General features: G+C 42.7%; 1 protein-coding gene and 1 long non-coding RNA gene across 6 annotated transcripts; both read right to left on the bottom strand.

Annotated features, from left to right (window-relative positions):
* Window positions 1–56,534: 56,534 nt before the first annotated feature.
* ARID5B (AT-rich interaction domain 5B) lies at window positions 56,535–225,080 on the bottom strand. 5 transcript variants are annotated; one of them, XM_006129784.3, is made up of 10 exons: window positions 224,958–225,080; window positions 224,352–224,606; window positions 204,772–204,997; window positions 152,444–152,674; window positions 109,201–109,313; window positions 100,056–100,260; window positions 97,682–97,734; window positions 86,447–86,544; window positions 66,740–66,938; window positions 56,535–62,449 (listed from the first exon to the last, which is right to left on the bottom strand). In XM_006129784.3, the coding sequence occupies exons 1-10, from the start codon at window positions 224,976–224,978 to the stop codon at window positions 60,284–60,286; spliced, it is 3,567 nt and encodes a 1,188-aa protein (XP_006129846.2). In that variant the 5' UTR covers window positions 224,979–225,080; the 3' UTR covers window positions 56,535–60,283. The 5 variants fall into 5 exon arrangements, with proteins under 5 accessions (XP_006129846.2, XP_075790997.1, XP_075790998.1 ...); XM_075934882.1 differs by lacking the exon at window positions 224,958–225,080 and having other exon boundaries at window positions 224,324–224,356; XM_075934883.1 differs by lacking the exons at window positions 224,352–224,606; window positions 224,958–225,080 and adding an exon at window positions 173,941–173,962 and having other exon boundaries at window positions 204,772–204,896.
* Window positions 225,081–235,053: 9,973 nt separating this feature from the next.
* Window positions 235,054–268,444, bottom strand: LOC142830387 (uncharacterized). Its single transcript, XR_012905584.1, has 3 exons — window positions 266,554–268,444; window positions 237,575–237,722; window positions 235,054–235,262 (listed from the first exon to the last, which is right to left on the bottom strand). It is a non-coding gene; the product is annotated as an uncharacterized LOC142830387 (long non-coding RNA).
* Window positions 268,445–275,890: the final 7,446 nt, after the last annotated feature.

Genomic DNA, 275,890 nt, shown 5'->3' with positions numbered 1-275,890 from the left:
TTGAACTGCATATTTAGACTGTCTCTGCTATGAGTGCTACAGTGGCACAGCTACAGCAGCATAGTGTAGACACTTCCTACATCAATGGAAGGGATTTTTTCCATCTTTGTAGGTAATCTATCTTTCCCAGAGGCAGCACCCTAGGTTGACTGAAGAATTCTAGCCATGTCTACACTGGGGTAAGGGGAAAAGGGTAGGTCAATCTAATGATACTGAACAGGACTTGAGATTTTCATAGCCCTGAGTGACATAACTACGCCTTAAACATTAGTTTGTCCCAATCTAAAGAACCTGATCCAGTTTTATGACATTTAAAAATTGTGTGTTTGAGACCCTGAAAAAACAGATGCTGGAAAGTAGTCTATATGAGCCCTATACACTGTGAACTATAATTCAGATGTCAGTGATGGCACAACATTTCATTTTGTAGAAATGTAGTAAAAGTGTTCCTTTACTGTGATGCTTGAACATTTGACTATGTGAAGATTAATATTGTAGTAATCTCTTGTACTGTACAGAATGTCTTGTTTTATTTGGGATTTTTTGTATAAGGAACTAATTTTTGCAATTGTCTGTTAGGGCATGTCTACACTACCAAGTTTTTTCGCCAAAAACTGCCTTTTGGTAACAAAACAGTGAGAGTATTCACTTAGCGATGTGACTTTTGATGGGAAAAATGCCCAGTTTCAGCCACCAAAAGCTTCCATCCTTATGAGAGACTTTTTTTTTCTTTCCCCCTTCCTTTATTTTAGATAGAGAGCCAGTGTAGACACTGCTGTTTGTTTTGTCAAGAGACCTGGCTTCCGCCATTATCCCATAATGCCTGTCCTGCTGGCTTTGATTTGTTTTTGATATGCACCCTGGAGGCATGCACCCCTCGCCTTTCAAAGTTTGGGGAGCTATCTGACAGCTTAGTGTGCTGCTCTGTTTGGGGAACAAACAAAAAGAAAATAGGTAGACTGCTCTTGTTCTTCCCTGCACTAGGAACACAATGGCAGGCAGGCTGCTACTGCAGGGGAAGAGGAAGAGACTGCCATGCTGCTTTGACATTTCTCAGCATGGAGAATGCAGAACTACACATGATGCCACTCCCAGCAGCTGAGGAAGTTGTGGAAGAACTCAGAGGGAATCACAATATGTGCAGGGTTCAGCTCTGCCTCTCCACGGCACTGCACTGTGGAATACATACCCACGGTTCATTGCTCACACTGTCGATGATGGTGTCCCCAACATGGACATGATCCCAATTGTTTCCTCTGTCGAAAGAACTCTCTGGTGATTTTTGTTTTGACATCACCAAAAAGTTGTCAAAACAAAAATCACCAGAGAGTTCTTTCGACAGAGGAAACAATTGGGATCATGTCCATGTTGGGGACACCATCATCGACAGTGTGAGCAATGAACCGTGGGTATGTATTCCACAGTGCAGTGCCGTGGAGAGGCAGAGCTGAACCCTGCACATATTGGGATTCCCTCTGACCAAACTTGGTAGTGTAGACTTAGACTTAGAGGTTGTATTAATAACTTTACATTTTTATTTCTATTGTATTTTAATATCATCTATACTAATTGTTCTAATACCGAATAGGTATATTATTTTGATTGAACAAATTTGGAATTACTGTGTTAGTATTCAGTTGGTTTATAATTTAATGTAAACTGCCTTAATAGCAAAAAGTCTCAGAGGGGTAGCCATGTTAGTCTATAACTTTACAAACAATGAATAGTCTTGGGGCACCTTAGAGACTAACAAAAATATATATTGTATCATGAGCTTGCATAGACAGAATCCATTCCTTCAAGTGTTCTGTCCATGAAAGCTCATGATACTATATTTGCTAGTTTCCAAAGGGCTACTCATTTTTCATAGAAAAAGACAGATTTGAAAATTAATGTATTGCAGAATGTTAGAGAAGGATCTTAATTGTTTGCTGCTAAAATGTGGATTGATTGCAACTAGAACTGTATGGCCCAAATAAAAACACTTCTGCAATAAAAGGATTCTGTATACTAATTTTCTTTATATAGTTTTGGGATTATAAAAGATGTGACTCATAGAGTCTTTAAAATCAAAGAACTGATGTTTAACCTAGGGATGTAAGTGAGTCGTCAACTAGTCGATTAACCGATAAGCCTAGGCTTATCAATTAATCTAGTCGACTACTTACTTTCCCCCTGCCTCCTGCTGAAGAACAGCTAGCAGAGGGTACCAATTAACCACTATGTGTCTAACATTAAAGTACATTTTAAAAGAGTAAAAGATTGAAAATTTAAAATAAAGGTATGCTGGATTGGAGATATTCCCAGAAGTAAGGCCCTACTTGCAATATTGAGGATTCTGCATTATTCGGCTTCCACCACAATGTTGACAGTGGGAGCCCAGCGATGCATGGAGATAATGTGGGGCAAAGAGCAGGAGCCCTAGCTGTCAGCCCTGGGCCCCTACTCTTACCCCCAGGAGGCTGACAGCAGGGGCTGCTGTTCTAATTTAGGTATGTAGGAGAGTAGTCAAGTTGACTACTCACATTCCTACTCTGCTTGCTGCCTCTGCATCAGAGGCAGCAGGTAGGATGAGAAGCAGGAGCATATCTACTTACCATCAACTTCCCTTATAGCCTCTACCTCTTAGGAAGCGCCTCAGAAGGACATAGAGGATGACCCAGTTCAGCACTCTGAGTCACCCGAATACAACTCTTCATCCTCCCCTGCCAAATCTGTCATGTCACCTCTGCCAATTCCAAGAATTTTTTAAACAAGTATCTCTTAGCTCTGGAGAAGGTACAGGAGAACCAGCACAACCACCTCAAGATCTTCTTGGATCTTGGTGCTCTATGCATGACAGTGGCCTCTGCAATAGTCATGCATAGAGCACCATGGCTCACCTCATCAGCTATATTAAAAGAGAGAAACTGAAAGTGGAGGACTTGTCCTTTACTCTTCTCCTCCAAGACAGAGCAACTAGGATCAGACTCCACCCCAATCATCTAGCAGCAAACTCCAATTTTGAAAGTTTGGCTTGGGGCCTCAGTTACTACTCCTTATCAGCATGCATTTTCCCATCTGGCCATCAACTCAAATGCTTCCTCTAACTGTGGCACAACCCCCCTTCAGACCAGCTGCCGGGCAGGGGGCAGCTGGAGGTCAGGACTGGCCCACAGAGCCCCAACCCCCACCTGATAAGTGTGCAGATCCAGATCCTTGTCTCCCGGCAGGAGCCACTCTCCAGGGAGCATGACGCTGCTCCCCGAGAGGAGCCACCTCCGGAACAGCGGAAGGGCAACCTGCTCCGTATGTTTTTTACCATTCCCTCTCACCGACAAGGTCCTACTCCAAACATGTCAGGACAGAGGATTGATAATCCTTGTAGCTCCGGCATGGCCCTAGCAGCACTGGTTCGCCACATTACTAGATCTATTGGCGGACATACTGCTACTTCTGTTCTTGATTCCATATCTACCTCTTAGGACCACAGTCGTATCCAGCACCCCAACTTGGAGTCTCTTCATCTCACAGCGTGGATGACCATGTCTAAATCAGTTGGAGCTAGCATGTTCAAGGACAATCAGAAAATCCTCTGAGGTAGCAGAAAGCCCTCCACTTAAGTTACGTATCTCACCAAGTGGAAGGGACTTTCAGCCTGGTCTCTTCCAAGAGTTACCCAGCTGATGGAAGCCTGAGTTCCAGTTCTTCTGAACTATCATTTTCATCTAAACAGGGATCAGCAGTAGCTTCAGTGAGGGTGACTTAGGGCTGTCCCATCCTAGAATGGGACCCGCGGGAATATCTGGGGATCCTGACACAGGGTAGCAGCAGGGATCACCTCCCTGCCTCAGATAGAGCTGGAGCTACCTGGCAGCCTGCTTCACTTTGCCCCACTGCCTCTCCCACCCTGCTGTGCTCCCCTTCACCACAGTAGCAGGAGGCAGAGCACCATGACCGTTGCAGTGTTGGGGAGGGGGAGGGAAGCCTGCTGCCCCCTGGTAATACCCTGGCTCATGTTGCTTGGGGGAGAAGCAGGGGCCATGGTGGAAGTTGCACTGGATCCCATGCCTGGGGCACTAGGGCGGCGAAGGTTGCCCCAGGCCTCTCACCCCTTAGGGATGGGCCTTGATGGCTATCCCAGCCTTTCACCCAGGTTTGGCAACCTACTCTTGTTTGCTGATCCAAGTGGTAAGCTGTTTCCTGAAAGGCCTGAACAGACTTTACTCCCAGGTAAGGCAGATGATTCCCTAATGGGACCTCCACCTCGTGCTGTCTAAATTAATGGGCTTGGAGGGGTAGCCATGTTATCCTGTAACTTTAAAAACAAGTAGTCCTGTGGTACCTTAGAGACTAACAAAAATATAAATAATATGAGCTTGCATGGACAAAACCCATTTCCTCGGATGAGCTTGATATGACCGTCACTTATTTGTATCGTGGTGTCCAGGAAATGGACCTCCCGTGTAGATTGGTCCATGCTGAGGTGAATGGTGGGGTGGAAGCTGTTGAAATCATGGTGAAATTTTTCCAGAGTCTCCTTCCCATGGGTCCAGATGATGAAGATGTCATCGATATAGCGTAGGTAGAGAAGCCATCATGGATGTAGAAGCTCTCTACACAAACATCCCACATGCAGATGGAGTACAAGCTGTCAGGAACAGTATTCCTGATGATGCCACAGCACAACTGGTGGCTGAACTCTGTGAATTTATCCTCACACACAACTATTTCAGATTTGGTGACAACATAAACCTCCAGACCAGTGGCACTGCTAGGGGCACCCGCATGGCCCCACAATACGCCAACATTTTTATGGCTGACCTGGAACAACGCTTCCTCAGCTCTCGTCCACTTACACCCCTTCTCTACCTACGCTATATCGATGACATCTTCATCATCTGGACCCATGGGAAGGAGACTCTGGAAGAATTTCACCATGATTTCAACAGCTTCCACCCCACCATCCACCTCAGCATGGACCAATCTACACAGGGGGGGTCCATTTCCTGGACACCACGATATAAATAAGTGACGGTCATATCAATACCACCCTATACCGAAAACCTACTGACCGCTATACTTACCTGCATGCCTCCAGTTTCATCCCGGACACACCACACGATCCATTGTTTACAGCCAAGCACTGAGGTACAACTGCATATGCTCCAACCCCTCAGACAGAGACCTACACCTACAAGATCTTCAACAAGCATTCTGTAAACTGCGATACCCACACGAGGAAGTGAGGAGACAGATCGACAGAGCCAGACGTGTACCCAGAAGCCTCCTGCTACGGGACAAGCCCAAGAAAGAAACCAACAGAACACCACTGGCCATCACCTACAGTCCCCAGCTAAAACCTCTCCAATGCATCATTAGTGATCTACAACCCATCCTGGACAATGATCCCTCGCTTTCACAGGCCTTGGGAGGTAGGCCGGTCCTTGCCCACAGACAACCCGCCAACCTGAAGCATATTCTCACCAGCAACTACACACCGTACCATAATAACTCGAACTCAGGAACCAATCCTTGCAACAAACCTCGGTGCCAACTCTGCCCACATATCTACACCAGCAACACCATCACCGGACCTAACCACATCAACCATACTGTCACTGGTACATTCTCCTGCACATCCACCAACATAATATATGCCATCATGTGCCAACAATGCCCCACTGCTATATACATCGGCCAAACTGGACAGTCCCTACGTAAAAGAATCAATGGACACAAATCTGATATTAGGAATGGCAACATACAAAAACCTGTGGGGGAACACTTCAATCTTCCTGGACACACAATTGCAGATCTAAAAGTAGCCATCCTGCAGCAAAAAAACTTCAGGACCAGACTTCAAAGAGAAACTGCTGAGCTACAGTTCATCTTTAAGTTTGACACAATCAACTCTGGATTAAACAAAGACCGTGAATGGCTTGCTAACTACAAAAGCAGCTTCTGCTCTCTTGGAATTCACACCTCCAGATCAGCTGCTAGAAGTGGGCCTCATCCTCCCTGATTGGATCCACCTTGTCATCTCCAGCCTGATTCTGGCCTGCATATTTATACCTGCCTCTGGAAATTTCCACTACATGCATCTGACGAAGTGGATCTTTGCCCACGAAAGCTTATGCTCCTACACTTCAGTTAGTCTATAAGGTGCCACAGGACTCCTCGTCGCTTTTGCAGATTCAGACTAACACGGCTACCCCTCTGAAGCTAAGAAACAGCATTCCTATAGCAGTGAAGGCTATTTAGTCCTTTCAATTCACTTAGCTGCAAACATGCCTGGTTAGTGAAAGAGGAACTTTCCTTGAGGTTAGTACACCTTTACGGCTCTAAGCAAATATGGGTATAATTTCTGTTAGGACTGATTGCTGTCCTATTTATTGGGGGCAAAAGCTAGGTCTACACAACAAAGAAAAGTTGGAAAATTTTGGAAAAACCTTCTCTTTCAAGCCATCCCTTCTTCCATGTGAAAAGAGGTTGACAGGGATGGTGAAAGAATGCATCTGCTTTTCCAAAAAAAATTTCTGAAAAGTTGACATGTTCCTTGGACACGGCATAGCTTTTGCGGGATACTGCCTAAACATAGCTAAAGATTTTCCAGATCTCTCAGAAGCTATGTATGTTTGCATCTTAGCTGGGTTCCCACTCTTTGCTCAAAGTCCTATTCTTCAACTTTAGAAAAGATAGAAAGTGGCTTGAAATAGAGTTATTTCAAGTCTTCCCACCTACTAAAATGGAGTCTAGCAGAGAGGGCTACAATATAATAAAAGAACAGTGACACCAGCTACATTAATCTTTTCACATGACCTGTACACAATGTACTTGATGATTTTATCAATATCTGCCTACTTTAGTCTACCACCTTACAGCTAATTGGGCAATTTTTTCATCTTCCTATAACCAGATGAGAGATGCTGTCACTCTGCTTTTGGTGCTTAGGTTTTGGAAGACCTTAAGTTTGTTAGCAGTTCTCAATAATCATAATCTGGACTACTTTTACTGCAGAGATTTCTTGGGCTACTTCTCCTCTCAGTTGTAATTCCATGGAGCATCTTCCTTCCTACTCACCATCACATAACATCCCTGTGGCAACTAAACTTGTTACCATGGAAAAAGTAGTGCGAATATATGTACAGCATTTTTAGTTGTCTTTCATTAAAGCAATTTAGCACCTGAAAGCAAGGAGCTAATACCCTGTGACTAGCTAACTCTCTGAACCACCAGAAACCTGTTGTTATGGAACATTAGTATGGCCTTCATTATGCTGATAGAGAAGCAGTACCTGAGGTAATGGCTAACCCACTATCCATTGAGACAAGGGAGGAGTGTGCGTATATTCTAAATCCTTTCCTAATCTAGTTCATTATAGCAGATTGATCAAAGTACTCATCTGTCCAGTATTTTCACACCTCTTTATTCCTATTCTAATTAACCCTTATGCCATAGACTAGATTTGAAAAGTTGTTAAGACCTATTTGTTTTGGGTGTGCAGAACTGCCATTAACTGGTACACAGGTAAATTTTGCTGCCAGCAAGAACTTATATGTTAATCCTGTACTCAAAACCTACCTTATGGGAATTTGAGAACTTACTCCTTGTTGTCAGGGTCCAGTACACAGATACGTGTCATGCTAGAGGGCTAATGAATAATAATGGTATGGACTGTCAAAACAGCCTCATTGTCCCCCTTTTTAAAAAAGGTCTAATTTTGCTCTCACAATTAATTGTGGGAACAAGTGATACTGCAGACTTCTAGCAATTTGATTTCTAAGGACTGGCAGTTGCATGTACTATTAACTGGGTGCAAAATTATGTCTTTTGAAGTATAAACCACATTTAAAGATCAGGGTACAGCTAACTCCTATTGCTCGGGTCTGCTCGAATTGGGAGTGATTACACAGTAATCCCTATCTGAATTCTTATTTTCAGCTGGCGTATCCAAAATGTATTCTATTTTCAAACTGAGGTTTTCTAAATAGGTCAATACCTATTTAAAAGATGCATCCATTTGTGAAAATTTTTGTTGTAGCTTGTTCCTCTTACGAAGGTACAAAGCTAGATTTAGATCGCACTTTAAGTTTCTTTAGGACAAAAGGTTATGTCGCCATTCACCCACCACTGAAATGTACTATTCTGTGGGAGAAACATCACACCTAATGTAGGACACCAGACTGCTCCAGAAATTCTGAACAAAATGTTTAAATATCATCATCCACTTAAAAGGCACAGTCACACAAATAGAAATGTGACAGAAATAAAATGACCCATGCAAAATACCCATGAAAAATGACCATCTCTTTGGCTTTTTGTAGTCATGTAGAATAGGGCATGTAATATGTCATAGTGTTAAGTTCATCAAGACAGTGGCTTCTGGCACCATGCTTGGCTATTGGGTCAATATTGAACCATCAAACTTGCAACTACATTTTTCTTGTGTGGTTCTGATCCACACAGTAGCCTAAGCAGGTGCTGCTTATCTTGCGATAAGAGTTGAGATGATAGCACAGTCTCATGTTTCAAGCATGAGCCAAAATGCATGCTCATTCTTCTAGAGCTGGCCTGGAGTGGAGAAAATGTGGGACTTTGACTGGTCTTCCAATGGAACCTTTTTACGGTATGGTTCTAATTTAGTTTGACTTTTTGACCAGCAGATGATTTAAATAAATGATGGGGTTAATTCATTAATCACGTTCCTGTCCAGATCATGAGATGTACCACCTGCTGGTGATGCAGATAATCTGTCTTGAGGTTTATACTGCACAAACAAGTATAGTGCCTACATTACAGTGCCTGCATTCTGCTGTAGCTCCTTTCAACAGAGGATCTTAAAAGCACCTTCTTAGCACTCTTATGAGTTAGTTGTACAGATGGAAAGACTAAGCTACAAAGGTTCTACAGATGCAACTTTTTTATTTCATTCCATTGCTTTGCAGCATTTTAATAGGTGTATGCCACTGCCTTTGTGGTTATAATAGCTTTTGTCCTCACAGCATTGGAATAGTCCTATAAAACTGTGGGGCTTTTTTGTTTTAATAAATTAAAACTTCAAAAAAACTTTGCACACATCTGACAACTCACTGTTCCAGTCAGTTGTACTCACCAATTACACTGCTCTATAGCCAAAATGCTTCTGAAATAAATGTAGTCAAACTTTACTAATTCTGGGACACTGAGAACGAAAATGATGCTTAAAATTGTTGATTGGCTCTAGTTTTCAAGATATGCTATTGGGTCAGTATATACGACCCTTGACTTGCGAATGGTGGAGGATAAGTGAGTTATAAAGGGAAGGGATCTCAATTTAAACCAAAAATGACTAAAATACATCTTTGACTGGATCTATGAATACATCTATGACTGGGTTTGGACAGTACTTGCTTTTTAGGCAAAACAATGAATGATGAAATCTGAAGCTAGTATTGCATCATACATTATATGAATTGCATTATATTATTCCTAGAAGTCATAGATGGTGCAATCATAATGAAGCTTACATCACTCTGCTGAACAAATTGCCCTATTTCAGCTCTAAAAATCATACAGTGTCATGCTCTCTTATTTGTCCGTGTTTGATTTTGCAAAGGGACACATTTCTGTTTAGCCAAAGTGAGCAGAGATGCCTCGTACTTGTGTGAACAGTGCAGATAACTTCTGCTATGTTTATGGTGAAGTGACTTTTGCATCACAAAAGCACAGTATAACCACTATGGTTAAGAAAGCCTATCACCTTTATTTTGGCTGCAAAATTGGAGATCAGGACAAGAGGTGGGCCCCACACATATGCTGCAACACTTGTGCAACAAATTTTCACCACTGGTTGAACAGGAAAAGGAAATCTATGCCTTTTGCAGTGCCAATGATTTGGAGAGAGCCAACAGATCATACCAGCAATTGTTACTTCTGCATGGTGCCTCCAGTTGGGAAAGGTGTGTCAAAGAAGAAAAAGTGGACTGTGCATTATCCAAACATTCCATCAGCTATATGCCCAGTACCCCACGGAGAAGGACTGCCGGTTCCTGATGCACCAGAATCATTCTCACTTGAGTCAGACGAGGAAGAGAAAGAGGATGAAACTTCTGGTCCTGAACCATCAATGTCACAGGACCCCAATTTTCTCCCATCCTCCTCCTCTGAACCACACCTCATAACACAAGGTGAACTGAATGACCTTGTCAGGGATTTGGAACTACCCCAGAGTAAGGCAGAGCTGTTGGGCTCCAGACTACAGCAGTGGAATCTCCTGGCAGGTGATGTTAGGGTTTCCATGTTCCGTGACCATCAAAAGGATCTTGTCCCATTCTTCTTCATGGAAGGTGATCTTGTAGCCTGCAATAACATCGATGGTGTGATGGCAGCCCTCAACATCGTTCACGATCCAGATGAGTGGAGACTGTTCCTTGATTCATCGAAGACGAGTCTTAAAGCTGTTTTGCTGCATAATGGCAATGTTTTGCCATCAATTCCAGTTGGTCATGCAGTCCATATGAAGGAAACCTATGACAACATGAAACAACTTTTGAGGTGCATAAACTATGACCAACATCAGTGGCAGCTCTGTGGTGATTTGAAGGTTGTTACTCTCTTGCTTGGTCTGCAGACTGGATACACAAAGCACAGCTGTTTTCTCTGCGAATGGGATAGTCGTGCAAGAGATTCCCACTTCATCAAGATAGATTGGCCACTCTGACAGTCATTGGAGCTTGGGAGGAAAAGTGTTCAGCATCCACCACTTGTTGAATCAAGGAAGATTTTGTTACCACCCTTCCACATCAAGCTGGGTCTGATGAAGAACTGTGTCAAGGCCATGGACAAAACACAAGCAGCTTTCAAGTACCTCCGTGGAAAATTACCAAGGTTAAGTGAAGCTAAGATAAAGGAAGGTGTCTTTGTTGGTCCTCAGATTCGTGAACTTCTTCAAGATGATGTATTTGACCATGTACTGCATGGCAAGGAAAAGACAGCATGGAAAGCCTTCCAGTTAGTGGCAATAAATTTTCTCAGAAACAACAAGGCAGACAACTACAGGTTGTTGGTGGAAAACCTCCTCAAGGCATACAAAAGCTTTGGTTGCAACATGTCACTAAAGATACATTTTTTGCACTCTCATCTAGATTTTTTTTCCACCGAACTGTGGAGCAGTGAGCGATGAGCACGGTGAGTGATTTCACCAGGACATTGCAACAATGGAGAAACGCTATCGGGGCAAATGGAGCCCATCATTGCTTGCAGACTATTGCTGGACAGTGACATGAGATGCTCCATTTAATGAATACAAGAGACAAGCCAAGAAGCACCGAGTAGACACTGAATAGGACTAAACTATGTACATAATAGTTTTTTGCCTTTTGTTTCGTAATAAATTTTATTTATATAACCCTTTTGCTGATTTTTAAAGTGTTACATAAACAGGACAGGTGAAATATTATCATGTAAAGCAACCATAAACACATGAAAAGACCTAGGTTTACAATTTATGATTAAAACTCTATCTACACAATATACATAGACGTAAAATGTAAAAACTTAAATATCTTGGAAACAGTAGCCAATCAGTTGTTTTAATTGTCATATTTGAATTCAGGACATCAAAATACATAATAAATAGCACATTTTATCTCTGAAGCAGACAACTTCTAAAAAATTGTAGACCAGTGTTATTGATACTCATTTTATGCCTTTTGGAACAAGCTGTCTTATAGAGCTGGATTCTCCTTTGGCATTTTCATTCATACATTTTGTTAAGCCATTTATTTCATCAAGAATTTCTTAACTGAAATCTTCAAGGCAGTTAATTCAATTTTCCATGATTGCAGCAGTTGACTAATTGAAATATCAACTTAGAATGTCAGAGTTTTTTACAATATTTTTCCATGCAAGAGATGTAAAATAGTAGCTCTACTTAATACACAAGTTGTCAAGTGTGATTAGTTAATGGACCTATACTTTTGTAACAATATTAAGGTAAGGCATTGGTAAATACTAAGTAATATTTAAATTAAATCCATAGGGAAGGGAGGAATTGAAATGTCACTTTAAAAATTCCCATAGCAAGAGAGATCTCACTATGGATGCTGAACTAAACTATTTACAATGCACACGATTAACTGTAGATCACGAATTAAAAGAAAACATGATTAGTAATCATGCTTTTAAAATTAAAGATGCATTGATTATTAATATAGTACACTTAGATCCATCTAGGGATCAGGTTAACACATGGTTCCTTAAGCTTATGTAGGGCTTCCCATGTAAACTGATATTTAGTGGTAAAACCCTGTCAAAATTAAGGTCAAGATTTACTGGCAAGTATTAAGCTCCAAAAGCCTGAAATATTATCTCCATATTTCTACCAACAGCTTTGTAATTCTCTGTTTCATTCTTAGTTTCATATTAAGAAACAGGAGACAGACAGACAGAAATACGGCTCTTGAGTTAAATACTTATTTTCCAAAAGCCTAATTTTTTTAGGCAATAAATAGTGAAAAGGTCCATATGTAATTTGTGTGAATGCTTATTGTAGTTCAAAGAGTTAACTAATTTGTTTCTTTCATCAAATAATAAACATATCTTCCTCTTAGTACACCCAGTCCTTGGGATTTCTGAAAAGCCTCAAGCAATCCTGCAGTGGCATCTGCTGAAACTTAAAATCCCTGCAGAGAGAGATCTTTTAAGATGTTGCAGGGAAACTTACATCAGAATGTATCATTTCTGGCAAAGAATAATTTCTTAAACTCCACACTTTTTAGCAGGAAGTTTAATGTTTCATTTGGGAATTATGGGGGGGTTGTGGGAGGAGGGAACCTTTAAGAAGGCTTATTGTCTGCCACACAGGCATAAAGAATTACCATGCCTTAAACACATTTTTGTTTATGTAAATCCATCACATTAATTTACTTTGTGGCATCTGGAAGTATTCTGAACTGATTCATTTGTTTTTCTGCATAGCCTTATTCAGTTAGCATGAGGCTCTAAAATAAGATTAGATTAAATTTAACAGGAAACAGGACCTAAATTTTTAAAGCTATTTAGGCGTTGTCCTGCTGAGTGAGGCCTAGCTGAGGTACATGCTTGTCTTTTTCAGAAGTGACATAGACACTTAAATCATCCTTGAAAATAAACCTTAGGCTTTGCAACACTAAGCAGAGCAACACCCCTACATATCTGAAAAATATCAGCTCATTTTATTATGGTAACTGGCATTGTGGAACACCTTAAACACATAAAGCACAGAGAGGTTCAACAGCTAGCCAGTCACTTTTTGTAGAGTCAAATCTTGCAGACTTTAGGTTTTATAAGTATCTTTGAAGATCATCTCCCCAATACTCTAAAGAAGAATTTTCTTCACTTTCCCTAGGGTGCATGCAATTGGATGCCTTAGAGCATGACCGAATTTGTGAGCAAGCTCTGCCTTAATCAGTAAGTGCTACTTAGGGAAACAATATTTGAACATCCCAGGGGAGCTTTGCTACACCCATGGCTTGGGGACAAGCAGGCATGGGAAGGTGCAGACACGGGTGAGAGGGTGGGGTACAGGGCATCTCAGCTTCCGTGTCTCACAGATGCAAGGTCCAGCACTGGCAGCATCCAGCAAAGAGAGAACTTCTATCTCTGCCCGCTGGAGGAGGCATGCTGGGGGAGGTGTATGTGAGTGGCAGATGCCGCTTGCCAGACACGGTGCTTGTGGGGTCTCCTCCTCTTCCTTCCCCTGGCAAATTCCCATGCAGGGGATCGGTCTCCTCCGCATCGCTGTGCTTGACCAGGAGTGGATGCTGCCTGATTGCAGGTATGAGCCTGTGCCATCTGCAGCACTTCTGTGTGGTTCCATGAATCCAGCCTCCTTAGTGGCGGCTTGTTGTGGGAAGATGTCCCACCACAGAGGCTGGAGTAAGGCAGGTCTCTCCAGGAACCTTGTGAGAAGGTATGAGGGGTTCCTATGTGATAGCATCATGGACTGATGCTCCATGTGCATCCACCTGCACAGACTATTGTGTGACCCCCAGGCAGAGTAGGCCAAGTGGGGAGCATGCAGCCCCTCGGAGCCCACCACCTCCCCATGCGTGTAGATAGGAAAAGTTATGGAACTCACCTGAAGTGCCTTCCTCGGGTTTGTCCGAGGGCTAGGAGACAGCCTGGGAGGGTGGGGGGACAGGCTCCAGGGTGAGGAGCAGTTCCTGGCTTGCAGGCATGATCACCTGGCTGGCCTGCTCCTCCTCCTACTCATCCTCCACAACCCTGCCCTTGTGGAGGCTGACACTGGTCATTTCCTGATTGGATTCGATGATGATGGGGGGGAGATGACTGGCATCCCTCGCAGGATGGCATTGATCTGGGTGTGGTGCCACCCCAGAGCATCCACTCTATTCCCTGGCCTTATTGTAGGCCTGCTGGAGCTCTTTGATTTGCATCCGGACCTAGTCAAAGGTCTGGGTGTGTCCCTTCTTGGCCAGGCTGGTGGCCACCCAGCTGTAATCATCGATGTTTCTCTTCCTGGTCCAAGATCTTCTTGCCCCAGGCCTCGATGAAGCCCAGGATCTCCACACCAGTCCAGGGCAGTGGTTTCCTGCACTGCTGGCCAATGGCAGCAGAGGGTGCTGCAAGAGTACTGGCAGCCATGGGGGGCTCAGAAGGAGCGCTGGGGTCTGGGCATGGCTCCTGTGCTGCTATGGTATGGCACAGGGCTGCCAAAGGTCTACACATGCCACAAGCCCTTCTCCTGCAGCCTGCTGCTTTAAGCTCCACAGGAGAAGGAGAACAGTGGAGCTGGCAGGGTGGCCAGAGTATCCACAAGTGCAGCTGTGAGATGGGGCTCAGGAGGCCAGTTATTTCAAATTAGCAGCACCAGAGCATCTACCCTCACGCTATTTTGAAATAGGAATTTTGAGGAAAGCAGGAGTGCAGATTTCAAAATAACAGGCTGGGTTGTGTGGACACTCCATGTGTTAGTTTGAAATAAGGGGAATTAGTCCAAAACCAGGGATTAGTGGCCCATCCTTTGATCAATGAAGTGGACAAGACTGGTCTTTTTGTCAGCCAGGTGTGGAAAGGGCAGTGATAGTGGTGGCAGTTTTAGACTAACTTTGCAGATCAGATCTGATCTGATTTTGTCCCCAAGTTAATGAATTTGGCTGATCTCAGTGTGTTTACTAAAGGAAAAAAATCTCTCAATTTATGACTGGTAAACATTATTTTGGGATAGCACTTGACTAAATCGCTATATCGGACTCTGGAGAAACTTAATGCTTTCTGCCCATTGCTAACATTGTTCACTTCTTGCTTTCAGAAAAAGTAAATGGAGGCAAATTGGCCAGCTTTCACTAATTCCTTCCTTCATACTTATTATTCAGCTGAGAGCATATTTTTGTACTTACTAAGGGTTTATAATGGAAAAGCAGACCAAGCATTAGACTCAACAGTGCCTGCACTTTCAGTTTGGCTATAGTGAGATGCTTTCTTGAAAGAATTAAAATACAAAGTGTTTTAGAAAACACTTCATGAAGTATTTTTCTAAAAGCTTTTTGTTTGTACAAGGAAGGCGGGTGCACACAGTGCCATCTTGTGGCCAAATGGTTCTGTGTTTCAGCTGCTCAGAAAGGGACTGAAACCTTTCCAGGCTGTTCCCATGGAAGTGCAGCATGTACACTATAACGCTGCACAACGCGAGTGTGAGCCAAATGAGATGGGAAATGATTGTGTCTTGTGCTGGTATTTGACGTGCTGTGTACATGATCACAAATGCCATGTTAATCGTTAGGCAAAAATTAGACAGACCTAGAACCTTTTATCAAAGGCTTCCCCATCACCAAGCTTCAACTTTGCCTGTTTGGATCTGTATGCCCCAGGCACTAATCCAAGGATACTCAACTTTGGAAGCCCTGGGGGCCATAATGATACTCACAGCACATGCAGAGGGCTGCAACTTAAATGCAAATATTTATGCAAATATATGCAAACAGCTTCTTTCACACTGACGGGCATGAATACAAAGATTAAGGCAAAACTACACAACACATCAGTTCTGCTGATATTAATAAAATGCAATATTTACCCCTAAATAACAGCACTTGATAAGCAATGACAGTCCAGGGATTTAATTCTAATATGCATATCATCAGAAGATCATTATATTGACTTACTGGTGTGGAGCATGTTCTCAGTGGAGTCCATGTTCAAAGGATCTTACCCGCAGGCCACATGCTGAGCCCCGTGTAAACCCAAACTGCATCACGGGCCACAAATAAACATGGGCTGCGTGTTGAGTAGCCCTGCACTAACCTGCCCAGCTATTGCCTTTGAAAGCCCAAAACTAGAATGTGTTCTTGCCCCCACTCAAAAAATCAAAAGCCCTGCCATTTCTGTAGCTTTGTTCTTCAGATTAATTTCTCAGCGTTTAAAATGATATGAATTTAGAGCTCGTTAAGGGGAAAAGGACAAATGCAAACAATCTCATGTATCAGTTTTGTAATGTCTAATATTGAGGTACCTTAAACTAGCTTGATAATCAGAAAATGCTCAATACTCGCCCTTGGGGAAAAAAACCCAGAGCCTTTTCAACTATCTGAGACTGTGCTCCCCAAAACAGAAGCACCCACAATCCTTAGCCACTTTCGAAAATGTAGGTCTCTGACCTAAAATGAGACTTCAAATGGCCTACGAAGATCAACTAGAGCAAAATCCCTAGATCCAGTTCAGGTCTGGTTACCAATTTAATCCTAACAGTGATCTCTGTAGTGCTCTAAACAAAAATCCTGCATCCAGCTGTCTGGATTTTGGAGAAGTTGAGATGCACATCTGAAACTTTTGGCCATGTTCATTTTCCGGTGCAGATGAATGGAATTGTGCATGTGTACCATCAGTTGGGCTGAGACACATGGTCATAACTCTTCACTTGAAATTTTGGGATGTTAGTATGCCTTTAAAAGAACAATTGCTGAAAAAAATGTTTTACATTGGAGAACAACCAGATGTCTGGCAAGTCATATAAATATTTAAGAAAGGTTAGAAAACACACTGCTGTGTTTCTACTTCCATCTCTTGTGGCTAAACACTTAAGTACAGATGAACATGCACTAATGACATCTCAGTCTGTGAAAAGTAACACTGCTGTGGAACAGATGCTTATAGAAACAAATAACAAAAAACAAATCCCCAAAACAAAATACAGTTTTATATTTGAAATTGCTGGAAGCTTTTAATCTGCATTTCAAACCACAATACACTTCGCTTCCGAAGAAATCTGTGCTGCATAATTTTAAAAATGATTTGTCTTTCACAATCAGAACCTCTGTGCAGGGTAATGACATTGGGTTCACGTGGACTTTGCTGAGAGAGGAGCAGATGCTTCTTACATGCTACAGTGCAACTTTTAAAATGTTGTTTTCTACATGTGTATGTTAAGTCATACAGAGCAATAGCATGAGAGTCATTGATTGACAACTGCCAGTCAAAGTTGTGGGCCCCCAGTCTTCAGCTTTCAGCTCCAACAGCTCTTTTGGGATTCCTTTCCCCTATTCCATCCCATGTGCAGACGGCTGTGTGCTAACTCTTCTTTAAACTGCTCACAGCTATGGGTGAACAGCACTGCCTTATGGCAGGTCCTTTCCAACGCCTGTCAAAAGCAGTGAAGAAACTCTAACTGTTTTCAGTGGTCTCCAGATCATATTCTTTCACCTCCCTGGCTGTTGTGGGGGATGAAACCTAAGCAGGAGATAGTAGGGTGAAGCCAGAGAAGGATTCATGGCTGATTTGCCAAAGTTTTTCCAATGCATTTCCCTCCATTTATCTGAGGGAGGCAGTAGGGATGGGCATAGAGCTTGACCTCTTGCTGGGCAGCAGCAGAACTAGAATATGGGGCATCTATAGTTCTCACTGTTTTAAGGAACTAATACAACTTACATTCCACCATATTGTATAGTATTACTCTCACTTCCTTGCTTGTAATGCGTGCCTAAACATGGAAACATGCAGCATTTAGAGATATCAACGTTTGCTAGTCGGTAATGATTTTTTTTATTAGAAATTAAAATTTTGTCTAGGCTGCTTTTCCTTGAATACTGTGGCTGTCTAGAAAATAAGTAAGATTATGACATGAACAGGAAAATAAAATTTGAGCAATTGACAAGGGAAACAAAATTTATGCAGGATGCCTGCCACTCTTCTTTTGATTTGGTTTATCTCAGAGGTGGGCAAAAGGGCTGCTGCAGGCTGGATCTGGCCCACCAATCAGGGACTGGGGGCAAGGGAAGCATGCAAAGTCTCCTCCCACCCTGCCCCTATCCTACAAGGGGTCTAGGAATGTAAAATCCCAGTTAACCAGTTAAATGTTATGGTTAACTGTTTAATCAAACATTTCTGAAGTAGCCCCCAGTCAAAAATTATTGCCTTCCCCAGTTTATCTGTTAAACGCCTAACAAACTATTGAGAGAAATTTTTCTAGTGACAGATTCAACTCACCACCCTTTTACCTGAGGACTGACAAATTCCACTCTTCTTTTCTGGTTTTCTAAGGAGTTCTGGAGCACAAGCAGAGAAGACAAGACTTGATACTTGCAATTAAAGTAAAAATCAAGCAGTGTCTCCCACTGTTCTCCAGATATTATAAAATAGGATGGGGGAGGAGAGAAGGGATGAAAAGAAGAGGTTTAACTTCTTTCAGGTTCTCTCTATACATCACAAGGAATGAAAAATGGCATACAGAATGTTTCCCGTTTTGCAGGTAATCTTTAAAAAATGTTAATAGCTGTTGCTATCTATGTATCTGAACTCTCATACTGTAGCTCTACCATTTGGTGTCCATCAGGCTTCTTTAATGTATAATTTTGGTACAACATTCAAAATTACAACTAGAAAAATTTGTATGCTAGTTTAACTACTTTTTATGGAAAGTATTACTTTCATCTTACTTTAAAGTCTTGGAGCCTGGGGAAGAATGTTATGGACCACAGAATCTTGCAGGGTAGTTAATTTCTGTCTGAGATGGTTTTTCTGCTATTTTAAAAAGTGCCATCAAAAGCATTACTCTTTCCTTTGGTTAGCTTCCAGCTGAATATTATGTGATTGAAACACATTCTTGTGCTTTCACTAATTCAACCAAAATAGTAAACATTGGAACTAGAAGTTCAACTAACTCTACAATACATGTAAATGAGGTCCCTGAATAACCCTGTCTCCTCATGCATTAAGCTAGTATCACGATTGCAGTGACTGATTCAGTAAATTAGCGTAAGGAAAGTTTGATCTATATTTAAACAAAGCATTGGGCTGACTAGACATTCTTGTAGCACGGCGCAGCTCAAAGTGGGGTAAAAGAAATGCCGACAGCTCTCATGAATACGTCCTATCACGTTAACCAGCTTTGGCAAGCTTGTTGATACAGCTACCTATATTCCATTTCTTATCTCCTAATGCTTTTCCTTTGCTTGCTAGTTTCACTGGTCTTCATCCTCCCTTTGTCACCTCCCATTCGTAATTTTCCCCTCTCCCTCGGTGGCCTAGAAAAGCCTGACCTCTCCTAAGGCACTTAGCCAGTCATTTACCTCCTTCATGGTCCTTGTGAAAATCCTATGCATTTGGCCTAATTTTCACCTCTCAGCTCCATCGCAGCGGTCCCATTACTAATCCAGTGGCTGACCAAAATCAAGGAAACATCCAGAGCGTCAATGAAAATCTTGGCAGTTTCCCTCTCATGGGGCTATTTTTGGTAAGAGGGTGCTTTAGGGGCTACAAATTGTTTCCTGGGTCAAATATGGACATTCAGACAGTCCATGCCCCTTTGCTGCCACCTGGTGGCCTTTCAAATGCTCAGCTACAGAGGCTCATGCGCATGTGGACCAAATTAGGGATGTAATTGGTTGAATGGTGTCTGGCTGGGCTGGAGCAGGCCCCGCCCATGGTGCAGTGGGCCCAACCCGGTGAGAGCAGCCCCCTGCCCACAGAACAGTGCAGTGTGCCCAGCTTGAGAAGCCCCCACACACAAGCTGCCCCCTGCCCTGGGGATCCTGATTAAACAGTTAACCGTCATATTTAACTGGTTAACTGGGATTTTACATCCCTAGACCAAATCCTTCTCTGCTGGCCAGCTGAAGCCACACAGCATATGCTCCCTTGGCACCAGAGCCCTTTGGGCAGGGCACAGTGGGGCGTCCCTTGACTCTGATATGTCTCCATTTAGGCTGGGAGAAAGACAGTGGACATCTTACTGTCTAAGATAAACCCAGAAGGCAGCTGCTGTCGGCAGGGGTATGTCTACACTGCAGAGTTTTTTTGGAAAAATGGCTGTTTTTCTGAAAAAATTTCACTTACATCTACAGTGCAATCATGTTCTTTTTTAAAAAAAAATCGAAAGAACAGAGGGGTTTTCCCGATAGTGGTAAACCTCTTTCTAGGAGTTCGAAGTGCTCTTTCGAAAAAGGGCGTGTGGACGGGATAGAGAGAGGGTTTTTTTTTCCTAAAGAAGAGGCCTCCAGGAAATAACACAGGTGCTCCAATGGCCACTCCATCCAAAGTAATCACAACTCTGTAGTTCCTGTCTCCTGGCCCCTCTTAAAGCTGCAGGCACCCTGGACAAGCCATGTGCTGCTCCAGGGCCAGCTACCTGACACCCTGACCATGCAGCTCTTCCTGACATTGGCCTGCTGACTCACAAGCCCCAGGCCCCCCCAAACCCCCTTGACCCTCACAGGGAGCATGACAAGGGCTCCCAGGACACAACGAGGGATAGCAAGCAGCAGGTACCCTCATGGGAGCAGAGATCCTGTCCCTCCTCAAGGGGGGAGGAGAAGACTCTACAGGATCTCCACTCCAAATGCCACAATGCAGACATTTATGGCCGGATGGCTGAGGCCCTGGCAGAGCCGGGATACCTACCCTGGATCTTAGAACAGGTCTGGAGAAAGGTGAAGGAGCTCTGCCAGGGCTACGCGAGGGCGAGAGAGTGCAGCTCATGCTCTGGGGCAGGACCTACTGCCCCTACTTTAACGAGCGGCACCTAATCCTGGGAGGAGGGAAGCTGGGCTGGAGATACCTGTCATCTCCTTGCCAGACGTCACAGAGGAGAAGGAGGAGACAGACAACACCGCCACAACTGTAACACTGTCCCTGGAGCCAGTTCTCATGAGCTTGGACATGTCGCAGGCATCGTCTGATGCTGGGGAGGGATCTTCAGGTGAGCACTCACACACAGGGTAGGGGAGGTGGGCACAGAGGGGCTGGGGTACGAGCGTCACTTGCTCTGCTCGGGCTGGACATCGTGCTGCAGGCTATGCATGTGGAACCACGTGCAGCATTATTGTGTGCCATGCGGACTCAGCAGGTAGCCCCTGAGCACACCCAGGATCCTGCTCCCAGGCTCAGGGGAGGCTACCCACATGCCCTCCTGCCACCTGCCATAGCTGGAAGCAGCTAGCCACAAGTGCCGCACACAGCGCAAGGGCATGCCTGCATGTGCAAGGCACCACCCTCTCTAGCAGACAGGGCTGTGAGGCACAGGTGTGTGTGCAGGCCCCAGGGAGGTCCAGGATGCTCCAGGCCCTTTTCCCACCCATGGGACCCCATTATGGCTGGACACCTCCCTTGACTCCTTGTCCATAGGGGGTGAGGTGGGCAGCACAGTCCCCTTGGCACCTCAGGGCCCCTGTGAGGCAGAGACAGCTGTGCAGGCCACACATGGCCTTACTCCCAGGACATCCCTCGAGGACTGTTGGGTCGCAGCTCACAGAGGAGAGCATGGCCTCAGGGATGGTGTCTGCAGGGATGACTGACAGCCTCTCCCTCTTTTTATTGTCCACAATCAGACCAGCCGAGATTGAGAGGTGAGCCATGCCAATCGTGCCAGCCACCCATCCTCAGGGCACCCAAAAGCACTCCATACTCCAAGAGGAGCTGATGAGGCAGCATGTGGGTGTCCTGTGTGACATGCAGCGGACCGTGGCACAGAAGGTCCAGGAGAACACAGACTGGTGGACCCGCATGTGGGACCAGCTCATGCAGCGGCGTGATAGCATGTGTGACATCATGTGGGAAATGATGGCACAACCGGCTGCTGTCATGGCTCCTGCCACCACCCTCCTGTCCTCCCTGCTATGTCCTTTCCCCCTCCCCCTGTCCCCTAAGCAATGTCCATGACTTCTCTCCAAGCGATGCCCAGGCCCCCTCCCCTTGCCCTCGCTGCCATCCCTGACCCCACTCCAGCCCTGTGGTATCAGGACCCATCCAGCCCCAAGTATGACGAGGTGCCCACACCTGAGGTGGCACATCCAGCCACCTGCCATGCCACTCCCATCCCTGAGCCCCCCTCCAGGTTATAAGTCCTCCTCCCCAGATTATTTTAATGAAAGATAAATACAAAGTTTGCTCAGTAAAAATCCAAACAAGTGTCTATATTCAGAGTTCAGGGGAAGGGGAAGGGAGGGGTTGTGGTGGGAAAAGGGTATAGAAACAAGCCAGAGACTCCTAGGGGGGAGGCCCTAGGGCAGCAAAACCTGCGACGATTGGGTCCAGGTCTCCCAGGTGGATAACCCTGCGCAGCAGGATAGAGTTGATGGCCCTCACCACCTGCAGAAGGAGACAAACACACAAAACAGAGAATGAGTGGAAGTGCCTGAGCCTTTGGGAGGTGCCCACCACCTTCCCCTAGCCTCCCCCCACTCAAATACCCCATGAGTCACCCTCTATGAGGTGCCACCCCCCAGCAGCAGGGCTGTGTGAGGGCGGGATGGCACATCCTTCCAGAGACGGGGCTTCCACCCACCCCCAGGCCTTCCCGCCCCCCCCAATCCTCCCTTTCCCGAGGGTCTCCCTTTTCCAGAACTCCTCCCCCCACCCCCATGGCAGGGAATGCAGCCTGAGAGTTCCTTACCTCCTTGAGGAGGACCCTGACAGTGGACTTCCCCACACCAAACTGGTTGCCCGCCGACCGATAACTGTCTGGGGTGGTGAGCTTCTAGATGGCAATTGTGACCCGCTTCTCCAGGGGTTTGGCAGGTCGCAGGTGGGTGTCATGTCTCCAGAGGGCAAGGGCGAGCCAGGCACAGAGCTCCAAAAAGGAGGCCTTTCGCATGTGGAAGTTTTGAAGCCACTGCTGGTCATCCCACCTCTCCATCACCAGCCAGTCCCACCAATTGGAACTGGTGTCCAGCCTCCAGAAATGCCTCTCTACAGTGTGGTGTGTTTGCAGAGGTCTTGCTCCTGCACACAGGGAGAGGGTCTCAAGAATGAGCTCGGAATTGAGATCGTGCAGGGCCAGGAAGGCAGCCTTCACAAAGTGCTGCAGAAACTGCAGCATGGCTGTGTGGGGCTATTCCATGCCCGGGGCAGTTCCGGCTCCATGGCACAAAGAGAAAAGCTGTGACATCCAAAAAAGTTGAACCACCAAAGCAAGCACTGTAAGAGCTTTGCTGTCCCTCGGAGACACGCAGTAGAAGCAGAGAAACGGCTGTCCAGGAGGGTCTCTTTAAGCGTGTGTCTCTGCTAGGCTCCTGCACCAGCACTCAGAAGCAACTGGTGACCTAAAGCCCTGACTGAACTGGTTCCAGGTGGCCTTTTATGTGAGAGAGCATCCAATAAGTCTGGTCGCTCTCTTTTGAAAAAGTGCGTCACTTTTTTGATGCTCTTTGGCAGTGTAGACACTCTCTTTTGCAACAAGTTTTTTTGGAAGATCTCTTCCGGAAATGTGTCTTCTGAAAGAAGCCTGCATTCTAGATATAACCTAGGATGCCTCCGCAGGGGTATACAGGTTCAGCCAGTACCTTTTCTCCCCTCCCTCTGGAGTTACTGTTGCTGCCACCACCAATGTCCCCTTGGCCTCTCAGCTCTCTCCCGCGGCTGCCCCATGAAGTGATGACCATGGACAATTTTGGCAAGACCCAGTTCAGAGTTGGTGTAGGGAAGAATTATTGGAAAGCTCTTTGTGAAAGAGAGAGTGCATGCATGTATAACCACACCGAGCAGATTTGAACCTGGGACCACTGGAGCTTATTTTGTCACCTCATTAGTTTCCCCCTACCCCTGGTTACACACATTTCCCTTATTATCTGTATCAATTCCATTATGAGTTCTTTAGGGATAGGGATCTTACTATTGCATGTATGACAGCAACGGAGCATGGTTCATGCTAGGTGAGTGCTCATAAATGCCTCTTAATGCCTTGAAAAGCACCACTTGGTTTCCTTGCTAGAAGAGGAATCTTTATACTGTCACTGTGATAATCAACCTTATTGCATTAAGTTCAATCAGGACACAAAGATGCCTGACCGATTCCCCTGGTGACAGAGGCAACATAGCTAGCATGAGGCTTATGCATCACTTAAGCTTATTTGGGCCACAAACAGTGCATAGACCTTGTGCTGGTACCTGACACTGGGGTGAACTTCACCTTCAAGTTGTTTCTGCTCTGAAAGTCATCCTGTTATCATTCTCAGGGAAATAGCTGTGTTAGTCTGTAACTAAAAACACTTCAAAAACAACAATGGTCCTGTAATACCTTCGTGTATGTCTACACTACAGCGCTAATTCGAACTAACTTAGTTAATTCGAACTAAGCTAATTCGAACTAGCACAGCTAGACTTAAAAACTAGTTCGAATTAGCGTTTTGCTAATTTGAACTAGTGCGTCCACACTGATTGGACGCAAGGGCGCATTTAAGGGCGGCTGAAACCAGTTCTGGCAGGGCATCAGGTCAGTAGTTGCTTTGTGTGGCTGCTGTCTGAGGCTATCTGAGGCTCGTGCTTAAAGGGACCCCCCTGGACAGCTGGTTCTCAGCTTTTCCGCTTGCTTGCCAACCTCGCCGAGGGACAGCAAAGCGTTGGTCTCTGCGCCCGTCTGTGTCGGTGCTTCCCTTCAGGGACGTTGCCGCAGGTGGCAACATGGAGCCAGAGCTCCCCCTACACTTTCTGGTGAAATTTCTGGACTTGCTGCTGCAAGCCTGCCAGCTATGGGTGGAGACTGCCGTGCACCACCTGGTGCACGTCAGCTCCCTGCCTCTCTGCCTGGCCACCCTGGGGCCCATGGTGCATATGCGGCGGCGCCCGGGCGCAGGCGTGCCCCGCCGCATCTGGCATCTGGACACCAGCAGCGACTGGTGGGACCGCATCGTCCTGGAGAGCTGGGGAGACCAACAGTGGACCCAGAACTTCAGGATGAGGAGGGACACCTTCCTGGAGCTCTGCGAGTGGCTCGCCCCTGCTCTGCGCAGAAGGGACACTCGCATGAGACCCGCCATCCCCCTCCAGAAGCGTGTGGCCATCGCCCTCTGGAAGCTCTCCACGCCAGACAGCTACCGATCCGTCGGGAACCAGTTCAGCGTTGGGAGATCCACCGTCGGAGCAGTGCTCATGCAGGTACGGCACTCATCGGCCACTGGACCGGGGGCGACGGGGGGCTGCAAAGAGGGGATGGGCCGCCCCAGGGAAAACGGGTGTTGGGGAGGAAGGAGGCAAAAGTGCCCCGCACCGGAGGGGCCGGTCTCTCCCGGCCGTACTACATGCCACCCGGGGGGGGGGTTGCTTCCGGGAGTGGGGCGCAGGGCACTGCCAGGGCACGAACACTCCCAGACACCCGGGCACCCCACTGATTTGCGCTTTGCTGTGTCTCTCCGCAGGTGGTCAAGGCCATCAACCGGGTGCTGCTCCGCAGGGTGGTCCGCCTCGCCGACCCGGACACCGTCATCCGGGGGTTTGGCGCCCTCAGCTTCCCCAACTGCGGGGGGGCCATCGACGGGACGCACATCCCCATCCATGCCCCAGAACACCAGGCCTCCCAGTATGTGAACCGCAAGGGGTACTTCTCCGTGATCCTGCAGACCACCGGGGACAGTTCACGGACATTAATGTGGGCTGGTCCGGCAAGGCACACGACGCACGGGTGTACCGGAACTCCTCCGTGTGCCAGCGGCTGCAGGCCAGGACCTTCTTCCCCAACCGCCACGTCAGGGTCGGGGACGTGGACATGCCCGTCTGCCTGGTGGGGGATGCGGCCTACCCCCTACAGCCCTGGCTCATGAAGCCCTACACGGGGTACCTCAACCCCTCCCGCCAGGCCTTCAATGCGAGGCTGACCAGGGCCCACATCGTGATAGAGGGGGCCTTCAGGTGACTGAAAGCCCGATTTCGATGCCTCCTCACCCGCCTCGACCTCGCCGAGCACAACAGCCCTCCCGTGGTGGCAGCATGTTCTGTGCTACACAATTTGTGTGAGCGAAAGGGGGAGGCTTTCCTGCCAGCCTGGATGGCTGAGGCTGATCGCATGGCTGGCCACTATGCTCAGCCCCGCACCGCCACCGTCCGGGAAGCCCAGTGGGGGGCCGTCCGGATCGGGGAAGCCCTGCGGGAGAGCTTCCAGGTGGAGGAGGAGGACTGAACTCTACCTGCATGCCCCACTGGGGCCTTCTTCACCCTTCCCCCCTTTCCCTTTCTCCTCCTTAACCCCCCCTCCTAAGTAATGTAAAATAAAGACATCTGTTTTGGCAAACAAAATCTCTTTTTATTTTACATAACTGGGGTGGGGGGAGGGAGGAGGGATGCTGGGAGAGGGGAGGGGAGGGGGAAACCTGGAAGGGGGGAGCTGGAAGGGGGGGAGGGAGGAAGGGAAGGGAAAGCTCAGGGTTGGGGGTCGGGCTGGCTCTCCCGTCTCACAGCACTGCGGGTGCGGGGGACTCGGGGGGGAATGACTGTGGAGGGTGGGGCAGGAGGAACGGGGGGGCAGAGGAAGTGGGAGGGGAGCAGGGGGAGCAGGGGCAGCAGCGGTGGGAGGAGGAGCGAGAGCTAGGGCAGCTGCAGGAGCTGGAGCAGGAGGAGGCAGGAACCTGTCCACCAGGGTCTGGAGGTGGCCTCTGGGGGCACGGCTCTGCTCCTCCAGCACCTCCAAACTCCGCTGGCGCAGCCGAAGGTCCTCCCAGACCCAGTGCTCCTGATTGCGGAGCAGCCGCTCCAGGAACCAGAAGTGCCACCGCTGGTAGTCCTCCTGGTTCCTGGCATGCCTGCTGACCCGGGCGCGGGTGGCTGTTGCAGGCAGGGTGGTGCGCCCTGCACTCGCAGGTGCTGCGGCTGTGGTGAAACAAGAGCAGCGGTCAATTCTCCCTGGGCCCAGGTGTGTGAAACCCAGCCCCCCTCTGCAAGGCCAGTGCCCCTGCATGATACCCAGCTGCTGCTCCATGGTGGGCAAGGCCCAGGCGCACGGTCCCTGGGCTCCCTCTCGCCCCAGCCCCCCGTACACATAAGGGGAGCACGATGGTACTCACATGTGGACGCCTCCCCGGCCTCGGATGACACAGGCGAGCAGCTCTGTGGGGTGCCTCAGGAGTCCCGGGTCCTGGGCAGGCTGCCAGCAGGCTCCTGGCTCTCAGCGTCCTCTGGCTCCTCCTCCTCCGTGTCCGGGAGTGGTCCCTCTGCCCCGGGGTCAATCACCACCCGGGGGACATGGATGGCATGAGCCCCAAGTATGCGGTCCAGAGCCTGAAAGTGGGGGCAAGCCTCCGGGTCACCCCCTGTCTGGCAGGCCCTGGAGTAGGACTGCCGCAGGTCCTTAATTTTGCACCGGACCTGCTCCCGGCTGCGCTGGTGGCCTCTGGCGGGCAGGCTGGCTGGCAGCCATGCGGCTGTAGACTGCCCCGTTCCTGTGACTAGTGCAGAGATCGTGGACATTGGAGGCTTCCCCCCAAACCTGGATGAGGGCCATGATCTCTGCACTTGACCAAGCAGGCGCCCGCCTCTTACGTCCCTGGGCAGGCTCCTGGGAGCCGCCAGGCTGGTCCTGGGGAGCAATGGAGGGCTGGGTGGCATCGGGTGGCTGGCTCATTTTGTGGCAGGTGCAGGGTCTGCTGGCTGGGTGCTGGCAGACTTGCATCTGGCACAAACTGTGTAGCCAGCCCGTGGCACTTTAAGGGCTCTGGGGCCGGGAGGGGGACAGTAGAGTTTGCCTGGTGTTGGCCAGAGTGGCCACCAGGGCAAGCTGGGAAGGGCTAGCCTCCCACTAATTTGAATTAAGTGGCTACACAGCCCTTAATTCGAACTAGTTAATTCGAACTAGGCGTTAGTCCTCGTAAAATGAGGTTTACCTAGTTTGAATTAAGCACTCCGCTAGTTCGAATTAAGTTCGAACTAGTGGAGCGCTAGTGTAGCACCTATGAAAGTTAATTCGAACTAATGTCTGTTAGTTCGAATTACAGGCAGTCCCCGGGTTACGTACAAGATAGGGACTGTAGGTTTGTTCTTAAGTTGAATCTGTATGTAAGTCGGAACTGGCGTCCAGATTCAGCCGCTGCTGAAACTGATCAGTTTCAACAGCGGCTGAATCTGGACACCAGTTCTGACTTACATACAAATTCAACTTAAGAACCCCAAGCGTCCCCAAGTCAGCTGCTGCTGAAACTGATCAGCAGCTGATTCCAGGAAGCCCGGGGCAGAGCAACTCTGCCTCGGGCTTCCTGTAGTCAGCCGCTGGTCAGTTTCAGCAGTGGCTGACTTGGGGACGCCTGGGGCAGAGCAGCTGGGGTGCTGCTGGGTTGGTCCAGTAGCGCGGCCGCTCCTCGGTGCTACTGGACCAACCCAGCAGCACCCCAGCTGCTCTGCCCCAGGCGTCCTGATTCAGCTGCCGCTGAAACTGATCAGCAGCGGCTGAATCAGGACTCCTGGGGCAGAGCAGCTGGGGTGCTGCCGGGTTGGTCCAGTAGCGCCAAGGAACGGTGCTGCGGGACCAACCGGCAGCACCCCACCTGCTCTACCACAGGCCCCGGGCTTTGCTCCACGTCTCCCTGGTCTGCTGGGGGGGGGCACTAGCTGCATCCCCCCCCAGCAGACCAGGGAGACGCGGAGCAAAGCGGCGGAGGACCCAGGCCGGACTGCGGCACTTCCAGATCAGCCAGCAGACCAGGGAGCCAGCAGACCAGGGAGATGGGGAGCAGCTTTTCTCGCCCCGGAGGAGGCGGGCGGCGGGACCAGGCGTCCCACCGCTCCAGTCCTCCAGGGCGAGAAAATTCCTGTTTGTAACTGCGGATCCGACATAAGTCGGATCCACGTAACTCAGGGACTGCCTGTAACTTTGTAGTGTAGACATACCCTTAGAGAGTAACCAAAATTATCCATATAATTTTTTGGTTAGTCTGGGAGGGGGTGTCTACACAGCACCCTAAACTCGACATAAGATATGCAATTTGTGCTAAGTAAATTGCGTCTTATTTCAATTGAATTTTGAAATAGGCTATTTTGAAATTTGGTGTGTCTACAGAGCACCAAATTTTGAAATAACGTGCTATCCCTTAACTCTTGTGGAACAAGGGTTACTGTGATTCTGAAATAGCACACCCATTATTTCAAAAAATATTTCAAAATAACGGGTGGCTCACAAAGATGTGGGGTAACTATTCTGGGATACTTTCTGGCTGTGTCTACACTGGGCCACTTATTCCGGAAAATCAGCTGATTTTCCGGAATAAGCTGCGAGCTGTCTACACTGGCGCTTGAATTTCCGGAAAAGCAACGATGCTCTACTGTACAAAATCAGCCGCTATTCCGGAAAAACTATTCTGCTCCCGCTCTGGCATAAGTCCTTATTCCAGAACACTGTTCCGGAAAAGGGCCAGTGTAGACAGCCCAGTAGTCTTTTCCGGAAAAAAACCCCGATTGCGAAAATGACGCTCGGGGCTCTTTTCCGGAAAAGCACGTCTACATTGGCCGCAGATGCTTTTCTGGAAAAAGGGCTTTTCCAGAAAAGCAGCATGCCAATGTAGACGCTCCTTTTCCGGAAATACTTATAACGAAAACTTTTCTGTTTTAAGCATTTCCGGAAATTCATGCCAGTGTAGACACAGCCTCGGTGTCCCAAAATAGCTATGCAGTGTAGATGTACCCTAAGGTGCTACAGGACCATTGTTTTTAAAATATTTTTATCATGGTACCATTTATTTTAAATGATTAGGGTAGAAAAATATTTTCCTCCATTCAGGAAAAGGAAGCAGTATGCAGAAATTCTGTATACTGTGCTGATCGTGGGGGATAAAGATGAAAAAATTAAGGTAAACCTGTTTTACCTTAAGGGGGGGAAAGGATGAGTGAGATAGATATTATTGCTAGGAATAATGCCTTTATGACAGGCACATCTGACAATGATGTTTGTGTATGATGCTCCCAAACAAAAAGAGACTGCAGAGAGATGCTGTTAGTTTTACACAAAACCAAGAAAAAGAAGAGAGAACAGATAAATCGGAGCTGAGGTAACTTTGGAGACCTCAAAGATTTCCAATTAGAGACAGGACAATTTATGGGACACATAGTTACAGGAGAGATTGTTAAGAGAAACAGATGTAGCATGAGAAATGCTTCTAAATAGAAAGGGCAGCTGAACCATCATGGGAAAGATTCAAAACAATGACGCTCAGTGGAGAAAAAAGGAATTGTGTATTATTTTTAAAAAAACAACAACATATGCACTTCATTTCACCTGTGCAATTATCCTGTCTGCCTGCCTCAAATAAATCAAAGGGAGGTCTGAGAGAAGGGAAGAAACCGAAAATGAAATTGGCAAGGATAAAGTGTAGTCCAGAGTGGTCCTTGAGGAAACAGTGGGGAAGCTATTGATTAGGGAATAACTCCTGCCTGGCGTAGTATAGCAGGTTTCATTTCTCCTGTCCCCGAGGTCCAGGTGAAAGAGATACTAAACCTAAAGCAATGCTGGCCTAGAGAATAAGCAGAGTGGTGGTTGAGTGAGCTGCTGGGGTTACCCAGGGAGTGTAAATGAGCACGGACAGGGCTGCAAAGAGACCAAGAGTCTGCTGCAGCAAAGCAGGTTCTTCAAGAGGTGTCCCGGTGGGTTCTCCACTATAGGCGTTGGTGCGCTCCTGCGCCATTGATCCGAGGCTTTTAGAGCAGTGTCTTCATGGGCCGCACAAGCACAGTGCCTGGGTCGTGGGCCTCGTGCCTTGACATAGCATGTGTGCGGCCCCCCTCCTCAGTTCCTTCTCTACAGTCCCCAGCCTGAGACCAAGCTCCGCAGTGTTCCTCAGATAGAAAACTTATTCTTCATTGCCTACCTTGGTTAGAGAAGTAGTTACTTCTTCGTTAGGTAAGATTCCATTTTTCTCCCAGTTCTCTTCAAAAACAATTTTTTCCTCATTTGTTTTTCCTCATAGAGACTGTCTGGTTCATCAGGATTTAAATGCTGCATGGCCTGTAAGCAGGGCTGGATTACCCAATAGGCAGACTAAGCATGTACTTAGGGCACGAGCAAAGCAAGGGCACCAAAAAAAATTTTTTTGGGGGGGATAAAATTTGATATTTGATATTTCAAAAAAAGCATCAAAGTCGTCATCATGGGAAAAATCGGAACTCCACAGAACGCTCTTTTTCTCATCTGAAAAGAATAAAAAACCCTCAGAGAACAGTAATGTCAGGACAGACTTGATTCACTTTTCCTATAGTGTATGGAAGCAGACATGCCTCGTTGAGTCAGCTTCGATGAATTTATCCAGACTTTTGCAATCAGAAAATCTAGAAAGAAGCTATTTTAATTTCAGCATACATGTAAATTTTGTGTCATTTCGAAAAATAAAATTTTATTTTACAGTATAGTATTGTTTTTATTTTGAATTACATATGGGGGGGCACCATCATCTTTTCAGTGTTTAGGGCCTCTAAAGGTCTTAATCCTGTAAGGATGCTACTCTTGTCTCAGAAGGGCATTCCCAATGTGCTCACTGCTTGGGTGAAGCCCATGTTCCTCAAAAATGCGTCCATTGGAGCAAGTTGAAGGCTAAGGCGTAAAAAGACAGAGACCTAAGACTTAAACTCATCCTTAAGGAAAAGTTCATTTGCCCTGCCTCAGACCCAGGCCTTGAATAGCCCAATCCCCCCTTTCTTCACAGTCTTTAATCCACAAGAAGACTTCAAAAAAGTGTGCATCTCCTTCACCTCCTAGGGCTCACCTGAGAGTTATGCGCTGTCTGACTCCTCCGGTGCCAACTGTGTTAACTGCACCACACGTTGTCACCTGCGATGTTCCAGGGATTCCTGGCACTTCTCGCACCTCAGAAACTACCTGTGTGCCCTGCTCTGGTGCCAAGGCAATGGGCTTGAAGTTGCCTTCCTCTCTCACACTGGAACCACCCAACACCGACAGTGCCGCCAAGCTGCACTGCTGCCATCCTTGGCACTTGCACCATCACTGCACCTCTGAATGACACCACCTGCATGTTGATGGGCCTGACATCTTCATTGGAACTGGTCAAGATCTTCACTCTGTGTCAATTCTGCAGAGCACAGCACCACCCGTGCTGGCACTGCAATTTGCATATTACAGTGATCTCCTTGTATGGCCAACACTCAATTCACCATGCCTCAATACAGGTGGTGCACTGGCATTGCGCCATGGCCCCTCATCAATCCCCTTTCCCAGTGAGTATGAGGAAGACATCGAGGCAGTTTTTTCAGCTCATCATTTCCCTCCTTTTTGTCCACTATCTTCTTCAGCACTATCTCTCTGTGGTATGGGCCTCTATAGATGGGGGCTGCCTATGTCTTACCCGTGGTAGTACTGGAGCCCATGGATACCTCATTACAGACGGATGTCTGCTAAGCACCATCATTCTGTGACTCGCAGCAAATCTCCTCCTTCATCCCATCACCTGTCAACCGCAGAGGGACAGGAAGAACCGATTCCACCACCAATACAGCCGTCGACCCCTGACACCTCGCCAGATAACACCAATTCATCCTTCCCACCAGACAAAGCCAGTGAGTTTTACGTCCCCTACTGCAGTGGCTGATTTTGCCCATTTATAGGACCTCTTCAAGAGGGTAGTTGCAGAGCTCAATGTCACTCTTCAGGAAGTTACAGAAAAGTAGCATGAGCTGACTGATATTCTGCAGTCTCATCTTCATCTAAGATGCCTATTAGCCCTACCTGAATGGACCCTGTCAAAGCCATCTGGCAAATCCCAGCCACTACAACTCCCACCTGCAAAAGAGCAGACAGGAAATATTATGTTCATCCTAAATGTTCAGATTTTGTCTTCACACACCCAGCTCCGAACTCCCTGGTTCTCAAAGCCACTCACTGAGAGAACAAACAGCATTTCCGTCTTCCCCCTTCTGATTGAGATAGCAAAAGGCAGAATATTTTTGACAGTAAAATATATGCTTCACCCCCTCTAGAATTTAGAGTAGCCAATTACACGGCCTTCCTCAGCAAATACGACTACAAGAACTATTCTGAATTTAATGATTTTATTAATGATATTTCTGAGGCAACGAGGCAACAATTCATAGCGGGGCTAGCAGAGCCTTACCCCATCGCCCGCACCTCTATTTAGGCCATACTCAGTGCTGCAAACACGGGCTGCTAGGTCTGCTACTACATCTTTAGTCATGTGTTGAGCCTCCTGGTTTAACTTCTTTCCCACAGGAGAGAAATCTATATTGGAGGACCTGTGGTTTGATGGAGAGAAACTCTTTGGGGCTAAAACAAATGCAGTCCTCCATACCATGAAGCACTCCAGAACTACTTTCTGTTCTCTGAGCATCTATTCACCAGCACCTAGGCAATGACAAAATAGGTGTCAGCCATAACCAACACCACATTACTCTGCAGTCTTAGAGACCTTACGACCAGCAGCAACCTCAGCATAATAGACCCAGGTCTCAGAGCTGCCATCACATGACGTTCACCATACCTCATCTCCCTCAATCCAATAAGAAGATTTGACAGATTAGCTGAGGATTTGGAAAACTTCTCACCCCCTCCAGCTCCAACAACATCTTCAAAAATATCTGATAACTGTGTCCTACCTTTTTCCAACAATTAGCATGCCGTCTCTTTAGATCGATGGGTTCTGTGAACTATCAGATTAGGCTGCACCATCCCCATTATATCAATATTCCCTACTCAACCTCTCATGTCGGCCCTCTTCAGGGACCACTCTCACAAACATCTACTTCTTCAGGAGGTGCAAGATCTCTTCCAACTGGGAGTTATAGAACCTTACGGGCCCAATACATGGGTAAGGGATTCCGTTCCCAATCTTTTTTCCCAGAAAAGAAAATTGGAGGCTGGCACCCAATTCTTGATATAAGAGTTCTTAACAGATGTGTAAAAAACCAGAGATTTAAAATGGTTACCCTTTCCACCATTTTTCCAGCGCTGGAGCAGGGAGACTGGTTTTCATCCTGTGACCTTCAAGATGAATGTTTTCACATCACTCTACATCCAGCTCATAAATGTTTTCTCCAGTTTATGCAAGGTCACAATCAAAACCTATTTTTTTTTCAGGAGTACAGGATCTTTCGAAAAAGGTGGGTTTTTTTAAAGAACCGGGTCTAAACTGCGGTTTCACTTTTGAAATACCCTTTTTCAAAACAGCGACTGAACGCTGCATTTGCACTTTCAATCTGCCTAATTTACATCCCTCTTTCAAAAGTGGGATGTAGTCTAGACATAGCCTGGGGGTGTGGGTTACCAGGCTCCCAGAGGAAAAAATGGCTTATGGGTACCAAATCCTACTGGGTCTGCCAGGTTAACCTCTTGATTTTGGGCTGACTTTGTGGCTGGACAAAGTCTGCATTAGATTTGCACAAATCCATTGAATTAGGGGCTTGATCTTCATCCTGTATAGATCAGCCTAACCCATTGATCTGCAGTGCTACTATGCCAGTGTACACTGACCAAAGATCTGACAACATGGAATACTTATTTTCCATTTGCCCGAGTGAAAGGAAAATATCTGCAGCCACCCATCACAAGCTCCAAAAAAAATCAGCCACATCTCCCTATGGGGCAGGCAGGTCAAAATCAGCTGCACTGCTGAAGCCCAGTATCCTGTCCTCCCACAGTGGCCCATGCCAGATCCCCAGGGGGAGTGAACAGAACAGGGAATCCTCATGTGATCCCTCCCCTGTCATCCACTTCCAGCCCCTCACAAACAGAGGCTATGGCCATGAGAGGCAGTGGTGGCCCGTCAATGCAGGCAAACGAGGCAGTCGCCTAGGGCACCAAGATAAATGGCCGTTGAGGGCTTTGGAGGCGGGGGCGCCGATTGCCCATTTCAGCTAGGGCGCCAGTTGCCAGCAGCTCGTCTAGGGCTGCTCCTGATGAGAGTTATGGGGCTGTAGGGGCTGGACATGAAGGAGATGGGGCTCACTCCCAGGCACCACTCCCCACTGCTCATATTTATTCTGGCCAATGGGAGCAATGGCCGCCACATGAGCCAGCCAAGGCGAAGGGAAGAGGCAGGACACAGAGCTGCTTCCTTCCCCAGCAAGCTACTTGCCACAGTGGGAAGCTGGTGCTGGCACTGAAACCTCACCAGGGGAGCGGGGGGGGGGGGGGGGGGGGGAGGGAGTGCCAGCACATGGTCCCTTGCAAGCCCCAAGTCCTCAGTCCACCTGCAAAATGGTTGCACACCGGTAGTGGTCCATAGAACACACTTTGAGAACCACTGCCCTAGTCTGAAGGCAGGGGGGTCTCAGCACATTTTCCCACTTCACAGGTCCTCCTGCCACTCCCGGGGATTTTAACCATCACCAAACTTAGGAGCCCACAGTGCCACCAGGGATGGTGCAGCGGGGCTGGAGTGGCTTCTGGCTGCTAGCTCTGTGACACTGCCAGCACGTCCCTGTGGCCCAGGGGAGGCGTGTGGGGCCATCATGTCCATAGGAGGCTTCGGTGCAGCTGCCCCAAGCCCTGTGCATTGGGGGCCCCTACAGTGGCTGCCTCAACAGTTCTATTAACAGGGGGGTCCCCCATACTCAGGTTAGCCTGCAGGGGCTGGGCCCCATGCACTCACCGCAGCAGTGGGAGCCATGGGGAAGCGGGCTACAGATCACTCTGCTTCACTCCACTGCCGGTTCCCAAGTGAGCCCTGGCAGCGTCTGGGGCACTGTGCTTTCCATTGCTGCAGTGAAGCGGAGCAACTGGGCTGACCTGGGAAATATTGGCGGAGCAGAATCTGCTGCTTTGCTCTGCTTCCCTGCAACTCCCACATTTGCAGTGAGTGTGGAGGGGCCCAACTCTTATTCCCACCCTTCACAAGGGCCCCCTGAGGGTTCCCCCAAGGCTGTGGTGGTTCCCCCCAAGACTGTGGTGGTTCCTTCCAAGGCTGCAGTCCTCAGGGGAAGGGGCTTGAGGAAAGGGCTGTGAAGGAGGGGAGAGAGGCAGAGCAGAGATGGAAATTGACAAGACAGAGGTGGAGCAGGGTGGACAGGTACAGACATCCCTCCCCAGAGTGGCAAGGACTCATGTGCCAGTTTCTGTGTATGGACTACATTGTGGAACTGCTCAGGCTGCAGATGGCCCACAGGCTGTGAGTTTGAGACCCCTTGTGCAGCCAGCTCTATTGATCTCAATGAGGCTGTGCTAGTTTATACCAGCTGAGAATCTGGACTGTGGTGTTTGTAGAATTTTTGTTAAATGTGCCAAGCAAGCAAAGTATTGATGCTGATGATACCTGTCCCTGGGAACACTGAACTGAGGCCTTCAATTAATTTCTCTTCGGCTAGCAGATGCTAAAGCCTTACAGCCACCACTGACCGGGGTCAAATTAGTCTTGTGACCTACTGCAGCTAGTTCCATGCATGTCAGTTTCATGAAGCCAATGGGCCACAAGGCCCCAGAGACTGTCTATGTAGTTGTCAGCATAGGGTTCTACCCCTTATGCCACCTGTTCCCTTGCTGTCCTCCCACGCTGGCATCTTTAGTGACATGCTCTACAAAGAGATTAAGGAACATGGGGCTGACTAGCCTCAAAAAACAGCCCATGTCCGTAAATGTGGCCATCTGGAGGCAGCTTGCCCCAGTGTGCATGGTCCATAGAGGGCTTTAGCATGAGAAATCTGGCACCTTGCATGAAGTTCAACTGAAGAAGCAATGGGGAAAGAGCAGCCTGGTAAAAACGCATGTGGGTTTGTGTGAGTCTTGGGCTATGTCTAGACTGCAAGCCTCTTTCGAAAGAGCCTCTTTCAAAAGAGAGCGTCTAGACTGCACGTTGAACTTTCGAAAAAGCGGCTTGCTTTTTCGAAAGAAAGCATCCAGTGAGTCTGGATGCTCTCTTTTGAAGAAGCCCTATTTACATTGAAGAACGCCTTCTTTCGAAAGAGGAACTTTCGAAAGAAGGCATTCTTCCTCGTGAAATGAGGTTTACCGCCATCGAAAGAAAAGCCGCGTTCTTTCGATTTAATTTCGAAAGAACGTGGCTTGAGTCTGGACGCAGGGGAAGTTTTTTCGGAAAAAGGCTACTTTTCCCGAAAAAACCCCTGAGTCTGGACACAGCCTTGGTGTTCTGAGGAGCATTAAAACTCCCTTATAGAGAGAACATTGCAACACAAGTGACTCACATGCATCATCTGACAGCGTGATCACACCATCAGTGTTCTACTGAGCCTGCACCGTCACCAATAGAACTGACACCAGCCAGTGGAAGGGACTTTGGTTTTCTATGTAATGACATGGCCTCAGTCACGTGGACAGGATGGGTCTTGTGTTTTGTTCCTATTAGACCAGAATACTGACTACACGTTTTAAAAGAAGTCACTGGCCTGGTTGGGCCAGCCCTAGGCTAGCATAAGTCAAGCACTTGATTTTCTGCCTCTTGTTTTGTGATCAATAATTGTGTAAATCCAAGCAGGAGATGGCTCTTTTGGTGCTGTTTGTTCCTTGCCAACTTGGCATGGAGGGAAGGAGTGTATTGAAACCCTTGCTTTTTGCTTACAAAGTTAAGTGTTTTAATCACAAGCAAAAAACTGCCTGCTCTAGTCTGAGCTGTATGTGTGCTAGTGCTTGCCAGCTCTAATTAGAAACAAGCGGCTTTATTTCTCACTGTACAGCTCTGTGGACATTTGAAAAAGTAGCAGTTTTTTTAGCAAGACAAATCAGCCCCCCGAACTGTGTAGTGCCCCTCACTCCATATGGTACCAGGTGCCAGGCTGCTGTTTTTATGGTTTTGCAGAGACACTAGTGCTGAGCTGTTGCCAATGCAAGATGAGTAGCAGGACTCCTGCTCACACCACTGGTGTAGGATCAGCCTTCCGAGCAGTACTAGTTCTGCTATTGAAGTTGCAAGTTACCAATTCATTCTAGTGTTTATTTTCTGTCTCTCTGACTAGCGAGAGTGGGGGGCAAAAACTGTTCTCCGCACTGCATGTCAGAGACCACTGCTGGTGGAAGAATGTTGCTCCAGCGCTGAGACAGGAGGTGGAGGAAATATCCATGTTCAGATGTCAGAGGCTGTATAGTGCACAGAGGGGATGATGAACCAAGGAGGAGGAACATACTGGGCTCTCCCCTATGTGCAGGGAGCAGCAGCAGGGGCTAGAAGTTGGTGGGTTTATGAGAGTGGCCAAGAGTCTCCGTGCCCAGAAGGAATGTCTTTTATAGTTAAGTATCACAAGGGCACCTTGAGGCCTCAGTCAGGCCAGGTTCCCATTGTGGTAGGTGCTATATAGATATATAGCAAGTGGAAGTCCCTGCCCTGGAGTGTTTAAAACTGGTGAGACACACTGGTTGACCAGATGGGAAGGAGTGGGATGTGATGGGGGTTACCACAAGGTAACTAAACTGCAGTTCTTAGCCAGTGGAGCATTGAATGGCAGACAAAGACTTTTTCCCACACAGTGCAGCTGCTGCAACCATTAAGAGCCTCCCTCTGTTTATTAACACTCTAGGAACGTTACACTTAGTTGAAATTCATTTTGTGGGGGAGTTCTAATTAGCTGCCAAGTTGTTTTGTTGCCCTTTCATGAACTAACCATAACTAAGTTGATTAGTTTTCTTGCCCTAGTGTGGAATAATCACAGAGGAGAAAGGAAGAGTAACTTTGTAAATGGTTTCCTACAAAGTACTGGGTACAGAAAGCAGAGCAGAAGGCTGGATCAGGCACAAGGCTGGGACTTAAAAGTCTAGGTTCAACTCTCCACTGAGTTCCAAGTTACTTGCACCCAGGCTTTTAAAGTTATGTGGGCCCCTGCAAATCTGGGTGTTAGCTCCCTGAATACCTTTTGATGTTCTTACTCCTTGTGCCTTGGCTCTCCATCCCCCAAATGGGAATAATGGTACTTCTCTACCTTACAAGGCTCTTGGGAGAATGAACACAGGAGTGGCTTATGCTGTGGTACGAGTCAGTAGCCAGAAAGTCCATAAAGAGACAAGGCAGGAAAATGAGGAAGCTGACTGCACTGGGAGGGAGGAAGTTGGTGGGAGGCTTGCAGAGAAATGGGATACAGGGGGTGCCATTTAAGATTTGAGGTGGGGAACCTGTACACAGTGCAATATGGGGGGACAGAGTGAAGGTGGGGGGGCAGACTGAGGACAGTGGCATCAATAATGTTATTGAGCATGTTCAATACAAGCCAAGCTATGGGAGGAGAGACAGATCCTGTCCACCCTCTCCCCCGCACAAATCACCTCTTTCCAGGGGCTAGTAAGGCTCTTGAAAACTAGATTTATGGCAGATAATGTAGCAATTACCTGACAGGAACACTCTTTCCAATTTTTATATAAAAAGAAAATTGAATAAACATTAGACCCTCTCAGCTCTAATACTAACATATTCTAATGCTGTGGGGCAAGTCGCTGAAGGCTTATGGGGGAGGCTTAAAATTGTAATCTCTTTTCTTACTGTTACTGTCTCTGTGGGGAGAAAGATTGTCAGGACTCCTGGCTTTTGTCTCAGCTCTGGGGCGGGGGCGGGGGGGTATAACGGGTTACAGAACGGGGCAGATACATCTGGGTTCTGTGTAAGAACATCAGAACAGCCACACTGGGTCAGACCTAGGTCCAATTAGCCCAGTATCCTGTCTTCCGATGCTAGCTGGCTCTTTCCACCATCCCCTGGCAGAGTTCCACAGGCTGGCCATCTTATGTTATGTTAGTGAAGGAGTAAATAATGTTTCCTTATTCAATTTTTCCACACCATTCATGATTTTCTGGACCTCGAACATATCCTCCACCCTTGAGTGATTTCTTTTCCAAACTGAAAAGTCCCAGGTTTCTTAATCTCTCCTAATATGGAAGCTGTTCCTTACCCCTAATCATTTCTTTTGCCCTTTTCTGTACCTTTTCCAAATCCAATACATCTTTTTTTCGATGAGGCGAGCACATCTGCGTGCAGTATTCAAGATGTGTGCATACCATGATTTTAAATAGAGGCAATATGATATTTTCTGTCCTGGGAGGGAACTGGGGTCTAGAGGGTTATAGCAAGGGCTAATGATTCCCAATATTCTGTTAGCTTTTTAGACTGCCACTGCACACTGAGCAGATGTTTACAGAGAACTAGCCACAATGATTCCAAGATCTCTTTCTTGAGTGGTAACAGCTAATTTAGATGCCATCATTTTGTATGCACAGTTGAGATTATATTTTTCCATGTGCATTATTTTGCATTTATCAACATTGAATTCCATCTGCCCTTGTGTTGCCCATTCAACCAAATTGTGAGATTTGGAACTCTTTGCAGTCAGCTTTGGACTTAACTATTTTGAGTAATAGTGTATCGTCTGCAAATGTTGCCACCTAGCTGTTTACCTCTGGGAGATAACTTATGAATAAATTGCACAGTACTGGTCTTACTACAGACCCCGGAGTATGCCGCTATTTATTCCTACCTGTTTTTTCCTATCTATTAAATGGAGTGCCTAGCAATGTCTGCATGATCATCTAAAGATTCTTCAATTACTTGAATCACACGAGTCACCCCTGCCTTGCTCAGTTTATTAACAAACTCCCCACACTAAAGGCAAAGCTGGGAGCAGCACAAGCTCTGTGGCAGTTAAGAACTACATCTTGGGGCTAGGATGTATATTTTAAGCACATCTCAAGTATGAAAGTCACATGTTCAAACTTCAGAAGGCTCTACAGCCCCTTTGTCCTCCCTCAAAGGCAGTCCTGAAGAGAACATGCTAGTGGTAGAGAAAGATGGAAGGAGACACAAAGGAACTTTCTATCAATAAACTAGAGAAAAACAACCTAGTTGGGGCTACTATAAAGTGGGTGCATAACTGGCTGGATAACCATTCTCAGAGGGCAGTTATTAATGGTTCACAATCAATCTGGAAGGGCATGACAAGTGGGGTTGTTCAGGGATCTATTTTGGGACCGGTTCTGTTCAATACCTTCCTCAACAATTTAGATGATGGCATAAAGGGTACACTAATAAAGTTTGCAGATGATACCAAGCTGGAAGGAGCTGCAAGTGCTTTGGAGGACAGGGTCATAATTCAAAGTGTTCTGGACAAACTGGAGAAATGGTCTGAGGTAAACAGGATGAAGTTCAATAAGGACAAATGCAAAGTGCTCCACTTAAAAAGGAACAATCAGTCTCACACATACAGAATAGGAAGCGACTGTCTAGGAAGGAACAGGGCCCTTCCAGTTCTAATATTCTATGATTCCATGAACTCAGAGGGAAAAGACTCTGGGTACGTCTACACTAGCCCCCTAGATCGATCTAGGGAGGCTAATGAGGGCGACCACAATTGCAAATCAAGCCCAGGATTTAAATATCCTGCACTTGATTTGCATGTTCCCGGCCAGTCACCATTTTAGAAATTGACTAGCCCGAAGTAACTGCCCTCGTCTACATGCGACAGTGAAACGGAATTCCGATTTAAAGCCCTAACTCGAATTAGCTGGTATTCCTCCGGCAATGAGGTTTACCAGCTAATTCGAATTAGGGGCTTTAAATCAGAATCCCATTTCACTGCCGCATGTAGACATAGGCTGTTACTTTGGGCTAGTCAATTTCTAAAATGGTGACCGGCCGGGAACATGCAAATCAAGTGCGGGATATTTAAATCCTGGGCTTGATTTGCAATTGTGGTCTCCCTCATTAGCCTCCCTAGATCGATCTAGGGGACTAGTGTAGACGTACCCTCTGTTATCTGCAGAAAGGGAGTGAAGATCATAGCATCATAGGGTTGGAGGAGACCTCCTGCTAAAAGCAGGACCAATTCAACTAATGTAGGACCAATCCCAACAAAGACATAAAAAGAAACAGTTAAGAAGAGCGTTGATTAAGTAGGTGGCAATCCCTATGCCTAATACGAGTCCTGTGAAGGGTTAATGTAACTTTGTGGCTTCCTTTCTTGGTGATGTGCTCCAAACAGGTCTTCTTTCTTTGTATCAGAGTCTGAATTACACAATTGACGTGCATTCTTAGCCAAAAGAAATGTTTAAGTTGAATGGCTGCTTTGATGCAGCTTACTTTCTTTACACAGCCAAGAAGGTTTTTTTAATTTTTAAATAGTTTTAGGGCCAGATCCTCAGATGCCTTAAAGGTGATACCACTCTGCTGCAACTAGGATGGCTTTCATTTATTTTAATTCTCCTTTTTTCATATTCATTTAGAAAAATGAAAACAAGATTTCACTTCCTTCCACCTTTGGCCTCTTCTCCCAGCTGCAAACCTTAATTACCCCCCTTCTTGTGTTATTTATGGAGCTCAACTCATCATCACTTTGTTTAATTTACATTCTTACTGATGCACTAGTGACATTAGTGGCCACGCTTCTCCGGGAAGAGGTTTGTTAATCGCTCTTTGTTACTGCTGTGGCAGCAGACCACTAAACACTGGGGGCCCTAAATAAATAGGTGGCATTGTTTGCTTTTTCATCTCATGTATGAGGGCATAGAGTAATAAAAAATATTTAGAATACCCAACCTAACTATTTTAAGACGGAATAAATTTGGCACTTAAATTACTGAACATCATCCCTTTTATTGAGTTGATTCCAGACATCAGATTTCACTGTATAAATCTCAGGACAAAAGGCATTTGATGGGTGGGATTAGTTTCAGGAACTCCAATCACCACTGCCAAGTGACTTAGTTTAGTCACAAACCCCTCTCGGCCTTCTGTGGCATTTGAGGAATTTCAAAGAAAAGTGGGAACAATTTCCAGACATTCTTCCAGGGGCGGATGCTTCCTCCGTCAGAAGACTGGTGACAACAGAGAAATGAATATTAGCTCAGAAGGCCCTGAGCTCTTATCCTGAGTCTGCCACTGACTTGCTAGGTGACTGTGTGTGAGCCTGTTTGCCTCAGTTTCCTTATCTGTAACAAAAGATAGCGATCATCCTCTAATTTGTGAGCAGTAATAAGGCCCTATATAAATTCCAACATAAAATTCCATTAATTTTGCAGGGTCATACAGGTGATCTGAGAGGATATTACTTTAAGAACATTAGTTTTAAGTAACCCTTAAAAAGGGAGACTAAAAGGTGCACTGCTCGAAGAAGGGGAAGCCGCACAGAGCACCTAGCACCTTCCCTTTGTACACAGAGTGCCATCGTTTTTTTTCACATAGCAACGTCTCTGAGGTCATGTGCACTTTTTGAGGGCACTCAGCTAGCTGGCTGGCACATGCAGTCAGCTGCCAGGAGCTGAGAGCTGGCCGCACCTTGCAGGATGGGAACGAGAGAGGAATGATTGCCTCGAGTGTGCTAATTGTCTAATCAAGGATGGGTGAAATTCTTGTGTGCATGGCCATAAAGGGAGCTGGAAAGCAGCCCAGCCATTGTGTGACTAAGAAGAAGGTGTTCTAGTTTTGCAGTTATTGATAAAATGAAACTCTTATGGCTGGGTATCAAAGGTTATATTTTTCTTATTAAGGAGGTTTGGTGGCTGCCTTAGTTACTGTTTTTAGCACTAGCATTGGTCATATTTGTTATATCATCACCAATCTTCTATTTTTCACTCATCAATTTCAAAGCCTACAAAGGAGATTAGATATTATCACCATTCCACAGATGGGGAAATAGAAGCACAGAGGCAAGGTGACTTGGTCAAAGTCACACAGCAATGTCAGTAGCAGAGACACGTCTCTTGACTCCCACTCTCATGCCCAATGTGAAGTCTTCAAGCAGAACTTCATGGGCTTCCTGAGGACAAGCCTGAAGCCTTCACCTCACCAGAAGCTTGTGGGGGTGAAGATTTACATAGTTATAGAAGAAGTCCTGATACAATCCTACTGAGCAACAGTGTTCCCTGTAAGCTGAGTGTTTGGGTGGCCACCTAGGAGAGGTTCAGGTGCTGCCCACCTGATTGGCAGAGCACCCACCACTGACCACAGCCAGCAGCATATGTTTCTGTTGGTGGTGCATATTTGCACATGCCTTGGTGCACATAACAAAATTTATTCTGCACATGGATGGGAAAACTTAGTGGGAACACTGCTGAGCAGCAGCCGCTGAGAGACCTTCCTCTCATTGCCCTGCACTAGGGGAGCATCGCTAATGTGCACCTCTGAAGACTCTTTGAGGGGATCTGTCTGCACATGGTAAGGGAAGATGTGTCTGTCCACTGAGGAATCTCATGAGGCTGGTCAGGGGCATCCCTCCCATAGACCTCTATGCCTGTGAGCCCATAGGAGATTGGGCACTAGGTGGAAAAACATCTCCGCTGGGTGTTGCTGTAGCCAAGAGCCAGAAGGGAGCCTGCAGCATGAGCTAGTTGGATGAGCTGGTGGGGAGCTTGCTATTGCTGAGATGTCACATGGTGGAAGGTCTAGCTCTTCCCTGGCTTCTGCAGCTAGCAAACAGCCCAGGGTTTGCAACAGTGGGACTCTCCTCTGCTAATCTCTGGGAGGTGCATCAGGCAGGGATGGCAGGCAGAGGACGTCAGTCTTGGCAATAGCTAGGCACTTCAGCTCTGCTAAATAAAATGTTTTGAGAGCGAATTGGAAAATCCACTTCCTGCTTCTGAGACTCTCATTTAGTTTAGTTTAACAATGTTGCAAGCTTATTTGGACAGAGACCATCTTTTTGTGTTTGTACAGCACCTAGCACAATAGGCTGGCTCCTGAGTGCAGTCTGGGGCAGTCCTTGTCTTTTTAAATGAGCATTAAAAGAATTTACTGCAGGGAGGAGTGTTCACGAATACATTTCCAATCAACTCCTGAGATGGCTTTTCCAGGATGTCTATTAAAATATCATCAGCCAAAGCAATTACTGTTCTTTTGCATGCAAAAAAGAAGGGTCAAATTATTCAGCCAAAAAAAAAAAAAAATTCCAAGGGACAGTAGTTAAAATACCAATGAGCTCCCCATACAGGGGGGTTTCTACTATATTTCTAAGACTTATTCCTCAGGTAAAACACTAGATGGAGTATGTAACATTTTAAATTTTAGAAACACTTCAATTAATGCAGGAAAATGAGAGCTAGGAGAAAACAAGCACTAGGCGATGCATATCAAAGGTAGGTATGAAAGCATAGGCCTAATTTTCACTGGCATTCATTTTGAGGGGGAAATCCTGCAGCCAGCTCTAAGTTGTGTGAGAGGGTATCTACAGCCCAGTTACAGAAGGGGAGCAAAGCTGCCCTGTAGCATATTTTAGTTACAGACCCAAGAATATATTAAAATATAGTAGAGAGAATTTATTCTCGTCTATCAGGTAGCTTCCTCCTTATTTTAAAAATGTGGTGCCTAAGGAGTTCTTTAGAACAGAGGAACAATACCCAACGTACACATAGGCTGCATCTAGACAGAGGCTTCTTTTGGAAGGAGCTTTTCTGGATGAGATCTTCTTGAAAAACTTTTTTTGAAAGAGACCATTCACACAGCAAAATCACATTGAAAAAGCGATCTGCTTTTTCAAAAGAGTGTCTACGTTGATTCAACACTATCTCGCATTTAAGTTGTGATTACTATGGATGGAGTGGCTGCTAGGGCACCTGTGCGTTTTCCTGAAGGCCTCTTCTTCTGAAAAAAAAAAAAAAAAAACCCTCTTCCCCATCCACACACACCTTTTTCTGAAAGAGCTGTTTCAAAAAAAGGCTTCTTCCTCTTAGAAAGAGTTTACCACTGTCAGAAAACCCCCTGCATTCTTTTGACTTTCTGTCAAAAGAACACAATTTCAGTGTGGACGTGAGTATATTTTTTCTGGAAAAACTCTGCAGTGTAAACCTACCCATAGTGACATTAACTAGCTCATAATACAAATGCTGTTAGCATGTCATCCCTCCCCCAATATCCCAGTCTTTGATACGTCTGATCGCATTTCCAAAAAAGCTGTCTAAGAACTCTCCCCCCACACCGAAAAGATTCTCAGCCTCTCTCCTCTAAGCAGAGTTAAAAGAGGAGTATGGAAAAGGCCTTCAGCTAGGGCTGGCCTGGAATTTATGCAGTAGGGCAGTGTTTCCCAATTTCGTTTGGCTCCGGAACCCTTTTAAACACGGAAGAATTTTGAGGAACCCCTACAACCGGAGGAAAAGTTAGTAGTCATTATGAAAAGGATAGAGAATAAGACAGAGAATATTTTAATGCCTTTATGTACGTCCATCGTATGCCCACATCTTACATGTTTCATGCAAATGTGGCTACTTCATCTCAGAAAGGATATCTTGGCATTGGAAAAAGTTCAGAAAAGGGTAACAAAAATGATTAGAAGGTATGGAATAGCTGCAATTTCAGGAGAGATTAATAAGACAGGGACTTTTTAGCTTGGAAAAGAGACGACTAAAGAGAGATATGATAGAGATCTATAAAATCATGACTAGTATGGAAAAAGTGAATAAACAAGTTATTTACTTCTTCCCATAACACAAGAACTAGGGGGTTACCAAATTAAATTAATAGGTAGGAGATTTAAAACAAAGTGAAGGAAGTACTTCCTCATACAACGCACAGTCAACCTGTGGAAATCCTTGCCAGAGAATGTGAAGTCCAAGACTATAACAAGATTTCTAAAAGAGCTAGATACATACATTCATGGAGGATAGGTCCGTCAATGGCTATTAGTCAGGACATGCTGTTTGTCAGATTCTTGGTATGGGTAATTGGGATGGATCACCTGTTCTATTCTCTCTCTCTGGAGTACCTGGCATTGGCCACTGTCAAAAGACAGGCTACTGAGCAAGATATATCTTTGGTCTGACCCAGTGTGGCTGTTTTCATATTCTTATGCTCTTACCACTCCTGCATAAGGCTTTTTTTACGTCAAAAACTGTTGCACCACATTGCACTTTGTATTTTTACAACCCTAAATTAAGCTATGGCTTTATGCAACCAAAATTTGGATATGTAAATAAAACTAAGTGAAATGGCAGCAGGCATAATATGAGTATATGTAACTGCAATGCAGAAGACCAGAATGTCTGTATACATTTTTGTGCAGTATTTTCTCAAGAAAGTTATATATGTCATGACTCATATGTCAGTTTTCAATATAATATAAACAGGGAGCTTGAGGCTCTTCACACTCTAAGAAACACTGGGAATTGGTGCTGGGTTTCTGAAAGCGTCTATAGGGGCAACAAAGATGGCATGTGATAAAATGACTGGGTATAGCATGCTCTTACCAATAATATTCTCAAATGTTTTTGGATATTATTGCAGTGTTCATAGGCATTAACTACCAGACACTGTGGCTGTGTCTAAACTACATGGCTCCATCAATGGAGCCATGTACATGAGGGTTATAGGCAAAGGGAAATGAAGCGGTGATTTAAATAATCGCGGCTTCATTTAAATTTACATGGCTGCCGCGCTGAGCTGACAAACAGCTGATCAGCTGTTTGTCCACTCAGTGTGCTAGTCTGGACGCTCCCGCGCCGACCTGAAAGCCCTTTATCAACCTCCCCGTTATGCCTCGTAGGATGAGGTTTACTGGGGAGGTTGATAATGGGCTTTCATGTTAGCAGGGGAGCATCCAGAATAGCGTGCTGAGCCGACAAACAGTCAGCTGTTTGTTGACTCAGTGCGGCAGCCATGTAAATTTAAATGAAGCTCATTTCCCTTTGCCAAACAAAGAAATCTACATGGCTCCGTCAATGGAGCCATGTAGTTTAGACGTACCCTGTGTTACAAATGAAGACCTAAGAGCTCTCTGAGGGTATGTCTACACTACAAAGTTAATTCAAACTAACGGACGTTAGTTCGAATTAACCTTGATAGGCGCTACACAAGCACTCCACTAGTTCGAACTTAATTCGAACTAGCGGAGCGCTTAGCTTGAACTAGGTAAACCTCATTCCACAAGGACTAAGCCTAGTTCGAACTTACTAATTCGAATTAAAGGGTGTGTAGCCCCTTAATTCGAACTAGTGGGAGGCTAGCCCTCCCCAGCTTTCCCTGGTGGCCACTCTGGCCAACACCAGGGAAACTCTATTGCCCCCCTCCCAGCCCCGGAGCCCTTAAAGGGGCACGGGCTGGCTACGATGCCCGTGCCAGGTGCAAGCCTGCCAGCACCCAGCCAGCAGACCCTGCACCTGGCACGGATCGAGCCAGCCACCTGATGCCCCCCATCCCTCCGCCTCTTCCCGGGACCAGGCTGGTGACTCCCGGGAGCTTGCCCGGGACCGCAAGAGGTGGGCACCCACCTGGTCTAGTGCGGACATCGTGGACCTCGTCCCGACCTCCACACTAGGCACAGGAAAGTGGCCGTCTAAAGCAGAAGAGCTGCCAGCCTGGCCACCCAGGAGCAGGTGTGCATGAAAATCAAGGTGGTCCACTGAGACCCCCGACCCTGAGCCCTGAGCTGACAATGGCCATACTGGGTCAGACCAAAGGTCCATCTAGCCCAGTAGCCTGTCTGCCGACAGCGGCCAACACTAAGGACCCTGGAGGGGATGGACCGAAGACAGTGACCAAGCCATTTGTCTCGTGCCATCCCTCTCCGGCCTTCCACAAACTTTGGGCAGGGACACCACTCCTACTCCCTGGCTAATAGCACTCCATGGACCCAACCTCCAGCACTTTATCTCACTTCTCTTTAAACTCTGTTCTAGTTGTAGCCTTCACAGCCTCCTGCAGCAAGGAGTTCCACAGGTGGACTCTTTGCTTTGTGAGGAAGAACTTTCTGTTACTAGTTTGAAGCCTGCTACCCATTCCTTTCCTTTGGTGTCCTCTAGTCCTTCTATTATGGGAACTAATGAAGAACATTTCTTTATGCACCCTCTCCACCCCACTCATGCTTTTATAGATCTCTATCATATCCCCCCTCCATCTCCTCTTTTCTAAGCTGAAAAGTCCTAGTCTGTTTAGCCACTCTTCATATGGGACTTGTTCCAAACCCCTCATCATTGTAGTTGCCCTCCCCTCTCCCACCCTCTCTCTTCCCCTCTCCCACCTCCTTTTCCCAGTCTCCCCCAGTTTTGTTCAATAAAGAGAGATTCTATTTTTGAACACAATTGTCCTTTATTTTGTACATCAGGAAGGGGGGCTAGGGAAGGGTAAGTGGAAGGAGGTAAGGGAGGAATGGGGTATGAGCCCCCGATGGGGAGGACTGGGCTGGCTCTGCAGGCTTCTGGGGGTGGAATCTCTCCTGCAGCCCCCCAATTGCCCCCTCTCCCCAGATGGCAGCCTGCTGCAAATGCAGCCAGTCTGATGGCCGAGTGCTGTGATGTGCCCAGTGTGAGTACTCTGGGCAATCCAAGCCAGGACTGCTTTGCATGCGGGGCACCCCTGAGAATTGTCTGTCGGGGTGGGGAGTCGGGTCCCTTTAAGCACAGTCCTCGGCTAGCCTGAGACAGCAGCTCCACGCTCTAAGTCCTCATCTGATGCCCTGCCGGCACTGCTTCCGGCCATCCTTAACCCCGGTTCAGGGTCCACTCTGTGTGGATATGCTAGTTCGAATTAGCAAAACGCTAATTCGAACTAGTTTTTTAGTCTGAATGCATTAGTTCGAATTAGCGCTGTAGTGTAGACATACCCCCAGTGACTCTTAGTGGTTTTTTGTGTCCCTCTGCAGCTGGTCAAAGCCATCAACAGAGTTCTGCTCTGCAGAGTCATCTTCCTCACCGATGTGGATGTGATGATCGAGGGGTATGGTGCCCTGGGCTTCCCCAACTGTGGGGGAGGGGGCAATCGACGGGACGCACATCCCCATCCATGCCCCAGACCACCAACCCTCCCTCTACATCAATCAGAAGGGATATTTCTTGGTCATTCTGCAAGGCTGTGTCTGACCACTGGGGCCAGTTCATGGACATTAATGTGGGCTGGTCTGGCAAATCACATGACGCGCGGGTTTACCGCAACTCCTCTGTGTGCCAAAGGCTGCATGCCAGTACTTTCTTCCCCGCCTGCCACATCAGGGCTGGGGACGTGGACATGCCTGTGTGCCTGGTGGGGGATGCGGCCTATCCCCTACAATCCTGGCTGATGAAACCCTACACAGGACACCTCAAACCCTTCCGACAGGCCTTTAATGTCAATCTTGGCAGGGCCTGCATCGTGGTATAGGGGACTTTCGGACAGTTGAAGGCCCATTTTAGATGCCTCCTCACCCGCCTGGACCTATCCTAGGAGAATATTCCGCATGTGGTGGCAGCGTGTTGTATGCTGCATAATTTGTGCAAAAGGAAGGAGGAGGCTTTCCTGACAGTCTGGATGGCAAAGGCCGACCACTTGACTGGACTCTACATGCAGCCCCACATGGCTGCCAGGCAGGAGGCCCATCGGGGGTCTGTTCATATCTGGGAGGCCCTGTGGGAGAGCTTCCAGACGGAGGAGGAGTGAAGTCTCCCTGGCATGCCCCACTGGGGCTTTGTGCCTTATTCCACCCTCACGTCCTTCCACTTTCCCCTCTGTAACCTCCCTTCCTGATGTCAAATAAAAACACATGTGTTGGCAAAAACAAACTCTCTGTATTGACCATAACTGGGATGAAGGAGGAATGAGGATGGGCGAGAGGAGGGGGAAACCTGGGAGGAGGGAGCTGGAAGGGGGAGGCAAGCAGAGGAAGGGGGAGGAGAAACTCAGGGTTGCGGGTCTTGCCAGCCCACCTCCCTCCCAGCACTGCAGGTGTGGGGGCCTCAGCATCCCGGGGGGGGGGGGGAGCAGGTATGGAGGGAGTGGAAGATGGGGAGGGGGAGGAAGAAGTGGGAGGGGGAGTAGGAGTGAGAGGAGGAGTGATAGCTGGGACGGCTGCAGGGGCTGGTGCGGCAGCAGGCAGCAATCTCTGCACCAGGTCTGCAGGTGGTCATAGATGACGCAGCCCTTGTCAAGCAGCTCCCACAAGCTCTCCCGCCGCAGCTGCAGGTCTTCATGCACCCAGTGCTCCTGGCTGCAGACCTGCCTTAGCAGTAACCCCAGGTGCTGCTGCTAGTATCCTTCCGGGTGCGCCTGCTGGCCTGGGTGTGGAAGGATGTCCTGGGCGGGGTGGTGCACCCTGCACTCGCAGCTGGTGCGGATAGGGAGAAACACGAGAAGTTGTCAGTTATCTCTGGGGACACAGTAGGTGAAACCCAGCCCCCCTCTGCAAGGCGAGGACGGCAGTCTCCGCACCATCATGTCCTGCTATCCCCAGGAGTGTGAGCTGGCCCGGGACTGTACCCCTGCCCCTGTGCTGTATATAGTGTTGGTGGGGGTGGGGGGCAGGGGAGATGTGCCCTGCCTCTGCGTAGAGGGGGGCTTGTGCAGGGAGGGCATTGTGCAGTGGCCCTACTGGGGTCAGGAGCATGTTATGTGCTTTCATACATACACGTGTGTGGGTAACGGGCCAGGGCCCCTATGTGGCAGCCAGCCAGGGCCACATGCCCCAGCTGGCACGGCACATGCACAGGTTGCTGCGTGATCCATGCTCAGCAAGGCCCACACGCACGGTCCCTGTGGTCCCTCTCCCCACCCTCCCTCCCGCCCCACATGAAGGGACAGTGATGGCACTCACATGTCGAGGACTCCCCAGCTTCGGAAGACAGTGGTGACATGGCTGCTGTGATGGCTCAGGGCGCTTGGGTGAGTGCCACTGTCCCTCCAGGGTCCTGCAACTGCTGGCCATTGTCCTCGTCCTCCTCCTCCTTCTCTGTGCCCTGGTCAAGGCCCTTTACCCCAGGGTGAATGACCACCTAGGGGGCACGGACCAACTGGCCCCCCAGGATGCGGTCCAGGTCCTCACAGTATGCACAATAGTGTGCTGTTTCCCCAGAGCTGAAGCTGCAGGTGGGTGCTGCTGCTAGCCAGACTCGCTGCTTGCCAGTTGCCTTCCCACCAGTGGGGTTGAGGGCTGTGAGGTGCAGTGATCAATGATGGGTGTAGGGGTGCAAGGTTGACAGCAGGGCACAGATGCAGCCTGCCTGGCTGGCCCTTCCCCTGCTGTGTGTTGGCTCTCAGCTGGCAGAACCCTGACCCCATCCCAGTGGTTGCATTGTCCCCAGGGCACCGGACCCTTCCTGCTGAGCCACCTCTCTGGCTGGGTTCACTGAAGCCCCAGCAGTCAGGTTCCCTGGGCATCGGTGCCCAATGCATCCTTAGGGCTTAACCCCTTCCTATCCATACTGGAGACAACTGATGTATGTGGCTAGCAGCAGCCTGGAGGTGTCAACTGCCTTTCATCATGGTTTGGGCAGGTAAGAACAAGGTGCTTCCATCCATGGAAGATGGGGGAAAGCGACGAGACGAGCATTGCAAGCATGCAGGCCAGAGCACCTCTTCCCCCCTCCTCCCTGTATGACTGTGTGACTGGAAGTCACTCCCAAGCCCTCTCCCCTGCACAGTGTCAACATTCTGGTGTTAATCCCATCAGGAGTCTGGTAGACATGTGACAGCCATACCCAGCCATGCTCAGACAGTCACCTCCCTGCCCCGTGTGAGAGAGGCGTAGAAGAGTGTGTGTATCTCACTTCTTACCATACTGAGGGGGAAACTAGGAGAGAGGGTTGTGTCACCCCCCCCCCCCCCCCCACGCCTTGTGACACCTACAAATCTTAACAATGAGCAGGTAAATCCATACCATTTTGCATCAAATATTTCTTTTTAATGAGGGCTTAGTCAACTTGATGTTAATTTGAACGCATGTACTGCATAGTTCTGCTTACTGAAGAACTCACTTGAAAGTGAGTAATTTTACCAGGTGTCCCATATTCAGCATAGGGAAATATGGTCACCACAGTTATTAGTGTCAGAAGATTGAGGAGTCTTAACATAAATAGAGAAGAGGAAAAACAAAAAGGAGAAAGCCAGAACCCATACTTGCTCTTGAGAAGTTCCCTGTTAGCTGCACTTAGGATATGTGCAGGAATCTTGACTAGGTGCTCAGTCAATGTTTTCCTAATCATCTGCTAACCCTGGCATTACAAAAATCCAGACCAATATTAAGCACAGCCTACAAAAAGAGCTGGCCTAAAAGAAAGCATTAGCACACCCTAATAATCTTTTGACTGTCAATGTTTAGATTCACAAAGCATTACTCATTAGTTATAGCTGGGGAAACTGAAACAGAGTGGGGGAAGGGACAAGTTGGTGATAATGCCTCAAATCAGTGGCAGAGTCCAGCTTCATGCTGAGATTGTCTGCTTCCCAGGCTGCTCAAATGACTAGATGCTCCAAAATAGAAATGTTTTCCCAACATTTATAAAGCAAATATTTTGTTTTTCAAACTAAACAACAGCATTTACTTTGTGAGCCCTATGTAAGCACATGCATTGGATGCACACAAGCCTGTGCCAGTTTTCTTGAAGCCCCTGCATGGGTGCTCTGCTTGCAGTTAGCGTGGTTTAGTAACGTTCAGATAAAAACCTGTTCCTCAAATTACTTAAACTGGCTGCACACCATTTTGCATGAGGTGCAATATCACCTTCTGTAATACAGAGATACTAGCTGCTTGTTTCTGGACCAGAGGCACCCTGTGCCATCTGAGGGTACGTCTACGCTGCACAGCTATTTTGGGGTACCTGAGGTATCCTGAAGTAGCTATCTCATGTCAACACAAACTGTCCATTATTTCAAAATATTTTTCAAAATAACAGTCATGCTATTTCACCATCCCGGTAAATCTCCCCTCAACAAGGATTAAGGGATGACTCGAAATAGCACATTATTTTGAAATTTGGCAGTGTGTAAATGCACCAAATTTCAAAATGAGCTATTTTGAAGTAGATTCAAAATAAGATATGCAATTTGTGTAGCGCAAATTGCATATCTTAGTTTGACACCATAAATCTAGACTGCATAGATTACTGATTTAAAAAAAATGGTTCTAGTAGTGTCAGCTCTACAGTGACAACACAGTTCAAACTGCAGTCTCATGCTCCACCTCTGGCCATGCCATACTGTCCTACACAGGTGTCTGGCTAGTTGTGACAACTTACTTGCAGATAGTGCCCTAGTAGTTTTTCATGGCCTAGCTATATGCAATGCGTGACAAAGGGTACCACTGGGCCAGATGGGCTACCTCTGTGATAGCATGACAAACATGTTCTGTGTGGTACCAGCACTGCACAGAGATGGGTCCCTAGATGTTGGGGGGGGGGGGGGCGAAACACCTCATTAGGTGCACCTGCCTGGTTATATGTCACTGACAAAAAGGGGTTAAAAAAAAGGTCCTGCAACACATTGGCCAACCTGGTAGCACTATAACAATGACCCGGCAGCTTTTCCAACCTTCCGCCTACCCCCACCTTGGAACTACCCAATTGTTTCACAGCCAAGGCTTTCGCAGCAGCACGGCTCGGCCTGACAGTGACACAACCCTGGGGGAGGCACTCAGAGCTAGAGGCCAAGTTGGGCTCATGCGGGGGCTGAATGGTCTTAGGCTGGAGCTGGTCAGGGGGGCACAATGGGCCTGTGTAAGACTCCCTCCCTGCAGCTCCCTCATGGGGAGGGAGGATGTCCCATGCCTTGCTGCACCCATTTGCCCTCCCCCGACTGCTCCTCCATGACCCACAGTTTGCGGGCCCACAACATTGCCACATACGTACCATTTTCAAATTTGATGTGCACCTGGTCAAATTAGTCCCCTGCTCACATTCCATGCTTTCGCCCTACGAGAGACGGATGGACATCCAGCTAAGCCATACCTGGGAAGCCTGCACTGTCTTCCCCGTTTGGGGCCAATCACCTTTCAATGGGGGCCTAAAGACATTAATGAGACTTGCCTGCCTAATTCGCTTAGGTGGCTTTGAAAAATACCAGGCATTATGCCTAGTGTGCCTCAGTTTCTCCAGCTACACGGCAAAGCCTTGATGCCTTTGTCAGTGTTCCTTAGTATTTGAAGCAGCATTTTGTGGTGTAGAAGACACAAGGCCTCGTTAGAAGAGTTCTAAGCAGCAGGGGAAGGAATGGAATGACTTAAATTTGCAGGCTTTAAATTTGTACAGCTACTGTGGTTCCTCTGTGCTGCCTTTGGGCCACTGCAGCTGTGTGAGCATGGTGCCTGTTGCCCTGGCCTCAGCTGGCTTCCTCTATGCTGGCCTATTCCGAACAGGCATGAGGGGCCCTCCACCATGTGTGGGAAGCCTCCTGAGGGGCTTATGGTATGTGGCAAGCTTTGAAAAAGGTGTAGCACCGCAGTCCAGCTCACCCCTTACGTAAAACACTATTGCTGCCTGTATGCAACATGTCTCGGCAGCGGTGTGAGTTGGTAACTCGCACCATGAACTGATCCCATGAGCCAAACTCTCTCTCAGTATCTATCAGCATGGTGCTGTTGGATTCAGTGCACCTCTACTGAGTTACACCCACTGATCAGCTGGGCCCTGTTCTTCTAGAATTTTCTTTTATTTCCCTAATTCTTTTGGTTATGTCCCCTTAACCGCAAGGTATGTCTGGCAGCCTCATCTGGTTCTGCTCTCAATCAGTATTTGTTCTGTTGCCCTGATGATTGATGAGATACCGTTCCCTCACTCGCTGTGCTGCACACTGCACTGTTTCCTTTGGATGCGAGCTTATTTTGTTCAGACTGTCAATACTTTTAGTACGTTGCAATTTGTGGCTTGACGATGCCAAGCGAATGCAAAGCATCATTATCATTGCCAATGGCTTTACCCACTCATATTGTAGGATACAGCAGATGAGAGGGAAGCCCTAGCATCAGCTCTTGGAAATTGTGATGAGATGCTGGAAATTTATGGATATGGAGGAGAGTTCAGTATATTCTATGCATACGTTGAAATGTATCCTAGTTCTGAGGGCCCATGGAATCACTTAAGCCATTCACTGGGACGATACACCAGCCCGAAATATTGTGGTGAATTTGCCTTTAATGCTGAGGAGGCCTCATATGTGGCTGTAATATAAATAAATGCTTAAAAGGTACAGCGGTAAATGATGTTCTCCATCTCCTGCTAGAAAGACTGGGACAGTGTAACAGTGGACCGGCATATTTTATTGAAAGGCAGTTTTCTTAAAGGGCTACTGTGATTTCTGGAACCAGCTGGGAATATATTTAATGCAAATTTTAGTTAGAGGTTGTTTACTGTCATCAACTTAATTGCCAGCTAACATCTGAATCCATAATCTTTATTGTTGGTTGAGCCAGAAAGAACAGAAATTGATTTTCAGATCCCATCCTGAATCTGCAGTGCTAGCAGTTAGACAAACCCCATTGTGAAATGCAAATGGAATACGTGTATTATGGAAGTCACTGACTGAGCCTGAATGTTATCCAGTCAAGAGCTATTTTACAGTCAGTCTTCTGACCAGAGCCACACTCTAATGAGAGAATTGCAGAGACAGAGGAACACTGAAGATGCCTATCGCTTCCTCATTTAGTACACTGTAAACTTCCATTTCTTTAATCATTTGCGGGAGGGGATATTTCTGGAGAAGCCAATATAAAAGGGTTGAAAGGTTGGCTTGGATAATATGTAATCCCTTGTGATAAGAGCTGTTTACAAAATTATTAATCAACCATAGAAGAGGACAGATAGTAGCATTTTTTATTAAATAATTACAGTGGATCAAAAAGTACAAAATATCTTTTGCCTCCTATGCGATTGGGAAACTATTGGCACATAATACAGTATCAAAAGCATTAATAAGTACAATTTGGAAAACATACAAAAATTGAGTGTTTATAGTTGGCTCAGCTTTATTTCTGGTAGTGTTTAAACTAATACAAAGGTTACTCAATAACCTTTTAAGTGGAATACTATATAATATTACTGGGCCATTTTGCTATATACAGATAATCACCTTACAGCGCATATAGGCTACATAACTTGAATCACAAAAAGTATACAATATATACAACAAATGAAAGTTTAAAAAGTATAAACAGCTAGTAGATTATGCTGCCATTATTAGAACAGATTTAAAACTGGGGGGAGGAGAACAAATGAAATATCAAACACATTTACATCAAACACCTAGTAAGTGCTCATAATATTTCTTATGTTGCTGGCCTCACGTGAGTGAGGTAATTCCCATTTTGCATTAAAATCATGACAATTGTAAAAGTAGACCAGCTGTGACCTGATTGACCACCGCCACAAAAAAAAGTGACTATGTGGAACAATGAATTAAAAAAATTAACCTTTCTCTTTGAAAAAAAAACCTACACAAAATGTGTTACTGACCTTATAGAAACTTCCATTAGACACATAAGTGTAGAAGGGTACACTATTTAAGGAATCACGCGCCAATTCAAACAAGTTGTAAAGTAAATATGCCCTAATATAAATGGGAACTGATCTTATCCAGTGACAAAATAAATAAGACAGATCTACTGCAAAATGCAATCATTACAAATTGATCCTTCTTAGAAATACATTTTGTTGCAAAAGTCAGGTTCTGTTTTCAATTTCTGTTTCCTAAAGTCAAACTCAGTCTGTACTTTGAAGTTACACCAATATTGTTTTGGTTGGGCTTTTATATTTAATTGAATCTCACAACCTTCAGAATCTCTGATAAATCTTGAACATGATGCATTTGAATTGCAACATTTCTTGGAACTGATTCTTCGTAAATATATTTATGACTCTATTGCCAATTAGATTCCACAGTTTCCTTTACAACCCTCCCAATAACAATGGTTTGATTGCACAAAGAAAGGCTTGTGCAATTTCATTCAATAATAAGTCCCCTTGAACTCAAACAAATGCAAACAAAGCCCCATTTAAGACATTTTAAAAAAGTAATTCTCAGTCAATGGAGAATTCAATGGTCTTTCTGAAAGATTTCCCAGATTTCTGGTAAGAGTTTTTAAACAACTAATGTGCTTCTTCTGTTGGGGGGTTATGCTACCATCTCTTTTTATTTGTCCTAATGTTTTCCCCAGTATATTATGAGCTTCCTCAGACAGAAACAGTGAGTCGCCTCATGGAATAAATGAAGGAAAAATGCCCCTCCCCCCCTCTGTGTTAACATTGTTTTTAAATGCTGTGATCAAGTTCCAAGATGATGTCATCAAAAGTGAAATAAGAGACTTGTAGTAAAGAAATGCATGAATACAGATCATCATAAACACTATAAATGTTCAGTTTTCTGATTAAATGGCAGGCACATGCATATTTGTGTTTGCTGTATGTTTATACATTCCCCCCCCCCCAACCCCATATTCTTACATGATTTAGGTCTCATGCAACTTCACTAGAGATGCCATCGATGCTATGGTCTGTGACCAAATAAGCATATGATTTTGTTTTCTGTACAATATGTGGAATAGCAGATAAACTTCATTGGCACATTTATGTTCTAGATTCTGCTGGTCTTGCTGATCAATTAAATCTTGTTTTACCACAGAAATATAAAGTATTTAACTGAAGAAAGAGGATCTTTAACGCTAGAGGACTACGTAATTCTGGTTTCCAGGACATTAAATTTGTTAAATTTGTTCCATTATATGTTGCATTTGGCATCATATCCTGGGAAGTTCTAATAAGATGCATGGTGTACAAGGTGTTTCCATTTTTAACAGTTTTGATAACTCTGTATATGAATAATAACTGAGACGGTATAAATCATAACCAATTTTCACATTGTCAAATACTTCCAAGTTCAACTTCTCTGATCTCAGTTTCTATATTTAGCTGCAGGGCGGTGATGGCTCTCAGCTGACCACATTCGTATGACCGTTTTTCATTATTATAAACTCAAAACTTCACTCATGGGCTTTTGCTCCCAGTGACTGGGCTGCATTATTCAGCATACATGCAGAGGACTATCACAAAAGGTGCTTAGGCCTTATGTCTCATGTAAGCCCAGTAGGATAGATTTCTACCTATACTAATCAACACAGCCCCTTTGACTTCGGTGGGACTCTGTGAATTTAAGCCAGTTGAGAAGGTAGCTCTCTCAATGGGGTTTACCTGATGCATAGTCTGTGCACTGAGTTTCACTTGATGTTAACTAGTCAGAAGGTGCTAGGTAACTGAGCATCACTCCTAAGCCACTATTCAGACGACTGAACCTCGGGCCACTAGTTAGTGGCAATCTTCTTTGTGGGAGGAGGCACCTCTTTCCACCCCCAACCCCTCCGCAGATCATCCCTGTTTGGAGGCACAGGCCTATTCAAACCTTTTGATTAAAAATAAAGGTTGGCTCCTGTTCTAATTTTTGACATTCTTGACATATTCTTACAACCCACAAATCTGTCTTCTGCACTCCAATGTTATTCAGCAGTTTGTTGCCAGTGAGGTTTTGTTTTTTATTTCTCTGGTATGCGGGAGGGTTTCACAGCCTAGGTAAGGTAAGTACAATTGTTAACACATTCACAGACCAAAAGCTTCCGTGGCCAGGAAAGCAGTGTATGAGCCTTTGCGACAACACCAGTAGGAGCGGCAGGTGCTCAGCACCTCTCAGGAATAGCTCATCAATAAAAAGGTTGTATGCATCAATTGCACTGTTGTATAATCTACAGTATGTTTATAGCCTGAACCAGTTGCTTCAGTTTGTAAACAATAATATTACCACCAAAAAAAAGTTGTTCAAAAGTATTAGCACTGGAAAAATTACAGACACACACACATAAAAAAAAAATAGGAGAGCCACAGCCTTTAAAATAAGTTGCAGATAAAATGATACCGTTTAATTTAAAAAAATAAAGAGCACAGGTTATACTGAACCAATGAAACTATATAAATTATGTTATCAAATGTGACACTGATAGTTTTCAAAGCAGATATGTACAGTCAAATTAAACAGTGTTTACCTTTTTGTTCTAATAGTGTTAAAATGAAAAATCTATTGCAGTTTTACTATACATTGCATTGATTGAATCTTTGAAAGTCAGGAAATGTTCCTCCCAAAAAGCACAATTGCCTCCTTCTTTTTTTTCCAGATTTGTCTGGAGTCCTTGACTCAGTTAAATAATCTAAGGGCCTTGATCCTACATTCCCTGAAAACAAATGCAAGTTTTGCCACTGGCTTCAAAGAGATTAAGCTCTGTCCCTAAACTTCCATTGGCTTGCGCTGACCTTTGCTTTCAACGTATGTAAGATCTATCAAAAAAGTAATGTGCAGAATGAAATGATTTGGAGAGCAGGTGTGTGAGCTGGAATTACAAACTAGAAAATAGTCTTGTCTCAATCAGATTTGAAGCATTCAGCTACATGGGATGAGACTACTTACTGGTTAACAAAAAAATATTGATTTCTAATTTTGCAAGACATTATCACAGGGAAAGGAATGTAGCATTATTTTCTCAGATACTTTTTAAAAAGGGTTTACAGTTTTGTGCTAGGATGTACAGAGGACAGCTGGGAAGGAGGAAAGGCAGCTTGAGGATTAATAGCAGCTAAAGGATAAATGCTGTTGTGCAAAAGGTCACCATATGAACTTCCTACAGGTGTTGCTGCAGCTAAGTGTCTATAGAGCTGCTGAGAATTTGCAGGGGAGGTAAGAAATTGTCTTTGCACCATGAAGGAATGAAGAGCCAAAGGCTGCATTAGTGGAGAGAGCACAGTCTGATTTTTCAAGTACTGCAAAGGATGAGAGTATCCAGCTGGGATGCGATTGTTCAACCCTGCACACAGTGTTCCTGGGTACAGGCCTGTGAAAATAGGAGTCGAGAGAGGAAATTTATGGTTTTCCAACATGTTGCCAGAATGCAGACCATGAACTGATTTGCTGCCTTCACCCTCTCGATCGGGAACCTTTTCCTTCGCAGGTACCTCCTTTGGTAAGTGCAGAGGAGAGACAGCTCGGATCTTTTTTTCAGAAATGACTTTGTCCAAATCCTCTAGGTTCCGTTTCAAAGGCCGAGCTGCCCCAATGTTTTGGGGGCTGCTTTTGCGGCTTATAATTGGATGGACCATTCCTTCCATCTTTCTTAAATTCTCAAGTCTCTGAGTCGGTTGTTTTCCGGCCCTGTGAAGGGATTCACCATGTTTTTTAGGTGCTGACATGGTCATCGGAGAAACACGGCAAGCTTTAGGATTACAGTCTAGGCTCACCCCCTGGCCGCCTGATGCTTGGAACTGAGAAATACTTTTGCTTTCCTGCGGCAACATTGATGAATGTGGGAGACTGGTCCCTGCAATCTTTGCAGTCTGTTTGTGTACACTCTTCGGAAGACTCAGATCCGTTGGCTGATCATCTGAAGAGGCTTCCACTGCAGCCTTTTTTTCTTGCTGATGCAAAGATGGATGATAATTTAGATTAAGTTTTTCCTGGTGTTTGTGTTGAGTAAAAGTAGAAATGTTTTCTGAATCTCTGAACATGTCTCGAGGGAGGTACTTTGACGTCTGCTCATTATGAAGGTGGTGTTCGGTGTGCCGATAAAGGCTGTGCAGATGAGGAGATGAGTAAAAGTCTGCCAAGAAACTGGGCACACGGGAGTGTTGCAATGCCCTTTTCTCATTCATTTTATCTTTGCAGTCCTGAATATCTGGCTTTAGTACATAAGATTCAGCAAGCGAGTTGAGGTGATGTTTTGAAAAATCACAACGATGGGCATCTGGCTTACTTAACGTGTCAGGCTTAAGGGCTTCATTAATAGATTTCCTTTCCTCTGACTTCTTGGTTTTAAAACTCTGCACATGTTGTATTACAGAAGGTCTATTAACTGCCACTGAATCAGAACTGGGGACACTGTGAGTCTGTGATGTGCCTGCAGACAGTTCATCTCTGCTGTTTAATTTCTTTTTGCTAATCAGAGGTGGAGGTGACCCATAAGGGTAACTACAAGACAGGGATGCCCCACTGACCTGCGACAGAAGTTTTTTCTTGGCCAGTGGTGACATGATGCCTGGATTACCCTTTGAATAGATTAAGGGTGTGTAACTAAAACTAGGGTCATCGTTAATGGAACCTGGCAGCTCCTTTTCTTTGAACATGTCAAAATTCGGTACCACCAGAACTTTGGGCGTTTGCTTTAGTGCATTGTGTATGTCTTCATTTCCTAGCTGATCCACTTTTACTGTGCAGTTTGCAATATAATCGGCCATCTCTGGCAATTTATCCTCTTCCATATCCTTGTGACTTGGGAACGGTACAGGGATAGCAGAAAAACCATGAAAAGGCAGTTCTTGAGCTTCACTTTCTAAACAGTCTGTAAAATGGCATCCTCTTTGTTCTTGCTTTGTGTCAGCGAGGACCTCTGTTGGGGTGTGCAAGGGTTTGTTGGTGGCTGGTTCCATCATAGTGTCCTCTTCAGGAGGCCCTGAAGCATCTGAAAGAGGGACTGAGTGCTTAACTTCCTGCTGGAGCTTTTCACTGGTTGAGCTGCTTTCCATCAAGCCTGTCTTCTTCAGAGCTATTGGCTCTGTTGCCTCTGGTAGTGGAGGAGGCTGGGCCCCTTCGATAGGCTTTTTCATCTCTTCTGTTGCAGGATGCTCAGATAAACTTTTCTGATCCGAAGAGTCTTGATCCTTCTCTTGTTCCGATGAAACCTAAAAAATGTTTCAATAGAGAGTAATAAGAATGCAGTGTGTTGACAGATTGCTTATACAAGCAAATACAGTACACAGAAACTTATTTTGGAAACATTCTTGTCAATCATCTTGCTGAAGTCTGACATTTTTAATACCTCATATCAGATTTTAAACAAAGTAATCTAATTCCCACAAATACTGAAAATGTAGTCATGTCAACATTAATGACATAATAAGACCTATTCAAATAGCAAAGGCTTGTAACCAGACTATAAATAATTGGATCATCTTGACCAGACAGTTTAATGCTAAGGTGGACAACTTTCTATTTTCATAAATATTTAATTGCACTTTTCACACCATCATTGAGAAGAACATAAAAAATCCTCAGTAGTCCAGTCCCACCTATAACAAATATAGACCAGCCCCTGTAGGCTTTTCTTGTCATGTCTATACTGTAATTACAATCCCTTCAGTTTGGCTATCTTGACCTTCATTGATTGCAAACCAGATAAGTTGCATTTGGGTCTACTTTAAATTATTAAAAATTCCATCAATGGAATATTACAAATCAATGCTTTAGACTGAAAAATTACTGATATCGCCTAATGGGGGAATGCTTTTTTATTAATGGATTAAAATGAAGTTGTCAACATTCAGTGAGTATGTGCATGCTATTACAAATATAGCTTTTATAAGTTATAGTCAATGAGGCTGCGGCTCTTTATGCTTCTCCATTAATAAAGCTTGTGTGCACAATTCACACTATTCATTCCATTATGTAGACGAATGAACTGTGACCCTGGAGGTCATTATATGTTCCATCTGTGATACAGCTGACTGACAACCCTTTTCAAAATTGCTGTCATTCTTCTCTGACATGTCTTGGTAGAAGAGAGTTAGAAAATAGCAGCATTGTGGGAGCCTTTTATTATTATTTTTTCTTTCTTTTTTTAGTTGTAAAGATAAGAGACATCAAAAAAGTTATCCAAAGGCTGCATTATGGACTATCAAGTCAGGGTGGGATATAAAAGTAAGTAATGAATCACAACCATCTTAAAGATTTATTTTCTTCACAGCTGCTTTTAAATATTCCTCTGTTGGGTTTTCCTATTAGTTACAGTGTCTGTTAGTCATCACAAGTACTATTTAAAAAAAACCTAATAGCTGCCTTTTTCAGTTCAAATACTATCATTAGTCCTTCATAAAGTACTATCACTGGTCTCCTGAGATTATACAATTACAGGAAAATACCAGACAGATGAGCAAAGCCAGGGGGAAAGGCAAATCAAATTTAATAACTGTACATTCTGCTCTTTGTTTTTGTTAAGCAACAGTTTGAATGAAGTTTTAGCTGTTTTAAAGACACGCACAGTGTAGGGCTAATGACAATTTTTTTCTTCTTTTTAGTTACATTGGGCAATGCCACTGTGACTCCAATCAAATAAAGAATTAGTACAAAATTGAGTAATCAACTCCACACTCCAGTATCCCAGTAACAGCTCAGTGTAAATCATGTGATTTACATGTAAATCATGTGATTTACCCAGGTGAGTGGTGACTATGAGCTAGGAAGGACTGTACTCTGACACCTAGTTATTACTTGTAGAACGAATCCTGGCACAGGAAAAGAGACTGAGAGATTAATTCACTTCCCTTTCATGGACAGTTAGCTTGTTTGGTTTTGAGGGTTCCTAATTGATGTTCCTGGGGACTTAGAGAGAGATAGTGATGCACATCCCCACCCTAGTCCTTGCCCAGTCCTTTCACTCCAGCCTGGACTCTAGTCCCACTGCACCCAAAGGTAGCTCATTGGGAGCTGAATGTGCAGCAGAGATCCTCTTTCTCAGGGACAATGCAGGGGTGTGATCTGGGAGCCCATAGCATGGAGCCCTCACTAGATGCAAAGAACAGAGGAGCTCAGCAGCTATGGGTATTTCTAGGATAGAAAGGCCCCCAACTTCGGTGACCACATTGTACCTGTTCAGCTGACACTGCCCCAACCCCAGAGGTCCATTATGTCACTAACGCAGAAGGCTATGAATGGCAGCTGGTCCCTAGGTAACGCTTTCAAGGGAGGCAGAATTGCCCCTGCATCACTTGTGGATGAATGGTTTATTGACAATTAGGGAAACTGAGTGGGCTGTACGTGCTTGTAGTTCCAGCTCTGACTAGAGCTTCTTTAGGGGAAATCAGTTCCTTGAGCTAGGGCCATCCACACCCATCCACAGAACAGGTGCATTTCCCTTCCACGCCAGTTGTGAACTACGCTCAGCTCCTGAGCTAACTTGGCCCAGTAGCATAGTCATTTCCCACATCTCCCTGAGGCTGACATTCCCCTTATGGCTTCACAAACAGGGACAGGATTTGGCCCTTAAAATACAAATATCCAAGTTACAATCAGACAGAAGAGAATAATTTTGATATGGGACATAACATTTTGCAGTCGGAAACCACGATAATTGTGCGTTACAGTGTCTATGCTGTATTGCTGACACATTTCCAATAAGCTCTGATAGGAACTCTTCCTGATATTTGCAAACAAAAATAACTGCACTTTAGCCAGCAGGAAGTTTGAGATACAAAACAACAAAAGCAAGGAAATTCAAAGTTAAGACTGACAGTCCATCCCTGGCTCGTTATGTTGTGCTTAGCTGTTGCAGTACATATGGTATGTGACATAATTCACTGATCTGAGACCATGGCAATAAATAACCAGGCACAAAGGGATGACTGAGGAATGGAATGCTAGCCTTAACTTTGAATTTCCTTGCTTTTGGCCTTTTGTGTCGTAACCTTGCAGTTACTAAACAGGTTTTTATGTGCCCTTTCCTTTATATATGTGTAATTAGTAGCGGCAATTTTTCCAATGTTTCTTGCTTTCATACTGAAATTAAAGGAAAAGTCTTTCTCTGTGAAGTGTCAACTTTAAAAGCTCTGTTGATCAAGTCAGTATAAAACATATATTCTGAGTCAGGCAGACTCTTATGGAGCCATTGTAAACCTGACTTTTGTGAGCGCGGGCGGTGCTTGGCATGATTATAAAAATTCACTCTACTTGAAACTTAATAGACAAGGTCAAAACCATGCACATATTTAGCTGTTTTGCTATTTTTAAGACATAGAAAGAAGGACTTTTCAGAGTCATGTCAAACTAGATTTTCAGACTGGTCTAAATCCAGTACATCTGTACATGCCAGACAGCAATGGCATCAAAGGCACTGCTGAGCTTAGTTGGCTACATAATGCATGTCTTAAAAATTCTTTAAATACTTATTTTCAGGAAGGCTTGTAATGGCTCCAATGTAGCTATTCTGATTTCCTAATAAAGGAAGACACAGCATATTTTCTATGCAATAGACAACAACAGTTTGATTGGCATAGGGTGTACAAGATTGGAAGTACGAGAGGGAGTAGGATTTTCAAAAGTGCCTATTATAATGGTAACAGCACAACTGTAACAACCAGTGGGACTTATGCTCCTCTGTCACTTACATATATTCAAAAATCCCATCCAGCATGTGCAATCCTGAAAACTCTTCCATGCGTGTCTTAAAAGAGATAAAAGTGTGTTCTACTGACTCCTTGGGGCTGGCCTGTCACAAGCTTTGGACCTGTGAGCTACTCCATGAGGGCTGAACTCTGGGTCTGCATAGAGCCCACTTAAGTGAATGGGGCTCAGCACAGGTCCACTTGAGACAGACTGCAAAACTCCCATTGAGTTCATTGGGAAAACCATCAAAAGTAAGGAGTACGGGGCTGTGATACTCAAATGTTAGATTGCAACCCCAAGGGGCTATTTAGTCTGGTTAATAATGCAGGAAAAATGAGTTTGTGATGGAAAAGTGAATACATCCCTAAGTGTAGAAGTGCTATTACAGGGATTACCATTAAAAAGTCTGCATTTTCCAACAGTTACCACAATGTTATCAGAGGTATTTCAGTTTCCCCAGCCTATATTTAGAGTAGGAAATCACTGTGGAAACTGCGTGGTTTCCTGTTGGCCAGTGTTGACCATTTTAACGGTGACCACTGTATAATACAATGAGCAGAGACTTTATTTCCTACATCAATTTTGATATTTTGCCATCATTTCTATGGAACATGGAACTTGCTGGTTGCTGTTTATAGCCCAGCACAGTCACAACATTTAAAATGCCATCACAATTGGGTTTTGGCTACTGAGCAAAGGATGGCCAGCTAATTTTGGAATTCTCAAGTTTAAATGATTGATTTTATAATTGAGTTTTATTATATTAAAGCAGTACATTGTTAATTGAAAGGTTAAAAAGCAGGAAATTAACTAACCTCAGATGCATTTGGGGGTTTCTGTGCATTATCTTTTTCTTTCTTGCTCTTTTGGTTTTCATTTTTGATGCGTTTTGTTCCAGACACTTTTGTTTTAGGTTCGCTCTCCTGGGAGCTGTTATCCTGTTTTCGAGGTTTCACTGGAGGCAATGGCTTATCTTCCTCTCCTTTAATAAATCTTTCATATGGCAGGATTAATCTAAAGGATTAAGGAACAAATAATTGATCAGATTTTTCAGTTCTAGCAAAGAAAAACACGTAACAGCTCCAAGCAGTTTGTTTAATAAACCAATTTTTTCTAAAGCATAAAAATAATTCTGTAACTTTGCCCTTGATATTTGATCCTAGGTATGACAAAGCTGTGTATCTGGCAAGACTCTCTGCTGGTGCCAATAGTGTCATTCTACTGATGCCCATAGAGCATCTTGATTAGGGAGCTGAGGATCTTTCCCACAGTGGTTTCAACTGATTGAAAAGTTAACCATATCTTTTTTTGGCTGTCTACTCCTAAGCCTGTAGAATGAATGCCAGGAAAATGGTACAAAGCTAAAACAACCTAATTGCACACCTATGTAATTCCAGCATGGTGGTGAACATGAAATCTGTATAATTGTGTGTAGACGGGAAACTTGGTAGAGTGCAGAGGAGACATTGTTTCTCCCAACCTCCAATGGTGGGTGCAGAACAATTTGACTAGCACAGAGCTGCCTTTTCTGGCAGAGTCATGAAGTGAAAGCTATGTTGGTCCCTTTTCTAAAAGATGTTTCTTTGCTCTTCTGCCGAAGGGCCAGAGGGGTAGGGATTGCTTCTAGGGGCATAGCGGCAAAGGAAGTGTGACAAAGAAAATCATAAGGGTTTAAAAACTAATTGCAGAATTTTCTTCAACCAAGTGTGTGAAATCACTTTCTAAAAAAGAAAAACCTCAAACAGTTTGAGTTTTAATCTATCTGTTTTCTCTTTGCAATATAGCTCTTGATCTAAATGGAAAAATAACTGATGTAATTAAAAAGGATGGATTGCATTACAATCTTAGTTTCAACTTCAGTGATTAAAGTTTTTATAATGCATTTGGTATGATTAATGACTCACTGTGGGATTAATACAAGACTCAGACTTTAAAAATATGAACTTTAATACAGCAAACATAATTTGTTTAAAAAAAAGACAAGTTGACTCAATGAAGAAAATGTACTTTGCTTATAAACAATATAAATCTGTGCAAATGCTGGGAATCCTTGATTATCTTTAATCTAAGACTCCAAGGCAGAAAATTCTTTGGTTTAGATATATGGTTGTTATCCTACAATCAGTTTCTAAACATGCAATTTTGATTTAAATACTTAGATGCTGAAACATAGTTTGGGCTTAAGAGAGCAGAAATTAGATTGTTTGTAATCTTAATGTTTCACATTTTAATAAAATACAACATAATTTATGTTAAAATATAAACCTAATTTATGCCATATTAGAAACAAAATTTAGTAACTGAGCATGCTCTGACATGGTATGTGCAAAGAGGCGTGAATAATATTTTCTAGCCCTGAATTTGGCAGTGCTCCAGTAATGAAGCTAAGCAGAGCCCACAGGGAATATTCATCTTCAGATCCCATTACAAACTGAGTTTAAACATGTTACAGCTGCTAAAACTAGAAACTGCTCCCTCTATGCAGCCTTAGCAAAATAATATATAGTTGCCAAATACCTGCTTCCCACTGTAATATTACAGTTAATATTTATATAATAAAAAGCATAACTAAGCAGAATAAGAAAAAAACACTCTTGTTCATACTTGAGGCTGGTAAATTTCATTTGTAAAGCACAAATATTCATGAAACACTTAATATCTCCCTCTGCTGCATGCAGTATTTGGGACTTACGAGAGAGACACGTTTTGGTTTCATACTGGGCAATATTTATATCTTGCTGCCATGTGTTAAATATTTAAAGTCACTTTTAATAAAAACACATTTTATTGCTATAATTGTTCGCACTGTGATAGGATTGTTTGACTTTTGTTTTGTTTCCATGGGAACATGTCGTCCATTTGCAATCTACATATGCCATCAGTAAATGTTTCAATAGCTTCTCATATCTCTAAATGAGATGAAGATGATATTGTACCACTAGTGGGCCTTTTAATAAAAAAATACTGTGTGATTAACATTCTGGTTAAGGCAGAAATTGTAACAAGGCTGGGCCTGACACAATTAATCACCATTAGCATTCTTTCCGTGGTTCCTTTTAGGGCACTTTCTGACAAAGGCTCCTCCTCTTTGTTGCCATATAGAGCACCAGGACTCATTAGGTTTGGTGCTAATTAGGAACCACAGCTTAAATTTCCTTTTCTGATCTTAAGAGTTCATGTGGGAGTACACCATTTTTACTTCAGTTCTTTTCATGGAGAGTTCAGCAGTTGGCACTAGGACAGCAGGAAAAAATACACTTCACATAGCCGGTCAAAGGCCTAGAGCCAGCAGCAGGAAATCTGGAATTAAATGTTTCTCATATCGGGAAAGAGGCATGACTAAGGTAAAACTGAATCAAAACACAAGGATGGCTTGTTCCGGAGAGGTCCCCCCCATCCCCTTTTTTTAAAAAAAAAAATAAGGCCCAATGTGCTACAGCACAAAGATAATTTTTAAGTGCACAGATACACACACATATACAAAGCAAAAAGGAAGCATACATGAATATGCGCTTTGAGGCTCTAGGGAAGGCTAACACCATGAACAATTGCTGCTTCATATAGACATTTCCGTTTGTTACAATTTGCACTGAATGTTTTTTCAGTTATCCTGTCATGGTACAACACGATTACCCACAGGATATGATCTTATCATTTGATTATTAGAAGTTTTTATAGTACAAGAGTAATAAAGCTAATACAGCTTTCAGAACATTTAAACATCCAGCTAATATACCATTAAAACACACTGTACTTATCCAATTTAAGGTCAACATTGCTCAACACAGGAAAAATGTGGTTCTCTATTATACAAATAGTTTAGCAGAATTCAACATGCCAGAAACTAGCGCAGGATTTTTGTCAAATATTTGCAGCACAGCTAAGATGTAATCAGTCTTTAAGCATGTAAAGGTAAAGGCATTTTAAAAACATGGCTACCTAGAATGCATTTAACTGAAAACAACAGTTAAATTTTCAGTTGCTTTGAACTGTAGCTGTGTTTCAATATGGCAGGGCTAGAGGAAAGTACCAATGTATTCAGAAGAAAAATTAAAAGAATATTTTATAGTCTAAAGAATATTTACTCCTAAAGTCTGCAAGCAGTCCAAATAAAAGGACCTTTATTGTGATCAAGATTCCAATATTAAGATTAATAAAATGTATTATTTATAAGGCAATTAACATAAATAGAATATGTAAGCAGTAGTGTATTAAAAAAAATCTTTCCAAAGGCAGCAGATTTTTAGCAGCATGAGATTTTTTTTTCCCTTGGAATAATACAAGAATAACATTTTCCAGCCAAGAGCAGAAACAGTAGGGGAGTCTTTGCTATCACAGAGCTTCTTATTAAATTCAGTCACTGTGAAAACCAAGACTTTTTTTAAAAATAAAGACAACTTAAAATCAATGCAAGTTAGATTAACAAATCAGTGCTCTGCTAATCCTGATTTATTACAATCAGAAATATTAAGTTTAATCACGTATAAACTGCTAGTCTAAAAATATTCTGCTTTACTGAGTCTTGAATTAAATAATGGTGCAGAGTGTACCAAGTTTTTAGATCTGCATCATCTGATATTATGAAAAATTCAATGTACTGCTCTGCAGCAGATGTCAGAGGTCAGCAAATCTATTACAGTAATGTAAGTAATCTGGCTTTCTGCCAGCCTTAAAAAAAAAGAAAAGAAAAGAAACACAGAGGCAGATAATTTTATATTTATAAATTCCAAAATCCTCCAGGGACTGCATCTTTTTCTCAACAAAAAGCAGAATTCACATCAGAGAAATGTAATTCACAGTATAACAAATACGTCTTCATCACTGGCGTTTCATAAAAAGAAAGAGAAACCCCCCTCTTTTTTTTTTTATAAATCAACATTTTTCTAGCTATAGGGAAAAAAACAATGCAAAATTTAATCTGAACCAGTAACCACTAATGTTTCATAAAACTGATTAATGGACACACAGAATGAATGACAATTTTAGCTAGTGCTCTGCTTTGTAGGAGATGAGAGTGTGGATATTTATAGGAATAGTAACAATCTCGCTATGTATTTTAGAGTTTTGTGCATCTGTTTGTGAGTCTGTTTGTTCAAGAACTCCTCCTAAATGGTAAGAGTTAGTACCACCAAATTTGGTGTGCAGCTTCCTCTTATTCTAACCTAAAGCAAGATCAGAGTTTGGTTGTGCTGGGAAAATGGGATGTGCCCGGAATTAGATTGTTTTCCATCACCTGGTAAGGGAGGAGGCAGAGAGGAAGGATGCAATCCTCACAGTCACCACAGGAGGCAGCGAGTACAGGGGTCAGCTGTACTGCAGAATCACCACTGGAGGCAGCTGCACCACCAGCGGAGTGGACCGCTGAGGATTGGGCTTGCAATCTTGCCTCCCACTGGCCTAGGAAAGTAGCCTCCCTACCTCAAATCCCTCCGTCCAGGCTCTCAGACCCAGCCCTGGCCTCACCAGTGCAGTCTCTCCTGGGACCATCTCTGGGTCCAGGCAGCACAACCCTCCCCCCTCATGCAGGATCCACTGGCACCCATCACCGACACCTGCACTGCTGGGCTGCCCGCCATGGCTGTGGTAGGCCAGCCTGTGTTGCCCCCCCACTTCACTCCCCCCAGCCAGCTGAGGGAATGCTGGCGGGAGAGGCCTGCATTCCTCACCTTCTCCTCCACCTCCCGGGCTAGGCCTGTGCAGTGTCAGCAGTGAAGGCCTGAGTGCCCCCTTCCCCCACCTTCTTCCCATCTCCTGGGCCAAGACTGGACAGAGCTGGCAGGGAGGGTATGCATGGCCCCAAGTCCCAGTCCCAGTCCCAGGCCAACCCCCCACAATCTCAACTTCCACCTCAACCCCAAGTCCCTGTGTGACAACCCTCCCCCCCCCACCAGCCAGGGAGGGCTGTGTGGCCCTAACACCCAGTCCTGAACCAGCCACCCCTTACTCCAAAGCCCAGACTGGTCCCCCCAAATCCCAGGCTTCCCCCTCAAGGCTCCGGGCAATCCCCCCAAGACTCTGGGATGGAATCTCTCCAAAGCATAGGGCCAGGCATCCTCCCACACCAACCCCAAACCTTCCTGAGGGAGACCTGTGCAGCCTCTTGGGCCTGAGGAATACTGGAGGGAGAAGCTTGTGATATCCCCCCGAAACCCAGGCCCCTGGCTTGCCTCCTCAACCCCAACCCCTCCCTCTGGTATCCCCAAAAAGAGCTTCAGTCTAGACATTGCAGTAGGGAATAAAGAAACTCAAACTGACAGAAGCTGGGAAGAAATGTGCATTTCCATCATTGTCCACAATGGGGTTTTTTGAGCCTTACTCTGATGTACCTGATCCTAGCCACATCTAGGCTACATCTACAATGCAGAGGAAGATTGAAGCTGCTGCTGTCATTCTTCCAAGGTTCAAATTAGTGGTCTAGTTAAGAGTGAGGTGGCACTCCAGTCAATGCCAGTAACCCTGCTTCCATGAGGAGTAAGGGAAGTCGAAGGGAGAGTGTTCTTTCTTTGACTTCCTATAGTATGGACAGTGCCAAAGGCCAAGTGAAGCTACTGTGACTTCAGCTATGCAATTAACATAGCTGAAGTTGTGTAGCTTAATTCGACTTTGTCCTTTAGTGTTGTCCTACACAAATTGCATAGCTTATTTTAAGTGTATTTTGAAATAACTCACTATTCTGAAATTCCCCTTAACCGTCAAGGAACAAGGTTTACCGGGATGTCAGAAAAAGCCACCCATTACAGGCAGTTACGTACAAGATAGGGACTGTAGGTTTGTTCTTAAGTTGAATTTGTATGTAAGTCAGAACTGGCTTCCAGATTCAGCCGCTGCTGAAACTGACCAGCGGCTGACTACAGGAAGCCCGAGGCAGAGTTGCTCTACCCTGGGCTGCCTGGAATCAGCCGCTGATCAGTTTCAACAGCAGCTGAATCTGGACGCCTAGGACAGAGCAGCTGGGGTGCTGCCGGGTAGGTCCCCGCAGAGGCGGCACTGCGGGGACCAACCGGGCAGCACCCCAGCTGCTCTGCTCCAGGTGTCCCCAAGTCAGCCGCTGCTGAAACTGATCAGCGGATGATTCTAGGAAGCCCGGGGCATAGCAACTCTGCCTTGGGCTTCTTGTAGTCAGCTGCTGATCAGTTTAAGCAGCGGCTGACTTGGGGATGCCTGGGAAGAGCAGCTGGGGTGCTGCCCGGTTGGTCCAGTAGCGCCGAGGAGCGGCGCTGTAGGACCAACCCAGCAGCCCCAGCTGCGCCCCCCAGCAGACCAGGGAAACCCGGACGGCGGGACCGCGGAGATGCACCGCGGTTCCGCCCACATCCTCCCCAACTTTGCTCCGTGTCTCCCTGGTGTGCTGGGGGGTCTCCAGGAAGCCACGGAGCAAAGCCACGGAGGGGCTCGGGCAGCGGGGCAGCCCAGGCGTGCCTGGGCTATCCCGCTGCCGGCTTCCCCCGAGGCTTTGCAAAGCCTCGGGGGAAGCCGGCAGCGGGACAGCCCAGGCGCACCTGTACTGCCCCGCTGCCCCAGCCCCTCTGCGGCTTTGCTCCGCGTCTTCCTGGTCTGCAGACCAGGGAGACGCGGAGCAGCTTTTCTCGCCCCGGAGTACACGGGTGGCGGGACCGCGAGGTCCCGCAGTCCGTGTCCTCCGGGGCGAGAAAAGCCCCGTTCGTAACTGCGGATCCGACATAAGTCAGATCCGCGTAAGTCGGGGACTGCCTGTATTTCAAAATCTATTTTGAAATAATGGGCTGCTTCAATAGACGTGGAATAGCTATTTTGGGATATTTCCAGTATCCCACAATAACTCCACAGTGTAGACGTACCCTCAGAGACCAGATAAACTGGACCACCTGTCCGATTTAGTATAGCAGATGCTATGTTCTTAAAATAACAGCCCCATCACATGAACAATAGCACCTGAACAGCCCCCCCAATACCTTTGTGGCAAGAACATGAGATTGAAGGTAGAATAAAAATGGGATGAGTGAGTCTTGCCCATTTATGGTTCTCTCAAATAAATTCAGTCCATTTCAGCTATGGTGATAGGCAGGGCTCGTAGAACTGCGGCGAGCCCCACTCGCCAGCCGCGCTGTCCAGCGATCTGCGCATGCGCAGATCATTCTGTGCATGTGCAGATCGCCCGAACTCGGCTCTTCTGGGCTGCAATCTACTCGCCATGGGCAAGTAGATTGCATTATTTGTCGAGCCCTGGTGATGGGCACAATAGACATGGCAAAATTCATCTCACAGCCTCTGAAACACTTGGTTTTGTTCCCTTTCCAGTTCATGGCAAACTTTCCATTTATCTGTAGGGGGAGCAGGAATGAACCACTGTGAACTCAGTGGGCTTTGTTTCTTGGATTTTTAATACACTGCTGTTGAAATAAAAACCCAGGATTTCTCAAAGCCACATGGTCTAATATTAGAAGTGGCTCTGTCGCTAAAGGCAGGAGAACATGTCACCGCTTTAGCTAGAAGCTTTGCCATGGGATAGACTTCTCAGCTATTTGAATGGTAGGAAAATTGGGCCAAGACTACAGCTCCTACTGACCAAGGCTATGATACAGAAGTGGTGACAGAGAAACTCAAACCAAGAGTTCTGAACCCTGCTTCCAAAAGAGGAAAAGGAAGTGTGCTGGGGGCACCATCAATGTATTCCCAAGGGCTGATTTCATCTGTACTGTGCAGATGTTCCTAAAGCAAGCATTGTACTCTTTTGTGGAGAATACAATAGCAACTGGGTCATTTGCATTTGTCTGAAGTAGGAAGTAGGCATGTATTTTATCAGTACATACAAAATTCAGCTCAATTTTGTTCCTAGAGAACTTTCTTTTTTTACAGAAATGGATCTTTCATCTTTTCCTCAACAACGTGCCTTACTGCTTACTGGGGGTGCTGCTGCATACTGAGAGCTCGCACACCACCCACAGGTAGGATCTTCCTGTGTGTAAGGCAGTTCAACTATACTTTGCTTGAAATAAACTGGAAATTAGGGATATTACAAACACAGCTGTTGATATAGCTGAGCAGTCTGAGAATGGAGATTTGGTGGGACAACTCACATGACTGGAGCACTGTCATGGAAGGGTATAAACTGTTCAGGAAGGACCGGCGGGGGAAAAAGGTGGCGGAGTTGCAACGTATGTAAGAAAGCAGTATGATTGCTCAAAGTGCCAGTATAAATTGGGAGAAAAGTCTGTTGAGAGTCTTTGGGTTAAGCCTAGAGGTGGGAGCAATAGAGGTGATGTGGTGAGGTTCCTTCACCAGCGAGGTGTTAGAGGCATGCACAGAATACAAGTACTGTCCCCTCACTCCGTGATAGTTTGGGAACAGAATGAAAAGCAAGCCGCGTCCCGGAGCAGCTGCCCATCCCCTCCCCTGCATCCTCCCAAAACTCCACCCTTGCTTTGACTCCCTCGGGGAACTGATGGGCAGGATTCCCTGGGATGTTAACATGAAGGGGAAAGGAGTCCAAGAGAGCTGGCAGTATTTTAAAGAAGCCTTATTGAAGGCATAGGAACAAACCATCCTGATGCACAGTAAGAAAAGCAAATACAGTAGGCAACCAGATTGGAAATCCCTGGCGAGCTTAAACACAAAAAGGAAGCTTACAAGAAGTGGAAACATTGACAGGTGACTTAGTTGGGGCTGGTCCTGCTTTGGGCAGGGGGCTGGACTCAATGACCTCCTGAGGTCTCTTCCAACCCTATGATTCTATGATTCTATGAAAGCTTAGGAGTTCTCCGCTCTATAAGTCAATAGGGAAAAATAAAGGATCAAATCCTCTTCCCAGTGACCAGACCAACTAGATGAGCTGAATGCAGGGGATGGGTACTGGGCCAGAGGTACAGTGGGGAGGGGCTCCTGCAGGCCAGTCCTGAGAAGCTTCAGTAACAGCAGAAACAGCAACAACAGTAGTAGAAGTACCGTGGTCTCTAACCCATCAATCGCGATCGACTGGTCGATTGGGAAGCCCTGACCAATCGATTGTGAGGCGTTCGGGACCCCCCCATTTCCTTTCACCCCGAAGAAGCCGCACTACCTACCTCCAGCAACGAGGGAGGTAGTGCCGGCTTCCTGAGGGGTGGATGGAAGTCCAGCAGCTATGTGCCACTTCCGGGGTTTGAGGAAGTGCACAGGCTGCTCCCCCTCCCCTAAACAACCAGCGCCATACCACAAAGCACGTCTGTGGCACGCCGGGGACTCTCTGCGTGGGGGGAGGTAGAAGTCCCCAGAGGAGGCGCACGCTGGGGCTTCCCTTCTCCGCGCGGGTGGGGGGAGAGGGTTAGAAATCCCACGAAGAGGCGTGTGCCTGGGCTTCCCTTCTCTATGAGGGGAGGGGGGAGGAATCCCCAGAGGAGGTGCATGCTGGGGCTTCCCTCCTCCACGTGGGCGGGGGGTTAGAAGTCCTGAGAAGAGGCACATGACCTGACTTCCCTCCTCGGGGGGGAGGAGTCCCCGGAGGTGGCGCGTGCTGGGGACTCCCTGTCCCTTGCAGCAGAACCCATTGGCACTTTGCCCCAAAACCCCACTGGCACCCTGTCTCCTGCAGCAGAACCCACTGGCACCCTGTCCCCACTGGCACCCTGTCCCCTAACCGTTGTCCCTACTGGCATCCCGTCCCCTGCTGCAGAACCCTAACTCCTGCCCCCTGCCACAGAACCCACTGGCACCCTGTCCCTTGCCCCCCACTGGCACCCTGTCCCCTGCCCCAGCACCCACTAGCACCCTTCCCCAGTACCATGTCCTCTGCTCCCATCACCACAGTTGGGGCCACATTAGTGAGGTTGGGGAGGCATTGGAGGAGTTATTTTTTTGCATCTCACTTGTGTGGCCCTAACTGACTTTTCTGTGGGTCAGTGACCCCTGACTCAAAACAGGTTCCCCGCTCTTCTCATAAATAAAGACAATGCTGAAACTTTTTGTGTTTGACACAATATTTTATTTAAAAATGAAGTCTGGCCAACAAACCCCCAATTGGGGCTAAATCCCCATCTGGCCACAGCATTATAACATTATAACACCCTCCCCAGTCCCTAGATCTGAGCTTATCATACACTGGAACCCCCTGTCCTGAGCCTCTCACATCCCCAAACTCCTGCAGCCCCACATCCTCAGTCTTCTGCCACAACACTCCTGCACCATCCACACACCTGCAAACCTGCACTATTCACACAAAAGCACTTTTTGCGGAAAAGCGTCCGTGCCAATCTAGACGCGCTTTTCCGCAAAAAAGCCCCGATCGCCATTTTCATGATCGGGGCTTTTTTGCGGAAAACAAATCTCAGCTGTCTACACTGGCCCTTTTGTACAAAAGCTTTGTGCAAAAGGGACTTTTGCCTGAACGGGAGCAGAATAGTATTTCCACAAGAAGCACTGATTTCTTACAGTAGGAAGTCAGTGCTTTTGCGGAAAGTCAAACGGCCAGTGTAGACAGCTGGCAAGTATTTCCGGAAAAGCGGCTGATTTTCCGGAAAAACTGGCCAGTCTAGACACAGCCAGAGTGTGTAAGGGCTGGGGATAGCAAGTGATGGAGAGGAGGAGAACAGAGGGTGGGGCTTCAGGGAGGGGGTGGGGTTTTGGGGGAAGAATGGGACAGTAGATCTTGGCTTGTTCTGACATTTAAAAAGTGATCTTGGATGTAAAAAGGTTGGAGACCACTGTAGTAGTATATCCACATGGCTGCTCTCCCCCCAACCCTTCTCAGAGCACAGCTTTGCAGCGTTCAACCTTTTCCCCGGATATCCTCAGTCCCCAGCAAAATCTAGTGAAAAAAAGGGGTAGCGCCCAGAGAGTGCTGTTTTTGTATAGAGATTGTAGGTGGCCCTAATCCTTACCTGGGATGTGCAAGGGATTGGGAGAACAGCTCCTTGGGACCCTCCCTCTCCATGCAAGAGACAAAGACAATCTGTCCTTAAACACTGTAAGAGAATGTCCTTCTATTGAAATACCCTTACATGTAAACTATTCCTGTTGACTGCAGTGCTGGCCAGTAAACCTCTAAAACTGCAAAACAAGTCTTGAGTAAGTTCTGCAAAAACACTGTGTTCTGAAATGGCAGTTAAGAATCTGTTTTCATGGTAAACAATTAAATTCTGTCATCTGATACTTTATTTTTTTTTAAATTTTGTGAGGGGGGGCTCCAGGCTTTCTGAATTTTCAATAGTTCCTTTGTTAAAGCATCTGTTACTCCCATAATTGAAAAGATGTTTGTTCAGTGGCATGCTTGAGAGTACAGTTATTTAATCTTAATGATAAAGCCCCGAGGCCAGAAAATCATAAGTAGAAACCTCTTTTTATTTAACTTAAAAAAGGGCTAAGATACCTAATCTATCCTCAAATTTATATTCATGCTTGATGGAAAACTATTAATACAATTCACAACTTGCAAAGTTTTCTTAGAGGCTATGAATAGTTAGGGGTAAAAAGGATGAGAAAAGCAAAATAAAACAACAAAACTAGTATGACAAAGAAAAACTGCTGTTTGGCAAGTTTTTTGGGTCAAACAAAGAACTGGCTGTAGTTTACAGAATGACATAACACTTAATTAATTTTTGCCTGAGGATGTTTTCACATTCAGTGTAAACTAAAACCTTCTATTAATTACAACTTGTATTAAAGACAACCATAAGCATTTTTATATAGATGTTATAATAGGCTCCTATTTTCTATCTATCTGAGAGACTGCCTGCTATTTCTTATAGAACACTGTTGAAATGCCCACGGTTTACAAAGTTATCAAACATTTTACAAAAACCAAACAGTATTTGTGTGGAATGTTAGACTCTCTTGCATATTGAATTACTTTACAATATCCTTAGGGTAGAAAGTCTTTATAGTTGTTAAAGAAAAGCCTTTTAAGGGCCTTATTTTGACCTGGCTTATATTTCAATAGCACAGTGATGAGGGTTTCTTATTTTTATTTTACATAACAACTTAAGAGCTGCCATACTTGCTTAGGACCCTGTCTCTGGCAGTGGACCATAGTCTCTTTGACTGCTGCTCTGTATTCAGTGGGAGTTTTTGGAGAACCATCCATGGTGACTCCAAGAGCTCATTCTCAGGTGGTAATAGCTAATTTAGAACCCACCATTGTATATATGGGGTGGAGTGAGGGGAAGGGGTAGAGGTAGGAAAGAGCAGTGCATATGGAAAAATCAACAGAATGGGGCTCTCCTGCCTAGCTATTGCAAAGTTCTGTGGTCACCTAGATATGTTTTATGTTCTGAAGATACTCAGCTATTATAATGCCAAGTGCAGTTTAAAAAACCCGAAACAGCTAAACTAAGAGACTTTTCTTAAAGTATGGGACACATCTTTCCTTGTAGGTCAAGGAGAACTACCCAAAGGGGTACAAACAGACCTCTCAGTTGTTCCCCAGGGTTTCAGCTTTCATTTCTTAAAAACACTGACAATCACTGTTACGGATGTGCAGAAAACTTTCCAAATGAAAAGTGGGGTAGTTGGTATCCAAGTTTGCAGAAGGCAGAAACAATGACTCTGGGGCGTTAATTGCCCCATTTGTTTCAATGGGTGCTAATCCACATGCCAATGAAATACTGTCAGTGTCCACAGTTAACTATTTCACTGCTTATCAAAGCCTGTGAGACAGAAGTTTCTTATTAGAAATATTAGCAGTGGCAGCAGATCCCAAGTTGAATGTGTGCACTCTCTGTGTAGATTCTGCTATGGAGGAAACAAAGATAGGTGGATAAGGGCTGGCAGTCAGAACAAAGCCCTTAAATTATATTGCTCCTATTTTACTTTTTTATTACCTTTTGTTTTGAGCTTTTAAATATATCACAGAGCGCTTTCCTTGTAACTCATATGAAAAATCCCTAATGCCAGGGCATGAGCATTGTAGAAGCAGGGCTTCTTGTTTACCTTGGGCAATTGAAGCTATCAGCCATGTACCTTGTGTGAAAGCAAAAGAAACCCCAAACCCTATGTGTGAAAACCACACCTGCATCATTACTAATGTCCCAGAGTACACTATGAAGAATATTGCTTTGCAGAAAAGTAGCCATTTCTGAATTGTTTGCTTATGCCCATAATAAAAGATATAGTTCTTGACAGTGAGAAGTTCTGTAGGCCAGGGAGGACAGGCTCAGTTTGAAGCAGATAATGTTAATAACACACTCATACTGAGCTTCTTTCTGTCATCACCGAAGGTAACTGCATTAAAGTAATGACCAAAATAACAACTCATAAGCTTTGTACAGTTTGAGTGATCTACATAGGAAGAGCCCCACAATGGGAAAACATTAATACTTTTTATATTGGTAATCATCTGTAACATGAGCAATTAAGAACAGTACTAATGGACTATGGCCAAGAGCCTGGTACTAATATTAAAAACTGACAGAGATGAATAGGTTTGGAAGCAAAACTAGGCTGACAAAGGCATTTTTTATGAAGTGCTTGGGCCTATTTGATTTAAACCAATCAGAGGCAGGTTCAGACCAGTCAGGCCTACAGCAACAATAATGCATTCATTGGCATTATATGATTCCTGCAAGGCTTTAAATAAAAACATCCATTGAGTCTATCCAGCAACCTGCACTTTCATTATGACACTCATTAATAAACCAAAAGTAGTCTAACTAATACACAAATAACACGTACTGAAACATTGGCAACCAGGTCTTGTTTTAAAATGAAAACATTTACTGGAAACATGAAGCATATTACATGAAAAATGAATCACTTGATAGTGCACACTAAATCTTTTTTTCTGTTCTAGAAAAACAAAGCAGACAGACTCAGTGTTAAAAGCAAGTGATCTTAGTCACAGAGCAATGCTGAGGTAACAAAATTAGGGAATCGTTCATTCCAAGTTGTCGACTACAACCACTTTCAAGGTTCTGTGAGCTTGCATCCCTGCATCCTACTCCAGACAAAATTCTGCAGCAGTGACCCTTCACAACACTGACTTTAGAGGAGGTGATATTGTCCGGGATGCCAATGGGTTGCAAGTGATGTCTTGGCCCTCTGCCTACGTACTATGAGTCTTTAGCACCTACTGAAAGACAATCAGACCTACTGATCTCCATGCCAGTGATCAGAAGATTCAGCTCATTTCCCTGGAACCAGTTCAGAACTTTGTGAAACTCCATCCAACAGGAGGGAAGGCTTGCACAGAGCGCATGACAGCAGGCCTCTGGCCAGGTTATTAAGACTTATATTAGCTCTGTTCTAGTGAGTGGGCAGAAAATAGCAGTGTAATGTTGCGACTCAGGTGGCAGCTTGGCAGGCCCGGCCAAAGAATCTGTGGGGCCCAAGTTGGTGAACTGTGGTTGGTTGCGCTTCATGGCTGGGTGGCTCTCAGCTAGGGCAGCAAGTGAACAGCTGGGTGGGCAGGCACCAGGAAAAGCGGGGCCCTGAAGGTGCGGGGCCCAAGGCAACTGACATGTTCTCCTTGCCCTAAGGCCGGGCCTGAAGCTTGGGCTAATCCACATTGCTATATTTAATGCAGAGCTGGTGCAATCTGTCCCACCCTATGCTGGCAGACATGTGTCCAGTGCAGTGCAGGCATGTCCCTCTTCAGCATCAAAGTAAGGTAATACTAAACCAATGGGCGGCAAATACTATTTCACTCCACAGCTTACTAATCCAGTTGCTCAAACATTATTCAAATCAAGCATTTTCCATATCTTAAAGCCAGTGTGTAACACTACTACTAACTTCTTCCTCATCTGCAGAAAAACTAGTGAAGACAACATGACTGCCAGTGATTTCCAGTTTTAAAAGGAGAACGTCAAGGCTAACCAACCAACAGTCGCATCAGAGATGTGAGGGAATCATGTGTTCTGTCTCTAGTAAACAGGGAAAGGGCAGTAGACTTCAGAGAGGAGAAGTAAATTGTAAACCAGTTCATTTTTCAGGTGAACGCCTCCCACAGCCAGAATTGCGGGGTCATTCAGTGCCTACATCCATGCTTAACTCAATTTCCAGTTATCTTTGCAGCATACCTTTAATTTAAAAAGTGTACATGTGTCCTGAATCAGAAATTCGGATCTATTTTTGTAGTGCAGCACCAGTAGTTTTAGATTAAATGTCATCAGAGCACTTTGGCTATAAATGAGCAGTACATTTTCAGCTGCTGTAGTTAGAATTACCAACTGAAACAAACTAAGGCAACTTTGTCTTTTTCAAGATTAATACACTTTTTCTTATGGTGGAAAAAGTAGCTAATACTCTAAATACAGAGATTAGCCCAGGGTTTTTCTTTTTTGGATCAAGATCTGGTAAGGGATAGAATTTGAGTTTTAGGGTTGAGGCTAAATGAAGGTTAGGATTCAGACATAATGGTGCCAAATCTGACAAGATTTCAACAAGTGTCATCAAAAGATGGCATGCACATAAGGTAGGAAACAGATCTCTTTTGGTTTCAAGTCTAACCCAGAACCCCAACTATAAGAAAGAATTTAAGCTTGAGCATTCAAATACAAATCCATGTGAAATACGAAGGAGTTTAGACTTAAGATTCCTTATAAGGCCCATCCCAAAGATAAACAAAAAAGCCCTTTTTCTGCTAATAATAGCTTATTGAGAAGTCTGTAGGGAAATAGTTGTGCTTTGGTAGCCTACTAAATGCTCGTAAATCTAAGGAGTGTCAAGAATCTGGTTCACTTTGCTATTAGATCGCTGGCTTGGCAGCCAGCACACAAGGACGGATTCAGACCGGCACACTTTGCAGCATATCCTCATTGAAGTACTTAAGATATCACATGAAAAACATCTCTAGTTATCACAAATATATGGTTTTATATGTAAAATAATAAACTAATAACATGAAAGGAGAATGAAAGAAAGGGGTGTTCATGGCCCTATGTATGTGTCTGGCTCATTCATCTCTCCATGACTACAATGGACTCTGCTTAGCAAAGTCTCCGTTTGCTGCTTTTATGATTTCATACTAAAGCCCAGTATCTCTTCTGGGCACAGCCCAACTGAAATGAAATGTTTAAATCTCATGCACTTCTTGAGATTCCCTGTCAAATAAGCAATACACAACAAAAAACATCTGGTGAGGGGAGTCCCATCATGCTCATTTTGAACAGTTCAGCTGGCCCAGCCAGGACAGACAGACAAGGAGCCCAAGTGCAGTGATGGAGAGGCAGAGCCTAATGACAGTTCTGAAAAGCACATAATCTGATCCGTCATACAAAACATTTGTATATTCCCCTTTCATGTAAGTGGTCAATTATTTTACACCTACAACCCTGGAGTAAACTCTTCTCTTGCTGCATACAGATTTACTCATGTGACTTCTTGGGCACTCAGATGAGGTTATACAGGCAGTCCCCAGGTTACGTACAAGATAGGGACTGTAGGTTTGTTCTTAAGTTGAATCCGTATGTAAGTCGGAACTGGCGTCCAGATTCAGCCGCTGCTGAAACTGATCAGTTTCAACAGCGGCTGAATCTGGACGCCAGTTCTGACTTACATACAGATTCAACTTAAGAACCCCAGGCATCCCCAAGTCAGCTGCTGCTGAAACTGATCAGCGGCTGATTCCAGGAAGCCCGGGGCAGGAGCTTCCTGTAGTCAGCCACTGGTCAGTTTCAGCAGCGGCTGACTTAGGACGCCTGGAGCAGAGCAGCTGGGGTGCTGCTGGGTTGGTCCAGTAGCGCCGCCGCTCTTCGGCGCTACTGGACCAACCCAGCAGCACCCCAGCTGCTCTGCCCCAGGTGTCCTGATTCAGCCGCTGCTGAAACTGATCAGCAGCGGCTGAATCAGGACTCCTGGGGCAGAGCAGCTGGGGTGCTGCCGGGTTGGTCCAGTAGCCAAGGAGCAGTGCTGCAGGACCAACTGGCAGCGCCCCACCTGCTCTACCACAGGCCCGGGGCTTTGCTCCACATCTCCCTGGTCTGGGGACATTCCCCAGCAGACCAGAGGCACCAGGAGCAAAACGGCAGCGGGGGCGGAGTCCCGCGCCTCTGAGGCTTTGCTCTGGCAAAGCCTCAGAGGCGCAGGACCCCTCCACCTCCCGGCTTTGCTCCAGGTGTCCCTGGTCTGCTGGAGATGGTCCCCAGCAGACCAGAGGCACCGGGAGCAAAGCGGCAGCGGCGGCAGGGTGCCGCGCCTCTGAGACTTTGCTCTGGCAAAGCCTCAGAGGCGCGGGACTCCGCCACTGCTGCCGCTTTGCTCCCGATGCCTCTGGTCTGCTGGGGACCGTCTCCAGCAGACCAGGGACACCAGGAGCAAAGCCGCAGCGGCGGCGGAGTCCTGTGCCTCTGATGCTTTGCCAGAGCAAAGCCTCAGAGGCGCGGGACCCCTCCGCCTCCCCGGCTTTGCTCCAGGTGTCCCTGGTCTGCTGGAGACGGTCCCCAGCAGACCAGGGGCACCTGGAGCAGCTTTTCTCGCCCCAGAGGTCGAGGTGGCGGGACCGCTGCGCTCTGGGCGGTCCCGCTGCCTGCGAGCTCCGGGGCGAGAAAGCCCTGTTCGTAAGTGCGGATCCGACATAAGTTGGATCCGCGTAACTCGGGGACTGCCTGTACTGTTAAGTCCAGAGCAGACTGTGAAGAGCTTCAAAAGGATCTCACAAAACTAGGTGACGGGGTAACAAAATGGCAGATGAATTTTAATGCTAAAAAATGCAAAGTAATGCACATTGGAAAACATAATCCCCTGATGGGACTAAATTAGCTGTTACCACTGAAGAGCGAGATCTTGGAGTGACTCTCTGAAAACATCCACTCAATGTACAGGGGCAGTCAAAAAAGCAAACAGGATGTTAGGAATCATTAAGAAAAGTGATAGCAAATAAGACAGAGAATATCTTATTGCCTCGATAAAAATCCATGATACGCCCACATCTTGAAGATTGCATACAGATGTGGTTACTTTATCTCAAAAAAGATATCTTAGCACTGGAAAAAGTTCAGAAAAGGGCAACCAAAATGATTAAGGGTATGGAATGGCTGCCATATGAGGAGACATTTTAAAGACTGGGACTTTTCAGCTTGGAAAAGAGATGACTGGGGAGGGGGAGGATAAAATCATGACTGGTGTGGAGAAAATAAATAAGGACAAGTTTTTAACTTTTTCCCATAACACAGGAACTAAGGGTCACCAAATGAAATTAACAGGTAGTAAATTTAAAACAAATCAAAAGAAGTACTTCTTCACACAATAGTCAACCTAAGGAACTTCTTGTCAGAAGATGTTGTGAAGACCAGGAATTTAACAGGGTTCAAAAAAGAACTAGATAAATTTATGGAGGATAGCTTCATAAATGGCTACGAGCCAGTACAGGCAGGAATGGTGTCCCTAACCTCTATTTGTCAGAAGTAGGGAATAGGAGACAGAGGGTGGATCACGCAATGATTAGCTGTTCTGTTCTCTCCTTCTGGGGCACCTGGCATTGACCACTGTTGAAAAACCAGGATAGTGGGCTATATGGACCTTTGTTTTGATCCAGTATGGCCTTTTTTATGTTCTCATGTATACTGCAAAGTGCGTCAATTTGAATTTTCCCATGCACCCCCAAGCTCATTGCCTTGATAGCCAAGCAAAACATTTTACCATGTTTATCCTGCCTGTTTGGGTTGGACTACAGAAAGTTTCTAACTTTTATGATAACTTCTTCATAATGGACCAAAGGATCTTATTCTGGGGAACTGATATTGGAATCTAAAATTAGCAGTTCCCACCATCAGTTATTGTATTGTGTCCAGCTATATGTCCAATATCTAGTGCTCAGAGGAAGGTGCAGAACTCAAGCTGCTTGTAGCTTAACTATACAACACTTTTAATGGGCTAAAACAAATGGTTTCCTCCTGACCTCTGCAGGCAGCCACTTCATAATCTGGAACATGAAGTCAGTTTTCCCATATTTGAACTTGAACACACACACACACACCTATATAAAAATAATGCCTTTCAAAAAATTCCAGCTACAGTATTTTAATTTATGTGTGTTGTCTTCCTAAGCACTGTAAATTATTATCTACATTGGAAGAATAAAAAAATCAGCAATTCTAACCAGCAACACTTGCAGTACAGAAAAAAAGTGTTGGCAGCAGCTTCTATGCAGGGAAGACAGAAAAAAGTACCATGGAATAGAAACGCAATGCTTTGTATGACCTGCAATATTAACTGCATCCAACAATGCAAGCCACCCCTTTATTTTGGTCATGACAACTTGCCTGAATTTTGTTCCTGAAATGTTTTGAATACAAATAGTAGACTCAATTAGTTGTCATTTATTATTTTCTCTTTAATGTTTTGTTTAATTTTGCAGCTTCTCTATTAGAAATGCTATGGTAAACTGTGAGTATGAAGCAAAAAGCAATCAGATACGTTTTTTGTTTGTTTTGCCACTGGAGACACACACAGTGGTTTAAATTACTGTGGATTATAAAACTGCATTGTTGGAGGAATATTTACCATGCCTGTAAGAGAGCACATACTCTCTCTCTCATTCTCTCTCTCTTTCTCTAATTCTTTACAAAATGCTTTGAAGACTCTCCAAATTAGTTTTTTTTCTTTATTAAACAAGCATTTCATATTTGTTATCTTACCTTTCATAATGTCTGCGAGTACATGTAGCAGCACTTGTGCTTCCAGGGTTACCACCTAATTCATCATAAATATGTTTCCATTGTCGACGGGCTGTTATCTGTAAAAATGGCAATGGAAAATTTAATCTTGCATCTTTACAGATTCCACAGCATTTGAGTTCACAGCAACAAATGCATGTGTGGTACTTTCAGAATGGCATGCACTGCAAATCTCCAAAAGCCCTCACAGAATCCATACTGTTCTTATGCATTTTTGGTAAGATTACATTATGTTAATGTTTTCTTTTTTCTAAAATGGGAGTTTTACCACTAGTTCATTGTCAAGTCATCATCAATTCAGTCTCACAATAAAGAATCTCAATCAATAGAGAGTCATTACCATCAGAAGTTATGCAGACAAATCCCATGGTGCATTATGAAAATGAACCTAGAACTAACCACAAATAATGATTACGTAGTTATTTTAACTGAATGAGAGAAAATAAATCTGTTGCAAAATCGAAATCCACCACAGACTCTCTAAATCCACAAAAGCATAGGCTGTAACTCTATACATTACAAGCTGTTTATTTTTATCCATTTATGTCAGTAAAATATATAGATCAAATGGTAATGAAATCTTAACTTACTCCAATATTAATATTTGAGCTATGTATTTTATTGGACTAAGTCAATGAAAATAAACATCTTGTAACATATTGAGTTGCATTCCATGGTTTTGTTTTTTATACAAAAATTAGGATTCTGCAGAATAACAGATGGAAGACCTGGCAAAAGAATTGTTTCTGAATACCATTTCATTATTTTATACATTCTGCTATATTTAAAGCAGGAAGAAAAACAGGAATAGGACAAATGTAATAGATCGGTCTCTTCTGTATGCAGCTCATAAAAAGGGCCAGTGGGAAATTGTGGGGGAAAGATTGTGGGGGAATTTTGTCATTTGCTTTGGAATGCTGTAGAGCTTAATATATTCAGACCTAGAGGCTTCTTCAAAGTTACCCACAGAGCTGTCAGTAGAGTTCACTTATGAGCTAAAGGCAGCAATCATAGGAAAACAAATATCATAACTTGCAATCTGGGGCCTATAATTTTAATCTAAAGAAGAAGAGATTAGTATGATAGTTAAATATAACAGGCTAAATGGCACCTTCTTCTGCTTTGCATCAAAGGAAAAACCTTTCTTTGCAGAAAATATGGTCTGGGGAAAAAAAGCTAGCCAGAGACATGTTACTTCGTTATATTCTAATTTCTGTGAAGATTTCTGATGTTTATAATTTGTTTAGTTCTCATTAGAAATATTCACCACCTACTTCTAGCTGCAGGTAAAATTAAAATGCAACAGTACTTTATTCATCAGTAGGTGGAGCTTGTCACAGAAATGTCTCTGAAAATATTTAATGTCTATTTTGGGGAAATTCAATATTTAGCTGCAATCTTCATCCAACCTTTTTGCTTTACATAAGGGAATGATAGCATTCACTCATTTCCTTGCTTTCTTACTTAACCCACACAGAGGGGGAAATAAGACATGATATACTACAAGTATCATACAAATTTTGGAGACATGGTGTTTTAAATAGGAATCATACACTCAACTGAAGTCATAGTTTGGTTGTAAGTATATTTCGTTCAGATTCTTACATCATCTCATCACTGTCATGGCTATATATCATACTGTCCATCACCGCTATGGGATTAAACTAACAGCTCAAAAAAGATGAAGTCATGAGTTAACCGCATAGTGAGGTGAGCATGTGAGAATTAGTGGATTCTCCTTCCACCATCAACTGCTTCCACCATCAACTTCCTCCTACTCCAGGTGAAGTCAAAAGGAGTTTTGCCATTGGCTTCCGTACTAGCAGGATCTGATCTGATGGGACAAATACAGATCCAGCTCGGATACATTTGTTGTGCACCACTTAAGCAGTACTGAACAACCTTAAATCCAGAAAGCTGGTAGCTCTGGATTCTCCTGTTATCACGGAATCTCTGGATAGTGTCGCTGGCCCTTTTCTAGTTCCCTTCTCATAGAGGTATTCTGTGGGGGTGTTGGAGGGTTCTGATCCCTGGGTGCTGCAGTGGCACTATGGGGGTTGTTGCAGGGGGCTGTAAATTAGAGCAGCCATAGGTCTCCATCAGTCACAGGGATTAGTGGAACGTATAAAACTACCATTGACCCCCATCTTATGTCTTGAGCCAAGCGCAGCTGGGCTGGATCAAAGGATTGGAGGGTGCGGGGGAAATGCTTGCTTAGTTCAGAATATTTACACAGTTTCTGAATTAAAGCAGAAGATAAGAGACAGCAACAAAAAGATGGCACGTTCATTTTCAAAAGTGCCTAAGTGACTTAGGAGCCCAAGTTCCATTTCAAAGGTGATTTGGGCACTTGGGAGCACAAGTCACATTGGAAGGCAACGGTAATTAGGTTCCTAAATAATTTTGTTACCTTGAAAATCTAATCCTAAAATTGAAATGTCACAATTCTTTGAATTAGTACAATAGGCTTCAAATATTTCTGTCTCTTCTATACTAACAACAAGATCATTATTTACATAATATGGTCACTAAATTATTTATTTCTGCTACAAAAATTCAGGCCATTGTAAGGGCCAGAATGCCACTGAAATCAACGGGGTTGTGTCTGTTAAATCTGACATAATGTAGTGAGTACAGTATGAAGCTGAGTTCCCCTTGTTCTTGAAAGTTTTTTTTTCCAAAAGGCCCCAAAATGTCATTATAATCTTCTTAACCAACCTGAACAAAGTACTGCATTATGAAAACTTTACAAAGAGCAGCTACAACTATTGTCCTTAAAGGTATGATCATTCAAATTTAACATTAGTGTTTACCAGGTCAACATCAAAGCTTCCTTCTCCTTAAATTGAAGTCATTCGCATCTGCCTTTAGTGATGGGCATCCTAGTAAGGATGCATCTGACTAAGTGGGTCTTTGCACACAAAAGCTTATGCTCCAATAAATCTGTTAGTCTATGAGGTGCCACAGGATGTCTTGTTGTTTATGCAGATTCAGATTAACACGGCTACCTCTCTGATACCGATTCTAGAAAAGTGCTCTTTGGTAATGGTTTTCCACTGTCATTATCCTGAGACAGTATATACTGTAAAATGATTAGTCAGGCTAGGTCAATTCAAATAGCATCCTGACTTGGAAAAATTTTAACATATTCTTGAGAAAGGGCATGTCTATATTTGGGCATTAGTTACATAAGAACGGCATACTGGGTCAGACCAAAGGTCCATCCAGCCCAGTAGCCTGTCTGCTTACAGTGGACAATGCCAGGTGCCCCAGAGGGAATGAACCGAACAGGTAATGATCAAGCGATCTCTTTCCTGCCATCCATCTCCACCCTCTGACAAACAGAGGCTAGGGACACCATTCCTTACCCATCCTGGCTAATAGCCATTAATGGACTTAACGTCCATGAACTTATCTAGTTCTCTTTTAAACCCTGTTATGGTCCTAGCCTCTTCTGGCAAGGAGTTCCACAGGTTGACTGTGTGCTGTGTGAAGAAGAACTTCCTTTTATTTGTTTTATACCTGCTGCCCACTAATTTCATTTGGTGGCCCCTAGTTCTTATATTATGGGAACAAGTAAATAATGTTTCCTTATTCACTTTCTCCACACCACTCATGATTTTATAGATCTCTATGTTAAAGCACACTACACCCATGTGGATGCTTTCATTCTGAAGGGAGGAGACTTCAGTTTTTGAAGGGGCTTAGCAAAATCTCACTAAGGCTCCTGGATGAGAGAGTCCACATGGGGTTTTGATGGGTTTTAACTCATGCATTAAAGTCACACCTTTTGTTAATCTGGTATAACTTGTCTGTGTGCCATTGCACAGACCTGCTCTCACACTGAATGCTTCAAAGGCTGAGACTACCCTCCTGAATGAAATTTCTTGTTTGTCCTTTGTGTGCTTCTCTCAGTACTCTTGACAAACTTTGCTCCTGAGGCCTGAATGCTTGGAATCCCAAATCCCCACTCTACATTTCAAGGAAGATGGATCAGATTTATCACCCCCACCTTTACCTTCAGTGGCTTTTCTCACCAGTGTGGGATTTAATTACAAAGTGCCTTCCTGGTTTTCAAAACTCTCCATACATTTGCTCCATTCCATTATTCCAAGCTCATTTACAACAACATGGCTTGATTCACATGTACCATCTCCTACAGAGCCCCCTCCCCCATCCACGTGTAAACACATAGCTGCTGAAAATGGCAGTGGATGTACACTTACCAACCCACCCACATTTTAGCATCCCTAATTTATGGCTGGTGTATACGCATGTTTGGGGTGGAAGGGAACAATGGCACCACCATGCGACAGTTATAGAAATAAGAAGAAGACGATCACAATATATTCAAATGTCAACACAGATTTGTGGTGAACAGAATAGGATAATTAATTATGCACATTGGATTTTATCCAGAATACCAGTGATTGATGTCTTCGGACCATGGGGAAAATTTTCAGAGGTTCCTAGGTTACTTAGGCTTTAGGTGCCTAAATCCCATCTGTACGCTAGTACCTCCAGTACCACAGTATCTCCTTTAAATAGGCTGCAGTGCTGCTCTAATGCTGACTCAGAGGGAAAGGTGTCATTTCCTGAGTCACCAAAAATAGCTCTTTCAATGCTTCAATTTCCCTGGAAGTCTCTCCTCTAAGGACTGCTCTAGCCTGACTCTGATTAGTTTAGGAAGAGCAACAAGATCATAGTCCAAGGTAGTATAGCTGCAACAACATTTAATTTACTAGAAACTGGATCATTTTACCTTTCTGTTGGGGGGCTCTGAGGCTTTAACTCATTCATGTTTGTAAAGAGTTTTAAGGTCCTCAGGTACGAAGCCACACTATGCAAAGTACTTTAGTATTGTTACTATGAAGAGGTTGATTTCAGCAGCTTACCTAAATGTTTGCTTGAAGGAAAGTGGGTTTCAAAGAGGTGGTGCCATTTTGAGAGGAACTTGTCAAGCCTTTGGTTTTTATTTAGCCTGCACTGTGAGCTAGTGAGAGTTCTATGCTGCTGGTTATGTGACTATGATGTTACCAAAATGTTCTGACCTTTCACTACAAATAAGAAACTGAGAATCTTTAGCAGAAACACTCATGCAAACAACATACTGGGACTGATAATGAGTAGATATTAGCAAAATGCCTAGTGGGATACTGGCTTTACAGCAGTGTAAGTGACATCAGAATCAGGCTCAATGGGCTTACACTGGTGTTAGTAAATGGGAGAACCATACCACAACAGTTAACTCTTGCCTTTATATACCATTATACCATATCTGTTTGCTTTTCCAATACATGTGTGTACCCATTTTTAAGACTCTTTAAAAGAGTTTGCATGTGTGTGGGATAGGCAGGGGAGAATGGGGAATACAAAATCTGCCAGCTTTAATTACTCCACCAAATGTGAGAATGTAAACTTTACATCTATTCCAATTAAAAAGTATCTGAACATCCTATTCAACAATAGCCAAGCAACTGGGTATTGTAAATGCAAATGGGTAATTTTAACCTCATCTATATTTGTAAAATGCATGCTATCTTAAACTGTGCCCATTTTCTGTATATAAGAATATCTCTATTTGTACGTGCTCTTTTCTTTCTGACAAGAATATTCCTACTGCAAGGCAAAAGGCTGTTTTCAGCAGGAATGGAGCTAGCTTGTATTGCTCATAAACAGAAAAGTGAAAAAAAAAAGTCACTGACAGCACAGAAAGCCATGGAGATTAATTCTTCCATCCAGTCTCTATGCTCATGCACTTGGTAGGGTCCATTTGGCCTGATAAGTATTGAGCGCTCAGCTCCCATTGACCACAGTGAAGGGGGCACATGATCCAAATAGTACTGAGCACACATTTCTCCCTATGCCCTGGTCTACACTAGAACCGCATTCCAAAATACCCCACCTCCTTCAAGTTCGAATTTATAATGTTAATTATGGAATAGTAATTTTTAAATAATGGAGTGGATACTCCAGTGCCACTAATTTAATAGAATCATAGAACCATAGAGCTGGAAAATACCTTAGAAGGTCATCAAGTCCAGCCCCCTGCTCTAGGCAGGACCAATCCCAACTAAATAAATCCAGCCAGGGCTTTGTCAAGCCAAGACTTAAACACCTCTAAGGATGGAGACTCCACTACCTCCTTAGGTAACCCATTTCAGTGCTTCACCACTCTCCTAGTGAAATAGTTTTTCCTAATATCTAACCTGGACCTCTCCATTGCTTGAGACCATTGCTCCTTGTTCTTCCATCTGTCACTACTGAGAACAGCCTTTCTCCATCCTCTTTGGAACTTCCCTTCAGGAAGTTGAAGGCTGCTATCAAATCCCCTCTCACTCTTCGCTTCTGCAGACTAAACAGACCCAACTCCCTCAGCCTATCCTCATAGGTCATATGCTCCAGCCCCTTAATCATTTTGGTCGCGCTCCGCTGGACCCCTCTCCAATGCATCCACATCCGTTTTGTAGTGGGGGGTCCAGAACTGGACACAATACTCCAAATGTGGCCTCACTAGAGCCAAATAAAGGGGAATAATGACATCTCTGGATCTGCTGGCAATGCTCCTCTTAATGCAACCTAATATGCCATTAGCCTTCTTGGCTACAAGGGCACACTGTTGACTCATATCCACCTTCTCATCCACTGTAACCGCCAGATCCTTTTCTGCAGAACTGCTACTTAACCAGTTGGTCCCCAGCCTGTAACAATGCTTGGGATTCTTCCGTCCCAAGTGCAGGACTCTGTACTTGTCCTTGTTGAACCTCATCAAATTTCTTGTGGCCCAATCCTCCAATTTGTCTAAGTCACTCTGGACCTTATCTCTGCCCTCAAGCGTATCTACCTCTTCCCCCAGCTTAGTGTCATCGCAAACTTGCTGAGGGTGCTACCCATCCCCTCATCCAGGTTATTAATAAAGATATTGAACAAAACCGGTTCTAGAACCGAACCTTGGGGCACTCCGCTAGAAACTGACCACCATCCTGACATCGAGCTGTTGATCACTACCCGCTGGGCACGGCCTTCTAGCCAGCTTTCTATTCATCTTACTGTCCATTTATCCAATCCACATTCCCTTAACGTGCTGGCAAGAATATTGTGGGAGACTGTATCAAAAGCCTTGCTAAAGTCAAGGTATATCACATCCACTGACTTTCTCATGTCCACAGAGCCAGGTACCTCATCATAGAAGCTAATCAGGTTGGTCAGGTATGACTTGCCCTTTGTGGATCCATGCTGACTATTCCTAATCACTTTCCTCTCTTTCAAGTGCCTCAAAATAAATTCCTTAAGGATCCCTTCCATGATTTTTCCAGGAACCGAGGTAAGACTGTCTGGCCTATAATTCCCTGGATAGTCCTTCTTCCCAATTTGAACTTACTGACCTCTGGGAGGCCTCCTGCAGCTGTCCAGAATGCTTCCTGGGACTCTTAAGTCTGACATTAATGGAGCCTACCTCGGACTAATTTCAAGGCTTCTCTGTAGTGAGGACACACAAGTTTGAATTTGTTAAATCAGGAGTTCTTATGTTGAATTTAGTAATTTTGAAATCATTTCCCAGTGTAGACCTGGCCTATGTGTGGGATTGTATCAAAACTGGAAGTGTGAATGGCCAGCCTAAAATAACCTCACTATCTCAAACCCACACCAGAAGTCTGGGAACATTTAAAGAAGACAAACAAAAATAAGTAAGTTCAAGTGGGGGTAGATTTCATTTAGACCTATTTATGCTCTTGAAGGACAGATACTGCCACTCTTAAAATAGAATAGATCTCTGCCATGCAGTTAGAACTATCAGTGCCCCTGGAGTTTATTTGCATACTAGTCTATTCTGAGTGCATATTGATGGCAGAATCTAGTCCTTAATAACCTATCACTAATTCTGGAAGAAATATTGTCATCCATCCCATTTTAGGTCCCTGGGGCTTTTTGCCCTTTTTTTTTTGGTCTCTCATCAATACACACAACAGCACAGTTGATTACAAGTCTGCTACATTCCAGGGTGATGCATGGTGTGTGAATTGGTCAGGAAAGGTGTGTAGGTGGGTGAAAGGGACACAACACTGCAACAATCTACACTCAGGGTTCTGAGCAGAGGACGAGGGTGTGGAGAGAGAAGAGGTGTGGTAGGAAATGCAGCTAACAGGAATGTTTAAGATAAAGCAGCGCTCCCCACTCCATACTCAGTTTAATTTATATCCAAACCATAGAAAAGTATCACTCTCACTGATCTGAAAAAGCGTTGGATTAAGCCCACTGGATTAAGATAAATCAAATTGCCAAATATCAAACTGGTGGAAAAATGATGTTCATTTTGTACATCTAGTTGCTAATGATCCTACTTTTGTGTTTACACCTTGGTTTTGACCAGCACACACTACCATTTAATTTACAGGTGAATAATCCCAATAAACCTACTCTTCTGGATGATGAGGAATCCCGCCCCCTTCCCGCCCATTTATTTGAAGACCTTTTTTAATGAAAAAGGAAAAGAAGTCTGAGAGTAGAATGTGCTGCTGCTAATTTACACTAAACGGTGATATACCTCCTCTTTCCCCTCAGACCCTCATTCCCCTTGACATTACAAACCATAATCCCACTGTTTTATCTGTCACCCAAGTTTACACTCTTGGGTTATGGCTCTATTGCCACTCTCTTGTGGAAAAACTAATGCAAATGAAGCTAAGTGCAGAATATCGCTGTGCTTCATTTGCATAATTAAAGAGGCTCTGTTTTTGCACAAGAGGCTTTTGCGCAAAAAGGAGTTGTCTACACGGCTCCTTTTTGCACAAAACCACGCTCTTGCACAAGAGCCTTTCTTCCTCATTTTTTTCAGGAAGAACGGTGCTTGCACAAGAGAGGTTTTTTGCACAAAAACGGAGTTTCATTAATTATGTGAATGAAGCACGGCAATATTCCACATTTAGCTTCATTTGCATTTATTTTTCTGCAAGAAGGGGCAGTGTAGACATAGCGTTGGTGTCCTAGTCAACTTCTTCCTTTCTCTACACACATTCAGAATTTCCACAAATTTGGACAGTCCACTTTCTTTAATATTCCTAAATTAATTCTTTCCTTTCTTATTCTAGTGCTAAAACCCAGGTTTAAGTCTGATATATCCACTGCAAGCTCCTCCACACTGACCTTCCCTGCTTCCATCCTCATTCTCTGCAAGTATATTCAAACCGGTTGCTTTGAAAATTATCTGCCTCCCTGAGCATTCTGAACATGTCACTCTCATATTCTTCATTGCTTTCTCTTATTCATTGTCTTGTCTGGATCAGGTTCAAGTTTTCAATGTGCTTACTTTCAGCACATTTTACAACTTGGTGCATGTATCCAAAGCTCGTAATTACTGTAGATGTAATATCTATGGAAGCTTTTGCGCATATATCTACTATATTTTGAAAGAGTCTTTCTGTCTGTCTGTTTAAGAATTCCTCCTAAACAGTAAGAGCTAGGACCACCAAATGTGGTACAAAGCTTCCTCTTATCATAACCTAAAGCAGGGTCAGGGTTTGGTTATGCCAGGAAAATGGGATGTGCCTGGAATGGGATTGCTTCTCATAACACCATACAGAAAAGAGACAGAATCACCAGGCAGGTGAAAGCGGCTAGTTGGGGGTGCCCCACCATCAACAACTGCTCCATCCCCAAGCCTCGCACCCTCTCCTCACACATTTTTAGGGAGGGCAGAAAAGGCTAAAGCTCCCCCTCCCCCAACAAAAGGCTGTTCCCCTTCATCAAGGAGCAAGGGGAAAGTACACAGTTTGTTTCATTCCTCACTCTGCCTGGGAGAGCAGAGAGCAGACAACCCTGGATCTGCCCCAGCAGGGGGACATGCTGTGCCCACTATGCCCTCCCCCAGCAGTGACCACTGGAGCTACAGCGGCTATGGAGAGGCGCTTCTCACCTGGCCTCAAGCTGTTGCAGTGAGAGGGGGCTGGGGTAGTCCTCTGATCCCGGGGCAGCCTGCATATGGGCCCCCCCCCATTCCCAGCCCAGCCCCGAGAAATGATTTAAATGAAGAAAAACAAAAATTACTTGAGTTAAGGACCTTAGTAACACCATATAAATCTCCCAGTATGTGTACATACATACACAGCCTCGCACATACACACATGAGAACATGTAGATTAACAAAAGGCAGCTAAATCATAAAAGCCAAATCAAACATCTTTATTGTGAATGCTAAATACTCAGTTTCACAAAATTTACACTAACCTCAGTATAGTCATGATATTAATTAATAGAACAATATGTTTATTGCATGGAAAAAATGGGTGGTTATTAGATTTTGGCTCAAATTAGTCTGAGTTTCTAGATTTTGTGTTTCTTGTCATTTCTTGACAGTATAGATACAGCCCAGATTACTTTGTAAACAAAGAAAAAATAATTTCCCCCATCCAACTGAAGCAGGAACTGCACAACTTAATCAGATCATTGTGTGCAAAGAAAATATTTCCAATGACGACATCTTCCTATGTCAATTGGCTTTTATTGCAGATGTCATCTCTACGTACGGCATTAATGCAGCTCTTTCTTCTCATTTCAAGATTTTAATCTGTTTGTTGCTCTAATATTTTATTAGCTCAAAATACATGCTCTAAAATCCACGGCCATCAAATTTTCCTGTGAGCTAAAAATAAACTGCTCTTGTCAGATATGGTTAGCTGATAAAAAGTGTCAGAGACTTTTCTGAATTACTTTGATAACTTCCTGTTTATGTGGTACTGACCCTTGTCTAATAAAGGCCTTCTACACTAGCAAAAAGGAGAAGATACTGCAACATACTATCCCTTAATGGCAATACTGATTACTTCTGAAAGCCCTTAATACATTTCCCATATTAGACATGAACAGATGTCAGAGATGTTGCCAAGTGAAATTTCTTTTATGCAATCTTGGCTTGTTGTACAATAATAGCCCTTTCTCAACATGGGAAAATATTACAGACCCAACTAATTTCCTTGACAGGGAAGAGTTACATATGTTTTCCACTTGTAGTTTTTACGACAAGTTTACAATTTTGCCAAACCTGGAACTAATTGGGACCATTTCCAAAAATGGCCCAATAAACCCACAATGTGTACAGCTATTCTAAAATGCAGTAAATGATTGTTTGCGTTTTCATTTTTTCTAACTGGGGAAAGTTTGATTGCACAATTATTCCATTTAAGTTACTTAAACACTTACTGTTTCATATCCTCCCAGTTTTTGAGCAGCTTGAAACATAGTCCAAAGGTTAACTGTTAGAGGGACAATAAGTATTTAGATAAGCATTCCATTAACCAACATATTTCAAAGAAATGTCAATTAAACTATTATTTTAAAGAAAAATAGTAAAAAGTTCACAAACCCTGAAAAAGCCCTTGGAAAACAATTTACAAAAGGTATTTGCATAATTTGAAGAGCAAGTGTCACTCCTTACTATATTTTTTAAAAATAACATGTGAAGGAGCACATTTAGTTATGTCTATAGGAGTAAAGATACATTTAGACAGAATTAGAGAGTTTGTTCTTCTTTTTTGTTAAGAAACACAGTATAATAGCTGCTTTTTCATGGTCCCATAATTTTGACAGTAAAATCTACCACAAAGACTATTTTTTAAACAGTTTTATTTAACAGTAAGGGATGCAGCCATGTGCTATAGAGCAGCCATTCATTAAACAACCATCTCTGCTCAAATAAGAACCTCCATAATCAATAAACCATAGGCTGTTTGAAAATGCAGTAATGAAGGTGGAATACACAGGCATTGTTTTTGTCCTAGTAAATATGGTGTCAGTGGTAGTGGTGAGAGGGGACAACACCTTTCACAAGGCATAGCAAGAGCCACTCTTCTTTGCACTCCCTACTGAATAATGCCTCCTTGCACATGACTGCCTGCCACCCATCTCATACTCCACAGCTGGACAAGGTCTTACTGTGACACATTAGCCATATTTCACTTATTTGTGTGTTTATTTAATTGATTGGAGGGTAACTGATGGCAACTCCATATTAAAGATCCACATGGGAGTTCAGCAACACTTGGTGATTCCCAGTGATATCGATATAAATATCTAAAGCCAGAGTCAGCAATAATGCAGCAGATCAAAAGAGGACAGAATTTGTTCACCCACAAGGGAATTCTCTGTTGTAGTGTATGTATTGGATGTCTCCTCTAATCTATTTATATTGGCAATATTTACACATACTATCTCAGACAAATATAGAGTCTAATCCTACAAACACTTACACCCATGAATAAATTTACTCACAGGAGTAATTTAATCATGTGCTTAAGCACTGGCAGGACTAGGCTCAAGCAATCACACATAGTTCCATTAAATATTATTGTGTGATCCTATCACAGACTTGGGTATTTTAGAAATAATGGCCTTTCACATCATTCGAACCTACAGTATCCCCTGGTTTGGAAAGAGTGGATAACATGAAAATAAAATGAAAATAAAAAAAGCATTCTTCCACACAAAATGCTTGGAAAGTCTCACTGAACAAACTCTGTACTATTTCAAAGCTATCAAGAGCTTTGCTTAGGCCTTGATTTAATCTGAATCAATGCATAATGCAACAAAGCTGTTCATAGTACATTAATTTTACTTCTATTTCAAGCAGCCAAAACATTGTAATCACTCAGAGTTATATAAGTTTATAATGGCTGCTAGAGGTCTGCTGCAATCAGTGCCAATTGCTATTAAGTATGTAAATTGTTATGTAAAACATACAGGTTTGACATTCTTCATCAAAATAACACATGGCTTTAATCTTGGGAGATAAGTTTGAGTAAATAATATTTAAAACCATGGATTTCTCCTTTTAGATAATTTAACCATTCAACCTATAGGCAATATGTATCATGTATATATAATGTGTGTATGTATAGTATATTTTATACACATGCACAAATGCAGAGATACAGCTTTTGTTGTAAACTCTTAAACACTCCTACTTACTATGCAATATTTATGAAGAATTTAGTTGCAACTGTATCTCCTCCACCTACAATTGCTTTACAAATTGTGTCACTAAAAACTGTACATGCCAAACCAATTCTAAACATTGTATTTTGTATTAAACAGATACAGTCTATTTTTATAGTCTCTGAAGTCAGTAATTTATTGCCTATAAACAAATTTTTAGGCTTAAAATGCGATCCCTTTTGTGCCTTTCTTGACCCCCTTTAAATGTCTCTCTTTAATATCTGTCTTTTCATAAAGAACATCTGGGCACAATAAACGTACGTCACGTTATTAACTCAGAAGAAAGGCATTACAGACACTGGAGATTTACAAAACAGAAAACTAGAGAGTTTTCAGCATGCCTATTTCTAGTCATAATCAGTGGATTTAAACCTATAAATATCCTGCAGCAACTGCCCCAGAAGGAAGAGATGCAAATCTAGAAGTTAGAGACAGTAAAATGTCTGGACTGGAAACTGTGTAAACATAAACATAGTCACAAAACCAAAAAGGGTTTCAAATAGTCTCAGTGTGTGAATGTTTTCTACAAAGAAGCCAAACAGCTCTAAAATGTCAACAAAAAATGATAAAAAATTATACTTACTTTGCTTAAAACCTAAATAGGGTATTCGCTCAATGGGTGTTCTCCTTTCTTTCATGTATTTATAAAGAGCCACAAGGAAAGCTTGCTCATCGGCTCGGCACTCTTCACCTACAGCAACCTTTGATTTTTCTTCACTTGAGACTTTCTTACAGTAGCTGTTGTTACTTTTGAGTTTGGGCAAAGCTGACTTTGCTTCACATTTTACCTGGAAAATGAAGGGATGTCATATCAGATCTGGGTAACTGTCTGACCTTTAATTTTCATTGAAGAGATTAACAAACTGCTCCCACATCCTCATCTAACAAGTGTGCTCTTTAATACGAAGGCCAAACCACACTATTGAGTTGGGGGGGGGGGGGTGAGGGAGGGACGGAGAAACTAATTATAGACCTGTTGTCTTGCTGTGAATTTTAGTCACAACACTTTCAAATGGCTACACATTTCACATAGTTTTAGCCTAAATGCAATGTTCTCCAGGTCTGTATTCATATTACTGTGCATCACTGTTTTACAGAAAGCCCCCAGACCTCACACACAATCAAACAGCAGCAAGACGAATAGCCACCCTCCACTCGGTTAGGGCTTGATGTGCGATAGTGAGCATGTTCAACTCTCACTGAATTCACTGGGTGGTACGAGTTCTCATTACTGCACAGGAATGCCCACTGCCTGGTAGCAGCATGTTCATAAAGGCCTCAACTTGTTTTCTGGCCCACTAAAATGTAGGCCAAATCCCACAGGTCAAAAATCCCATTCATGGCATTGTCTGTTCAGTATGGTTTTGGACCTAAGTCAATAGAGCTTAAGAATATGCTCAAAATTAAGTACATTGCTGAATCAGGAGACCATTTAATGTGCGCCATTTTCTCATGGGTGGTAGATGAAGGTAGGGCTGGGAGAGCCAAAAGACTCCGGCCCTGCCCCTTTTGCTGAAGCCCTGTCCCTTACCAGCCCCCCAACCACAGGGAGGGAGGGGATCTGGTGGGTGTGCACTCTCCCCAGCCCTGGAGCAGTGGGGGAGGGAGGAGGATGTGTGGCATGGCCCAAGCCCTTGAGCAATGAGAGGGCAGGTGCTGTAGGCAGCAACACTCTTCTCTCCCAGAATGCCTAGCGCAGGCATTCTGTGGGCGGGGTCAGACCTGGCTGTTTGTGAAGGCAAAGCCCATGCATTTTCTCCCTTTTCCCATGTATATAATCAGTAGCCTCTAGACACACGATTCCCCAAACTGTCTATTTTCTTGCTGACACAGCCAACAATTCTCATAGGTGTGTAGCTGTGTTAGTTTGGATCTGCAAAAACAATGAGGAGCCCTATGGCACCTTAAAGACTAACAGATTTATTAGGGCATTTTTTGACATTTAGATTCACAAAAGCTTATGCCTAAATAAATCTGTTAGTCTTTAAGGTGCCACAGGACTCCTCATATATATTTTTTTACAGCCAATGATATTAGTGTGCCAATAAGGGAGTAAATAATATGAAACCATGTTAATTCACCAGTACTGGAAACAAGAAAAACAAAAGAAAGAAGTATACTAATCCTGCTGTCCTTATACACATATGATGTTGCAGCCAATAAAGTAAATTTCAGTCCTCTAATAGTTTTGTATCTAAATAACAAAGAGTACAATGAACAGTCAAAACTATTTTTGGAAGTTAGCCAACCAAGTTATTTTATAATGTGTGATCAATACTTGTCCACTAAATACTGTCAGTAAAAAATATTCTGCTAGATGGGCTGAAGATGGTTACATGATTTATTTTGTAAGCAAACTGATCCTTCTACACAGGCACGCATTGCAAGAGACTTTCTGATGTTTCCATAACCCAGGTAGAACCTTTTTTTCTGTAAACAGAAAGGGATAAAGAATACTATAAACAAATTATTTCATTTCCATGCCGAGCGGGAGCAGCATGGACTAGTAGCACAAACATTGAATGAGAGTCTGGAATCCTGGGATTGTAATGATAGACTGGCATTTATTTACTCTGGTGCTGTAAACTGCCAGGACTAAGTTATTTGATCTTATTTTGACTCAGTTTCTCCACCTGTAAAATAGGAACTTCTCTATGTTTTGGGAGTAAATGCCTTGAAGCTGAAGCATGTTAGGTAAGTGCCATGAAGAAACAGAAATAAATTAGAAAAGAGCCAAATTATCACGTTTTCTTTATATCAAATGAAATTATCTTACATACCCTTCTGCATGTTGCTAGCATTTCTAAAACAGCACAGGCAGGTCTCTTTTAGAAAGCCTTAGAGAGAATAACACAGAGCAGGATGTTTCCCTCTTACGTGGGCCAAGGATGGCAAACCTGAAGGAGTGTGGTGGTAGTTTCTTGAGGAAACCTCTCTATCCAAACCCTAGGGAAGAGCCTTTTAGAGCCTTACTCCTCCACAAGAAAGAATCATTAGGATTAAAAAATGGGGTTGAGAATTTTTAGATTTATTTATTTATCCATCCATTCAGGTGCTTTCCTGATATCTCTCAATAGTCTTTGATCTGACGTTAGGAAGAAAACATCCTGCAATAAATATATTGTCTTTTGCCTTTTAGTCACAGTACTGTTTTTGAGGAGACTTCTGTAAAGAACAAGGTCTCATTGAAACCCAGTGAAGCTAATAGAAGTCTTTCCATTGACTCAATGGGCTTTAGATCAAGCCCTCCTTTTTTCAGTCAGTAACTAATCCCTTGGAGCTTTTTTTACCCTGCTGACCTGAACAAATATTTAAAGGCATTTTAGTGCTATACAGAGTGCTAAATTATTCCGTATGATAATTTCAATAATTTCTAGGGTTTTAAATTGAGCCATAAATTTGTTGAAGGACAAAACTTGGAATAAACATTTTTCACCTGGGAGCATTTTTCATTTTCAGAACACACTTGAGAGAAAAAAGTCCATCTGCCCATTTTCAATGTTTTACTTTAAAATAGGCTGTTACAAACAAAGCAATGATGGCTTAAACAAAAATTATAAATCAGAAGCAGACTGATTCACACAAAAGCAAATTAATGGTAAGGAAGGTTATTTTCTAGGGGTACATTTACACTGCAGAGCTATTTTGGGATACCGGAAATATCCCAAAATAGCTATTCCGCGTCTATTGAAGCAGCTTGTTATTTCAAAATAGATTTTGAAATAATGAGCAGCTTATTCCAAGGTTCTAGTAACTCTTTTTCCATGAGGTTTAAGGGGAATTTCGGAATAGTGTGTTATTTCAAAATTTGGTGCTGTGTAGAAATAAAATTGAAATATAATTGAAATAAGCTACATAATTTGCATAGCACAAATTGCATAGCTTATTTCAAGCTAAGGGTGTTGTGTAGACACACCTTTGGAGACATAATGGAATAAAAAAAGGAAGAAAAAAGAAATTGAAAGTGGGGAATCCATGTAATACACAGCTCCCTATACCTCAATATACAGAACAGGGAAGTCAAAGTGTCTGCAGAACTCAAAAAAACCAAAAATGTCTAGGAAGGGCACATAAGCAGTCTCAGATTTGTTGACCCCCTTGAGAAAGCCTGCAGAGTTCCACGTACAATTTCGCCACCATGTGACAAGCATTATGAACAAATGATCACTGAATAATTTGGTGTCGCAGTGCCAAATTCTGTTCTTGATTAAACTGGTAAATTCAGCATAATCCCACTAGAGTCAATGCAGTTACTCCATGTTTACACTGTCACAACCGAAATCAGACACTGACCCCAAAATTCTCATCTCTCTAAACCAGTGTTTCTCAACCAATGGTACGAGTACTCTTGGGGTACTTGAGAAAAGTCTGGGGAGTATGTCAACACAACTGAAATTTGGAGAAAACTGAATTTTTGTTTTAAGTTTTACAGCACTTTATTATTTTATACATTGTTTAAACAAATGTGTTGCAATGGTAGAAAAAATTTTGTGTGTCTGAAAACTGTAGGTACTGGGGGTACTTATAATTGTTTTTAAAGGGGTACTTTATAAAAAAAGATTGAGAAACACTACTCTAAACCACTGGTTTTTAACCTGTAGTCCATGGACGCTTGGGGGTCTGCATACCATGACTAAGATTTCCAAAGGGGTCTGGATCTCTGTTCAAAATTTTTTAGGGCATCTGAAAACCTGTGCTTTAAACACAGTCTTTGATCCAGTTTAGTAAGTTTTTGTGAAGTATTGGCTACTTTTTAAAAACTTCCCAGAAGGCAAGATGCATAAAGACAACAAACATGGAGGGGTACCCCTACTTTCCCCCATTCTCTGCAGCATTCTGCTTGGCTAGCTTTATTAAATCTGTTATAAAATCAAAGTTCTAAATTTCTTTTGTAGGAGTTATCCTTTCATTATAGACACCCTTGACAGTACTGACAAATCACTTTCTAAAACAGGTGTGGGAAACCTCAGGCTCACATGAAGCCCCCAGCATGCCTTTATCGAGTCTCCAATGCTGGCACTTCAGACCCCCATCTACCGGAGCACACAAAATCTTCTAGGCTGGGTCCCCTACCTGTGAGGGGATGTGTGACCACATCCGTGAGGGATTGAGGGATTTTGTGTGTTTGTGGGGAGCGGGGGGAGTTGGGGTTTTTTTGCTTCTCACTTGTGTGCAGCCCCCAACTGATTTTTCTGTGGGTCAGCGGCCCTGGGCCAGAAAAAGTTCTAAAAAATCTGAACCACTTTCTAATACACATTTCTACAGGTGAGGCAAGGTAGAACCCACATGCACACTTACTTTGATGAATCCCCTTTACTATGTCTCAGACCAGACTCCTTCACCTGGATCCAGTAAACTTTCAGATACTATCCAGATCACTGGGAAAGTTATCCCAACCCTGTTGAGCCCACTAAAAGTAGCTCATTTGCATGATTGATAATGGTTGGTCCTGGGAAAATCATTTTGTTGCCGAGCGTATTCAGAAAACTCGAAAATCCTTTCCTGCTCTTTTAATCGTATAGCAAAAACTGAGATTTTCAATTGAGTTTGGGTGCCTAATTCCCACAGGCCTCTTTTTAAAAAAATCCTAATCCAAAATGAAATTTGATTCCCCTGCTCCAAAATAACAGTTCATTGCCAACAACACAAGGTTGAGGATAGAGTCAGTGAATATAAAGAACGGGGTGTTTTTTTCTGTGATGACCCTGGAAAATGTTTATCCATTTCTTTGTTCTAGCACTGGCTGTGTCACCCATGGCAAGGGACAGAAGACCCTCCAATTATGGACAATGGGGATAACATTAATGGAAAATAAAAACACCTTACAGTCATTTTATTCTGCCAGAGGTCATGTAATATGCACCTCGCAGCTCCCTCCAGAACCAGATTAAATTCTTTTAATTAGATAATGTTGGGGATCTAAGAATAACTTTCCAGGTCTGATAGCATGCCAGACCACCTGTGGCTTTAGGAAGAGCATGTGTTGGTAATTTAAAACTTATTTTCCACCCCTTGTCACAAAAATGAAGTGAGAATTCAATTTCAGTATTTGCATTAGGGGATGCTGTAATGAGTACATTTACTTGGGGAACAATTTCCATGTTTAACAAATTAATCCTTCCACCTCCTAGAACTGGCAGATCAGACCATTTTAACAAATCTTATAACCCATTTTTACAGACACTGAATGGGAACTTCTATGGTGGCACAATGCCAAGAGAACATGCTGGTTTAGTTTCAGATGTGGTTAGATTTGCACTGTACTCAAAAGTTGTGGAAATCTCTCCAGTAAGACTGACATATGAAATGTTAAAGCCTGAGAATACCTGGGAGAGCATAAACCACTGCTGATAAAAGAGAGGGTTTGAGATTTCATCCCACCTGTGAAGAAATCCTGGTTCCACTGAAGTTAACAGCAAACTTCAGTGAGGTCAGGATTTTCAATCCAAGGAAACTCCTAGTTGGTATAAGACGGACACAAAGGCCAGCACAAAGATCAAATGCCAGAGCAGGCTTATTGCCTTATGGAGGTAGTGGTTCCCAAAGTAGAACTCTCAAACACTGGAATAGAGCTATAATTCAGTTTTTAAAAGGCTGCATGACCTGGAATGTATTCAGCACTACCGAAACCAAATCAAATGCCTTTATGTGTGTCAAGTAACAAGAAAAGTCCACACGCTTGTTTGCTCATAGTTTAGATAAACAAGCTTAATGAAAACTAAACCCAGAATGGTTTTAAAAGCTTTTTAATCACTCAGTGACAGCTCAGAATATGAAGTTTAGCAAGTGGTTATTGCTACGTGGTCAGAGATGGTCCTTTACAGATGAAGGAATCAAAACCAAAATGTTCAGAATCCCGGCACTTTTCCCATTTGCTTCACCCGTGGGGCTCCAGTAATGAAAATGTTGACAGGCCACACTGCCTCCATCAGCAAAAGATGTCTTGACTAAGAGACTTTCCAGTGGCTAATAACAGCTGTCAACAATGGGACGTCCTGTATCAGTGCAGAAAACTGTGCAACTGATAGTTACAGGTGAGAGTAGATGAGACAAAACCATCCCCAAAATCATTACTAAACACAGTCTTGTGACTGACACTGAAAGTGGTTTTGTGCCATCCACACTGTCAGTTAAATCATTTTCAACACTGGTTTAGGTGGACTCTTTGGCAGCTATTGTTGGATATTTACCAATTTCCTAGGACAGAAAAGGGAAAAATCTTAAGGGGCAACCTAGCCTGGATCCAAATCTGACATCTGTGTTACCCAAGCATCCAACAATAACGGTGAGAAACTGGGATGGCTGCAACCCTCGCCACAAAGAAGACCCAAAGCATTAGGCCAAGACTCAGCTTGAAGTGCAATGATCCTGTGTTGGAGTTATCTTCATTTGTTGGTAACTCACCCAGGGTACATCTGCACTGCACACTTATTTTGAAATAAACGATTTCGGAAGAAATACTCCAAAATAGCTTATTTCGAAATAGCATGTCTACACAACAGGGAAGCCTCAAAATTAGTCCGAGGCAGGCTCCCCTAATGTGGATGTGCTACTTCAATTTAGAGCCCCAGGAGGCCCTAGGGAGTATTTACTTTGAATGGCCTGGGGGGGAGCTATTTCGAAATAGCAGCAGTGGAGCATCTACACTACTGCTATTCCAAAATAGCTATTTCGTAATAGGTGTTATTCCTCATGGAAAGAAATTTACAGAAGTCGGAATAAACCATCTGTTATTTCAATTTTTTTTGAAATAATGGAATTGCTTTGTAGACACTCGCATTGTTATTTCGGAAAATTATTCTGAAATAATGCTGCTGTGTAGACGAACCCCCAGTGTTGAATAAAATATACACTCAGTCCTGCAACGCATATTTATATGAAGAGTCCCAGTGAAGTCAGTGAGACTACACGCATGTGTAAGAACTTCAACATACTGCCTTAAATTATTAACACTTTTATTATTTATAATGAAATTAAATTGGCTAGGATAATGAAAGTTGCTAATGTCCGCACAGTAATAAGTGCAGTATGGCTAGAAAAAAAGGTAGATATTTCCTCTTATTTGAAACATTCTTATATGTGATGAGTAAAAGTGTCCACATTTATGTAGCTATAATACAGATAATCAGATAAGGTGTGTTTTAATAAATTGTCTAGGTAGACATTGTATGCAATGTAGACCATAATTACCAGTATGGTGTTTCCTTGTCTTGTGCTCAGAAAATGTGTCATGTGCTTTGGAGGAAGAGATTTGCTGTAACAGCAAATCCTGGGGAATTTATCCGAAATGGGATGTTTGCCCTGCAGGCTTTGCAAATTTGTATATATCTACAGCTAGAACGTTCCGACAAAGTCTATCATATTTCTCTAAGTATCCTGAAAGTCAAAACATCAGGATTCAGTTCCTTTTAGCTGATGTCTGGGCAAAACAGGGCACACAAAGGGACTAATGACGACTTAAGAACAGAATCTCATCATTAACTTTGGATTTCTTTGCTGCCATCAATTTATACTGTGATTTTACCAAAACTGAAAACTGGAGACTAAGAGATGGTATTTAATATACCCTTGTATAAGTAACAGAGAATATAGCCTTGTCACTTAACCTTTTTAACCCTGTAATCTCCCCAGGACAGGAAGCATGTAAAACAAAAAAGAACTTGGACAGCTCGGTAGAGGTTTTCACTGTATTTCCCAAAGAGATATTCATGCCTTTCAGATGCACATCCACAGAATTTGCTAAAATATAAAACTCAAGGAGTTGGCATGGAAATTAAATCTATGCACCATTACATCGTCAATATCACAATGACGGAATTCATACTGCAATAGGTAACAAACAGCCTGTTGGCAGGTCCGTCTCTAACCTTCAGTCTTTCCATCTTACAGCTTTCCCCTGATAATTTGCTCTCAAATTTAACTTACCATAAAGGTCTTGAAGAAGGCTGTAGAGTGAATTATTATTTTGAAAGAGAAACCAAACTCATATTTAACTCCCCCCCCCCAATATAAAGTAAATGAATCTACAGAAATTTTTTTAAAATAATTGTAGCAGATGAACTGAAATCCACAAAAGCCTAAGTGGCAAGTATAAAATGACAGACAGACAATACAACTTTCACTCACAATGTGTAGCTATATACCCCAGCCCATATAGTACACTATGTAAGAATATATACAATTCAGAACCCTGGAATGTCTAGGCACAAGAGCATGTGTTAAAGATCCAGTCCAGACTTTAAGCTTACATTCTGAATTTCCTTCCTTTTAAGTCAGAACTTTAACATTCCTCCTCTAATGTACTTTTTCTTGCTTGTTGGAAACCATCATTTAGAGGCTGCTCTAATTTCAGAGTCTATCTTCAAATTGTATATTTAGAATTACATTGGAATGGCTCTACTGGTTTATTTTTAATATGAAGATACTGAGACAAACTATGTTTGTATATCACAGAATGTGAAAACTAACACTAGATGCCATAAAAGCATAATCACTGCCCTTTTCCTAGCAAGCCCACAGCCTTAGGTTTTGAGTGATTAGGTTCCAGGTGATTATTGCTGTTAGTAACGTCTACAGTCGAGGCAGCCTAATATAAAAAATACAACTCCTTGAAAAAAATCTGCACTTATTTAAAAGAAAAAGTTATACTCTAAATTTGACAAACAAAAGGAGGACTGTATCTTTTAAAAAAAAAAGGGTATTTAAGAGAATACTACTAAATTATTTACCTTGGCGACAGCTTTGTTTTCAGAATTATTGTTGGAATCTTTTAGACCATTTATTGAATCTCTTCTCTGTGGGCATGGCTTCTTTTTGCGGGGTCTGCCTTTAAGATTTGGTGCTGAAAATTAATTGAGAACAATTTGAGGTTAATAAATCATTCCAACAAAATCAGTCACAGAAATGTACACATCTGTCTACTGAAAAGGTTTATTATGATGTTCTCATCCTGTATGGGTTACAATTTAATATACTATACATTTCTATATCACATCTCCCAATGTGTATCTCATATTTAACATATCTAATTAATATAGTCAACATTTTTACTCCAAAAAACACTGACAGAAGCACAAGTATTTCTGCATCATATCAAAAGACCAAAACAGAACATTGACGCAAAACTTCGCATTAATCAGCATGATGCATTTATTTTGTCTGAAGTGTAAATATTAAGAGAAGTTTTAAATTTTTGAAAATATTGGTCCTTCAGAAGAGATTTGAAGTGTTAAAATTCCCAACACATGTAAGAAGTTTTAGTACAAAAGGTTATTCCTTCAAAGTTCTTTCTTTAAGAAAAAACCCAAACTACTTCCAGAAGTACAAAAATATTAACATAATTGATTTGTTTCATAATACATAACTGTTAGCTACAATACATCAAAATGAAAATGAATGACTTCCACTTTTATCCTGTACTTAAGATGTTTTAGTAAGAAAGCTATGAAATACCATAGTGAAAAAAGCCTGGATATTCTGAGCTATCTTTAGAAATCTAGTATATAGGTCATATAAGAGAAAAAAAAATCAAACTTCTCTTTCAATTGTTATAGCACAAGACCACTTATAACATGTATAGGGAAATAAAAGGCAACACAGATGATTTGTTCAATATGAAAAATGTCCTGCATGTAATACTTTCAAATTTAAATCAGTCTCGGTCACTAAACTATTCCAGGAACATTAAAAATGATAAATAATCATTAACTAATGACTATACTAGAGAAGATAATTTGCTGTAAACGTTTAATTTCTAGGTAACCATTGTTTTCATTACTTCAAAGGATGATTATAACAATGTCAGAAATCTAAACACCACAAATCTCTGGAGTGTCTTCTAATTGTTTCTAATCTTATATTTGTTGCACAGTAAGCCAGTGATTCCAGGACATATAACATTTTAATCAGTTTGCAAACAATAAATGGTGCTACTTTGATATTTCACTTTGAACAACCGTGTCATGTTTGGTCTGTTTAGAAAAAAGAGATAGCAATCCTAGGTTTAAAACAAGAAGTCCAAATAACATCCTTGTTTGTTTCAGCACTGACACACACTGTAAAAAACTCACTGAATCACATTCAGCTTATTGAAAAGTACCAAAGAAAGCAATGCTGAAATTGTCCTCTGAAGCTAACATGCAAAAATCAAAGAAAAAGATAAAGAAATTATTACCCATTCCAGTCGACAAACATCTGTCTGATTAATATCTGTACTCATGAATGCTACAGCATGTGGCTGCACACTACATCCCTGGAAGTCTCGACTTGGTGTGGACGTCAGTCTTACACAAAATGAGCACTAAGAGTATTTGCTCTGTGCTTACAAATTCCCTCCCCCCAGCTGCTCCATTACTCATATAAACATTGATGAGTGACTAGCACAGAGTGTGGGATGAGCTTGCAGGACTTCAGCTTTTGCTGCCAGGCTGCCAGTTAGTGCATTACTATCTCATCTCACTTTATTTATAACTGTGGATGGTGTTTTCATCTTAATTGTTTTGATGATCCTCCTGCACATTGTTGGGACGTGATACTGAGTTCCACAAATCCTAAGCTACACGTAGCCTTAAGCCAACATGTTAATATCTTGTTTAAAAGACTCTATATAAAAAATGTTTCCTCGGATTTATAACAACTTGGCACAAGTACTAAAATGTTAATGACCATTGTAGAATTAATGGGCCAAATTCATCCGTGGCACAATTCTACTGAAGGAATTGAAATTACAGGGGTGCATTTTAGCCCAATATGCTTTTTACTTGAACAATTTTATTTCATTTATTTATTTATTTATAGAAAGAAACAACAGGACTAGTTTAAGACTTGCTGTCTTTCAAACACACTTTGCTCCCCTGAGTTGTGGCATTGAATTGTGTTTCATACTAAAAGCACTCCTAGTATTTTGTTAAAAGCTTTAAAAGAAAAAAAAATTGTTACTAGCATTTTAGGTATATTGAGCTTGAATATAAAACACAGTTTGAATTGGAGCATTAAATGGCAGGAATAAAACAAAACTATTATAAAATCAATGTTTTGTATAGTTTCAATTGCTCAGATGTTGCAGCAAAAAAATGGCTCTTTCGTGAATGCTCTAGAATTACCTCACAGATGACATACTAGATTTTTATATCAAATTCAAATCAGATTCACAGAAATAACAGAAAAACATCAATATAAATTAATGCTGACAATAGCCTTTCACTCTGATGGCTTAGGATAAGGCGCTTGCCTCTAATATTCACTCTATAAAGAAAATATTTGAAATCTTTCCATTCATACTTGAAACATATCCATTAACATTTGTTTTCAAACCCATTCCAGATACAGATATTGTTCTAAATCTGTTTACATCTCGACTATACCTATTTTGTGATCTTGAGCTATGATAATTGACTGGAACTAAGCGAATAATTGATAACAATTCATGTATTTGATTAATTTTGACTTTTTTTTACTTGTGGCATATTTATGAACAAACTGCTATTTCCTTGAATTTTTTATTCATAGTTATTTCTACTGCAGTTTTAAAAAAATACTTGGCAGTTTGAGTATGAACAGATTTCTAAGAGAACTGGATTTTCAAGTTGAGTTGATGGTTGTGACTGACCAGAAATTCACACCATTTTTTTCCTGTTCCCTGTCTGGATAAGAACTTTAGGCATGAATACTCATGTACACGTGTGAATGGAAAAATAAGTTTTTGGAACTATTCTTGTACATGGTTTTGAAATTCACTTCCTGCAAACCTTTGTGTCAGTGAGATCTGATAACTTGAGAGATCACAGAAAGTCAACATAGGAAAAGCATATAATAGTAAAACTTTGAAGCATTTATTTGTCATCATGCTAGTCAATATGAGCTCCCCGATGTCTAAAATTAATCTGGGAGACTTGAAATACTATCAGTTTAAATAAAAGCTACTTTTGCTGTAAATTTGACAGCATACTCCACTTTATCTACCTGGTTGTATGTTCGTTTCTCCTATAGCCAACTGAAAGGAGCAAATCCAGTCACTGAAATGTCATTGGAACCCTTTGCAGGGTGCAGCACATGCTCATCAGCATGGTGTAGTCTATCTTAAGGGTTAAAACAGGGATGGGCAATAATTTTTTGCCAGTGGTCACTTCAGAAATTTTTGAAGTGGCCCCGGGCCACTCCAGAAGGGGCGGGGCCTCAAGTGAAAGGGGTGGGGCCAGGATACTTCTCTGATTCCCCACCCAAAGACCATGATTGGTCTGGGAGTGGGGGAATGCCTTTGCTCCCTCCCCCCTAAAGTCCCCCCTGGGCACCCATGCCTCTGGCAGTGGGAGGAGACTTTGCACACTCCCCCTCCCTCAAGCCAATCAGATCTTGGAGGTGGAGAAGCGTGCAAAGCCTCCTCCTGCCCCACCAGGAGTGTGTGGCACTTCTAAGCACCATGCACTCCTTGCAGGGAGGGGGCAGGGTGGAGGAAACTTCATGCTCTCCTCCTGCCCCCAGGCCCTAATTGACCTGGGGGCAGGGAAACAGCAGGGTCTTCATGGGCCGGATCAACCTGGTTGGTGGGCTGAATCTGGCCCGCGGAGGCCCTTTTGCCCACTCCTGGGCTAAAAGGTGTTTGGAGCCCTTCCCCCTCAGAAAGTGCACACTGCAATGAGCACAGTACCTTGAAGCATGAACAACAGCCCCAATCACTAAGTTATGAGATTTTTCAATTCTGCACATTTGGAATCCAATTCAATCTTAAATTACAAATAAAATGTATTTCCTCGTGTCATTCGTGTCCCCAACAATCAGTTCCCACATCTAAACAATTCCGTAGCACTGAAGATCTGGGTTTCACAGATTCAGGCATGAAAACAACGGAAGTGCAGAAGTTCAGGATGGAGGTGCACTGGTGGAATTGTGTGGTGAAACCTACCGAGAGTCCCCTCACAATATGAAAGGTTTAAACCAGCTTTTGTAGGCCATGAATCAGCAAGGTACTTAAGCATATGTCTTCATTTATGCATGCAAATAGCTCCCCTAAAGTCAATGAGATTACTCATGTGCTTAAAAGTGGATCCTGCTCTTCTGGATTAAAGTTTATTTCAAGCTTAGTAGTTCATCAGAAGGATTGAATTTTCACTTACAAAATGTTTATATAACACATACACACACACACACAGAGGCAGATATTTTCAGTTAAAATTGTGACTCGGACAACAATCTAAAACAGAGAATGGAAAGTCTTCACCAGAGAATCCTACTTCACCTGCTGTGGATTGCTAGACATGTCAGGTGTGTCCAGGTAAAACACATGCAACTGTGCTGCAAACTGTAGCAGGCATGAACTAACATTCTATAGATTTCAGGGGTATGCTAATAAGCAATGGCAAAAGGCTTAACACATTATAACTATTACTTTCCCATGCATTTAATGATTTTGCTGGCCATTTTTGCTAAATTAAGAGAGATAAAGTGGACCTAATTCATCACTGACTTACACCATTTTGCAGCAGTGCGACTGCTTTTGCTGAATGGAGCAGCAGAACCTTGTTTCTTAAAATTTGATTTTCAATCTCACAACCCATCCATCCTTCCCATGTGGTCATGCAACAAAGTCATAATGCTGGCCAGAAGTCCAAAGCCATGGGATGCAGGATTATGACTCCACTGCAGAATCAAGCAAGAGGTGCAGATGAAGAAAGATCTAATTCATACCCAAATATCTGCAATAGTAAAGCAATAAAAGGGAAGTCTAACAAATTGCTGACAAAGTAAATGGTAAATGTACAGTATGAATGCTCTTGTTTTTCAGTTTACTACTTCCTGGTAGTGAAGTCCTGTGTTCTTGATTAGATGAAAGAGCAGGAAATTGAAATAGCATGAATATCAACAGTTACTCAAGACATGAAGATAACCATCCCTTAACAACTCTTCCCACACCAGAAAGCAGCTTAAAGCAACCTTAGCCGTAAATGCTCAGGAAAAAATTACCACCTGCTCAATGATTGGAACACTTTTTTCTTGATCACACACACAGATTGCAAGAGAGTGTTTCACACAAATTTGATATCAGAGGTCAGTGTTCCTGGAAAGATCATGGATATTTAACTCTTGTGACCATAAATTTGGCGACAAGCCAGGAAACAAAGACAACACTGATGCTGGGGTGGAAGAACAAAGAAATGCAGACTACTTATCTCCTTGCCATTGAAAGGAGAGGGAATGAACTCTAGGTCACATTCACCTCCACTGAGGCTAGATGGAGCTATCGGTGGCTCCTTCCCTCGGAGTTAATGGTAGGAAGGGAGATGGCTTTCACTTCCACCAGAGTTTCTAATGGGGTACGTCTAGACTACAGGGTTTTGTCGACAGAAGTTTTGTTGACAGATACTGTCGACAAAGCTTCTGTCGACAAAGAGCATCTACACTACATTCAGTTCTGTCAACAAAGCAAGGTGCTTTGTCGACATGGTAGTGTAGACGCAAAGGACAGTTTACATGCAATAACACCTTCTGTCGACAGAACTCTGTTGACAGAAGACGTTATGCCTCGTAAAATGAGGTTTACCAGCGTCGACAAAACTGCTGAGTTCTGTCAACGTTATGTCGACAGAACTCAGCGGTAGTGTAGACGCAGGTATAGTTTTGTTGACAAAAGTGGACTTTTGTCGACAAAACCCTGTAGTCTAGACACATCCATGGGGTCCTGCCAGCAGAGGCTCCTGAGGAGAAGCTCTCAATAGGCATATCCCCCACCTTCCAGAGCCAAACCCATCCACTTTTTGTGCTGCACTGGTCCACTATATGCAGGCAAGAACATCCACAATGATACACAGCAAAGCATAAGGTACCATTTCTTTCCCTACTGCCTAGTCAGCGGTGGGGGATGAGCATCCTTAGAATATTCTAGCCATCTGGCAAAAGAAACCAAGTTTAACTATCATTAGCCATGCTGAATTTTTTTTTAAATGTTCCCTTTGTGGTTATCCACAAACTTCTATAATGACACTCAAACAAAAGAAACCTTACCCAATCCAGCTCTTGGAAAGCTATGAGTATATGTTGCTGAAACCTTTTCCCACTGTTCAAAGGGTACACAGATACATGATTTAAAAAGAAAATCAGCAGCTAGTTAACAACTAACTAGCTCTTGGTATCTTGAAAATAAGAGTTAACCATTATGTCATTCTTGCTAGCTCACCTCCTTCCAGACTTGGGCTGAACATCATATAGCTTTAAAAATACATCACAACAAATGCCACAAGTGTTTTTATCACCTAGACTGCAACTGTTCCATATTATAAATGGCACAACAAAACAGGGGCAAATTATTTGCCGGTATAAACGGGCATAATTTCAATGACTTCAGTTTCAATGACCTGAAAAAATCTGGCCCTGGGTCCAGTGGGCCCAAAACTGCCTTTTAACAGAACTGCCACAGTCTCACATGGCAACATCAAAGCTCCAAAGTTCCTAGTACCATGAGTGAAATAGATGTGGCCTGGTGATTGGCCTCCTTCCACATCCTTCTGACGGTGCAATGTCTAAGGGGTCAATTAGTAGAAGAAAATATGGTGGAGCCTTCAAATGGCAAATTGTTCCACAGACTGTTGTCTGAACACAATCCTCTCTTTCCCACCCACTGTGCAGAAAAAGGAGACCTGGGGAGGCTGGGGCAGAGAAGTCGCTCTTAGCAGCATGTTCTCAGGAGACCTATATAAAATGTACAAATACAAAATAAGCCTTGAAAAATTGTTGGTGCCCGCCACACTCTTCTGAAAACATGAATGTACTATTGGCCACAAAAAGGTTGGGGACCACTGCTCTAGAGATGCAGTATGGTTATGAAGTACATTTATGTAATATTAAAATTCTAAGCCTTATACAAATCAGACAAGTACAAACCTAAGCTCCCAATCTTTTCTTTACTTAGATTGTGTCCACCTGATACTAAAGAGATCTCATAGCACTGTATGGGTACAGCCTTGCTGGAGTGTAGGTACAAAGGAACAGCAGCATGCCAGCCTGATGCAGTTTATAGGATAGTATTACAGTTGAAAAATATTTTTGGACATTGATTATTATCACAAGTCCAACTAGTTACATCCTCTTGATAATACTGATCTTTGGATTCATGAATTTGGACTGATAGAAAAGATATGTTGTTATAGGAAGGGTGAGAAAAAGTGGCTTTTGCCCAGTTGAGATCCAGTTACATTGGCATTGAGTCAAACTTGATGCTGCAGCCAAGAGTCTGTAATGAGAGTGGAATGTATTACCTCATTTGCCATACCTGGATCCCTTACGCATGTGAAGTCCAAAATAACCTTGGACTTTGCTGGCTGCTCAATAAACCATGTAAGTAAATAGTCCTGTAGTAATGTCTAAAACATGTACCCTTTCTTGATCACTCCACATTATTATTCTAGCAAACGTCTAAGCAATTGTAATGCCCATGATCAAAGTCCCAGACGTTTTCAGGGCTCTCTGATCTGCAGAACTATTTCCTGATATGACTTCTCATCCTAGCTTCTTGGTCGTAATGTTTCTCAGAAACACTTAAAAAGAACAAAAAAAGCCTATTGCCATTTCCTTAAATGAGGAATGTGCTGGGATAGCTGTTCTGCATTTCTGCTTCCAACTTGTCTTGCCATACTACTTCTTGCAGTTTCTTGAATTTGCATTCTGTTTTGTGGAATGAGTGGAGGAAGGTACTTTTGCCTACAGCAGAGATGATTAGCCATGCCAATACAGAAACAGAGTGACTTTGTCATAATATTGAGGGCCACAAGTTAAGTCTAGACCACCACTTTTTATCGGAAAAAGGTACGCAGATTGCACTCCACAATTTGTGTATATTTTTCCAATAGTTTTTTTGAGAAGAGGCTTTTCTGAAATTTGGCCCGTCTACACTGGGCCAAATTTTGGAAAACCCTTTTTCAGAAGATCCCTTCTTCCTCATGAAACAAGAAACACAGGGATTCCGAAATAGCACGTCTGCTCTTCTGCAAAAAATCTCAGAAGAGCAGACACATTCCCTGGAGCAGACTCCGTAGTCTAGAAATTCCCCCAGTCAAATAAGGGGAGGGGAATGCTTTGGACTTTTGGCGTGAGACTGAAGGGGTGATTTGAAACTGAAAAGGAGACTTATGGTATAGTTTTGGTTGGTGGCAGAAGGTCCATGAAGTACCTGTCATTTGAGGGCTGGGGGAGTTTGATCATAACACTGGAGGTGAAATTAGAGCTCCTCTCCCTGGAGGAATGAGGGGAGGTTTTACAAACTGGGGCCACATGAGCGTGGGCTCGGATGGGCAGGTTTTACAAGGTAGGGTGGTTCATGTGTGGAGTGCTTAACAGATCTTCCCACTTTCTCTTCTGCCTTCTCCTACGTGAATCCTCTTTCACTGCAGCAATCCCTTCCTTACCAAAATCAAATGTGGGACCCAGAAGCTTACAGGCATGGCCCTTCCCCAGCTGCACACTTCCCTGTTTAGTACTGCTGAGCTCTGTGGGGTCCAAGAGAGACTGAAGCATTTCAGATTTCATCAAGGTGAGAATGGGACACTCAGAGCACATGATTCAAGAGGCAAACACCTCTTAAAGGGTGGTATAAATGCACGTAGGCCTTGAATTTTATTTTTAAGGTAAAGAGATGGCTGCCAGGACATGGATCTCAGAAAAGTCTGGAGCTGACCAAGCATCCCTGAAGGGGGCAAAGAGCCACACGAGGAGCATTGCACACTCAGAGTAGCATGGCAACGGCTAGCTCTTGGAGGAAGAATATTATTACATGTTGCACCTTTTAAAATGTACCGACTAGAAAGCCAACTGCTTTAATGAAGAAAGGTCCCTTACCATTCTACCACCATACAGGGAAGAGTTTAGCATCCTACAGTATCTGGAAGATAAGAATGAACATACTGCTATATTTAGATGACATCTCAAAAGCTAGCCCAGGAGTAGATTGTACTGCTGTTTTGGAGTAACTGTCCTCCTAACTTCCTCCTATTCTTGGCCTTCTCTTCTTTCTCTCTCTCACCTCATCCCTAGTCTCTGTTCATCATCCCAAGTCACTGATTTTGCCAGGAGCGGATCATGTGTTGTCTATTATCAGAGGGGTAGCCGTGTTAGTCTGAATCTGCAAAAGCGGCAAGGAGTCCTATGGCACCTTATAGACTAACTGCAGTGTAGGAGCATAAGCTTTCGTAGGCAAAGACCCACTTCATCAGATGCATGTAGTGGAAATATCCAGAGGCAGGTATAAATATGCAGGCCAGAATCAGGCTGGAGATGATGAGGTGGATCCAATCAAGGAGGATGAGGCCCACTTCTAGTAGCTGATCTGGAGGTGTGAATTCCAAGAGAGCAGAAGCTGCTTTTGTAGTTAGCAAGCCATTCACTGTGAAAGTGGCTTTTGTGTTGTCTATGTTAACTGTAAGCCCTTCAAGGTAGGAATAGTCTCTTACACCTTTAGATTTATATGCAAAATATATGTGTTATTTTCTAGAATTTACCCACTCCAGCCCACCATAAGAACAAGGCAGAGTGATATGGCTCTGGCAGCTGAAAGTTTGGGAACCCTTGTATAAACCAAGACAGGGTCCCATCTCGCCCTCTGTAAAAATCAATGGCAAACTCCTACTGATTTCATAGGAGCCAGATTAGGCTTCTACCTTTTTCAATATAGAGATTAATATTAACCCTTCCAAACACGAGCTTCAGAACAATAGATCCCTTTATAGCAGGATTTTACTGCTATTGCTATAAACAACAGTCAATATTGTTACACTCTAAATAGATGGATATTCAGAGTCTCCACATAGTTCTAATACTAAAGTATTTTTTCATGTTTTTCTAATCCAAGGACTTGCTCATTCTTTTCTGTAATTTATATACACTGTGGATTTATAATGGAACCTGTCAGAATAAATCTAAAAACTATTGTGGACTCAATATCCTTGAGAGAGGCACTAAACATCTGAACAATTTTCTAACTCTGAAGGATAAAGAGTATACTTGTGTAACCATTTCTAAAGGTTTTGTTTTGGAAATGAGATATTCTATTCTCAATGTGGGGAAAATCAATTTGCTACCTTTCTAAAGAAAACATTCCTCATTTGGAAAGAAGTGGAACAGACACTTTTTGTGGGGATTAATATGGAGACATTTGACTTGTTGAAGATTGATTTGGGGCTTGCTTTTTTATCCCCCCAAACTACCAGTTAAAAAAATAGAAGCAAAGATCACCATTTGTATGGAAGACTATTCCAATGATTTCCTTAAAACCAAGACTGGAAGAATTGCACATATCATACTGGATAATTATAGGCCTGATTTTGCAAAGGACTGAATGTTTTCAAATTCCATTGAATACAATATAAATTGAGAGCACTGAACCGTGCAGGATCAGGCACTTGGACTAATTTTTTTCACTGCTGTATGGCTAGAGTTCAAAAACTTTGCTATAAGGGCTTATTGCTTCCTTTTTGCTCTGTTAGCATTTCAGAAAAGAGTGAGTTTTTGGAATACTCACAACAGGAAGATGGACATTCAAAGTTATGGCCGTGATTCAACAAACCACACAGCGAACCAGCATGTCAGTAGTAGGGAAGTTAAATATCAGTTAACTGAATACTTGAGTAACCTCATGAATTTTTATTGGTTAGTCGATTATTCTATAGTCCCCAGGGGTGGGGCTGGCAGCAACTCGGGGTGCCATGCAGGAGCTAGTCTGTAAGGGGAACCAGTTTAAAAAACAGCTCCTCTTGTGGACCAGCTGCTTGCCGCCCTTTGCTGCTGCCTCTGATAAAGAAGCAGCCGTGCATGGTGGCAGCAGCCCCTGTCTGGTGGGTAGGGGGTTGTCTCAGCTCCCGGACTCAGTGCAAACCAGAACTGAGCCAGGCTGCCTGCCTGCCTGTCTCCTAATACACTTTAAATGCAGAGCCAAAGCAGGGGTAGGCCCCGGATCCAGTGTGAGCCAGAACTGAGCCAGGCTGCTGGCCAGCCTGCTAAAAAAATTACTGTATGGGGGGAGGAAGGAAAATGCGGGTAGTCTATAGCATTAACCTATAAGCTTTTGCTTATTGGTTAATCGGTTAATTGACTACACTATTACATCTCTAGTCAGCAGTTCTGTTGACTTCGGTGAAACTAGCTGTTAAGTTTAAAATAAAGCACATATTTAAGAGCTTTGCTGACTTGAACCTTCAACCCTGAATTGGGTGACACTTGTGAGTAAGGGGAGCAGGATTTAGCCCATAAAGAAGAAGCTATCAGACAATTATAAAGTAGGACACGTCTGGACTGTGTTAGAGTAATGAACCCTTCTTCATTAACGTTTTTCTTTCCCCCGGTTTGAAATTGACTAAAAGTCCATATACACAAACTTCACTTGACAATTCCTTATGTTGCCTCTAATTACAATGGACGATGAATTTGGGATCAGACAGAAGTGTATGCATATCACAGCACTGGCAAAAAGAAATCTGACTCTTTAGAATATTCTGTGTGTAAAAGAATAACAGGCAGAAGGACGAGCAAGCACAACTGATTATGTAATAGCCAAGACAAAGGACTTGCAAACACAGCAGTGACAAGTGACGGTGGACTGCAAACCCATGTAAATTAATTAAACTCATCCAAACTAGGCAAAACACACAATGTACCAATAGCAACTAATTTCTCATTAGGAACCTTTACAAAATAAAAGACAAACAAGAACATATAGCACATGGTAAGGAGGTTTTCCTGGCAGTGTTTCCGTCTATTGCTGACAAAAACTAGCATTCATTAAATTGCTCTCTAGCAGAGTCAGCACTACACAATGAAGACATGACCTACATACCTTGATAATAAGATAGCTACATAACCAATCATTCCCACACAGATAGAAAGATTAGACAGATCGGAGGAGCTGTCAGACAAGTAAGAAATCAGCATTGTGTAAGAAACTGAATAAATACATGGAGATTCACCCAAGAGGAGTAAAAAGGAATGTTTCTAGGAATGTTGGTTTTGGGATTGATAGGGGGAGCTATGAAGCCATAAACACCTTCTTGCCTACATGTGGAGATGACAAATGAGTTATTTAAGCCCCTTATTGCATTACCCAAGTAAAACAGCTTTACTTTAAATCTAAGAATGTGGTGGGTTCACTTTCTCTCTTTCCTTTTCTCAGCACTTTGCCACTGCACTGAAATGTCATTAGAATTTGCGAGAGACATTCACACTGGAGGAGGATTTAAGCAGGAACTACAGTGTGCTCAGTTATTGATATCTACACATAACTTCCACTAGGAAGAACAGGGCAAAAGAGAATCAGGTGGAAAGGCAACCCAAAGAATACGCTTGAATTTTCCAAAGTGCTCCAAGTGGCCTAACCCTGCCCCTTTAGAAGTCATTGGGTTACTGGTGAACATTCAGATCTGGCTGCACAATATCTCTTCTGTGCAACCCCAGGATCAACTGAAAAATTATTATTGGTGCCACAATGATAAACATTTTTCTCTAGCTGCTGTATGAGCTGAGTTTAAAAAATGTGCCTATTTATGTAATTACCTGTTGGTAGAATCAACATTCTGCCTTCTTGACAGCAGACCCAATAATCTTAATATAGCTATATGGGTCCCTCCATATATCAGTGGTTCTGAACCAGGAGTACCTGTAACCCTCAGGATATGCAGATGTTTTCCAGGGCATAACTCAATTCATCAGGGGGAAGGGATAGCTCAGTGGTTTGAGCATTGGCTTGCTAAACCCAGAGTTGTGAGTTCAATACTCATGGAGGCCATTTAAAGCAAAAATTTGTCAGGGATGATACTTGGTCCTGCTGTGAAGGCAGGGGTCTGGACTTGATGACCTTTCAAGGTCCCTTCCAGTTCTAGAAGATAGGCAATTTCCATTATATTTTATATCTAGAGATGTGTCTAGTTTTACAACAGGCTGCATAAGATGCACTAGCTAAGTCAGTACAAACAAAAATACAATATAAATGCAAAATAAATAACAATAATCTTCACCACACCACCTTTCAGTTTGTGGGTTTCAATATAATAGCACTTGATGGTAATCTCAATGGTAAAATAGTGTAAACACACTGAGTTCAGTTTAATTACTCCCAATTTACACTGGCATATATAAAATCAGAATCAGGCTCATATCCAATTATATTAAAGCACTTAAAAAATTTAGATAGAAATATAGATAGAGATATAGATTGTGAGAGTATACAATTATTTTTTGCTTTTTAGTTCTGTACAGCAAGTTTTACATAACTGTGTGATGATTGTGTAATGTTCTTTTGCTGTCAATGCTGGGTCTTAGGAAATTATCTGGGTGCATTAAACAGAAACACTACTAAACAGTTTACACATTTCCTTGTGTTTCTGATGTCTAACTATAGCCCTGTTTGTCTCCCTCCACAGAACTGTTTTATACCACATGGTATGCATATTTCAGCATCCAGCATTATTAACTCATGACCAACTGTCAGTTGATCATTATCTAACACATGGGGTCTCTAAAAAATCCTTATTTGGGCAAAAGCAGCTTTCTCAACCACTCTGTCTATATTTTCCCTCAGAAGAACTTTATTTGGATTATTATTTGCTGTCAATGGAAACTCAGAGGTTACATATGTAGAAATTTGCAGACAGGGAAATAAATCCTCACTGAGTTTAAACACTTAGTTGATATTAAAACCATCTCCAGCTTTGTTAGTTTAAAGAAAACTCTAAGTTGCCCTCTAGTGTTATATGAATGTCATGCAGAACAGCAGCAAGGGAGAGAGAAATATACACAAAGCGTACAACCATGCTAAAAATATCCAGGGATGAACATTTTCAAAAATAAAGGTCACAGACCTTACCCTAATTTCATGTTATTTGATTTACTGTGCAAATAATATTTATTATAAAGAAGGAGGGGGAAGTTCTAACTTTATGGAAATTACAGTTCTTTGTTTGAAACATAATATTTGGATTATGTTTGACATTACAGTTGCAGATTATGGCACAATGATTTCATGAGTTAGAATCTCTGAAAGAAATTATACCTACTGCTTTCTACACAGTTCATTCATAATTAAAAATAGACTGATGTATAACCTGGTTCAACTATTATATGAACCTAGGGAACACAGGAGTCTGTAGAACTCACTAATATAGAAGAGAAGTGGAATTTGCTAAAGAATCAGTTTGTTTCTGAAAATGGACTACATATGTAAAGATTTAATATACAAAAGCAGGTGTATATGTAGTCTATATCCCCCTACATAGGTATTTTCATTCTATACAAAGCAAAAATACATAGACAGCCTGAAACTATAAATTTAATAATAGATTACCAAATTAAGTCTGCACAAGCACTTCATTTAAAAATACATCTCAATGTAAAATACAGATGTAGAGGTTTGAACAATTTCCTGCATAATAGGCCCAACCCAGAAATGTAAATAACATTAATACTAAAACAAGCCAATAAGGGTATATCAGGAAAAAATAATATATGAAAACATAAATTCACTTTCCAGCCTATCCTGCCAAACCTTTATTTAATTTGAGAGCTGCTTTGATAGAGCACTATTGCTTCAGTCAGGGTTCTTTCTTTTTTTTTTAATGTCCTTTTATTCTTAATACAACTCCAGGGCTGATTAAATCTTAACATTTTAATATAACAAACCAACAAAGTTTTACAATTAGAATTATTCACTTATTTCTTGTGAAGCATCTGCATTTCTGAAAGATCGTTACTATAAAATTAAACAACAATATGATCTTTAGAAATGCATGATTTGCCTTTTTCTGGTTTTTTTCCCAATTGTGCAACTTTAAAATCCTCTTCTTTCCCAATTCCTTTCTCCCAAGCATATGCATTTGATAGTGACTTAGAATGTTTATAAAAAACAAGTTTGAAGAAATTTTTTAAGGAAGAACTTAAAAAACTATCTACAATATTACTCAAGGATTACACATTCAAAACAGATAAATATAGCTCTGTTTGGAAAAACAAATCCATAAAATGTTAATTACGAGGCTTTCTCTCTGTAGTTTGACAAGACAGAAATGCCATAAGAAGTATATATGGTGATTCAAAAAATATAATCAGGGAAAAGGCAAAATGAACATTTTAAACAAAAGATTTGGATTCACATAATCTAATATTTAGGTAGCATAGTGTATTGTATTCTTTCCAATGGATCGCACAATGATTTTTTTTCCAGTTTTTAATCTTTCTCAGCATACAAATAAAGGTAAAGGAATCACTTTTTCCACTGAAGTGCAGCCACCTCCAGGGTAAAATGAGGCATTTGTTCAGCGGCACACTGCACACTACGCAACCATGTTAGGACAGGCACAATTACATGTCTAAAACTAAAGCGGGAATTCAGATACGTATCCAGGCCCTGACCATACAATGAATTCTATATGGGAGGAGCGCTGTATACTTTGCAGCACCTCAGCAGAGTTCATTAAAGGAGCCAAGCTCCTCAGAGTAAAGCCTATCTCCCTACCATGTGTTTACAGAATAGTGGGTAGTACCTAGGGCAGGGATGGGCAAGATATGGCTCGCTATTAGCGGATGTGGCCCGCTAAACCTTTTGATCCAGCCTGCTCTGCCAAGACCCTGAGCCAGGCTCTCTGCCTACTGCAACCTGAGGCTGCTCAAAATGGCTGGCAGCTCCCTCTAAGAGCTATGCACCCCTGTGGGCAGAGGGGACACACACTTCACATGCTGCCCCTCTCTAATCACACCCTCCAGAGAAAAGTGTGGCTCTTGACCACTTATCAAAGTCTTGGATGGTCTCCCCATCCCCATGAAGGCCCCCAGGTACTATTACAATAAGAAGCAGAATACAAATATATTTTTCTAAATTGCAGTTTGTATAGACACAAGGGATTTTTCATGACAACAATTGGTAAAGACCTCACTTTTACACATCATCTGGAAAGACCTCTGCACATTGTTTTAACACCTTCCTGTGGCACTGGTTCTGTTTTGGCTGAAAGAAACACAATACCCACATATTCACAGCCCAGTGCTGCTTAGCTTAGGATACCTGACAAAAATCATAGCATAAATCAGAAAAAACACCAGCATCCTCTATAGAACTGCTTTTCACTAGCTTCAAATAGCTTGAGCAGATGCATAAGAAATGAGCATCTCTAACAGAATTCCATGTAGTGTGTTAAGAAGAGATGGACTTCTGCTGAGATGAATATCAAAACACATCCACTCAATAGGTAAATATTGACCGAGGCAAAGCAAGGTCAACAGTGGTCAATATTTACTGAAGACACATGAAATCTAGATGTAATATTACATACATTCTGAATGGCCATCAGAAATCTTTGGGGGTATGTCTACACTACAGTGTTATTTTGAAATATCACATCTACACACAAAAAGCATTTTGAAATAGTATTTTGCTATTTCAAAATAGTGCGTCCACACTGAGTGGACACTGAATCGCATTTAAGGCTGGCTGGAACCAGTTCCAGCAGGGCACCAGGTCAGGACTTACTGTGTGGGGCTGTAGTGCCCCTCACTCAGGCCACCACAGGACTCTGCAACATGGAGCCAGAGCTGCCCCCTGGCACTCTGGTGCTTCTCTTGGACACGTTGCTGCGAGCCTGGCTGCACTTTCTGCAGGCTGCCATCCGGGAGGTCCATCGGGGGGCTGTGAGTATCCAGGAGGCCCTGTGGGAGAGCTTCCACAATGAGGAGCACTAAGAGCCTCCCTGGTCTGCCCCACTGGGGGCTTGTGCCTCATTCCTCCCTCACATCCTTCCACTTACCCCTCCCTAACCGCCCTTCCTGATGTCAAATAAAATACACGTATTTTCATGAACACAAACTCTCTTTATTTAACAAAACTGAGGGGGGGGGGGGAGGGAATGAAACTCTGGTGAGACTGGGGAAAGGAGGAGGGAGAGGGGAGAAGAAACGGTGGGAGAGGGGAAGGGGAAACCTGGGAGGAGGGAGCTGGAAGGGGGAAGCAAGGGAATGAAAGGGGTGGGGAAGCTCAGGGCTCAGGGTTGGGGATCTCGCTGGACCAACTTGTTTGTCATGCAAACCTGCTCCTGGGTTCTCATGTGGCCTCTGGTGGCCAGGCTGGCAGCTATCCTGCCATAGACAGCCACATTCCTCCATCTAGTGTGGAGATCATGGACGTCGGGGACATCCTCCTCCCCCCCAACCTGAATAAGATCCATGATCTCCGCACTGGACCAGGAAGGCGCCAACCTTTTGCAGCCCCTGGCAGGCTCCTGGGAGCTGGCAGACTGCTCCTAGGGAGCGGTGGAGGGCTGGCTGCCCGTGGCTTGCTGGCTTATGTTTTGGGGCCGCTGGGTCAGGGGCAGTGCCTGCTGGGTCTGGGCTGGCAGGCTTGGAGATGGCACAGGCACTGTGGCCAGAGTCTACTCATTTAAGGTCTCCAGGGAGGTGGGAAAGGACAGAAGTGTTCTTGGTTGAGGCCAGAGTGGCCACCAGGGCACCCTGGGAAGGCTGGAGGCCCCCTATTTCGAAATAAGTGTCTACACAGCACTTATTTCAAAATAGCTATTTCGAATTTGGCGTTATTCCTCGTAGATGTTAGATGTTATTTCAAAATAAGGGCTGTGTAGATGTTAGGAAAGTTATTTCAAAATAAGGGCTGTTATTTTGAAATAACTGCTGTGTAGACATACCCTGGAAGTGTTCATTATGGCTAAGGATTTCAAAGGTATAACCCTGTTTCCTTAAAAATCAACATTCTAAATGGAGAAGAAGTTAGCAACAAATAGAAACTATTATTCCTCTACTGTGCAAGGTGAATTATAGCTTTCATTGATCAGCTGTAACCAGACCCAAGGAACATATAACTACCAGTAGGCGGATTTGAACCTGGGATCAACTCTGAAGCTTAATATAGGAGCTGCTATGCTTTGAGCTAAAAGACAGGTGGCTCTCAGTCTCTGTTGTAGAGGGCTCTTTTTCTTATCGGTTGCTGTGTCTAGGTGCCACTGCATGGGACAGTAATCCACATTAGGGCTACGTCTAGACTGGCATGATTTTGAAGAAATACTTTTACCGGAAAAGTTTTTCCGGTAAAAGTATTTCTGCAAAAGAGCGTCTAGATTGGCAAAGATGCTTTTGCACAAAAAGTGCTTTTGCGCAAAAGCATTTGTGGCCAGTCTAGACGCGATTTTGTGCCAGAAAGCCCCGATCGCCATTTTAGCCATTACAAAGTCAGTGCACATTTGTACATTACAAAGTCAGTGCTCTTGTGCAAATTCAAGCTGCTAGTGTAGACAGCTGGCAAGTTTTTGCACAAAAGCAAAATCTTGCCAGATGCACCTTAGGTGTGTGGTGTATACTATCTGTGTGGTTGGCATTCCAGACCTCAGAATTACTGACTTCTGAGGATGTGAAGAATAAATATTTACTGATGCATCACACATTATTTCAGACAAACAGGATTTTCTTCTTGGATAGGACTGTACCCCACTCCCCTCTCAAATATATAGAAATGCAGGTGGAAACTTTCTCTCAGGGTTCTGCTTCACATAAGCAAGCTACTTTGAGGTTTCTGTCAATCAAAAGCTTTGGGGGAAGTAGGTACAGCCTTATTAACAGCTGTGGCAATCTTATGAGACCTACTATTTATCTAAGGTTTCAGACATATTATCTCATTTCTGAATAGATCTTCCATCTTGCTATTTTTTATTGAGGCCGGAGTGTTCTCAATTAGCCTTCTAGACCTGGCCTATATAAAATAAAAATTCCAAATAATTGATAAAAGCTAAGATTTTTCTGAGGTGCAAGAGGAAATGATATACCCAAATCCCATAGAATTTCAATGGGTTTGGGGATTCTATCTCTCTCAGACAATTACAGCCTAAGTAAACAAAAAGTAAGCAGTTGTTCTGTCTCTTTTATGCATCCAGATTCAAGCACCAAAACATAGTAATGAACACACATTCTCACCTTTGTGTCTTCAAATGTATTATGCAGCTGATCCTGTGGCCCTTGATGTCAACAGTAATTGTTTAACAATTCAATTCAGATATTCATTTTGTTTTGTGTTTAATCTTACTCTTCTTTCTCTATCACCTTCCTTCTCTACTGGTGAATGAGATTATCTTATTTTGCTGTGAAGTCTAAATGACATCAGCTATACCCTATATCTTTGTTCAGGCTTCATCTACACTACAAAGTGAAGTTGAATTAAATATCACTTATAGCTGTGAAAAATGTCAGATCCTCTGTGATGTAGTTAAGCCAAAGTGTACACACAGTTAGGTTGATGGAAGAAATCTTTATTTGAACTTAATATTGCCTCTTTGAGAGGTGGATTTACTACAGTAGGAGATGAACCACTTCCATTGCTGTGGTGTCTACACTGCTAGAGCTGTGCTATTGTAGTGTTTCTAGTGTAGACATAGCCTCAATGAGCAACAACAGTGTTCTGACATTCTGAATCTTCTCCTTCAGGCTTGTTCTGATAAACAAAATCCACATGTACATAATTCTAAACTTTAATGATGGTGTATGCTTAGGTGTGTAAAATTCACTGTTTCTTATAAAGCAGCTTTAGGTCTTAGCAAACAGCTAAAACCAGTCTGCTTCTGTAATAATATGCAATCCATAATATAGAACTTGAGTTTAAATTCAAATATGTAATTTTAAAAAATCAATACAATGCTTTTTCTAAACAGGAGATAAATCTGAAATTTAAAATTTGCAATAATGTAATACTTTAATAAATAATGCTTTTGCATCAATAGCAAAATAATATCCTGCCATGAAAACCCCAGAATAGAGGTAGAAATCATTTGACAAAAATTAAAAAGTCACATTTTCATAGAACTAAGCATTATAGTTATTGGTGAAATACACTTTTCAAACTTAACACAAAATTAACAGTTGCATACATCACTTAATTTTACAAGTGCCTATCTCTTGAAAAACCCATTAGCTAACAATGTGTAGTTCAGTTTTAATATACACATGCAGAACTCATAGCATGGAGGGGATATAACTATGTAAAGTGCTGGCACTGTAAGCCCCGAAATGGCAAGTGCTATTAAACTGAGATGTAATCTCGTTGAAAGGGAAACGTTAAAGCACAGCAGACAGTTGTGAAGAAAATACAGTATGCTTGTGTTCTCCTACATGTGCTTCAAAACCTTATATAACTATTCATTGTCTATTTCATCTGGCTATGGTCCCAGTTTGTTCTATATTATGCTACACTAATTTTACAATAATAAACAATTACACAAACTTCATGCAGTTATGCATATGAAAAGGTTGTGGAAGACATTATATTTGATTATCTTTCTACCAAAGAAACCCTCTTGAAATTAAACAATAGTCTGTTAGAAATATGTGAGTTAAAAGGGGGGGAAATGATCCTTACTAAAATATAGAAATAATGCTAAATTTCAGAAGTTCAACTTTTAAAAACAGAGATTTCCCCGCCTCCAAAACTTACATTCCAAACCCTCCACGAGTATATTACAGATAAATATTGCTACACTGACAATATTACATGAGAGTAGGCATGGTCCAACTATACTGCTTTGATGACAACTGGTGATGTTGGAAATGCAAATATTGGATATATGCCACTTCTTGGTAAAAAAGGAAGAAAGGCAATTTATGAAGAAAATTTAGGCTTCAGCATTCATCAATACGAACTGATGAGGTATCTAGGTTAACAGTTTTCTGTACCAAAAATCTTTGGATGGTTGCCAGACAAATACTTGCAAACAGAAAAAAATGTAACAAAGGAAGTTATAACATATTAACGATTTGGTCCAAAATAGCTACTTCCGGTACTGTATTTACCTATTTGGAATCTTCTGTTAAACCTGGAATTGAACATTAATCACACTGGTTCAGGATTGGTTATATTTAGTTGCAGAGCAGTGCCAAAAAGCCATTATTAAGCTATAACCACTGAAGTATTTAAGTCTAATATCTTATCAACCATTAGGTTCAGAAATAAAAAGTCTTTTATCATTGGAAAATGTGGGATTCTCAGACATTCACGATACAAACAAATTACTTCTGGCCCTGTCAGGTCACAAAACATCAAACTCAAAAACTGTAGTATTTTGATTGCCATCTTGCTTCCCCCACATATTTCGATAACAGCATTTTAGCAGTTAATCTCTCCAACCACTAAATCTAGTAAACCAGTGTTTTATATGGCCCCCTCAGGGCACAACCACAATGCAAATAACAACAATTCTTGCCAAAAGTCGAGTCTCAGCTTTCAGATGGCACAAGGTCTGATTCTGCACCACTGAAGTCAATGGCACTTTTGAACTGACATCTGTGGGAGCAGGATCAGACGCAGGTAGCTTTCATGGCATATTTTGATCTAAATTACTTTGGTGTAAATCCAAGAATTACTTCATAGACTCCTTTGGAGCTCCTTTTGTTTTACATGAGTGATCTGATATCAGAATCTCATTGTTAACCTTATTCTTTGAAGGAAAACTTGTCAAAACTCAGAATTTCTGTTTAATGGGAAATCCCAGTATTTTGAAATTTGTTTTCATCCCACATCAGGACAACCCCCCCAAATATCAATTTTTTTGGAGTAGAAAATTCCAATACATTTTATTTGGAAGACTCAAAATGTTTGATTTTGAAATCTGCAAGCAAAAAAAAATGTTTCTATACTCCCAAATTGAAATCTTTCATTTTGATTTGATTCACTCATTGCCTGTATTCCCCTGAATTTTCCCAGTGTCTTGTCGGAGATGTAATTTGAGTGCCTCATGTCCCAGCACTCCTCTGGGTTTCTTTGCCAAACTAACTCTCCCATGATACTAGTTCACAAAAAGGAGAGACTGGAGGATATCATGGAAGATGAAGTCAAGCCAGTCAACTCAGACCACAGGGACATGAGCATCTATCCTACAGATCCCACATGGCACCACAACAGCCAGGTGAACAGATGATTGTTGAAATGACTGGATGTGAAACATTTCAATTCACTTTGACAGAGTAAAATATTCTGATCTGGAACAACCATATCCCAAATGAAATGCTTTATTTCACTTTTACTGATGGGAAATAGAAGCGTTTCAGCACAACTGAAATGTTCTGCAGAAACATTTGATTTTGGGGAAATACCATTTTTCATAAAAAAAAACATTTTGCTGGGAAATTTCCAAACAGCTCATCTTTCATGCTCATGAAATATAAGTAGCTAAAATAATGCCAGAATTAAAACAGAAGTTAAAAAAAAATGCAAGTGGGAACTCAGAAAATAGAAAGAGAAAGATAGGTCAGGTCAAAGTCCAAGAGGGTGGTTTTACTTATGTATTTAAGACTTGGGCCTAAAAAGCCCCACTAAGCCACCAGAATTTTAAAGGCTGTCCAGCAGCAGGTGGTACGTGACACCCAGGGTGTTAGCTACAAACCCTCCCCTCAAAACTGAGGAGTTCTTTTGTTTGGTTTACTTTTTGGGCTTTGGGCTGTGAGATTAATGAAGCCTAACAGACTCAGGCCTCGTTCCACAGTGTATAGATGAAATATTGTATCTTATTTAGACTGTCTTTGGATATTCTTTATCTTAAGACTTTCTCCTTTCCATGGATATTAACTTTTGGACCCAAGTAACACCTTTCCTTAACTCACCTGAATCGGGAGCTCAGATGTCTAGTCATTTATCTCTGCCCCTCTTGCAGCTATTGTTGAAATCATGCATGAAGCATGAATTGTCTGAGTACTTAAAAATGCTTTAAAATTGAGAATGTCATGATACCTAAAATGGGAGAGTTCCCTTATATCAAGCAACTCTTATGGCTGGGAATGTTTATGGCTGTAGTATGTCAGGAGATAGATGAGTCTCAATAATAATAATAATTCACATGCAGTGCAAGTCTCAGAAGCAAACCAAAATAATTAATAACCTCATTCTATAACGCAGCCTTATTCAACAGATAAATTACTTCATGTCCTGTTAATCTTTTTGCTTGTTGTTACTTTGTTTACAATTTTTCATACTTTTTCCCTGACACGTACATTTTATAGTTTCATTTTTAAGTCACTGATGACTTAGGGCTCCTCTGTTATTACAGTTAATTTTAGAATTTGCTGAACATATCGGCCAATTATCTTCTAAACCCAGAATGGAACCAACAAGTATTTTCTTCACTTCAAACAGATATTGTAGCCTCACTGCTGATGCCAAATGCTCTGTGCTTCTTACCAGTAAATGCAGATTTTATTTTATAGGGCTTTTTTTTTCTTTAAAAAAAAATACACCAAAACATTCCAATGTCATGATCAAGCTCGAAAGACAGTAAACACAGACTTCCATAAATTGACTCTAACTTCTAAACTAAACAACTGAAAAGATTTGAAGCTAGGTAGGATTTTTTAAGTTTTATTATTATAACAAACCCCTCTCTGTCATAACTAAACATATACAACACACATTCAACATAATTACAGAAAGTGTTTCATAATTACCACCACCAAAAACCCTAAAGAGCTATCATTTTTGGTAAATCAGTCAAATGTTTGTAGTCCATCCTGACACAATCTAATAAGGATAACTACACCGCTAATACTTTAATGTATTATTCTGCTACAAAAGGTTCAGACAGGATCTTAAGTATGTCATTAAAGATATTTTCCCCGCTTTTCAATCTTCGCGTTTTCATCTATATCATTATAGAATAGGCCATGGGCCTGTCTTTGTAAGGTTCAATAGAGCCAGTACAGTTAGGGCTGCAAGATAAGGATCTACATTCCATGTCATGCTTAATTTCACCACTGAAAGGAGAAATAAAACCATCAATGCTTACTGTAGAATGCTATACCATAGGAAGGCATAGCTTTCACTGTCCTATTAACTTTTCCCTCCACTTTCCCTGCTTCTTTCACTGTAGTCTATGGGCACGTCTACACTTGCACCCTAGTTCAAACTAGGAATGCAAATGCAGATGACCGAAATAGTAAATGAAGCGGGGATTTAAATATCCTGCGCTTCATTAGCATAATCTCGCCCGCACGCTGTTTCGGACAAAAAATGAGGAATAATGTTAGTTCGAACCAAGGAGTTTGATTCGAACTAATGCGGCCCGGGGTGCACTTCCTGATTCAAAACAGCTGAGTTCTGAAACAGCGCGTGGGAAAGATTATGCTAATGAAGTGTGGGAAATTTAAATCCCCGCTTCATTTACTAATTCGGTCACCTGCATTTGCATCCCTAGTTCGAACTAGGGTGAAAGTGTAGACGTACCCTAAGGTAATAGCAAGTCTGGAACGAAACCCAATGATGCTGGAAGCTTTCTTACAGCAGTATACCTATCATCGTGATGCCAGCTGTGGTTTGTGTATGTCATTCTCATTGACAAGGTTATTACAGTTTCCTTTTTCAGTTACCTTGTGTGACGTAGTGGGGGTACCTGGCTGGTTTCTATGCTGCTGGCTCTGGGGTAACCCCCACTGGCTGCCGTGGGTACCACGACCCAGCGAAACAGGATGAGTCACTATGCAAACCAGTGATCAGACACCCCCCATGGAGAGGAACAAAGGAAGGGGGATGCTGCCCTGGCTGGGGGGCAGGGCTGGAAGTTAGTTAGTTGGTTGCTGTCTGTGAGCATGGAGGAGAGCCTAGGGGAAGGGGCTGGAGTTTAGGGGCCCAGTCTCCCCCATCTCAAGGGGGCCTGAGGCATCCTAGCCCAGCTCTGTTAGCAGATTACATCTGTGCTGTGCTGTATCCTGGAGAGGCAATAAACTTCCTCTATTCCACCGGCTGGTGTAGTCTGTTTGTGCCATTTCGGGGTGCAAGAGACGGGGACCCCCAATGCGCCGTCACACCTTGTTACCATTTCTATGGGTTGAAGCCAATTCTTTAAAATAAAATTCCTCTGTATCTCTTACCCATGTGTTGCAAACCCAAAACTTTCAGTTAACATAAGGCTTCAAATCATTATGCAAAAAGTTCAGGTAACTAAAGATATCCCTGAATCTGAAAGATCTATAAAGAAAGGAGTCACATTAAGGGCAGGTCTATACTTACAGAGAGATTGGCGCAGCATCAATTGATCCCCCAGGGATTGATTTAGTGGTCTAATAAAGACCTGATAAATTGACCACTGACTGCACTCTCATCAACTCTAGTACTCTACTGGAATGAGAAGCATAAGGGAAGTCAATGGGGGAGTTTCTTCTGTTGACTCCCTTCTCCCCCGCCCCCAGTAGAGACCCTGCTGCAACTCAAGCTAAGGTATGTCAACTCCAACAACATTATTCATATAGCTGGAGTTGTATCCCTTAGATGAACATTGTCTCTTAGTGTAGATCTGCCTTTAGTTTGTATGTGATTTGGAGCATGTATTAGTCAACTTATTTAAATGAGATGCTATCAAGTTAGATTTTCAAATCTTGCCTCAACTAAAACACAATAGGGCAGATACAGGGCTAATGGATTAGGCACTATCTGTGAAATTTAAAGCCAACAACTATGCTTCAAATGTACAGATTGCTAGTAAAAATTGAGAGGCATATGTATGTGGCTGAAAAGGGACAGAACTCTGTGAATTCTCCAAATTCCACTAAAGATTGGATTAAGCCTGAATTTTTCTAGTTTCAGCCACTAGATCTTGTTATGCCTTTTGCCTGCTAAACTAAAGAGCCCCCTACTATCAAAAATCTTCTCATCCTATACTTACTTATAAACTGTGAATTCAAGTAATCTCTTTCTCTTGGAAAAACTAATATATTGAGGTTTCAGGAGGTAGCCAAGTTAGTCTGTACAGGATAAACTTTAAAAAAAACTTAAACAAATTGTATGGTAGCACTTTATAGACTAACAAAACATGTAGATAGTATCATGAGCTTTCCTCGGTCTGCACATCGAAAACTCAAAACTCCGGTCATCTGAAGATGTGGGCTGTACCCACGAAAGCTCATGATACCATCTAGATGTGTTGTTAGTCTATAAAGTACTACCAGACCATTTAATATATTGAGCTTCTTTAGTATCTTGTTTTAAGGCAAGTTTTCCAGATCTTAAATCATTCTTGTAGGTCTTGTCTGAACCCTTTCAAATTTTGCAACATCACTGTTACTGTGAATACAGAATGGGACACACTGTTCCAAAAGTAACTTCTCTAACAATATATGCAGTCCTAATAACAGCATTGGTACCACACAGTTGGTTGTCCACCATTATCCTTAAGCCTCAAGGACCAACACATCTGACCTGACTGATATGGAGGATGTTTGACTGATTTGAATTAAAGAACTGAGATAAAGCTACATGTATTAAAGGCCAAATCATAGTGCCATTGAAGCCAATGTCAAAAGTTCTGTGGTATCATTGACATTTGGTCCTTAGCAAACAGACAGTCCTTAAACTGTCATGGTAAAAGTTCTGAAGGGTATTGTAAAGCTCAGGGAAGCCAAACACTTTACTTTTTCTCCAGAAGACAATTATGTTTTTATGTTTATCTAGTTACTAAAATATAGTTACTGCTTATCCTTAATACCAGAGGGTATGTCTACAAAGCAAAGTTATTTTGAAATAACAGCTGTTGTTTCAAAATAACTTTCCTAGCATCTACACAAGCCAACAGCTATTTCGAAATTAAATTGAAATAGCAGAGCGCTTATTTCAAAATTGGCAAACCTCATTCTACGAGGAATAGCGCCAAATTTGAAGTAGCTATTTCAAAATAAGTGCTTTGTAGACACTTATTTCGAAATAGGGGGCCTCCAGCCTTCCCAGGGTTCCCTGGTGGCCACTCCAGCCTCAACCAAGAACACTTCTCTTCCTCCCCACCTCCACAGAGCCCTTAAAGGGGTTGACTTTGGTCATAGTGCATATGCCAGCTCCAAGCCTGCCAACCCAGAGCCAGCAGTCACTGCCCCGACACAGTTGCCCTAAAACATGAGCCAGCAAGCCACTGGCAACCAGCCCTCCACTGCTCCCCAGGAGCAGTCTGCCAGCTCCCAGGAGCCTGCCAGGGCCCAGAGAAGGCAGACACCTTCCTGGTCCAGGGTGGAGATCATGGACCTTACTCAGGTTTGGGGAGGATGTCCCCAGCATCTATGATCTCCACACTAGATGGAGGAACGTGGCCATCTATGGCAGGATAGCTGCCAGCCTGGCCACCAAAGGCCACGTGCATGACAATCAAGTTGGTCCGGTGAGACCCCCAACCCTGAGCCCTGAGCTTCCCGTACGCATTCTTCCCCTTGCTTCCCCCTTCCAGCTCCCTCCTCCCAGGTTCCGCCCTCTCCCACCCTCTCTTCTCCCCTCTCCTGCCTCCTTTCCCCAGTCTCACCAGAGTTCCATTCCCTCCCCCCCAGTTTTGTTAAATAAAGAGAGTTTGTGTTCATGAAAATACGTGTATTTTATTTGACATCAGGAAGGGGGTTAGAGAGGGGAAACTGGAAGGATGTGAGGGAGGAATGAGGCACAAGACCCCAGTGGGGCAGACCAGGGAGACTGTTACTGCTCCTCAGGGTGGAAGCTCTCCCACAGAGCCTCCTGGATACTGACAGCCCCCCGATGGACCTCCCGGATGGCAGCCTGCAGAAAGTGAAGCCAGGCTCGCAGCAACGCATCCATGAGAAGCACCAGAGTGCCAGGGGGCAGCTCTGGCTCCATGTTGCAGAGTGCTGTGGTGTCCTGAGTGAGGGCAAGCAGAGCACGGAGAGACAAAATGCTTTTCTGTCCCTCATCGAGGTAAACAAGCAAGCAGGGAGACCTGAGAACTGGATGTCCGGGGAGGTTCCTTTAAGCACAGACCTCAGGCAGCAGCCCCCACAGTAAGTCCTGACCTAGTGCCCTGCTGGAACTGGTTCCAGACGGCCTTAAATGCGATTCAGAGTCCACTCAGTGTGGATGCGCTATATCAAAATAGCAAAATGCTATTTCAAAATGAATTTTGCATGTAGATGCATTATTTCGAAATAAGCTATTTCGAAGTAAGATATTTTGAAATAACACTGTAATGTAGACATACCTTAAGGGACAGCATGTCCACTGACTATGCTGAAGAGGTGCTAGCTAGAAATTAAGGCACAGGTCTAGGTCCGATAATATCAGGGGAGTAAAACAACAGGTTGTTGAGGGGTTCTTCTGTTTCTAGCTTGAATTATGAACCAGTCAGAACGAAAGCTGTCATTCTCCATACTCCTCTCTGATCAGATTTATAACATATGAATTTGGAGACTAAGGGCCCGATCCAAAGCCCATGGATGACAGTGGAAAAACTCCTTTTGAACTCAGTAGGCTTAGAATTGCTTCCTTATATTCTAGCATCTAACATCAGAGATCAGATGGAATCACAGTTTTTGTATATGTGTATTTTGCAAATGTTGCATATAGTACAATTATGTCAACACTTTTAAAAAGCTGAAGAAATCTTGGTAATCTTGGTCTCCAGATCATCTTACTCGGATATTTTAAATTATAAAAACTATTCAGATTTGCTGTGAATTTGTCCTTGGACATGTCTCTACCTTGCATCCTCTCCCAGTTACAGTGATTGTGCTGAGTGTGCTCATTTCTTAAAGGCCCAGATATAAAGCATCTGGACTAACTGTTGAGCAGAACTGAAAAGATATTGCAACTGCAATAGTACAGTATTTCCAGTGATAGCCTATTATTTCTACATGATTGCTTTTGTACAGCTCTAACTCATGCATTGAAACTCTTAAATTAACTCCTTCATTTTGAAATAAGCATCACAGAGAGAATTAAATATGAATGAAAATTTTTCTTCAGATATTTTTCATGTAATATAGATAATTTTAATGCATGCTATTGAAGATTACATATTATTTGAATTAAGAGCAATTTGCTGTTTTATAGACTATACTAAATTGATTTTTATTTTAAAATTATCTCATGTTCCTATTTCATGTTTCTCTGTCATATACATGTTGGAGTATGTTTACAGAGCTTTATGAACGATAATATACAGCTCTGACATTTCTAAACAGCTCTATAAGAGTGGGTTTGAAATGTACACATTATAAAGATTGCTTTGCGAACACCAAACTTTTCTCAGCTGTTTTACATTTTGAATTTCCCAATAAATGAATAACATACTAAAAAAGCAAACAAGATCTGACATTATTTAGTCTAAGTTTCTAAAATGGCGTAACATCTGTAACTAAAAACAATTTGGAATAACTATATTTAACTATCATCAGTATTCAATTATTCAAAACTAGTTTTCTTTACAGTCCAGCTATGTGACTTAACAATGTGGTGTTCAAATGTTTCTTTTAACTGTTTAGTCCTTCCAACAGACACAATGCAGCAAAATGAAAAAAATCTTTTCTCATAATTTTTTTTATATATATTCATGTGACAAACCCATGATCTCAGTTAAGTGCCATAACTGTTCATTAACCCACATCACAGTCCCACAGTCAGTTCTGTGAGCTTTGAAAGCATGCCAAAATGAGGGGCTCAGCAAATGGCACTTTGACCTTTTCACTACTAACTTCAGTCTTTATTAAAATTTCTGAAACTTCAGCTCTGTCTCCTGCTTTACCATCTTTTATCTGCTTTATAAATACCTAATATTCACTCATTAAACAGAAAAAATTGCTACACTCTTATGTAATGCTAGATTCCCTTTCCACTCACAATTGGCTTGCAAAATGCCTTTGATTAAAAAACTAAAGAATTCTAAATCTGCATTGCAGACTCATTTCCAGAGCACTCAAGCATGTTGTCCAATTTTGAAAATCTATCAGGATACATGTAAATTTATCCAAGTTTCATAAGAGTCATTTTTCCCTGTTGAATTTTAAGTAACTAGATGAAATGCTCTCTCTCTCGCTCTCTCTCTCGCTCTCTCTCTCTCTCTCTCTCTCTCTCTCAAGTTACATTTACAGTTCTGAAGTCTTTAACTTGACCATTTGTGTTGGGACAGAGACTGATTTTTCTCCCAACAGGGTGTCCACTGCCAACAATAGAGTCACCAAAACCACTATCACCAAGGAGTTAAATGTTACCCCAGGAGAGACAAATAGAGGCTTTGATCATTTTTATGGTCCTCCAACAAAGATAATGGGGAAAATCATGCAAATTGTTTTGGCTCACAGTAACTAATTACATGTAAGAAAAATCAGAAAATGTTCACATGAGTCATTCATGTGTTTTTATTCTTTGTAAACTTGCTAGCACACTCTGGATGCTTCATTTCATGCTTTACATAAGTAAGCACTGGAAAATATATGCAGTACTTGGAACTAAAGGGAATGACACATTAATTCAAAGGTTGCTTTGTTGTATAAGTTTGCATTTTCCATATCTGAAATGTAGCTTTAAGGAAACTCAAGACCTGCCTACAACCTTTAATTTATACCATCCTTCACTCAAGGATTATCTAGGCTATATAAACCATTTCGAGTTACACAATGACAAGATGTACAAAACTGAAGTATCATCATTAAGCAGTTCAGTAGCCTTGGTTGCCCCTATTAGAAGTACCATTATGAATACCTTATGTTAAAAAAGCCTTAAACAAGGTAATGGGTATCATTTCCAACCCATTGAAATGTGTAAATTAACCCTGCTATTAGAAAAACTATCTGCTTTTAGACACATCACTATATTCTGATTAAAATAATGACAAATATTTTGGTGTTTCCAGACAAAACCAACATGAAATTATTCTAGTGCACTACAGAAGGAATAAAGCTTCAAATTAACTTAGGTAAGTTTACAAATGGACTATCCGTAAAACAGTGTTAACTAAAATTACATTTTTTTTATTGAAAGACAGCCTCAAGTGCTGACATGTAATGTATGACATGTGATACATAATAATTCTTTTAAACTTGTTCTGACATAATATCTCCCAAGGCATAAGAACCACAAATGGCTGCTTTAGTTAAGAAACTAGCCAGAAGCAAAATAGATCCATGTAAAAATAGCTTTAACCATAAGTACCTCAACAATATTTTATGTCACTTTGTAAAAAGTTAAAGCAGTCCCATAATAATTAACAACAAAAACTTCATGTTCTTTGCTATTGTATGGTGATTGGAAAGGTTATTTCATAGCCCCACAGCTGCCAATGCTATAAATTATGCAGGCACCATGAAGCATTAAGAAGAAATAATAGCAATTTAAACTAAGGCTGACGTAATTCATGATAAACAGTCATTGGAAAATATTACAATGTTGTCTTTTTTTTGAGTGGGTTTAATCAGAAGAATGTGACCGTATTCTGACATAAATTGCATCTCATTTCCATTGTACTGGCTTTTGGAATGTTGGCACTGACTGGGTGCAAAGTTCTTTTCTGTTCACAACAATTACTGATTCCAGGGCTTGAACACCTGATGGAATTAACAATGTGAATTTGGTATTCTGATTGATTGAAAATTCTTCCAAGGCAAAGCTCAAGAGCTCTAGAATACATGGTGGTCCAAGGGGAAGAGACTAAAATTGGAGCAACATTAAACAAAGATGCTCTAAAGAATAGATATAAAGAAAAATGGCTTCAAAAATAGCAACATAGCCAAATGACTTTGTTTTCACAGTCACCGTGAGCTTAACACAATCTGTGTTTTACTACCCTGAAAATGTAGCTCTTTATATGGCTTTGCTAGTTGAATCACAAAAACAGCAACATTCTGAAAATCAAATATCGTAATCAGCAATTTTAAAAGTGATTTCTATACCCACTTAATTAACAGAAACCAATATATGGCTACCAATGCGATACTTATTTGATAAATTACATACATCACATACATTTGCCTACTTCACCTGTACTCTGCCCACTGATCTTTCTTTGCTGGAACTATTTCTGATACTATCATTGTCCTAAATCTAAGAAAACAAAACCTTTGAACCAAAGACCTAAATTCTTATGGTGACTGAGCCACAGACTTCTTCAATAAAACTTCAGTAAAATAAAACATATCATGTTATGTTACAACATGTTAGCATGCAATCTGTCTGTACTGTTTTATACATATACACAAAGGGCACAGTTAAGGTTGCATGTGAAACTTTAATTTGGGAAATTTTTTATTTTCAAGTGCTTAACACTACAGCCTTTGTGTTTCTTCAATATAGTACTTTTGTACAGAATTTCCAGGCATGTGTGTGTATGGGTTTTTGTTTGTTAGTTACAAGAAAAGCAGATGGGGAGAGGGGAAAGGAAGGTCCAGATGCTACCTCTGTCAAAGATCTATAGGCGGGAACCCTTGTCTTCTGCATCTCAGAAGCAGCACGCTTTTACCTTTCAAAATGACAAGAGATTGAGGGAATGGTTCCTGTAAAGTACTGAATGAGGAGCTGCCTCATCGACACACGGTGTACTGTGTGCCACCAGTGAGGCAAGGTGAGCACAGAATGGGCTAAAGCTCTTATAGAGTTCTGTCTCATTCAATGCATAATTTGTAAGTGTTTTGAACTAGTCTAGCTTTCCTGCTGTGGACGGATGCACACACATTATAGAGCGTATATACCTCAGGGCGCATTTAGTAGATACTGGGTGCCGAGGGAATGAGGTGGAAGTTGAGGATGTGTATTACAATTGTAATACAATTGTATTCTGAAGACTGGTTGCAGAGCTTAAAAGGAGCCAATGAGATTCCACAAGGGATTCTCTGCTCCAATAGGTTTTACTGAGCGGGGCGGGAGCATAGAAACCTAAAGTAATAAATTGCCCTGTAAAAATGCCTACAATAGATATTCCTAACACAGAAATTGTATATTCTAATTTTGTTCAGCAAAAGTAAATCTACATGATTATGTGTAGAACTCCAAAATATGGTTGCTATTGAAAAATGTATTTAGCAATATATATATATAGTTTCTTTTGAATTTATATGGATCACAGAATAATAGAAACGTAGGGCTACAAATGATCTTGAGAAGTCATCTAGTCCAAATTCATCTCACTTTAAAACATGTTACATGATTTCACTTAGCAGCTCATTGTTAACAATTCTGCTAGATTCTGCTTTCAGTTAATCTGGTGTAAATCTTGAGTAACATCTCTGAAGTGGATGGAGTTATTCTGGATTTTTACCATTAGAGGATCAATTATCAGAGCTTTCTGCTTCAAGTATACAAATATTTTACACTTTACAATGAGCAACATAATGCAAAACTTGAAAATATTTATTTTTAGATGTGGGGGAAAAAGCAATTAGAGCTAAAACTGTTAAGAATGAAGAAATCACTTAACAGAAGCAATTATGCTGGGCATATAAACAGCTCTGGCTTTAGATATTTTATTCAAATGCTGCAGAGCATATTAGGAAATATCACTTGTTTAAAAAACTGGAAGTATTATTGCACAACTGAAAAATCAATCATTATAAACAACATCTGGGGATCATTAATAACTTACTCTGCAGTTGGATTAACAAAATAAAAAAAAAAGATCTGACCAAGAATTCAAAACATTTCCAGATTTTCTCTTTAAAACTAAAGGCTTATATGTGCAGAGATGAGAAAAAATGTGTGTGTGTGTGTGTGTGTGTGTGTGTGTGTGTGTATATATATATATATATATATGTTAGATATAACATTCATGCATTAATCATTATTACCCCTCTGGCTATGTGCTATTTTTTGTTTTGAGAAAGTTAAAAATTACAATATTTAGCTAAACCACTCTACCCAGAGCCATGAAAAAGATTTGCATATTTTTCAGACTGTTGAGGATGCCACTGTAAAGCTACATCTGAGGAGGTCCCAGAATCCATGCTAATACAAAGGTTTTCATATACTCGTATCACATTTTTAAGAATACATATAAATGCTAAAATGTTCTAGCCTTACCGCTGGGATTCTAGCAACTTTCCTGTTATCGTATCACACTTGTATTAAAATACAGTACTGGATAGCATGCCCTGGGAACACTAAAAATGGTGGCAGAAAAAAATAGATTTTAAAAAAGATTAAAGAATACATTTTCCAAAAACCATGCATGTGAGTTTTTCTCACTGTTTGTATTAATATCTTGAAAACAAAATGAATTTTATTTGTATGGGGTTCTAGGCTCCATCTAGAAAATTGCTGAGTAGCAAAACATTTAGACCCATGCCTATCTTTAAGCTTAAGAGCTGTCCCAATGAAGTCAATGGGTTTCAACTAAAACCCTAATTCCTATTATACAAGTCATAGGAACAGAACAGAAGCCTCTATCCTGGCAGACCAGGTGACATTCACTATTACAAAGCATGAGCAGGAGACAGCCAGAAATGGCCTATTGTTCCCTACAATATACAGCTTTTAGACTAATGCACTTTTTTGGCAGGGTAGCTGTGTAGTACATAGGATGGGTAGACTCCCAGGTATAGGCTTTCCACAACATAGTCGTAGATCCTCTGTGACTACTCAGCAAAGATGTTGGGCCTGATTCTGATCTCACTGAATACCTGATGCAAAGCTCACTAAAGTCAATGGAAAAACTACAGAAAAGTGTGAATCAGGCCTTGACACACGGGTAAATCACGAATAGCTCATCTCAAGCAAATAATAGTTACACTAGCATAAAAGCAGCATAAGTAAGATCATAACAAAGACCACTGTATTTTCTTCTTGCTAGGGTTGCCAGATGGTTGAAACAAAAATATCGAACACCCCCCCTCTGCCCCCAAAAAGGGAAAAAATTCTGTTGAAGAGGAAAAAAAAGGGGGGGAGACCAAAGTTGTTGAGAAAAAAAAAAAGGACTCCCAAGTAAGCCCCCCCCCAAAAAAAACCAGCAATAAAACAGCATGTTCCCTTTAAGAGTTAGTGCAGGGATAGAAACAGGGTAGCGGTTGAGCACTAAGACCCAGGGGAAAGCATTGCTTCCCCCTAGGTCTTTTGGCCAGCAGCCTTGGGGAACCTAGGTAAGCATGGGGGCAGAGGTCAAGGGGTTAGGGGTGTTGGGAACCATGGAGGGGCTCAGGGGGAGGAGGGGAGGCCGGGCGCTGAGTGTTTGTACGGTTGCCAGGTGCCCGGCATTTTTGCATCCTGGCCAGGGAAAAATTCAGAAAATACCGGACATTTTAGGTGTCCGGTATTCTCTGAATTTTTTTATCTGACAGGAGCCGAAAATACTGGACTGTCCAGGTGAATACCGGACACCTGACAACCCTACTTTTTGCCTGGATGCATGGAGAAACCTGAAAGTTAGGAAGCCCACTTTGTCTTCTTATGTCAGGAACTCACATAGCATGTTATCACAAAAGGCTATGCATGGATGCGGGCATCTTGTAAAGAGAACAGTGAAGCACTTATTTTAAAAGAATAAAAAAGTAATGCAACACAGACAGGTCTAGGGATCATGTCAGTATGAAAGAAGATGCTATCTGTTGAATTCGTCAAATCTACCAGCACATTCTAGCATTGGATACAGTCCCCAGAAGGGGCCTGTTGCTTTTGATCACAGTTAATGCCAGCTAATTAGATTTGAGTAGAACTCTTCTGATTAAGGTGCTACTTTCTGACACAGACTATATCCAGACTGAATCAAGAATAGCATGCAACATGATCTATTCATGGAAAGCAATTATTGATCAATATTGAGGAAAACAACAACATTCATTTACACGTAAGAGATAAATATAAAGTGATGGGAACCACAAAAAGAGAAAAAAGGAACCCCAGATACCTTTCCTGAAGAGGCAATAGGCTTTTTGTATTATTATATGGTGAAGGTCAGTGCTGAGATTAAAAGGCAGTCCTGGGTATCAGGCGACCTTAGTTCTAGTCCTGGTTTTTCCTCCTTCCATTAAAACAAGCTATAGCGCATGTAAAGTAGCCAAATGCCAATAACTTCAGTATTTTACTTTATAAAAAAATGTTTTAGTCAATAATCTGACCTATATACTTCAGTTGGTTTAAAAAGGAAGCTGCTTTTGAGTTACAGGAATAAAGCAGTGTCACCAACAGTGAAGTTCTCTATATTTTATTGCACTGGAACCATGCATATTTTAAGAGTTATTTTATATGCCATTTTTTCCAAACAGTTGATTTTATCTATGAGTCACAAAACTCTGGATGTGCAGACATATTTTGAAAGCAATGACACAATTTCAGGTATACTAGAACTAGCTGCACCATTGCTATTTCTACAGTAGTCTGCTTTCCTCCTCTACATTCTTTATGGAATGTTAGCTAGCCCCCCACAGTCCTCTCTGTTTTACAGCTCCCTCATCTCAGCCACACCCTACCTAGCCAACGAAGACCTGGGTGATAGCATTTCTTGTAAACCACAGGACATCTTTTGATTACCCCATAAATCTGCTTTATACATTGTTTAAGGAAAAATGTGGATTTTTAAGTATATTATTTCTCCTAATGTCATATACTGTTGGCTTTTAAGGTGGAGGAGAGAAATGGGTACTGTAATGATTGTACGTGTCATTTTTCAATTAGCTGGTTTTTACTGTGCATTGCTCTTTTTATGTAAAAGGAATCAGTTTCATCTTTCAGAGGAAAAAATGATATGAATAGTTAAACTAGATACAGCTCTCTCACTTTTTGGTATGATCTGTTTACTAAAAGAGTGGCTTTTGCAGACACTAATAAAACTTTTAGCCTTCTTTGGGTGGTAAAGAAGTGTTCATTGTACCTCGGGGACCAAACAGCTTTTTAATGGTAGTTGGGGCCCACCGCATTATGAAAGTAATCCGGAATGATTTAAAATTTAACAATCGTATTTGAAAAAATAAAGAAAAAATGTTATTCAGCTTCCCCTCACACTCTGCTTCTATTTAGAGCAAACATTCTCACAAAACCAAGGAAAGCCTTAACTTCCAGTAGCCATAATATGTTATTAGCCACCATACTTTTGTGATGACACATTCTGCACTAGCCTCTCAGCTGGTGAGGTCCGTGGAACTGTATTGAGCTACGTCATCTGTGCATCTGATCCTCTGGCTTTTAAGGCCTGTGTCCAAACATTCTTATTTACTTGCTTGCTCTTTGCTACTTGTACCTGAAGCCAATCTGATATCTCCTTCATTACTGCAAAAGAAGAGACGTTTGAAGACAAATTTCCCAGAAGCTAGAGGCCTCCTTTTGCATGCAACTGTGTACATTGTGTGTGCATCTATTGCAACCCCCCATACAAACATGACAGTAGCAAACATAAACAGGTAATTAGACATCTACCCATCTGCACACACAAGGCCTGATCCATCTCCTACTGTCATCACTATGTATCAGCAGCAGTTCTGGGAGTGAATTTGGCAATGATAGGAGAATGAAGCCCATCCTTATCTGATGTGCAAAGCCAAATGTACTAAGTGCACGTGCAACTTCATACACACATTTGCACCTCACATTTTTGCACACTGACCCCAAACTCCCATTTTCAACAGAGTGGCTGCTGAGATCTATACAAACGGTTTTAACTCTGGCTAGTCCACTGGAATTTATAATAAAAATCAATGGGGGTCCTTAATTTTTTTCTCTCTATTTATCTTTACAGCAATAAAAGTAAATGACACGCCTTTACAATAGTTTCTCAATAACAGCAACCAAAAAAATGAATCATATGCAGTGTGTACTTTGCTGATGATCTTCTGTTTAATGGAATTACTCACTGGCCCCCAGTAATCTTTTTAGGGTATTTTTGAACATACCAATTTATGTTGGTGTTTAAAGGGAAGAGAATATGTGTATGGAGTCTAGTCATGCATGCATGAAAATACAATGGGGGTGAAAGTGAAGAACCAATCCCTCTTGATCCATTTTCTCTGGCCCATTTTCATCCTTATGCTAGGATGGAGAAGAGGGAGAAGGTAGCAGGGAATCTGATGCTTTCCTGACCTTTCATGGAATCATAGAACACTAGAACTGGAAGGGTCCTCGAGAGGTCATCGAGTCCAGTCCCCTGCCCTCATGGCAGGACCAAACACCATAGACCATCCCTGACCATCCCTTAGACTGACTGCGTGGACACATATTCAGAACAGCTTCTCTGTTGGCCATCTGGAAGCCTAGTGCCCACAGAGAGGGATCAAGCCCCTTGTTTCTCCCCCACAGTGGCCTGTAGAGTTCCTGCCCTAGGAAATTTGCCCAAGTCCAAATTGCTCAGTTTTCTTGCTTGTAATCACTAACTATTGCAGCTTGTTTTCTATATGGGTGGTGCTTGTCTGCAGGGGTATCTAACTGATATTCCTTGGGGTGGAGATATGCTCTTTTACCACAGCTGTTACCATTCACTTTGGGTATTAAGAGATGTGAACTCAGTTTGATGCCTTCTGTTTCCTGTACACATGCAAGCTCTCCACTTTTAAGCCTGTTTTCCTTTGATGGGGATCTTTAAGTCATATTGGTATTTACCCTTCGTGAGGGTGACACTTCCAGGTTTCCTAATCACCACAAGCTTCTCCCTGGTAAATTTAAGAGAACTAAAAGACTGGATATGGATGGGTCCAGTCTCTCCAGTGGAGAGCTGTGCCCCTTACACATGTGATAGCAACCAGTCTCAGAAGCTAATTTGCTAAGCTGGGCCTTTGTAGGATATATCTGCACTGCAACTCAACCGCCTGGTCAGCTGACCCAGGATTTTGGGGCTAGGGCTGCATGACTGTAAAGCTGCCATATAGATGTTTGGGCTCAGGCTGGAGCCTAAAAGACCCAAGAAGGGAAACCCCATCAAGGGGAAAGGCTAGAACCCCATGTGAGGGAAAGAGTCTTTGGGACCTGGCAAAGAGGAAGAGCCCATAGCACAGGTTCCAGCCTAACCCCAACATCTACTCTATAATTTTACAGCCCCACAGCCTGATCCCAATGAACCAACCACAGGAGTTTTATAACAGTGTAGAGGTATCCATAATGTCTCTGGAGAAAGATATGGGAGAAGAAGAAAGGGATGTGCTTATACCCAGACTCAGCTTGAAGTGCCTGTGGGCATTCATTGCAGTAATTTATTTTAATTAACCTAAGGCCAGACTCTGGTGGCAATCCTGTGAATGTGAAATCCCTTGCAGGATTAGGGTGTTAAATGGTGCACATGTAACACCAGCATAGCCCAGTAATCTGTGGGCAGAACTGAACCTGGGATTGTTGGATCTTAGGGCATGAGCCTCTACCATGTAAGCTAAACACCAGCTGGCTCTCAGGTAAGGCTATAGGGCAGTCATTATTCTCTCTGTAAGTGGTCTTGGTGCCAACAGATGGGACAGTGAACTATTTTTCCACCATGCCTTTGATGATTGACAGACACAGTTTAGCTGCCCTTGACAGTTGCAGAACAATTTCCCACCTTTCTTTTTTTTTTCATGAAGAACACTGAGACAAGATTTTTTTATCCCTTGTGTCGCTGTTTTTTCCCCCTTCACCAAACTGAAAACAGGATAGAAAAAAGGTCATATGCAGGAGAACACAATGTTCTTGCTAAAAATGCATAATAAAACTGGGGAAAAGCTTTATGGAAGAACATTTCTCTCTATTAAAGTGGTCTAATGTGTACAGAAGCTCCTATGCTTTCGTGAATGGAATTCTTTGTCAAGGTGTTTTTGGTATCTCACTTATTACATATTGTATCTATCATAAGGTACTGCAGTTCCCAAAATATAAGTGTACAATTTTACTAAGTAGCACAATAAGTAATGTAGTATCCACATTGGAAATAAGAGTGCATATCAGGGCTTGCACGACGAGTAATAAGTATAAGACTCCCTCCTAAAGAAGTGCACGTCTTTTGTAATTAATGTAGATCAGTGTTTCTTAAACTATGTTCCGCGGAACATTGGTGTTCCGTGAACAACTCGCAGGTGTGTCGCGACCTCTTCTTTGTTTTTGTTACTTCTTTGTTTTTGTTACTTCTTTGTTTTTGTCTTTTTTTTTTTGGTCTGACAACCATTTTTTTAAGAACATTTCCATAGGTGTTCTGCATAAAACATATTATTATTTGGTGTTCCGTAGTCTCAAAAAGTTTAAGAAACACTGATGTAGATATTTTAGGAATGGGAGAAATACACATCTGTACCTTTTCCACGCCCTTTCCCTCACGTTCTCTTTCCCAGTGTGAGAAATATCCAAGACTGTCAAATGAAGTGTATTTGGATTTTTTTAGTAAACACCTTTTAAGAATTTTACTCTCATTTATATAATCTCCTCCTCAGATTTGACGATAAACAACAGTGCCTTAGAGTAATCCATTTATGTACTATACCACCCTGCCACTGTTTACATTTAGCAGTCATTACTTTACACATGTGACATCAATCTTCATGATATCAGGGTAAACAGTTTGCATAACAAAGTGTTGCACGTTTATTGTCCTGCCAGGAAGAAAAGAAGAAAAACCTTTGTGTACTGCATGCAACCAAGGTAATCTAACTGACTCCACACATTTTACGACACAGGCACAGAATTCTATGAAGCGCAGTCTGCAATATCCTAACACAGCAGTTCTTGCAAATTTTACAGCATGATTAGTTTTGAAAATACATTTTAAAAGAGTCCAACTTTTTCTTTTGGATATTTAAAAATCCTCCTGGTTAAATTAAGGCGAATTTAAAATCCACATAATTAATGTTGGGGAAAAAGATTTCTTTAGCTCTGGTTTGATAATCAGATAATTGTCTAGAAAAGGTCAAGAGAATGGCATAGCTTTCAGAGGCTGAACAAAGGCACTTGCTGTAGTTCACTAAATGTGATTCCTGTGTGACTCCAGTTCTCTTTGCCTCACCTATAACTAATATTCCATGATATGCTTACATTATAGGCTCAACAATTTCAGCAAAGCTGTAATCAAGGAATGACCCTGAGTAAGATACAACGCAGAAAAAAGATGGCGTGCTCATCAAATTCCTAAGCATAAAATAACCTTTGTAATGTAAGAAGGACCATTCATTAAACTTGAACATTATCTTCCATTCTGGATAACTCAATGGAACTAAAAATGAAGATGATACTATTGTACATTGGATCAGATTTTCATGATATTTCATTCATTTTATTTTTCCCCAATATCGACCAATGTCTTAATTCAACGGTTTAATAAAATGCTAGGACTTTTATTGAATGTCAATGACATATAGGGCCCACTTCTTTACTCATGTGAATAGTTTTAATCATAAGAAATCACAGATTTCAGTGCTGCCATTCATGGAAGAAATACCTTCTCCCATACATTAAGGACTGCATGATCAGGCCCTACAAGTATTACTGACTTACAATAAAACACTTCTGCACTGCATATAGGAAACACCCAAATCTAGTCACAGAGGTGGGTTTTACAGCTTTAGGGTAACAATATAATCTGAAAGGAAGAAGACTTAAATAATACCAGCTAGCAGGTGGGTGCTGGGAAACAAAACAGAGGGAACATTTCTCTCTACTTAGATTTCCTGAAAAACATTACTATGACCTAAATGGATAAACATAAATTGTTTTTCTAAAAGAAACAGATGCTATCTTGCAGAGATTTGTTAATTTAATGTGTCAAAGGTCTTAATGCCATAAACAATACTCTTTGCCATCCACTGCAATATTTATCCATCTGGTGATATAGCTAATAAAATTTGATTCTCACAGCACATTCTACAAATAACATTGGACTATTACTGAAGTTATCCAGCGTGTACACAGAGCATGTATTCTGTCACAAATACATCTGTGCCAGTTAATCTGACAAAAAAAATCATAGTTTTCTGGTAGTCTTAGTGGGGCAGATCTTACAGACCTTCTTCATGGCTTGAACATACAAAGTTCTGAGTGTCTCCTAGGAACTATGGAGCATCTTCTGTTCCTACTGAATCAAGGGAGCAACTCATAGGATGGATTTAGCACTTGCAGAATCAAGCACTTTTCTTTGGCAACACTCCCATTAATTGATGTTACTGTGACAGTCATTCCACCAATAATGCGTGTATATGGTCACTGTTTCTCCTATGCACTGTTAGGGTACAGCTACACTGCACACATATTTTGAAATAGATCATTTAAAAACAGTTTATTTCGAAATAGCACATCTTCACTACAGCGAAGCCTCAAAATTAGTCAGAGGCAGGCTCCCCTAATGTGAACACTCTACTTACTTTAGAGCCCCAGGAGGCACTGGGGAGTAATTATTTTGAATGGCCTGGGGAGGAGCTATTTTGAAATAGTAGCAGTGGAGCATCCACACTACTGCTATTCTGAAATAGCTATTTCACAATAGGCATTATTCCTCATTGAATGAGATTTACAGAAGTTGGAATAAACCATCCATTATTTTGAATTTATTTCAAAATAAGGAATTGCTGTGTAGATGCTCGCATTGTTATTTCAGAATAACGGCTGCTGTGTAGACATACCCTTAGAATCAAACTGTGTGGGCTAAAGGGTTGAGCATCTAGCAAGAAGCCAAGCACTTCTGAGTGCTAATCCTGGATCTTTTTCTTCTGAATGGCAATCGTGGAACAGTGAAAGCAACTGTGTGACTGCAAACCTTGGACAAGTTACGTGGTCTCCCCAAGAAGATAATAATATTTACAGCTATCTACTGCCAAGGCTGGTGTGAAGAATAACAACTATCTGTAAAGTACTTGGTAAACTTAAAGAGCGATAGCAACAGTAGGCATTATATAATTACTATGGGCACCATGATAAGAGATATGCACTATGCTAATGAAACACCAAGAGAGTCTTCTTTCTTTTGCATTACTTAGCATGCTGCAGCAATGATTTCTTTATAAAAACAAAACTTCATAACGCTAGAGTCCTAAGGGAAAGCTAAAGTACAGGTTAACTGACCAGGTAGGTATTTCAAAACATAACACGAGTCCCTTTAATTTACACTGAATAACTGCACTATGTACTCCACCCTAACTTTGGTATGATAAACAGAAGTTGTAATGTGAAGATTGCAAGTAGATAAAAGCCCATTGCCAAAGCTCTCTGTTCCCAATAGAGCATTGGGCAGCACATTCGATATTTAACACTTCAAATAAAGTGTTGCTCTTCTTTAAAGGATTCTCAGTATTATTTTTCAGTTGGAAATGTGCAAACTCTTAAATAGGGGAAAATGCTTTTTCTTGTCATACAAAAAAGGCAAAATGACTTACCAAACTCATCACATACGCTTTCATTTTCTATAAGAGTTGGATGATCGAATGTATCCCGACAGTAAAGGATTTGAGGATTCTTGGTGGTTACTGCAATGCCACCAAGGGCTAAAACAAACTGGTCCGTTAGTATGGAAGATGGTTTGTCTTGGACACGCTTTAGCATGGAACGATATCGACAGTACTGTGGATAACTAAGGATTAGCAGATTTGAATCTTCATCATCTTCGCCTGAAATAAAAATATATAAATTATATGTAATATGAATCAAGGAGTAGGGCAACACTCCATCCCCTCAAACTCCTCCCCCTCCTAAAAAAAACAAATAAGGGACATAAGGGAATGTACCAGTCACTTCTGGGGCACAATCTGGCTCCCATTGAAGGAAATGGCAAAAGTTTTACATGGGAGCAGGATTTACATGGGAGCAGGATTCAGCCTTTGCTCTTCAAAGTTCTATGTTTCATACTCAGAGAGAGCCAAACAGTAATACAGACTGATACATTCAGACACATTTATTTCTTACAGACTCAGGTCCAGACTCTGTTACTCACAATGAGTCTGACTTTACACCCGTAGAGCAAAGCAATACTTTATGTGAGAGTGGCAAAATCTACCTTTAGCTATTCTGAAAATGATCTTGCACTTCATTACATTTGTTGTAAATGCTTTAATAGACATATTTCATGACCATTCACCCTAAATTCTTACTATGAGTTGAACCTCTCTATTCTGGAACCCTTAGGATCTGACGGGCACTGAGCCAGTGAAGTTGCCAAATAACTGAAGGTCAATATTGTAGAGAGTGTGTCTCTTTATATTTTTATTTCTCTAAGGTGAATAAACCAAACAATGCTTGCACTGCCACTTAATAATGTATGACTATACAGATACACCCATATTAGCCTATGCCAGGCCAAGGTTTGTCTTCATAACAAAGTATTTATTAGCGTTGTTACACAATTTTACTATATTGGCATGAAAACCATGCTTAAGCTTAGCAGCATTACCAACACTTCCACTGCTTGCTGACCTCTTAGAAGACATTTTGGGGTAATTAGAGCCAAACAACAGCACAGAACACTGAGAGCCAAGACTAGTGGCTGAAAACAAATTTTACAGGACAGCAGGAAACTTAGCCACACCTATGGTAAGCAGACATCCAGCTAACTAAAATCATGAAGAACCACGAATGTTGCCAAATCAGAGAGTACCGGACTAGAGAGGGTCAATCTGATAGTGTTATTGAATTAGCCTTTACACCATTTACAGTCTTTTTGAGGACAGTTATAATTGATCACTTCTTGCACCCTCCTTTGAAATAGCTACTACTGGCCACTGTCATTGACAAGATACTGAACTAGACAGACCACTGGTCTGATCGAGGCTGGGAATGCCTTTGATCCTAAGCAATCCCACCAAATGGAAATAACTCTCATGAACTGTAAAGGCAGTTGCTCAAAAATATATGTACAATACAATGTAGTCAAATGAACGTCTGCATAGTGTCTTAATTGCAGAACCAAAATGGAAAACATCCAGAACTGAGCATTTTCCATTCTGTTATGCCTTAAACAAAATTAAGCATCAAGGTAGCTGATTTTGAAATATCACAATAACATTTAATTAACCAGTAACTAGTGGAAAATGTAAAAATAAATTACATGTAAAGCAACAGAAGGCATTTGCTATAATCTTTTCAGGTCACAACGCGGCTGTATTTCTATTCTTGTTCATTTAGGTCGTCGTGTTGGTTAGCTGGATCTATCTTTCTCTGCATATCTATTGAGATGAGCTATAGTTTGTACTTTACTTTTTCTACTGCTTCATTGCTGAGTTAACCTAGCCACTCTTCCGGTCATTGACCTTATAATTAAATATTTAATCACAATACCAAGGCCTACATAATCTTTCTTTTTTTAAGTAAAAAGTCTACTTCAAATGTTGGAAAGAACAATAGTTCCCCTGAAATCAAAGGTAAAACTCCCACTGATAGGATTGTATTTTTCATGTCTGCAAGTAATGCTAATTTTGATTGAGATTCTAAAGCATAAAAACAGAGCTTTTTAAAAGGTATGAAATATGCGATCGAGTATTTATATGGAAAAAAATAAATACTGCCATACTTTTGACTGTCTCCAAAACTCTACTGTCATGGATGAAAGCAGTATTTGAAAAATCAATATTAAATGTTAAGCTAAAAGTACTACAGGTTGGACCTCTCTGGTCTGGCCCCCTTGGAGCCTGACTTATCCCAAATGAGGGAGTTTGGTGGACCAAGGGAGATCAGTTCCATCCCTCTGCTGATGGACTGCTGGGGCTTCCGGGTCTCTGCTGGGTACACTAGTATTGCCACAGCCGTGGGGTAACTGGGGCTGCCGGGGCTGCCAGAGTTGCCACTGCTCCCACTGTCCTGGGGCTGTGGGGCAGTGGGACTCTGCTGCCCAGGCTGCTAGGCTCTTAGGGCTTTCTGGTCCAGGAGCTATTTGGTCCTGCAACATCCATGGTCCAGCCCAATGCAGGGCCAGAGAGTCCTTGACAGGAGAGATTCAATCTGTATTTTTTCAAAACAGTTCTTGAAAACAATCACTTTTTAAAGTACCAAGCCTCTCCCTCTTCCCCCAAGTTAACAGAGGAAATCAAAACCATTCCTATGTCTACAAACTTGGGTAATACCTTTTGGTACACAGCACCTGAATGACTCATCTAAGAAAAGTAGACTTTTACCGTTTGGTTAGTCAGGATGTGAGCATGATCTTTTCATTTATCCTGTGAGCCTATGCAACATAACTGTGACAATAGCACTTTGATGTATGTGCAGTCTTGCTTCATTACTAATGTAACACTGACAGACCCAGGCCCTTGGCAGACAGGATGGAACCTGGGACCTTTGGAGCTAAAAGCATAAGCTTCTACTTCATGAGCTAAAAGCCCTTAACTAAGGCTGTATAGCCCACTCACCAATCTCTCTCAGTAAACTCAGGCTACTTCTACACTTCTACAGAGATCGACGCTCTTGAGATTGATTCACTGGTAGTTGATTTAGCAGGTCTAGTGAAGACCTGCCTAATTGACTAGAGACAGTTCTCTGGTAGACCCTGTTACTCTACCCTGGATGAGAAGAGTAAGGGAAGCCGATGGGAGAATTTCTGCCATCGACTCCCCCCTCCCACTCCCGATGGTGCAGACCCCGTGGCAACTTAACTTTAAGTACATTGACTAAAGCTATGTTATTCACGTAGCTAGAGTTGTGTACCTTAAGATGACTTTCTGCTGTAGTGTAGATGTAGCCTCCATGCCTCCAGGTTAGACTCACAGAATCACAGAACACTAGAACTGGAAGAGACCTTGAGAGGTCATTGAGTCCAGTCCACTGCCCTCACAGCAGGACCCTATACCATCTAGACCATCCCTGATTGATATCTAATCTGCTTTTAAATATCTCCAGAGATGGAGATTCTACAACTTCCCTAGGCAAGTTATTCCAGTGTTTAACCACCCTGACTGTTAGGAAGTTTTTCCTAATGTTCAACCTAAACCTCCCTTTCTGAAGTTTAAGCCCATTGCTTCTTGTCCTATCCTCAGAGGCCAAGGAGAACAGTTTTTCTCCTCCTCCTTGTGACATCCTTTTAGATACCTGAAAACCGCTATCATGTCCCCTCTTAATCTTCTCCTTTCCAAACTAAACAAGCCCAATTCTTTCAGTCTTCCTTCATATGTCATGTTCTCTAGACCTTTAATCATTCTTGTTGCTCTTCTCTGGATCTTCTCCCATTTCTCCACATCTTTCTTGAAATGTGGTGCCCAGAACTGGACACAATACTCGAGTTGAGGCCTAATCAGCACAGAGGAGAGAGGAAGAATGACTTCTCAAGTCTTGCTCACAACACTCCTGTTAATGCATCCTAGAATCATGTTTGCTTTTTTTGCAACAGCATCACACTGTTGACTCATATTTAACATGTGGTCCACTTTGACTCCTAGATCCCATTCTGTCGTACTCCTTCCTAGACAGTCACTTCCCATTCTGTACATGTGAAAGTACTTTGTATTTGTCCTTATTAAACTTCACCCTATTTACCTCAGGCCATTTCTCCAGTTTGTCCAGATCATTTTGAATTTTTATCCTATCATCCAAAGCACTTGCAACCCTCCCAGCGTGGTATCATCTGCACACTTAATATCTATGACAATATCTAAATTGTTACACTAAGAACCCCTCTATCTGGATCAGGAGCCAGAGTTTTCAAGAGACAGCAAGCGCATGATTTGTCCTTGAGGTAGTATGAAGGTTTAATGTAAGCCTGCTAGTTATTGCTACTCTGTGTCTTCATAGAAATATTAGTAAATTGAATCTGTGGATCAGACAGCACTTTTTTTAATGCCAGGATGTGGTCAGCCTTTGTAACAAGGTATATATAAATATGCCTCCCATAAGTCTTTGTAGCAAACCATTTGTTTCCACTAAAATGTATGATGTCACTACACAGAATTCAGTATGCTATTCTGGGCTTGATGAATGACATTTTAACACAAGCTGATACCATCAATTAGAGCCATTTAAAGAGCTGTTATTCTACATATTTGTTACTTTCGCTTTTTTTCTTACACAATTCATTAGAACATAAGCAAATTTGGATGGAAAGCTAACCATGCAATAACTGTCTCTAAGAAATTGTTTGTAATGCATTTCCCCCTTCTCTATTCACAACTGGTTCAACTGATAAATCTAAGAATGAATAAAGAATGGATAAACTGCACATTTCTTTAGCAAAAGACAGTGTTACCAGAACAAAGATTTGCTTTCAACCACACCCACAGGAGAAAAGAAAACCAAAGTAGATGTAACCCTAACAAAATTCAGCCCAGAGGAAAAAAGTTTTCTTCTAACATAATCTAGTACATGTAATCTGATTACAGTTTTCTATATTGCTGTGCTTTCGATAAAATAATCAGAATGATATTTAAACAATGATAATCACTCTTAAAATACAGAAAAATAATTTTATTTTAAAATATTTCATTAAGATCTTATTGAACAGAACATGTTAAATTAGTGAAGCTAATTTTAGTTTCAAAAATGAGTATTGTACATAATAAAAGATTATACCTACAGTATGTAGCTTGTAAAACTCCACTGAAATTACTCTAATCCTATGTTTATATCATAATTATATATTTAATAACCTCTTTCAATGTCAAGTTTTCATTTATTTATATATTTCAAGTTCAAAATAGATTTCTGTGGAGAAATGGTAATCACCATGTGAGGTTCAACCCATGCTTTGCAAACATTAATACTAATTATATATGTATAACTTTAATCCATGTATTTTCTTTGAAGCGGCGGGGCAGTTTTGGCATGGTCTAGCCGTCATGTTGAATTGCATGTCGTTCAAGCTGTCTTTGTAAGAACTGCAGGAAATACCAAACACAATGAATCTATGCGGGGTTGACTTTTTAATATGTTATGCAGGACAACACACACATACACACACACATGCACACACAAACCTTCCCTTCCATGAATTCCTGACAAGATCTTTCTGATCAAAAATTACACATAGAAAGAAAAGAGATATACAGAAACTTGCTTTTTGTTTGCTTCTTTCAAAAACATCAGACTATAGTGGTTATTGCTAACCACCATAATCTACTTCTAACATCAGTGAGCTTTTTTCTTTCTTTAGAAAGACCTTCACACTAGGATTTTATAGAGCTTGATGGAAAAAGTATGCATGTTCCTTCCTGCACCTAATTGCCTCAACTACAAAATCTGCCAACTATTTTGCCCTTTAGTTCTTTTAATCATATTAGTGTGAATGCATTTTCATGCCAACAGAAACAAACATTTAAAGATTTTTGCTTAAAAGATTCCAAATATGTATTAGGCCTATGTTAGAAATACAAATTCTCCATTTCCTCCCAGAGTAGATGTAGTTATTTTTCAAAAGAAATAATGAATTTGCTCTTCTCGTAGGACTAAATGTCTAGTTTCAGCCCAATTTAAGCAAAATAATGTCAATATGCACTGCTCTCACAATGATTTATGCTACCTTCTGTTACTTTATTATATTAGACATTCCTTTCGCTAAGCTTTATACTTTCACTGTGCTCCTAGCAACCAAGCAAAGGCTGAGCACCAACTTTATGTACCTGGCACAATTCCAGATTCCACTGTTATTGATAATTATATTGAAGTTTCAGTTTAATTGCTACTCTGTTGTGACACAGAATATTTTTCATAATAAGGCATTTCTCATATTCTATCCATTCATTTTTGATATTACTGAAAATGAATTTTTATTCCAGAAAACATAAGCAGAACAATGATACAGATAAGAGTACATACATCTGTTACTATCATTACCAACACTGTAATGTGAAGCAAAAAAAAAAAAAATGTGAATATAATTTCTCGGAAGGTAATTTTCCTTTCAGTCTAAGTGCTCTTAGTCATCTTACAGTTACTCAATGATTTCCTGTTCTAATTACAAGACATTATACAGAAAGACATTTGTAAAAGGGAAATGTGCTAGTGCATACGACTCAATAGCTTGAATTGGCTGGTAGTATTTAAAATTCCAAACTTGTGCATCAACTTTATCAGTTCTCTGTTTCAGCATTGTGCAATGCAGCCAACCACAAATCTAAATATCTCCCCCAAGGCTGCTAAGTTAGCAGAAATGTATACATCAAAGAGGAAAATACACTTGCAGTTAAGCTGCTGAAAAAAAGATCAGTTATTTTTTTTCTCACCAAAGCTGTTAAATTGGAGGCAAGCCAAGGCAAGGAGTGGAAAACATTAAAAAGTAAAAAGCTTGATTAAAATGAGATAGAGATATTCAGTCCTAAATCTAAATGAATATGCCATGAATTATTTAATAAAAACATACTGTGACGTAAATTGCACAACAGTATTGTAGTGTTGTGGTTATTTTGAGAAATGGTTTGTACTGTAAGTCAGCTGGTAAAGCCCCACCCTTAATGATTTTGTAATTCTCTATACAGCAATCAACTAAAGCAGTCACGAAATTGCCAAGAAGGAAAACAGACAGAGCTAGGCAGCGTTTGTAATAAAAAGATAATGTACTTTTAACATAACAGAACTAAAAGATTAGTTTTATTAACTAAAAAACTACTAAAAGGTCCCAGGCTTGCCGTTTGTTTTGATAAATGTTAACTCAGACCTTCATAAGATAAGCAATGAAAGTATTAGAAGAACTAAATAAAGCAGGGTGATGGATTGGTGTATGGGCTGCAGATTGAACAAGGCAGGCAGTGATTTTGAAAGCACAATGAAAATAAAGAAAGATGTGAGTTTTTGACCATCAAACTTTTTTTCTGAATCAACTGCAAAGGAAACTAGGAAGAACACTAACCCAGCTGCTTGCTTTCACTGCAGATTGTTACCAAGAAGGCCTCATGGATGACATGCACATTCCAATTTATTTACCATTTTCTGCATGTCTTGTTTTAGTGAGATTGCCAAAAAGAAGCAGAATCATCATAATGGATGAAAAATTACGAAATTTTTAATGACAAAGATTGGACGGTGCTAGCCATGTAAGGTGACTGGGACTAGAACTTCCAACAGGAGTTGGGTGCAACTCAGATGTCTTTCAAAATCCTAACCTGCACCCTCATGGCCCTGCAGAAAGACTGAGGTCACCAGCTATCACCTCAGCCAGCAACACCTAGGGCACCTAGCTTTGCAAAGCAGATGTACCCAATCGCCTGATTCTCTTTTCTGGCATTGTTAGTGGGTGACAGTGTAGCCAGCCTGGATCCATGTCAAGGGGATGGCCCAAATTTGTACAGGAAGAGACCATTTTACCCACACCTGCCATCCAAGATGATAAAGCTTTACTCAGGAGTGCTAATGAACCACAGAGCTGCCAGCCTTGAAAGAAGAACACTCTCTTCCTATCTTTCCTCCAAACATTTTAGGTAGGACTGTCTGCATCATGAAATAACATCTGTGAAACCAATATACATATGTATGAGAAATGGAGATGTGAGAGTGCTTCAGTGAAAAGCAATCACCATAAAGGATGTAAAGACAAACATGTGCTGTGAACATGAACATTCCAATAAAATCAGAGAGCTGTAACACAGCTGTCCAACAGGCACAAACAAACCATATACGTAATTATGAAAAATAATAGACCTATGAGATGGGAGGGTCAAGAAAAACCCCACACCTGGGATGCAGAGTTCCAAACAGAGTCAACAGGCGATAAGGACCATCACTCCTCACCAGCCACTTTTACCACCATCCAGTCACAATTTCCTTGTCTATTGCCAGGGGTGGGCAATTGATGCAGTTTCAGGGTCAAGAACACGCTACATCTCTGATTAGTCCAGTGGGGAATAGGCCATTTCTCCTAGACAAACAGCTCTTGAAGGTGAGTTCTTGTTGGCTGGGTTGTGACAATTAATCAGCATACATTGTGGTCCCTTCTGCTAGTCAGGAGGTGAATGGGTCCAATAGGAACCATTTCTCTTTGTCCCAAGAAACAGCTCTGGCTTCAACTTCATCACAAGTGGAGTGTTGACACTACCAAGCCCATTATTTTGGAATAATGGGCTGGTTATTTTGAAATAATAACTCCTGCTTTTCACAAGAAATAACACTTATTCAGAAATAGCGGTAGTGTGGACGCTCCACTGCTGCAATATGGAAATAACTACTCCCCAGAGTCATTCAACGTAATTACTCCCCAAGGCTTCCTGGGGCTCTAAGTTGAGGTAGCACATCACATTAAGGGAGCTACCTGAGGTGTGGACACGCTATTTCAAAATAGTTATTTCAGGAGTTATTATTTCCAAATAAGTTATTTCAAAATAATCTCCTAGTGCAAACATGCCCTAAGGGCTTCAATCATCTGTGATATGTGGGTGGAGCATCTTGTACATTCTGCAGAGTACCAGTGATGACCCCGAAGAGAAAGGAGAACAATGTTAAGAGTTCATTTAATTTTCCCTGTCTTCATTTGTTCTTGTAAAACTATTTAATATGACATGGCTAGGTAATTAATTACAACATTTTAAAAAATATTAATGTTTGAATGATCATATTTAGTTCATGAAGAAACGCAAATAAAATAATCAGATAACCTTGCTAGATAAACCTGTTGGTCTTTGTTGTGAGGGTTAAAGAAATATGGGCAAATTATCCACACAACAGGAATATTGCTTTGTTAACAGGACCTTTAGGAAGCAAATCCACACATGTCTCTGTTTTATGCTACGCCCCTCTGAATACTAATGCAATCAAGAACAAAGGCAAAATGTTATAGTATATGGAATAACGTAATTATTAATCCATTTACTAGATAGTGGCTACACTGACAAGTTGTCCATTACAATAATTTCCCATGGATATTTAGCCATCCTATTTTGGTTTTTTAGTTGATATCTTCAAATAGAAAAGATATAAGACCAATATACATAAAGAAATACATACAAAAACTTTCTCTGTGTGTCAAATGTTTCCCCCCACCCTCTAAAGAGAACAGAGTTTTATGTCATTCCACAACCCTTCTGTTTTCTGTAAGAACATCACCAGTTCAGAGAGTTCCTAAAATTAGTTTAGCATCTGAAAGAAAGAAAATACAAATCTACTAAAGACTGAAACTATTATTCAATTCCATGGTAATGCACTCATATAAAACCCCCAGAACTAATATGTACTTAAAGCCTGAGGCTGAAGTACATTATTTTACAGCTAGTGATTTGGATCTGATCAGTTCCAGTCCTACTTAACTGAGTCAAAATGGAGCATGTTGATCCAACGACTGGCAGTGGATCCACTTAATCAAATCTTTCATAATATTTATCTTGTTAAATCATTTTGAATTCAAATAATAAATTCAATTTTTGAAGAAGATGAAGGAGATTTAATATTGAAAAAAAAGAGAGCTTTATCTATACAGGTTACCAGCCAGGCAATCTCATCCTTTTTTATACTATGAACTAATATTCAGCTAATCAAAACAGCAGCTCTTAAGCTCTCCTCCTCCCCCCAGATCTTTTGTATATCTTGGGAAGCAGGTTATGAGGTACTTTAGGATTTGAAGAGGACTGCCTGACAAACATAATAACATTCAGCTCTTATATAACACTTTTCATTCATAGCCCTCAGAATCCTTTACATAGATGAGTAAATATTATTATCCCCATTATAGAGATAGAGACACTGAGATAGAGAAGGCTTAACTAACTTATCCGAGGTCACAAATTCTAGTCAATGGCAGAGCCAGTAACAGAATTCGGGAAGAGAACCTGGTCAATGGACATATTGCCATTAACATTAATGGGGCCAAGATTTTCTCCCTGATTTTTCTCAATTCATAGTCCAATGCACTATCCACCAATCAGGTGTCATGCTTCCAAGAAAGACCAGAGAAATTCACAAAATTCATCTTAGACATCATCAAACAACTCTACAAGGCTGTTCATGCCTATTCCAGAGACAAACTAGGCTGAGAAAATGAGAGCTGGTTTAAGACTCTCTTAGGTCAACCAATTACCTCCCTTACAGCTCACAAATCACACACTGAGGGCCACTGTTTTCTTTCTTAAGGAAAAAAAAGTCTGATCTGAAAATTGTTTTCAGTGTCCCATGAAATCTCAGTCTTACTTTACAGAATTATATTTTGCTTCTTATTGGTGTTCTTCTCTCTGGGCTGGAACACATTGTCTTCCTTCTCTTGTCTGATATTTTTCAGACCCTTGTTTTCATTTCCTAGTTAGTGATAGGTAATTGTGGTACCACAGGAGCTGGGGGTGCAGAAAATGTAGCTATTACAAAGGGTACAGCAAGTTCAGAAATGGACTCTGATAGGCTCTCCTATCTCCCCCTCCCCAAGAGATTAGAGTGGTATGACCCAACCCAAACAAAAGTGAAACTAAAAGTGTGTTCTCTATTTTTAAAGGTACAGGACCAGTGTTGAGACTGGGTCAGCTCAAATCTCCAAGATCTCGGATCATCAGGGATCTGATCAGGAAATCACACACTGTGATGCAAAAGGCTTTGCTATCTGTCTTATTGGACCTCTAAATATGATGTAGATAGGGGAAAGGCTTAGTGAAAATAGACCCTTTAACACACAGAATGTTCTGCGTAATGTGGAACATTCCAGTTATATGAACATCAGCTTTGAAACAAATGTTTATCCTGGTTGTCTTGGTTACTGATAGAAGATTCAATTCTGCTGATAATGAAAATAATTAAAAAAGGGACTAAAATATAATTTGGGAATATGATGAGATCAAGAAGAAGTATCTAGTGACATCAAATAAGCTGACTGTAATCTAAATAGGCTGCAATATAAATGTTTTTATTTTTCTGTCTTTGCTTTTAAACAATCTAATGTCCTAAGATGGCAGCTGCTTCAGGTTTAGCAAACAGTAAATATCCCTTTTAATAATGAAGGGAAAATCATATATTTTGCTTTAACTGAATTCAGACACCATTTCATTTTTTCCTGCCATGGGATCTGCACAGTGAACAGCCAGATAATAAGTGTTATCATTCACACAGACATAACTGAACCAGCACTTTGTAGTTAAATGCAATTCACAAAGTGCAGTGTAACTATACCATTAACAGCAGTTGCTGAGCACAGGCCCTGATTCTGCAAACACTTAAACAGGTGAGTAACTTTACTTATGTTAATATTCCATTGACTTCAATGAACTACTCGTGTTAAAGTTACGCACATGTTTAATTTTTTTCAAGACTGGAGCCATATATTGTACTTTATCCTTAATACAGGCAGTCCCCGGGTCACGTACAAGATAGGGACTGTAGGTTTGTTCTTAAGTTGAATCTGTATGTAAGTCGGAACTGGCGTCCAGATTCAGCCGCTGCTGAAACTGACCGCCAGTTCTGACTTACATACAGATTCAACTTAAGAACCCCAAGTCCCCAAGTCAGCTGCTGCTGAAACTGATCAGCGGCTGATTCCAGGAAGCCCCGGGCAGAGCAACTATGCCTCGGGCTTCCTGTAGTCAGCGCTGGTCAGTTTCAGCAGCGGCTGACTTGGGGACGCCTGGGGTAGAGCAGCTGGGGTGCTGCTGGGTTGCTCCATGAATCAAATCATGTGCGTAACTTCCCATGACAAAACAACTTTAATTTTGAGGCTATAACTCAATGACATGATGCTTAGCAGCAGGATTTTGGGGGGGAAATGGAAAACCTAATGTTTTCACACCATCTTTCTGTCTCAGGGGGTATGTCTACACAGCAGCGTAATTTCTGAATAACTAACGTTATTCCAAAATAATAAAATGTGTATCTACACTGCAAGCCTTTATTTGGAAATACTGTCGAGCTGGAGGACTTCTTACTCTGACTCCTGCAACCCTCATTTCAAGATTATTCGACTTCAGCTATGCAATTGATGTAGCTGAAGTTGCATTACTTAATTTGACTTTAGCCCTGCTGTGTAGAGGTACCCTCAGTGTCTAGGCATTTTGAGCCTCTCCAGCTCTGTGATGTGCTCTTTACTGTTTGGTAGCCTTTTTAGGCTACCAACCTCAAGCTGAGGAGGGGGCACAAATATATCTTGTTCTGATGCCAAAAATCAAAGCATTTCTACAGAACCTCCAAAGCTATTGATTTGATCAGTAATAAGAAATTTCTGCGACATCCACGGGTACCTTGCCTTTGGTGTCTGACCAGAAGAAACTGAGAAGATGAAGCCCAACTATCAGTCCCACCAAATTCCTCTTAAAGGTCCTAAACTTTGGTTAAATAGGTTATGTTGCCCTTATTCTGGCAGCTTTGAAATAGATACACACACACACACACACACACACACACACACACACACACACACACGTTCATGCACCATTAGTTAAAAGGGACTGTTATCACTGTCTTTTCCTATAAGGCAGAATGAAGTGCTTTCACTTTCTACTACCCCCAAAAGTATGAATCAAAAGTCTTCTCTCTGTTTTTCATGCAAGAGCCCTTTCACAATCATTCTGAAAATTCAGTAGAACTTTGGCCCCCTTGAAATAGCAAGTACAGTAGCTGCCACTCCCACAAAATATGTGATATGGAGTGGAGGGTGGAAACAGTCCCATGGTTTAAATAGTTAAGCTTCGCTCTTGACATTTATGCCCTCTTTGAAACCCTTAATGAAATTACAACTCTGTTAATTCTTGCAGGGTATAATTTATTCAGTATACATAAAAATTGCCTTTTACACGAATTACAATTTACAACACACAGGCAATATCTGGCGCTGTATAAAAATAATGAGCTCACTACAGTGATTTCTCTGACACATGGAGAAGTGAGAATAATTACATTTTACCGAGTGTCTCATTACATTGATTTATATAAGATTTTCAAAGCTGCAAAAATATCATTTTCAATTTCATTTGTTTCTAGCAATTCTCTATGAAGGGGGTTAGTAAAGCCTTCAGAAAACTTCATCAATATGGACCAATATTGTACCTTTCTCATGCAGACATGTGACAGAGAGATAATAGGGTCTAGTAACACCACAGTCAGGCGTTTCTTTTCTATTTAATGTTTCCTTGTGTGCCAAACATACTGTAACAGACAAGTGTTAGAGAGACATGCAGGGAGGACTATGAATAGAGAGCCTTAAAAGAGATCCTTAATAGAGACGCAGTATGCTTAATCTTCAACAACATTCAGTAGCAATTTATTTGCAGCCATTTTCTCTGTTAACCTTTCACACTAGAACAGGTAAGATAGAGCACAAGACAATTTGTCAACTGCCAGATATGAACAAAAGAACCAATTTTAAGAAGCTCCACTATTCTTTATATTTGTTTTGCAACATTTTAATAACTTTTTGGAAGTCAATCAAAGGAAAGGAAAAAAAATCAAGCCAGGAAGCAAAAACCCCGTTCAAAATATTTTACAGATAATCTCATGTTTTTCTTTTCAGCATAATTACACATTTGTGCTCTGAGAGCCTACAGTGAAAAATGCATTTAATGCTGGGAACATGTGATTGTTTTAAAAATAAGAATAATTGAACATTTCCACTTGTGAATTATTTTCTTTGGTCTTTTCTGTCCATCCACCAATCTCCTTCCAGAAAGTTTCTGTAATTCACTACTACCTAGGAGCACTTCTCCTCCTTCTCCATGACTGAGGGTGTGTCTAGACTACAGGGTTTTGTCGACAAAACTATACCTGAGTCTACACTGCCACTGCATTCTGATGACATAATGTTGACAGAACTCAGCAGTTTTGTCGACAGCTGTAAACCTCATTCTATGAGGAATAACGCCTTTTGTCAACAGAGTTCTGTCAACAGACGGCGTTAGTGCATCTACACTGTCCTGTTGACAAAGCGGCTTGCTTTGTCGACAGAACTGGATGTAGTCTAGATGCTCTTTGTTGACAGAATCTGTGGACTAAACTTCTGTCGACCAAAGCCTGTACTCTAGATGTACCCTGAGAGAAAAGGAAGAGATGGAAGCTGAGCATAAATTCATAGATCATAAGGCCAGAAATCAACTAATGTGACCTCAGATCCCAAGGAATTCCTTATCTTGAAGGAGAACAATGAATAGGAGGGTCAGAAGAAGAAGGTAGCTAAAATCTGCCCTCTGCCATCAAATAGCATTTTGACAGAAGACTGAAGGATATGCAGGAAAGAGATGAGGGAGAGATGAGGGAGGTGAAACCAGTACCAGACTGGTATTCATGAGATCTCTGTTTGGTTCTCAGCTGGGCTGAAGAGGCCCTGCTTGATTTGTACTAAGTCACTCTGGGACACATTTGCATTTCTCAGGAGGTTTGGAAGGGGCAGCTCTTCCTGCATCTGTATTCCTCCCACTGCCAAGGAAGGGAGCATATTGGGAATGGGTGTACTATGCCAATTCTTGTCCATGTAAGCTTATTTTTTGTAAAAGGAAGAGCTCTTTGCCTTATTTTTAAAGGAGTGTTTCTGTTGCAAAGGACACCCAGAGTGTCTGATGAGCATTCAGTGAAATACCAGGACATCTGAGAAAGTGCCCAGAAAACGTATTAATTGTATTAAAAGTTAGAAAACTTACTTCTAAATTTTCTTGAAAGTGTTCCTGCAGGTTTTCTAGGTAATTGAACATTAGTCATCCCCTGAGGGAAGTGTGATACGCAAATGGAGAGAAATAAGCATTTGACAAGTTGGCTTGGCTCAAGTCCTGGTCTCACTGAAAAATCTAGCAAAGGTCTCAGACTTCAGTGAAACTAGGACTTGGTCCCGTCTGCTTTGCTTGTTAATGGCATCTTTAAGAGAAATGCAAGAATCCATGGGGAGAGAGATGTGCAAGTGAAAAAAGAAACTAGCTGGTCAGCCCTAGAGGTAAAGAAGTCCCTGCTGGTTAAGGGACACATATCCTTATTGGAAAGCCACTGAAGGAAATGCAAAGATTCTCATTGACTATAACAGACTTAGGATCAGGGAGCGCTTGGATGGACTTCTTGGGATCGTTAAGAAAGGATAGGTGTACCCTAAGTGGACAGGTGTTGTTACCAAGAAGGCCTCATGGATGACATGCACATTCCAATTTATTTACCATTTTCTGCATGTCTTGTTTTAGTGAGATTGCCAAAAAGAAGCAGAATCATCATAATGGATGAAAAAATTACGAAATTTTTAATGACAAAGATTGGACGGTGCTAGCCATGTAAGGTGACTGGGACTAGAACTTCCAACAGGAGTTGGGTGCAACTCAGATGTCTTTCAAAATCCTAACCTGCACCCTCATGGCCCTGCAGAAAGGCTGAGGTCACCAGCTATCACCTCAGCCAGAGACACCTAGGGCATCTAGCTTTGCAAAGCTGATGTGCCCAATCGCCTGATTCTCTTTTCTGGCATTGTTAGTGGGTGACAGTGTAGCCAGCCTGGATCCATGTCAAGGGGGTGGCCCAAATCGAGGTCCTGCCCCTGCCTTACCCCTTTGCCAAGGCCCCGCCCACCTCACTCTGTGAAGATGGGGTAAAGGGCAGTGGGAGAGAGTGACATCACTGCCCCTCTGCCCCTGTCTCCCCCATCCTGCACAACAAGCAGGAGGCTCCCATGGAGCAGTTCTGAGGCTCTGGGCAGGAGCAGCAGGACAGAGGGGGGAGGGGCAACTGAAATGCCTCTCAGCCAAACCAGTCAGGATCACCCATCAGAGGCTCCAGGATCTACCAGTAGATCCTGATCTACTGGTTGGTGACCACTACTCTAAACTATACCTCTTCCACAAACGTAACAGCAAACCTTTGAGATAGAAGGGGAAATAGCCCATGAAAACACTTTATGAGGAAAGCCACTACCAATGTGCTAGGACCAATTACAACTGAGGAGAACAAATATGAAGCTCTCAAGGGATTGGCTATCATTTGTGGGATAGAGACGACAAAACCTTGCACTCTGTTGGACCCCAAAATCAAGTCTTGCACCCCAAATGTAATACAGTAAAACTCCAATATTCCGGCATCCAATTGTACAGCACTGCTCATAGTCCAGCATCAAAATGGAAAGAACCTAGTGAGTGAGCTTCGGCAAAAAAAGAATCACAAGGCAGCAGCGGCAGCAGCTGAACCAAGCAAAACCGGACGGGACCAAGTCAGTCTGCCACTGGCATTGCGTGATGCTGGACAGTGCTTGTGCTACAATAAAAAGGGTTAAAAACACTTTATATACAATATATACTGTATATATATAACCAGTTTATGTACCTCCTGATAGTCCGGCATATCCGATAATCCGGCACCACATAGGTCCCAAAGGTTCTGGATTATCAGAAGTCTACTGTACAAGGTAAGTATATTCAGATTCCATGACTATAATTTCTCCTTTACATGTTTGCCGTAAGTAGTGATAGACACTTATTGCGATAAGTATTTGTTATGGTTTTAAATAGGGCAATATCAAATTCTTGGTCTTTTTATGTAACCATGAATTTAAATTAATTTATAAGCTAAGCAGCTATTTTCCATAGTTATACTGCAATCTGTTTCATTTGCAGCAGATATAACATGAAACATTGTTTTAGAAAAAACAAATAAACAGCAATCCACATTGATTATGCCTACTTCCCAGCTGCCCTATAGACTGCTGGAAATGTTGCACCAAAAGTAAATTACAGGGGAGGCAAGTAGCAAGGAAACTGAGACAACGCTGCCTTGCTACCTTTACTTTAACATAATCAGTTGATTATCTTACAATTTTATTATGAGTCTCTAAGGGTATGTCTACACTACCCCGCTAGTTCGAACTAGCGGGGTAATGTATGCATACCGAACTTGCTAATGAAGCCCGGGATTTGAATTTCCCGGGCTTCATTAGCATAAAGCCGGCGCCGCCATTTTTAAAAGCCGGCTAGTGCGAACCCCGTGCCGCGCGGCTACACGCGGCACGGGCTAGATAGTTCGAACTACGTAGCCATTCCGAACTATCTGTACTCCTCGTTCCACTAGCCGGCTTTTAAAAATGGCGGCGCCGGCTTTATGCTAATGAAGCCCGGGAAATTCAAATCCCGGGCTTCATTAGCAAGTTCGGTATGCATACATTACCCCACTAGTTCGAACTAGCGGGGTAGTGTAGACATACCCTAGGTGATCAGTAGGAGGGAGTTGAAAGCCCCAGCCTACTGGCATCATGTGATTTCATTGTAATCCTAGTGCTTCCTCTCATACTTCTTTTTTTTTTTTAAGCTCTTAACCCTGGTAGTTGTAAAGAACAGCTAGAATCATAGAACACTAGAACTGGAAGGGACCTCAAGAGATCATCAAGTCCAGTCCCCTGCCCTCACAGCAGGACCCAGTACTGTCTAGGCCATGGTAGATGGTTTCTTCAGGTAATTGAACATTAGTTATCCCCTGGGGGAAGTGTGATGCACACATGGAGAGAAATAAGCATTTGACTAGTCAACTTGGCTCAAGTCCTGGTCTCACTGAAAAATCTAGCAAAGCTCTCAGACTTCAGTGAAACTAGAACTTGGCCCCTTCTGCTTTGCTTGTTAATGGCATCCTTAAGCGAGATGCAAGAATCCATAGGGATAGAGATAGATTGCAAATGCCACACAGTGCCACAAACAGGAACCCCCACACCAAAGCCCCCCAACATTTCTTACTAGTTCTAAATCTCCTGGTTTTTAAGCCACTCTCGTGATCTTGGGAGGTCTGACTTCCAGTATTCAAATTGTGGGGACTGACAAAAATACGGCACTATCCCTCCAGCACTATAGCACATGTAGCTATCAAAGGAATACACAACTGCAAACAGTGGGATTTAATCTTGCAACAACTATGTACCCAGAGATAAGCCCAGTGTGTGGACATGATTCACACTAGAGATGTGCGCGGGAGCTGGATCTGAACTCTGGTTCCTAGTGTACATTGAAAGTCAATGGAAGCTGGGTCCCAAATTCCTTCAGGCCTCCTTGGAAAGTCCCAACATACAGGAGCTGCAAGGTAATATTCCAGCCCTTGTTTTTCCCCACCAGCACAGTAAACAGAACTGGCTGCCCTGTCCCTCTGGTTCCAATGAGCTGTCTTTGCAGGGACCCTACGCGACCAACTCCCTTGCCTTGAGCTAGATATAAAGGCATCACACACCCCTGAACCTAACCTTCCACAGCAACTGCCTCCCCTATACCAGGGCTTTTGGGAATGAAACCAAACTGGTAGTTCTTGCCTTGTCCTGCCCCTAATGGAGAGCTTCCTCTAGAGGACAATACAGCCTCACCACCCTCCTGTGAGCAACCAGCACCAGTCTGAAAAAGGCTCGGCTCTGCAGGGCCTCGTGCATCTTCATGTAGGCTCCAGGGAACTGCTTCCAAGCCTGCTGACATTTGCCATTCTTGAACTCATCTATGTAGCCAAATTAATCTACAGAGATAGATGCATGTTGCTGGCCTGGGAGGTAGGTGAGAGCATGCTGCACGATGCTCATTGAAAAGCAACATCAGGTGCTTTGCCAGCATCTGCTAATGGACACTAGCATATTGACTTGAGGTGTGGGCCCCAACTATCCTCTGAACTGGCCCTGGAAGCCATGGAGTACTGATGCAGACAAGGGGCATCAATGCATTGATATGGTGTCTGACTCCTGTCCAGAAGGCAAAGGAAAGAATAGACTCTTCCTTCATCCTCTTGCCTTCTTTACCCAGTACTCCAATGCACAGGCAGAGAGGATTTCCCTGATAATCTTTGGACTCTCAATTAAAGGTTTTCTTTGAAAGTTCTTTTTAAATACGCCTCTCCCCAGCATGTTTTCCTATTCATTTAATTTGCCCTCTGCTGCAGGTTCAGTTCTGTCCACAAGCACCAGTTTGTTCACGAACATTATTACAGGCTACAGCACCTCCAAATTTTCTTCTCCAGTTCCTCCTGCGCTAGAAGATGAATGCACGGTGATTCTAATGTCCACCCCACCTCCCACCACAACGCCTGCCACCTACAAGCCCTCGTTTTTCTGCAATATCCTGCCCATTTCAGGTTGTAATGTAATCTAGACAGGAGAGCTGATTTATGCAACTTTCTTTTACATCATGGGAAACTGGTAATCTGGCTTCAACTAAACTGGATCCATTATTATTGTAGTAAGTAGGAGTGGCAAATACTTATTTTATGATAGTGACCAGTCAGGATTAGGACCCCATTGTGCTGGGTGCTGTACAAACACACAGTCTCCATTATGTTCCTTTTCTTAAGAAAAGACTTGGGGCAGGAGACCTGAAACTGACATCCACAAGATCTATCCAGGACTATAAAGGACATATCTATAAAACCAGTAACAGCAATAGCCCTGCGTTTCTTTATCCAGAAACTCTCCTGTAAGAGTAAAATATTTCTGATGCTTAAGTATAGAATTAAATGAACCTGAGCCCTTGAAAGAAGTGGGTGTGAGAATCCCCATAATAATAGCTAATTACTTGTGCTAAAATAATCATCATTTTTGCCACTATAATATTCACAGATTAATTTTCAGTAACTGGAGCCTACACAAAACATTACTAATTTATCACAGAAAAACTATTTCTGGTGTGCATTATCAATCTCAAATGGTGATGTTTAAATGTAGGTCTGATAAACTATACACTGTGTAATGCAGCTGCTTTGCATTTTGAATCCTTTATTTATAAAACAAGTCAAATTAATAACTCAAAAAATGTTGTTTCAGGCAAAGTAATGGACATACAATAAAACTATTCATTTCCTAAAAGGTCACTCTAGGAGAAGCCTACATTGTTTAGAAGCGTATCAACAATGCTATTATTCCACAGAATAGTGAAAATGTATAATAAGCAGTTAGTGCATATATTTGCATTGCAGACCCTGGGCTAATTTAAAGTACAATTTCGAGGCAATCAATCATACTCTAAAATTACTTCATTTTCCAAACTGTTTACACTTTTAAAGTTACAAATCCACTTTCTGCTATTTCAACTCACGATTTACAGCTACAGATTTAGACTGCATTGGCTTGCTGCCAAACTCTAGTCATGAGGGAACTAATGATATGAACAGATCAGTGTTTTATAATGGAGAAAAGCGCATGTAAATTTCCAGTATGTCTGCAAGTAATCAAGGCATGCTGACTATAAATGAGGCAGTCTGAAATTTATTTTAGGGGAAATATCTTAAAGCTGCACTTTTTATCTGGGCCAAAAAAATCTTTTAAAAGGAACTTCAAGATTACTCAAAATTATTCTAAGTAAACTGTTATACAAACAATATGTTAAAGAATAGTACAATAGCTAATTTCCTTTAGTGGGTCTATGTTAAACAGATCATATCCTTATCATGGCAAGCTGGAACATTAAACTCTCTAGTTCATGGAATCAAAACACAAGAGTGCTTCATATTACATTTTACAAAAATGAACCATTCTCTACAAACAAGGTCAGATTTCTGGAATGCCAGAGGTCTACATATAAGTGGGCTGGGGAGGAGGGGAGAATCCATTTATTCCCTCTCTAAGTATAGTGGGAAACTCTACTAACAATTTAAATGTGTTTTAGTAGCCAAAACACTTGAAAGAAAACAAGATGTCCCTCGGGCGATGATACTTAAATTAAATATGATCTTTATTGTTTCATTACTTGGTGTAGCCAAATAATGACTTTGTGCTGTAGTACAAATAATGCAGGATTCTCATTTTCTAGTGGAAATAATTACTCTATTCTATCATATTCTGCTTGCCGTCAAAATGTCCTCCTTTGTTGTCACTGGGCTGTAGCTCCATATTAGGCTTAGAGCTGGATTTAGCAAAGGTCCTTTCTTCAAAAGCCAAACCAAGCAGGCATATTCTAACCAAGCAGTGGCTTTAAGAGCGAAGCTAGAAATATCCTTACATCATGCTTCATGAAATTCAATCCAGTACGATGGATATTTTTGTTATAGCTTTATTACATGCCTATTCTTGATTGTATAATTGTATGGGGCCAGAAAAAATAAGCTGGCATTGCTTTGTTATAGCATCCAATAGAGTTAAGATATCTGTAATCATAAATCAACATACCTATTTGGCATACCATCATGAACTGCAAAAGACAAGAAAAAAAATAAAATAAACTAGCTACATGAGAATCTCATTTTGCTTTCTAAAGCTTTTTGCTGGCATTGATTCCCAGCAACATGACAGTTGGCAAAGCCTTTCTCCTTTCTAGGTAAAATATCAAACACAAATATAAACTATCTCAGTGCCAAAGATTAAAAGGCAATTTCTCCATTAAGAGTTCATTTGTAACTTTCAATACATTGGTATGAGCTATGTAAAAGAATTCTACAACACCATATTAGAATGGACACATTTGCATTACAATTGCTCAGGAATTTTCAACTTAACTAGGGTAACCCAGGTCTGAAGGTGGGTCTGGAATTAGAGCGTTTCTGCTCAAAAGCCTATTGAAGTCAACAGGAAGACCCCTTGGATAAGACCCAGAATATCTAGCACCACTATTAAAAGTCAAAGTAATGCTGGTGGTTCTGGGGGGAGAAGTGTCAAGCCCTTGCATTTTTGCCAGTCTTGTGAAATATTTTGGAACCAACCTGCTACATACCCTGCAAAATAAATAAACAAATAAATAACTCATAATGCATCTTCTGACTGCCCTTTCTGGTTTTACAGAAGGCTCTTCTGGGTCCTAGTTTTTGTCACCCCCAGCAGATTATCTAACTCAGGTTGCCTCCAGCAGACTGACCTGGGTGAAACTAACATGGCAGAGAATATATATACTGCAGCGAGCTTAAATCTGAAAATGGGCGACAGAGGAGGGATCATGTGAGGATTACATGTTGCATTCCCTTCCTCTGGGACATCTGACATTGACCACTGGGCTAGATGGACCTTTGGTCTGACCCAGTATGGCTGGACATGGAAGTGATGTAACTGATCATCATGGAAGCAGAGTGACTTCAACATTATGTGCTGTGAAATGCACCATGTAAACAAATTGAAGAAAGATTGCCCTTCTGCTGACATCTGTGAGGCCGTGTCTACGCTGCTAGATTATTTCAAAATAAGTTATTTTGAAATCATAACTCCTGAAATAACTATAATTAAAATTGCATTGCAGGATGTAACTATTTTGTCACCAAAAAGCAGGTTTTGGTGACAAAATTTGGTAGCATAGATAAAGCCTAAGTTTCCAGCAGCAGCTCAACAAGAAGTCATTGGGATCTTCAAGTAGCTGTTGAGGAGATCCTATCTATCCTCAAAAAAGGAAGACAATATTAAAACCATGATTTGCAGCAGAAAAGTGAAATCTAATTAAATCTTAGTGGTTGCCAGTAAAGAGAGAGGCAACTTAGTTTGAACCCATGTCATGAGTGGGCAGAGACCTGGGAAATCTAAGAAACATTCCTGGGGTTCTTAAGAACATAAATCAAAATGAATATGACATCAGGGATATGAAAAGGAAATATTTTGTAGCCATCTTGATACTCCCTCTCCAAAGACATATGAAACTGTACGTTTGGAGCTCTGTGTACCAGTAAAGTGGGGCTGTTCCTTTGGTGGCTGAGGATTTATTAAAATGAAACTGATCAGGATGCTAGAAGTATAAAACCAATAGATATAACGACTTCCAGAAGAGACTGGAACCGACAGCTGGCACACGGTGATACAAAACTATGCAGTATTCACAATTACTGAGTGACTGATGTTATCTTGCAATAGACAGTATGCAGTAAAATGCAGTGCTCTTGTTCCTTGGGCTATTCAGTTCAGCACCACAGTCAGAGACAGGATATAGCACTTGATGAACCACTGACCCACTATGTGGCAATTTCCTGTATCCTTCAGCAACTTTATGCTCTATGACTGGTGATTGTTTTAAGTCATTCGGCTAGGGTCTAGTCATTTAATCAAACACCATCATGGAAGGGTCATTTGATTCAACAATTCATTTGATGGGATGACTGAAACATATCTATACACATACACATTCAAAGCCTCTAAAGAGTTAAGAAAGAAAATAAAGCTAGCCCTTTAACCATGGGATTTCTCAGAATAGGTTTTTCAAAAGTGTTCCATGTTGGCTGAAGTCTGCTACCACTGAAGTCATCTGAAGAAGTGGGCTGTGCCCACGAAAGCTCATGATACCATCTACATGTTTTGTTCAAGTGCTACCAGACCATTTGTTGTTTTTTTTCTGTAACAAACTAACTCGGCTACCCCCTGAAGAATCTATTCCCGGTATGGCAATGGTAACGCTTCTATTTAATTTTAAAGAAACGGAATTCCTTTAAATGGGAATGGTAAAGCATCTATTGAATTTTAAAGGAACAGAATTAGGCCTCACCTAATTAGGCCTCACCTAGGCTTTGGCAAATCTCATCTTAAATCTTTTTATTTTCCCCTACTACCTGAAAAAATCCCTACATGGGATTTTTTTTTAAATGTGCTTGTGCCTTTCATTTTGCTTCTCTATGATGTATGAGGAAGGCCTGAAAGCTTGTTGTTGTTGCTCTGTTTGTAAAGTATTTCCTTTTCCGATTGCTTTTTCTTACCCTAGCAAGTATGAAATAATGCATATAGGTGGTTATGACACCTTAGCTAAATGATATAGATTCTTTAACAAATACATTCTTTTGCCAGAATGCTCATTAGGCATCAGAATTCAACAGGCATTAACAAAGATCATCTTTAATAAGCTCACTAAAAACCTTTCCCTTGTCAAATGCTCAATTTTTAGTATCCTGTAATGGCATCATTTCTCCAGTTGCCATAGAGAAGGTAGACAAGCCCATAACTTCCAAAATAAAAAACAGGAATAGGCAGAGAAGCGGGGAGGGACAAGAAATATAATTTTCAGTCAAAAATACTTTAGGCCTTTTTATACACCTTGAAGAAGCAATAAAGGGCACCAGCCCATTTCGCCCCCCTTTTCTGTTTACAAATTTTACTGAGAATTTCCAAAAGATGTACGTACAAGGGAGTTACAAAAAAACAATTTTAGAGGGGGGGAAAGCATTTGGTGTAATCTCAGTGTATGTCAAAAGGTGACTATTCAAAAGCATAAACATTCATTTTCAGTCAGATCTGTGAGTTATTCATAACAACTAGATTTCAAATAATTCAGCTGGAAGGAGGAGTCCAAAGCCCTGCTCCACTGTTCTTCACTCCAATTTACAATTATGACACAGGATGTCATAACACAATAAACAGAATTGAAAAAGAGAAAACATTTTTTTCTACAAGTGAAGTTTGGAGCTTTTGCCTATTAAAGTAACCAAATATGTTTCTCTCAAAAATCAAAGCCAAAAGGCAGTATGCCAAACACAGTTAACAGATAAATCACTGTTCTTGAAGGGATTTTTTTTTTTTTTTTGCCTGACAACAAACTTGCAACAAGCAAACAGAACACCCACTACACATCTTGTCAACCTACTCACATAAAATAGAAAGGAGACAGTGCCTACTTTGGAAGATCAATGTACAGTCTGGAAAAAAACTTTATGTTCTAATCTCACTGTCAAAGGTCAAAGTTTTCATAACGATGAAGTCTTCAGCTATTGTAAAGCTCTCCATTTATAACTTGTAATTGTAGTTAATTTATCACCAAAGGCCATTGTAAACTAGCTGGGAGTTTGTCAACAAGAATGAATCACAGGTTTCATTTGTGTGTCCCTTTCAAACTGGAAGACAGTTTCCTGTTTCAACATACAAAATAGTATTGCTTCTATAAACCTACTCCAGTCTCCTTGCCAGCAGTTTCCATTTAATTAAACTGACAGCAAAACAGGGCCCTCACTAATGTGATCCAGACCAGTTTTTCTTCAATGTAAATTCTCAGGCATGAAATTACATCCGAAACAAGCACAATAATCCTTCTATATCTTAGATGTAAGTTTAATCTACACTAAAATAACATTTCCTTTGTCTATATTAAAATCTGTTTTAGAATTCAATGATTTTGAAGGTCAGAGAATTATTCAACCTGAATGCACTTTACAGGCAATTTAGATTTTTCTTCTTACCCATAATGTATTCATTGAGTGTTGGCTTGTGGGTCCTGGGTAGCAGTACACAATGATCCAGTATGTCAGACTGTAGATCCAGGACCAACTTCAATATCTCTTTGCCCAGAGATGGAACACACTACTTGAGGAAGCAAAAGCACCATTTGCACAGACCCTTAGTTCATATAATTTTGAAAGAAGATCTTACATAAGAACAGCCAGACTGGGTCAGACCAAAGCTCCTTCTAGCCCAAGATCCTGTCTTCTGACAGTGGCCAATTCCAGATGCCCCAGAGGGAGCGAACAGAACAGTTTAATCATCAAGTGATCCCTCTCCTGTCATCCATTCTAGCCCCTGACAAACAGAGGCTTGGAACACTGTTCCTATCATCGTGGCCAACAACCCTTGATGGACCTAACCCCCATGAATGTATCTGGTTTTTTTCTGAATCCTGTTAAAAGTCCTCGACTTCAGAACATCCTCTGGCAACGAGTGCTATAGGTTGACTGTGCACTGAGTGAAGAAAAAATTCCCTTTGTTTGTTTTAAACCTGCTATCTATTAATTTCATTTGATGACCCATAGTTCTTATGTGATGGGAACAAGTAAGTAGATTTTCCTTGCATGGTGTCAAGTATCAGAGGGGTAGCCGTGTTAGTCTGAATCTGCAAAAGTGACGAGAAGTCCCGTGGCACCTTATAGACTAACAGATTTATTAGAGCATGAGCTTTTGTGGGCAAAGATCCACTTCGTCAAATGCATCTGACGAAGTGGGCCTTTGCCCACGAAAGCTTAGGTTTCAGTAAATCTGTTATTCTATAAGGTGCCACAGGACTCCTCATCGCTTTTGTAGATTTTCCTTATTCACTGGAATGATGTGTAACAGTTAATTTGAACTAAGGACTTCGTTTGAATTGCCATTTCACTGCCGTGTGTAGCCACGGGCAGTTACTTCAGACTAGTGGAATTTAAAAATAGTGACCAGACGGGAACATGCAAATTAAGCCCGGATATTTAAATCCCAGACTTCATTTGCAACTTCGAATGCCTACATTAGCCTCCCTAGTTTGAAATAGGGGGCTAGTGTAGACATACCCTGTTGTATTCTCTATCCTTTTTTTAATGATTCCTAACATTCTGTTTGTTTTTTTGGCTGCTGCTGCACATTGAGTAGATGTTTTCAGAGAACTATCCACAGTAATTCCAAGATCTCTCTTGAGTGGTGTGATGGGGTGTACCAGCCACGCACTGGGAAAGCAAGGGCTGTATAGTCTCACTTGGCTGAAGAAGTCTAAACCCTGCAGCCCTGCTGGACATGCTCGGACTGCAGCCCAGGTATAAAGGCCTAGAGAAAGGCTGAGTCTGGGCTGGCTATGAGGAGGAAGGAGGCACGTCAGAGCTCCAGGAGGCAAACTACCACTGGGACTGGACCTGGAGAGGAGTGTTTTTGGTTGAGGCCAGAGTGGCCACCAGGGTACCCTGGGAAGGCTGGAGGCTCCCTATTTTGAAATAAGTGTCTACACAGTACTTATTTTGAAATAGCAATTTCAAAATTGGTGTTATTCCTCGTGTAATGAGGTTTACCAATTTCAAAATAAGCCCTCTGTTATTTTGATTTAATTTTGAAATAACGGAATGGCTGTGTAGACGCTCGCATAGTTTTTTCGAAATAACAGCTATTATTTCAAAATAACTTTGCTGTGTAGACATACCCTAGTAGATTAAAAGCTTTAGATGGGTAGCCAAGTTATCTTTAACTGGAAAAACATAAAAAACAACAAACATTCTTGAAGCACCGTAAAAACTAACAAAAAGTGTAGATGGTATCATGAGTTTTCGTAGGCATAACGCACTTCTTCAGCTGAATGGAGTTATTAAAGGTCCAGTTACTAAATAAATAAGGGATGGGGGAGGAGAGAAGGAAAAAGAAGGAAAAGAAAGAAAAAAAGGGGAAAGAAATAGTCAGTGTGTCCATGTTACATGAAGCTGATAGAGAAGGTACTAAGTGTTCTTAAATACCCATTGTTTGGTTTTTTATGTCATTAGGATGTGGAATGTAGCAGGCCATCCAGCCAATGTCTTTATTCATGCCTCTGTTATAGGAATCAAATTTGTAAATGAAATTAATTTCAAAGGCTTCCCTGTGGAGTTAGCTTGTGAAATTGGCCTGAAACAATATGGTGACTTTGAGATCCATTAATGAGCACCCAGGCAGGTTAAAATATTCCTCAACATGTTTCTGTGTGTTGCCTTTTCAGATATCTGATTTGTGTCCATTCATTCTTTCCTGGAGAAATTGTCCAGTTCGGCCAATATACATGGTGATGGGGCATTGCTGGCATTTGATGGCATAGATCACATTAGTGGATGTGCAGTTAAATGATCCTCTGATGTAGTGGCTGATGTGGTTGGGTCCAGTGCTAAAATTGCTTGTGTAAATGTGTGGGCAGAGTTGGCACTAGGGCTGGTTGAAGGGGTAGGTTCCTGGATGAGTATGAAGGAGGTGTGCTGTGTGGTTGCTGGAAAGAATTTGTTTCAGGTTGCGGGGCTGTCTGTAGGTGAGGATTGGCCTATCTCCCAAGGCCTGTGAGAGTGAGGGGCCATTTTCCAGGATAGGTTGTAGATTGTTGATAATGCTTTGGAGGGGTTTAAGGTGGGGGCTCTAGGGGATGACAAGCAATGTCCTATTGTTTTCTTTTCTGGGCCTGGGTATGGTTCTGGCTCTCTCGAGCAGTTTTTTCACTTCTCCGGGTGGGTATTTCAGTTTTAAGAATGCTTTATATAGATCCTTTAGGTGTTTGTCTCTGTATGTGGGATTGGAGCAAATCCGGTCATATCTTAGGTCCTGGCTATATTGGGAAACGTATCTAGGATGGAAACTAGAGGAATGAAGGTAAGTGTAGTGATCGGTCGGTTTCCAGTATAAGGTGGTGGAAATGTGTCTATCATGTAACTGTACTGTAGTGTCAAGGAAGTGGATCTCTTGTGTGGACTGGTCCAGGCTGAGGTTGATGGTGGGATGGAAATCTCTTGAAATTCTGAAATCTGTTGAAATCTCTGTGAAATTCAAGCTCATGATACCATCTACATGTTTGGTTAGTCTCCAAGGTTCTGCAAAACGATTGGTTGTTTTTTAAAGTTTTTCTAGTATATTAGTAAGGCATGATTTCCCTTTACAGAATCCATGTTGGCTTTTCCCCAACAAACTATATTCATCTAGATGTCTGACAATTCTATTCTTAACTATAGTTTCAACTCATTTGCTTGGTACTGACGTTAGATAAGATGTTTGCTTGTCTTCTCCAAGAAAGTGTTTTTAAATGATCCTATGAATTTCACAGCATTTTGTGACAGATCAGGCACTCTGGTCACCAGAGGATCCTACAGCTTTCTTGCACCCCTGGGCAAAGTGGGGGTGAGGTGGTGCTGTGTTCCTGGAAGGGGTGGATCCTTGGGCAGAAGGGACAGGGCTGGGCCAGCCAGTCTTCATTGCTGCACAGAGGGCAGCATGCTGCCCCCCAGCCCGCAGAGCCACCCAAAGTGCGCCACGTAGTGCTCCAGCAGCAAATGAAAGGGTGTGGGCTGTGTCATCCCTCAACTGCTATATGGGGACGTATGCAAGGAATGCTGCCAAAGAGGTGTGGTCATAGCACATGCTTGTGCAGGCTGTGACCCAATAGCAGACGTGCAGAAAGGGAATGGGAAGTCCTCCTGTCCTCGCTGCGATGGCAATAGAAAGCTATGGTGACTTATGAAACAGCATTGTGCACTGCATATAAAAGGCAAAGGCAGGCCTGAGTCCAGTGCTTTGGAGCATGCACTCCTTGGCATGGGGCTTAGAGAAGAACACAGGCAAAAACAGAGTTTGGTTCATGTGAAACTGTGGGACCATTCCTGGTAAGAATGCCAGGTGTGGGCTTAGCTGAGCTGTATCGCTATAAAATACCATGTACAAGGGCTCAGTGCTCAAGGCTGGGAGACCCTCCTAGCAGATATTATCACCCCCAAAAAGGCCACCATCCAAGATGGGTACAAGAGGGAGCAGGTGGCCAACAGTTTGAACAGTGAGCCCATAAGTTTGGACAGCACGAGGGTAGGATCCCACTGGGGGGTGGGCTGCCTGACATGTGGGTACAATCTCTCCTTTCAAGAAGTGAGCCGCCATGAAGTGAGTGAACACGGTCTTGAGGTGAGCCCCTTGGGGAGGAATGTGGGAATGGCTGCTTACGTGCACAGTTAGGGATGAGACTGTGAGGCCTCGCTGCTTCAGCTGCTGCAGGTAGTCCAGGATCACAAGAGTGGGTGCCAGCTAGGGTGGGCAGCCTTTTTACTGGTGGCTGCAGGAGGAGCCTGCAGCACCAACACCACCAATGCCACTCACAAGCCCAGCATCTGGGCATGGTAGATGGCCAAGCAGGTCCAGAAGGCCCAGTTTGCTGAACCCTGTCACTAAGGGGGCCAGGAAACCATCAGTGCTGAAGTGTCTTGTGGTCTGGGGTGCCAAGAACCATGCAAGATTGGTACTGGCTATGGGAGGATACTGAAGATTCATGCCCAGAGCCTAAAGAGTATTGCATGCTGAGCTGCAGAGGCACCGAGCCTGACAGTGCTGGAGGGCTGTACCATGGTGAAGCATTTTAGTCTTGGACCTTTGTTGAATAGGCAGTGCTGCCATCATTGGCACCCAGAACCTTGTAGTATGTGGGGCCAGCATTAGCAGCACCGCTTGCTGCCAGCCAGAAGTAAAGGTGCTGATCCTTGCAGTGACCCTGCACTGGTGCTGAAATGGTGCCTGGTCATGCTGGGGGCTACGCTGTCATGACTCTGAGGGCCCTTGTGGCTTCACATGCACCAGGTGTTGAAGGGAAGTCAAGATTTTCTTCCGGTTGTTCCTGAAGTGGGAAGAGTGGGATGAGCAGGCTTGATGGCTCTAGGGCCTGTGATACAGTTTGTTGGTGCCCTGACACCAGGCATGTCCCATGCGGGTCTTGTATGGTGCCTTGGGAGGCAACTGATCCCTCTCCAGCTACTTCTGCTAGTGTTGCACTGGAGACTGAAAGTGGTGCCGTGGGCTCCACCCTGTCGGGTGAGCAGGGGAGCGATGCCTGCGGTTGGAGTGCTTCTTCGGCACCGGGGTATCCCATACTGAAGCAGGAGCATCGTGCACCATTGGAGCAGAGGCTGACTTCGGTGCTGGTTGGGATCAGAGCACCACTTCCATTAGGAGGAGCTTGAATCGGGGATCTTGCTCCCTCTTTGCTTGGGGACAGAAGCTACAATAAATAGGGCACTTGTCAGTCTGATGGCCCTCTCCCAGACACTTGAGGAAATCAGTATGAGAGTCACCCTAGGGCTTCTGTTTGCCACAGCTCTTGCAGGCTTTAAACCCCTGGGAGCATGGCAAAGGGAATTAAGGTGGGGGGACAGCTAACTAAAGTGACCAACTAGCTGGAAGTCTACATTGGGTAACTGTGAGAAGCTTGCAAAGCAAGAGACTGGAGCTGTTCCCATGATAGTCCTGGGCAGCAAGAAGGAACTGAGAGGTCAGAGGGGATGGGCAGTGTCTTATACACATCGCCATAGAGGTGCCACTCCAGGAGGCTCCACAGCAGACCTGACGGGTATTGCTAGGATAAAAGCTTTCCAGTGACTGGGCACAGATACACACAACTTATTGGAATGCACATAAGCAATCACTCAAAGAATAGAAAATTCCTCTACACAGCACCCTTACCTCAAAATAAGCTACACAATTTGCGCTATGCAATTTGCGTCACTTATTTTGTGGTAATTTCAAAATAGCTTATTTTGAAATTTTACGCTGTCTACACAGTGCCAAATTTTAAAATAAAGCACCATTCCAACAAATCCCTTAACCCTTGTAGAACGAGGGCTACAGGGATGCCATAATAACATACTTGTTATTTAGAAATATATTTTGAAGTAACGGGTGTGTTTAAAGACGCAAAATTGCTATTTCAGGATACTTCCGGTATCACAAACATCCCCGCTGTCTAGATGTAGCCAAAATGTAACTGGCCTAGTCATGCATTTGTGTTGACCCAAAACATCACTATTGCCAATGAACTTTTCAGTACTTTATTTATTCAGAATTATTACATGCTTGATCAGGTATGTGATACAAGCTTTGACATGCTCCCTCAAAATGTTTACATGTCCAAGACATGCCAGGCAGTATAATTTCCAAGTGTTGTTATAACAGTCTCTCTTCAAATAAGAGAATTGTATTGGTTTCCTCGCAAGTAAAAAGTGAAGTGCTTAGTTAAGAAAAACAACCCTACCCCAAGTAGTCTGACAATCTTGCTGAGACTGGAACATTTCATTTACACCGCAGAAGAGGACAGTGATGGCACGATTAGAAATCATTTCAGACCTCTCAGGCAATCAGACTATAATTTCATTGTGCCTGCGAGGATGTCTTGCTTTACAGAAAATGCAACACAAACATACTACAGGCAAAAATATGAAAACTATCTAATATTGATCCACACAGCATGCTTATCAAATGCAAGGGGGAAGAACATGCAATATCTAATAGCAGCAGTGCTTTGTCTTTGCTCTTTCAAGGGTACTGACATCTTACATTCTGAAAAAGAACACAAAGGAGTTGTGCTTTTCATGTACATACCTAATTCTGATACTTAGGAAGGACACGACTGGCTAGAAATGAGGTAATGATTTATAATATTAATTTATATGTAGATTTGTGGATGACTCATCAGATAGGTGTCATCTCTCAAAAAGGCAAAAGAACTACCAATGAAACTCCTGCTGCACTGGAGAAAATATCACCATTGCATTTGCACTGATATCACACACACGTATTCCTATCCAAACATGCTCCATCTCTCTAACCCCCTACTCTCCTAGGGTATGTCTACACTACCCTCCTAGTTCGAACTAGGAGGGTAATGTAGGCATACCGCACTTGCAAATGAAGCCCGGGAAATTCAAATCCCGAGCTTCATTTGCAAGTGCGGTATACCTACATTACCCCGCTAGTTCGAACTAGCGGGGTAGTGTAGACATACTCCTATAGACATAGCTGTGACACCCACAGAAATCTGGCCTCATTTCCTGCATATTTCACATAGTTTTAAGTGTACACCCAGTATACTGTCAATGGATGTATGTAAAAGCTGCCATGCTCACTTCTGCTCTCCTATTATATACTCCCAAGATAGCAAATAGGCCTAAACCAATAAGTCACATGTACACATGAATCCTAGGGCTGAAAGAGACCTCAGTAGTCATCAAGTGCAGATCCCTGCCCACAGCAGGACCAACCCCAACTAAACCATGTTAGTCAGGGCTTTGTCAAGCTGGGACTTAAAAACTTCTAGGGATGAAGAGTCCACCCCCTCCCCAGGTAACCCATTCCAGTGCTTCACCAACCTCCTATGGAAATAGTTTTTCCTAATATCCAAGCTACTTTGTTACTGAGAGGAAGCATCACAATTGTCATCCCCAGATGAGACTCAATCCCACAACTCCTAGCTTAGGAGGCCACTGCCTTGTCCATTAGACCACTGTAATACATGCTATAGCCATACCCTGCTAGCTCCAAAAAACATAGCCAAATCCTGGCTCATTCACATACAATCCACAGGAGTCAGAGAGCCAAATCCTAAAAAATTGATTAAAATTTAAGCCACAGCACTTTACCTCAAGAAAAATATGCCAATGCAGAAAGGGTGGAGTAAGTAATCCTCAGAATGCCCTAGAAGCTTCTCACCAATGTAGCCGGATCCAGTTACAACAGGAACAGAAGTGGCAGACATACCCCAGGGTAGGGTTTGACCCTGGTGGTTTGGCACTGGGCATAATTCCTATAACCATGCCCTTTGAATGATCATTTTCCTGTTTCTGAGCTGCAGTGCATGATGCCATCACAGAGACTTCTTCTGTACCACGGAAGGGAAAACTAAGAGCCCCCATGCAGCAAAAATAGGTTCGTTCCAATGTACTTGGTCCCATCATAGTTATGGAAAGACATGCAGCCAATCGCTGCCTGCACAGAATTGTGTCCTATAATACATTTGACGTGGTTTCTCCAGGCCAATTTTAACTGTTAAAGAATAACAATAAGGAAGAGGGTGCTGACCTCTAAAAAATGAAGGACTGAATGGGTTGGGAGTGAGATGATGGTTCATAAGATTAAAATTGAATTGTGCTTCTTTTTGTGTTATAGTGCATTGTAGGAAGGTAGGATAATTGGTCCAATTTCCCTTTCTCCCTTGGACTGCTCATCTGTTAGTACATACAGGGTCTGATCCTGCTCCTATTATAAAATTATTGGAAGATTTGCTATTAAAATCAAAGGAAGCAGGCCTAGGCTCAGGAACATAGCTTGGGGGCTCCCTATAACCGTATGAAGAATCACTATTAAAAAAAGCACTTCCACTTTTTATTGAAATCACCATTGGTACATCTCCTTCCTCTGCCACATGGAAAAGTCAGAGATCTTCCATGGGCAGAAAATTACAGGGATCAGAGTATTTCGTTAACTGTATGACACAATTGGCTGAACATTTCCAAGCGTCCAATCCTAAAGCCCTAACTCAAGTGCACAAATCCATTGAAATGAGGGGACTTATATATGAGTAAGAATGATAGGATCTGACCCTGGTGCTTTACACAAGGACAATATACATATAATTCAGGAAGCATCATGACAAATGCTTAAAAAATTTAATAGAACATTCCCTTTGGAAGCAAAGGTTTTTTTAGCCAAACCACTGAGTGATTTTATTTTAGTGACTCACACAAATGGATTCTGGATTACAGTTTTAAAACCAGATTTTTTTTCTCCTCTACTTAGGTTCACCTCAAGATGTTTTAATGAAAAAAAATAGCAGTAAGAATATGAGTCTCGGTTTATGTTCCCCAACAGCCTTTAAATAGGGATATTCTAAATCTGTAAAGCTTAGCAATTCTAAATAGTTGAACATTCAAAATATATAATTCTAACCATACAATTCCCCCTAAAGAGAGGCTGGGCAAAGCTCATAAAACTATAAAAAGATACTTTGTCCCTTAGGACTGAGAACAGCTAATCATTAGCTACCCATTTATGGTATCTACCTGTTTAGTACATTATTTTAACATTTTTCTTCACGCATACTAGCCATTATTTTTCCCATATGGATAACGAAACATATCCTCTGCCCAACAGCAAAATTATTTTAGCACCAAAGACATTTGTTAGTAGAAAAAAGCCAAAGCTTGTAGTCCATTACTGTTGGGCATCTGGAACTGCACACTTTTTTTTTTTTTTTTTGAAAAATTGCTTTCTATTTTGATACATGTGACAGTACAATATGTACCCAAAAGCTATACAAGAGGTATAAATTAAAGAACACATTTCCAAAATATTATTTGCATTATATTATAGTATTCTTGAAAAAAATGGGGGGATGGAAGCTTGTACTGATGCTTTGAAATACTCTATGTTCTTTTCCCTTTTAAGTTGGATATGTAAACAATGTGTATAATTTGTCTGGTAATTGTCTCGTGTAAAAGTATTTGAGAGCTGCAAAGGAGCTATTTATTTAAAGAAAAGATATTCAATTCCTGAGGCCAGATACAGGTATAAATATGAAACAATATTCACACTGGCAGATTATTTATTGCACGGTACTAGTTATATACAAAACCAATATCTAGCACAACCCCAATTCCACAACAGGTATTTCAGAGCATGTCTAAACCATATATATGTGCATCCTCTCTAGGCCTACTCATGTGCTTAAAGTTATCCATGCACCTAAGTATTTAGTTGACTTGGGCCTCCAAGATTTCAAAATCTCAATGTATTAAATAGTTGCATTACTCATGCACAAATCTGATCCTCCACCTGTGAAGCCTCCCATTTAGAAGACATGCTAGCTCTTCCTACTTTTCCTTCATATTTAAAACATGCTTATTACATGTGTCAATCTCTATTTCAGATAAAACTGGCACCAGAACATTTGGGTTTTGATTGTTTAGTTTTGCCAGAACCAAGAGTGAAAAAGCGGGTATAGCACAAAGGGAAGCAAGAGCCACGCTGTCCCGTTCTACCTATTTTCCTTTACAAGCATTAGTCAAGAGGAAATGAACAGGGCACAAGGGAGCACAAATGGGAACTAAAGGGCACATTTTCTTATTAATTGTATTTTGGATTTGTTACACCTTTATGTTATACAACATACATGGATCTATTCTACTATAGATACACTGAGGGTACATCTAGACTACAGTCTTTTGTCGACCGAGGCTTTGTCGACAGATACTGTCAACAAAGCCTCTGTCAACAAAGAGCATCTAGACTACATCCAGTTCGGTTGACAAAGCAAGCTGCTTTGTCAACATGACAGTGTAGACGCAAAGGACAGTGTAGATGCAATAACGCTGTCTGTCGACAGAACTCTGTCAACAAGAGGCGTTATTCCTCGTAGAATGAGGGTACCGCCGTTGACAAAACTGCCGAGCTCTGTTGACAGAACTCGGCGGTAGTGGAAACGCAGGTATAGTTTTGTCGACAAAAGTCCACTTTTGTAAGACAAAATCCTGTAGTCTAGACACACCCTGAGGATACATCTACACTGCACGGCTATTTCAGGGTACCAGAGGTATTCCGAAATAGCTATCCCACGTCTACACAAGCCGCTTGGTATTTTGAAATATTTTTTGAAATAACGGGAGCTCTATTTTGCCATCCCGATAAACCTCGTTGCATGAGGGATAAGGGGTGGCTTGAAATAGCACGTTATTTTGAAATTTGGCCCTGTGTAGACACACCAAATTTCAAAATAAGCTATTTTGAAATAGATTCAAAATAAGACACACAATTTGCATTGCACAAATTGTGTATCTTATTTCAAGTTGAGGATGCTGTGTAGACGCACCCATATATAACTTCCTTTGGCACAAATGGCAATCATGAGTATGTTGAGTCACTTGAATCATTGCTCTGGGGCGGGGTGGGAATGAGGTTCTCAGTATGCAGGCTCCCCTTGTGGGGAGAGGATAACCCCAGCCCTCTCTCACTGCAGCAGCGCCTATCTGTGGCTGGGGGAAGGGTGCATGTCCCCCAGGGGACAGACAGACACACAAACAGACAAACTCTTCTAAAAATATATATAGTAGATAGCTATCCCTTTCTCCACTCCTAGCCCTGGCTGTCCCAATGAACAGACAGAGAGACAGACAGAGAGACTCTCTTAAATTTATAGGGTAACACACACAGACTCATATATATCCCCCAAGGTTCTGGTAACTTTTAGAAACCACTTTCTCATGGCTTATTGTGATATCAGCAAAACTCTCTTTATGTATTTATAGCCATGTAATTCACAATTATTCTGGGGCTATCAGTGTTTCTGGCATCTGAGCGCAGAACTGATATTATTAGTTCATGTATTATGGTACTGTCCCTGAACGCTAAATGTATTCCAACACAGATTCCTGGAGTTCATTCATCAAATATTTTATGCTACTGTTCTTTTAATGATTTCATTTATCCTTAGTAATATTTGTATTCTGTAGTGTGGTTTCTCTAGCCGACAGCACAATGCTCTGCTGAATTATCTTTTTCTTTCACAGCATAGCAAAACAGAGCACAGTCAAACTGAAGATGGCCTTTAGTTCACTGTCAGAATAATACTGCTTACCAGGCACAACTAGACACATTTCTCAAACCATATGCAATGTTCTGACTGCCAATGTGCTCATAAAGTCATTAACCAGCCCTTTAAAATGAGAGTGAGATATACATATTTAAATGTTTAGGAAAGCCAAATGTATGCTTTTGTAAAAGCATGTTTCCATTTCAACATCATCTTATATCAATTATGCAGCAATACACAGACTTCATTTTTCATGAGCTACTCAACTTTTAAAATGACATACATTACCTATCACTAAAGCTTTATTTTGCTATTAAGTATTTGTACTTCACAACATAACAGAGTCAGCTTGATTGAGATATAGGCTGAACATTCACAATATTGAGTATTTATTTTTACTAGCAAATTATCAGTAGCAATAAAATTGAGGAGGAACTCATATTACATGGTACAGCTTTCACTAAAGGAAGTAAATAAAGGCAATGCAGCAAAGAGGCCATCCAGTAAATTAGAATCCATGGCATTTTATAGATTTTTAAACACATATACACCTTTCAAATGTCTCCATCTACTAGGTTAAACAAAACTATCAATTACTTCCACCTCCTGCAAACATCATCAAGCATATGACAAGTATAATCTAAAATGAAAGAGATTATGAAGTCACTACACTAATAAAGGGAGTATTAAGACTTCATTTAGCAGGGCAAATTGTTCAGAGTCCAAACAGAGGGGATGCATATATATATAATTCCCATTAATATTAATTAGAGCTATGCACTCACTCAGGCAGATCTCTATTCCTCCCATCCAATGTGTGGCAGATTAGCCAGTGGGTACTGTGCACTCTACCATTGAGCAGTTGCTATTGGCAGAGTGAGGGGTCCACCACCTATTCCTCAGATAGGCTAACACCATTTGCTTAGTTCGTCACTAGTGAGATGAGTTCATAGAATCATAGGGCTGAAGAGACCTCAGGAGGTCAGAGAGACCAACCACCTGCCCAAAGCAGGACCAATCCCAACTAAATCAACCCAGCCAGGGCTTTGTCAAACTGGGACTTAAAAAACTCTAGGGATGGAGATTCCACCACCTCCCTAGGTAATCCATTCCAGTATTTCACAACCCTCCTAGGGAAATAGTTTTTCATAATATCCAACCTAGACCTCCCCACTGTAAGTTGAGACCATTGCTCCTTATTCTGCCATCCGTCACTACTGAGAACAGCCTCTCTCCATCCTCTTTGGAACCTCCCATCAGGTAGTTGACGGCTGCTATCAAATCCCCCCCTCACTCTTCTCTTCTGCAGACTAAATAAGCCCAAATCCCTCAACCTCTCCTCGTAGGTCATGTACTCCAGCCCCCTAATCATTTTGCCCTCCGCTGGACCCTCTCTAATGTGTCCATATCCTTTATGTAGTGGGAGGCCCAGAACTAGACGGGATACTCCAGATGTGGAGGTCATGGGAAATTATTGCAATGTCACATGTGTATCCAATCATAGAAAGATTCTTGGTTCCTTGTCTTCAGTTAGCTGGATGTCCACTTATCATGGGTGTGTCCAAGTTTCCCACAATCCCATAAAATTTGTTTACAGACACCAGCCCACCCTCCACCCACCCATGGTTGCCAGATGGTTTAACCAAAAATACTAACCCTCCCCTCCCCCCCCGAAAAAAAAACACCAGGAAAAAAATTCTGTTGAGAAAAAAAAGGGGGTGACCAAAGCAAAAATGAATAAATAAATAAATAAATGAAAAATAAAAAATTAAAAAATCAACATGGCCAAAATCAGCATGGCCCCTTTAAGAAGAGGCCTTTTTTGCCGGTGGCCATTTTGTTTTTCTGTTTCAGCCACAAGACAAGCCCCTGCGAAACCAGGTGGGGGGGGGGGGGCAGCGAGGAGGCCGGGGGACTAGGCCCAGTTGCTGAGTGTGTCATAGGGTTGCCAGGTGTCTGGTATTTTCACCTCCTGACAGGGGAAAAAAAATCAGAAAATACCAGACATTTTAGGTGTCCGGTATTTTCTGATTTTTTTTACCGGACAGGAGGCAAAAAAACCAGACTGTCCGGGTCATTACCGGACACAGGGCCGGCTCAAGCCATTCCTGTGTCCCAGGCAGTGGGTGCACGATGCATGTGCAGCTCCACCCCGATCGCACGGCGCATGCATGGCCCCGCCCTCTCGGTGTGCTGCGCACCTTATAGCTGCAATCGGGCGCGCAGTGCCTGATTGCAGCTCTGAGGGGTGTCATGCAGCCCCCTACCCCGGGCGCACAGCATCCCTTCCAGCTGCCATCAGGCACCCCCCCATAGGTTGGTGCCCCGGGCAGCTGCCCGGCTAGCTCCCACCCTTAATCCAGCCCTGACAAGACACCTGGCAACCTACAACCAACAGACAGACAGCACAGGATAAGGGTCCCTTGGGAGGTGGGGTGAGTTCTGAAGTGGCCTAGGGCATCAGCACCTGGAGCACAGGGTGTGGTGGACTAGAGTCCCTGGCCCCCACCCCACCCACCCACTCAGGCAGCAGCCGGACAGCCAACACGGACTGCCCCAGGGATCAAGCTGCCTCCCATATCAGGAAGGCAAGATAAGGGATGCCCTGAAAGTAGGGTGGGGTGAGGTGGGGTGGGTTCTTGAGTGGACTAGGGCCTAGGACTTGGGCTCTCAGTATTCTGTGTTGTTATTCAGCTCTTATTTATCCTGAAATGTCTTTGAAGAGCCCAATAAGCAGTTGAAGTGTTGGTAATGCTGCCAGAAAATATTGACCTCACATTGTTCAGCACCAGTCAGGTTCCAAAGGTGCCAGACTAGAGATGTTCAACCTATATTCTGGAACAAATTGGCATTGCTTCAGGTTAACACTAGTCTGTCTATATATATAAAAAAAATTTCCAGCATCCCAGAGACTCCACCCTCCCACAGCCTCCCTGCTCCAGACACTGTTCAGGAACTGGTAAAGCTGCCTGGCAGCCTGGGCTGGGCAGATTCTGCCACACAAAAGGCTGCAGCCAGAGCTGAATGGGAAGGATCCTTCAGAGGCAGAATCTGCCAGGCTGGGCTGCCAGGCGGCTTTGCCTTCCCTGAACAGTGTCCGGGGCAGGGAGAGATTCCATCCTGGGCCTGGGCACCATTCTGGATCAACCTGCTGCAGGGAATGGAGTTGCAGCAGCGCTGCCACCATTGCTTAGAGGCAGGGGCAGATGACCGTTTTGCGGGGCCCCAGGCAGCATAATTCCACGCCCCCCCCCCCTTTGCCACGGCACATGCGCAGGGCTTTTTGAAGCACGGGGCCTGAGGCGACCGCCCCGTTCGCCCTGCCCTATATCCGCCCCTGCTTAGAGGGGAAGCCCCAGGTAGAGGGTACCGGGAAGCTGGACCTGGGGATCTTGGAGGCCTTCCCAGCGGCCAGAGAGCCTGAGGTGCCGCATGGAGAAGGCCCACAGGGAAAGTGTCGTGGGGCCTGTTGGCTGAGGAGAGGTGCTGGCTGCACACTGAGCCAGCCCTGGTGGCCCCCTGATTGGGGGAAGCAACCACTGTGTCAAGTCCCCTTCTGGCAGCTGGCTGTGGTGCACAACCATATGTGTGAGATGGGCTGAGCTTTGGCTCGCTGCCCAGGGATGGGGGCCACAAAGTTGTGCTCCTCTCAAGCAGGGGCTTGGTACAGGGGGCTGCTTCAGCTAGTATGAGGCTCAGGGTGTAACCCACTCACATGGAATCAGAGGCTGGCTCTTCGTCCCTTGCTGCCTGCTGCCCCATCCTCCAACAGGCCCTGAGTGGTAGAGGTAGAAATGGAGGCAGGGGAATGGGGGTGTAGGAATGGAGGACTGAGGTGGGGCTAGGAATGGAAGGAAGGGTGCGGTTTGTGGGCCAAGGACTATTTTATTGGCGGGGGGGCAAGAACGTGAAGGGTGTTCACGGGGGGGGGGATTGGCTGGTGACTGAAGGGCACGAGCAGGCAGGATGGGCCAAGAGCATTCGGATAGAGGGGCCTGTCCAGAGGTGGCAGGGGGAGAAGTGTATGAGTGACTTAGAGCCATGGAGAGCGCAGCTGGGCTCACTGCAAGATTAAAAAGGTCTCTGCCCATGAAAGCAGCCAGCGAGACAGGGGTTGGCGAGTGTAGCAAGCAGGGGGCACAGCCCCTAGTGTAAATCAGAACACAACTTGTGCCCCCTGACTTCAATTAGACCAGAATTTGTCTCTTTTTTCTTTTCCACTTAGCTACATTGCTTTTCCCTAGTGTTTGGAATGGAACTGAAATGCAAATGGCTGTACACTACTCTAGCAAAATGTCCTATCATACAGGTACATAGCTGAAAATGCAGACAATGATAACTGATATCAGCACATTTTGAGGACAATGCTAGTTTACTGTTGCTGTAGGAATCAAAGGGAAAACATGTTGTTCTTGTAGGGTTTACAACAAGAGTATTTATTTTGGGTTTGGTTAAATTTCTTGGTGAAGAAAAGATAATTAAAGTACCAAGCAAGCTAGTTAGAAGCCAGGGCACAGCATTACAATAAGCTTCAAATATAACAAAATGCCTGGTCTCCGGAGAACAGAAGAAAATCACAGTATTTAAATCACCCAAATACTGCTTGGGCAACCCCTTCACCCAGGGAATTGAAAGATCAGTTGGCTAAACACCATCAATGCCCTCAGATTGCTGCTGATGAACGTTCAAAGGAGAAAACCAGTTTCTTAGCAGACTGGGGCAAGGTAAAATGAGCGTGTTGGGGGCAGGGACTGCTAATGGGGAGCTAGGTGCAGAGGCTACTACGGTCATCCAAGCAGGGAGAAAGGCAACAGCCACAGAGGGCTATGAAGACTCGTGAGCCCTAAGAACAGCATGGCCATTCTGCATGTAAGAGGGACCGGTGATTCTAAACAGGTTGGATAGAAATCAATGCTTTTTTAAATTAAAAAATGGATTTTTGAAATTTAAATTGGTCTTTCAATAAAATACTAAATTTCTCCTTTAACAGTTTTTAACAGTTACAATTCAATGTCCTCACAAATATGTTACACCTGCGCTTACAGTCTCATCAAAATGAGCGAATGGCACTAGTCTGTCCAGCGTAACAACCAGCTCTTGCTCCTTAAAAGTTCGGGCTTTCAGTTTCTATTAGTCTGCTGAGACACATGTGCAAAGATGGGCACAGGCTGGATGGGATTGTTTTTGTTCTGTGCTTATGTGGAAGTGAACCTGGGCCAAGCATGGAATAGTTAGGTAGGACACTGTCTAAAGACAGAAACAATATCTAGGAAAGGAAGGAGGCAGTATGGAAAGGAACAGTGGAGGGGCCTCAAAAAGAAAAGGGAGGACATTATTCAGCACACACGCAGCTTTCTATAGTCCTCTATGCTTTTGTCACAGAAAAACTGTCATGGCTTCTGATCCTATCTGGGAATAGCTTGAAGAAATTCGTTTCCTGGGTAAAACAGGAAAACGTGTCACGTGTTAGCGGTGCAAGAAGTTGTTGCAGGGCCTAGCTGCAAAAATAAAACATCATAAGAAAACTGCTTATTGGGAGAAAATGCTGTAGATGAAGATGTGGATACGTCTGAAGAACAATGTGGATCAACTCTGCAACATCAAATCTGTATATGGATCTCAAATGCTGTGTGAACTCAGCCACCATTGGCTTCAGCAGGAATTAGGGTTGCCAGATGGTTTCAACAAAAATACCAGACCCATTTGACATTACATCACAATCTACATTACATTTTATTTAGAAAATACTGGACATTTATATTTTCTCAATTTGTTTCCCGAACAGAAAGCACAAATACAGGCAGTCCCCGGGTTACGTACAAGATAGGGACTGTAGGTTTGTTCTTAAGTTGAATTTGTATGTAAGTCGGAACTGGTACATATTGTAGGGGAAACTCTAGCCAAACATTTCTCCAGAGCTCAGTTTTATTCTCCCACACCTCACTTCCCTCAGTCCTTTATTCTCAAGCTGAGGTGTCTGCTGAGAAAAGCCGCTCCGCGTCTCCCTAGTCTGCTGGGGGGGGGGGGGGGGGGCGCTAGCTTTGCATCTTCCTGGTCTGCTGGGCAGAAGCAGCTAGTGCAGGGTTGCCTCACCCCGTTTGTAAGTAGGGATCCGATGTAAGTCGGATCCATGTAACCCAGGGACTGCCTGTACTGGACTGTCCGGTTCAAAACCAGACACCTGGCAACCCTAGTGGGAATTTCCTCGGTATCTTACAGTATTGGGCCCCTTGCTGTGTGTCTTTGGTCAACGTTAACTGTCCATTTTGTGCCTTGGCATCCCCATTCTAAAAAGGAGCAAAAGATACTGATTGCTAGAAATTGTATGTAAATTGAGCTACTATGGGTATGATTAAAAAAAGCCCTTACTTTAAAGACACTCCATACAGTGATCCACAGAGTATGGTACCCCAGCCTGCACATGCTGTTATTTATCATGCAGTGGTGCTCAAAATGTGCTAGCAGCTGTATGAATGTACATCTGGAGTTAACTCTCTTCCCAAAGAGCCAGTTTTCTTTTCTCAAACTCCTCAGATCCCCACAGACAAGCCAGGGTAATAAGTAAGGATGTAATAGTGTAGTCGATTAACCGATTAATCAATAAGCAAATGCGTATAGGTTAATGCTGCAGACTACATGCATTCCCCGCACCCGCCAAATTTTTTAGCATGCTCGGCAGCAGTCCGGCTCAGCCCTGGTTTGAAATGGGTCCGGGACCTACCCCTGCTACAGCTCTGCATTTAAAGTGTATTAGGAAATGGGAAGGCAGGTAGCCTCACTCTGTTCTAGCTCACACCGAGTTTGGGAGCTCAGACCCATCCTAGACAGGGGCTGTTGCCAGCCCGCGCTGCTGCCTCTGTATCAGAAGCAGTAGCACAGGGCAACAGGCAGCTGGTCTGTGAGGGGGCTAGTTTTTAAACTGGCTCCCCTTACGGACCAGCTCCTGCCTGCCACCCTGCACTGTATCAGAGGCAGCAGCGCAGAGTGGCAGGGGTGAGGCAGAGCACACTGGCTGCCAGCCCCACCCACGGGGACTATAAAATAGTCCACTAACCGATAAGAATTCTTGAGGCTACTCAACTATTCAATTAACTGATATTTAACATCCCTAGTAATAAGGTTGATTACCCACTGAAGAGGGGCTGCATTGATTACGCTTCCTAAGAGAGCAGTAAGAGATTGCCTTGATCCCTAGCAGAGGATGACAGGAGTGCTGGTGCAGAGGTAGCCCCGAGTATCAAAGGGAAAATGAAATAATGTGGACGGGATGTTCACACAAGGTTAACCGAGATCAAGATGGTGCGGGATAAGAACACAGAGACAGGAAGCCATGGGGAAGTGAGAGCAACAACAATGACATTCAATGGGAGACAAACAGCTAATCAGAAAATTAGCAAACTGAATTAAGCCTGACGGTTGAGAAGTCAAAAGACCGTGATAAAATGTGAATAAAGGAACTGATGTCAGTTCTAAAGTCACCAAGAACTGTAAGGCTGGATGTCCCAATAACCAAATCACTCCTAATATTCCCTGAGAGAATTCACAGCTGTTCTCCTGTGACTGGTTCATGAAACCATACAGGCCTTGCCTTGACCCTGCTCTCACCAGGACACAGAGCCCAGGTGGCACTGCTTAAATTCTGAAAAGCCTGCATCCCTACCAGGGAGCTGCTCCATTCTTCCTCCCAAGTCCACAGTGATGTGCTGCGGATTAGCAAAAATGTTGCAGAGCCACTACAAGTGGCAGGAGAGGGACCGACAGCTTTCACAGGCCCCTAGGCCAGGGTGCAGGGGTTGCTCTGCACACTGGAAGAGGTGGGGCCTAGGTTAGAAGGACTGGGGCCAGGGGCAGCCAGCCTTTAGCACCACTTAGAGGCATTGGACCTCCCCCAGCCCTCGAGCTGTACAGAGCATGTGGCATGGTACTCTGGAAGCGATTTAAAGGGGCCCAGGCCTCCGGCCACCACTGCTGCCATAGTAGAAGTAACAGCAGCTGCAGGGCAAGGCCTATGTGTCAGTAAGGGTACGCCTACACAGCAAGGTTATTTCGGAATAGCTGATGTTATTTTGAAATAACAAAATGCGCGTTTACACAGCAAGCCATGATGTTAAAATAATGTCAAGGTGGAGGAAACCTTCACTCTCATTTCTCGAGGAGTAAGGGAAGTCGAAGGAAGAGTGCTCTTCCTTCTGCTTCCTGCTGTTTACACAGTGCCAAAAGCTGAATTCAGCTATTTGACTTCAGCAACGCAATTGACGGAGCTTAATTTGACCTTAGCACTGAAGTGTAGATGTGCCCTAAGAGAGCTTACACAGAGGCATAGCCACGCGTTGGCCCCAATGCAAATTAAAAGATGGGACAGGAAAAGGCAGGATGAGCAGTTTGCTTCCATGCTTCGCCAGCTTTATGGCAGTGTAACTCCATGCAAGTCAGACCCAAAGTGTTCACAAGAAAACAATACCAGAGAATTGACAGAAAAGCAGAAAGAGGAGGGGGGAGAATCAGGCATTGCCCCTTATCCTCCATCAACAGAGGGAAGGGTTGCTGAAAGATAAACCTCAGTCATGGCAGTGCTCAATGCTCTTAGATATTTAGGAATAGCCAGGATACTAATATTTCTACATAAATATGTATTAGCCTCCTGAGTGTATTATCTACAGGCAGAGAAGGTGTATTATCTAAACTCAGTTCAGTTTCCGCACCACCATTTTGGAGTTCAAAGCTAAAGGGCAAAATAATGGGCCCAGATTGCAGTAGAAAACGTCTTTCTGTCCCGGAACCTGATGACTCCTTCAGACAACATCACAGTGTGGCAACCTCAGCTGCAATTTTTGGCATGATAAAAGGCAACAACAAAAACCCCATGGATACAAGCCATAATAAAAAGTAGGGGCTCAGATCATGGATAGGAAAATTCCAGCCTGTGGGCCAGATTTGGTCCACAGGGTTAGTCCCTGGCAGGCGCCCACCTCCATGTTTACCTGCATTTTTGCAGGGATCAGAGGATGGCAGCTCTGGTTGGCTGAGAATCGCTATACACGGCCAATGTGAGCAGCAGAAAGCAGCGTCCTGGTCCACGCAGCTTCTCGCCACTTATATTGGCCATGAACAGCGACCCATAGCCAATGAGAGCTGCGATCATCCAATACCTGCGGAGGCCCAGGTAAACATAGCAGCGGCGGCCTGCGAGGGACTAACCCTAGCAGGCTGATGCTTTTTTATTGCTTATGCCTGGCCCAGATCCACAGTGTTGCTTTAAAATGCTCATGAGAATCTATTTATCCATCTTAAGTGATCTATTAGCCCAAGAAGGTCAAGAGTCAATAAAGTCACCCCGAGTCAGCAGTCAGACCCTCTCGCCCCCCCAAATCTAAAATCCCTTCATGCTCGGTGCAGCAACACAGAAGAGGTGGGGGAACAGACCATTTCTTGACTAAACACAAGCACTGCCACAGTACAGCAGAATCCCAATCAATGGTGCCCCCAGGTGCTATATTTAGTCATCCCCCTACCCACCTCCAGTCTCTTCTCTCAATTTCAGCTTGGACTTCTTTATCTTTTATTTCTGTTTCCAAAGACACATTTAGAGATGAGCCCATTCATAACTGCCTATCCACAGACAGTTTGTGGCAGCATAATTGACAATGAGTCTACTGCAAAAAGGAAAATGCTATTTTAATAACCTGAGCCTAAAATACATTCTGTTGTATGCCCCAAAGGGTTTCAATAAAAAGTCAACCTGTAGAGACATATTTTCTTGGCTTAAACAACAATCCAAAGCATATAAATGTAGTCCAACTATAATGACATATTTATAGGCCAATAAAGCTTACATTACAGCTTTCATACTTCACTTAAAGGAACTCTGTAAGAAACAGTGTTATATAAAATAATCTGAAATATTTTTAACTATAGCCCAAGGAATACAAATTTGTAACTTACCCATGTTTAACTGATAGTCTTTACACTGCTTAATTGTGAAAAAATATATAAAAAAATGAAATGATTCCTCATCTGGCTACTTCCAATTGATTTACCAAATATGGGCATTCAAGTCCATTTATTACAAATAACCTCAAGTCCCTAAGTAATTCCAAAGATAAAAATAAATAACTAGAAGCCCTAGTAGTGTCAGGCCACTTCTTCGGGAAAAATAGGCTCCCGTGTTTATTATGAATAATACATTACTCAACTGTTCTATTTTTAATATTCTGCATTGTTGCTGTTTCTTATTTGTATAAACCTTTGAAATAAGCAATCAAAAATATAAATAGACTTAAGATATTAATTACTCACATTTAATGCTGACATATTTGCAAAGAGAGAGAATGTATAAAATACACACCCAGAGAGGCAGGGATACAATTTTTGGAATCATTTTTCAGGCTGAAAAACTTAACCAGAGAAATATGAGATTTTTATATATTTAATGCATTTCCTAAGGAAAAGACCTGCATAATTTAATAGGGGTGAAAACAATAAGTTTCTGTGGAAATGTAATCTGTTTCTATAGAAAGTACCTTTAAAGCCTATTGAACTCAATGGAAAATAATATGCTTTCTATATGTTTTTGAGCCATCCTTTAGGATTCTTTAGCAGGGATATAATTTTCTATTAAATTTTACAGAAAGGTCAAATATATGCTATAGGAAAGTAATCATTTTTATTCAACTATACAGAATTTTTTCATCAAGGAAATGTGAATTTCCACAAGGAAAATGGTTTCAGACAATCACATTGTTTATCTAGATCCTGTCAACAAAATATCAGAAATTTGCTAGCCTACATCCAGCATTAAACATTGGTCTTAATAGCAGAGATCATGAATCATTTTCCTGACAAATACAAGCAAAGATTTTTTTTTCTCCCTAGAAACTAGGCTATAAACTACCTCCCTAAGGGAGAGGCTCCACTATGAAACTGACCATCACTTTGCACTGTCATCTATAGAAACGTTTCGTGAACTGTTTTAAGATGAGAAAAAACCTTACCCACAGTGGCTTAAGAACTCATTCTTGGAACCCTACCTGCCATCATTAGAGCAAGACAATCTGATAGCAGCATGCACTGGTTTGTTGGCATGATCCAGTGTTGGATGAACTCATGGGTGTGTACTTCACACTCACTAAAGGTGCCATTTTGACAAAAGTGAAGTTACCATGCAGACAGGTCAACAGCACAAGGTTCCCTACTCTAAGGGTACATCTAACTATGTAGCTATTTCAAAATAAGCTATTCTGGAGTTATTCTGAAATAGCTAATTTCGAAATAACACGTCTACACTCCAAGGAAACCTCAAAATTAGTCCAATCCAGGCTTCCCTTACATAGACGTGCTATCTCGATTTAGAGGCCCAACAGGCCCTGGGGAGGAATAACTGAGAATGGCCCTGGGGAAGGGCTATTTTGGAATAGCAGCAGTGGAGAGTCCACACGCCTTATTTCAAAACATTTATTTCAGAATAGGCGTAATTCCTCATATTGGCATCCCTCGGTTGGCAGAGGGATGCAGATTAGTCAGGTTGATACTGCAAATGAGGCAGGGATTTAAATATCCCATGCCTAATTTGCATAAAAATGGCAGCCGCGTTTTGCCGACTCAGCACTTCGTCGGCAAAAAGTGGCAGTCTAGAGGAGGATCTGTTGAGAAAGAAAGCCAGGAGGCATAAGGGATCTGTCGAAAAAGGCTTTCTTTCTCCACAGATCCCTCTCTAGACTGCCACTTTTTGCCGACAAAGTGCTGAGTCGGCAAAACGCGGCAGCCATTTTTATGCAAATTAGGCACGGGATATTTAAATCTCTGCCTCATTTGCAATGTCAACCTGCCTACTCTGCATCCCTCTGCCAACAGAGGGATGCAATCCAGACATATCCAGAGTGTGGTGTACAGATTTCGGAGCATGCCATCTGCTATTTTCAAATAACGGAATGGCTGTGTAGATGCTCGCACTGTTATTTCAAAATACCGCTAGTTATCTCAATATAGCGGTGCACTGTAGACGCACCCTAACTGATTCCCTCTTCTTACAAATTTTATTGTGTTAACGTATGATTGCGATGAGTCAATTAGATGACACAATGCTCTCTGTAAATGAACAGTGAGTGCAGAGGAGAGTAAATTTAATTAAACATCCTTTGAACTGTCACTGATTAAATCCTGATCCTATGTCAAACCAAATATCAGCGTCAGGTCTCTAATTGTTTCCTTAGCAAGAGATATCATAGTTCCTCCAGATTATTTACTAAACAGGAAACCTATAGTAGAACCTCAAAGTTACAAACACCAGTTACAAACTGACCAGTCAACCACACAACTCCTTTGGAACCAACGTCCGCAATCAGGTGGCAGTAATTACCACCTCCCCCCAAAAAAGAAAATGCAGGACAGTACTACATTAAATGTAAACAATTATACAATAAAGGGAGTGTTTATTTTTTTAAATTTGAACAAGCTAAGGAAACTGTTTCTGTTCTTGTTTCATTTAAATTAGGATGGTTAAAAGCAGCATTTTTTTTCTTCTGCATGGTGAAGTTTCAAAGTTGTATTAAATCAAAGTTCAGTTGTAAACTTTTGAAAGAACCACCATAATGTTGTGTTTAGTATTATAAACATTTCAGAGCTACAAACAACCTCCATTCCCAAAGAGTTCTCAATGGAGGTTCTATTGTACATTTATTTAGTCCCTTTAATGTTTATATTATGTGTAAATAAACCAAGATTCTATTGGTTTATTTATTCTAAATCAAGTTTCTATTGAACTCAGTGGAAAATAATATGCTTTCTATATGTTTTTGAGCCATCCTATAGAATTCTTTAGCAGGGATATAATTTTCTATTAAATTTTACAGGAAGGTCAAATATATGCTATAGGAAAGTAATCATTTTATTCAACTCTACAGAATTTTTTCATCAAGGAAATGTGAATTTCCACAAGGAAAATGGTTTTCAGGCAATCACATTGTTTATCTAGATCCTGTCAACAAAATATCAGAAATTTGCTAGCCTACAGGCTTTCTTGTCCTTCTTTCTGTTTCTGGACTCATTCTCAAAAGCAACATGCCCAACTGGTTATTTATCTGGTTTATCTTCTTGCTCCTGTTGGTTTCAAACCAATCATAGCCAGTCAGAGAGAGAAACTTATGAGAGGCCACTATTTTTTGTATAGGCAATGGCAGTGCAATCTGATTCATGAACTAAAAGAAAGGCACATTCTGTGCTCCTAGTGTTGGTTTTTCACTATTACATGATTATAGTTCAGATTCTGTGTGCATTTTTAGAGTAATCCCTCTTTTCAAAGGCTTAACATGCAGCTATGAACTGAGCATTTGAGGTTTCAAGATGATTTCTTTGGCTTGTGAGTCAATAATACTGGTTTAATAAAGTTACCCCAAAGGGTTTGTTTGTTTGTTTGTTTGATAAAAACAAAACAAAGAACATTACAACCCATAAGCTCTGTCTGAAAAGCATTCAGATTTTTTTGCAACACCAAACAGATGCAAGGAAGTGTACAAGGAAGACTGAAGTGTAATATGAGATAGTCTAATTACAAAGAAGAAGAAACCACTAACAAAAATTTTCTAAGTGTTTTACTGTAGATATTGATTAAAAATATCAGTTTTAATCATATGTGAAACTTCCATCTTGACTAGCCCATAAAATAAAGCAAGGCTGTCAAAATCACCTCACATTTGTTCAGATGGGAAACCAGAGACTCACCACAGTTGTAAGGCAAGTTCTAAAAGGCAGAACCTCAACTAGTGTAGACAGACATGCTGCTTACCCAACTGAGAACTTGGCCTGCTACCTTCAATTCATGTAGGTTGGCAAAAAAATTCTGCACACGGAGGTATCACCCTCAACTTTTTTTATTTCTTACTTTTCATTCATGTACGTGCTAAGCGTGAAGCTACCTATGCTTAATTTATTTAAAAAATGCATGACTGGAAATACATTTATTATAATACAAATAGAAAAATATTTTCCTATCAGCCGGTGTGCATGCCAACCTCCCAATAAAACTAATGGGATTATGTGTATTTACCAACAGAAAACCGACCACCTCAGACATCATAAGAATGTGTCACATTAAAGGAAATGGGAGTTGTGTGCTCACAACTTCTACAAACTTGGCATTTGTAAACCCAAATTCTGCTCCCATTAGTTCCCACTCCTGCCAGCTGATACATTTGGGCAGATTCCTGCATCCAAATCCCACTGATGTATTGAAGTCAAAGAAAAGCTAGGCAGTGCAAAGTTCATCCACGTGACCCAGCTTATAGGAGTGAGGCCCTATATGCACATGAAGAACAATAAGCGCCCCAAATACTGAATGCCCACTTGCAGAGAGCCAAAGCAGGAAGAGACACTATGCTGGGGAGAAGCTATCCATATGAGTGCCCATGCCTCTCCAGTTTTGCAGGGAGGGAAAAGTGAGAAAGAAAAGATCCATGGACTCATGAAACAAAGTGCCAGTACCAATGGGTGCAAGTACTGTGAAATGGGAATGTTTTTTAAAAATGAAGGCTGAATGGTACAATAAACTTTAAAGTAAAATGCATTAGACTGAGGATCAGTGTCCCAAAGCTAGGTGTGGAAACCTCATTACTTAAGACAATTAACACTTTCATTGGACAAAGACTAGACAAGCACTAGTGATAGGCAACAAGCCGAAGTTGGCAAAATCATATCCAGTATGACTGAATAGGTCTTTCTTTGACTTCTCTCTTCAGTGAGTCTAACTACTTCAAGAGAAGGCATCAGATTCAATCCCATAAGATCTCTAGCATGCACTGGTCTCCATGCCGACATAGGTTCTGTGGGAAGCTCTTGTAAATTACCTTGCTTGGAGCTTCAGGATTTGAGCTTTAGTGCTTGCGGTCTGAGGCTATGTCTAGACTGCAGTATTAAATTGGAAAAAGATATGCAATTTGATTTACTTTCAAAGGAGCCTTTTCCAAAAATTTCGTGCATCCATATGACACCAAATGTCTGGAAAAAAGTGCTCTTTCAACACATCCCTTATGCCTTGTAGAACAAGGTTTACAGGGATGGTGAAAGAGCACGTCTGCTTTTTCATTTTTTTTTTTTGAAAAAGTGGACGCGTTCCTTGGATGCGGCGTTGCCAATGCAGTCTAGATGTAGTCTTAGAGTCACTATCAGTTTTGTTTGAATGAGCATTGCAGGATTGGGCCCATTACCTTTAGAAATGCATTCACAAGTAGGCAAACAGCGATTTTAAAAAAGGAAACTATATTTACCAAGATCAGCCTTTTCCTTTAGAATGTCTTTGAAGTTCAGGCCACAGTTGAGTGTGGATTGCCTATATCTCATCAGGGCTTCCTTCTGTCCATTCTTGCCCAGTTCCATGGGTGTGACGGGGTCAGCCCGGAGACCACACTTCCACTTGGAGAAATCGGAATGTGCCCATTTTGCCAAGTCTTCAAGCTTCACAGTCACCTTCTCTGAAACAGCAATAACTTCATCCTGCAAGATGTAGTCAAACAAGAACAGAGCATGTCATGTGGGGTTTATGATGAATGATAAGCTTGTCGCACTGCCTCTTTGACATGTTATTGGAAAATTTTATCTTGCTCCTGGCAGATCACTTTTTCTGTGATACAGAATATCCAATAACTCATGCAATTTGCATGCCATCTTAATGTCACTGTTAGTTGTTTATTTGGAGCAAATATTTATGTGATAAAAAATGTCCAAGAACATCAAGGCAGTAGTCTTAAAATGCATTTTAAATGTGTACTGCCAAAGTGCATTCTGTATATCCCAAAGGCTCGGATGAAAGCTTGCTTTTTAGGTGCAATTAGCTACAAATGTAAAATCTCATGGCTGGATGACTAATGGTTATAGCTAGTCCTCAAATAAATGGGCTACGTAAATCTTAGATTCTTAGAACTCTGACTCACCAGAAGATTCCTCTGTTTATGGTACATTTTCCCTTGGCTTATACACAAATATTGAATTTAACTTTTGTCCTAAAAATTAAATAAAACTATGATGTAATCCCAAAAGAAATACTTCATAAATGTCTTGTATGTTTCCCACCAAAAGAAACTCACATATTCTCATGTTTCTTAAAACTTTTTCAAGAACAGAAAATAACTGTATTTTTCTCTAATCTTAAGAATACAGTCTAAGAAAAAGCAATTTAATCTTAGTTTAGCCTGCTGAACATATATGTGAATTAAACATCTCTAATTGCTACATTTTTATCCTTCCAGGAAACAATCAACTCTTCTCGTCATGATGAATAAGCAAAATGGTTTATGGCTGCCTACAGTAAGCAGGGCTTGAGAAGGCTTCAGAAAAAGAAAAACCCAACTCCAACTCCTACTTTAGATCTTGAAACTTGTGATTTCTAAGTTCAATATTTGAAACAGTTGATGTTTTAACTTGAACTGACATTTACACCACACATTTCGAGATAAAACGTAGGTAATGTAGTCACTTTAAATGTATTAACCATAATCATTTCTTTTTTCCAAAATATACACAACTATTTAGGAATAGGAGGGGGGCAAAGAAAGAGTAAGTGAAATTCTTGCAGTTATTAAACAAATGCATGGTTGATATGGTTGATGTGTGGATTTGGGGGGGAGGGGTTGTTTTGTTTTGTTTTGTTTTGTTTTGGCTTAATACATTCCTCAGGGGAGGGAGGGTGGGTATGTTTTGTTATAAGTTACACACAATATGAAACCTGCACAGTAGCTCTGGTAAAACAGAGATCTGAAATTTCAGTCTTCCTTGTATAACATCAAGTTGTTTTATAAGCAGTCATTTTCTATTACTTTTAGTACAGTAACAAATATTTGCCCAAAAACAAATCAGACTCATATGCTAAGTAAATATTAGTAATGGAATCTTTCCCTTTATCATTGTGCTGAATATAAACTTCTGTTGAACAAACAAGCAGACAATATTTTAACTTTCTGCTTATGACAAATGTTATTACTTTGTAAACAATGCTGCATACTACATAGCACATTTTCAATGGATGGTTTCACCCAATTTCATTACACCATCCACTTGAAATAAAAGATCTGTAGTTGCTATGCATTTTATAGCCATTACATGGTGATTATTAAATGTCAGAGTGAAAAAATTGAGTCTGCATGAAGACAGACTTAACAGCTTCTGGATGGGTTCTTCTATATAGGATACTGAATGGAATCATTAAGTATCACAATTTCTTATACTGAATACTTAGAAGCAATCTATTTAGCAGCAGCTTTCAGAGAAATCTGACTTCTAGATTAGATATATTTTTGGTTAAAGTGTTATTTTCAAAATAACTTTCATGGCCAAATGATTATGATTTCAATTACCAGTTTCTTCATTTCCTTTCCAAGAACTGGTATGACTAACTTTGGCTAGCATACAAAGTTAGTCAAGCAAACAATCTATTAACTAAAAGAAAAGTACAATCACTGTAACATCATCAATGAGTAAACCTGTTTTTGAAACTACAACCGTCACACACATAGTACATGCAGAAACCATAAATCCAAGAAAATGAGTGGGAAAACAATCCATGTGTTTCACTACCAATTCACCAGCAAACTGACTCTGAAACATAGTTTTATGCCAGGATTTAGTTGGAAATTTGATAAAGAAGCAGAAAAATTTGGAAGATACAAGAATCAGGAAACACAAAAGAGCATAAATCACGTGTTCACATTTCAAGTTTTGTGTGGCAGCAAAATGACCATGCAGCAGCCATAACCAACACATTCTATACTTCGTGTTGTCTACATGTGTGAATGCTAAGAAAAGAATCATTACAAAAGATGTCATGTGATCGCATTAGCAATTTGCAGAATGAATATTAGGACCATAAATACTGTTGTGGCAGCTAATGTAATACAAAAGGTATGCACCAAAAGGCACTTTGAATCAGATTAGCACATAAGGCAAGTATATGAATACAAACCATAACAAAAATTTATCTGGTTACTGTGGAAACGGATGCAATTAAGGATGTCTCATTTTCCGAACGTTTTATAGATGTGTGCAGAGGAAAAAACAGATCAAAATGCAATTAAATACATTGTGTGGAATTTTCAAAAGTACCTAAGTGACTTAGGAGCACAAATATCTTTGAAAATCAATGAGACATGTGCTCTTAAATCATTTAGCTGCTTTAACCTATAAATAATTCTTTGCCTCATTATCTATAAAGAAATTCTTAGATGTGATATTTTCAAAATGTTCTATGTTGGCCTGCCTCATCTCACATCAAAGTCGGGGGGAACAGTTTTAGGCTAATGCTGAATGCATTTGAAAGTCCTGTCCCAATGGCATGGGTTCAGAAAGGTAGCTAAGTGCACATAATTTTAAACACTTAGGATAGGATTTTCAAAAATGCGGAATGGAGAAAGGTACGAAAATCTCACGGACGTGCCTAAGTGAAGATAGGACTCTCCCATAGATTTTTTAAAAATCTCATCCTAAACAGTTCCATTAACCTTCATGAGACTACTCACATGCTTAAAGTTAAGCATGTACATAAATATCTTCCTGAATGGGGCCCTATACTGTGAATGTCACAGATCAGTAGCCAAGGCCACAGTAGAATCAGCAGAAAGGGGCTAAAGGACTATGGATTCACCTTGTTTAGTTTCCTTTTAATGCTCCCTTAGAGGTGGGATAGCAAGGGGGTTATCGCGCGCCTGCATCTTTAGGGAACAAGATGAAAATGGTTCAGAACTGCAGCCAATTGCACCTCAAGACCCTGATTCCACTGTCTTTATGAAGCAGAATCTCCCATTGCCTTCCAAAGTTTCTCTGATTTCAATGTGGGTGTTGTCTTCGATTAAGGCTACTGGAGCCAGAATTTGCTAGGGGCCTGGAGGAAAGCAAGACAGAAGTAGGCAGAATGCTTCCAGTGCCCAGAGGAGCAGGAATGCTAGTAATCCTAGCTCATGTGACCTGACTACTCCTGGTAAGGTCTCCTGCCACCTGCCATTGTGGTTAGAGCACTGGCATTGCCATGACCCCAACCTACCCAAACACACCACCTCAGACAGCACTAACACCACCACAACTACTCTTGGGGAGCAATGGATGCAGCACCCTAAGTGCCTCTGGTGATGAGTGCTGGAGATGAGGAGGCTCTCTGGTGCCTCTCTAGTGCAGTAGCTGTAATCTGCCATTTGCGTTATTAATGCAAAGACATGTTAACCTGAATTTTGCCATCTTTAATCAACAACATTCTCATTGAGCTCGTCTGGGAGTTCTGAGCTACACTGGGTGGCAGAATTTATCCCTGCACTAATGCAAACCAATGCTGATCTCCATGCTGGTGCATCATCCCACACCATATTAAACTGGAGCACAACCCTTTAAGTGGGCTCATGAACCTACAATGTATGTTCCGGCACGATCCGTCTCAGTCCATTCTTACTTGCCAGGCAGTAAATCTTAAAAGCAAAACACAGAAAACATCTATATTGGTACCTCCAGCACTTCCTTGACTGCACTGAAAATATTTGCATATGGAAAAGGACCGTTTGTGGATAAACAATTATTTTGTTCCATGCCAGGATAGATTTGTAGCAAGGGAAATCCAGCTCCATGTATGGAAAATTTGGGCTGCTGATACTCTATTTAAGGCCCTTCTCTTTAGCCTGATCTACCTCTTAAAACCCAAACAAGCAAAGAAGATTATCTATTGGAGGCAACGAGGTTACAAAGCACGATGGTTAAAAACAACTATGACTTGTCCACACTATAGCTATTCCCAATCCAACTGGCGGAGCTGTGCTAGCTGTGACTTACAGGTCTGACCTGGTTGTTCCGTAGACAATCAGGGGTATTGACAGCCTCTGTGTGCACCTGGTCAAAATGCAGGGGGCAGCGCTGTGCTCCTGGAAGGGGACAGAGCCTTGGCAGAAGGGACTGGGCTGGAGACAGCCAGCCCCCCATGCTGCCCAGAGCATGCTGCGCCTTCACAACTGCCAGAGCCGACCAGAGTGAATCATGTGGCACTTAGGGTTGCCAGGTGTCCAGTATTCACCCGGACAGTCCGGTATTTTTGCCTCCTGTGCGGTAAAAAAATTCAGAGAATACCTAACACCTAAAATGTCCAGTATTTTCTGATTTTTTTCCCCGGCCAGTTGGCAAAAATGCTGGGCACCTAGCAACCCTACAAACACTCAGCACCTGGCCTCTCCCCCTTCCCCTGCTGACGCCCCCCCCCCCGGCTCCCAAAACCCCCAACCCCAGCCCCCATGCTTACCTGGTTCTGCAAGGCTGCTGGCACAAGATGGCTGCCAACTAAGGGGTCTTAGTGCACAACTGCTCCCCTGTTCTTATCCCTGCACTCACTCTTAAAGGGGACATGCTGTTTTATTTTAATTTTTTTTTCTCTACAACTTTGGTCCCCCCCCCCTTTTTTTCTTAAACAGAATTTTTTCACTGTGTTTTTTTGGGGGGAAGAGGGTTCGGTATTTTTGTTTGCCACAACTGGCAACCCTAGTGGCACTCCGGCAGCAACTTAAAGGGTCCAGGGCTTTAGCCACTGCTGCAAATGCAGTAGCAGTGACAGCAGCTGGCAGCCCCGAGGCCCCTTTCAATCATTGGACCCTGGGACAACTGCCCATTTGTCCTCCCCGCCCCCCGTCAGCAGCCTGTAGACAAATCCTATGTTGTGATGCCACCCTTCGTGAGCATTGCAGGGTTTTCGAATCTGCAGCCCTAGATGCTGATGCAACAGCAACACCAGAGGGGTGAATTTCCCAGATTTGTCTTACTAAGGGATATTAGCTTCAAAGCCTCTTTGTAGCCATTAAACAAAACACAAACACCCATCCTAACATTCAAATAAAAGGCTAAAGAGACACGTGGGTCTAGGTTGGGATTTGAATCCAATAGTCTGGCAAGGGAAAAACAAAGCAAGATTCCTGGACTTTCTTCTAAGTCTTTTAAACAGCTTCTAAGGTATGTGTTACCCCTATTTTGTGTTCTCTCGATGGACCATTCCCAGCCTGCTATAGGAAAATGGTGCCCTGGGAAAATGTCTGTTTTGGTGCTTCTGATCCAGGTTGCCTCTCTGGTCTTGCCCCCATCATCCCTGGTCCCCAATTCCTCCCCCAGCCTCACCCATCTTCCCTAGCCCCTATTCCTCCCCAGCCATTGCCCTCCCACCTATGGCCCTGCTCCTCCCCAGCCAATACCCTATCACCCGTGGCCCTGCTGCCCACCCCCACTACTCCAAGTTCCCTCCCTTGACCTTGAACTCAACCCACAGAGTCTGGACAACAGTGCCTTGAGCAGTTGCCCACATCACTCACTCCTAAGGCCAGCCCTGACATTCTACAAGGCAAATACATTTGAATTAATTTAAAAGTAAAAAAATGCAACTTACCTTCCTCCTCCCCCCTATTGCATATCTGAATGAGTCCTTCCTGGTTTTGGAATAATCTAACAAAACATACTTTGGGAGTGCTATGAGCAACATGGTTACATTTGCACAGCTGACTCATGGAGAAAGGCATCAGGCTATTCTATGCTTTAAAGCACAAACCAAGTACCTCCTTCTGTTTTATGCAATCTCGTCTTATATGAAATCATACTTTAGACATGCTCCCTCTTGCTGGACTTAGTTTGTTACTCTTCACAATGATTTAAAACCATTGAAAGTCACAGGAGTCTTTTTCAATGAGTTCCGTAGGCTCTGGATTAGTCCCTTTGCAAACTCATCTTAGCTTTGATATGTGCAATTCCAGCAAAGGGCCAGACTTTGTAACTCTTACTCATGATGGTGAACACTTACAAACTCATACAAATAGTCACACTGACTTCAATCAGGGGAGTAAACACACAGCAGTGGGAGCTGGAGCTACATAGTTGAAACCCTAAAGGATCGGAATCACAGCTTTGGTTACAGTGTGTAGAAATATTTACCCTTTGTGAGATGGTTGAAAAAGTGCTTGAGTCTGAGTTTCTGCACTGTGGGGTTATTGACATGTTCCACTCTGGTAAATAATTCAGGTTACAGACTGATATAGCTAACGGAATTAACTTAAACCTTGATTTCTGAAATTGACTCCATGCAGATAGATCCCTTTACCCACGTGGACTTCAATGGAAATCAACCCAGGGTTCCATCAACACAGTCAATTAGTTTGAAAAATATTAGTCTCTCTCCCCCCAGGCAGACTAAATTAACATTAAAGAAAGAACAAATTTACAATCAGGATCGATGACTGGGATAGAAAAATGCTTTAAAGTGCCCAAAAAGCACATTTGGTTAAAAAGTCAGCTTATGCGTTTGTCCCTTAAAAGCTGAACCTAGTGTGTTGCGTCTATTCACACTGCGGCATTCATTCCGCCAAAGTCAGTTTGGGCCCCTGGATAGGATACTAGATCCCGGTTTGATCCTTGACAGAGCAATTGCCCAAGTTTACACTTTCTCAGTCACTCCCTATACAGAATGGGGGTAGTAATCATGTTTATCCCACTTTACAAAGCATGTTGAGTTTTATGAATGAAAAGCTGTATCAGTAAGAAGGGCCCATGGACCAAAACCTCACTGTATACAACAATTCACAGCATGTAGGGGGCTTTTTCAAGCTGCAAAACAGATAAGAATCAGTGTACCAAGTTCTAAATGCTAAATGATCAATGTTTATCTTTGAAAACAAAATAGATTTGGATTAGCATTTCCAAAACTTGACTTGTGGCTTTAAGCCTCATATGCTGGCTGCTCCAACTGAACCAATGTAAAGGGGACTGATTTTCAAGGCCTGAGCACTTCTTTCTTCCCAAAAACAAACAAACCAACCAACCAACCAACCCCAGGCTACTTTAAGGTTTCCTAAATTAGGCAACTGAAAAAGGTGACTCCCCAAATCACTAGTCAATTTTAAACATCTTTGCCTTTGTTTTTACAGGGCACCTTTCAATATTTCAATGCCGAAACCACTACACATTTTTCTATTCTCTGGTGTTTTGTTAAAATCCAAACTAGAAGGGACATCTTTTGAGCAAGAAAATGAAAATGAGTAGGACTTTTTCTTCAAAGGAATTGATTTCAGCATGATGCAAGTAATGATAGTCGAGTGTCCCTCATGGCATTATAACATCTCTGGGACTTTTCACAGTACCAGGCACAACCAAATTATTAATCTCTTGAGAGCATGGAATCCCTCAGAAAATCAACAAATCCTGGAATCAAACACAGTGAGGCCTTCTTAACTATTTGACATACATTGTTCCATACCTATTTCTACAGATTCCCTGGTTATAAAAAAACCCTTAAATAAGATGACAAGTTAATAGAAATGTTAAATAAATAAATAAAAACAGGTATACCATGAATTATGACTACCAAATCTTTAGAAGATTAAAGAAATCTGCTCTATACCCATTTATGTCATCCATAATTATATCTCCATATAAACATGAAAAAACACCCAAGTTGATTATTGCATAAATATATTGAACTCATATCAGATTAACTATGCTCTGAAGAGATATATTTATGAAATCTCTGTTGCATGGTAAGACTTTAATGAAGGGAATTTACAAATTTTTCCTACCACAATGATATTAGGTCTGTGACAGAGGTGAATTTCAACTCTTGCTTGGAAATTAGATTTATCTCTACTGCCCCCTTAAGAATATTGACCAGACAATGGGAATATTTTCCCTGTACATGCAGTTGTCTAAATCTTGAAATAACTGACTATAAAAGGAGCCACTTTTTTCTTCTATCCCAGTAAAATGTGGTATCTAGTGAGACTATAATTGTAATACATCTTACAAGCCTCCAGAGTGAAGTAAAATATTTTCTACTATCAAGCTGGGGTGTGGGGAGAGGATTAGAAAACACACTGATACAAATGATTCTTTCTTGTATTCTGGTTTTAGCCCATCTGAAGGTGTCAGATTATCATTTTCAGAGGCGAAGTTCTGGAGAAAGGGATGGTACCTCTTTGAGAGCCATTATGCTAAAATACGTTATTGTTGTCTAAGCAACCATAACAGCCTCCTGAAAGCACAAAACCTTATATTGCCTGACTCAGCAGATGGTTGGAAGGCTTATATCCAAGGAAAGAGATCAGGTAGTTGAACAGTTTAAAACAGATTATTATTTTTTTGAAAAGACAAATTAACTCTTGGAAGGCAGATTGCCACAAGGCAACTTGGTGTGACTGTACAACTTTATTCAAAGCAGGCAGACCATGCATCACAACTTCACACTCACTGCCAATAACTAGGTTTTTTTTAAAAAAAGTGAAAGCAGCTTTTTAAAAATTATGGCAACTAAGATATCTCAAAACTTTGACATGCTGAGAATGTTTTCACTCCAGTGCTTCCAGGGGTCATTTAAGGAATTCTGGAGGTCAAGAGTGATTTGAACACCTGCTCGGCTGTCTACTGAATTACTGATCTAGTAACATCAAATATAAGGCTTAGAGAAACAGGGGACATACTGTAAAAACCGTTGTTGATAATTATAGGAGACACTGTGTGCCATTTATCTGATCAGTATAATTTGCTTCAGAAAAATATCTTCAGGTTTTGTTTGTTTGTTTTTTGTAAACCTTTTCCACAATAGATAGCTGGGGATGCATATTTTACAACACAGGGTATTGTTGCCGAAAACACATTCACCCATAGGAGTTCAAAACACAATTAGACTATTATGGACTATAGTCACTAAGAAACATAGAGCTGTATATTCCATTTTGACATAAAGGGCTCTGTTATCGTCTTTATTTACACCTCATGTATTTTTTATTTTTCTGCAATTTAGATGGAAATTGATACTGCATGATCCTCATGTAAATTACACAAAATTGTTTTTGTTCTTGCCCCTAGAACCGGGTGCACACTTTGATCACTTTGGTAGGTGTGAGGACTGTGGTACAAGTCCAAAAAGGGGCGGGGGGGGGGGGGGGGAAGGGGAGATGTTATCTTAAATTATCAAGTTAATGTACAAACAAAGGGAAATCTCAAATATATTTTGTGCATGCAGCTTTAACTTCAGCTACCCACTGTCAGCAGATTACTATAGGTCACGGCATACTTACTTATATAGACCCAATAACCAAAGTGTCTGAGCACCTCTCATCTATAATTAAAGAAGTTATCCATGGTGCATCCCCGTTACTTAAGAGAGGTATTATCACTCCCACTTACAAATAAGGAACTGAGGTCTGGAGAGATAAAATGATTTACCCAATGTCACACCTGAAGTCTGTGACAGAGCTGAACCTAGGTCTTCAGAGTCTCAGCCAATAGTTTTAATCACAAAACCATCCTCCCTTCAGTGACCTCACTAGCATGAAAGGGGTAAGGAACATTTCTATCAGAGTAAATCATTCTTAAACAAACTCTCCAATGTAGGCAGCATCTACCTTCTCCCCTCTTCAAGCTAATTAACTCTGGCTATTGTAGGCAAATACTATTGAAGGCATTAAGGCCATAAATCAGTTCATGACATTTATGGCTCTATTCCTGAAGAGTTTTGCTTTTTAAAGAGACCAACATTAATAATTAATAATTATTAAAATTAATAATCCTCATCTCAGAATATGAAGCTCCAAAGTATGTGTTCATCCCTTGTAGCAGAGAAAGTTGCCTTACAGTGGCAAAGTAGATGCTATATTAAATCTCTAGAGCACATGAAGGCTTGGGATGTCATTTAATCAATAATAATACTTTGTATTTCCACTGAAAGCATTTTGCAAAAAGCCACAGATTAAGCCCAACAGCATCTAAATGAGGTAGGTACCAGTCCTCCCATTTTGCAGATGTTTACACTGAGGCACAATGGAGTTATGTGATTTGCCCAAGATCTCATGGTGAGCCAGTAGCAGAGCTAGAAATGCGCTGACTGATCAATTAGGTGCTTTACCAAGCAGATAATGCTTTCACTTTTCACCCTAAAATCCTCATTTGGCACATCATATCCAAACAACCCTCTCACTGCCTCTTACACACTGTGATTCCAGCACATACTCATGCATTTTGGTGGGCATCTGGGCAAATAGCTTTCTTAACTAAGCAACTAATTTGTCAGTTACCCATAAGAGGCAAGCACGTGGGGAGAGAAAACCTATATATGCACATCAAAATCACATTTATTTGATCACCATTTTTCAGCCAAGCACTTGAGAGCATTGTATAAAGTCTGAACTGAAAATACATACAGCACAGGAAATTACATGACACAGGAGAATTTTATAGGCTATAACCTTTAAGCTATATTCTTGGCCAGTTTTAAAGGGAAACACAGATCTGATTTAATACAGGTGTTGTTCCCATTTCTCTAATTTGCATACTGGTGTATGTTTAGTTTACATATTTGTTTGCAACTGAATTATGTTCAAATGCAAAGCCTGGGAGCATTAAGACCCATCATGTAGCTCTTAACCTATTGGGGTCCATAAACAAGGCAAAGACATAACACGAGGGATCTTAGTAACATAATTAAAACGATGTGGGATTCTATTCCCTTGGCATTAATACATCTTTTGTGCAATCTCCTCTCCATGATTCAGCATTTGCAAAAGGAATCTCGTAAAATGGTAAGGAATGGAGTGTTACCGGCTCTTTGTGGGATACTAGTAAATCTGGTCTGTGATGCTTTTTTAGAGAGATGAGTGCAAACACTTAGATTTCTGATTTCTATAGCAACTGTTGTGTTTTCCTGAACAGAGGTTCAAATTGAATTTCTGTGTGCCAGTGCAGATAGAAGTTATGACCAAGGAGAATATAGGTTTCACTCAGAATGTTTTCTCATCAGATGGGCTATGCATCTCAGGTAGTTTTTTTAGATTAGGCAAATTGATAAGCAATTCATTGCTAATTTTCCCGAGTACTGTTACAGTTTGAAAAGGTTTCCTTGCAGATTACATAATTATATTTTTTTAAACAAAGAGTACATTGCATTAGCAGGTTTAAATTATGCAAGCATATTCTTTTGTCTTTTGTTGTATTGTGTTCTATTGTGCTGGTAAAACAATATGTGCTTTAATTAGCAAATATCTGTAAATAATTTACTTGCTTTTCATACAACAGAACAATGGAGCCAATTTTCACATAGATCTACTGAGCATGTGAAGATTTCTTGCCAGAATCTTCCATTGTTCAATATCTATATCAATTTGCCCGTCATTCATAGCCAACACTGAGCAGTGCAGAAAGAAAGTAAAGTTCTTAGCTCACCAGTGGCAGCCCCATCACAATACACCTCAAAGGAGACTTGTTTGTTCAGACTAAAATATCTTCAAAATGAAAACAGACTATTATCTAGAACCCTGGCACCTTCCCACAGCAACTTGGATGGCTGCCAATATTAAGGTCACTGGATTAATGCTGTAAAACGCTGATGTCCTTCTGACCTTCTGACTACATTTTAGCTACAAAATAAAAAGCTCAACTTGATCTGACACTATCAATCACACATACATTAGTCCCTACAGGCTGGAAAACAGGGTGTGCATCCACACCCATACACGCAAAGAAAAATCTGTCTAAGATATATGATTGTTCTAAGGCATAAGGCATTGTTATTTTGAATATGAATGAAAGATCCAGCATCAGCATTTCAAGAATATTTCAGTTATGCATTTCCCAGAACTCCATTTCTGGACAACTAATATAAATACTGCTCTTGTAGTGTAGAACTTCTTCATGAATAAAACCACAGAAGAACTTGAACAAGAACATACTTTCTATACCATATGCATAGTGTTTGAACATTATTAAAAATGCAAAACCTATGTATGCTTTACTCTCCTGCGCAATACAGTAATTATGATTAAGGGCCAAACAGCACAAAAAGAGCCAATTTATCTTCCTTGTGCTTAGGAATACTATTGTGTAACTAAGCAACTAAAGACAAAATATAGTCTAATTAATTCACTTCTATGCTTATTTAAAAGACACAATTAGAACATTTTTATTTTCCAGCCTGCACAGTATCTCAACATGCTTGAGGGTGTAGCATATAAAGCCTATTATTCTCAAAAGACAAGAGTTTAATGTTTAGTGCCACTGATCAAGCTAGGAACAGCAACTATGGAGCACAGTGGGTACATTTTACATTCTGAATACAGTGAGAAATGAAAGATAAGGGGAAAAATATCTGCTTAAGTGACCATAGACACCAGATTGCTGGCTAATGGCTAGCAACATGTGGCTTCACTGAGTAGCATCATTCCCGCTTCTTCCTTTGCTAGGCTGTGTCTAGACTGGCAAGTTTTTCCACAAAGTCATCTGCTTTTGCGGAAAAACTTGCCAGCTGTCTACACTGGCCGTTTGAATTTCCGCAAGAACACTGACGATCTCATGTAAGATCGTCAGTGTTCTTGCGGAAATACCGTGCTGCTCCCGTTCAGGCAAAAGCCCTCTTGCACAAATCATTTGCGCAAGAGGGCCAGTGTAAACAGCACAGAACTGTTTTCCGCAAAAAAGCCCCGATCGCAAAAATGGCGATCGGGGCTTTTTTGCGGAAAACTGCGTCTAGATTGGCCACGGACGCTTTTCCACAAAAAGTGCTTTTGCGGAAAAGCATCCTGCCAATCTAGACGTGCTTTTCCGAAAATGCTTTTAACGGGAAACTTTTCCTTTAAAAGCATTTTCGGAAAATCATGCCAGTGTAGACGTAGCCCTAGTGTATGTTACTGGTAGGGAGAGACAAAAATATAAAGAGTGGGCATGCAGTTGCCAAAACCATGATCTTTTATGACAGATGTCATACCTCTAACGTTGCAATTATAGCGCACCTGATTTCCAAAGCTGCATTCAATTGAGCAACAATACACTGGTGATTGATGTTATTAACATTATTTTAAAACCATCCTTTAATAACAGTACTCTGCATATTTGAAATTTGTTATCTTAATTGATGTGTACAGACCTGGATGCAAGATACACTTTCTGAAGTCTAAGGCTCATTTCTAATTTTAAATAAGAGTACACCAATCCCGACTTAGATTGAAAAAAAAAAAACCATTAGCATGCAAGTGTAATAGTAGGGAAAGGTGGCAATGCATGACCATGTGTCTGAGGATGCAATCAGTTGTTCAAGGCCCTGGTTTTGCCACCCTTACTTATTTGCATAGCACTTACTCATGTAATAATCACACTGAAATCTGGGAAATTCTTTGAGAAACAAATTACTACTCCGCACATGTAAAAGGTGAAAGAATCTGACCCTCCACAAATAAAAGATACACTTGTTGCTTTTCTAAACTGTCTCAAAAAGTCAGTCTTGTATTTATAAAACAACATATTTTTAACAGTGAAATTTGGGAAAATAGTCTGAAAATACAAAATACTGTCTGATTACAGGGATAGGGTGGTGAGCAAGTTACTACTTGTGTGAGTAAAAGTTACACCATCAGCTCATCATTTGGCAAGGTAGACTGACTCAGTGTTTGATATCTAAAAAAGCTAGATTTAGCTACATTCACTTCAAGTAGTTCATAACAAATGGTACCGTATAAGTAGAAGTAAAATTAATAACAATGTATTCAAAGGAGTGACATTTCAGACTAAAAAAATTAGTATTTTTAGCTTGTACATTCCCTATCAAATACCATGCGTACATTTAATGAGCTCTGCTTTTCATTTTTTTTAAAGAATAGGCTAATTAATGCTGACAGCTTTAAAAACATGAAAATACAAGTTGCTAACAAGCATTGTATTCTAACAGAGCTTCTCCAAAAAGGTCAGTGTTTTATAGGGCCAAATTTTCCCTTCTGTGGCTTGCAGAGGAGAGGGTTAAATGAGCAGAAAAATCTGCAGAAATCTTTAGCTACAATTCCATTGAATTTGTGGGGTGTGGGTAAGTCAGTGTAGCATCACCACCAGTTTGCTTTGACCTCTGTGAGTACCTTTGGATCTATATGGTTTGGGGTGCATAGGCTGAGTCTGGGAGAGATTCAGTGAGGGCTGTAGACTTGGTATCAGGAGGGTTTGGAGGGGCAAAATCAAGGAAGAACTGCTTTCATGGCATCAATTTCCTGCAAATCCACTAGGAACATTCCCTCTCCAGTCTCCCCTCGCCCCCAAACATCAGATTACATTGACACAGTCTGCACAGGTTTATGCAAATTCACACTTGACACTTGCAACTCTCCTTGAGGCTTCAATCCAGCAAAGCACTTAAGCACATGCTGAACTATCATCATGCGATTAGTCCAACTGACTTCAAAAGGACTTGTCCTGTGCTCAGTTAAGTATCTGCTTAAGTGCTTTGCTGGATTGGGGCCTACAGGAGCTGGCCACTAGGCATTTCAGGAACTCCTGGCAACATGACTCAGTAAGGTCTCAAAAAGTAGTGCTGTGAATACCCCAGGAGCTGAAAGTTAAGTTTTCCCCTGGAACTTGGGACCACCACCAGAGGCAAACCAACTTTCACTCATCCTCTCGCTAATGTCAACCCTCCCACTGATTACATGGTTGGGGGAGGTGCATGTATGCACTGAAAAGCATTTATATGATTTAGCCCACAGATTCCAAAACATGTAATGGCATTTTTCCCCAACTAAGAGCAAATCTCTGCTGTAGGATCTGTATGGGCAAATTATATTGTGCTCTTCTCACATGCCTGGTGTCTTGTTAAGAAGAGCTCTGTCCTATAATGGAGATCCACTGTGTATATCAGAGCACTAGAATTTGTCCTGAAATTAGAAAACTACATGTTTGAAAGTTTGAGTTCCTCTCCAGATAAACAAGTAACTCTTACTGACATACTCCAAGGCTGTGTCTAGACTGGCCAGTTTTTCCAGAAAATCAGCCGCTTTTCCAGAAAAACTTGCCAGCTGTCTACACTGGCCGCTTGAATTGCCGCAAAAGCACTGACTTCCTACTGTAAGAAATCAGTGCTTTTTGCGGAAATACTATGCTGCTCCCGTTCAGGCAAAAGTCCCTTTTGCGCAAAACTTTTGCACAAAGGGGCCAGTGTAGACAGCTCAGATTTGTCTTCCGCAAAAAAGCCCCAATTGCAAAAATGGTGATTGGGGCTTTTTTTTTTGTGGAAAATTGCGTCTAGATTGGCCACGGACGCTTTTCCGCAAAAAGTGCTTTTGCGGAAAAGTGTCTTGCCAATCTAGATGCTCTTTTCCATTAAAAGCATTTCTGGAAAATCATGCCAGTCTAGACGTAGCCCAAGAGTGCACAGAAAGAACATCAGCATAAACCTAACATAGAGGCTCTATTCTGCTCTCATTCCCATAACTCTAAATGGGGTTACATATGTGTAACCAGAGAGGTTAATTTTGGGATATTAATACCTACACTTTCAGTGAAGTATGAGACTGATCCTGCATTTGTTGCACATTCAAAAGTCAGTTGAAGCCCACTGAGTTTTGTTTGCTTGATTGTATAATGAAGCTCTACTGCCCCATCCAGCATATTTAACTATAAGCATATGAGTAGTTCTATTGGCATCAAGGGGACTGCAAAACATGCTTAAAATAGAGCCTGTGTATTAGTGGTAGCAAAATCCAGTTTTACCAGCACAGAGAGTTAAATATAGATACAGTTGATGGATAAACGGGATGTAATAAACCCATCTCTGATTAGCTCAAACATTTGGCAATCAGATAAAATATGCCATCAGGAATTTCTGAGTAACATAACCATTACACACCTACTTTGCTATTTCCTCTATGAGTACCCACTGACTGAATATTACAATGGTGAAAAATTGTTCATTAGTAGTGCAGATGCCACATTTAGAAAAGGCTGGTACTACTAATCATCAAACGAGCAAAGATATCTGCTCCTGACAATAATTATACCTCTGACTGGCTCGATCAACAGTTACAATCAGACCAGTTGCTCTGCTAATAAACAATTTTATTCACAACAAGTGTCTCTGTTGACCTTTGACATCACAGAAAGCCTTTGATAAAGCAGATTTACAATACACATAAAAGTGCAACCTCCATTTATACCAGTTTTCTCAATGCAAGATAGGGAGTTTTAATGCATCTATTTCTTAAACCAAGAAGAATGTCTTCTTTATGGTTATAAATTACTTATAGCTCAAGAATACCATTTCCATACCCAGAAAACATACAAAATCTCTCTGTTCTAAACACAGCCCTGCCTGTGCTTTAGGAATAGATGTTAATGTCACTTAACATAAAATAATTATTACTCTGGTTTAATGACTTAAAATAACAGTACTAGGTACAAATACAGTATGTTTTCCTTAAGTAACAAATTGCCAATCAACATGAAGCCTTTTGTCTTTTAGCTGCACGTTTCTGAACAGATCTTTTTATCATTCAAAACTATTTAAAATCAATGATAAAAACATGTCAATGTATATAAACAAGTTAATGGAGTAAGTGAAAACAAAGTACATTTCTTAATGAGAGTGTTATGTTGCCCTCTCTAGGCCCTGGCTCTAAATGCTGGTTTCTGTAGGCTCTCTGCCAAAGAAGTATCTGTGTGAGCTGTTGCTGTTTCTTGCTGCTGCTGTTACTCTGCTAATGAATGACTAACTTAGGCCAGAGGAGAAATGACATCACTGGGGTGTAAAATAGTACTGCATTAGGAAACTTTCCACCTGCTTTACATTTGTCATAATTATTCTATACAATGCAATAATCATTTGCATAATTCTAAGGCATGCCATTATCTCAATTGAAAATTGTTTTCAAATGGTTGAATAATTCAGAATGACATCAGTTAAAGCTCTAATGAAATATACAAGTATAATCATACTGCTAATTACTATCAGTGTTTGCATTTTTTAAAAAATCAAATCATGCATAATATTATGAATGTACATGCAGCTGAGAATGACTGCATAGCAGGACCATTCTTATATGTAATGGCAGGATTAATGTTCTCTGATGTTCATACCACAGTAACATGATCTGACCATTACAGCATATTAAAATGATTTGTGCCCATTTCCCCACCCCTTCTCAGCCAAAACTCTTTCATTTAAAAACACACACACACACACACCTATATGGCTTCTAAATATTCACCAGGAGCAGTTTTAGGAACATCCATCCTTGGTTGTAATTTTTTAATCTTTAAGGAAAGAGTCCTCAGTTTCAATTGTGAATACCGAAATTAAAATAGGTAAGTGGTCAACTGAGAAGAGGTTTACAAGAAATGTTTCAAATACATTTTCGAAAGAAGTTACCACAAAATGTCTAATAAAATTCAGAATGATTTCCTGTCTGGTTTAGCAGAATGTCTACTACACGTGTAGTCCTTTCTGGATATTTAATCCTCCCCTTTTCCAGATCACAGCCCATGTTGAAGTAATAAATTTGAAAAGCAAATAATAAGTACTAGTAAGGGGGAGGGGAAGAGAGACAGCTGCACAGGAAAGTTGGACAGGGGGAGGGGACAGAGGCACTTTCAGTAGAAGAGAGGTCAACCTGTTAATGTTTTTCAATACCCTCTCCATGCTCCAAAATGTCAGCTCTTAATTATTGACATCAGAAAAGATGGGCAATTTAAAAAAAAAATAAAGTCGGACAGCGGAACTACATGTTAATTTCAGAAGAAGCAGTGGATAAGGGAATATTTCAAAGGTTACAGTAATTAAGTAACATATAATAGGAATGGGTAACCCGATACTTCGGGGGGGGGGGGGGAGCTTGAGAAAAACTACAATTAACTCCATCAGACTATGGACTGTTGAAGGCATTGGCAGCTCAATTTGTATGGGGGCTCACTGTGGAAATAAGGAAGGCTTCCAGTCACTTCCCCCTATGCTTTGGGAAGCTGAAATATTATTGCAGCCACATCTGGCTATTTCTGAGCGCTCTTTAACTGGCCATCTCTCCGCATAAACATAGCGCCGTGTGTACACCCCACTGAAATAGTTCCTCAATAACACAGTGCAGTCAGCTGACTAGAGTAGCCAGCAAAATTGCGGTCACACATGAAATTACAGAGCTAGCAGGCTACACGGTAAACGCAATCTCTGGGTTCCAGCCCTTGGCTCTGAACTGACGGAGGCACTTCTGATCAAACTGTCCAGGGTGAAATTGACAATGGGCTGTCCCTAATAGAAGTAACTCAAGGAGACTGCAGGAGAAACCAAACGGCTTGACTTTAGCATTAGCCTTTAACTCATTGCCTCCCTCCCGCCCCCCTGTCTTCCTGGAAAATGCCCACTTTTTTTCATAGTCATTTTAAACTAGCCCATCTAGTGAAATGCACCAGCACAGAGAGATCGTTGTGAATGCTTAACGTGTTTGTGCTGGTTACATGACTGCTTTGAAATACGCCCAGGCATATCTGCAAGTTATTTGAATGTATTATTCCAGTACCTGTCATTTATCACTTTATTCAACACGTCTTTGCCAGCTCAATAGCTTTGATCTCACTCAGCCACCATTTCGTAATTTCCGCCCTCTTAAATATATCAAATACTAAAAAAATGTTAACGATATCTAAACCCAGCAAATCCCCCGGCCCCTAGCCAGCCACTGAAATCCGGGGGTGGGGGAGAACATAAAACACCACACACAGCATGTGACGTTCCCAGAGCATCAGCAATGAGTGAAAAAAAACCATTTAAAAATCCTTACATTCCTCCCCTCCCCATAAGTTATTTGACTAGGGTTTATTTTAAAGAGCAGACGAGCTGCCCCCCCCCCCTCCGTAAAGCTGCCATCGAAACTCTTACAATGGCAAACAGCTCGAGCCCTTGTTTGTGACACTGTCCCTTTAAAAGAGCCTTGCGTTGCCTGCAGAAGGGAACATTTCAATCCTGTCTTTTAATAAACATTGGGGGGGGGGGGGCAGTCCGCACACACACTCACACACAGACACACACAGCCGCGCACATACACAGAGAGGCAGAGACATGTTTTACCACCTCGCCATGGTCACTATTTCTGCCCTGGGGAGTATCTTCTGGGAGGAAATAAAGTTTGGAGCTGGATAAAAGTTGCCGGCTAGTCCTCTCTTCCCACAACAGCTGGAGCTCCGCTATGCAAATCGGATCCTCTGGCTTACATCTTACAAAGAAAAAGTCGCCAAGGGACAAAATTCTTGGTCTGCCTTCAAGGTGGAACTGAAAAGCCTTGTAGAAAATGTAAGGACCGTGCAAGCCACACGGAGAGCCGACCCACTGCAGGGAATACAAAAAAATCAAGTCAATAAAATAAATATAATCATCATAATAAATAAGACAATCGCATATAAGAACACAAATAGGCTGGAGGTGGGAATAACATCACCTAAAATAGGGAGTCAGGCAGTAGCCAGCAAAGATTCCCCCCCCCCCCCAACAAATAATAATCCTCTATGTGATAATAATCTGTGGCTATGTATGATCAGCGAAGGAATTGTAAAAGGGGGGAAATGCCATTTGGGGTGCAGAGGGGAAAAGTTTACTGGAAAGTTTGTTGGTGGGGTGCTGGGGTACGGGGGGCACGGCTGGAGGGGGGGCCGGGCAGAGAAGCGGAGGAGAGACGAATACCTGGACTGAGTTGGGCTCCATCTCGACGTTCTGAATTGATTGAACTCAACATTCTCTCCAAACTTGTTGGCTTGAATGGATTGCATCAGGTCCTGGCAGGGGAAAGCTCTCTTCGCCAGCAGCCAGCCCGAACCCTCAATATAAAACCTGAACCCCGCCTTCCCAGCTCACCTAAAATGACCAGAAAAGCAGCCTAATATTTTTCCTGGCCCCCAATTTCCCAGAGATGTGGAAACGACGAGTTTTTAATCCCGATTGCTGCCTGATCAAATTGGCAACATGGGACGGGGTTGAATCTAAGAGTAAGACAGAGACGGAGGGATCAAGGCAAAATTGAGATCGAGAGCCTGAAAAAAACATTGCAAAACTGGAGATTGTGCGGAGACTCGAGTTAATTCTTGCAAACCCCTAATGATGAAGGACAGGATCATGGTTTCATTTTTTGATCGGCAAAAAACTGCCATGTTCAGCTGCGGATCTGACAGGACCTGCTTGTATATGTCTAATATAAAGAACATTTCCTGCAGAGATTCTGGGGCGCAGCTCGTCTTTCTAATTCTCTTTAGCAGATTTGCCTTTATTAGACATGTAGATTTATCTGATAGTTAAATTACGCTCCCTTACTGCCATATTTTCAAGGAACTTAATACGTTACATTAGCGGCTTGGTGCCTGTTTTCTGTGAGAGAGGGAGAAAGTGGGTTATCGATTATATAAACATATAAATATTAATGCATTTGTTCGCTTTGGAAAAAAGACGGGACTAATGAACACACACACAGAACCACGGGATTTTGCAAACAGTATTGAACGGCCAGCTACTGCATATAGGGAATGGAACAATAAACGATGCATGATAAATCAATACATGGGAGCACCGGGTCTTCTCTGCCTATGAATTCAGGCTGCTCCCAGATCTGCGTGTGCATTCTTTAATTTTGATGTATATACATTAGTACGTGTTTACAATGCTGATCTCTGCCAAGGGCGATCGCAAAGCCTAATGTGTTTATATAACCAAGTGCCGCAGAAATACTGACTTTAACACACACGCTGGAGAGAGCTAGAGAGCTACCTTAGTAATAGTTTGGAACCGGGAGGAGGGGGAGGAGAGGGAAAAATCCATTTGGAAACTAGTTAAATACAACTAGAAATTAAGCTGTTTAAAACCGGGGGCATGAACCGTGAGACAATAAAGGCTTTAAATGTGTATATTTATTGTTCGGGAGCCCTCAAGCATTGCAAGGGTTATTATGCAAACATTGAGAAACTTAGGAGCGACAGAACAAGGAAAAGGCACAGTGAGCTATGAAATCAAATGGCAAAGCCCAGCGCCAATCCAGCAGCCTATATTTTCACCAGCAACCTTAGAGGCATTTTCACAGCCTTCGTGTAAAATGGTGCATTCTCTCTCTTCCTGCTCTGATTTGATTATACTGACACCGATTCTATTAAACTAGGTCTGGCATATTAAAAAGTAAACATACAATATATGGGAAATAAGGTCTGTACAGTATGACAGTTGAAACCTGATCTGTGATAAAATTACAGGATGTTGAAATTACTAGTAAGCTATTTTTAACGCTTTCGCAACATTTCACCTCTAGTCACAGAGTCTAGTTGAAACACGATTACTCTAATGAAAATTATATTCACATGGCTGAAGTTAATAGTATGGGAAAACTAGGGTGATAAATGTATATTCTCAGTGACTTGCAGCTTAGATCATAGACTTTCTTATATTTTCATAATGCATGCGTTCATTTCAGTGAGATTAGCGTATTTAGCATTATCTAAACCACATTTAAAAATATGCTGAAGTAATACATGCGAGATCTAGCTTGTTTCTGTAGAGAGAAAGGAAAGAAAATGGCAGATCCTCAGATTACAATAAGAAATAAAAGCCCATGCCAAAGAACTGGAAGCTGTCGAAAACTATTTTAATAATTTAAAGTAATATTACAACTCTGCCAGATGTAGGAGGCCATGCAGCAGTTTGTAGTGTTCTCTTCCATTCTTCAGCATAGCTGCCTTAGATGATCTGTGGGCATCAGGCTAATGAGTTTTTCTTGAAAGTTCATGTGATCGTTATAGTCTGTGGAATATAGGGTTACGGAATTAAAGGACTCTACTGTGCCTTTCTTTACCATGCAGTCAGTATAGTATACATCTAATTAAATTAACCTACTTTATCCATCTTCAAATAGCATGCCTATAGGTGATGAGAGGGCATTTAAAGATTGTTTAACACTAGAGGCGACTGATGCGTGAATTAGGCAACGCATTGTTCTGGTAAACATCTAGTGCAAATGAAGTAAGCTTGTTTTAAAGAACTTGGGTTGCAGTATTTTGACAAGATCATATTTAAGATTGACTGAGTCAGTTTCCTGTATAAGCAATGCAGCAGCATTTATGCAGGAAACCTCAATAGAAAGCCTCCAGGCATTCCTCTATTGTATATTAACCTCCTCCCCCCTCCATGCACAACGTTTTACAATAGCTGAGCAACTTCTGTTTTGTTTGAAGCTGCGTCTCCAAGTGTCTATAAGATACTTTATCTAATTAGAAACACTGTATCACTGTCTCTTAAAGGTAGGCGCTCCACGGTACTGCATGCTGCGTAATCCTTGAAGGGAAAAATCAGTGGTAAGGTTTTTCTGAGGTTAACAATTGCAGTGCAATGCCTTGGATAGTTCTGAAAAACTGCAGATTGGTGCTGCAGAGAGCCAGATCCAGGCAAAGTAATAGCCTCTCGACCCAAGAAACTACCTCAAATCAAAGCGTGCGTCCAGTTCTGTGAATGGCTTTAAAAGTGTATTTTAAAAATCATGATCTAAATCCACTTCTGCTTTACCTTCTCTTAATGTGATGCTTGCTACACACCTGTAAATTATCTCCTCTGCAAATATCCATACAAAGAAAGTTTCAATTAAGATAAGTAGATTGTATAGAAACTGTTCTTTGAAGTAATGTAGTTAATAGCCTGTTTGATTTCTGCTTGTGAAAGAGTAATAACGTGTATTCAAGGCTCCATCAATCACAGAGCAGATGTAAGGCTTCAGACACTGACACCCAGGGGAAAAGAAGCAAACTCCTGCAGTGCAGGGTCTCTCTACTAATGTAAAGTAAATACTCATAAACAGATTGAATGGTGGAGGAAGACAATCCAGTCAGGACAGTTATAATCATGAAAGCAACTGCTTTCTTTATCTATCAAAGCCCGAAGCTGGGATTTGCGGAATATAAAAGAGTGACAAAGGCAGATTGGGGTGTTTATATTTCTAGTTTGTTTCGTGGTCTCATTATATAGATAAAAGGGTGTGTGTGGATGTGTGTGTGTGTGTATTGTGTGTGGATGTATTTTATATTTAATATAGCTATAATACACCCTCCCCTTTTTATCTGATTTCTTGAATAAGGCGGGAAGGCCGAGGGAGGGGGGATGTTATTCAATGGGTCTGTGAACCCTTTCGTAAAAGAACCGGAGGATTAAGTTAGCTGCTAAACCAGCAGTGAAATAATCAGGGGACCTTCATCTGTAATAACCACTGTCATAAACAGTCCGCTGTGCAGGCATGGGACCTTCCTTGGCAAGGGCAAATGCCCCGCCCTCCTTTCTCTCGCTCCACTTTTTATTTTTTATTTTTTATTTTGCAAGCGAGCTGAAGCCTTTCGACCTTGACTTCAATACTACTTTATGTTTCAGTACTTTAGTCAGCAGTTTATCTACTAATTGCTACACACCACCGCATGTGGCTTGACTCCGCAACTGCAGCGCTCTTGCGCCGGTGAACGATGCCTTGAGAAGACCCGGAGATTCGAGCTGGCTGGCTATGCACCCCCTTCTCCTCCCCCCGCACCCCTCTCCCCCCCGCTTTCCTCGCCAGCAGCCGCTTCTCTCCCGGCGACACTAAAGCTCAGACGGCAGAGAGCGAATGGCCCCGAGAGCTCTGCCCCAGGCCGGTGGGTGCGAGGGGGCAAGAGGAGAAAGGAAGAGCCGCCCGGAGTAGCCAGGCAGACCCGAGGCGCAGCGAGGCATCCCGCTGCCGTGGCTCCGTTGCGGTGCGCGGCGCTGCCCACTGGCCGAGCTGGAGCATCCGCTGCTCCCCTCTGAGGACCTCGGCCCGAGGGCCAGCCTGCGAGAGGCGGGGAGCCTGCCAGCGCGATCCCAGCCCGCACCGGGATGCGCCCTACCCCCAGCCCAGCCTCGGAACAAATCCGGCCCTGCCCTTAGACTGGGCCGTTCCGCGCGGGAGCCTGCACAGCCCGATCCGACAGAGCCCGGGCGCGGCCAGCGAGACAGCAACAAGTCTCTGGGCGAGGGGGGCGTGAGGTTCCCCTGGCCGGAGCTTTCCTGGCGACTCCTAGCGCCCAGCGGTTGCGTGGCAGCGGGGCGCTGCGTTGGCTGCTCCGTGCGTTTGCCCTGGGTTCAATACAGAGCTTGTTGCAGCCAGGCTCCCCCCGCGCCCGGCTATTTTAAGGCCCGACTTCATGGGCGCATCGCCGCGCTCCGGCCATCCAGGAGGAGGCTTTACAAACCCGTTTTCATGGCAAGCTGTTCGCGGGGCAGAGGACACCACGCAGCGCTGGGGGCTCGGACCCTGCCATGCCCATAACAGAAAGCCCAACACTTGCCCGTTGCAAGCTCGGGAGGGCAGGAATGTCCTTATCTTTGGAGTCCGGAGGAAGCCAAGCGCACTGTTGGTGTTTATTATTAATAACCCTCTCTGTAATCCCACTTGGCTGGTTTTTAATGAATGGGCATGCCAACGAGGGCCGTGCGGCGGGGGTGTCATGGCTGGGGACCCCTTTTTAAAGTTTGAAATGTAACTCTTCTTAAGAGGCGAATTCTGCTCTCCAAGTGCTCCCCTCAAATCGCAGGAGTGCCTCTCCCTGCGCATCCATAGGCAAAACGTATCCCAGGGGTCCTCATACACCCAACACTTGGGCGCATGCTTAGCTGAGGTGTCTAATTCAATAGTTCAATGAAACTAGCCACATGCCTTAAGCACACACCTAGGAGCTTGCAGGCTCAGATTCTGGTAAGGGCAAATGTATGACGCCTTTCATAGGAATTACAGAATCACAGAACACTAGAACTGGAAGGGACCTCACAGCAGGACCCAGTACCGTCTTGATCATCCCAGGTAGATGTCTGTCTAACCTGCTCTTAAATATCTCCAGATATAGAGATTCCACAACCTCCCTAGCAATTTATTCCAGTGTTTAACCACCCTGACAGGCAGGAAGTTTTTCCTGATGTCCAACCTAAACCTCCCTTGCTGCAAAGCCCATTGCTTTGATTATATTTGGTTTAGAAATAGTGTTCCCTGTTTAAAGTCATATGTTGTATACATGTGCCCCAAGACTTAGATACATTGTAGCTCAATGTTTGTTTATTTGTGCCAACAACTAGAACCCTGAGCATCTCAGGCTTGGATTGAAGGGCACTGCAGGAAGTGATGGGGGTGATTTTTTGTTCATGGCTCTCATGCACCCAACTCTGGCCTAAAGTCATACCTTAGCATGGTGCTAGGAGGTGCTATTCAGCTGGAAGTCCCATTCTTTCAGAGGAATCTGGGCTTCTGTCCATTTATGGGCATTAAACTATGAAGTTAGCAATGGAGGAAGGCACAAAGTGGGCTAAGGACCAGGGATGTTCTGATGCTGCTTTCTGCCTGTAACATAAGGTGTTGACAATGCTGATCATTTCTAGATTGCTGTGATGGGTAATGCAAGATAAGGAGCAATTTCTATTAGTGATGTTACATTTAGTTTATACAACTACTTGACTAGTTGATGGAATTTCTATTGACTAGTTGATTAGACAATAAGTGGGGGAGCTACAGCAGGGTTAGCTTCCAGCTTCCAGCTCTGGGAGCTAACCCCATTGTGGCTCTGCCTTTTAAATGTATTAAGAGCCAGCCCAAGACAGGAATCAGCTGTCCCAGCTCCCATTGGGTCCCTCCCATTCTGCTTCTGCTTTTTAAATGTATTAAGAGCCAGCAAGCTCTTAATACATTTAAAAAGCAAAGGTGCTGTGTCCTGGGACTGGGCGTGAACTGGGAATCTGCTGATTCCTGGCTTATACCTGGTCCCTGCTACCCCCCTGCCTCCCCAGTCCCCCACAGAAATGGTGCTGGCTTTTAAGCCAGCTCCCCCAAGCACCAGCTCCTGCTCCTTTCCCACTCTCCCCCCCCCCCCCGCTGCCTCTGATCCAGGCATCAAGGGGGGGATGACTAGTCAAGGGACTAGTTGACTAGTCGCTTACATCCCTAATTTCTATATCTCAAAGAAGATAGAAGTAAAATAGGAGCATGCACCTATGCTTTCAACTAAAAGGTGTGAAATTAGGTGCAGCCCTTTGGTTCCAACTGTGTTGCCAATATGATCACAACATGCCTGCACCTATAAGATCATCCAGTTCATACTTCTCCTATGTAGCATATATTGCCTAAGCAAATTTCCCTTGTGATATTAAATAAAGATACTGAAAATTCCCAAAGCTCTTCTTGTAAAAGGAGGTGGCTGGCACAAGTGTCTTGGACTGAATTCAAAGTGGGCACATTGGTATTATGCCTACCTAAATTCCACTGTAGTTTCAGTTGGATACAATATTATTCATCCCCTGGACAGCTTTTCATCCTGTTGATGAGCCCTTGTTCCAGCTGCTGACCAGATAGAAAGGTTTGGTTTCCAGGGATAGGTTTGGGAGAGAAAGGAACCAATGCTGACACAAGATTCCAGTGGATGAGAAGCTGGATATGAGTCAACAATGTGCCCTTGTACCAAGAAGGCTAATGGCATATTAGGGTGCAGTAGGAGAAGCATTGCCAGCAGATCTAGGGAAGTGATTATTCCCCTTTATTCAGCTCTGGTGAGGCCACATCTGGAGTATTGTGTCCAGTTCTGGGTCCCCCACTATAGAAAGGATGTGGGCGCATTGGAGAGGGTCCAGCAGAGGGCGACCAAAATGATTAGGGGGCTGGAGCACATGACCGCTGAGGAGAGGCTGAGGGATTTGGATTTGTTTAGTCTGCAGAAGAGAAGAGTGAGGGGGGATTTGATAGCAGCCTTCAACTTCCTGAAGGGAGGTTCCAAAGAGGATGGAGAAAGGCTGTTCACAGTAGTGAGGGATGGCAGAACAAGGAGCAATGGTCTCAAGTTACAGTGGGAGAGGTCTAGGTTTGATATTGGGAAAAATAGTTTCACTAGGAGGATGGTGAAGCACTGGAATGGGTTACCTAGGGAGGTGGTGGAATCTCCATCCCAAGAGGTGTTCAAATCATCATCTTTGTGGTTCCCTCTAGCCCAGTGGTCTCTTTTTACCCCCAAGATCACTTTTTAAATGACAGAACAAGCCAAGATCTACCGCCCCGCCCCTTCCTTGAAGCCCCACCCTCTCTATTCTTCTCCTTTCCATCACTTGCTATCCCCAACCCTTATACTGCTGCTTTTTTCCCCCAATTCTTCTGTAGGAAGAGGTTTTTCCAACATTTGGCCTGTCTAGACTGGACCAAATGTCAGAAAACCCCCTTCTTTTGGAAGCCCCCTTATTCCTCATGGAAAGATGAATATAGGGGTGACCGAAAGAGCATGTTTGCTCTTCCACTAAAAGAAGCAGAAGAACAAATGCAACCCTGGATACAGAAGAGTTTTTCTGGGATATCTCCAGAATCCTGAAAAGCTCCTGCAGTCTAGTCGTAACCTCGCTGGGTTGACACAGGATGTGTAGGCTTTGGGGTGGGAATGAGGGATTTGGGTGTGGGAAGGGGTGAGAGGTACAAGCTCTGGGAGGAAATCTGGATGCAGGAGGAGGTGGAGAAGGGGATGCTGGCTTGGGGAGGGGGCTGCAGGCCGGGCAGTGTTGGGGTCAGATGTAGAGTTGGGATACTAAGCAAGCCACAGGCTTGTGGATGTGAGGGTGCAGGAATTTGGGTTGGAGTGTGTGAGGGGCTCAGGGCAGGGGGTTCCAGTGTATGATAGGTTCAGATGTAGGGTCTGGGAGAAAGGGGAGTGCAGGAGTGTTATGATGCTGTGGCCAGATGGGGGCTTGGCCCCAATTGGGAGTTTGTTGGCCAGGCTTCATTTTTAAATAAAATACCATGTCAAATACAAAAAGTTTCTGCATTGTCTTTATTTCTGAGAAGGGCGGGGAACCTGTTTTGAGTCAGGGGTCACTGACCCAAGAAAAGTCAGTTGGGGCCACACAAGTGAGATGCAAAAAAACCTCCTCCAAACCCCCCCCCCCCCAAGCCTCACTAATGTGGCCCCAACTGTGCTGGTGGGAGCAGGGCACATGGCACCGGGGAAGGGTGTTAGTGGGTGCTTTGGCAGGGGACAGGGTGCCAGTGGAGACAGAGTTCTGCAGCTGGGGGCAGGGGAGAGGGAACAGGGTGCCAGGAGGGCAGGGGACAGGGTTCTGTGGCAGGGGGCTAGTGGGGGCAGAGAGTATCCTGCATCCACCTCCTCCCAGGATTCTCCCCCTCCCACAAGAGGGAAGCCCTGTTGCATGCCTCCTCTGAGCCCGACTCCCCCCTCCAGCGGAGTAGGGGAGGCCATAGGGCTGGGAAGCCCAGGCACACCACCCCTCAGGCCTGACCCCCCTCTCCCGTGGTGCAGGGAAGCCCATGCACGTGCCCCCTCCAGGCCCGACTCCCTCCTCCCTCAGAGAAGGGAAGTCCCAGCGCGCCACAGACTTGGGGCAAGGAAGCAGCCAGCGCATTTCCGGAACCCCTGGAAGTGACACTCAGCTGCAGGACTTTCATTCACCCTGCGGGAAGCTGCCACTACCTCCATTGCCACTCAAGGTAGGTAGTGGAGCTTCTTGTGGGTGGAGGCAAATGGGGGGCCCAGAACTCCTCGCAATTGACTGGTCAAGGCCTCGCGATCAACCAATCGATCACGATCGACTGGTTGGTGACCATGGCTCTAGCCCTTTACTTCAACAGATTTGTAACTCCATATTGCAACTCACTCACAGTCATCACCCTCCGGCTAGCTCCATGAGCATCAGGAAATGCCACATGGACTGTGGGCCAAAACAACAGGCTTTGTCCTGCGCAGATTTATCTCCAGCGGTTTGACAAAACAAAAGCCTCCTGGAATGTAACGCTTCTGCCTCTTAAAGATAATCACAACTTTCATTTGGATCGAGGCCTTTCCATAGCAAGGTGTCTTGCCCTTGCTTTCCCTGATGGCAAGGAGGATCTCCTGTGATGACCCTGGGCCCTTTGCCTAACTTGCTCTCTCCATAGCCCCAACAAGATTCAAAGACGGAAGACAGGAAGGAAGGTAAGAAAGAAGGCCTTGTTGAGCATGCACTGGATTGGGACTCTGGAGAACTGAGTTCAGTTCTCAGATCTACCATGTTTTCAGGGCAAATCATTTAATTTCTCTTTGCCACTGGTAAAATGGGGATGCTATTCTCCTTCCTCGCAGGGGGTTATGATGATGCACTAGATACTAAGGTACTGGAGGCCAAATAAGTATCTAGATGCATAGCAGCGGTCATGTTAACTTGGCCAGAACTTTGCAGCCTTTTCTCTTGTATGTGGACTTTGTCAATGTGATTCCTGTCACTGTTGTGGCAAGCCTAGATTATTGTGGTGAGTTCTGCATGGACTGGACTCTGAAACCATTTGACAATTTCATGCGATACAAAATGCCCCTGGCCACTTCAGTGGTGCCTCTCACTGGGAACATTCTGCTTTCCTTCCATCAGCGACACAGGCTTCCAGTTCAGATACTGAGAGAACTCAAAAGTGTCCTTTAATCTACAAAGCCCTCAATTGGTTGGTTCCTGCACACTTCAGTGACCCCCTCCCTCCTTCTGCGAGACCTTCGGTGGTCAGTCTAAAAGCTGTTTGGCTGAAACAGGAGGGGGCTGGAAGCAGGACACTTTCAGTGAGGGGTCCTTGAACATGGTTTCTTGCTTCCCCTGTTTTTCTAGAGATCAAGACTTTAAGGTCACACTGGAAAGCTTATGCACTTTCTCAGATTGTCAGGTTATCTGGGGAGGAGGTGAGTGGATAGGATAAGTGATAGGAACGTTTATACATGGGGATTTATTAGGGAGAATTTAATGGGGAACATTTGACTGGGCACATTTCAAGGCAGTCAAACATATACAAACATTATGTTCTCAGTTTTTTCCACATACTTCTCTCTTATGTGTACCTTAGAAGAGCACAGTGGGAGAAGCCCTCTTACTCTTGTTTGAATGGCATGTTGCTGGCACTTTTTCTACTAAAATCTGGTGCTCGTTCATAGGGAGTGTAGTCATCTTAAAGGAGTGATGACATTTCTGAAAGGGAAAGGAGATAATGCAAGTGAGAGACCTACTGGTTTTAAATACCCTTGAAAAATTGGGCATGTATGTTAATTTTAACCAACATAAACTTCTAGCCTGTGTAACTTGCATTTCTGCAGCATTTCAACCTACATAAGAACAGCCATACTGGGTCAGACCAATGGTCCATCTAGCCCCGTGTCCTGTCTGCCAACAGTGACCAATGCCAGATTCCTCAGAGGGAGTGAACACAACAGGTAATCCTCACGTGATCCCTCTCCTGCCACTCATTTCCAGACAAACAGAGGCTAGGCACACCATTCCAACTCATCTTGGCTAACAGTCACTCATGGACCTAACCTCCATGAATCTATCTAGCTCTTTTTTGAACCCTGTTAAAGTCCTAGCTTTCACTACATCTTCTGGCAAGGAGTTCCACAGGTTGACTATGTGCTGAGTGAAGAAAAAATTCCTTTTGTTCATTTCATTGCTGCCTGTTCATTTCATTTGGTGACCCCTAGGTCTTATATTGTGGGAATAAGTAAATAACCTTTCCTTATTCACTTTTTCCACACCACTCATGTTTTTATAGAGCTCTATCATATCCCCCCTTAGTCTCCTCTTTTCTAAGGTGAAAAGTCCAAGTCTTTTTAATCTGTCTTCATATGGGACCCGTTCCAAACCCATAATAATTTTTGTTGACCTTTTCTAAACCTTTTCCAATGCCAATATATATTTTGAGATGAGGTGACCACGTCTGTATGTAGTATTCTAGATGTGGACGTACCATGTTTTTATACAGAGGCAATAAGATATTTTCTGTCTTATTCTCTAGCCTGTTTTTTAATGATTCCTAACATTCTATCTGCTTTTTGACTGCTGCTGCCCACTGAGGCTAGGTCTAGACTACAGTCCTTTGTTGGAAAAAGCTACTCAAATTGTCCTCTTCCATTTATGTAGCTTTTTCCAATTGCTTTTCCGGAAAAGGCTTTTCTGCTATTTGGCCCAGTCTAGACAGAAGAGCCTCCTCTTTGGGCAGAGCCCTTATCCCTCATAGAATGAGGAATACAGGGATCCCCGAAAGAGCGTGATTGCTCTTCCGCAAAAAAAAGAGGAAGAGCAAATGCGTTCCTCTGGTATCCTGGGAAACCCCTGGGCTGTGTCTAGACTGGCAAGTTTTTCCGTAAAATCATCTGCTTTTGCGGAAAAACTTGCCAGCTGTCTACACTGGCCATTTGAATTTCCACAAGAACACTGACGATCTCATGTAAGATCGTCAGTGTTCTTGCAGAAATACTGTGCTGCTCATTTGCGCAAGAGGGCCAGTGTAAACAGCACAGTACTGTTTTCTGCAAAAAAGCCCCGATCGCGAAAATGGCAATTGGGGCTTTTTTGCAGAAAAGCACGTCTAGATTGGCCGCAGACGCTTTTCCGCAAAAAGTGCTTTTGCAGAAAAGCGTCCTGCCAATCTAGACAAGCTTTTCCGAAAATGCTTTTAACGGAAAAGTTTTCCGTTAAAAGCATTTTTGGAAAATCATGCCAGTGTAGACGTAGCCCTGCAGTATAGACATACCTTGAGTGGATGTTTTCAGAGAACTAACCACAATGACTCCAAGATGTCTCTCTTGAGTAGTTGTAGCCAATTTAGTCCCCAGTGTATTGTATGTATAGTTGGGATTATTTTTCCAACATGCATTACTTTACATTTATCAACATTAAATTTCATTTGCCAGTTTGTTACCCAATCACTTCGTTTGGTGAGTTTTTTTTGAAGCTCTTCACAGTCTGCTTTGGTCTTAACTATTTTGAGCAGTTTGGTATCATCTGCAAATGTTGCCAACTCACTGTTTACCCCTTTCTCTAGATCATTTATAAATAAATTGAATAGGATTGGTCTCAGGACAGACCCTTGGAGGACCCCACTATTTAACTCTCTCCACTCTGAAAACTAACCATTTATTCCTACCCTTTCTTCCTTTTTAACCAGTTATCAGTCCATGAAAGGACTTTCCTTCTTATCCCATAACACCCTAGGTATGTTGCACTGACCTTTGAAGATTTATTGGGGTTACTGTATATTCTCGCACAGACACACTAGCCTTAGACAATTGTTGGAAAGTATTGGGCACAAACGGGTTTTCATTTGTTTATTTGTTGTACTTCGGGCAGGTTGATCTGCTTGTTTCATTTACAATTTCTTCAAAAAGAACTAAGTCATTTGTGAGCACTGCAGAAAAAGCCCAACTCTCCATCCATGTCTGAGTTCCTCTGACTCTCTTGCATTATCTAAATGTAGCACTACAATAAGACCAGAAACTTGTTCTTACTTTTCTGTTTATTTCTCCATCAAGCCTCTCTTGTGGTGGAGCATCTGCCAGAGATCAGAACCAAGGACCAGCATCTACAAAATCTTCAGTTTTGGGGAAAGTTCGGATCCAAAATTCACAGCTGAGCCCATTTGTATAGAAGGTTAATCTGAAATAACATATTCAAACACCTTCAAATATGGGGTTGGCCCAAATGTCACAGGAGTTTTATCTTTCAGGAAGCAGACCCTTACTGGCAGACTTAACACCAAAAGTTTAATGGACTGTATTGTATTCTAATTTAAGATACACACACCTTACATGAATGCATGCATGCATGGATGAAAAATGTGAATATTCAGCATCAGAGTATTTTGCAATAGCATTTCCCCCCATAGATCCCTCTATCATTTTCTTTTCATTGCGTCAGACTCAAGAGCTGACTTTTAGAAATCAAAACGTTGAAAGCAGTGCCAAATCAAGTTTTTGGAAGGCCCTCTTAAAGGGATACCATCAGCTTGAAAAATTACACACTTCTAAGAAAATGCAATATTTACTACCAGGCCAAAGAATGATGCTCATATGTCAGGGTAACATCTAACCATTCAAGTAGTTCCAATGACTTAAATCAGGGCTACTCAACATGCGGCCTGTGGGCTACATGCAGCCCGCAGCCCATTTGTTTGTGGCCCACAGCGCAATTTGGGTTTACGTGGTGGGAGCCAAAACCAAAAAGTAGTCAATATAATGGACTTCTGTTGATACGAATTTTAGTAGTTAAACTCCTGGGCTGCCATTGTTCATGAAAAGTTCTGTCATATGGGTGGAAATTGGGTAAATATTGCATTTTATTAATATCAGCAGAACTGACTTAAATTGTGTGTTGTGTAGTTGCGTGTTGTGTAGTCTTGCCTTAATCTTTGTATTCATGCCCGTCAGTGTGAAAGAAACTATTTGCATATATTTGCACATATATTTGTATGTATATGCAACCGCACTTAAGTTGTGGATGTTGGCATGTGCTGTGAGTATCGTAGCCCCCAGGGCTTCCAAAGTCAAGTAGCCCTGATTTAAATAATAGTTACGAATAACACCACAGATAACTCCAACTGAAAGAAGTCAGTGAAAACACATGTCTGTCTTCTTCCAGTTTGTTTAGGACCAGATTGTGGCTCAGCTGGCGCTGGGCCTATACTTTTCCATCCCATTTATACCTGAATGATTGTAGCTATGTGGGAAGGGTGGAGGATACTCATAGATGGCAAAGAATGAACTGGACTGAAGTGGATTTTGGCTCTGTCACTGCAAAATGCAACTGGCATACCTGTGCTAGTATACAGGGGGATATACACTGTACTGAGACAAGACCCTGCGCAGCTAACTCCTACCTGGAGCAGCAGGGTAACTGTGAGGGAAGTTGTGATTTTCTGAGAGGATAGTGACAGTGTTTCTTTAACCAACTCTATTTGTTCTGATGACTGTAGACATCCTGTTTAAATTTAAAATGCATTTAATATTTCAAATGTGGTGTCAATAGCATCTGCCCTAGTGAGTGGAACATTTATTCCCAGTAACAAGAGAATATATACTTTTCATTGCTGTGATGGTATAAATTAGATAGATTATTTTTTCAGACCCCATACACTTAAATAGTTTGTTTATAGCAGGAATTTAGAGTCCACGTATAAACAGAAGTTGGATTTTGTCCTGCAGGCACAAGCTAAGTTTCTTTGTGTGCATATTTTGTAACCTTCACTGTCCAAAAAAAATTTGCAAACTGTTGTAATGTTCCTACATTTTCTTTTTGACATTCTGGGGCTTTTACTTAAGCTTCTCATAAAGGCTGTTTTCAAGAGACGGAGGGAGGAGAAGCTACAGTGCAATGAGTCAATAAAGTAATGCAAAACCATAAAACATAGCAACAATAACGGAAGATCTGTAGATTACATGAAGGAAATAAGATAGGGTACAGACAGCATAGTAGCTGGAACTGAATGCATAAAAGCCAAAATAAGACTTATTAAAAACCGTCAAAATTGAATAAAAACATTTAAAGTGTACATATATTAAATAGCTCTATTTTCATGGGTTACAATTAAAAATATTTGTGGTTAAGAATGTTAGGAGACAGGAAACAATTTTAAATTGAAGTCTTCTAAGCCCATTTTAATCCTTAGAATGAAATGCAGCTGAGATTCAATCCTAAGCTTTGTATGTTTGCATAAGTGGAGAGAGCAGGCTTGTTGTTTTATTTCATTTATTTATTTTCTGTTTAGAGTGTTGCTCTCCCAGGGTTTTTAATTGTGGAGGAGCTTTGTGGAAAGAGTTTGGTTTGGTAGATCAAGGAACAATTAAGCTCTGAGCACACCAGACCAGATAGAAGAGCACGATCCAAACCGTGCTGAAAGTCAATAATGCTTGTGCACTTATTTCATCAGGCTTTCGGCCCTGCGCTGTGTCATGCAATTCTTCAGATCACAACCTTAGCAAGTTGGAGCACTGAAAATTCATGAGTCAGGCTCCCCCAAAATATGTTTGTTTGTTTTTCCATGTCCTGACTTTTAAACCAGACCAGTGCTTTTAACATTCTTTTTATTGAACTCCTCATTTTTTAAACTTTCGACATCACGTTTTCTAGCTGTTCCCTGCAAACAGAAGGATTACAAATTTTCTTTTCTAAAAACCATGAATGCTGAGATTCTCATTTAGGTACAGAGGTGGGGCTTTAAGAAATCCACTGAACATTGTGACACTCGAGCTTAAATTGCGAGGAGTTGGCAACATTGCACTACTGTCGTGAAAACGAAAGTTTCTAGGACAGGCAGAGCTGTTGGATGTTCACAGTCCATAACAACAGATAAGTTGCCATTCTGATTATGTGAACCCCTTAACATGGGCTGGACCCGGAGAAGTTTAACAAACTGTTTATTCTTGTGCAAAAATTAAGTTGAGGTAATCTCCCCAGGCTAAATGAAGACCAATTTCCTACAATAGCACAAGAAAATCACTCAGCTAAAATAAAATCATGAGGTTTCCACTTGATCAGCTATTAACGAAGGTACACATCTGAGATGTTATTAATGTGGGTTCATGAGTGTTGCTCCAGAGAGACCCATTATGGGCAAAAACACAAGTGTCACCAGAGCCATAACTCAGAAAAATCAAGTCCCTAAATTACTAGCAAGAGAGATGCAGAAATACAAGTGGGGTTTCAAATGGTATCAAATAACTTTCTGTCATACCTTATTAATACCACAACAGCTCATAGAAGCAATATTATCTCAAATGTCATTAATAGTTATATAATTATGTTCATGTAATTATATTAACATTATTTTGTTCATGCAGCCTGAAAAAACGTGATTAGACAGCAGTTCTGAAATGGAGATATTCAATCAGGTATGACTTGTATACTGACTCAGAGCACAGACTGCTAGTTATGTAAAATTATGCCTTGTTATGGGTGGCATTAGTGTGGACAACTGTGAAACAGAGAAAGAGTGAAGGCCACTGAGTTCATTTTATCTTGAGCTGCATGAACTGAATTGTCATTTCAAAGCCATCACATTATCCAGTAAGCTGGCTGTTTCTGTTTCTATAACTACAGAAAACATGCTAATTTCCCTACTGAAAATAGTTGCTCTTTCACAAAACCCAGAATAAAACCTCTTCAATGGAAACAATAATAAATGTAACCAAAAGGTTTTTATTCATAGCTCACAGAAAGGAAGCTCGGCTGTTGCAGCTTTAAATATCATTGCGTTTTCTAAATGATGCACAGGAAATATGCACACCAACCATTTCACATTTCATCTCCTGTCAAATAATTTACCTCAAACCATTTTTAGTGGAAATTTACACACACACACACACACACACACACACACACACACACACACACACACACACGGAGAGCTAAGAGTTGTAAATATTATCATAAGAATCCCATGCCGTATTTACTTAAGTCAGTGATCAAAACAAGTTGCTATTCTCACTATGCCAGGTTGCAGTCAGCTTAAGTAAACAAATTGTCTTCTTTCCACTTCATTTTTATTCAGAGCTAAAGTAATACTTGGATTTTTATGAATTTGATTGACCACAGAGGGAAGCATCAGTGAGGATGGTCACATGACCTTAAGTAGCAAGGCATAGATATAGAAATGGGAACAATTCTGGGAGGGAAAGATGGAATTCTTTGCTGATGGAGGTATGATCATCTGGATTCCACAGGGAGAACCCCAGGAGGGGGTTCTCATGTCCTTTTTAAGTTTGAATGTTTTTGCCACCATTTTGTGTGCTGTTGTTGACATTTTCATTTACCCCTTCATTTTGGACTATATCTTTCCTTTACATTTTTTGCTTACATCATGAAATCTGACCTAGTAATGATTATGGATGATTCACCCCTGCTATCGAATCTGCCTGTAGAGCCTTTTTACACTGCGAATGGACCTCATTGTTGAAAAAAATTGTCAGCAGTGGCATCCCCTTGACCTAGTTCCGGATGAAATTAAATACCAGTGTAGAGAGGATAGGGATATTTTCAGGTACCACTATAGACACTAAGAATGAACCTTGCTTCCACCATTATTTTCATTGTGTAAGAGCTTGCAAGAAACCACTGCTTACAATGTCTAGGTGGCAGGACTTGTACAATGCCATGTGCATTTACACAGAAAAGGGATTTTACAAACTGTGTCTGTCATAGGAGCTCAGATCTGGCTGACTTGGTGCAAGCTTTATCCCCAATGAAGACAGGAAGAGACAAATGTTGCAAGAAGCAGAATGTACGCTGGTCCTCAGTATCATTCCACAATGCAATGCCTCACATATGGAAACTATTACAAAAATTTTCTGTTCCTAGCAATGATGCTAGAGCTGGTGACATATTGTGTGTTAAAACCATTTATTAATGGCCAAAAATTCAGATTTGGGTGAAATGAAACAATTTGAGTTTGTGTTGATTTTGACAAATTGTTTTGATTGGCAAAAGAAAGAAAAATCAGAAGTGTTAAAGTGGTTCATTTCAGCATTTCCAGTTTTGGAAAGACTTTTACAGAAATCCCTAAATTTGAATTAAAAAAATTAAATTCAAAATTGAACAAACTGTTTCTTTTTGGAATGTCATTGGAGCCATGTTGGTTCCAGGAAATTAGTGAGACAGCATATGGAAAGTAATCTATCTCATTGGATCAGCTTCTGTTGGTGAGAGAGACAGCCTTTTTAAGCAACACAGAGCAGGTCTCACCACCAGAAGCAGATCCAGTAAAAGATATTACCTCACCAACCTTGTTTCTTTTTGAGTGAGCTAAAAATTTTCGACCTTTTTAGTTAACCACACATTTCAAACATTTGAGTTTCATGTTGCCCCCCTCAATTTTTTTCTTTTAGACTTTTCACTTTGGTAGATGAACAGAAAAAGTGTTTGTTTGCACAGCTTTACTGGCACAATGAGTCACGTGCTTCCGAGTCACAGATTTCACTACAGCAGGCACAATGGCTGTAGCATTGATCCCTCTTTGGTCACCAGGTGGGTGTGAACTCAATCTGCAGTACTAAAGCCTGATCCAAAGTTCATTGAAACCAATGCAAAATCCTCCTGCTGGCTTCAGAGGGCATTGGAAAGAACCTTTGCCTCTTGAGTTGAAGGACTGAATCCTCCAGCTGGTCACTGTAGAACTCTCTTTTGGGGAGCACTCAGAAGGAAACAAAGAACCACTACTTCTGTTGTGGGTTTCAGCTGGAAGGGCACGTCTACACTGCAAGATGCAGTTGAATTTAACATGATTCGATTTCTGGGCACCGGAATTTGAGAAGTTAAAGGTCTGTGTCCTCACTGCAGGGAAGAATGGAATGTACTCCAAACTGTGTCTCAGAGAGCAGGCAATATTGACTCAGAGAGCAAGGCATCATGGGTAACTTCACAGTCTGGGCTCTGCTTCCAGTGCCCACTGGGTCCAAAACTCTGGAGTGGGTAGCTAGAGGGGCTTATGTTAGCAGTGTCCCATAAAGCACTCATCTCGTCCTGCCCCACGGGTGTGAGATAAAGGGGAAGCTGTGTGCTCATGCATTAGGGTACCCTGGTTGCCCAAGCAGATGCCACAGCACCACTGGCATAGAGCCTGGTATGCAGAAAAGCATTGTCATGTTCATGTCTGTTGTGGTGCGCTGCATGGTGCTATACTCCGAGAGCGTACTCACGGCACTCCACCATGAAGAGGGCAGGTATGAAGATTGGCGTGGAATGGACATGGTACATAGGCAAGGCCTGACACTCATGCTAGTGGAGCCACCAGTCAATACTCTGGACCCAGTGCAACACCGGGTCTGACGTTGTGAGACAAGCATTATGATGCAGAGATGGAATGATCAGCAGTGGCTGCAGAATGTCCGAAAGCATAAAGCCACTCCTGGTACAGTGCACATGGCTTGCCCCTACGCTGAGGCATCTGAATTTCTGCATGAGACCCACTCTGACCATGGAGAAGCACGTGGCAATTGCCCATGGAAGCTTGCCATTCCAGTCAGGAATTAGTTCAGGGGTGGGGAAATCTACACTGGGGGCCATTGTCATACAAGTAGCCAAGGCCATCAACAACATTCTGTTATGGAGAGTCATGATTCTGGGAAACATGGACAACATAGTGGATGGCTTTGCCACCATGGGGCCATAGTTGGAACACACATCCCCATCTTGGCCCCGACTACCATGCCTCCGAGTACATGAACCATAAGGGGTACTTCTTCATGGTGCTGCAGGAGCTGGCGGATCACAAGGGCTGTTTCACCAACATCAACATGGGATGGTCAGGAAAGGTGCATGACACACTCATCTTTAGGAACTCCCGCCTCTTCAGAAAAATGCATGCCAGAACTTTTTTCTCAGACCAGACAATCAGTATCAGAGAGGTGGAAATGCCCATTGTGATCCTGGGCAACCCAGCCAACCTCTTGGTCCCCTGGCTCATGAAGCCTTACATAAGCAGCCTGGACCCCAGCAAGGAGGAGTTCAGCAACAGGCTGAGCAGGTGCAAAATGGTGGTGGAATGTGCATTTGGATGTTAAAAGGAGATGTTCAGGAGGCTCCTGACTGGTTGACCTCAGCAAATGAAACATTCCCTTTGTGGTATCGGCCTGTGTGTGCTCCATAATCTGTGGGAGAACAAGAGGGAGAGTGGGGGCTGAGTCAGAGAGTTTACCAGCACGATCAGGAGAGCACAGCAAGGGGCAGCACTAATCAGAGATAACCCAAAGGACAGTTTTTGCAAGGCCAGTTTTGAGACTCTTCCCCAGGGCTCTCCACAAGATGCCCCTGCATTCCCTGTGTTTCCCTTTAATCCCTCACCCCACTCCAGATCAAGCACTAAAAAGACCATTGTAAAGACATGAGTTTTTATTTGGGAAAAAACAACAGGAAAATGAACAAACGGGAAGGGAAGGGGGGCTCAGGAATGCAGGTGCCTCCTGCCTCCTCAGGCCCAGGAGGGCATGGCTTCCCATTGATTCCCCTCCCATGTCCTGGGGTCCCAGCAATCCCTGGGGATCCTGAAAGGGGACACCATGGGGTAGGAGGAGGCGGCACCAGCAGTGTCATTGGGGTGGGTGGTGTTCTGAGAGGTGGCCAGCAGTCAGGGAGATAAACATCATCTCATACTGCCTCACAAGCTGCTCCCTAGTGGCACTCTTCTCCTGCTGCCCCACAATCTGGTCCAGGCACTCGGCCTGGATCTCCTGAACAAGGGAGTTCATGCAGTCCATTTGCTTGAGGAACATCTCTACCCTTGTCCATTTTCACCTGCAGATCTGAGCTAGGTGGGCAGATGCTGTAGAAGGTGGAGGATACGCTGAGCTGGCTGTTGGTCGAGCTGCAAAGAAAAGTTATAAGGGCAGACATTACATGTGATACATTGTGATTTCTTAGCATACACTGAAGGTCTCTGTAAAGACAATGGAGAAGTGTTCCATGCAAGGCCAAATGTTTGCTTTAAAGCAGTTACTTACATCAGGTGACCAGACATCTCAGGGGAGCAGTGGGATGCACTCAGTCCAGAAGCAAGCAGACATGGTAAAGAGCCAGCCAGGCCAGGATCCTGCAGGTGGGAGGCATGGGGGAGGGAGAGGAGAGGGTGGCTTCCCACTGTGTCCAGCACACACAGCCTCATGGGAGACACTGCTACTTTCCCAGCCAGAGCAGAAGCCTGCAGGTGGGAAGGGGCGGCTTCCTGCATTATCTGGGGGTATGTCTACACTACCCCGCTAGTTCGAACTAGCGGGGGTAATGTAGTCATCCGCAGTTGCAAATGAAGCCTGGGATTTGAATTTCCCGGGCTTCATTTGCATGAAGCCGACCGGCGCCATTTTTAAATGCCGGCTAGTTCAGACTCCGTGCCGCGCGGCTACATGCGGCACGGAGTAGCTAGTTCGGATTAGGCTTCTAATCCGAACTAGCTGTATGCCTCGTGGAATTGAGGCACGCGACAGGCTTTGTAGAGTGGATTCATCACCTAGAAAATTGACCGTATGCGACTACAGTCAATGTAAAGTCCTAGTGTTGACCCGGCCTACGACATTATTCGTATGGAAGCACAAGAACTAATCAGCAGTGATTTATGGCAAAAGTCCATCTAGTTTGACAGTTGGCCAGTGCACTCTGTGTATTTTGCAGCCTTTTATTTGTTCATATTGGGCACTCTGTGTCTAAGGCTTTAATAGTCAAAATAAGTGCTAAGAGAACAGCTTAGCTTACAACCACTGAGTAGCACTTATTCACTCAAGTAGTCCATTGGACTTTAGTGAGACTACTCACATGAATACGCATTATAGTTGTAAAATTAGTATGTTAACAAATAGAGAGCTCCAGTTTTCAAAGGGAGGCAGATTCAGGGGTTTGGATCTCACTAGGCTACCATGTAAGCTATGACAAGCAAGGTATTGGAATGCACAAGTTTTTCTCTTTTTCCAAAGTTAATATACGTCTACTAGAAGACTACTCAGCTCCTTAACTCAATTAATTTTGGGGTTTTGGGAAATAAAATGAAAATGTCCATGCTTCACTTCAGTCGTTGTTCTGGGGATCGTGGGTTCAGTGTGCAGGCTGGCCTCGGGAGGAAGGACTCATCGGAGCAGCTTAGGCCAGAGGAGACGTGCCTCTCCATGGCAGCTGCAGTGGGCATAGCTGGGGAAGGGGTGCATGTCTAGGTTTGTCTGCTACCTGCAGTCCACAGCCAGAGTGAGGAATGCAGCAAAAGGTGCACTTTTTCCTCACTCTCTGATGAAGGGGAACAGCTAGCAATGTTCCTATACAAATTGGGGGTGGTGGTGGAGAAAGGAGATTCAGACCTCCCTGCCAGCCTTAAAAGGCATCTGGCAGGTGAGAAGCTCAGAGTTGGGGCAATCCCAGACACGGGTGGGGTGCACCCCCAGTTAGCCCCTTTCACCTGCCTTGTGATTTTTCTCTCTTTTCTGTATGGTTTTATGAGAAGAAATCCCATTCCAGGCACATCCCATTTTCCTGGTACAACCAAACCCTGACCTTGCTGTAAGTTGTGATAAGAGGAAGCTTTGTACCACATTTAGTGCTCCTATTTCTTACTGTTTAGGAGGAGTTCTTGAACAGACAAACAGATGGACTCTCTCAAATATATAGTAGATACTTAGTGAGCCACAGGGTTTCAAATATGGCTTTCCTCTTTGCCCCTTCCAAGCCATGGCAAGAAGAGATGGATAGAGCCAAACACTTACTGAAATACACCATGCTAGACTGTAATTCCAACAAGAGTCTGATGCATCTTTCTTACAAACAGGTTACCTTGGCTGAACCAGTCAATACCAGCAGGATGATAGTGTTCAACCATGGTTGGGGGGAACGGAGAGCTGTGATGACAACGAATGTCAAACATGGTTTTGTTTATAGTAAGAGACAAGGCCTAAATGTCATTTACAGTTTAAAGTACTCGTGGGCTGTTGTGATGAAGAGGTTTTCCCCCATAAAAAGGACACTCACTTGGAATCAAATACCACTTAAATATTACACACATGACTAACCTTCCTGCCTGGAGTAAATTAATTACATCAAAAATAGGAACATATGGGCCACTCTCCCATCTGCCCTTTTAAACTATATAGTCTCTGTGCTGAAAGATGAAACAAGAAAAGTCAAACATGTAAACCTAAACAGAATTGCAGTTTTCATAGAAAAATCCCAAGAGAAGATATGGAGAAGGTGGAAAAGATTGGGATTTTCCATAAGAGAAAAATCCTGGGCTGCCCTCAGTTTATATTTATCTTGTACTCAAAACCATCTCTTGAAGACCATGTTTAAGATAGCAGGATAGTGAATTCTATGTTATCGCTGGACGAATAGCCTGTGGTTCATTGCAATTGATCTGGTCAAGTATTATTTTTATTGTGAGCAAAAGCTTTAGAGTTAGTTTCTATCAATGATATATGATGATCCCCATGTGTTTGGCATGCAAGTACCTCACTGTGTATTGGTACCCGCCTAACACCCTGTGAGACAGAGTAATGCTGTTCCTCCCCTTTTACAGGCGAGGAACAGAGGACAAAGTGACTTGCCCAATGTCTCAGGAGCAGAGAACTGAACACAGCCCTCTTGAGACTCAGGATAGGGCCCTAAGCACACAACTTGATGGGAGCTTTACTTGGAAAAGGACATCAGGATCTGGCACCAGCCCCCTCAGTCACCAGGTTCTATCCTGCACATGTTGGGGAATGGACTCAATCATCTGAGTGTTCTTTCTATCCCTGACTTCTATGATCCCAACGTTAGCAGAATGATTGATTGACATTATTGTGCCTTTCACTAACCCTTAGTTAAAACCCAGCTGACATGCCTGGCTATTTTAAATAGATTTTTAAACACATCATTTACCTAATAAATACCAGAGACCATGCAGAAATAATTTTCCATTCTACTGGTTCATGTAAGCTTGTCAAATTAAACCACAGGAAGTGAAATGAAATTGATTTGTAAATCCAGCTCTGCTAAATGTGCCACACTCTCCAACTACTGTTTGACATACAAACCTCTTATACCAAGGGATCTTCTACTTCCTCTTTTGTAACATATTTCTGGTTTTATTGAAGGGGATGTTAGGCACTTTTCTGGGGACAGAAAGGTCTTTAAACTACAATCAATATGGACCCAAGTCTTGGGGGACGAAGGAATTTTTTTTAATCTTCCAGAGAGACAGATGCTCTAGCTCTTCTTGATTATACCTAACCTGATTTAAACTACCCTGGATAGCCTGAAATGATGCAGTTGCATAATCCTGTGTGCATACATTGAAAAGGAATGGCTAGAGAAGGTTTTCAAAGGGCAATGTTTAATAAGGAAATCCCTGCAGAAGAAACCTTGTTTACTGTGGTAACCTAGTGTAAAGGCATTGAATTTGTAACAGCTACATAAGGAGAGTCACAGGAAAGATTTAGGGCACATTTTTTAAAAATGACTAGTGATTTTTGAGTGATTCACATGGACTGATTTTCATGAAGTATTCATGTGTTTCATAAAGTATTTCATTTGAGTATTCACTGTCTGTAAATTAGCCCGTTAAAACATCTCAAGTTCAGCACCTAACAGCTGAGGCACTTAACTCACTAGGAACTTCGGAAAATCTGAGCATAGCCATATTTGAAATGTTATGATGGAGATGCACGGCTCCCTGCAAGAACGGCTTTGATCTATGGACAGTCACTGATCCTCACTGAAGCTAATGGGCTTGTTAACCCCCTTCCATTCAGACTCAGTGCAGGAACAATTAAATATCCTTTGTTTAGTGATTTGTTTCCATTGTTTCATCTCTGTCCTCAGACTAGATTACAGGCAGTCCCCGACTTACGTCGGATCCGCAGTAACGAACAGGGCCCTCCCTCTCCCTGGTCTCCAGCAGACCAGGGAGAGGAAGCAAAGCGGCGGAACACGCGGGCAGCGGACAGCCCAGATGCGTCTGGGCTGTCCGCTGCCCACGTGCTCCGCGGCTTTGCTCTGCTTTGCTCCCCGTCCCCCTGGTCTGGACGGGGAGCAAAGCAAAGCTGCGGAGCACGCGGGCAGCGGACAGCCCAGACGCGTCTGGGCTGTCCGCTGCCTGCGTGTTCCGCCGCTTTGCTCCCCGTCCCCCTGGTCTGCAGACCAGGGGGACGGGGAGCAAAGCAGAGCAAAGCCGCGGAGCCTGAGGGCAGCAGGACAGCCACGGCGCGTCTGGGCTGTCCCGCTGCCCCCGTGCTCCGCGGCTTTGCTCCTGACGCCTGTGGTACAGCAGCTGGGGCGCTGCCGGTTGGTCCCGTAGCGCCGCTCTGGGCGCCACTGGACCAACCCAGCAGCACCCCAGCTGCTCTGCTCCAGGCGTCCCCAAGTCAGCCGCTGCTGAAACTGACCAGTGGCTGACTACAGGAAGCTCCTGCCCCGGGCTTCCTGGAATCAGCCGCTGATCAGTTTCAGCAGCAGCTGACTTGGGGATGCCTGGGGTTCTTAAGTTGAATCTGTATGTAAGTCAGAACTGGCGTCCAGATTCAGCCGCTGTTGAAACTGATCAGTTTCAGCGGCGGCTGAATCTGGACGCCAGTTCCGACTTACATACAGATTCAACTTAAGAACAAACCTACAGTCCCTATCTTGTACATAACCCGGGGACTGCCTGTATATGCAAAATAAGCGAGAGTGGTAGCCGGTGAGCTGTGTGTGCTGTGTGCTCAGAAGCAGTGATAAAGCTAGGAGACAAGAAGAGACCCACATGTATGTAGTGTGGTCTTGAAAACAGGCCCAGCCAGAGAGAGGTTTTGGGTAGAGTACTAACTAGCAAGGCAGGCTTGGAATTGTGAACAAGGAAACTGCATCCTCTATTGTGTTCAGAGAAAGAGGACCTTGTGTACACTTCTTGTATCATAGAATCATAGAATCATAGAATAATAGGACTGGAAGGGACCTCGAGAGGTCATCGAGTCCAGCCCCTCGCCCTCAAGGCAGGACCAAGCTCCGTCTACACCATCCCTGACAGATGTCTATCTAACCTTTTCTTAAATATCTCCAGAGAGGGAGATTCTACCACCTCCCTTGGCAATTTATTCCAATATTTGACCAGCCTGACAGTTAGCAATTTTTTCCTAATGTCCAATCTAAACCTCCCTTGCTGCACTTTAAGCCCATTACTCCTTGTCCTGTCCTCAGAAACCAAGAGGAACAAATTTTCTCCTTCCTCCTTGTGACACTCTTTTAGATATTTGAAAACCGCTATCATGTCCCCCCTTAATCTTCTTTTTTCCAAACTAAACAAGCCCAGTTCATGAAGCCTGGCTTCATAGGTCATGTTCTCTAAACCTTTAATCATTCTTGTCACTCTTCTCTGTACCCTTTCCAATTTCTCCACATCTTTCTTGAAATGTGGCGCCCAGAACTGGACACAGTACTCCAGCTGAGGCCTAACTAGTGCAGAGTAGAGCAGCAGAATGACTTCACGAGTTTTGCTTACAACACACCTGTTGATACAACCTAGAATCATATTTGCTTTTTTTGCAACAGCATCACACTGTTGACTCATATTCAACTTGTGGTCCACTATGACCCCTACATCCCTTTCCGCCATGCTCCTTCCTAGACAGTCGCTTCCCATCTTGTATGTATGGAACTGATTGTTCCTTCCTAAGTGGAGCACTTTGCATTTCTCTTTATTAAACCTCATCCTGTTTACCTCTGACCATTTCTCTAACTTGCTAAGGTCATTTTGAATTATGTCCCTATCCTCCAAAGAAGTTGCAACCCCACCCAGTTTTGTAAACACATTGGATTGCATTAAAGAAATATCCCACTCCATCATCAGCTTTTCATTGGACCTCGCAGGAGCATTCAGCAAAACCCTGAATCTCGGCTAATCTCTCAGGCCAAAAAGGGAAACAAACTTTCTTTCAGTTAAGATAAAGTGAATTTTAATGGTGAGTCAGCATGATCCTTTTAAAGCATTTTGTCTCGAGATATGTTCCATTTCCAGAGAAAGATGATCTTGTTTTGCATCCCATATTATAATTAATTATGTTGTCTATCTACTGTGGCATTCATATTTTTCCTTGTGCACTGTATTATTATATCCAGTCAGTCAGAGTCAACCCCGGTACAATGTTACCTACCAGCCCTGTGCTCTTGGGGAGCCAAGGAGTGACACTCATAGAAAACCATTCCCTTTCCCCAGGCCTCTGCTAGAATCAAAGACAAAGCAATGAAAAGGCCAGGGAAGACACACCTAAACTGCTTCAGACAAGGGTGATAGAATTAAGGAAACACCCCAGCCTCATCTGCATGGAAAACAGCACAGATAGGGTACGTCTACACTACAGCGCTAGTTCGAACTAACTTAGTTCGAATTAGTTAATTCGAACTAAGCTAGTTCGAACTAGCGCATCTAGAACTAAAAACTAGTTCGAACTAGCGTTTTGCTAGTTCGAACTAGCGCGTCCACACTGATTGGACGCAGGGGGGCATTTAAGGGCAGCTGAAACCGGTTCTGGAAGGGCATCAGGTCAGCAGTTGCTTTGGGTGGCTGCTGTCTGAGACTATCTGAGGCTCGTGCTTAAAGGGACCCCCCTGGACAGCCGGTTCTCAGCTTTTCCTGCTTGCTTGCCAACCTCGCCGAGGGACAGCAAAGCGTCGGTCTCTGTGCCCATCTGTGTCGGTGCTTCCCTTCGGGGGGGACTGCCGCAGGTGGCAACATGGAGCCACGGCTCCCCCTGCACCTTCTGGTGCACGTTCTGGACTTGCTGCTGCTGCAAGCCTGCCAGCAATGGCTCGAGGCTGCCTGGCACCACCTGGGGAACGTCAGCCCCCTGCCTCTCCGCCTGGCCGCCCTGGGGGCCGTGGAGGAGCCGCGGCGGCGCCCTGGCACTGGCGTGCCCCGCCGCATCTGGCGTCTGGACACCAGCAGCGACTGGTGGGACCGCATCGTCCTGGAGCGCTGGGACGACCGACAGTGGACCCAGAACTTTAGGATGAGGAGGGACACCTTCCTGGAGCTCTGCGAGTGGCTCGCCCCTGCCCTGCAAAGAAGGGACACTCGCATGAGACCCGCCATCCCCCTCCAGAAGCGGGTGGCCATCACCCTATGGAAGCTCTCCACGCCGGACAGCTACCGATCCGTTGGGAACCAGTTCAGCGTGGGGAGATCCACTGTTGGAGCACTGCTCATGCAGGTACGGCGCTCGTCGGCCACCGAGCCGGGGGGGAGGGGGGCTGCGAGGAGGGGATGGGCCGCCCCAGGGACAAAGGGGGGGGCGGGAGGAGGCGAAAGCGCCCCGCACCGGAGGGGTCGGGCTGTCCCGGCCGTACTACACGCCGCCAGGTGGGTTGCTTCCGGGAGTGGGGCACTACCAGGGCACGCACGCTCCCAGCCACCCGGGCGCCCCACTGATTGGCGCTTTGCTGTGTCTCTCTCCGCAGGTGGTCAAGGCCATCAACCGGGTGCTGCTCCGCAGGGTGGTCCACCTCGCCGACCCGGACGCCGTCATCCGGGGATTCGGCGCCCTCGGCTTCCCCAACTGCGGGGGGGCCATCGACGGGACGCACATCCCCATCCGTGCCCCGGAACACCAGGCGTCCCGTTACGTGAACCGCAAGGGGTACTTCTCCATCATCCTGCAGGCCGTGTGTGACCACCGGGGACATAAATGTGGGCTGGTCCGGCAAAGCACACGACGCACGGGTGTACCGGAACTCCTCCGTGTGCCAGCGGCTGCAGGACGGGACCTTCTTCCCCGACCGCCACATCAGGGTCGGGGACGTGGACATGCCCGTCTGCCTGGTGGGGGATGCCGCCTACCCACTGCAGCCGTGGCTCATGAAGCCCTACACGGGGCACCTCAATCCCTCCCGCCAGGCCTTCAATGCCAGGTTGACCAGGGCCCGCATCGTGGTGGAGGGGGCCTTCGGGCAACTGAAAGCCCGCTTTCGATGCCTCCTCACACGTCTGGACCTGGCCGAGCACAACATCCCTCCCGTGGTGGCGGCATGTTGTGTGCTCCACAATTTGTGTGAGCGGAAGGGGGAGGCTTTCCTGCCAACCTGGATGGCTGAGGCTGACCGCATGGCTGGACACTATGGTCAGCCCCGCACCGCTGCCATCCGGGAAGCCCAGCGGGGGGCCATCCGGATCCGGGAAGCCCTGCGGGAGAGCGTCCAGGTGGAGGAGGAGGAGGACTGACCTCTCCCTGCATGCCCCACCGGGGCCTTCTTCCACCCTACCTCCTCCCTTCCCCTTTCCCCTCCCTACCTACTGTCAAATAAAGACACCTGTTTTTCAAACAAAAACATCTGTTTATTTCACAGAACTGGGGTGGGGGGAGGGAGGAATGAAGGTGGGAGAAGGGAGGGGGAAACCTGGGACGAGGGAGCTGGAAGGGGAGGGGAGGGAAGGGAGGAAGGGAAAGGAAAGCTCAGGGGTGGGAGTCCGGCTGCCTCTCCCGTCTCGCCACACTGCGGGTCCGGGGGCGTCGGTGGGAAATGGTTGTGGGGGGTGCAGAGGGGACAGGGGGTGTGGAGGAAGCAGGAGCGGAAGCAGGAGCGGAAGCAGGAGGAGCAGGGGGAGCAGGGGGAGCAAGAGGGGGAGCAAGAGGGGGAGCAGGGGGAGGAGGAAATGGAAAGCGGTCCAGCAGGCTCTGGAGGTGGCCTCACAGGGCACGGCCCTGCTCCTCCAGGGCCTCCAGACTCCTCCGGTGCAGCCTGAGGTCCTCCTGGACCCAGTGGTCCTGGAGACGGAGCTGTCGGTCCAGGAACCGGAGATGCCGCCTCTGGTAGTCCTCCTGGTTCCTGGCTGTCCTGCTTGCCCGGGCGCGGGCGGCTGCTGCAGGCGGTGTGGTGCGCCCTGCAGGCCCCGGTGCTGCAGCTGTGGTGCAAGAAGACCAGCGGTCAATTTCCCCAGGGGCCCAGGTGTGTGAAACCCAGCTCCCCTCTGCAAGGCCAGGGCCCCTGCAGGATCCCCAGCTGCTGCTCCGTGGTGGGCAAGGCCCAGGCGCACGGTCCCGGGGCTCCCTCTTGCCCCAGCCCCCCGTACACATAAGGGGAACACGAGGGTACTCACAGGTGGACGCCTCCCCGGCCTCTGACAATGCAGGCGAGCGGGTCTGTGGCGTGCCTCGGGGGTCCCGGGTCCTGGGCAGGCTGGCAGCAGGCTCCTGGCTCTCAGAGCCCTCTTCCTCCTCCTCCGTGTCCAGGAGCGGTCCCTCTGCCCCAGGGTCAATCACGTCCCGGGGGGCAGGGACGGCATGAGGCCCCAGGATGCGGTCCAGGGCGTGGAAGTGGGGGCAGGCCTCCGGGTCGGCCCCTGGCAGGCAAGCCCGGGAGTAGGACTGCCGCAAGTCTTTAATCTTGCAGCGCACATGCTCCCGGCTGCGCTGGTGGCCCCTGGCGGCCAGGCTGGCAGCCATGCGTCCGTAGACGGCCGCGTTCCGGTGGCTAGTGCGGAGATCGTGGACATTGGAGGCTTCCCCCCAAACCTCGATGAGGTCCACGATCTCCGCACTTGACCAGGCGGGCGCCCGCCTTTTGCGCCCCCGGGCAGTCTCCTGGGAGCCGCCAGGCTGGTCGTGGGGAGCAGTGGAGGGCTGGGAGCCCTCGGATGGCTGGCTCATCGTGTAGCAGGTGCAGGCTGTGCAGGCACGGGTGCTTGCAGCCTTGCAACTGGCACAAAGTGAGTAGCCAGCCCGTGGCCCTTTAAGGGCTCCGGGGCCGGGAGGGGGGCAATAGAGTTTCCCTGGTGTTGGCCAGAGTGGCCACCAGGGAAACCTGGGAAGCCTTAGCCTCCCACTAGTTCGAACTAAAGGGCTACACAGCCCTTAGTTCGAACTAGCTAGTTTGAACTAGGCGTTAGTCCTCGTAAAATGAGGTTTACCTAGTTCGAACTAAGCGCTCCGTTAGTTCGAATTAAGTTCGAACTAACGGAGTGCTAGTGTAGCGCCTAGGAAAGTTAGTTCGAACTAACGTCCGTTAGTTCGAACTAACTTTCTAGTGTAGACATACCCATAGACATCTCCATTAGCATACAGAATGGAGACCAACTCTTCCAAAGCAGGAAACGCACTGAACTATGGGATACCAAAAACAGAGAAGCAGTGCCTGTTGGGAAATCTCTACTCCAGATGCTAATAAACCCAGGCCTGCTCAACCCCAGATTAGTCATTATCTGACCAATTCTAGTAATGGATCCTATTGACATCCAAAATACTGAAACTGCCTAGTTGCATTGTGAGGTGTTCAAGGAACATCACCTATAGCCAGGTGTGATCAGTCTCTATTGTCTCGCCTGTTTACCCATAAACAAATCCAGTGTTCTCTTTGAACTATTGTCCTATCCCTATAAAAACTCCTACCCTTGTCCAAGAAAAACTGTTCTGATACCTGGATTTAAACTGAATCAGTTCCATTGAGACTTCTTCATCTCCTGTCTGATCGTGCTGGGGGTTCTGCTCCGCTTGTCTCCTGCTCTCTGGACCCCCAGCTCCCATCACCATCTGGGAATCCCAATCAGTGCAAGCTCCACGGAGTGGTGAGGTCTCTCTCTCTCTCTGTGTCTCTCTTCCCCCTACCCCACCCCACCCCAAGCATAGCCTCCTGACTCTGCCCTATGTAAACTGTTAATATGGCTAGCTAGCCCTAACATTTGTGATCAGTTTCAATTTAGAGTTAACATTTTAACTGTTAGATTTAATATTGTAACTGTTTTGTGTGTTTGGTTCCCTATACATATAATAAATAACTTTGTTAAGCTGGTTGCCTCTCTCTCTTTCTTTCTTTCGCTCATTCTTCCTCAAGGGGTGCTGTTTTGGCTTCCCCATTCACTCTGCAACAACGCTTCTTGTACCCAAGCTAAAGATCCCTGTAGTGCCCAAAATCCTGTGGGCATGTCTACACTAGCTCATTAATTTGAGCTAGGTAGGCAAATCAGGCTACCAGAGTTGCAAATGAAGCCCAGAATTTAAATATCCTGGGCTTTATTTGCATGTTCCTGTCCGGCCGCCATTTTAAAATCCCCCTTAGTTCGAACAAACTGCCCGTGGCTACATGCGGCAGTTTAAAGTTAATCCGAACTAAGTCCTTAGTTCAGATTAACTGTTACTCCTCGTGGAATGAGGTGTAACAGTTAATCCGAACTAAGGACTTAGTTTGGATTAACTTTAAACTGCCGCGTGTAGCCGTGGGCAGTTCATTTGAACTAAGGGGGATTTAAAAATGGCGGCCCGATGGAAACATGCAAATAAAGCCCAGGATAGTTAAATCCCAGGCTTCATTTGCAACTCTGGTTGCCTGATTTGCCTACCTAGCTCAAATTAACAAGCTAGTGTAGACATACCCTATGGGGTTTGCTCATCGTGTGGTTTACCTGAGAATGATTGTGGTGTGAAAGTGGGGATAGGGAAAAGCTGAACCTGGGGGTTTATGAGGATGGGAGCTTAAAGTGCTGTATAATCCAGCCCACTGAGTCCAAAGACTCATGAGGGTGCAGTGTGGCATTGCTGTTAAAACTCAGCCTGCTGAGTCCAGGGATATATATGGGGTCATCTTGGGAGTGCTGATTACCCAGTCTTCTCAGGCATGCTCTGTTAGTGGGGGTGAGTGTCTGTGTGTGTTGGGGAAGAACCCCATCCTGAGGAACCTAGTTCCTGCAGGGGAGCTCCAGTGGGAGGGGGAATTGGCAGCAGGGAGAATTCAGCTCCATAAGGGTACGTCTAAACTACATAGCTCCGTTGACGGAGCCATGTAGATTTGTTTATTTGGCAAAGGGAAATGAAGCCGTGATTTAAATAATCGCGGCTTCATTTAAATTTACATGGCTGCCGCACTGAGCCGACAAACAGCTGATCAGCTGTTTGTCGGCTCAGCGCGCTCGTCTGGACGCTCCCCTGCCGACATGAAAGCCCTTTATCAACATCCCCTGTAAACCTCATCCTACGCGGCATAAGGGGGATGTCGATAAAGGGCTTTCAGGTCAGCGCGGAGCGTCCAGACTAGCGCGCTGAGCCGACAAACAGCTGATCAGCTGTTTGTCGGCTCAGCGTGGCAGCCATGTAAATTTAAATCGCGGCTTCATTTCCCTTTGCCTATCTGTCTAATCTACACGCCTCCATCGACAGAGGCATGTAGTCTAGACACACCCTAAGAGAGCTCAGGTAAGCACAAGCAGCACACTGATAGAATTGTTAACCTCCCCCCAGTCCAATAAGAGTAACCCCAATAAATGAGCATACCCCAGAGTATTGGGCAAATCTGGTAACAACAACTACATTCTCCTACACTCTAGAGTCAGTAGAATCACACTAGGGAGGAGCTTGGCCAAATATTTTTAACATTTCCCTCACTTCTGGAATACTGGTACATTTCCCGGTCGTGAGGAAGAAAGAAATTCCATAGAGGACATTCATCAATTTCAAGGCATTCATTGTTTAAAAAAAATCAAAACCTTTCAGGGAAAATATATTTATTTATGATTAATGTTCATAATTTACCTTTTAAAGTTTAACCCAGACCAAATTTATCCTTGCAAACTGTACGTCTTGACAGGTGGTGTCACAACTATGGGAGACTTTTCTCCCAACAGATGGCCTGATCTCATACTCATCAAAGTAAATGGTAACATTTCCATTGATTGTAATGTGAGCTGGACCAGGTCCATGGGCAGCAAGGTTCTTCTGACACTTTTTCAATCTACTTTCTGTTTTCTAAGGGGAACAGTGCAGTAAATTTAATTTGATTTCACTTTGTAGCATTTATCTGGATGATACTGGGATTGTTAGATTTTAGATTATTTAAAACTAACACACTGCAGAACGGCCATCTTAATGTAACCCTTCTGCCAGGTAGTGCCAGCAGCAACCAGGGTCGGGTTCAATATCATCTCACACGGAACCGACTCGAACCCCCACCCAGTAGTCCGGGAAATTCACACACCCCAGGCGCCTCTCACAGGCAATGCTTTCCCACTCACAAACACAGAGTCTGAGTGTAGAAAAGAAACTTTTAATGAAAGAGAGAGAAAAGTCACATGACATTAACTTGGGAAAATGCTACAGAGTTCATAACCCCCCTCCCACGAGTAACCATCCCAGCTCAAAAGGACTGAGCAATGTCTTTTGCCTCTCAGGCTCACTAGTCCAACAGTGTCAGGGTTCCATTCACTTACCCAAACTTTCTCCGTACCCCACTTCAAACCCCCCACTTACAGCTCTGTCCAGTCAGTGCAGACCCTGACACAATATCCTGATGACTCCACTCCTTGAGCCTGAGGCCATGCCACCTTTGAGCTGCTCCTGTGGTCCTCTTGCCACTGTTCCTACAACCGCCCGCCGGTCGCTCTCGCCAGCTGCTCCACTGGCTGTCTGCCACCGCGCCTACAGGCTGCCTGCTGGTTGCTCCCACCAGCCGCTCCACTGGCCGCCTGCCGCCGCACCTACCGGCCTCCTGCCAGTCCTTCCTGCCAGCCGCTTGCCGCTGCTCCTACCGGCCTCCTGCTCGTCGTGCCCACCAGCCACTCCACTGGCTGCAAGGGGTCTGGCTCCAGGCCAAACCAGTGACTTCAGCTCTTAGTGATTTCAACTCTTTAGCCACCACCTGCGCTGGCAAACGATTCCAGCTCCCACTGGACTAGCAAAAAGACTCCTGCTGGGGTCTGCTTTAGGTCTGTCCTTAAAACAAGGAGGAAAGAGGCAGGTTGCACCAGTCTTACAACTCACACCTGGCAGGCATGAGCAGGCTGACTCAAGCCATTTCCCCCTAGCTCAGAACACTCAACTCTGGAACAGAGAGGCTTGTTCATCTGAGACCTCTTACAATGATGGTGTCTCTCCTGCAAGCACTGGTGTCATATTTTACAGTTCCCAAATGTAGGGGTAGCATGATTTGTGACCCCCACAGCAGCCCAAATTAGTTACAATACATCACATTCCATTCCAACAACTGATCCTCCGTCAGCCCTGGCTGAATTGGATTTATATAGCCACACCCCAAATTCCTTCCCCCTCCTGGCATGAGCTGTATTTACATATCAACAGTTAACAGTTAATTATCTTGCAGAGCTAAACAATTTGGCTATTCTACACTGGCGGGTTATTGCACAAGAACGGCCGTTCTTCTGGAAAGCATCCACACTGCCCAACGGCTCTTGCGCAAGAAGATTTAGGCTATGTCTACATTGGCGGCTTATTGTGCAAGAAGGGCTGTTCTTCCGCAGAGCGTCCACACTGCCCGCCTGTTCTTGCGCAAGAAGATTTACAGTAAAGCGCAGTCAGAGAGGGCTTCTTGCGCAAGAGCTATGCTCTTTTGTAACAGGTGTAAGTCCTCTTGATGTTCTTGTGCAAGAAGCTGCCAGTGTAGACATAGCCCTACAGTATGGCATGGTAAGAGAGGGCTTCTTGCGCTAGAGCTATGCTCTATTTTAACAGGTGTAAGCCCTCTTGCGCAGGAGCTCTTGCGCAAGAGGGCAGTGTGGATGCTTGGCAGGGGTTTCTTGTGCAAGAAAGCCCTATGGCTAAAATGGCCATCAGAGCTTTCTTGCACAAGAAAGCATCCATACTACCATGGATGCTCTTGTGCAAAAGCACAGCTGGCACATGGCAGTGTGGACGTGTTCTTGCACAAGAACCCTTCTTCTTGCGCAAGAAGACGCCACTGTAGACATAGCCCTGGAGTGAGCATACCCATCCCCAGGGCAGCTCTCTCCTTTTAGCTGGCTGATAGCAAGTAGCAGTTTAAGCCCTGCTTACATTGACATAGAAACCACTGATGTTGCACTTTTATCACTCTTATGGCTTAGAAGGCAAAAACCCTAGGCTATATTTACACTGTAGGCTTCTTGCGCAAGAACTGTTTTGCACTAGAGTTCTTGTGCAAATGATCTTGTGCAAGAGTGCATCCACACTGCCATGTGCTTTTGCGCAAGAGATGTGCTTTTGTGAAAAAGCGTCCATGACAGTGTGGATGCTTTCTTGCACAAGAAAGCTCTAATGGCCATTTTAGCCATAGAGGTTTCTTGCACACGAAACCCTTGTTGCCCATCCACACGGCCTTCTTGCACAAGAGCTCTTGTGCAAGAGGGCTTATTCCTCATGGGGAGAGGAATAATTCTTGCGCAAGAAGCCCTTTGTTCTGATGCTTTACTGTAAATTTACTTGCAAGGACCCGTGTGCAGTGTAGACGATCCGCAAGTTTTTGTGCAAGAGCAGTTGTTCTTGTGCAAAAAGCCTGCAGTGTAGACGTAGCCCTAGTGTAGAGGCAGTTGGACCAGCAAAAAAGGTCCTTTATTGGCATAGTTTACTCCCTGTGGAGAACTGGTTTAAGCTACTGGTAAAAATTCTCTGCAGAGGGAGCTTACTGAGATATTTCTACCACTAGATCTCTGTTGACAAACCCTTTCAAGTGTCTTGAGGAGCTTTTGGGTGTTCTATTTAATTCAGGATCCAATTAATAGTTTTGCCCTGACCGACATCCTTTACCTATTGTATAACATTATTGATTAATCAAAGTTAATGCTCACAGCCCCTGCTTGATGCATAATGCTTTGGTATTTGCCTGCATCTAAGTATTTACTACTTTATTGATATGCTATTTATTTCTTTGTTGAATAGTGCTAGATGTTTAATTATGTAAAACAAAGGTGTAAACACAGTGGCTGCGTCTAGACTGGCAAGTTTTTCCACAAAAGCGTGTGCTTTTGTGGAAAAACTTGCCAGCTGTCTACACTGGTCGCTTGAATTTGCGCAAGAACACTGATGATCTAATGTAAGATTGTCAGTGTTCTTCTGCAAATACTAATGCTGCTCCTGTTCGGGGAAAAAGCCCTCTTGCGCAAATGTATTTTTGGCGAAAATGGCGATCGGGGCTTTCTTGTGCAAAACCGCGTCTAGATTGGCACAGACGCTTTTCCACAAAAAGTGCTTTTGCGCAAAAGCATCCATGCCAATCTAGATGCTCTTTTCTACAAATGCTTTTAACGGAAAAACTTTTCCGTTAAAAGCATTTATGGAAAATCATGCCAGTCTAGACGTAGCCAGTGGCTAAAAGCTACCAGAAGATCTGCATAAAGCTAATATCTAACAATATACTTTTTTAAAAAGTCAAATTTCAATAAAGCATGGAGAGAAATGGTAAAGGCAACTATGTGTTATCGAGATACTGAGGCCTCTGCCACATTCAGACTGATTTGAAATCTGTTTGAAAAGCAAAAGGCTGTTTACTTATTTGAGATTGTGGATATGTACAAGCAAGGCACTTACCTATTATTCGGTGCCTTGAGTAACTAAGTCAAACAGGAGTATCAGCAAACTTACTGGTTGCTCATAGAAAGACAACCAGGAACATTAGCTCCCAACAAACCTTATCTTTCACAAAATCCAGATGCCAGTACCCCACTCATGCTGATTAGTATCTTACTCCACAAAAGAGCTGTTGAAACTGTTTTTGAATAGAAAATTGGATTTTGATTAAACCCTTCATTTTGTGAAGAGTGTCTGCTTTCCTCAGAAAATTTCTATGTTTAATTGAAAAAAAAATTTTTTTTTTGCTCAGAACTGGCTTTGGACCAATCACTGTTGGTTTTTCAAAAAAAAAAAAAATCAAAGAACTGTAAGCTCTTACTGTCTACTTTGTACAGTGTCTAGCACCATAGGGCCCCATTCTTCATAGGCCATTAGGACCTGCCATAAACTTGGTTATTAAATGGAAAAACACTCAAGCAAATTCGAATGACAACGGGGAAGCAGGTTCTGCAACTGAAAGCCCTTCATGGAGTTTGCTCTTTTACCAGATGACTCCCTTTTAAACTCAGTGGAGTTTGGCACAAATACCGCAGCTGATGTGAATTAATTATGGCAGATGGGCAGAGGGAGAAACTGATCTCTAAATCAGGCAGCTCCTAAGCCATTTAGGTTTTTTTCTGGATGAGACAAAGCACTTGAGTTTAGGTCAAATTGAACTAATATGTGCTAACAAAGCCAGTAACTAAAACAGAGGGAAACATTTTGTAGCTTGATTTTAGCTGGCTGAGTCACAGACTAGGATAGACTAGAACTTGGACCAGCTAACTTCAGCTACAGATTCCCCTGCATCTAGGTTCGGAAAAAAGGTTGTGGTTAAGTCATACTTAGTTAGCATGTTTTATATGCACCCAGACTAAACTCAATCACTTTTCCTAGCCAAGACAAAACCTCAGGGATCATAGATCAAAAATCAACATATTAAAATGCACCCAGCAGTCAATAGGCAGACAGTTTAAGGTTTAAGATTTATTGTATCTTTTAATAATCCTTTGGCGTTTACAACATTTTTAGAGAGCCCCCATACATTTCACAAATGTGCTATAAAACAATCCTAGCCTTAAAACAAAGCAGTATCCTCATGACCTCAATTGACCCTTACAGATCCAGCACACAACTATAACACATCAGAAATATCCCTCCAGATCTCAACAGCCATCAAATAACTTCCACCTCCAACCCCCACCAAGGCACTTTCCCAGGAAAAGCATGGGAGACGAGATAACACTTACCACATTTGCTTGATATTCATCTTTTCGTTGCTACTAACTTAGGATGTCCCCTTACATAGATTTTTATAGATCTTCTCCATGCACAACAGGGGTGTTTGAGAGAATAAATACATGAGAGACTGAAGTTCTCAGATACTACAGCATAGAAGTACATAAGACAAATAGGCTGCCAAATACCCAAGCTGCCTCTGGACACCTTGCAGTAGTAGTGATCTCCAATGTGACTACAGTGCTGTCTCCCTGTGCTGAAGCAGAATAGCCAAAGTACCGTTGTTAGGAATCAGCAGTGAGGTACAAGTACATACCATAGCACTGAGCTCTGGAGGAGCAATGTTATCAATGAAATGACCGAACACCTGCTGACTGGACTACATCTGGGGGTGCACCTTCTAACAGTGCTGTGACAGACATTTTATACTCTTGGCCCTAACACAATTGTGTCTCTCCCCATTTAGCTGATTATTATTTATTCTACAGTAATGCCACTAGTCCTTATCAAGGGGACTTTATTGTGCTATACAAACAGGGTTGGTTTGGGGGGCAGCAGGCAAGCAAGCAGGTGGGATCTTGGGTATCAGTTCTTCTGGGAGACACTGAACTGCTGCCCCCACTTTTTTGTTGCTCTGCTCCTTGGGGGATGCTTTTTTTTGTAAATGTGGACTTTAATTTTTTAAATACAAAGGAGTTCAAACTAGTCCTGCAAAGAGTGTGCGTAAGAGAGGTTTATGAAAAATGTGAGTGGAAACAGTGATTGGTACAATGATTTTGTTATAACTCTCTAAAGATTTATACATAATAAAGGATTTAGGGAAATTACCTTCTGGGATCATGGTGGGGAGCTCAGCCATGGCTCTGAGCTCCCTCAGCTGGCTCTCCTACTGCTGCTCTGCCTGCTCAGCAAGGCCAGGACCGGGTGAGTGTGGGCAGGGCTTCTGGCCAGCGGGGTCAGGCCCGGGCTGCTTCTCGTACCATTCCCCCAATCCTGCTGCACTGTCACCAGTCCCCCGCCGCCCATCACCCCACAACACAGTGCTCTCCCATCCCCCTTACACAGCGGTTCTCAAACTTTTTGACCCACCTGGCTCAATGCAAACCTTCCCATGGACCACCAGCTGCTAATGGAAACTCGCTGTTAAATACATAATTACACCTGAGCTATTTTGCTGGTGCTGCAGCTAGGGAGAACAGTTTAATTCAACCAGTAAGAAAGGAAATATTAAATTATTAAACAGACTAAGCGCTTTAACTTTCTCATGTTCGTTTATCAAACTTCATTTTAAATAAAGTAAAATATTAATTTATGTCAAACACAAAAGATTCCTGTGTTTTCTTTATATATGGCAGAGGTAGAGAGCCTTTTATGGATTGCTTGGGGTCTGACCCACAGGCAAAGTGAGAAGCAAAAAAAAAAAAAACCCCAAAGAAAAAAAAAACCCCTCAACTGATGTGGCCCCTAATTGATGCACTTCACTCCTCTGGCACTCCAGCACCACTGGGGGAGGGGGAGGAACAGGGTGGATTGGTGTCTGGGTACAAGTGGGTGGGGGCCATTTAATTGCCTTTGCGCCCCACGCTGGTCTCAGGCACTGCCTCCTGCTGCTCCCATTGGCCAGATTCTAGTCAAAGGGAGCAGCAGGGCAAACCTTGAGGCAGCATATCTGTGTGGTGCTGTACCCTCAGCCATGGGAGGGGGAGTGCTTCTTCCCCATGAGCCAGATTGTGCAGTGAGACTCAGGTCTTTCTCTCTTCCCCACCCCTAGCTGGGAGCTGGCACTGGCCTCCAACCTTCCAGGGGGTGAAGGGAGGGCGAAGCTTTAGCTCCAGTGCCGGTTTCCTGCTGCGGGAGGAAGAGGGGTTGAGCTCGAGCTGTGGAGCCCCCTCGCGCTTACTCGGGGGGATATGGGTAGCTCATTTGCACTCTTTGCATATACCTCTCCTGTATACTGGCTTGAGTGTGTGCCAGAAATGTTTTTGACCTTCCTGGCAAAATGCCTAGGGCTGCATTATTAAAGAGACAATCCCTAGCTGTTAAGGGATTAACTAGCTGTTAAACTCCAGCCACATGTGGAAAGCACCAGTTCTGGTGTTTGACTTGTGGGCTGAAAGGAAGAGTGACAACTGCATGTTTAACTCATAAAGATGGCAGTGGAGTAGAGCAGAAGATAGGAGGAAATGAGAGAGCAAAGATGAAGGGACAGAAGGAATAGCAAGTGGAGAAAAGAATGGTAAGAGGAGGATTTCTTCTCTTTGGTTTTATCCTTCCCACTAGGCCCAATATTTATTCTACCCATAGTTTTCTCACCTTTCCTTCTATATACGTTCCCCATGTTTGGCTAATGAAATGTAGCTCTTTCTCCGTCTCCTGGGATACCAAGCAGACCATAGGAGGAGTAGGATCTGTTCTATACATGGAGCTTCAAAAACCCTTTCAACAAAGAGAGACAACTATGGTGGGATTTTCTAGGGTTCCTAGGAGACTCTTAATGGGGATCTCTATGGGAATCAGGTACCTAAGTGTTTTAGGCTATTTTAAAAATCCCAGACTATATCCAAACTCTGGGAGCATCTCAGCTATTGCTTTACAGGTGGAATATAGTGAAAGAAAGTTTACTGGGTTTTGGGACCTTTAAAAAAAGGGAGAATAAAAGGGCAGCTTCTGAGCGCTAACATTCTCTACAAGGAATCCCAAGACTGTCAATAGCCCTGTTCATAGCACCCCTGAATACTCAATGCCTGCTAGGCTAGCAGGATCTGGTCCCTGAATAGGAGATTCCAGAGAACCACCAGCTAGGGAAAACTTTACGCAAGTAAACAATCTGTTTACAGTGAAGGTAACAAATGACTCCAAAGGAGACTCAGTGACTAGAATTTTCAAAAGCATCTTTTAAGATGTCAGAGCTGAATGGCAATACCCTACTCTCTTTTTTACAGTAGGGCTAGCATCTTTGTCCTCTTCTGTGTTTAATCCCATGAGACAGGTCTTCCAACCTACAAAAAGTTTAGTGTGGAATGGGACACTCTGTCTGGTGTTTACATGTTCTTTAGGTACCCCACATGTGCAGAGTAAATTAGAAATCTGTAAGACCATAACATGTGAATTTGTTGCTCAGAAACAATCATCTTGTTCAGTCCCCTCTTCCCCAAAATAAACTGTTTCTATTAAGTTTCACCTTTCCCCACAATATTAATAGCTGAGTTGCTTGCTAGAGCTATTACTCCTTTGGCTCTGACTGTCACAGCTTTGTGCATGTATGCTTCCTGTGAATGTGTTACCTCCCCAGTACCACAAACTCTGATGTGACCGTATGTGCAACAGATAACCTATCAAACCAGAAATATTGGGTTTGGTGGTGGTGGAGGAGGGAGAGGAAGTAGTTGTTGCTTTTTAAAGTTAAAAAAGTATGTGGGTGTGGCTTGAATTGCTTCACAGACTTAGATGTAAATAGCTGAAGAGATATTTCCACTCACCTCTGTACTGATATTTGATCGTTTGTAAACTACAGTAGACTGAAATGGTCCAAACATAATCTGAAACAAAGGGAAAATTGCTTGGTTTCAGCTTTCATTATGCACTTAAGGCTGCCAAGGTTCATTAGAAAGTTTACTAAGTTTCTTGGATTTTCCTACAGATATAGGCCCAGTTCCATCCCTAGACGTAGGACAGCATCTGTCTCCTAATTGACATCTTGTAAAATTTATGATGGCTTAAAGTTCTACTGTGAAATCAGGGAAAATGTGTCCATTTTGACAGAGTTTTGAGTTTAAAACCTAAAACCGAAAGGAGAATGAGGGGATACAAATCTCTGCGGGGACCAAATCCCAGGGGAACAGGCCTAGGAACCCCAGAGAAGCAAAGCTGCTGAATTTCAGCCAAGTCTCACTAACACAAAATGAGACCACTGGGACTCAGAGACTCCTTTTTAATGGGAATATTATTCCCTTCACATGTTTTTACATGGCAAAGATTTAATTTCTCTCAGGTGGTCAGGGACTTTAGGCAACTTCTTTTGTAGATGAAGGTACACTCCCACAAGGTCTTGGTTATAAGGCAACCCCTCCTGCAGCAGGCTGCTGGTGAATCAGCACAGTTTCCCCTTCCATAGTTCCCAGTATGTTCACAACAGCTCACTTGCCTTAATAATTCTCCTCTTTGGAGCTAATTTATTACCAAAATACAGATTAAATAATCCTCAACACAGGAAGTCTCAAACAAAGTCCATTTCCTTCACCTGCTGAAGATAGTCCTTGTCACCCTGATCTTCACAACAGGTGTCCTCACCAGCCTCTCTGCTGGCAGCCCTTCCAGATCATATTATGGTGTCTTCTGCCACATTGAGGCTCTGCTAAGACAGACACCCCATCTCTCCCAGGTAAAGGAGAACTCCACTCTTTCTCCACATCCTTCCTCACTCCTGAAGTTCTCTCATTGTTCTCCTGCAGCCAGCTCTGGCATGAAGGTATCCTCAGGTAAGCTCCTTCAATCCCACCCCTCCAATCTTCAACACTCCATTCCAGGGCTGTGGCCTTCCAGTAAGATATCACCACTCTCACCTGCTCTTATCCTGGATGACTCAGTCTGTACTTTAACTAGGGATAGAACAGTATAGGTCAGTGGTCCCCAACCTTTTTGAGTGGTGGGCGCCATGTGGTGGTGCCAGGCCACCCAGGGATAGGGCTGCACATGAGCAGCGTGACCACGGCGGGGCCGTGCATGTGTTGCGCACCCAGGGCAGGGGCCGCACATGCACCGTGCTCCCGGGGGTGGCACTAGGCGGGCGCACATAAATGCCCCAGTGGGCACCATGGCACCCACGTTGGCAACCACTGGTGTAGGTGATAAACTGATAAGCAAAAGCATATAGGTTAATGCTACAGACTACACGCATTCCCCCACCCTTGCCAGTACATTTTTTAGCAGGCTGGCCAGCAGCCAGGTTCAGTCCTGGCTTGTGCTGGGTCCAGGACCTACCCCTGCTGCAGCTCTGCATTGAAAATGTATTAGAAGGTAGTCGGATAGGCGGCCTGGCTCAGTTGCAGCTTATGCTGGGTCCAGGAGCTCAGACACTCCCTCCCCTACAACGGGCTGCTGCCACCCCTATATCAGAGGCAGCAGCATGGGGCAACAGGAATCCGGTCTGCAAGGGGAGCTGTTTTTTAAAACTGGTTCCCCTCACCAACCAGCTCCGGCCTGGCACCCAAAGCTGCTGCAGAGGCAGCAGTGTAGAGTGGCAGAGGGCTGCTCAGGAGTGGGGCCAGATTGCACTGCCTGCCAGCCCCACTCCTGGGTACTATAGAATAGTTGTAACCGATAAGAATTCATGAGGTTACTTGATTGTTCAATTAATTGATATTTAACATTCCTAGCTCTATCCCTCACTTACCAGGTCTCTCCACCTTTTGGCTCCTGGTGCTCTCTTTTAAGTCCATCTGGGGATCAGCTGACCAGTCCCCCTTACATTAGCTTCTTTGTTCTTAAAGGGCCAATGCTACTTTTGACAGTATCTCTTCAAAAGTGACCTCTAGGAGTGCCCCCATTGCAAGCCTGGAGATCTGGGCCCTGAATATTGTATCGGCACATGCAAAAACATACAACTGTATTTCCAGGTCACTGCTCAGTTAGCACCTTTGTGAAACCTGTGCCTCGTAGCCTGAGAAAACATAACACAAATGAAACCTGTGCTAACCACAGTGTGACTGGAGAAACCATTATGACATTTTCAGGCTTTAAACAACACAATAAACAAACAAAAATTAGGGCTCATGAGCCTGTTCCTGCTCCCTTTGTTATCGCTGGCTAAATTCCCATTGGCTGCAGCTGGAGCAAATCTGCCCCTAATGTTGTTCAACCTTGCTTTCAGGCTGTATCCCTGTTTTTCCAAAATTCCCAAGAATTTTAAATTTTGGGTTTGAATGATAGCTTATTTCTGGCTGACCTGCTCTGTTTGAACTGTAATGTGTTTTCAAGTGTTGGACTTATTTTTAATCTACTGTATTAGTGTACAAACTTAATCAAGAACAAAATGTTACCAATGCTAAGTTTTGTTCCTACATGTGCATATCAGTTCAAAGTTCTCTAATTCTATAAAGATCTCCCTCTGACATCTGACTCATTTCTGAACATTAGTACATTCTTTTCACTGTAAATATACCGGGGGCGGGTGGCAGCAGTGGTGGTGAAGAGACAAACATGAGCTCCTATTAAATACAACTCTCTTGGCTTACAAGAAATACTATAGGGCAGATTTTAACAATTAACATTCCTACCATGTATGCTGCTATGTATAAAGCTAATGAATTTTCCCAGTACTTCTCACTCAAATATACATTCAGTTTATTTTCTGTTATTTGATGTCAGTGGTGAATGTAACATTCCTCTTCCTTCCCACCCCCATTCAAAAAACAAGATTTTATCTCTCCCTTCCCAATCCCCTTTGCTTATCCTATGCCTATTTTTCTGAAGCCTGACTTTTAGGTCAGCATGCTGGTAAGAGATTAATTTTACCCTGCAAGAAACACCAAGCAAAGTATTTCTGCTTTGACATATGAGAAGCCTGTTATAAGAGTACAGTTTTTTTAAATTAAATATTAGGCAAAATTAAATCCAATTGTGGTTCATACTCCTATGGAAAATATTTCTGTTCAAAACAGCCCTCCATGATATATGCCTAAGTAAGTGAAAACACAATAAACATACAGCAAGTTTTAAAACCCAGAATATTCAGATTTTAATGTTTATAACTAAAAGTGGTTTAGTGTTTCATGTCTAATAATAGATTACTGCTATCACATTTCTAACCTTTATTTCTACCAGCTTTGAAGTTTGGCCATATAAAGACTGTTTGTAGAACCACACGAAAGTTAAAGCAAATATTACTCAGAGTGATTCATATGAGCAAGAATTTGCAATGAAGGAAGAGGGTTTTTTGTGTCTGTATCAAAGGAAATGAAATGTTTGCAATATTTTCCAGCTGATAAATTTATTAAAACATTTTTGAGTTACATACTATGAACACTGCTGACATAAACAGACTTTGACCTGAAACAGATTATGTTAGACTCTGTGGGGGAGGCAGAATTTAAAAAATTCCTCGATTTCACAAATTGACACAAGGTCACTGCAATCCTTAATTAACTGAATACATTAACAGATGCTATAACAGAGATGTTAAGAAAAGAAAGAGTACATTTAATCCTCTGTTCTTCATTTACTTCATCAGACTACTCTTTCAGAATGAATAACCTTTTTTTCTTTTCAAGTATCTATTTACCTTTGTGAGCTTTGCCTAGCAAAACATTTTTCATTGTTGCAAAAGAAATTAATTTGTTGCTAGTTGCCACACATTGGCATGATTTCTGCATAAAGAATGTAAGCCATCTATCTTTGTGTTCAAGATATAGTTAATCTGGCAGTTAAAATACTTTGGAAACATTTTGATGACTTATCTGGAAAAAGTAGCTTTGCGTTTTCAAAGAAAACTCAGAAATGTATGCAGGGGAAGATAAAAGATATATGAAGTGTTTGTTTTAAGCGATACTATTCATTTAAAGATCATAATGTAACCCCACCCAAGCAATTATTGTGGAAAAACAAGACAAATCTCCTTATATAGCTTTCTGACACAGTCTTGATTTGGAAAACAAAATAAGTACATTACTGTTATAGTCTAATGGATTGCAAGCTGTTTTATTAGAGTCAGCTGAGTCCTGTTTTGCATAAAAAAGAACTCTGTTTGCTATCAAGAACACATTTACATTAATAAGACTTTGACAAAGTAAAATAAAATCGCATTAAGATGATGTAAGTAGATAAGACAATGAAATCTCTTTGAGATAGTTTTGGCACACCAATTACAGTCAAGTCCCTACAGGAAAGAAACATATTTTTACACCAAGTATCCATGTGTTTTAAAGTTGTAGAGTGGCCAAAATTAAAGCCTTGTTAAAAATATTTCCAGGAAGGATGACCAAAAAAAAAAAAAAAAAAAAGCATTTTGATTCTTTTCCCTTTAAAAAGATAGGATGTCTGATAAATTACAAATTTATTTTGCAATAATACAAACAAGTTTTGTTTTCCTCCTAGCCTATAATCATTCTGATTATTGCAAGGGACTTTCCAATATAGAGCAGCTGAAAACAAGGTTTTAGATTACATGGTAATTTAGGAATGCATGAAAAGCCAAGCAGTTACCATAATAGAGCTTTGCATAAACTTCATGGCTTTTAGAGAAAAACATAATAACATATGTTTTGCGATTCATTTAAATGATTTTTCTATTTTTTGGGTTAGGGTTCTATCAAAATATTTTGGACTTTAGTATTTGCCCAGCATTTGTAGAAACTTACTTCTCTTTTAAAACTTTGATGTCTCTCTTTTCAGTTTAGTCATTAAAAGCAGGCAGCGAGGGATGATGATAATTCTGTGGATTTTATGACTAATCAGACCTTAGCAACAAGCAGTATTTCTTCTATAGTGAAACTTTAATATTCCTTTGGCCTTGTATAAACTTTCTCCCCTCTCCCCCCCCCCCATAACTGCATTATATAAACTACTTATTAGTATTACAAAACAGTTATTACATGAAAGTTAGCACTTTGACTTACTACCTGACAGGAGACATTTTTTCCTTAAATACATGCAGTATTGGTGGGTTGACAAGCATTTATCTATGTCCATTGCCTTTTTAATTAAGCAAAAAATGCAAGAACAAATTAGGCTCATGGAAAATCCTCGTAGGGGTAGATTATTTTCTCAGATGCATTGTGAGGTGCTTTTCCCATAGTTATCCAGTTAACTGTTACACTTCTGCTTTCTGACCTTTGATGTATTAGTGAAATTGCAACAAGAAACACCAGGTGTCTCCACTTAGCTGAGCTAAAGCTTTAAATAAGAGCACTTAAGAAAAAGCTTAGATTGTCCTTAACTTCGCTGTTGAAAGGTTGCTAGCAAAGAAGAGACTATGTATTCTCAGATACTCGTACACCAGGATCATATTTATTACTTGATATACACCAGTCAGACAACACAGGACTTTTAAGAATTTCCTATAATCTTAATTCAACCATCTGCTTCAAAACTACTATGTTTTACAGATCCTGGCAGCAGTTTTAAATAAAGGCAACATCAAGGATGTATCCTGTTACTTCCAGTTTCCTTGGTCAAGTGAAGTTCAGTTATTATATAAAGCATGGTGAGGTGTTACCTCTCAATTTTAAAAAATCAGAATTTGGTTATATACAGATTGTATGTTGCATTTTTTTCTTATTCTGGATTAATTTCCTGCTTTACAAAAGTATATAATACAGCTTTTTACATTGTTTTAATACTTTAAAATAATTGGCACTGTACAAATTGGTACATATGAATGGACATAAGCAGAATTTGAATAAATCTCCAAATTGCGTTTACTTGAAGATCTATAAATACACGTTAAAGATTGATATTTATTATCTTGTTTGTGTTTGCTACGCTATCAGTCAGGAATTGGACTATCATAGAAAACATGACCAGTGAAAGCACTACCGGGCCCTCTAGAGAGGATTCAGATTAGGACTACAGTGAATCTCAGTAGCAAAATCCCAACCCCTGCAAAACTCACTTGATCTGGGGCTTACTTTCAAATTGGAAACATTCTCTGGGTTTGTCAGAAGGTTTGTTGACTGGAGAAATATTTGACCAGGGCTTCCCTGTGTTATGAGAAATTTTGGGCGGGGTTTATCGTTTTAGATGTAATTCCATGGTGTGGTTTTACAAACATAAATGAACGCCCCCCCCCCCCCCCAATTAAATTAAATCATAATTCACGGGGCCCTCAATCTGTCTGAACTGAAACATCAAAAACTCTTTGCATCAGTCTGTATGGTGTGAAATAGTGACATTTTGTTGAGTTGCCAGCTTTCGGAGAATGCCCTGCATAGGAGAGACTCTGGATCATACTTACAGCTTCATGAGGGCCCACTTTCCTTGGCTATGTCTAGATTACAAGCTTCTTTCAAAAGAGATGGTCTAGACAGCAAGCAGTATTTCCAAAAAAGAGAGCCACTTTTTTGAAAAAGAGCACCCAGGAAGTCTGGATTCTCTCTTTCATAAAAGCACTGTTTGTGTTCAATAATGCCTTTTTTGGAAAGAGCACTTTCGAAAAAAAAGTGTTATTTCTCATAAAATGAGGTTTTCCACTGTCAAAAAAACTGCTGCTTTCTTTCGATTTAATTTTGAAAGAACATGGAAGCAGTCTAGACGCAGGTGAAGTTTTTTTTTAAAAAAACTGTAGTCTAGACACATCCAAGCTTGAAACAAATCATCAATGATTTCCTTGACAGTCATCAATGCTGAGTTAAAAACATGTGTTTCTCTAACTTTGATTTTTCTGTTATTTGTTTTATTTTATTGGAGCATGTCTTTCGCCGGTGATAAATGCAGCTCTTGACTACACCCAGTATGTTGTGACCTATTTTAAAGTGCAGTAGTTTTGAGGGTTTAACAATCCTTTTATATAAATGAAAATACAATCATAGTTTAGACACTGAGTGAGACTTTTAACCCTAATCTCAGGAGTCCAACAGAAGGTAAAACAGTTTCCATGTCCCTCCATCTTTCTACCCTGATCATTATTTGTCATTTATATTGTGACAGTATTTAGAGACATTAGTGAGATTTGGGCTCCATTGTGCTGGGTGCTGTACAAATATTGGACAAGCTCCAAAAGCTTATAGACTAAAAGACATGATGCAATCAATGGCTGTTACTTATCATAGCCTTTCTAGTCTTGTCATCTAATATGCTTTAGAGCATACTCTCTGGGCCTAATTTTAAAAAAAAATAACTATCAAAAGATGCCTCCAGGTTTGTAGGGGCAAAATTATACCTACAACACAGGCTGAATTAATGCACCTTTAAACATCTGGCCACTATTTTCTATTATGTGATTAGGCAATAAACTCTAACATCACCTATTGTAATCACAATTCTATAAGAAACCTTCAGCTCCTCTAAAACTAGAAAATACAGCCAACATGAATGCAGTTTTCAAATACTTGACAAAGAACAATCAGTTAAGTTGTCTACAGTCTTAAATAAGCTTTTCTTAAATTGCTGATGAACAATTTTGACTGGATGCTAAATCAGGACATCATATTCAGCTAAATCTGGTAGCTTGGCAGGGTCCATTCTTAAGGGGACATCACCAGTTGCTTTCTTTAGACCCTAAATTGCATAATTTGTTGCTATAGTAATGTACATATTGCTACTACAGATAAGGCCTAAAATAGTCATTTTCACCAAGGCCTCTAAAATAAGGTTTTCTGAGGCAGACCTATGACAAAAAAGAATATAGGTATAACCAATCTGATGCTTACTTGCAGAAGAATCAATGTGTGGGAAATTTGGCCACAAACATTTGCTAGTTTTTTTTTCTAATATATTTTTTGGGAAAGATTTTAACCATCTCCTTGCTCATACATCTTAATTTACTGAACATGAGGTTATCTTTAATTCTTAAATATAACCTTATAAAGTAACAGTCCAGGTTTCTGTAGGAATGTATTACTTTGAACTTCCTGATTTGTTAGGATTAAATTCTGTCCATCGTGATGCACTGATTTTTTTTTAAGTCTGTGGTGAACATGAAACCATATCAATTTGAGGATGTAGGGTTTTTATGCGGCATCTCAAAACAATGTAAGGATCTTGTTACCAGTAAATCTCGGACTCTTGAGTCTAGTTTGTATTTCAGCCTCTGCTGCCGAAGTTTGCATAGTTTGGGGTGAGCCCTCCTAGCTGTAACTGAAGAAGTGTGTTAACCCTCCCACATCAATACCAACTCCCAGTCCCATTCCCTTTCCTGCCTCCTATGCTGTGCACTGAGGACAGGGACATTTCCAGCCAGTGGATGGTTTTCCGTCAGTTAAAAAGGCCTTCCAGAACATACCATCATGACAAAACCACCACACAAGAGAAAGAGGGGTGAGTGAGTATCCAGGCTGTTCCTTTGGATTAGACTATTTCCATTCCCTGGTATTCCCACTGGTTCCACCTTAGAATAAGAAATAAGACAAAGCATTTAGCAACTAAAAACTGAGGTTTCCCAATTAACCACCTTGCCCCAGATAGATGCCCCAGGGACGGGATCTCGCCCCAGATGGAGGCCCCATTGCTCCAGGGTAGGTAACTTCTTCTATCTGATGCTGAGTATGAAAATGCTGCACAAGCTCCAGTAGGTTTCAAATACGCCTCCCTTCCTTCTCCTTGGCTCAGGAGGCCATGAATACAAGAGGTCCTTGCTCAAGGCTCTGCAGTGATTGCCAAGGTCAATGTAAGGCCTTGAGTCTATTTTTAAAAGTAATTAATGAACCACTGCCCAGCTACACTGAAGACTGAATTATGATCGATGAACCACCAGGACAGCTGTACTTCTCAGGGACCATGAGCATCACTAGGGGTAAGCATATACTATGAAAGTAATTTGATTTATTGAGGTCAACATTTAGCATCCAATTTTATAAAGGCGAAGGCACGTGTCCTCACTGAGCACATGTGGTCGATAGAGTTTGTCCCCACTACCATGACTTCCATTGACTCTAACAGTGATGCACTGTGGATAGCCATCCCACAGTTCCTGCTGCTCATTTAAATTCTAGGTTAGGCTCTCAGCATCTGATGGGACAACAACACTGTCACAGATGGTCCTAGGTAGATGTCATCAACGCCTCCCCATGATGCACTTACTTCCTCTCTCTTGCCCTGCTTGAAAACAACAGCCAACAATCATTTCACACTGTTTTCCCCCTGGTTAGCAGTGCAGACACCAAA

The sequence above is a fragment of the Pelodiscus sinensis genome, chromosome 8, assembly GCF_049634645.1.
Source record: "Pelodiscus sinensis isolate JC-2024 chromosome 8, ASM4963464v1, whole genome shotgun sequence".
NCBI lineage: Eukaryota > Metazoa > Chordata > Testudines > Trionychidae > Pelodiscus > Pelodiscus sinensis.
The sequence above is the reverse complement of the archived record's forward strand: the minus strand, read 5'-3'. Positions and strand labels throughout refer to the sequence as shown.

Bases quoted from the DNA above. Each gene is read 5' to 3' on its own strand.
- ARID5B (XM_006129784.3), bottom strand. From the start codon at position 224,978: ATGGAGCCCAACTCAGTCCAG. The intron at 204,998-224,351 runs GTGGTAAAACAT...TACATCTTGCAG, and splicing joins GAAATAGTGACCATGGCGAG to GATGAAGTTATTGCTGTTTC. The intron at 100,261-109,200 runs GTAAATAATTTA...TTCATTTTCCAG, and splicing joins AAAACAAAGCTGTCGCCAAG to GTAAAATGTGAAGCAAAGTC.